This window comes from Pan troglodytes, chromosome 9, assembly GCF_028858775.2.
Source record: "Pan troglodytes isolate AG18354 chromosome 9, NHGRI_mPanTro3-v2.0_pri, whole genome shotgun sequence".
Taxonomy (NCBI): domain Eukaryota; kingdom Metazoa; phylum Chordata; class Mammalia; order Primates; family Hominidae; genus Pan; species Pan troglodytes.
This window is the reverse complement of record NC_072407.2, coordinates 4,206,624-4,479,202: the sequence shown is the minus strand read 5'-3', so window position 1 is coordinate 4,479,202 and position 272,579 is coordinate 4,206,624. Positions and strand designations below refer to the sequence as shown.

Genomic DNA, 272,579 nt, shown 5'->3' with positions numbered 1-272,579 from the left:
CGTCTCACTCGCACGGGTTTTTGGCCATTTTCTCGCTCTCGTTTTGGGTTTTCTGTTAAACTGCGGTCCCTTTGCCTCGGTCCTGGTCCAGCTGCTGCTTGGGTTTTCCATCCTCCTGAGACCACCGGTGCAATTCCCAGTTCCCATCTCAACGCCACCGCCCACCCGGACACCGCTGGGCTCAGCCCTGGGCCCGCTCGTCCCGGTATCTCACGCTCCCTGACCCGGCCTCAATGTCCTGACCACTCGGGGCAGCCGGAGACGCCGGGGTCCAACACGTGCTCGGAAGCCTGCTGCTCCCACGGAGTCCCCAGCACAGGTGAGGACGACTCCACCTGTCCTGCTGTCCAGGCCGTGAGCCCCGGTTTCTCTCTGTCACCCACACGGCATCCACCCTATGGACAGGTCCTGTGGCTCCACCTCCAACACGCCATGGGCCCACACCTCCTCCTGGAGTGGCTCAGTCGCTCCCAACTTATACCTTTGTTGTGAACAGACCCCCCCACAACATTTAAGGCAGACCCTGCACTCTGCCCAGAAGGCAGCCATGGCGCCCAACTCACGGAGGACGAGCCAAAAGCTCTCCTCACACAAGCTCCACCCGCAAACCCCCTCCTGCACCTGCCTGGGTTCCCTGACCTCATCTCCTCCCCCTCCCCTACTCCGCTGCGGCTACCTGGCTTCCTTGCTGCTTCTGGAACTTTCCAAGCACGCAAGCTCCACCCGCAAACCCCCTCCTGCACCTGCCTTGGTTCCCTGACCTCATCTCCTCCCCCTCCCCTACTCCGCTGCGGCTACCTGGCTTCCTTGCTGCTTCTGGAACTTTCCAAGCACGCAAGCTCCACCCGCAAACCCCCTCCTGCACCTGCCTGGGTTCCCTGACCTCATCTCCTCCCCCTCCCCTACTCCGCTGCCGCTACCTGGCTTCCTTGCTGCTTCTGGAACTTTCCAAGCTCCCCGCCTGGCTTGCTCTGGCAGCATTATTGTCTGAAGCCCTTTTTCTCAAGACTTCTTTGGGGCTTGCCCCCTCACTCCTTCGGGTTTTCAAATGCCCAGTCGTCAGTTAGACTTCCTCAGACCCCCGTTTCATGCAACAGAAAACCCTGCGCTCCATCCATTCCCACCAGCCCCAGGCTCTGCCTTACTTTCCTCCGCAGCATTTATCCGCCCCGCCTCTGCATCTTTATTACATTGTTACTTGTTGATGCATCATAGGCCTTTTTTTTTGTTTTTGTTTTTTTTTGAGACGGACTCTCGCTCTGTCGCCCAGGCTGGAGTGCAGTGGCGTGATCTCGGCTCACTGCAAGCTCCACCTCCCGGGTTCACACCATTCTCCTGCCTCAGCCTCCGGAGTAGCTGGGACTACCTCGCCCGCCACCACGCTCGGCTAATTTTTTTGTATTTTTAGTAGAGACGGGGTTTCACCGTGTGAGCCAGGATGATCTCGAACTCCTGACCTCGTGATCCGCCCGTCTTGGCCTCCCAAAGTGCTGGGATTACAGGCTTGAGCCACCGCGCCCGGCCACATCATAGGCCTATTGATTGTGGTGTGTAGTTATGTATCAGATACACATTTATTTATTACTTATTAGCGATGGGGTCTCTTTCTGTGGCCCAGGCCAGAGTGTGGTGGCAAAATCATATTAGGTTGGTGCAAAAGTAATTGCGGTTTTTGCTTACTTTCCAACCAACCTAATAGCTCACTGCATCCTCGAACTCCTAAGCTCAAGCCTCGAACTCTTGCCTCAGCCTCCTGAGTATCTGGGACCACAGGCATGCGCCACCACACCTGGCACACGTATACATATAATATACGTACTTGTGCTATTGCGTTGTGTATCACATACATGTGTTGTGTATGTATCGTATATATATGTATTGTATTACACTGTGTATCATATAGGTGTTTGTCTTCTTACCTAGAATGTCAGCTCTAGGAGGACAGGGGTTTTTGTGTTTTGTGAAATGAAGAAATGGAGTTAGAAAGTGGATTATAGTAGAGGATTTCCCCTGGGCAGTGATGGGGCTGAATCCAGAGTCTCCCCCACCTCCCCACTCAGACTGGAGTCTCAGCAGCCCAGCAGGGTTGAGCAGAGAAAACTCCAGGATTCGAGGACTGTCCGCTGCGGGTCCTGTCCATCAGGGCCCCTGTCGCAGCACTTTCTGCAGTCAGGCTGCCCCCTGAGACTCACTTTCCTCATTGGGGAACCGGGGGCCACCATCCTGCCCTGTGAAAGTGGAATGCTGGAAAGATTGTGAGCACCGACCTGTATTGTACCACGCCTGGCCAGGTGTAATAGAAACCAACAGAAATGAGTGCACAGGGGAATTTACCGTCAGTGCATGGGGGCTGCTCACCCACCGTGTGGTCATGCCTCCCACCCAGCACGGGGGTTCTGCGCTGTCTCCACCTGCCCTAGTCTCCCTTCCCAAAGATCTCAGACACTGGACGCCTCTGGGCCTGGGCCATAGCCTCAGGGATGGTCTCATTCCTAACAGGGAGGGACGGTGAACTGCCTACCTCCAGTCTACATGGGCATAGTTCTGGGGGCTGTTGGGCCACACTGCAGATGCGGATCAGGCAGTGAAGGGTCATTCTGCCCCCAGGTAGGTGCTTAGTTAATTGGAGCTCTCGCCGTCATTATTGTGGCTTGGGGTCGGGAGGTGTCTTCAAGGGGAATGGCTGGAGGGTCTCAGGAGAGGAAGGTGGGTGGAGTAGTGGTGGGGCTGGGGGAGAAGGGGTCCCTCAGGTGTGGAGAGAGGGGCAGGTCCTGGGCCTGTCCTGGACGGGGCAGGGTGCCGTGTCTGGGCCTCCCACATGCCTGTCTGGGGCCTCTCGGCTCAAAAGTTTCCCAGAGGCCGAGAGCAATATCCTCCCGCCCTTGGAATGGGCCGTTCTCTCCACGGGGACTTTGACTAGGGTCTTCCACCCTGCTCTGGCCACCAGGGCCTCAGAAGGTCGAGATGAGTTCCTTGGGAGGTTGTGGGTGGCCGTCCAGCGCTGGGTGTGTGATGACCAGATCCGGCTTTGCTCTCTTCACAGCCTGAAGCTCCTGTAGTGACTGCTCGCTCAGCTCCACAGAGGCCAGACTGCAGCCACACGCAGAGCAGAAGCAGGGTCAGCGGTGGGGGAAAGCAGCCAGGGCTTGGGGGCAGTGCCGTGGGGGCAGCCGGGCCGCGGGCAGTGACGGGCAGTGCCGTGGGGGCGGCCGGGCCGCGGGCAGTGACGGGCAGTGCCGTGGGGGGCGGCCGGGCTGTGGGCAGTGACGGGCAGTGCCGTGGGGGCGGCCGGGCTGCAGGCAGTGACCGGGCTGTCAGCTTGGCTGTGCCACAGACACTCAGGGACAGGTGGTGTCAGTTGAGAGGTTTGTCAGAGGCTGGGGGAGGGGGCAGAGGCCAGGCCTTGGGGGTGGCAAAAGGGTATCGGGGCCACTGGCCCAGGGTGCTGCCATGGGCACCAGACAACAGATGAACATTTGGTCAGACAAAGTGGTCAAGGCCCTGAGCTGTGGCCAGGGCTTCAGAGGGCAGGGCTGTCAGGGCTGGGCTCCCAGGTCAGTGTTTGAGCTCAGTCACATGGGAGGTCTCGGGAGGGGCTCCTCTTCAGGGTCCAGGGGGCCCCCAGGCACCCTCCCCCTCCCCGGGTTGACAGGCTGTGTCCCCAGCACCCTTCCCACCCCTGCCTCCACCTGAGGGTCTGCAGGCCGCATCCCTGGTGCTGCAGGACTGCACACAGGTAGGTCACCATGGGGGCGGGCAGTTGGCAGCCGCTGAGATCCAGGGTGGTCAGGGCGGGGCTCTGCCGAAGCACACTCACCAGGTACTGGAGCCCTCGCTGGGGGTCAGGCAGCTGTACCCTGTGGGAGGGCCGACCTCAGGAGCTGCTGGGGTGGTGGGGGCATCCCACGGTCCCTCCCAGGCCAGGCCTCACCTGACCGTCTGCACCCTGCACTGCGGCCAGGCTAGGCCCTCACTCAGCATACGCAGTCCTGCCTCACTGAGCCTGTTGTGGAGGAGGCCCAGCTCCGTCAGCGCGGGGGCTGCCCTCAGGGCCTCAGAAAGGTCTCGGCAGACTGCGTCAGGGAGTTTGCAGTGGGACAGCCTGTGGTCAAGAAGCACAGAGATTTACCTGCAGGCGCCTCAGCCACTGCACCACCTCCAACTGCACAAAATGCCCGCTGCCCGGTGGCCCAGGGTTCAGCTGAGAGATGTGTTGGTGCCACATCCTTCCCTGGACCCCGCAGAACCTACCCTGCCCTTTGTCACCATGCACCCCCGGGGAGCTGTGTTCATTTCTCCCTGCGACACTCTCTACGAGCTCTTCGGAGAGCTGAGACGTGTTTCAACATGTTTGCCGCACAATCGTCCACCAAGATGCGGTGGCCAACTCAGTTTATTTAGTCAGCTATTCCCTAATGGTTGGGTAGTTGTGCTGTTTCTCCTTTTTTTTTTTTCCATTATAAATAATGGTGTGCTGAACATCTTACTTTACCAGCAGAATTGCTGGGCCAAATGTGATCACCTTTTTGCTCTTATGTTTATCTCCAGATTGCCACATCCCCCACCCCCATATCAAGCTAATGTGCCGAGTTGCCGTCAACGTAGGATGGACCTGTTTCACCATCAGTACTAGTTCCTAGATTTCCTCTTCCTTTCTGCTCACTTGGTGGTAGCTAAGAGTGACTGGCAAGTTATTGCCATGTAAGAACTGTACATGTGGCCGGGCGCGGTGGCTCACGCCTGTAATCCCAGCACTTTGGGAGGCAGAGGCGGGTGGATCACAAGGTCAGGAGATCGAGACCATCCTGGCTAACACGGTGAAACCCCGTCTCTACTAAAAATACAAAAAATTAGCCGGGCGTGGTGGCGGGCGCCTGTAGTCCCAGCTACTTGGGAGGCTGAGGCAGGAGAATGGCGTGAAACCGGGAGGCGGAGCTTGCAGTGAGCCGCGATCGCGACACTGCACTCCAGCCTGGGTGACAGAGAGAGACTCCGTCTCAAAAAAAAAAAAAAAAAAAAAAGAACTGTACATGTGTAGCCACATTAAATCTCACCCCAACTCTCTGGATCTACTGGCTCCATTTCACAGGGGAGGAAATGGGAGCTCGGACAGATGGACTTGCCACTGGGCATGCAGAAGCAGGCTAGCATTTGCAGACAGCCTGACCTTGGAGCCTGAGCTTGAACACCTTCCTCCACTGCTTCTGAGAACCCAGCAGTTTCCAACGGCAGCCTCCCTTCAGAAGGAAAATACACTCTTGTCTTCTTTAATCCCTCCCTCAGTGCGCTTAGCTGCTTTCCACTCACACCAGGACCAACCTTTTCCTACCAGTACCTAACCTGGTAATGAAGCCCGAGACCCTCATCCCCTCCTCCCTCTGCTCTGTGTGGGCAGAGCCTGCCAGCTCCAGCACCCACAGGCCTCAGGCTCTGGTCTGACCCCTCAGCCTTCTTTCCTAGGCCATACTTCTGTCTCTGCCCAGGGCATCCTGCTCTCAGCCTGCTCCATGGGAAGAGCTGGGGGTGTGGCCACTCACGTGAGGCTGCTCAGATGGCACAGTGGGTCAGTCATTGCCTGAAAGAGTGGATGAAGAAGGGAGGCTGGCAGTTGTTTTGTGGTGCCTCGAGAACTGCTGGGAGAGAGAGGAAGGTGAAGCCCACCCTGCTCCTCACAGTGCCTCCCGGAAAGGACTCCTGTCTATCTCTAGTCTTGGGGTCTCAGAGCTGCCCCCCCTCCTCACCTCCTTGCTGAGCCACCCCCTTCACACTCCCCCAACCAAACCCAGAGCAAAACCACTCATCTGTGGCCCAGGCATCATCCCACTGGGGTGTCTGAGTGAGGTCAGTGGGACGGTATCACCCACATCCCCTACATGGGTCTTTGGGTCCCCAGGCCCAGCCCCTGCCAACACCGTGACATTCATCCTCTCAACAGATGCCAAGCCCCTGGGCAGGGGCTGAATTGGAGCTATATTCAAAGGAACTCTGGCAAAAGCCTTGCCCTGGAGGAGCCGAGGGTCTGGTGGAGGTGGGGCAGATGTCACAGCAGGGTGGTCAAAAGGGTACTTCTGGAGCCAGCTGGGGGAGCCAGGGCAGACTTGCAGGACAGGCAGCAAACAGAATATTCTAGGTGGAGGGAAGGGCAAGTGCAGAGGCTCTGGACAGAGGGCATCGTGTGTTCCAGAGCTTATTGTCAGAAAGTATAATGGGAAGAAGGGCTGGGCCAGAGCTGTAGGGCCATACTAGGAAGTTTTCATAGGTTGTGGGTGGCTGACGGTGGGCATGGTGAGGACACCCTGGGGAAGAAGATAGGAATTCAGTGGTTGCCTTGCAAGGAGGTGGTCAAAGCCTCCCCATTTGGGGAGCCAGGGTCTGGTCTGGAGGTGCGCCCCATGCCAGATGGACACTGAGGTGCACAGGTTTGCACCGGCACACACACCTCACACACAAGAGAGCATCTCTGCCCCGGAGACGCACCTGCTGCCACCCAGGCTGGCCTGGAGCCGCTTCCCCAGGCTCTTCTTCTTCTTCTCCTGCGCAGCAACCAGTCTGCAGCTGATCAGCCGCAGTGCCTGTCCAGCAGGGCAGCACCTCACGCAGTAGCTCAGAACAGCCACGTCCATGCGGCAGAAGCGCACTCGCTGCAGCGCTAGCTCCGGGAGCCCGCACAGGGCTTGGCGCACAAACGCGTCCTCCTGCGTCTCGTACAGGCAGTACAGCAACTCCAGTGGGTAGTTGGGCTCCTCTCCCTCCTCCTCCTCCTCTGGCTCTTCGGTGTCCTCGAGCCCTTTGGCCCCCTCGGTCACCTCTGGTGCCACTCCGGGGCAGCCCTGTCCCTGTCCCTGCACCCACCGCAGGGCCTCCTGCTTCACACGCTCTGAGACCATGCAGCCGAAGTGGCGCTCGATGTCGCGCATCCGCTCCGCGCTCAGCAGTCCGAAGAGGAAGCGCGTGGTGAGCACCAAGTGGCTGTGCGGCTGGGTGTCCCCACGCAGGAGTGTCCCAACGCCGCCAGCCGCCGTCCTGGGCACCCCGCCGTCCTCCAGCAGGTAGGACAGTGCCGCGAGGAACTCCTGGAAGCTCTGGTCGATGAACTGGTAGGTGACCTCTGTCTCCAGCACGCCCGGCAGCTCCTTTTTGCTGAGAAACAGCGTCTGGACTTTGGAGCCACGAAGCTCCAGTTGCTCCAGTTCCTTCTCGGCAAACTGCGCCCTGCGTCCGAGGACGCCCTCGCGGGCCAGGCGGCACAGATTGCGCAGGTCGCCCTGCAACCGGGGCCCGTCGGCTACCGGAGCCGAGCTCAGCACGCTGGTGATGAAAAGCAGGTACACTGACGTGGTGGTCTTGGACGTGCGCGACAGGTCCCGACCGAGCTCCAGCTGCTGGCGCAGCACGGTGCACACGATCCAGCACACGAAGGGCACGAAGCACAGCGCGAACAGCGTCTCGTTCTCCTTCACGAAGCGGTAGGCGCGCTCGGCCCTCCTCTCGTCCCGGAAGAACTTGTAGAAATACTTCTTCTTGTCCTTGTCGGAGAAGCCGCGCACCTCGGCGCACTGCGGGGAACACAGGCGGCCCTGCAGCCTCCCGGGGGCGGCGGCGCGCGTGGTCACCAGCAGGAGGGCCGTGGGCAGCAGCGCCTTACTCAGCAGCCCGCCTAGCACCCGCGCGCCGCTCGCCGCCTCGAAGGGGTCTGTGCAGGGCGCGGCCTCGGGGCCCCCCAGCGCCGGCAGCTCGTCCGCGCCGTCCAGGATGAAGAGCAGCCGCTGCGGCTGGGCCAGCATCTGCGGCACCGGCGCGCCGCGGTCGGGGCACTGGTCCAGGATCAGGTCAGCCAGGCTGCGCGTGCCCGGCCTCTCCAGCAGCTCGCCGCAGGGCAGGAAGAAGGCGAAGTCCACCTGGCCCTGGTACAGCTTGCCCGCCGCCCAGTCGTACAGGATCTTTTTGGCCGCCATGGTCTTGCCGATGCCCGCCGGGCCCTGCAGCACCACGGTCAGCGGCCGCCGGCCCTCCTCGTCGCGGCGGAAGAGGCGGTTGAAAGTGTGCGTGTCCGAGCGCCGCGCGCGCCCCGGCTCGGGCTCTTCCGCGGGGCCCAGCGCCTCCTCCTCCGGGGCGGCGCTCTCGGGCGCGATGAGCAGCTTGGTGAAGCGCTTGGTGATCTTCACGGAGCGGGCGTTCCTCTCCTTCACCCGAGCGTGCAGCTGCAGCACGTGCTCCCGGTACTTCTTCTTGTACTCTGGGCGCAGCGGGAGACAGCGCGGGGACAAGGGTCGGAGGTGGGGCAGGCTGCGCCCTCAGGGAGCCCACGCCCTCCCCGGCCGTGCTCAGGCCTCAGTTTCCTCTACGGGACCACAGCCCACGCCCCTGGCGGCCCTCCCACCCCGGTCCTCCCCGGGACCCTCCAAGTGGGGTTGGGGACACTCGTGCCCCCCCAGCGAGAGACCCACCGGACACGGAGAGCAGCGTCCCGGAGCCGAGCCCGAGCCCTGGAAGGGAAACTGGGGTGAGGTTCCGCCGAGGGCGGGAACAGGGGAAGGCGCCACGGGGGTCCGAGTCACCCTGAGGAGCACGCAGGGTCCTACCCCTGGGGCCCGCGAATTTGTGGATAAAACGCGCGGGGGCCGGGGACCGCGCCGGGGCTTCTCCGGGAAGCGGGAAGGAGGGCAGCCCAGCCTCTGCCCAGACAGGAGGGACCTCCCGCGCAGAACTCACGCTGCAGCCGCTGCTCCTGGAGCTGCGCCGCCACGTCGCGCGCGTCCGCCCTCTTGAGGGTCTTGCGGGCCACCTCCAGCGCAGGCTCCGGGCCGTAGAACTGGGCCAGCTGCTCCGCGAGGTCCACGGCGTCCGCGCGCTCCAGCCGCCCCCACGGGATGCTGCGTCCGTCCGGGCCCACGTCGCGCAGCTTGTGGCGGAAGCGCTTCAGCTGCTCTTGGCTCAGTTCCTCCAGCGCAGCCAGGAGCAGCTCGCGGGCCACCGCGAGGCGCGGCCCCGTGCTGGAGGCGGGCGGGCGCGGGTCACCGGGGAGCGGCCCTCGGGTGACCTCCGCCCGCCCCCGACTCTGGCGCCGGAGAACCCACCGCGGGCAGGGCCTCAGGGAGTCCCGGGCCAAGCATCGTCTGGATCCATGGGGTGGGGGGAGGGGGCAACGGGGAGTGACCCCAGACTTTTCCCTCCCCCGTCCCCGGACCCGGGTCGGGGCGTCTTGGTGTTCTTCGCCCTCTGAGGGTGAAGTGGGCACTGGCCGCCGCTGATCTGAGCTCTGGGGGGCACCTTCCTCCCCTGCACCTCCCTTTCTGCTTCTGTCCTTCCACACCCCAGGACAGGTCACATGCCCCGAGGGAGGCATTTCCAAGGAACCCTGAGCTCTCTTTCCTCGCTTTCCTTCTTTTCCCTCTCTTCCCGAGCCCGGAGCAGAACTGGCCTCTTTGGCAGCAGACACTGCCAGGCCCAGGCTGTATTCCTGGGGCCCCCACCCCTGCCACCCTTTGGTGGGGCCCAGCTTGGGGCCTTGCACCAGGGCCCGAATCTGAGCCCCTGGTGGGGAACAGACTCCACAAATGCCCTCTGTGGGGAGGCAGTGCTTGGCTCCTGAGCCTGGGAGTGAGGGTGGGGGAAGGATGTGGACAAGGGTGGAGAGCCTGAGGGAGTCAGCGGGTGAGGTGGAGGCCCCAGAGGGCTGAGACCAGCCGGTTCCCAGTGACCACCCTGGGGCCAGCACTCACCTGGAGCAGGGGGCCTCTGGCTGGTCCATGGGGTCTCTTCCTCCCTGGGTCTAGCACTCCGGGGCAGAGGTGGGGATCAGAGAGGTGATTCCTTCACAGGCTGAGCTGGAGCCAAGTCTTAGAGGTTGTCCAGCCCGGTCCATTCCCCGGGTCCACACACCGCAGCTCAGCTGGCACGAGATGCTGTTGGGCACCGTGGCACACGCAGAGCATTGCCCTTTAAGGGCTCTGCTTGGTGACCTTTGATTTTCTTACTCCTTTATCCCATTAATGTTCCCCAAGAACCCCTGGGTGTGGCATCGGGGCATGGCTGTGAGCAGGCAGCTTCAGAGCAAGGCGGGTTGTGTGAAGGAGGTGGCTGGCTCAGAGCCAGGCCTTCAGTTGAGGCCTGGGGAGAGGTTAGACTCTGAAGGCAGGGGTGAGGAAAGACTTCCAGGTAGAGGGAACAGGGGGGACAGCCAGCAGCACGCACAATATATGGGAGGGAAGGCAGTCTCCAGGGAGACGCCGGGCAGGGGTCTGCACTGCAGCCTCCCCACCCGACCTGAACAGCTGGCGGGCAGAGGCTGGACGTCAGGGGTGTTCGAGACCCCCGGGACCAAATGTGAGAGTGTGTGGAACGGGGGGGTTAATATGTGGAAATGAGAGGTGCTGGGTAAAATAAGGCTGAGACCTACTGGGCTGCATTCCCAGGAGGGTAGACATTCTAAGTCACAGGATGAGACAGGAGGTTGACCCAAGATACAGGTCATAAAGGCCTTGCTGATAAAACGAGGTGGTGTAAAGAAGCCGGCCAAATCCACCAAAACCAAGATGGCGACGAGAGTGACCTCTGGTCATCCTCACAGCTCATTACTCTAGTTACAGTACATTCGCACACTAGAAGACACTCCCACCAACACGATGACAGTTTATAAATGCCATGGCAAAGTCAGGAAGTTACCCTATATGGTCTAAAAGGGGAGGAACCCTCAGTTCTGAGAATTGCCCACCACTTTCCTGGAAAACTCATGAATAATCCACTCCTCGTTTAGCATATAATCAAGAAATAACCATAAAAATGGGCAACCAGCAGCCTTTGGGGCTGCTCTGCCTATAGAATAGCCATTCTTTTATTCCTTTACTTTCTCAATAAACTTGCTCTCACTTTACTCTTTTTTTTTTTTTTTTTCACGGAGTCTCGTTCTGTCGCCAGGCTGGAGTGCAGTGGCACGATCTCGGCTCACTTCAAACTCCGCCTCCTGGGTTCAAGCAATTCTCCTGCCTCAGCCTCCTGAGTAGCTGGAATTACAGGCATGCACCACCATGCCTGGCTAATTTTTGTATTTTTAGTAGAGACGGGGTTTCACCATGTTGGTCAGGCTGGCCTTGAACTCTTGACCTTGTGATCTGCCTGCCTTGGACCTCCCAAAGTGCTGGGATTACTGGTGTGAGCGACCATGCCTGGCACTTTACTCTTTATGGATTTGACTCAAATTCTTTCTTGCATGAGATCCAAGAACCATGATGTCTGGATCAAGACCTCTTTCTGATAACAGTTTGGCTGTGTGTCCCCACCCAAATCTCATGTTGAATTGTAATTCCCAATGTTGGGGGAGAGACCTGGTGGCAGGTGATTGGATCATGAAGGTGGATTTCGTCCTTGCTGTTCTTGTAATAGTGAGTAAGTTCTCATGAGATCTGGTTGTTTGAAAGTGTGTAGCATGTCCCACTTTGCTCTCTCTGTCCTGTTGGCCACATGAATATTTGCCTGCTTCCCCTTTGCTTTCTGCCATGATTGTAAGTTTCCTGAGGCCTCCCCAGAAGCAAAAGTCTGTACAGCCCACAGAACCAGGAGCTAGTTAAACCTCTTTTCTTTATAAATTACCCTGTCTCAGGTATGTCTTTACAGCAGTGTGAGAATAGACTAAGACAAATTATAACAAGTAAAGAGATTGAATTACTAATTACAGGGAAAAAAAACCTTCCCACAAAGAAAAGCTCTCAAGGGAATGCTTCCCAACTCATTCTCTGAGGCCTGTGACACTGATACCAAAACCAGGCAAACTCATCAGAAGAAAACTGTAAACCAATATCCTTCATGAATACAGGCATGAAAAATCCTCAACAAACTACTTCAGAAACAGAATCTATTCACATATAAAAACAATTACAAACCATGACTAAGTGTGTTTTCTCTAAGGAGTGCAAGGTTGGTTTAACATCCAAAAATCAATTAATGTAACATATCATAGTAATACTTAAGAGGACAAAAACTGCTTGATCATCTCAATAGAGACAGAAAGAATAGTCTACGTTTTCCAACACCTCTTCATGATTAAAAACACTAAGCAAACTGGGAAGAATGGAAGGAGCTTCCCAATCAGAAAATCCCCCAATATTTGGAATAAACAATACACTTGCAAATAACACATGGGTCAAAAAACAAGTCAGAGGAATTAAAAATACGTTTAACCAAACTGGGCATAGTCCTAGCTACAGGACAGGCTTAAGTGGGAGGATTGCTAGAGTTCAAGACCATCTTTGGCAGGGTAATAAGACTTCTGTCTTTTAAAAGATAAAAAAGGCCAGGAAAGAGAGTAGGGGAAGGGAGATGAAGGAGAAAATAATATATGTGTAAATATATTTATTAGCACTGAGCTATACACTTAAAATGGTAAAGATGACAAATAAAATTTTGTATTTTTATATAAATTAATATTTTTATTAAAAAATAGAGACTGAGTCTTGCTATATTGCCCAGGCTGTTCTCAAACTTTTGGCCTCCAGCCACTGCCCTCACACCTGTAATCCAAGCACTTTAGGAGGCCGAGGCAGGAGGATTGCTTGAGCTCAGGAGTTCAAGCTGCAGTGAGCTATGATAATGCCACTGCACTCCAACCCAGGCAACAGAGCCAGATCCTGACTCAAAACAAAAACAAAAACAAGACATTGAATCTACAGTTAATGACCTTCCAAAACAAAAAGCATTAGACCCAGATGGTTTTACTGGTGAATTATATTGAAAACATAATGAAGAAATAACAATTTCCTATAATCTTTTCCAGAAAATAGAGGCAGTAGGAACACTTCCTAACTCATTCAATGAAGGTTGTAATACCTTAATACCAAAACGAGACAAAGACATTACAAGCAAGGAAAAATAACACACTAATATTTCTCAGGAATGTAGATATAAAAATCCTCTACAAAAAGTCAGCAACCCAAACCTAACATGGGTAAAATGAACGATACATCACAACCAAGTGGGATTTACTCCAGACATTCAAGGCTGGTTTAACACTCAAATGTAAAGTAATGTAATTCATGACATCAATGGGCTAAAGAAGAAAAAACATGATCATATCAATAGATAAAGAAAAAGCATTTGACAAAACCCAACACCTATTTATGATAACAACTCTAGCAAGGCAGGAATAGAGTGGAACTTCCTCAACTTGATAGAGAACATCTACAAAAAAACCTACAGCTAATATCATACTTAATGTTAAGAAGCTGAATGCTTTCTCTTTAAGACTGGGAACAGGACAAGGGTGCCCCCTCTCACCACTCCTATTCAGCATTGTGCTGGAAGTCTTAGCCTTCACAATAAGACCAGAAAAGGAGAAGAGGGTATGCAAATTGGGAAGGAAGAAATGAACTATTTTTGCTTGCACATGACATGATTGTCTGTGTAGAAAATTCCAAAGAACAAAACATTCCTGGAACTAATAAGTGATTATAGCAAGGTTGCAGGTTGCAAGGGTAATAAGCAAAAGTCACTTGCTTGCCTAGCAACGAACAGTTGGAATTTGAAAATTAAAACATAATTATCATTCATATTAGCACCAAAAACCTGACTTAGGTATAAATCTCACAAAATATGTACACGATAAACTGCAAATCTCTGATGAAAGAAATCAAAGCTCTAAATAAATATTCCATGTTCATGGACGGGAAGACTCAATATTATTAGGATGCCAATTCTTCCCAAATCGATCTACAGATTCAATGTAATAAAAATCAAAACCATAGCAAATTATTTTGTAGATATCAAAAAACTGATTGTATGGTGGCTCACATCTGTAATCTCAGCACTTTGGGAGGCTGAGGTAGGAGGATGGTTTGAGGCCAAGAATTTGAGACCAGCCTGGACAATATAATGAGACCCCATCTCTACAAAAATATAAAAATTTAACTGGGTGTGCCAGTGCATGCCTGTAACCCCAGCTACTTGGGAGGCTGAGGTGGGAGAATTGCTTGAGCCCTAGAGATTGAGGCTGTTGTAGGCCAAGGTCATGCTATTGCACTCCAGCCTGGGTGACAGCAAGACCCTTCCTCTAAAAACAAAACAAAACAAACAGAACAAAACAAAACAAAAAAACCCTGTAAGATTTATATGGAAAGGCAAAAGACTCAGAATAACCAACATGATACTGAAGAAAACAAAGTCAGAGGACTGACGCTGCTCGGTTCAAGACTTACTGTAAAGCTACAGCAATCAGCATAGTGATACTGGTAAAAGACTGTACAGATAAATCAGTGGAACAGAATACAGAGCCCAGAATTGGCACACACAAATATAGTCAAGGGATCTGTGAAAAAGGAGCAAAGCCAATTCAAAGGAAAAGGATAGTCTTTTCAACAAATGATGCTAGAACAATTGGATAGTCTCATGAAAAACAGATAAAAAAATCTAAACACAGACTTTAAATGTTTCACAAAATTTAACTCAAATTATATCATAGACCCAAATGTTAAGTGCAAAACAACAAAAGTTTTAGAAGATAGTATGAGACAAAATTCTAGGTGACCTTGGGGTTGGTGATGACTTTTTAGATACAATACCAAAGCATGGTGCATAAAAGAAAAAATTGATAAGTGGGCTTCATTAAAATGTACAACTTCTGCCCTGGAATAGATAGTATTAAGAGAATGAGGAGACAAGCCACACACTGGGATAAAATATTTGCAAAACACATATTTGATAAAGGACTGTTATCCAAAATATACAAAGAATTATCTTTTTTTCTTTTTTCTTTGTTTTTTTTTCTTTTCTTTCTTTTTTTTTTTTTTTTTTTTTGAGACAAGGTCTTACTCTGTCGCCCAGGCTAGAGTGCAGTGCTGCGATCTTAGCTCACTGCAACCTCAAACTCCTGGGCTCAAGGGATCCTTCCCACTCAGCCTTCCAAGTAGCTAGAACTATAGGCATGCATCAATACATCTGGTTAATTTTTATTTATTTATTTAGAGACAAGGTCTCCCTATGTTGCCCAGGCTAGGGATGCTGTCCTTCTGCTCAATGGTGGGATGATATTTCAGTTCGAGGTGCAACAGTTACCAAATTTAGGTCCCAAATCCCTGAGAATCCTCAATGGAACCCATATAAATCTAAACAGCCTCATGACCCAGGGGCCACAGCTGCTTCCAGAAATCTTCAGTTCAGTTCAAAAGACAATGGCGATCTGTGTTCCGCTTCCGCAAAGGGACAGTACCAGGGTCTACCCATGTCACAGAGCACAGTTTTCCTCGAAGAAACCCTTTAGGCTTGTATCCTTCTGCACAGAGTCCTACACTCCGGACAGCAGCTGAAAATTCCCCCTCTGTTCCTGTCACTCATCGACAGCCCTTTGGTACTACACTGTCATCCGCTTCCTCTGTCCTTCTCCCCTGGGCCCCCAACATTCTGACCCCCCACACCTCTCTCCTCGATGCTAGCCCTCTCTCTCCTCTGCGCTCCTCTTGGGGGCGGCGCCGAAGACCCCGCCTCATCAACTCATCAACCTCTCCTTCTGGGACGATTCACCCCAGAGCCTTTGGGGGTCCCAAACGGAACCAGAAGTGGCAGGACCTGCTTGCTGCCAACCCGAGGTCCATCTTCCCCTCTTCTTACCGACAGAACCCTGTTTGTGTGGATCAGCAAAGTGCTTCCCCATAAAACTTTGCAGAAGGTGACCTGGGGACACAGTCTGGGCAATGAGGGGAAAGGGAGCCTGCTGGGTGGGCTTGGGTGGTGGGTGGAGCTGCCACGGCCGTTGGCTCTTGGCCTCCCTCCGTCTTTGTCCTCTTGGACATGGACACAAAACTTGGAGGTCCACGAGCAATGCCCAGGCCCAGGAGCCCAGGAGAGGAGATGACTCTGGCAGCTGGGAGGCCACCTCGGGGCTTTGTTCTGGGAGAGCGACTCTCCTGTGGGTTTTGGTTTCGTGTGGCCCAAGGCCTTCGTAACTCGTACACCTTGGACCTGTCTCCGAGGCCGCAGGTGGAAGGGCAACGTGCACTTGGCCCCACTTCTGACGCCTCCTTCCACAGCAATGCTCTGTGTGGCCCAATCTTCCACGAAAGCAAACTGTCCTCCAAGGCAGGTGCTGGGCGACCAGTGCTCCTTAAGGAAGGTCTTTCCCTTCCCCACACAGACCCAGAGAGAAAGCGCCTCCCCCGTGAAGCTGCTGGTCAAATGCTCGTTCCATTGGGCACTCACTGTACCAAGAAACCTGCTAGAGCAGCCGAAGAAAGAAAGGTTCAAACTGGTCTCAAAAGTAAGACGGCCTCAACACGGAAGGGAACCTGGACACAGCTGCAACATGGACGGCCCTGAGGACATTGAATAAGCCAGACACAGAAGGACAAATGCTGTGTGTTAGCACTTACCTGAGGCCCCTAGAGCCTCCGACTCATAGAGAGAGTAGAACAGCAAGGGCCAGGGCTGTGGGAAGGGGATGGGAAATGGGTGTTTAATTGGGAGAGAGTCTCAGTTTGGGAAGATGAGAAAGCTCTGGAGATGGACGATGGTGATGGGTGAACAATGTGAATGTACTTCATGCACACTTAGCAATGGTTAAAACGGTATATTTTATGTTATATAAATTTTACCACAATTTAAAAAATAAGACAAAAAAAGCCAGTGTATCCATAATCTGATTAATTATTAGCTCAAGTGTTTTCCCGAGATAGGTCAGGAAATCAAAGCCTCTGCTTGTTTCTTCAGGAAGGGCCCCTGACAGGACCTTGAGAACAGCAATTGATCTGCCCCACCCTGGAGAACAGGGGCCGTAAAGTCTTATCAGGGTCATCATGCCACCAACCCTTGCCACCCTCGGAGAACAGGAGCCTGCAAGGTATCCATCCTGTATCCAATTCCCTCTCAGAGCCGAGCTGCTCAGAACGAAAGCTGTCCCTCAAGTGTGGATTAATCATGACCGCTGGTGGCCGTGGGGTGTCCCTTCACCAGCCGGGGGCAGCCTCCCTCCCTCCCTGGCCCCCAGGCCCTGGTGGTCTTCACTGGGGAGGCAGGGCCTTGCCGCCAGGGCCTCCTGTTGGTGGGGCCTGGTGGAGGGGCATGAGTGGGACTCTCTTTCCAGAGGGGGCTGGGCCCCTCAGCCTCGGAGGCAGAACCCCCTCTTTTGCCTCATTAGGTGGATGAGAGGAGGTGCCTATCTTTGTGGAGCCCCAGGACCTGTCCCCTTTACTTCCAAGGACATAGAGGACAGGAGGCCTGGGAGGAGCAAAGAGCCAGAGGCAGAACTGCCTCCTGGGCATATGACGCTCTCCCTTGGGGCGGAAAATCCCTCTTGCCCTGCAGGGCAGGGGGCTCTCCCAGCTGCCAAGGCCATCAGGGTGGTGACGTGGAAGCACTAGGGCCCTTCCTGCTGCACTTCGGGAGCCCACCAGGACCTGGGTCCTGCCTCCTCCTCATTACAGGCCCAGGGGCCCTCTGCCTCCCGATCCCCGGGGCTACAGTGGACCCAGCCCCTGCCCCGAGGGTCACACTGCTGCCTGCTGGGAAAGGCAGCTGGCCCCCGTCGGGCTGGCTCTCCCTGGTCCAGTGTGCCCTCCTGGGTAGTTCCTCCTCGCTCACCAGCACAGCTCTGGTGCACACAGCCACAGCAGGTCCACACGGCTGCCACACCACCTCCCTTCTCTGCTCAAATGTCTCCTCTCCCGAGGCCTCTGACCACCTGCCTAAGGTACTCCCCAAGTTTACTCTCTTGTGCATTGGTGTCCAGAGGCGGTAAAGCCTGGGGGTCTGGGGTCCTGTGCACCCTGTTGAGTGGGTGGCTGGTCCAGCTCCTGGCTCTGCCACTCACTGGTCAGTCACTCTGTGACCCTGGACACACTCTAGGTGAGTTTCTGTGTCTGTGGATGGACGGTTCCTGCTCCCTAAGGTGGTTGTGATCTCAAAGTGGTGATATTAAAACACTAAGAGTCGGGCCTGAGTGGAGCCGGGCCTCCTCCTTCACATAAATCAACTGGAAATGGACCAAGGCTGACATTTAAGAACTAAAACCATAAAACACTTAGGAAAAAATGTAGGGAAATCTTCATGACCTTGGATTATTATTATTATTATTATTATTATTTTTTTTTTTTTTTGAGACGGAGTTTGCTCCATTACCCAGGCTGCATTGCAATGGCGCGATCCCGGCTCACTGCAACTTCCACCTCCTGGGTTCAAGCGATTCTCCTGCCTCAGCCTCCCTAGTAGCTGAGATTACAGGCGTCTGCCACCACTCCTGGCTAATTTTTGTATTTTTAGTAGAGATGGGGTTTCACCATGTTGGCCAGGCTGGTCTCAAACTCCTGACCTCAAGTGATCCACCTGCCTCGGCCTCCCAAAGTGCTGGGATTACAGGCGTGAGCCACCGTGCCCGGCCGACCTTGGATTCTTAGATATAACCAAAAGCATGGGCAATGACAACAACAACAACAAGATAAATTGTACTTCATCAAAATTAAAATCTTTTGTGCATCAAAGGACACTATCAAGGGGCTGAAGAGATCACCACAGAATGGGAGAAAATGTTTGCGAGTCATATATCTGGTAAGGATTCATATACATAATATAAAAAGGACTCCTTCAAATCAACAACCAAAAACCAAACAGCCCAATTTCAAAATGAGCAAAGGACTTGAACAGACATTTCTCAAAAAAAAAAAAAGATGCGAATGACTGACAAGCACGTGAAAAGTTGCCCAACCTCGTTAGTCATTACGAAAATGCAAATGAAAAGAACAGTGAGATACCTTCTTGGATGGCAATTATTATGCAACTAAACAAAACAAACATGAAGAAAACAAGTGATGGGAACCCTCCCATGTTGCTGGTGGGACGGTAAAATGATGCAACTGTTGAAAACAGTTTGTTTTTTCTTAAAAGACGCGAAAGAATTGAAAACAGGAACTGAAACCACACTCGTGTTCACTTTGCTAGTAGCGTTATTCATAACAGTCAAAATGTGGAAGCAACCAAGTGTTCCTAAACAGGTGAACAGACAAACAAAACTCAGTCTATCCGTACAGAGAAATGCGATTCAGGAACGAGAGCCCGACGCATGGGTGAACCTTGGGCACATCACGCTGAGTGACATGAACCTGACACAGAAGGACACGTACTGTATGAATCCACTTCTATGAAATAATTAGAACAGGCAAATCCGTAGAGACTGAAAGTAGATGAGACACGTGACCAGAGGCTGGGGGGACGGAGGAATGCAGAGTTGCTGTTTAATGGGGACGGAGTTTCTGTCTGACGGATAAAAAGGATTTTGGAAATAGTGGTGATGGTTACACAATATTGTGCATGTAACTAACATCATTGAACTGCACACTTAAAAATGATTAAAACAAAAAGAGTTCTGTTACGTGTGATCCTTTGCCACGATTTTTAAATAGCGCCTGCCCCGTGGTCAGTGCCTCCTGTGTTGGCCGCAATGCTGTGCTCCTCACAGCTGGCGCTGACCGCTATTTCCTGCTCTAGGGCGGTAGGCGGCATCTGAGAGCATGAACAAAATGCCCTACCCAGAAGGAGCTACGTCTTTGTTGGGAGACAGAAAATAAACAGGATACATACATAAACAACACATGGATTAAACAGTGCCAAGGGCGGGGCGCGGTGGCTCATATCTGTGATCCCAGCACTTTGGGAGGCAGAGGCGGGCGGATCACTTGAGGTCAGGAGTTCGAGATCAGCCTGGCCAACATGGTGAAACCCCGTCTCTACTAAAAATACAAAAATTAGCCAGGCGTGGTGGCGGGCATCTGTAATCCCAGCTACTCGTGAGGCTGAGGCAAGAAAATAGTTTGAACCCAGGAGGCAGAGATTGCAGTGAGCAGAGATCACGCCACTGCACTCCAGCCTGTGTGACAGAGCGAGACTGCATCTCAAAAAACAAAAACAAAAAACAAACAAAAACAGTGCCAAGGACAGAGCAGAGCGGAGAGAGGAGAATAAACGAGGGGGCAGGTCCGCGGTGGGGACGCAGTCAGGTGCAGGGCAGGGCCGTGGTCTGGCAGGAGCTGGCCCACTCAGGACACAGGAGGCCTGAGTGGCTGGGAAAGCCAGGAGGGGCGAGGAGCGGGCAAGGCTCCCTGGGCTGCTGTGGGGCTGGGGAGGGTGTGAGGGAGGGAGACGTCCGGCTCTCCTGAGGGGAAGGGAATCAGAGAGGGGGCCACGCTCTGCACATGCATAAAAAGGGTGGATCCCATGTGGCGTGTGAGATGAGAAAGGGGCTGAGGCAAGAGGAGGGATGGAAGTGGGGAACTAGAGCGAGGAACAGGGTTTGCAGGTAACTCCCAAGGCCCAGGTATCCTAGTTTGAGAAGCCTATTTACCAGGGAGCTGGGATGGCCGGGACCAACCCGGGCAGGAACCGTGCAGCCCCTCCTGGCCACCACCCCCAGCCCAAGGAGGGACAGGTGAGGACTTCAAAGGGCCAAGCCCTCCGGCGTCCTCATCAGAAGCTCAGGTGAGGGCACACAACGTGAATTTACCGTTGCACAGTGCAAGCTCCAGCAAGTGAGGCTCAGCAGTGCCCTTGCAGAAGGAAGTGTTTTCCCCCAGCCTTGTCCCCGCTGCGGTGATTCCCCTCAGGGCAAACAATCACTCCCCGGAGGCTCCCCATAGTCTCCCACAACCATTCACTGCCCCATCTCTTCCGGGTCCACCCCACGAAGCTTGATCCACTCTCTTCACCCTCCCGGCTCCCAAAACTGTCTAGGGACCCGTGGAATTTCAGGGTCTAACAGCAGCAAAGCACCTTTTGCTCCCAAACTTCTCTGAAGTTCATTCCGCCCTCGGGCTGGCACGATGTCCTGTCCAGCTCCTCCCGCCTCCTCCTCGCTCCTCCTCCTCCTCCTCGCTCCTCCCCCTCCTCCCCTCTCCTCCCCCTCCTCCCCGCTCCTCCCCCTCCTCGCTCCTCCCCCCTCCTCGCTCCTCCCCCTCCTCCTCGCTCCTCCCCCTCCTCGCTCCTCCCCCCTCCTCGCTCCTCCCCCTCCTCCTCGCTCCTCCCCCTCCTCCTCGCTCCTCCCCCCTCCTCCCCGCTCCTCCCCCTCCTCGCTCCTCCCCCCTCCTCGCTCCTCCCCCTCCTCCTCGCTCCTCCCCCTCCTCCTCGCTCCTCCCCCTCCTCCTCGCTCCTCCCCCCTCCTCCCCGCTCCTCCCCCTCCTCGCTCCTCCCCCCTCCTCGCTCCTCCCCCTCCTCCTCGCTCCTCCCCCTCCTCCTCGCTCCTCCCGCCTCCTCCTCGCTCCTCCTCCTCCTCCTCGCTCCTCCCCCTCCTCCCCGCTCCTCCCCCTCCTCGCTCCTCCCCCCTCCTCGCTCCTCCCCCTCCTCCTCGCTCCTCCCCCTCCTCCTCGCTCCTCCCCCCTCCTCGCTCCTCCCCCCTCCCCGCTCCTCCCCCTCATCGCTCCTCCTCTCCCTCCTCGCTCCTCCCCCTCCTCCCCGCTCCTCCCCCTCCTCGCTCCTCCCCCTCCTCCTCGCTCCTCCCCCTCCTCGCTCCTCCCCCCTCCCCGCTCCTCCCCCTCCTCGCTCCTCCTCCCCCTCCTCGCTCCTCCCCCTCCTCCCCGCTCCTCCCCCTCCTCGCTCCTCCCCCTCCTCCTCGCTCCTCCCCCTCCTCGCTCCTCCCCCCTCCCCCTCCTCTTCGCTCCTCCCCCTCCTCCTCGCTCCTCCCCCCTCCTCCTCGCTCCTCCCCCCTCCTCCCCGCTCCTCCCCCTCCTCCCCGCTCCTCCCCCTCCTCCCCGCTCCTCCCCCCTCCTCCCCCCTCCTCCCCGCTCCTCCCCCCTCCTCCTCGCTCCTCCCCCCCTCCTCGCTCCTCCCCCTCGCTCCTCCTCCCCCTCCTCCTCGCTCCTCCCCCCTCCTCCTCGCTCCTCCCCCCTCTCTCCTCCTCCCCCTCCTCCCCGCTCCTCCCCCTCCCCCTCCTCCCCCTCCTCCCCCTCCCCCCTCCTCCCCCTCCCCCCTCCTCCCTCCTCCCCCCTCCTCTCCCCTCCCCCCTCGCTCCTCCTCCCCCTCCTCCCCGCTCCTCCCCCTCCCCCCTCCTCCCCCTCCCCCCTCCCCCTCCCCCCCTCCCCCCTCCCCCCTCCCCCCTCCTCCCCCTCCCCCCCTCCCCCCTCCCCCCTCCCCCCTCCTCCCCCTCCCCCCTCCTCCCCCCTCCCCCCTCCTCCCTCCTCCCCCTCCTCTTCGCTCCTCCCCCCTCCTCCTCACTCCTCCCCACTCCTCCTCGCTCCTTGCCCTTCCTCCTTGCTCCTCACCCCTCCTCCTTGCTCCTCACCCCTCCATGTGGGCTGGGGATTTGTCTGTTTTGCTCACTGACACTTCCCAAGCACCTAGAACAGGGCCTGGCACCCAGTGGGAGCAGCTGATGTTTCCCGAACAAGTGAGCCCAGTAACTTTCAAACAGGCAATGGAAGGGCCAGAGGGCTTCCCCCACTGGCATTATTTTAAATTTTATAGGCAATGACTGAATATGTTAATTTTAAGAAAATCTAATAGTATAAATATGTATGAAATAAAAAGTGAAAATGACCTTTCCCTCCATGAAAGTCACTGTTCTTTCCACAAAGAATCTCTGTGAATCATTTAGTGTGGTACCACAGACCAATTCTGGGGCAATTATACAGACATTCTGTGACGCTGATCTATTTGTGCCATTACCACACTGTCTATACTTATCACTATAGCTTGATAATAAGTCTGGGGTGTCAGTTTGCCACCTTTATTCTTGTTCATGTTCATGGCTGTCTTAGCTATTCTTGTCCTTCACATTTCTGCTTTCATCTTAGAATTAGCCTTTGAATTCCCACTAATGGAAAACCTGTTGGGATTTTGGTTGGAATTTTACTGAACCTATAGTTCCATTTGGGGAGAATAAAAATTGTCAAAGTAATCTATTTTAAAATTCATGAATATAATATAACCTACCAATTATTTAAGGCATTTAAAAAACATCTCTCTAGAATGTTTTATAGTTTTCTATGTAAATATTATGCCCATCTTACATTTGATATTTTTTATGCTTTTAAAAATATCATTTTTTTGGCCAGGTGCAGTGGCTCATGCCTGTAATCCCAGCACTTTGGGAGGCCAAGGCGGGTGGATCATGAGGTCACGAGTTCAAGACCAGCCTGGCGAATATGGCAAAACCCTGTCTCTACCAAAAATACAAAAATTAGCCAGGTTTGGTGGCGTACACCTGTAATCCCAGCTACTCCGGAGGCTGAGGCAGGAGAATTGCTCAAACCTGGGAGGTGGAGGGTGTAGTGAGCTGAGATCATGCCACTGCACTCCAGCCCGGGTGACAGGGCAAGACTCCATCTCAAGAAAAACAAACAAACAAAAAAATCTTTTTTTTTTTTGCTTCATTGTCTAATTTTTATTGATGGTACATAGAACTACAACTAATTTTGGCATATTGGCATTACAGCCAGTGGCCCTGCCAAATACATTATTAATTCTAATAGCTTATCTATAGATTCTCCTAGATTCTTGACACCCTCAACTATATCATTTTAAAATAATTATAGTTTCATTTTCTTCTTCTTTCCAATCCTTATAACTTTTATTTCTTTTTCTTGCCTTATTGCACCGGCTTGCATCTCCAGTACAATGTTGCCTTGAATTGGTGACAGTAGATATTCTTGCTTCATTCTCATTCTAAGATGAAAGGCTTTCAATATTTCAGCTTTTACTGTGATGTTTGCTTCAGACCTTATTTATTTATTTTTATTTATTATTATTATTATTATTATTTGAGATGGAGTTTTGCTCTTGTTGCCCAGGCTGGAGTGCAATGGTGTGATCTCGGCTCACCGCAACCTCCACCTCCTGGATTCAAACAATTCTCTTGCCGCAGCCTCCCAAGTAGCTGGGATTACAGGCATGCACCACCAGGTCTGGCTAATTTTGTATTTTTAGTAGAGATGGGGTTTCTCCATGTTGGTCAGGCTGGTCTTGAACTCCTGACCTCAGGTGATCTGCCTGCCTCGGCTTCCCAAAGTGCTGGAATTACAGGTGTGAGCCTCCTTGCCCAGCCCTGTTTGTTTATTACAGATAAGACTAAGGAAATTTCGTCTATGCTTAGTTTGCTTCTTTCTTTTCTTTTCTTCTCTCTTTTTTTTTTTGCTCTTATTGCCCAGGCTGGAGTGCAGTGGCGTGATCTCGGCTCACTGCAACCTCCGCCTCCTGGGTTCAAGTGATTCTCCTGCCTCAGCCTCCCGAGTAGCTGGGATTACAGGCACCCGCCACCACACCCAGCTAATTTTGTATTTTAAGTAGAGACGGGGTTTCTCCATGTTGGTCAGGCTGGTCTTGAACTCCCGACCTCAGGTGTTCCACCCGCCTTGGCCTCTCAAAGTGCTGGGATTACAGGCGTGAGCTACCGCTCCCTGACAAATCTGTCACTTTTTTTTTTTAAATGAGGTAGAGTCTCGCTCTGTCGCCCAGGCTGGAGTGCAGTGGCGCGATCTGGGCTCACAGCAAGCTCTGCCTCCTGGGTTCACACCATTCGCCTGCCTCAGCCTCCCAAATAGCTGGGACTACAGGCACCTGCCACCACGCCTGGCTAATTTTTTGTATTTTTAGTAGAGACGGGGTTTCACCATGTTAGCCAGGATGGTCTCAATCTCCTGACCTCGTGATCTGCCCGCCTTGGCCTCCCAAAGTGCTGGGATTACAGGCGTGAGCCATCGCATCCTGACAAATCTGCTGCTTTTTAATTTGCTTTATTTGTTTAATAACTGGTATGTTTCGGACACCTTTCCATGTTGGTGTATATAAATATACTTCACTATTTTTATCTTTGTCATAGTTGCCTGTGGTTGAGGTGTACCACAAGTTATTAATCAGTGCCCTATTGATGAAAATTGGATCAGTTTCATTTCTCTCTTCTTATAAAGAGTGCTGTAGGAAACAGCCTGATGCCTGGGTTGGAGGAAGGCCTCCATGGTCAGTGCTCGAGGGAACAGCCTGATGCCTGGGTTGGAGGAAGGCTTGTCATGGTCAGTGCTCGAGGGAACAGCCTGATGCCTGGGTTGGAGGAAGGCTTGTCATGGCCCGATCGGGAGGTTGTGCATGTCACTCATAGCCACAGTCACATGGCTGACCCTGACAGCAGGAAAGGATAGGACATGCAGTCTAGCTATTTGTCCAGGAAGACAGGAACAGAAATTTTGGAGATCAGCTAGCAATCTCTGCTACATTACTCATGCATATTTTCCATTGTGTGTGTGTGTGTGTGTTTTTTTTTTTTTTTTTTGAGGTGGAGTTTCGCTCTTGTTGCCCAGGCTGGAGTGCAGTGTCACAATCTCTGCTCACCGCAACCTCCGCCTCCCGGGTTCAAGTGATTCTCCTGCCTCAGCCTCCCGAGTAGCTGGAATTACAGGCATGCACCTCCACGCCTGACTAATTTTTTGTATTTTTAGTAGAGATGGGGTTTCTCCATGTTGGTCAGGCTGATCTCAAACTCCGACCTCAGGTGATCTGCCTGTCTTGGCCTCTCAAAGTGCTGGGATTACAGACATGAGCCACTGCGCCCGGCCTCCAATGTGTTGTATGTTGCTAATTTGCATGGTACACATGCACACACACACACACACACACACACACCCACCCACATCTGCCGTGTGGGAAACTACTTTATCAGCTAGAGTACTGTGCTTATGTGTACTTCCTTTGCTCTTAGTCTTAACAGACTTCACTCATTTCCAAAGTTACCAAGTCAGTGCCTTTCTCATCATTCCCTTCAGTGAGGTTGTTTCTGCATTTGTAACACAGTTAGATTATTTTGTCACATGCTGCATTCCATCATGGGACTCCCTGATATTCTAAATGATATTTTAATATTTGCATACATTAATGTTTACTCTTTGTACTATAAAGCTCTATGAATTTTTAATTTTTATTATTTTGAGAGAGGATCTTGCTCTGTTGTCCAGGTTGGAGTGCAGTGGCCCAATAATGTCTCACTGCAGCTTCGGCCTCCAGGCTCAAGCCATCCCCCCACCTCAGCTTCCTGAGTAGCTGGGACCACACGTGTGCACCACCATGCCTGGCTAATGTTTTTATTTTTTGTGGAGACAGGGGTCTCACTATGTTACCCAGGCTGGTCTCTAACTCCTGGGCTTAAGCAGTCCTGCCCTGGCCTCCCAAAGTGCTGGGATGACAGGCATGAGCTACTGTGCTTGGCCCTCCATGAATCTTGACAGGTGTATAGTGTCATGTAACCACCTAGTGTCCGGCTCTTGGACTCTTTTCTTTTTTTTCTTTCTTTCTCTCTCCCTTCCTTGCTTCCTTCCTTTTCTTTTTTTTTCTTTTCTTTCTTTCTTTTCTTTCTTTCTCTTTTTCTTTCTTTTTTCTCTTTCTTCTTTCTTGCTTTCTTTCTCTCTTCTTGCTGTTTCTTTCTTCTTTTCTTTTTTTTTTTCTTTAACGTAAGTTAATACTTTTATTTTTTATTTTTTGAGAGAGGATCTCACTGTGTCACCCAGGCTAGAGTGCACTGGCATGATTATGGCTCACTGCAGCTTTGAACTCCTGGGCTCAAGCACTCCTTCCATCTCAGCCTCCCAAGTAGCTAGGACTATAGGCGCTATATATAGGACTAGGGGCCACCATGCCTGGCTAATTTTTAAATTTTTTGTAGAGGCAGGGTCTCAGTCTCACTATGTTGCCGAGGCAGGTCTCAGACTCCTGGCCTCAAGTGATCCACTTGCCTCAGCCTTCCAAAGTGCTGGGATTACAGGTGTGAGCCACCATGTCCAGCCCAGATCTTGGTTTCTAATACCATTCTCCAGCAGAAGGAACCAGGCCTATTGGCTTATTCTATGTTCGCTTATTCCAGGACAGGGGCAGAAAATATATGAGTCTGGAGCATTTTGTGGTACCAGAAACTAAGAAAGTGTTCAAAACAAGCAAATTAAAAAGCTCCACAATTTTGAGGATATGCTAAAGGAACACAGGGCTGAAAGAAAGGACCCCAATACCCAGAGCTGGGACAATCTGAGCAACAAAATTAACCAGTGTTAATTATAACCTAAATATAAAATAAATACGCTTGAGTCCATACTGATATAAATAAATGAATCAGTAATAATAAGTGGGGAAAAGAGACAAGCCTTTAATGCAAAAGAATGACAAATAAAGCCTGTAGCGACCCCACCCCCAAAGAGGTGGAGTGTGACTGGCCATCCTTAGGTGGGGCTGTGCATAGTGACTTCCTCCCAAAGGGAACAGTGTGGGAAGGGGAGTGAAAAGAGTCACTTTACAATGAGGAAAGCTGACAGACGGTCTCACCCAGGTGGCTGAGGCCAACATCAGGAGTGAGAAGTTCTTGGTATGATGTGATGAGAAGGGCGCTGTCCCTCTGTGGTCCTGCTCCTCAAGCCCCAGAGCCCTAATCTAATCATGAGAAAAGCAGCAGCCGAACCTCAATAGAAGGGTGGGGTGTCCTACAATAAACCTGACCAGTTACCTTCAAGGTCACCGAAAAACAAGGAGAATGAGAAACCGCCCCAGCAGACAGGAGCTCAGGAGATGTGGAGACTGAATGTAAAATGGTGTTGATCCTGGAACAGGAAATGAGGGAAAGTGTGAGGAAATCTGAATCAAGTATGGACTTCATGAAGTTCATAACTAATGTATCAATATTGGTTCATTAATTGTAACAAATGTATTATACATATTGTATTAGCATTCTCCAGAGAAACAGAACCAACAGGATGTGTGTGCATGCGTGTGTGTGTGTGCGTGTGCGTGTGTGTGTACCCACCCATCCCCAACACACATATATATGTGGAGAGAGAGAGAGATCTATTTTGAGGAACTGCTTATGTGATTGTGGAGGCTTGGTAAGCCCGGAATCTGATAGAGGAGCCCAGGTGGCTGGAGGCCCCGAGGAAAGCTGATGCTGTGGCGGAGCCCGAGGACCGTCTGGAGGTGGAATTCCTTCTTCCTCCTCAGGAGAGGTCCGTCTTTGTTCTGCTAAGATCTTCAACTGATTGGATGAAGCCCACCACATCATGGAGGGTCTTCTGCTTTTCTCAAAGTTCACCAATTTAAAGGTTAGTATTTCATCCAAAAAACACCTTTGCAGAAATATCCAGAATAATGTTTGACCAAACGTGGGCACCACGGCCCAGTCAAGCTGACACACAGCACCATCGAAACCGTCAGCGCTGGGCAATGCTGAGACTGTCGACTGACACCAGAGTCCCGAACGGGCAGGTTCCACGTGAAGAGGGCTTGGGTCAAAGCTGAGTTCCCGACGAGGGGTGTGCACAGGGTGGGGTGGAGGGCAGAGGGCCACACCCTCCACAGGATCTCTTCCCATGAATCCCAAAGTTTCAGTAAATTCTACTAAATCTACAAGGTACTTAGTGGAAATGTGTTTTTTTAGATGAAAGGAAGGGGCCAAGTCTTAGCATCTGGCTTAATTTTTTGGAAGTGGTCATTCAGTTTTGAACAAAATAGTGTGAAGTATCAAAGTTTTTATGTGACATGAAGATGGTATTCAAGGTTTTTTTTTTTTTGAGACGGAGTCTTGCTCTGTTGCACAGGCTGGAGTGCAATGGCACAATCTCAGCTCACTGCAATCTCCGCCTCCCGGGTTCAAGCAATTCTCCTGCCTCAGCCACCCGAGTAGCTAGGACTACAGGCGTGCGCCACCATGCCCAGCAAATTTTTGTATTTTTAGTAGAGACGGGGTTTTGCCACGTTGTCCAGGATGGTCTTGAACTCCTGACCTCAGGTGATCCGCCCACCTTGGCCTCCCAAAGTGCTGAGATTACAGGTGTGAGCCACCGCGACCGGCTGGTTCTCAAACTTGGCTGTGTATCATACTCACCTGGGGGGTTGTTGTAACAGATTATAGGCCCACTCCACTTTCCGATTCGTTTCCAACAAGGCAGGTGATGCTGATGCTGCTGGTCCAGGAACCGCACTTTAAGAATCACTATTTTACGTGAAGAAATAGGTTTCTAATGCAATAAAAAAGGAGCATGCAAATGTTTTCATGCATATGTGCTCTTTCTGGGTCTCTGATTCGAAGAGCTCCATGGAAGAGGGCTGTGCCCCCGTCTGTGCCTCCTCCAGCAGCTTCTGTGGTTCCAAGTCTGGACACAGGGTGGTGCCATGTGCCCACAGGTGTCCACCGGACTTTCCACGTGGTCCTGCAGGCCGAGGTGGCCTTGCAGCTTTGTGAGAGAGGGTGTGCATGGTGGCTGGTCTCCCTCCCGCCTCCCAGGTGCGTTAGGGGTATGTCCAGGGCAAGCTTGATAGGTATGTGCTGAGTGGCTGAAGAAGGTGAGGGTGAAGATTCAGGTAACAGGACTACTTTTGTCCATCCATGGCCTTGAGCGCACCTTCCGATGCTGCCCCTGTCCAGGATGAGCCAGGATGGGCCAGGACGAGCCAAGATGAGCCAGGACGGGCCAGGACGAGCCAGGACGGGCCAGGACGGGCCAGGACGGGCCAGGACGGGCCAGGACGAGCCAGGACGGGCCAGGATGGGCCAGGATGAGCCAGGACGGGCCAGGATGGGCCAGGATGAACCAGGATGGGCCAGGATGAGTCTGGAACCCTGAGCCTGGAACCCTGAGTGCTCTTCAAGTCTCAGTTTCCCCAGCTGTTATGTGGGGCCTTAATCTCCACCCTGCAGCTCCACTTGGCCACCTTCTCTTTCTCTCTGGGTCACATCATTTTCTTTCTATTAAAGGGCAGACCTGGGGGTGGTGGGGAAGAGGGTCTAGGCCTCAGGATGATGACAGGAGAGGCCATCTGGGGCAGCCTTGCTGTGGGTGGGGGACTCAGGATCTTTAACCACAGGGTTTGGTTTGAACAAGTGGTTCAAGCTGGGGACTAAAAACAAGGCTAGGATAAAGACCAAAGCTCACTTCTGCTTTTGTGGGGCCCCAGAAGTAGAAGCTGCGTGAGTGTGAAGTGAGGAGGACAGGTTTGTGCTTGGAAAGGTCAGAAAGGTCGGAAGACCGGTGAGTGGGCAGGTGGGAAGAGGTTGAAGGCTGTGGACGGCGTGGCCATCTGGGCTTGAGGGAGGCCGACAAAACCTCTCTCTCCTGGAGGGCAGTGTTTCCTCCTGGCATGGCTGCTCCCACCCCTGCCAGCTCCCTCCTCTCAGCCTTCATCGGGGGCATCACCCACCCAAGGCTGGGCTGGCTGGGGGCTTGTTTGGAAGCCTAACGTCCTGAAGCACAGTGGGCCTCTCCACTGCCCACCCACACACGCCACCTGCACCCCCCACTCCACTGAAGCCCAAAAAGGGCAGAGGTGGAGGCCTCCCTCGGGGGCAAGCCTGGGTGGTGGTGCAGCTAGTTCTTATCTGTAAAAGACAAAACACCGTAGCCTGGGAGACTGATCCTTTGAACACGCACTCAGGTCCACAGCCTTATCCAGAACTGGACCCCAAAGCTATAATTAAAGGTTCAGGCGGAAGGGATTATTACAGAGGAGGGGCAGAGCCCCCCACTGCCTGAGGCTGGTATCGGGAGCCCAGCACTGCTGGAGATAACATTCAGGACACCCTTCTTCCTCTGGCCTCACAGGACTTGGCTCCTGCTTGAGAAACCAAGTCAGATGAAGACGGGCCAGGGACCCGGAAGGTGGGGTGGAAAGCCTAGGAAGTAGTCTCACATTTAGGACAAATGTGGTTTCTGGGGAAGAACAAAAGTAAAATCATGTTCCTAGTGAAATTTGCTCGTATCACCAATTTACCATTTCAAAACAAACAGATAGGGGCGTGATTGTCCATAGTGAGGGTGATGACCACAGCCAAGCCTGGAGGTACAGACAATGACCATGGATAAATCTGGGGGCCTAGGTGGGGTCAGATGTCCTACTGCTTCTACTGGCTCCTGGGCTTGGACTCAGCTGTGGCCTTTTTCATTGTCAGTGATAATACTGTGGGGCATTCTGAAGGAGAAGTGTAATCCCCACAGTTGTCTCTCATGTCTGACTTGGCTTTGTATCCTTCAAATCTAGCCCAGTGCCCAGCATACAATAGAAACTCCATCCATCCTTATAACAACTCCTCCAATCATCCACCCACCCACCCACCTACCCACCCATCCATCCACCCACCCATCCATCCACCCACCCATCCATCCATCCACCCATCCATCCATCCACCCACCCATCCATCCATCCACCCATCCATCCATCCACTCGTCCACCCATTGACTCATCCATCCACCCACCGACCCATGTATCCATCCATCCATCCATCCATCCATCCATCCATCCGTCCGTCCATGCATCTATCCATCCACTTATCCACTCATCTATCCATCCACCCATCCACACATCCATCCATTATGGATCCCTGCATCCATCCACCCATCCACTCCTCCCACCCACCCATCTGCCCATCCATCCATCCATCCGTGCATCTGTCCATCCACCTATTCATAAACTCATCCATCCACCCACCATCCATCCATCCATCCATCCATCCATCCATCCATGCATCCATGCATCCATCCACTCATCTGTTGTCCATCCACTCACCCATCCACCCATCCATCCATCCATCCATATATCCATATGCCCATCTGTCCATCCATCCATGTAACATTGACTGAAAAAGTCTGCTAAACCAGACACTGCTCCAGGCTCCAAAGATTCAGTGGTGAACACAACGGAGTCTCTGCCCTCATGGGACTTACATTCCAGCTTCAAAAACAGAGAGTAAACAAGATATATCTAAGGAGATGTCATTTGAGCAAAGCCTAAATGATCTAAAGAAACAAGTAAAAACCTGAGGGAAAGGCTGTCCAGACAAAGGCGCCAGTGAAGGGTGGGAGTGCCCTGTGTCTGGGATGTGTTTGGATTATAATCCTGAAAGACACACTCCTGAGTCTTGAAATCCTGAAAGATCAAAATATCTAAAGTGTAAAATCTCTAATATTTAAAATTCCAAAAATCACAATCACAGGAATCATAGAAATTTTTAAAAAGCAGCGCCACTTAGAAAATGAATTTGAATGTATTCTCCAAGGAAAGCCATGTCCTAAAAGAAAAAAAAAAAAAAAAAAAACAGCTATTCATTGTGATGCAAGACTTCAGAATATAGTTAATGGGGTCGTGGAAGTTGGCCAGCTCTTACAGAATATCTCTGCATAGTTGCCCATAATCTACTGTAATATGACTTACACAGAAAATTCGACATATATGGCTTTTTCAAGTTGAATTTTCTGTATAGTTTTTTTAGCTTTTTTCATCATCATAAATTGTCAGCATAATTTTTTTACAGTTCACTATGCTCTGATTTTATCCTTGCATCATTTCAATACTGAAGATATAAATTAGAACACTTATACAGTGTTCTAATTTGTTTTAGGCATTTTTTGCAAAACTGACTCCACAGAAGTGCATTACCACAATGTTGTCTGTGTGTATAGGTAAAAATGGGAAATTTCCTCAATAAATGAAGAGATGTCCTTTTTGTACATCTGCATTTGTGAAAAATTTGTCTAGATCTTGGTTTTTTTGGCGACTGGCTATGTGGTGGTGAACTGCTGCGGTTCTAGATTGAGCCCGTTAGAAGGCGTAGGTTGTTCATCCTGGCTTTTCAGAAGACTGCAGTTATGAAGCTGGGCGCACGCAATTCCCACCCGAGCGGTATGTGTTCATGCATTTCCCCTCTCAACACATTTCTTTACGAATACAGCTCATCTGTGCATAACTGTCATTGGTATGACTGTTTACACTTGCAGAAACATGGATGTTATTATTGTCTATTTTATTGTGTGAAGTGGCCTATGATGTGTTCTGTCATATGTCATGTTTTTATGTTTCTCAAATAAATCCCCTTTAAAAATGTAAATAGATGGCCAGGCGTGGTGGCTCATGCCTGTAACCCCAGCACTTTGGGAGGCTGAGGCGGGCGGATCACCTGAGGTCAGGAGTTTGAGACCAGCCTGACCAACATGGAGAAACCCCATCTCTACTAAAAATACAAAATTAGCCAGGTGTGGTGGCAGGCGCCTGTAATCCCAGCTACTCAGAGGGCTGAGGCAGAATTGTTTGAACCCAGGAGGCAGAGGTTGCAGTGAGCAGAGATGGTGCCATTGCACTCCAGCCTGGGCAACAAGAGTGAAACTCCGTCTCAAAAATAAAAAAATGAAAAAAAAGTAAATAAACATCTTTTAAAGAATTTTAAAATTATTTTTTCCAGAATTATATTTTCAGAATTTTGATTTTTTGGGATTTCAGCATGCGGAATTGTGTCTTTCTGGGCTGTGATCAGCTCATGTCTGGGATGAGGCAGGAGCCTTGGTGGGGTGCAGGGAGAGCAGATGAGGGGTAGGGGCAGGACCAGCAAGGCAGGCAGTGGTCAGAGCACTCAGGCCTTGGGGGTGAGTGAAGCCTGTTGGAGGATGCTGAGCAGCGGCAGCAACAAGACCTGATTGTTCTGGAAGACTGTCTGGGCTGCTGTGTGGAGGAGCAGTTGTGGAGGACAGGTTTGAGGCCGGACTTAGGGAGGGTGGGGAGTCAGCGGGCTCGATGTACACACAAGTGTCTGAGGGAAATGGAGGCTCACACTAAGACATTTGGCCTGAGCAGCTGAGAGGGGCTGCAGAAGGTTGAAGGGTGCGCCACAGGGCCTTGGGAACTTGACCGTGAGGTGGGTATAAAGGCTAGTGGTCAATAGATCCCAGCGATTGTAACTGACGAGGAACAGCTGGGGTGTCAGGCCATCTGGGCCAGGGCCAAATGAGGTCTGGAGAGGGTGGGTGGAAAGACCGAGAGGGGTCTGGGGCCATGAGGTCAGGCGAGGCCTGGACGAGGTGGAAAAAACCAGGAGCTCAGACACCAGCAACCAAAGAGGAAAAGGCTGGAGAAGATGCCAGAGAACTGTCCTTTGCCAGCCTAGCAGACTTGTGGGTGCTTTCCTCCAACAGGAGCAGGCCGTGGGGCTCTCACATTCATCAGCTTCCTGGTTCCTGGAGGCTGCGTCTCACCCCACCTGGAGAGCTGCAAGAGCTCCATGCTGTCACTGCAGGCCCAGGACTGAAAGATCACATTAAACTGTCCTTCCACCTAATGTTCACTTTGTGATTCTTTGTGTACGTGCACCTCCACTCCCAGACGGGGAACCTCAAGGTGGTTTCCTTTACATGCCCAGTCCCAGGGATGGCTCATGTCCGCACTGGGGCACACCAGGTCACAGATGCTGGTGGCTATTTGAATGATGAGTGGTGACAAGGATGTGGATGGATGCCTGTGTCGGGGCAGGTACCTGAGAGGGCTGGAGAAGGGAGTGGATACCCCTGGGTCTCTCTTGACTAACAATAAAGATAGGACCAGCGTCCTCGTTAGTCCTTGGTGCTGGATTCTGCCCGTCTACTGTATGAGCAGGGAGGAGAAGGGCCAAGGCTACCCCCACCATGTCTTCCCAAGGTTCCAACTCATGCTTTTTAACCTCCAGGCACAGGCTTGGCCTGGAAGCTAAGCCCAAGAAAACAGAGCCACAAGAAGAACAAAGCAGAGGGGTTTATTATAGGAACATTCTCAAACCACAACGGAAAAGATGTCCGTACAGGTGGATGGGGATGGAGATCCACCTCGGAGTACACAGACTTCAGGGGACTTCCTGCCTCGCACGTTCTTTCTCTCCCTTATCACCTAAGACCCTGAGACCCCCACCCTCTGCAGGAGAGACCCACAAAGAAGCCTCCTCCCTGTGGCCTGGCTCCCATCAGGGACAGTCCTGTTTTTAGAGCAAGAACAGTCTGTACTTCAGACAGGATCCCAACCCCCACCCAAATTCAATGTTGACCGTCTGAGCAGCCAGCTTCATTGGCTGCAAATGCCTCTCTCAGGTGAGTCAAAGGAGACACGACGGGGAACCAGGGGGCCCTAGGTGAGGATGTCATGGGCCTGGTGCTCCACCAGCATCTCCATGCTCTTCACATCCGTGCACCAAAACTCCAGGCGGTCCTTCATTCCCTTGATCTGAAATGGAAATCCGGACACAAGGGACGTTAAGACACGCAGGAGACACAGGCCGAGCGGCCGGCACAGCACCTGATGGGGTGACTCTACATCTCCAGCTAACTCTCTAGGGCAGCTCTAGTAAAAAGGACCTCTGAGCGGGGGGAGTGGGACAGGACTTGCCGGGTTAATTCTTATCACAGGAACATTAGAAAAAACTTGCATGAAAGAAAGCAGACAAGAACAGAGGAAATCCACAGGATCGCATTTCCCGCAAATGTACGAGCGACGTGAGCTCAAATCACAGAACCAGGAACGGATCTGACCAGAGCTCCTATCCTAAGATTAAAAGGCACCGTCAGCACAACCAGTGCCATTGTCATCATAAGCTTCTAAATGCAGGGTTCAAACCCTAGGCTTGCATTAAATTAGGCTCTTAAAAACCCGTCAGCACAACCAGTGCCATTGTCATCATAAGCTTCTAAATGCAGGGTTCAAACCCTAGGCTTGCATTAAATTAGGCTCTTAGAAACCCGTCAGCAGTATTTCCTTCTCCAAAACCTCTTGTCTAATAATGCCGTCTTCCCAAATGGCTTCCATCCAAATGAAACTAAGACGGTATAGACACAACCCCTCAAAATCCACAGAGGTGAATAATGGCTTTCAAACACATCACCTGTTGCAAATCCAACACTCGGGGCTGCACCCAGGTCATGTGGACTCGTTTGTCCACCTCGTCTATGCTGCCTTTCACCAGCCCCACCGAAAGGGCCTTCATCACCAGAAGCTCCACCTGTGCAGAGAGGGAGGCGTGTGTAAGACAAGATAGCCTGACACACCCCCACGGACCCAGATGGCTTGTGAGAAGCAGATGCCGCTCCTCCCGTCATTTTTTACTGTCTAGGGAGCACAGTGCTCACCCAAGAGCCTTGACTCCTCCATGTGGCAGCTTTGCTGCTCTAACACCCTGAGCCTAGGGACCGTACCTCATTCACTGTGATTTTAGCACTTTTGGCAATTTCTTCAAAAGTGAGTTGTCTGTGATTGGCAGGTCGTGTGAAAGTCATCTGGAAAAAATTTTATTAACTATTTTAAACTATTTTTCCAAATAAAAATAGAGAACTGATAAGGATGTTTTGTCAATATTGGCTCTGAAAATAGAGATCTTATTAGTACCCCACATACTAAAAAGTTTCCTAATATTAGACATATATCTTGTTAAGAACAAGCTTTCAATGCTTAGATAAGGATAACAGCAAAATGCCTTACAGGAGTTTCTGACAGTAGCCATTGTTCAATCCCCAAACAAGTACTTGAGGCCACAATTTGCCAGGGTTGACCAGGGTTGACCACGGCAAACCAGAAATCTAAGGGCCACTTCCTGACGAAGCTTAAGTTCTAGTGGGGAAAGACAGATGTGCGTGTAGACAAGAAGCGACATGCAATGAGGCAACAACTGCATCACGGGGAGAGGGGCAGCTACTTCATCTCAGTTCAGATGGTCAGGGAAGGCCTCAGGGTGGTGGCAGTGGGGTGGGAGGGTGTCGTCTGAGCTAAGAGCCAAATATAAACTTAAAAAAGCAAGTGGTAGCAAAGGAAAAGGAAGGTGGTGAAGAGAGTGACGCACAGCAGAAGCAGCACCACTGAAAGCTCACACTGCTCAGGACAGGCTTGGAGAGTGCAGCGCCCCCACCTGACCAAAATCTGAAACCACAGACAAAGTGGCTCCTGGGTGTTTGCTTACCTCCATGAGGCACAACAACTGAATTTTCCTCAGAAGCTGGGCTTCATTAGCTGCTAAATCAGGCTGTAAAGTATAGAAAGACAGAAAAATGTCTTCCATGTTTGTGCTTATCAGTTACTTAACTGGGGCTCTGGAATTCGTTCTGTAACAGCAGACCCAACAAAAACCAGCTAAGCAGATCCAAACATTTCACATTGCAGACTGCTGAAGCTCATTAACAACAAGTGATCTGAACTTCATTCTTCTTAGGAAATGGAAAGAGTCGCATCTAACTGGGACACGTTGTCAAGGCAAGGAATTTACAAGGTAAGATGTGTATTAATGCTACAGACACCATTAGGCAGGGCCACAGGGTACGGGCATTGGGCATTTCGAGAAGACTCTCCTGCTCAAGGTGCTGTTGGGAAGGACACACCCTACGGCCCAGGGGGCTTCTTTCAAGGGCTGCTGCCGGCTCAGTCAGCCAGTGCAAGTGGAGCTCCTCTGAGGAAAAGCTTCCTTAAGTTCTAGAGACTTGTTCTGAATCAAAAGAGCAAGTTATTAATTTATAATGAAAAATATCATTGTCCTGAGAACTAGAATATACGCTTCTGCAAGATATGCATCATCTCCTCTTATGGATCAAAACGTTACCTGTGAGCACAGAATTAAACCAAGGAGACTTGTTGTTTTAATTCAAATAGCGACTCATATCCTGACACAGGTAGCCCCGATGGGGACACTTCTGCCACAAGTACTGGACAGGTCAAGCTCTGTAAAGGGCTCACTACCCCTCCAGACAGGCTTTGCTGCCTGAACAGATGCTGCCAACATGCATGTACGATTTTTTTTTCTTTAAATTGCTATAACTAGCCATCTTCCTTTCTGAGTGTCACCTTTTTTTGAGATATCAATAAATAATCAGACCACAGTTAGGTCTGGCTGCATCTGTGCTTTCTGCCTCTTCACAGTGCCTTCTGCCTCTTCACAGTGCCTTCATCTATATCTACCCTGCTCCACTATGCATGAATTTTACAAGTTTATTTTAAACTGAGAAAATTGAAAGTTTCAGAAAAATACAAAAATAACCATAATTCCTACCAAGTTAACATTTTATTAATATTTACTTCTAATAATCTCATTAAAAAAGAACATACTTATCATTAAAGCTCAAGCCCTTGTTGAGCACCTTTCCCTAACTCCCACCTTCCAGAGACAACTTCACCCAGTGCCTGCCCTCCCCTTGCACTGAGGTGAATTGGCTGTTCTCCCTGCATGGACCTCTCCCCCTCCCCGCACCCGCCGCTCTCCCCCTCCCCGCACCCGCCCGCTCTCCCCCTCCCCGCACCCGCCGCTCTCCCCCTCCCCGCTCTCCCCCTCCCCGCACCCGCCGCTCTCCCCCTCCCCGCACCCGCCGCTCTCCCCCTCCCCGCACCCGCCCGCTCTCCCCCTCCCCGCACCCGCCGCTCTCCCCATCCCCGTACCCGCCGCTCTCCCATTCTCTTCACCAGGCATTTGTTCCTCCTTCATCCCATGCTCTCTCCCACCCACTCATGTTAGCCTCACACATCTCTCTTTCAGTTCAGCAAAGATACTAAAATTTTCCGTTTTCTCCGCTGAGTGCACTCTTCCCGTACCTCTTCACTCATTCCTAAGGTCACACAGACGTTAGGTCACTATGACTTCTACATCTTCTGTGACACCCCCTCCACCCAGCGTAGATGAAGGGCCCACATTCGATTCTGTTTTCTCAGAACACCCTCACTCTTCGTCTGCAGCACTGCGTAATGCTGTAGCTAACCAACCACTTAACTCTCTGCTCTATGAGAGCAAGGACTAGCCTATCTTGGTCTCCTCTTTGCCCAGTTCTTTCCTGTGTGCCTAGGGAAGACGCTCAATGAACATCTGTTGTATGAGCGAGTAGATACATGGGGGAATAAGGGCTGGGCATCGTGGGAGTCCTACCTGCTGGCCCCAGGCGGTCTTCAGAGTCTGGAACCGCTCTACGTTGCCACTGTTGAAGGCATAGAGGGTGTCAATCAGCCACTGCCGGTCAGTATTCCTCAGGGACTCCAGCACAGGGTGCATGAGCTGTGAGGATGGAGATGGTCAGCTAGTAACACTTTAGTCTCTCTCTTGTTAAGGAAGCTGAGCTCAGGGTCAACTTACGAGTTCTCCAAAGTTAAAAACTCCCTCGCCGAGAAGTCCTGCTAGCCCCAGCGTGAAGGCTCTCTCCTGCTGCTCAGACACTATGGTAGCAACACAGGCCCACTTACAATCCAGTCATAATAATCAGTCCTGTTTAGCTTTAAAAATCTCGTATAACAAAAAGTAAAAAAACATTGTTTGTAATGGTTATTACAAAGCCTTGACATTAGTCACCTCTTCTGAAGTATTGGGTTGACTTGGATTATACCAGGAACCATATATACATGGGTTTTTTGGGAGGAGCATTCATTTATTTTTTCCTAAATATATGTGAATCTATTCATATTTTCAGCTGTGCCACTTCCAGGAAGTGCCTTAAATCTCTTTTCTGCTATGGCAAGGAATAAATTTAAGTTACCTAACCTAGCTTCTTTTCAGACCAGAACTAACTCACTTTCTGTTCCTAGACAGCAAGTCTATTGTTCTCTTGACCACCTTAGTTCCTTTTCCAATATATTTTTCTTGACATACAGTAATAAAAACTGCATCAACACTGTTAAGAGTTGCTGGTCTCCTTAGCTTCAACAGTGTTTTGTGAGAAACATCTAAAATATGCTGAAAATTTATTTTCTGAACATATATTCCTTACACTTTTTCCAAAACTCACTGGTCATTTTCTTTCCACTTTCAAATCCTTGAAAGATTTAATAATTTGTCCCCATGGGTCTGGAATTTCAGTTTTCAAAACAAGGGTCTCAGCTACAGGGATTTCATGTGCCCTTTACTCTGCAGCAGAAGGGTGGGCGGGGAGGGCTCAGAAGGTGTTTACATCATGGTACTTCCTACAAATACCTGTGACTTAGGTAACAGTAAGGAACTGGAGAAGGAACAGTAAAGGAGCTAGGAGGAATTAGCCTCATTTTCATGTAAATTAAATGCTGGAGACAAATATAATGTAGAAACTAAAGTTTACACAAATCTTCCCATTTTTTTCTTCAAAACAGGATGAATCCATCTGAGTAATTTCTTTTTTGTTTGGATGAGATGGAGTCTCGCTCTGTCACCCAGGCTGGGGTGCAGTGGTACAATCTTGGCTCACTGCAACCTCCACCTCCCGAGTTCAAGTGATTCTCCTGCCTCAGACTCCCGAGTAACTGGGATTACAGGCACCCACCATCACACCTGGCTAGTTTTTTGTATTTTTAGTAGAGACAGGGTTTCACCATGTTGGCCAGGCTGGTCTCGAACTCCTGACCTCAGGTGATCCACTCACTTCAGCCTTCCAAAGTGCTGGGATTACAGGCGTGAGCCACCGTGCCCAGCCCCACCTTAGTAATTTCTGAGAACTGTCACCTCAAGCAACTCACAGATGCTAAGTTTGGAGAATATGCTCCTGTGTGACATGGATTTAATGGCCTAGGTTACCTGGTAGATCCTTGATGTCAACACAGCCCAAAAACCGCAGAGCATCTTTGTAGTAGGACGCGTGGTTTCCGATTGTTTGATAGTATTTACTGGAGAGATCATAGAAACGACTGTGAACCGATGTCACACCAGGAAGGTTGTTGAGCATTTCTTCAACATCTTCAATTGTTTCCTATACACAGGAAGGAAAATCATCTCTCTTTTTAAGTTAAAAGTTTATTTTTTTTTTTTAGAGACAGGGTCTCACCCTGTTGCCTAGGGTGGTCTTGAACTCCTGGCCTCAAGTGATCCTCCCACCTCAGCCTCTGTAGTAGCTGGGATTACAGGTTCAAGCCACTGTGCTTGGCTAAGATTTTTAAAGTAATATATTGTGAGATGAAAAGCATCAACTACCAAGGCAAAGACTGATGAATGTGACTGCGTTAAAATGGAAAACTTAATCCAAAACACAGAAAGAAGTACAAAGACAAGCTACAGACTGGGAAACAATATTTACAACATGTATAACCCACCAGCAATTATGACCAAGGAAATATAAAGACACTTACAAATGAGTCAGGAGACAAGCAACACAGTAGAAAAATGGGCAAAAGACATTAACAGGCAATTGACAAATTTGGGGACACAAACAGAATGGCCAATAAACCACTAGTAATTGTGAAATGCAAATTAAACCCCCAACAAGATATAATTTCACTTCTATTAGATCAGCAAGAGTTAGAGCCTGAAACTATCAGGTGTTGAAGACATGGAGCTTCCAGAGTACTCATACGGTGCTGAGGGAGCATGTATCTGGGAAAGGCAGAGATGCACACAGCTTGTACCTGTAGTCTCTAGGCATACATCTTGGTGAGATTCTGCCCACACACAAGGGACCAGGCACAGAAATACTTATGGCAGTACTGTGATAGTAAAAAAAACAACCTAAATCTCTCTCCTTTTTTTTTGAGACAGAGTCTCGCTCTGTTGCCCAAGCTGTAGTGCAGTGGTGCGATCTCGGCTCACTGCAACCTCCGCCTCGCAGGCTGAAGCAATTCGCTGCCTCAGCCTCCCTAGTGGCTGGGACTACAGGCGCCCACCACCATGCCCGGCTAATTTTTGTGGTTTTAGTAGAGACGGGGTTTTACCATCTTGGCTGGGTTGGTCTTGAACTCCTGACCTCGTGATCCACCTGCCTCAGCCTCCCAAAGTCCTGGGATTACAGGTGTGACCACTGCACCTGGCCCTAAATCTCTTCAATAGGAGACTGGATACATATGTTGTGAAACACTTATACAATGAAATACCGTATAGGAGTAACAGCACACTGGTTACACATACCCACATGACTCTGAAACCTAGCATTGAGCCAATGTTAAAACGCTTGAGTTACACACCCCTATTTAATGAAGGACAAGGAAATGCATGGGCATGAGAGGGAGCCTGGCTGGGGGAGAAGTGTGGTCTGAAGGGTACTGGGACCCTGACTGTGCTGTGTGGCTTCATTCCTTCCTAAGCTGGTTGGGGCACATGGATGCCTATTACGGCATTCTGTACTGTGACTTATAGCTTTCAATGTCTTAAAATATTTGAAAATAAAATGCACTAAGTATGCATATGGGTTAGGACTGACAATAAACAATAAAAAGTATCTTTTCAGGGCAATGAGGACATGAACACTTTTAACCCTTACCCCCAATATTTTCTTTAACATTGTGATTAGCAAACACACACACACACAAACACACACGCAAACACACACACAAACACATGAACACACACACGAACACACACACACACAGGTTCTGGTTCAACCAGGTGGACCAGCCACATGTCGGTTTCACTGCCACCCACATCCATACCTGTCTCCCAACTGCACCAAAACATAATTGAACATAAGAAAGACATAAAAATAGGATACTTCAACAACATTTAGGAGGCAGAAGGAAGATGGAGAAATAGCACGTGACATGCCAGTGGTGTGTAGGCTGACCTTGGTCAGGGAGAACCAATGTGCTTTGGGCTGACTGAGGCCATGTGGAGTCATTATTAGACGGATGTGCTGTGGTCACACAGGGGAGTGCTCTTTTGTTTAAGGGCAACAGGCATTGTATCAGCAACTTACTCCTAAGTGGTTTTGGAAAAAAGCTACAGACACACACAAAGGCAAAAGCGGTAAAAGGTTAGCAATGGGGGGGGCTGGGCGCAGCGGCTCACGGCTGTAATCCCAGCACTTTGGGAGGCTGAGGCAGAGGGATCACTTGAGGTCAGGAGTTCCAGACCAGCCTGGCCAACATGGCGAAACCCTGTCTCTACTAAAAATACAAAAAAATTAGCCGGGCATGGAGGCACGTGCCTGTAATTCCAGCTACTCAGGAGGTTGAGGCAGGAGAATTGCTTGAACCCGTGAGGCGGAGGTTGCAGTGGGCCGAGATTGCACCATTGCACTCCAGCCTGGGAAACAGAGCGAGACTCCGTCTTAAAAAAAAAAAAAAAAAAAAAGGTTTGCAATGGGAAATTTAGGTTGGGGTATAGTAGTTCTTTGTGTTATTTTTGCAACTTTTCTGTAATTTAAAAATGTTTTAAAATAAACAGTAAAGAAGAAAAATAGGTTATTTTTTTCCTAGGGTTTTAAATAATTTTAAACCAAAGATACATCTGTATTATGGTGATCTCACCTTTGTAACCTGTAGGTCCCCGATGTTTAATTTTAGAGCTCCAATGGCTGTTTTACACAGGATCACTGCCTCATCACTACTTTTCACCTAAGACATCACAAACAAAAACAAGAAACCTCAGAAGGTGGGCAGTTGACTAACAAAGGAAGCTAGCGACTTGTACATTAACTTAACCTTGATGACTAGAGGCCTTGTGGTCTCTAAAGGTCTGGACAGTGAGCATGGACACAAACTGTTAAGTCATACATACTCTAAAAGGTATTGCTCACATGTCACATTTACCTTCTCACGAGTCTTTTCCAGAAAAGTAAGAGCCACATTAGGATCTGGAAAAGAAAGAACAATCAGAAGGACCATCAACAGACCGGTTTCTGCTAACCAAGACACCCTTAGGTAGGGTAATCTTTAGGTTTTGACCATAAAGTATAATAAAAACATAATATCTGATACAGAAAACACAAAAGTTCAGTTAACTTATATTTCAAAATAATTTTAACCACCATTTGGATCTGCTCCTTTATAAAACAAAGTGAGACTTACCAGTCATCTGTCTAACTACATGAAGAATGATTTCCACGAGGGACAAAGGATTCACCCTGAAATAAAAACCACCAGTCTTTGAGTACCACTGAGTATCAATGTACTCATTTTCAAAGTGAAAAACGGATGAGAGGGTTTTACCTGTGTTCAAATTCACTGATAAAGTTTTCATAAAGCTGTGAAACCAAAACATGGAGAGAAATTATAGGATGTCTTTTATTCTGCAAAATGAAGACCCCAAACACTATTTTTGGTAAAGAAGCTGCATCAGTGCTATCAAGTTGGGAGTGTGCAAGCCACAGTGCGCAGCACACAGTAAGCAATGCATGTTTGCAGAATGATAGGAGACCATATCAGGGCTTATTTACATTCACATAAATGATCAACAGATTATTAAGAATATTAGGTTTCTTCTAGCTTTGGGAATTAGAGTACTGACCTATAAGAACCTCCAGACAGATTCCTATATTCTTTCTTCCAGGTACTGTAAGCTAAATAGACTATCAGATTGAAACGCTCCCTCAGTTCTCTCCCTGTGGCTTCTGGGCTGTTGGTATTTGGACCCTTGTGAAGATGGCCTGCGCTGCCATGTGGTCCCCAGCCTACCAGGACAGGTTTATTTGTATCTATCCTACTCATTTAAATAATAAGAAGACCATTGTGGAAGGAAGGTGAATCCCATCAGTAAGGCTGTTGAAAATCCTACAGCTAGAGATTCAAGATCTATGTTCAGGTTTATGTGTATCTATCCTGCTTATTTAAATAATAAGAAGACCACTGTGGAAGGAAGGTGAATCCCCATAAGTAAGACTGTTGAAAATCCTACAGCCAGAGATTCAAGATCTATGTTTAGCAGTTGGACTTAATGCATTTCTTGAGAAAAATAAAATGTTCTCTAGAGAATGGAATCGTGATGTTCAATATAAAAACAGAATCTGGGCCCAGCTCAAACAGGAAAATGGCAGCCTCTATCTTGTACATTTCCCACTACGTTAAGTCAGTAATGTTGTGTGCAGCATAAATGATACCTAAACTAAAAACAAGGACACAAAAACACAGGAGGTGGTGACCAAAGTCTTCAACAAGGAGAGGGAAGTAAAAAAAGGGAAAGGAAAGAAAAAGACGTAACCGGCCGGGCGCGGTGGCTCTCGCCTGTAATCCCAGCACTTTGGGAGGCAGAGGCGGGCGGATCACGAGGTCAAGAGATTGGAACCATCCTGGTCAACATGGTGAAACCCCGTCTCTACTAAAAATACAAAAATCAGCTGGGCGTGGTGGCGCGCGCCTGTAGTCCCAGCTACTTGGGAGGCTGAGGCAGAAGAATCGCTTGAACCAGGGAGGCAGAGGTTGCTGGGAGCTGAGATTGTGCCATTGCACTCCAGCCTAGGCAACAAGAGTGAAACTCCATCTCAGAAAAAAAGAGAAAAAGAAAAAGACATAATGTAGTATCAGGATCGAGTATGCGGCACTACGGTAAGAGACCTGAATTGAGGCTTCTAATTTGTATCAAAGGAAAACAGCAGCTTTTCGTTTGCATCATTTAACTGAACTGTGAATGCTTGTGCCTCCCATCTTTATCATCGGAGTTGACAGTGAAATAAATTTATATCAGAAGTTTGCATCTCACTTTTATGGAGTATAAAAGATTTTTTTTGACATTCAACGCAGTTTTTTTGGAAGAAAGAATATCTTAAAATGGACAATGGACTGTACAATAAGTTACTTGAAATCTTATATCTATCTTCTGTGTAAACATGTTTCAGATGAATTTCAATTAGATTTGAAATACACATTTTGTTCACCTATTAAGTTAATGAAATAAAATTTAAAACAAAAATGTTTGCTAATCAAACGGAATGGAGTTCCTTCAGATTTTAATTAAAGCTAATTATGCACCGTTTTCAAATTTCTTAGCCATTCAGCACACTTGAGCACTTCCTCAGACTCCATACTAGATACTACAACATAGAACGTGTAAGACAAATGATGTGTCTTCAAGGAGCTCCTGGTCCACTGAAGACAGTCTTTAAACAAATAAATGACAATACAGTGAGTTTAAGAGCAAAAAGAAAGAAAGAAAAAAAAAGCGCAGAAGTGCATCAGCCAAAGGGAGAGGCTTCAAAGGTTACTGTACAAGTGGCAATACTGAGTTTCAAGGAATGAAGGGCGGTTAGAGAGGTGGCCATTTGGTGTGGGAGGCTAAGAAGCTGAGAGAAGAACATTCCAGACAGTAACAAACATGTGCAAAAGCACTGAAGAAAAAAATACATTATGTTTCAGGGTCATTTCTGAGGGACACAGACTAGGAAGCACTGAAGATTGGTCTCTGTCCAGAGTGCAAGGCCGAACCAGAGGACACACATGATCATTTCTATTTTAGAAACACGCCTGGGGCAGAGAGGACAGCAGGTGAAAGAGACTGAGAGAGAACAGTCAGAGGCTAGTACTGGCCAAGACAGGAGAGTGAGGGAGCAACCGTAATGAGGATGGATGAATAATTTGAGAGAGATTTAGGGGTAAAGAACCAGACTCACTCAGATGTGGGCCGGTCACAGAGAAGGAGAGCTGACAATAACCCCTGAGTTAGGGGTAACTGGGCCAAGAGCGCCTAGTGTGGGCACAGTAGGAGAGGGAACCTCCAAATGACCTTAACTTTGGATTAGGAGAGCCTGTAGTTCCTCTGGGATATGAAGGTAGAAGGATGAAAACACCCCTGTAGCAATTACATATTCCAATCAGGCACACAAGAAACAGTCAACTAAATAAAATGGCATTTTTGTCCCGGTGCTGTGGCTCACGTCTGTTATGCAGCACTTTGGGAGGCCGAGGCTGGTGGATCACGTGAGGACAGGAGTTCAAGACCAGCCTGGCCAACATGGTGAAATGCCATCTCTACTAAAACTACAAAAATTAGCCAGGTGTGGTGGCACACGCTTGTAATCCCAGCTACTTGGGAGGCTGAGGCATGAGAATGGCTTGAACTGGGGAGACGGAGGTTGCAGCGAGCTGAGATCTGCCATTGCACTCCGGCCTGGGCGACAGTGCGAGACTCTGTCCCTTTGCCCCAAAATAAATAAAATGGTGGCCAGGTGGTGGTTCACACCTGTAATCCCAGCACTTTGGGAGGCCAAGGCGGGTGGATCGCCTGAGGTTAGGAGTTTGAGACCAGCCTGGTCAACATGATGAAACCCTGTCTCTACTAAAAATACAAAAATTATCCAGGCGTGGTGGCGGGTGCCTGTAATCCCAGCTACTCTGGAGGCTGCGGCAGGAGAATCACTGGAACCCGGGAGGAGGAGGATGTAGTGAGCTGAGACTGTGCCATTGCACTCCAGCCTGGGTGACAAGAATGAAACTCCGTCTCAAAAAATAATAATAATAAATAAATAAAATGGCATTTTTATTACAAAAGACTATTTCAAAGATATCTTCCTTATTAGAAGGAAATGTTTGAACTTTCCTGACATGTATTAATCTAAAAAATTACCTTAAAAAAGAAGCCCACTAAGTCCAGAAAGTCAAAATTACTTCTGCTGACTACAAATTCATAAATACTATCCATTTTACACTTATGCTAGCTGGATCCCAACAAATTTTAAAGGTTTATTCTGTCTATGGGAAAAGTAAACTCAGATCTGCCAACCTAAACAAACATCACCTTACCATGAGGTTGAGGAAATATTTTGTCATGTGTAGAAAAGTGATTTAAAGATAAGAAACCAAAGGACAGAGATAAACAATTATGAATCATCTATCGTGATGATTTAGAACCTTAGGGAACAAGTATTAAGACAGGTCTCAGGCCAGGCACAGTGGCTCCTGCCTATAATCCCAGCACTCTGGGAGGCCAAGGCAGGCAGATCACCTGAGGTCAGGAGTCTGAGACCAGCCTGGCCAACACTGGTGAAACCCCATCTCTACTAAGAAATACAAAAATCAGCTGGCTGTGGTGGTGGGCACCTGTAATCCCAGCTACTTGGGATGCTGAGGCAGAAGAATCGCTTGAACTCGGGAGGTGGAAGTTGCAGTGAGCCAAGATCGCACCATTGCACTCCAGCCCGGGCAACAAGAGCGAAACTCCGTCAAAAAAAAAGCAGGTCTCATTTATCATTTTCCCACATAATCCAGAAGACTGAATGTTCAGCAAAATCTCCAGGCTTACAGATGATTGTAAGTTCCTCTGAATAGTAAAATGTCAAATTGATGGCTATAAACCACAAGAAAATCTTACAAGCCCAGGTGGTGGGGTAGCAAGGTGGTAAGCTCTATTGCGAGCATATAAAAGTAATGTATTCAGGAGAAATGACTCAAAATGTAATTATAAGCTATCAGTTGCAATGCTGGTATGAATCTCTGATTCATTCAGAATCAGAGAAAGCCATCATAGAGTAAGATGTCAGGAAAAACTTCAAAGAGGAGGCTACCAGTGAGCAAATTCGTGGGGATGTGTCAGGGGATCTGGGGAAGGCTGGGAAAGAAGGTGCATATTTGTCTACTGCTGAAAAAATTCTAAAAGTCCTCTATTACAGAGGCAGCATGACAGTATACAGGACTCTCCCTCCAATCCACCTACCCTCAACCGAAGTACAAAAGGTGTTTTATTTTCCACACTACCCAGGACAGAAGTGTCTGGGCAAGCAAGCAGTGCGGCTTAAAGAAGGGGAGTGATGGAAGTTATCTAAGATTCCCACAGATAGTAATCTTCCTCATACCTTACTCCACCCTCTAACTGGGTTTGAACTTTGTTTCTAAAACTAGAGTACTAAAAAGAAGCCTATGAACTAAGATACTTAGGCATGTTGTAAGATAGTACTTTATGCTAGAATTTTAAAAAAAGCCAGAATGTCAGTGTTTGAATCCTCTGCTGCCACTTATCAGCAGTGATCTATGGTAAGTTACTTAAAGTCTTATGTCTGCTTCTACATCAAAAAAGTGAGATAATAGTATCTACTGACCAACGTTGTCATGAAGGATATGTGAAGCGCTCAGACCAGTACCTGATGTAAAGTGACTGCTGAATATTGGAGCTTATTATTATTATTAGCATAAAGCCTATCTTATTTTAAAAAGTCCTTGAGCACATTCATATAATCTAATCTGGTATGGCAAATTATTTACCTTAATGAGACCATCTCCTTGGGCAAAGCACGGATCCTGCACAAAATCAAGCACCTGAAGTGTCAGCTGATGCCACAACCTGAAAAACATACAGCCCTTAAGACCTCTAACCTAATATCCAGTCACAGACACCTCCAGCCTTGATGATTCTATCAAGTCACAAATACAGGTTGGGTATCTCTAATCCAAAATTCCAAAATTCAAAATGCTCCAAAATCCAAAACTTTTTGAGCACCAACATAGGGCTCAAAGGAAATGACAACTGGAGCATCTCAGATTTCAGATTTTTGAAATATGGATACTGAACGGGTAAGTATATATCACAAATATTTCAAAATCTGAAAAAATACTAAATCCAAAAAAACTTTTGCCCCAATGCATTTCTTTCTTTCTTTTTTGAGACAGAGTCTGACTCTGTTGCCCAGGCTGTAGTGCAGTGGCGCCATCTCGGCTCACTGCAACCTCTGCCTCCCAGGATCAAGTGATTCTCCTGCCTCAGCCTCCTGAGTAGCAGGGATTACAGGCATGAGCCACTGCGCCCGGCCGCCCCAATGCATTTCTGATAAGGGATACTAAATCCATACTAACCAGTCTCTACTGTGTAGCAGAAAGAATGCTAAAGCAGATGTGATAAACCTGAGTTCTTTTCCTGGCTCTGCTACTGAATGGCTATGTCACTTTGAGATCACTTAAGTTCTCTAAGACTCAGTTTTCCCAGGTATGAAATGGAGAACATTAATCTAGATTAACTCAAAGGGTTATTGTGAGGTTTCATTGGAAACGAGAACTTTGGAATCATACATATCTAACTTGAGATGCTGGCTCTTCTACCTATTAGCTGAGTATCTCAGGGAAGGCAATTAAAATGAGCTTCAGTTTCCTCCTCTGTGAAAAGGATGAATAAAGGATTAAATAAGCTAATATTTAAAACCTCAGGGACAGTGACATAGCGCTTCATCCAAAACCCAAAGGCTAATATTTAATAACGCAGATAAAATGCTTTGAAAATTACCAAGTGCTATAGAACACAAACCATTATTTGCCAAACATTAATTTGCTCTCAAAAACTGCTAATAGCAGAAGGCTGCTGCATGCTAAACATCATCAAAACATGTATGGAACATCTATGTGAAAGGTATTATATTAAATGTTAGGGTTAACAGGGAGGTTACTACAGGAGATGTATTTTCTATGGAATAGCTCCAGCCCAATGCCAGCAATTTATTCTACTCATATTAAAAGGAGGTTACTGCTTAGCAAGAATTTAATTGCTCTGCAATTCATCCTGTTTCTAAACAAACCTAAACTTTAAGATCTTTCTAGGGGCAGAAAGCCCATGAGAAATACAGTGGAAGGTAAAGACAATGGGACGGCGGAAGTGGTTGCACCCCGTGCAACCAGCTGCAGAATGAATAGGGAAGACAGCAAAGCTGTACTAGCCTCTGGTTTATCAACTCCAGACCATGAGAAAGATAACTGTAGATACAGTTACACTATGACAAGGCTAAGCACGAATCACCAACATGTTTCCCAAAGTGGGTGGTGGCCCTGAAAGTGTGTTTGCTTGTTAGACTGGAAGCAAGAGCTAAAATCAAAGGCTACCCCTGAACCGTTTTAGTAAGACCCGAGGTAGAGGAGTTCAGAAGCCTCAGTCACAGTCCCCCGTTAAGGAAGCAGTGAATCTCAGACCGAAACATCCTGGCTACAGCTCTTAGCCCTCGTGGTCTGTCATCCCTCTTATTCCTCGACCCTGCCACTCCAGGTTCCTCAGCAAACCTTGCCGGCACAGCCGGTCGCTACACGTCCCCGTTTCACCCCAACTTGGGTCTGGGCGCCCTCAGCCCATCAAGGGTCCGCTCCTCCGCCCGCCTGCCCCCTCCGTCTCCCTCTATCGCCGGGGCCCAGGGCCCGTCTGCTCGGCGCTCACTTCTTCGTGTAGAGCTCCTCCAGACGGTGCCACACAGCGGGCTGCCCGGGCCCGGAGCTCTGGCTCTGCTGTAGGAAGCCCGGTACGTCCTTCATGACAGCAGGAAGACCCCCGGCACAGAAGAACAACCGGGATGTCAGCACCGCGGGGATGGCTGCCGGAAATGCTCACTCACTTCCGGCGCCGAGCGGCGCGGGGCAGGCTGGGAGCGCCGTAGCCGGCCGGGGGCGGGCCCCGCTGGTTGCTCGGTTACAGCGCGTCTCTGCGCTCCGGAGAAAACTCTCCGGCGTTTGCAGCCCACTTCCCGCGCACTTGGCTGTGCCATTGAGGCGTTAAAGAGTGTGGGCGCCTGTGGTCGAACCCGCTACGGACTAGCTTTGTGGTGTCAGCCTTTGTGACCCGGAATTGCTGCTGTCAAATGAGGATCTTCCCAGTAGTGTTTTGCGAGGACTAGGTGTAAATATAATGCCTGACCATAGTAAAAGCCCTCAGAAAGTATTAACTATCACCGCCATCCGGGTTGAAAAAGGTGTGAGCGCAGGGTACAGAAATGCTGGCTCCAGGTTTGACCTCCGGGGCGAGAGATCAGACACCAGACTAGGGAACTTCCTCTACTCGCCTCTACGTCTACCTGGGCGCGCCGGAGGCGTCGGCAAGGAGGCGGGGGCGGGACGCGGAGGCGGGACCGGGGCGCCGGGGGCGGGGGCGGTAGGCGGAGGCGGGGCTGGGGCGCCGGGGGCGGGGGTGGGAGGCGGAGGCGGGGCCGGGGCGCCGGGGGCGGGGCGAGTCCGGAGGACTCCTCGGACTGCGCGGAACATGGCGTTCTGGGGTTGGCGCGCCGCGGCAGCCCTCCGGCTGTGGGGCCGGGTAGTTGAACGGGTCGAGGCCGGGGGAGGCGTGGGGCCGTTCCAGGCCTGCGGCTGTCGGCTGGTGCTTGGCGGCAGGGACGATGTGAGTGCGGGGCTGAGAGGCAGCCATGGGGCCCGCGGTGAGCCCTTGGACCCGGCGCGCCCCTTGCAGAGGCCTCCCAGACCCGAGGTGCCCAGGGCATTCCGGAGGCAGCCGAGGGCAGCAGCTCCCGGTTTCTTCTTTTCGAGGTATTTTGGGCAAGGACAAGCACTTCTTGCGTGTTCGTTGTCGACACCTCGCCCACTCTTTCTCACCTTGCCGTGTTTCCTTTGCGGCATGTCTGGGAGTTTACGTGCGTTCCAACACCGGGGCCTCCGTCTTTATGCTGATCTGTGGACGTCCCTTATGGGGGTTTTGTCGTTTATTTCACCATTCCCTCATTGAAATACGTTCTAACCTTTAGTTATTGTGCATCATGCTGTGGTGAATAACCTTGTTGGCACCTCACTGTTTGCATAAATTCCTAGTACTGGGACTGCTAGGTCCAAAAGTATATGCATTTAACGCTTTAATTATCCCTCATAAATGTTGTGCGGTTAATACTCCCACTGGCATGTGATCGTACCCGTCTCCATAGTAATTGCATCTAAGAACTGAGGCTACATAGGAAAAAATCTTAAGGTCCATGGTTGTTAGGTATCAGATGCCCTATAATGGATGAATATTTAAGTAAATAATGGCACATTGACTTGCTGTCTGACACAACTGCTGAAAATGTTGGTGAAAAGTGAGTCTCGAAGTGGTAGCTCACACTTGTAATACCAGCACTTTCGGAGGCTGAGACGGGGATCGCTCGAGGCCAGGAGTTCAAGACCAGCCTGGGCAACATAACGAGACCCCCATCTCTACCAAAAATTTAAAAATTAGCCGGGCATGGTGGCGCAAGCCTGTTGTCCCAGTTACTCCTGAGACTAAGGCAAGAGGATCCCTTGAGTCCAGGAGTTCAAGGCTGCAGTGAGCTATGATTGAGCCACTGCACTCCAGCCTGGGTGACAGAGCAAGACTCTTATCTACCTGTGGGAAAAAAAAAGAAAAAAGTTTAATAGATCCTGAAGAGTTGGCCGGGCGCGGTAGCTCACGCCTGTAATCCCAGCACTTTGGGAGGATGAGACGGGTGGATAACGAGGTCAGGAGTTCGAGACCAGCTGGGCCAACATGGTGAAACCCCATTTCTACTGAAATTACAAAAATTAGCCGGGCGTGGTGGCTGGCGCCTGTAATCCTAGCTACTCAGGAGGCGGAGGCAGGAGAATCACTTGAACCCGGAAGGCAGAGGTTGCAGTGAGCCGAGATGGCACCATTGCACTCCAGCCCGAGCGAAAGAGCAAAAACTCCGTCTCAAAAAAAAAAGATCCCGAAGAGTCAGTCGTTCATCCAAGAAGCCCTGACTGAGCTCTTATTCTGTGCCAGACTCTGTTCTAGGTGCTATGGATGGAGCAGGGACCAGGACCGACAAACACGTGGAGCGCATTCTAATATCTGTGATACTCTGCAAAACTGTTAAAACAAATCCTTGCGGCCGGGCGCGGTGGCTCACGCCTGTAATCCCAGCACTTTGGAAGGCCGAGACGGGCGGATCACGAGGTCAGGAGATCGAGACCATCCTGGCTAACGCAGTGAAACCCCGTCTTTACTAAAAATACAAGAAAATTAGCCAGGCGTGGTGGCGGGTGCCTGTAGTCCCAGCTACTCGGGAGGCTGAGGCAGGAGAATGGCGTGAACCTGGGAGGCGGAGCTTGCAGTGAGCCGAGATGGCGACACTGCACTCCAGCCTGGGCAACAGAGGGAGACTCCGCCTCAAAAAACAAAACAAAACAAAACAACAAATCCTTGCTACCACTGGCCCTAAAGCAGGAGGCATAGGGCTGCGTGTGAGGAGCAGTCCCTTGCATGGGCTTCCTCCAGTTTGGCTTTGGATTTTTGAGCTCTCTGAATTTGTTGTTTGTGTCCTTTGCACAGTGTCCCTCCCAGGTTGCACCCATGCCTGCCCCTCAGGGTCCCCCACTCCCAGTGAATTTCACACCATGCAGCATGTACTTTAAGCCATACATCTTACTTATGTTCCAGACATTTGGTAAAACGCCGTTTATGTGTTTTTCAGTGACTCACAAACATTTTATTTACGTAGATGAGGAATGTACTCAGGCACCCTTCATGATACCTTGCCCTCAGCAGGCACTCAACAGCAATAATAACTTTCATTCCTTTTGTGCTTCTCTTAACAGTTCGTGTTTAGTAGGAGCACAGTAGCTGTTTGGGGAACGACCTTAAGTGAATAGATGTCTGAAATGCTGTGTGAAGTGGGGCGCTTAATAGGTGGTGAGATGGTTTTAGAACCAGGGTTTTCCCTCTTTGCTTCTTGACTCCTTAACCAGTTTTCATTAGGAGACCCCTTTGGAGGTTTGCAGTCAGTCAGAGTTGAGTGCCTACTGAGTGTACTGAATTATGAAATGAGCACAGTTCCCATTAACCTGAATTTTTTGCTCCCAAGTAAGTCTTGATTTCTGATTTATGACTGCTTTTTGTTGTACCTCAAAAGTCGTCTAAGAAAGGTGATTATTTTGAGAGGCCTGGGGAGACACACATGGTCATTCTCGAGGGTGGCGGTGGTGCAGAGGGCAGAGCCATGCTCGTTCTTGCTATCCTGAGATTGGTTGCTATCTGTTTCCTTTACTGCTGTGTTTTTTTCTATCAGTATTAAAGGTGGAAGAAGGCCCATATCTTTTTCTGTGGGTGCTTCAAGTGTTGTTGGAAGTGGAGGCAGCAGTGACAAGGGGAAGCTTTCCCTGCAGGATGTAGCTGAGCTGATTCGGGCCAGAGCCTGCCAGAGGGTGGTGGTCATGGTGGGGGCCGGCATCAGCACACCCAGTGGCATTCCAGACTTCAGGTACTGCCCACAGTCCCACCTGCCTTCTGCGCTCCCCTCCCCTGCCTCCTGCCCTCCCCACTGCCCGGTTTATTCCACTTCCCTGTCCTCTTCCAAAGGCCTCAGAGCCTTTCTTCTCTCCCTGCAGATCTCCGGGGAGTGGCCTGTACAGCAGCCTCCGGCAGTACGATCTCCCGTACCCCGAGGCCATTTTTGAACTCCCGTTCTTCTTTCACAACCCCAAGCCCTTTTTCACTTTGGCCAAGGAGCTGTACCCTGGAAACTACAAGCCCAACGTCACTCACTACTTTCTCCGGCTGCTTCATGACAAGGGGCTGCTTCTGCGGCTCTACACGCAGAACATCGATGGGCTTGAGAGAGGTGAGCCCTCTGTGAGTCGCACACATTCTTTTTCTCCCACGGAGGCTCGGGTGCCTGTTTCTCCCAGGGAGGCTCGGGTGCCTGTTTCTCCCAGGGAGGCTCGGGTGCCTGTTTCTCCCAGGGAGGCTCGGGTGCCTGTTTCTCCCAGGGAGGCTCGGGTGCCTGTTTCTCCCAGGGAGGCTCGGGTGCCTGTTTCTCCCAGGGAGGCTCGGGTGCCTGTTTCTGGGGACGGCCAAAACCTATCGCTTATGCTTCTTCCTTGGGACTTTTTTTGAGCCAACTAGTTAGGGCTTTGTTCCCAAGGAAAATGTCCTCTGGGTGTTTAAAGGCCACTGCTTGTTCTCCTGCATACCTGCAGAGCTGTGTCTTTTGGGCAGAAGTTGACATTGTTTTGCCAATCTGGTGTGATGATCTCTTTTTTTCTTCTCTCTTTTAAGAAGCGTATTACGGAATTTTTTTGAGCACACACAAAGAGAGCAATGTAACGAACCGTCCTGTCCTCATCACCAGCACACAGCCAGTCCTTCCTGCGTCCTCACCACCTTCTTCCAAATCCCCAGATTATTTTGAAGCAAATCTCTCACATCATGAATTTAATCTAGAAATAATCTATAAACACATGAATGGATAGCTCTAGAGAATACTTTAAAAACAACTCCGGCCAGGTGCTGGATTACAGGTGTGGGATCACACCTGTAATCCCAGCATTTTGGGAGGCCGAGGCAGGTGGATCACCTGAGGTCGGGAGTTCGAGACCAGCCTGGCCAACGTGGCAAAACCCCGTCTCTACTAAAAATACAAAAAAATTAGCCAGGCGTGGTGGTGTGTGCCTGTAATCCCAGGTACTCGGGAGGCTGAGACAGGAGAATCTCTTGAACCCAGCAGGCGGAGGTTGCAGTGAGCCGAGATCGTACCACTTCACTCCAGTCTGGGCGACAGAGGGAGATTCTGTCTCAAAAAAATAAATAAAAATAAAAATAATTAAAAAATAAAAACAACTCTGATAGTGATTCACACTGAAGAATCACGAGTAATTCCTTAATGTGGTCACACTTAGTCTGTGGCGATTTCTTGGCCGTATCCATATGGTGCCCAAACCAGCGATTCACAGGTTGTGCCAACTTCTGGCCGTGCACCTGACGGAAGCACCTGGTGGGGCCTTTTCCTTACTTGCAGTGATGCAGACAGGTGCTGGGACAGTCAGCTCTCCGGGAGCCAGGAGCAGTCTCCTAGACTGCTGATGTGTTGTCCGTTAAAAAGAGGTGGCACCTTGGCTCCGGGAATGTGTTTCCTTGCCAGAAGGATCCCCTGACTTGGAACCACAGAGGCAGCAGTGGATGCCCCATGTTGGTGGGCTCTTCTCCCAGAGGTGCAGCAGGGCAGGCCTTGTGGGAAGCTGGGAGCTCCTGGCTGTGAGATTCAGCACTGCTGAGTTAGGGCAGCGACAGGGACTTGGGAAGCCTCCTGCAGCTGGGACCCTGGCTGTGCCACCGCAGCCTGTCAGAACCAGTTAATACTAACACAGCTTTCATAAGAAGTCACTTTTTGTCTGTTTCTACCAAGCAATTCTTTTGGAATTTATGATATTTATATCCTCATTTAACTTGGTATCTGTAGAATAGAAAATATGTTCCTGGATATTAGATATAAATTTTTGAGACAGGGTCTTGGCTCTGTTGCCCAGGCTAGAGTGCAGTGGCATGATCATAGCTCACTATAGCCTGAACTCTTGGGCCGAAGTGATCCTTTTGCCTCAGCCTCTGGAATAGCTGGGACTACGGGCATGCACTACCATACCTGGCTAATTAAAAAAAATTTTTAAGACAAGTCTCACTATGTTGCTGAGGCTGGTCTCAAACTCCTGGCCTCAAGTGATCCTCCTGCCTTGGCCTTCCAAAGCACTGGGATTACAGGCATGAGCCACTGCACCCAGCCTGGTATTAGGTGTAATTTTTTTTTTTTTTTTTGAGACAGAATCTCGCTCTCTTACCCAAACTGGAGTGCAGTGGCACGACCTCAGCTCACTGCAACTTCCACCTCCCGGGTTCAAGCGATTCTCCTGTCTCAGCCTCCCCGAGTAGCTGGCACTACAGGTGCCCGCCACCACATCTGGCTAATTTTTGTATTTTTAGTAGAGGTACGGTTTCACCATGCTGGCCAGGCTGGTCTTGAACTCCTAGCCTCAAATGATCTGCCCACCTCAGCCTCCCAAAGTGCTGGGATTACAGGCGTGGGCCACTGTACCCGGCTGGATATAATTTTATTTGAGCTTTTATCAAATGGTTTTTCATACTGAGTTTTGACAGGCTTTGTTTTAACCGTGATTTGGCTCCAGCTAGGCGCCCCTTTGCTCCCCTGCCTTATTCTGGTTGATGGCTCATGTAGGTGATACGGGCATGAAAACCAGGCTTGAGGACATCACAACCCCAAGGGGCTGTGCCTCCTTCCAGGAGTCCTGCCAAGCCCAGAAGTTGTGCTCTTGGCCTTGCGTGCTCATCTCGGAGGCGGCAGCAACACTTCGCTTTGGCTTGAATTTCAGTGTCGGGCATCCCTGCCTCAAAGCTGGTTGAAGCTCATGGAACCTTTGCCTCTGCCACCTGCACAGTCTGCCAAAGACCCTTCCCAGGGGAGGACATTCGGGTGAGTTATCCTGCTGTTGGTTGTCCTTCTGCAGTTTGCTGTTGGGGTGATCTGGAAAAGTGGTATTTTATAAGCATTGTCTCGAAAGGACAGTTGAACAATAATAGTGTGAAACATTTTATTTGTAAATTAGAAAATTAATACATGCTTGTAAAAAAATTTAAGACAATATAGAAATATGTAGGGAAAATGAATCTCCCTTCAGCCAATTCCAGCTGCCCACTTTTTTTTTTTTTTGAGATTGAGTCTCACTCTGTCGCCCAGGCTGGAGTGCAGTGGGCGATCTCGGCTCACTGCAACCTCCGTCTCCCGGGTTCAAGGAATTCTTCTGCCTCAGCCTCCTAAGTAGCTGGGATTACAGACATGCGCCACCACACCCGGCTAATTTTTTTTTTTTCTGTATTTTTAGTAGAGACAGGGTTTCACCATGTTGGCCAGGCCGGTCTCAAACTCCTGACCTCAGGTGATCCGCCCACCTTGGACTCCCAAAGTGCTGGGATACTAGGCATGAGCCACGATGCCAGCCCCTGCTGCCCACTTTTAACAGCTTTGTGTATAATGTTCCAGGCCTTTAAAAAAAAAAGTGATATGTTTATATCAACACGTGCACGTATCTATGTACATACACCTACACAGAGTTAAAAAATTTTTTTTTCAGGCTGGGCGCAGCGGCTCACACCTGTAATCCCAGCACTTTGGGAGGCCGAGGCGGGCAGATCACAAGGTCAAGAGATCAAGACCATCCTGGTGGCCAACATGGTGAAACCCCGTTTCTACTAAAAATACAAAAATTAGCCGGGCGTGGTGGCGCACGCCTGTAGTCCCAGCTACTAGGGAGGCTGAGGTAGGAGAATCGTTTGAACCCGGGAGGCAGAGGTTGCAGTGAGCCGAGATTGTGCCACTGCACTCCAGCCTCGCGACAGAGTGAGACTCCGTCTCAAAAAAAAAACATTTTTTTCAGCAGTGGGGTCATTTGAAGCTTAGTATTCTACAGCTTGATTTTTTACTGAGCTGTTTCATGGATCTCTTGTGTCAATACCCACAGTTCTGCTTACTCTTTTTATTAACTGTAGAGTATTACATTTAGCCATTCACGTATTGTGGGGCATTCTTTGATGTATGTAATTTTTACTATTAAAAATATAGCAGTGATACCTGTGCTTATACTGCTACGTACTTCTGTATTTCTGTAGAATGGGTTTCTTAAAATAGAATAGGATAGAGTTGAAAAATCTTAAATAAAGATAAAACTCTGAAATGGAGACATGGCACAGGACTTTTTTTTATTTACTTAGTTTTTATTGAGGTGAATTTTTTTGTTTGTTTTGTTTTTTTGAGACAGAGTCTTGCTCTGTCGCCCAGGCTGCATGCCATCTCTGCTCACGGCAACCTTCGCCTCCTGGGTTCAAGCAGTTCTCCTGCCTCAGCCTCCTGAGTAGCTGGGACTACAGGCATGTGCCAACAAGCCCGGCCCACTTTTTTTTTGTATTTTCAGTAGAGACGGGGTTTCATCATGTTGGCCAGGCTGGTCTTGAACTCCTGACCTCAAGTGTCCACCCAGCTTATTGAGGTGAATTTGACATAACATAAAATGAACTATTTTAAGGTGTTGGGTTCATTGGCATTTGGTGCATTCGCAGCGTGTGTACCCATCATCCCTATCAAGCTCCGGAGCATGCTGATCACCCCAGAAGAAAACCTTGTACTTCTAAGCAGTCCTTCCTCATTTCTTCTCCCTCCAGCCCCTGGCAACCACGAACCTGCTTTCTCTCTATAGATTTGTATATTCTGGATGTTTCATTATTTCATTTAAATGTAATCAGATGGCCTTTTTCTTTTTCCTTTTTTTTTTCTTCAGACGGAGTCTCGCTCTGTCGCCCAGGCTGGAGTGCAGTGGTGCCATCTCGGCTCACTGCAACCTCTGCCTACTGGGTTCAAGCGATTCTCCTGTCTCAGCCTCCTGAGAAGCTGGGATTACAGGTGCCTGCCACCATGCCCAGCTAATGTTTTTTGTATTTCTAGTAGAGATGGGGTTTCACCATGTTGGCCAGGCTGCTCTTGCATTCCTGACCTCAGGTGGTTCACCCGCCTCGGCCTCCCAAAGTGTTAAGATTACAGGCGTGAGCCACCATGCCCTGCCCATGTTTAACTTTTTTGTTTGTTTGTTTTGAGACGGAGTCTAGCTCTTATCACCAGGCTGGAGTGCAGTGGCGCAATCTCGGCTCACTGTACCATCCGCCTCCCGGGTTCAAGCGATTCTCCTGCCTCAGCTTCCTGAGTAGCTGGGACTACAGGCACACACCACCACGCCCGGCTAATTTTTGTATTTTAGTAGAGACGGGGTTTCACCATGTTGGCCAGGATGTCTCCATCTCTTGACCTCGTGATCCGCCTGCCTCTTCCTCCCAAAGTGTGGGATTACAGGCGAGAGCCACTGCGCCCGGCCCGTGTTTAACTTTTTGAGGAACGAATATACTGTTATCTGCAGAAGCTGGACCATTTTACATTCCACCAACAGTGGGCAAGGGTTTCATCTTCTCCACATCCCAACGCTTACTTTCCGTTTTTAAATTACAGCTTTCCCAGTGGGTGGGAGGTGGTAACCCACCGTGGCACTGATTGGCATTTTCCTAATGATTCATGATATCAAACATCTTTCCATGTGCTTTTTGGCCATTTGTATATCTTTGGAGACTGAAGTCCTTTGCGCATTGTTTAATTGTGTTGTCTTGTTTATTGTTAAGAGAGTCCTTTATATATTCTGGAAGCTAGATCCTTATCAGACACATGATTTGCAAATATTTTCTGCCATTCTGTAGGTTGTCTTTTTTACTTTGTTGATGATGTCTTTTGATGCATAGAAGTTTTGATTTTGATGAAATCTAGTTTATCTATTTTCTCACTCTTTTGGAATCATATCTGAGAAATGGGATTGTTTTACTCCTGTTTTCTTATAAGAGTTTTATAGTTTAAAGCTTTTACATTTAGTTCTTTGATCCATTTTGAGTTAATTTTTGTGTGCGCTGTAAGGTAGGGATCCAGCTTCATTTTCTTTTATGTGGATATGTAATTGTTCCAGCACCATTTGTTTAAAAAAACTGTGGTCTTGGCATTGCTGTTGAAGATCAGTTGGCCATAGGTGTATGGGTTATTTCTAGAGTCTCAATTCTATTCCATTGTTATCTGTAAATCCTTGTGCCTGCACTATAATGTTTTGGTTACTGTAGCTTTGTAGTAAGTTTTGAAATTAGGAAGTGTGAGTCCAGCACATAGTAGAAACTTGATATATACGTATTATTGTTTTGGTCAACTCAGTCATTGAATGACCAATTTATTCAACAAATAGTTTAGTCTCCTCAGTGCCAGGCCCTTTGCTGGGTTCTGTGGATGTGAATACAAATTAAAATAAGGTGGAGTCATCCAACAGTTACAACTGGGTGCCATACGAATTTTACTATAAATATGTACTGGACACTACACTGACTCAGCTGTAGGAACAGAGTAGGCTGGGAAGCACCTTGGAGATGAGGCCGTCTGGATGTAAGAGTCTGTTTCTGGCAGCAGAGACCTGGAGTGTGGGATGCCTGCTTGCTCTGTTAGGGTTTGAACTGTATCCTGACGATCATGGGAGGCACTGGAGGATTTTTAGGCAGGAAAATGATGTGAAGGGATTTGCATTTAAAAGAGATTATTTGGGGCTGGGCACAGTGGCTCACGCCTGTAATTCCAGCACTTTGGGAGGCCTAGACAGGAGGGTCACCTGAGGTGGGAAGCTTGAGAGCAGCCTGCCAAAATGGTGAAATCCCATCTCTACTAAAAATACAAAAATTAGCTGGGTGTGGTGGTGCACCTGTAATCCCAGCTACTCAGGAGGCTGAGGCAGAAGAATTGCTTGAACCTGGGAGGGGAGGTTGCTGTGAGCTGAGATCGCACCACTGCACTCCAGCCTGGGTAACAGAGTGAGACTCCATCTCAAAACAAAATAAATAAATAAATAAGAGAATAAAATAGATAATTTGGGCAACAGGTTGGTGTTAATTCCCCACCTTTGTTCTTCTCCTTCAGTACTGTGTTGGCTGGTCTGAATCTTTTGGCTTTTCATATAAATTTCTGAAACTGTTGCTATCTGTTCTCTGCCTGTTTTATTTTTGTTGTTGTTGTTTGGATTTTTTGTTTTTTTGAGATAGAGTCTTGCTCTGTTGCCCAGGCTGGAGTGCAGTGGTATGATCTCAGCTCACTGCAACCTCCGCCTCTCAAGTTCAAGCGATTCTCTTGCCTCATCCTCCTGAGTAGCTGGGATTGCAGGCATGTGCCACCATGCCCAGCTAATTTTTGTATTTTTAGTAGAGATGGGGTTTCACTATGTTGGTGAGGCTGGTGTCGAACTCCTGACCTCATGATCCACCCGCCTCGGCCTCCCAAAGTGCTGGGATGACAGGCATGAGCCACCGTGTCCGGTCTCTCTGCCTGTTTTTTAAGACTTTTGTCTTTGGAGTTTTGCGGTTTCTCCACTGTGGTTTTCCATATGAATTTTCTTTTATTTCTTCTGCTTAAAATTTGTAGGCCAGTTGGTCATGGTGGCTCACGCCCGTAATCCCAGTACTTTGAGAGGCCGGGTGGGTGGATCCCCTGAGGTCAGGAGTTCGAGACCAGCCTGACCAACATGGAGAAACCCCACATCTACCAAAAATACAAAATTAGCCGGGCTTGATGGTGCATGCCTATAATCTCAGATACTCGGGAGGCTGAGGCAGGAGAATTGCTTGAACCCGGGAGGCGGAGGTTGCGGTGAGCTGAGATTAGGCCATTGCACTCCAGCCTGGGAAACAAGAGCGAAACTCCGTCTCAAAAAAAAAAAAAAAAAAAATAATTGTAGGCCTTAAGAAAAATAAAATAAAATTCTAGGCTGGGCGCGGTGGCTCCTGCCTGTAATCCCAGTACTTTGGGAAGCTGAGGCGGGTGGATCACCTGAGTTAGGAGTTTGAGACCAGCCTGGCCAACATGGTGAAACCCCGTCTCTACTAAAAATACAAAGATGAGCCATTTGTGGTGGCACCCATCTGTAATCCCAGCTACTCGGGAGGCTGAGGCAGGAGAATTGCTGGAACCCAGGAGGCAGAAGTTGTAGTGAACCGAGATCATGCCACTGCAGTCCAGCCTGGGTGACCGAGCGAGATGCCATCTCAAAAAAATAAAATATAAAATAAAATTCTAAGCCCTGCAACCAACTGAACGGACCCCTCCTCTTGGTCAAGGGAACCCCAGAGAAACCTTGGAAGCTGGAGTTCCTGGCCGTAGCAGGAGAGGTGGTCAGACGCGCCTCACTGTACCCCTCCCTCCCCAGCCACCGTTAGGCTTCTTCACTAAGGGCTAAACAGAAACCAGCCCTTTTCAAAGACTCTACACTGCTAATGTGGATTACTGGCTTATCTTCCCAGATACAGATTAAAGACAAGATGAGATTAATGGTTCCTTCACCCTTCCCTGAGAGGTCTGCTTAGTTCTCTTCCTCTGTTTCCTTCTATCTTAGGTAAAATGTACATTTACTGGGCACTTACTGAAGTCTCACAAGTACGTAACCACTCACCTCACAGCCACCCTCCCTCTTTGAAGGACCACGTGTAATTACTAAACCTCCTGAGAACCTCTTGGGACAGAAACAAGCACAGATGTGCCGTGACTCATGTTTTTCCTGTGGGCACCCTCAGGCTGGCTCAGTAGCCCTCACTTGCTTGAGATCCTGAATCTGCGGGTTGGCGTCTTTCATGGTTGCTGGATCATGCTCTGCCGTTATCTCTTCGGATATGAGTTGCCCCTAGCCCACTGTCTGGCCCCTCTCTCTAGGGACCTCAGATTGAACATACATTAGACCTTCTCTCTCCTGCTGCTCCTGATCACTCTTCTGTCCTGTAATTGCTGCTGCTTGTGCTGCGTTCTGGGTAATTTCTTCTGGTCTTTTTTCCAGTTTACTAATATTGTATTCTGTTATAAGGTCCTTCCATTGAGTGTTTCTTTCTTTCTTTTTTCCCAAACAGCAACTCGAAACAGACATTGAGTTTTAATTTTGGTTCCTGTACTTTTTATTTCTAGAAGTTCTATTTGGTTATTTTTCAAGTCTGCTACATTATTACATAATTTTTTAATAGTTTTATATCTTTAATAGATAGTTCTTTGTTTTGTTTTGTTTTGTTTTTTGAGACAGAGTCTTGCTTTGTTGCCCAGGCTGCAGTGCAGTGGTGCAATCTCAGCTCACAGCAACCTCCGCCTCCCAGGTTCAAGTGATTCCCCTGCCTCAGCCTCCCAAGTAGCTGGGATTACAGGCACGCATCACCACGCCTGGCTAATTTTTTGTGTTTTAGTAGAGACAGGGTTTCACCATGTTGGCCAAGACAGTCTCGATCTCCTGACCTCGTGATCTGCCCACCTCGGCCTCCCAAAGTCCTGGGATTACAGAGCTGAGCCACTGCGCCCGGCCTTTGATAGATATTTCAAGTTCATCTTTTTTTTTGCTTCCTTAATTTTTTTTTTTTTGCTATACCCCATGCCTCCAAGATAACAGTTTTTTCTTTTTAATTTAAATATAATACAGTTTTACTGTGTATCCAAGAATATCTGAAATCTTTTGTGGGTCTCTTTCTTTTGTCTTTTGTATCTGTTGCTTTTTGCTGGGCTGAGCCTGCTTAAAACAAGCCCCGTTAGCTGTAAAGGTTTACCTTAGAAAGTCAGGTGTCTTCCTCTGTAGCTCTCTCCCTTTTCCATCTGCTCCAAGGCATTTGTTTATATTAATCTTGACGCAAAGTGAAGTTGTGTCCACTTCACCTTGGCCAGTAAGGAAGCAGTGTTTGGCAGATGTTGTTACTCCTAATAATGCCAGCCAGTGAGTGAAGCTGACCTGAATGCCTCCCAGGGCTGAGGCAATGGCATGATCACTGAAGCTCAAACCAGAGACAGTTTCACCTTTCTGACTGAATAATGTTCGGTGTAGGCCAAATGCCTGCAGACTACTGTTTGAGGACTGGTGTGGTCTACCAGGTGTTTCCTTAGCGCCTGGATGTCTCTGGCTGCCATCCCAGGGATAGAGCATGGTGTTAGATACGCTAGATGCCTGCCGAAGTAATTATGGGTGAAACATATGATGTCCAAGATTTGCTTTTAGAGGCTCCAATACCTCCTCCCAGATTCCGGAGGGCTGTGAAACAATTAGCTGTGAAAACTGGTAATTCCTGAAGCTGGGTACATGGGGGTTCATGATCCCTCTCTCACCTTTTTTGGGGGAGAATGTTTGAGACTTTAATAAGAACTTGTTGCCTTTTCCTTTTACAGGGTGTTGCAGGCATCTTCCTCAGGCCTGTTTTCTCTGTTTTCCAGGCTGACGTGATGGCAGACAGGGTTCCCCGCTGCCCGGTCTGCACCGGCGTTGTGAAGCCCGACATTGTGTTCTTTGGGGAGCCGCTGCCCCAGAGGTTCTTGCTGCATGTGGTTGATTTCCCCATGGCAGATCTGCTGCTCATCCTTGGGACCTCCCTGGAGGTTTGTCAGCAGGCCTGTGCAGGGAGGAGGCTGGAGGGCAGGGGAAGGGAGGGGTACAGGAGTCATCTCATGGGCTGTCGGCAGGCCTGTGCAGGGAGGAGGCTGGAGGGCAGGGGAAGGGAGGGGTACAGGAGTCATCTCATGGGCCCTTCCAGGGCTGGTGCCACTTTCGGAAGGTGAGTGGATTCAGCTGGGGTTCCAGGCTGAGGGAGCAGCAGCCTGTGCAGGAGACAGGAAGGTGGGAAGCTGCTGGGCTTTGGAGGTGGTATAGGTGTAGGTGGGGCACCACGTGTGAGGAGAAGGGAGAAGGATGGGGGTGTGGGGGCGAGGTGGAGGGCAGGCCTCCCAGGTCAGATCAGGAATACTGATGCTGCAGTGGGAGGAGTGATAAATCCACAGGGACTGGCCCGGGGACGTAGCTGCACCCTTGGGGTCAGGGAGGCCTTTGGGGAGTGGAGAGTGGAGCAAGCAGTGCCAGGAGGCTGGTCCTGGAGAAGGTGGAGCTGTGGTCGCCTGAGGGATGGCGAGGAGGGGGACTGGACTCGCAGTCTATGATGTTTTGCGGACGTGAGAAGGAGGCGTCTGGCTTGGTCTGTAAGGTCAGGGCACTTGCTGGTGAGGCGTGATTTGGGAGGGAGGATGCCCAGCTCGGTTCTGCGTGTGTCTGAGGTGTCTGGGAAACACGCCCTGGATCTGTTCAAGCAGCTGTTCTGCGTCCGCGTCTGCGTCTGCAGCTCAGGAAATTCCTAAAAGCTGTGATGAGAGCAAGAAATGAGACCATGAAGTCAGTGTGTGCGTGACTGGATGTAGGCACCAAGGGCAGAAGGGCCAGAAAGACCTGTGCTCAGAGGGGCCCAGGGCAGCCACAGGGGCCCAGAGCATGTGTTTGTTCAGGCATTCATTGTGTGCTGGGCCCTGCTCCAGTGCTTTGGACATACACAGTCAGATGTCAATGTAAGAAGTTATATAGTTTGTTAGGAGATGATTGATGTTATGAGAAAGATAACAAGTAGGATAGAAAGGCTAGAAGGGTTGGGAACCAGCTGCAGTGTCAAGTCAGGCAGGTGGAGTTGGATCTAAGAGTTTACCGAGGTGAGGGGGGTCTGGCAGGGGACACTGCACAGGTGACAAGCAGCAAGGAGGGTGGGGCGAAGTCAGCATTGATGGCCACGGGGCTGGAGCAGAGAAGGGTGGGGCACAAGTGTCATCTCATGGGAGGCTGGCGCCACCTCAGAAGGTGAATGGGTTCAGCTTGGGTTCCAGGCCAGAGTCTGAAGTTGAGAGGACTCCGTTGGGTGCTGGGCTGTGAGCCCACCATGGGGGCAAGACTGGGAGCAGCAGACCCAGCCGGGCCCTTGTAGGTAATCACCGGCTGGCACTGGCTGGGGGCCAGGTAAAGCCAGCAGAGGCTGAGGGGTGCTGGAGTCTGGGTGTGTGTGAACGCAGAGTGGGTACGCTGGCACAGTGCATGGGAGGGCGTGGATTCCCAAGGACTCCAGGGCTGTGGCTGGAGCAGCTGGAAAGACGGAGCCGCCACTTCCTGAGATGGAGAAGCCTGGTAGGTGGGTTTGGGGGAGCTCAGGAACTCAGCCTTGTTTCCACGGATTTGAGGATGTGCTGCGGACTGGAGGAGTTGAGCAGGTGGACATGAGTCTGGAGTCCAGGAAGGCCCAGAGGCAGGAGCTGGGGTGCTGGAGTGAGCAGACAGGAGAGCCCAGGGTGTGGACAGACATGAGAATGCCATGCTAGGCCTAGGATGGAGGGACAGACACAGGAGGAGCAGTCAGAGGGGCCATGGTGGTCAGCACAGTGTGGGTTGAGACCAGCTGACCGTGCTGGCCACCAGGTGTGGACACTTGGGCCACCAGCCATCTTTATTGTTGAAGTGAAATGAAAATGGCCTTTTTCCTGATTATAAGTGTATCATGTGTGTCTTTGAAAAGATTCATACATTATATAAAGATATAAAGCAAAGGATCAACTTTTTAATCCCACCAACTGTTAGCATTTTATTCTGTGTCCTCTCAGCTTTCTTTTTTTTGTACAAATGCATACGTACAGATGGTAATTTTAAACTAAAAGTTGGACAGCACTGAACATTCTATTCTGCAGCCTGCTGTTTTCACGTAACAATGTGAGTCCATGGAGATGTGCTGCGTTGTTAATGCCAACAGTTTCCCTTACACGGATATGAGGTCCCAACTGAGAAACCCATGTCTGTAAGGCTGGTGCCATCATGAACTGAATGAGCTGGTGTCACGCACAGACTCTATCTCACGTGCTTTGTGGACGAAATGTTAATGTGTTTGACTGTGGAGTACCACTCCAGATCCCCTTTAGGTGTGACATAACGTGGGATGTAAACCATATGATCTTTTCTAAAATCTCAAAAATTCTGAAACATATTCAGCCACAAGAGCTTTAACATAGATTTTGTGGATTTAATACAAAATTTATGTAAGCAATTTCTTACTGATGGACAATGATAATAAATAGTATATAATTTTTACATTAAAAGTAATGCTGGGCCAGGCACCGTGGCTCACACCTGTTATCCCAGCACTCTGGGAGGCCAAGGCAGGAAGATTGCCTGAAGCTAGGCATTTGAGACCAGCCTGGGCAGTATAGTCAGACCTCGTCTCTACAAAAAATAAAAAGATAGCCAGGCATGGTCTGTGTAGTTGCAGCTATTTGAGAGGCTGAGGAAGGAGGATTGCTTGAGCCCAGGAGTTTGAGGTTATAGTGAACTATGATCATGCCACTGCATTCCAGCCTGGGTAACAGAAAGAGATCCTGTGCTGTAGTGAATATCCCTGTGTATCATCCTTATCTACTCATGCAAGTACTCCTGAAGGGTAAATGCTGTAGTGAATATCCCTGTGTGTCATCCTTATCTACCCATGCAAGTACTCTGGAAGGGTAAATGCTGTAGTGAATATCCCTGTGTATCATCCTTATCTACCCATGCAAGTACTCTGGAAGGGTAAATGCTGATAAATACTGAGAACTTGCCTTCCAGTGAATATCCCTGTGTATCATCCTTATCTACCCATGCAAGTACTCCTGAAGGGTAAATGCTGTAGTGAATATCCCTGTGTATCATCCTTATCTACCCATGCAAGTACTCTGGAAGGGTAAATGCTGATAAATACTGAGAACTTGCCTTCCAGTGAATATCCCTGTGTGTCATCCTTATCTACCCATGCCAGTACTCCTGAAGGGTAAAGCTGTAGTGAATATCCCTCTGTGTGTCATCCTTATCTACTCATGCAAGTACTCCTGAAGGGTAAAGCTGTAGTGAATATCCCTCTGTGTGTCATCCTTATCTACCCATGCAAGTACTCCTGAAGGGTAAATGCTGTGGTGAATATCCCTGTGTATCATCCTTATCTACCCATGCAAGTACTCCTGAAGGGTAAAGCTGTAGTGAATATCCCTCTGTGTGTCATCCTTATCTACCCATGCAAGTACTCCTGAAGGGTAAATGCTGTGGTGAATATCCCTGTGTATCATCCTTATCTACCCATGCAAGTACTCCTGAAGGGTAAAGCTGTAGTGAATATCCCTCTGTGTGTCATCCTTATCTACTCATGCAAGTACTCCTGAAGGGTAAAGCTGTAGTGAATATCCCTCTGTGTGTCATCCTTATCTACCCATGCAAGTACTCCTGAAGGGTAAATGCTGTGGTGAATATCCCTGTGTATCATCCTTATCTACCCATGCAAGTACTCCTGAAGGGTAAAGCTGTAGTGAATATCCCTGTGTATCATCCTTATCTACCCATGCAAGTACTCCTGAAGGGTAAAGCTGTAGTGAATATCCCTCTGTGTGTCATCCTTATCTACCCATGCAAGTACTCCTGAAGGGTAAATGCTGTGGTGAATATCCCTGTGTATCATCCTTATCTACCCATGCAAGTACTCCTGAAGGGTAAAGCTGTAGTGAATATCCCTCTGTGTGTCATCCTTATCTACCCATGCAAGTACTCCTGAAGGGTAAAGCTGTAGTGAATATCCCTCTGTGTGTCATCCTTATCTACTCATGCAAGTACTCCTGAAGGGTAAAGCTGTAGTGAATATCCCTCTGTGTGTCATCCTTATCTACCCATGCAAGTACTCCTGAAGGGTAAATGCTGTGGTGAATATCCCTGTGTATCATCCTTATCTACCCATGCAAGAACTCCTGAAGGGTAAATGCTGATAAATATTGAGAACTTGCCTTCCAGAAAGATGTAACAATTACACTGCCACAAACTGTGTTTTTATGTAGCCATTTTATCACATCCTCACCAAAACCAAAATCACACAAATCAAATTGGTTAAAAAATGCATGTGTGTGTGTGGAGGGGGGTGCGGATTTTGCCTTTCTGTAGTAAAGAATGAAGTTCATCTTTTCATGTTTATTGCCAGTTGTGTTTCTTCTCTTTGGATTGTATATTTGTACCTCTTGACCATTTTTCATTGGGTCATTATAAATTAGCAATATAAATTAGTTTTAATTTTAATATAAATTAAATAATATAATTACATTTTAATGTTAATATAAATTTCTTTCTTTCTTTTTTTTTTTTTTTTTTTTGAGACAGAGTCTTGCTCTGTCTCCCAGGCTGGAGGGTCAGTGGCGCGATCTCGGCTCACAGCAACCTCCACCGCCCAGGCTCAAGCCATTCTCCTGCCTCAACCTCCCGAGTAGCTCGGATTATAGGCGCGTGCCACCACGCCCAGCTAAGTTTTGTATTTTTAGTAGAGACGTGGTTTCACTGTGTTAGCCAGGCTGGTCTTGAACTCCTGACCTCAGCTGACCTGCCTGCCTCGGCCTCCCAAAGTGCTGGGATTATAGGTGTGAACCACCATGCCCAGCTGTTAATATAAATTTCATTATAAATTAGCATTATAAATTAGTTCATAAATTATGTTTATAAATGAGTTTATCAATTAGCAATATAAACTATTGTCATATGTTGTAAATATTTTTGCAGTTTATGATGATGAGAGGTTTTTAAAAATTTTAAATTTTCTACATAGTAGTTTTATGTAGATACCGAGATAATAGTATTTACATAGTCAGATCTGTCATTTTCCTTTGCCTTATCTGACTTCAGTTTTTACGCCTAAAACGTTCTTCCCTATCCTTCCTTGTAAACCCTTAGTTTTCTTCAAGAACTGTTTTGTTTACATTGAAACCTTTAATCCATTTGAATTTTTTTTCAGTGGGAGGTAGGAATGGAGTATTTTCCTCCCAGATAATGAGCCAGTTTTAATGCCATTTATTAATGTATCCATTTTTTACCTTGTTCCTCTTAAAAGAAGCTTTGAGAGCTGTATGAAGAAGCCTGATGGCACCGAGCTAGGCCTCTCTAGAGGCTGGGTGGGGAAGACCATGGAGAGACGTAACAGTAACTCCTGCTCGGGGGCACCAGCTCGTCTGGGTGCCCGATGCTGGTGGTGGCTGTCACAGCAAGCAGGGCTAGCCAGAGGAGATGGACGAGTCTGTGCTGTTGTCCCTCTGTGTCATGCTGGGAGACAGCGAGGTGGGGAGGACAGGGAGAACAGAACGTGCTCACAAAGAGGAGGCAGGAAGGTTGGATCCCTGATGAGCCTTGGAACGGAGGTGGGGAAAAGCAAGGAGGTGGGGAAAAGCAAGGATGTGTGGAAACAGCAAGAAGTGGAAGAGAGAGAGGCTGAGGGGAGAAAACAGTCACTGAGGCCAAGCGGCAGGAGCTCAACTGAAGAAATGAGATTGGTGGTGGGTTTTCCCTATATCGCAGGGTCTGACTGCCAATCTGCTGCTCCTCCAAGGTCTCAGTGGCTGTGGCATGAAACATCCTGAGGGGCTCGTAAAGTGGACACTATGCCCCTCACGTTTGGCCCATTTTTCAGGTGGAGCCTTTTGCCAGCTTGACCGAGGCCGTGCGGAGCTCAGTTCCCCGACTGCTCATCAACCGGGACTTGGTGGGACCCTTGGCTTGGCATCCTCGCAGCAGGGACGTGGCCCAGCTGGGGGACGTGGTTCACGGCGTGGAAAGGCTAGTGGAGCTTCTGGGCTGGACAGAAGAGATGCGGGACCTTGTGCGGCGGGAAACTGGGAAGGTACAGACTGCTGAGGAGGACCATCCAAGGGGCTGCCCTTCTCACTGCTCTAGGGTATGGTCCACCTGATATGGAGCCCCGTTGGCTAACACAGTAACAGTAATAGCTGATGATGCTGTGAATCCTGCACCAGGCACTACCTGGACCTGACTGGGTGTTACTTTCAATACCTCCATTTAGAGATGAAGAAACGGATGCTAACAGGCCAAGCAGGGACACGGTCCAGACACTCAGGCCTGATGAGTCTGTATTCTTAACAGACTATAGGCGTTACCTTCACTCCCTAAAATAAAGCAGCCAACAGTGTCCCTCTAAGGCCTGGTATGTGATTCTAAGATGATACGGGTTAAAGAACTTAGAGAAGCTAAAGTTCTCTGCATCTATGTGGGATGAAGGCTACATGAGTGATGCTTTTCGGAAGTAATTGGTATGAGAGCCATTGATCAATTATAATCCGCTGAGGAAAGCCAAAGAGCCTTGATGCTTTCTAAGAGATTTCAAACCGCCTATAAACAAGTGAAGTTACAGAAAATGCAGTTTCCCATGAGAATCATGTAGCATGTGTAGCCTTGATATTAAGGGTTTTCAATGGGAGGTGGTAGCATTAAGCATTTAAAGTCCAGTGTCATGATTACAGGCAGGTGTAACACTGTCCAAAGGGGATTTCACCAGTGTATTAGTCTGTTCTCTTGCTGCTCATAAAGGCATACCTGAGACTGGGTAATTTATAAAGGAAAGAGGTTTAATGGACTCACAGTTCCATATGGCTGTGGGGGCCTCACAATCATAGTGGAAGGCAAAGCAGGAGCAAAGTACCGTCTTACATGGTGGCAGGCAAGAGGATGTGTGCGGGGGAACTGCCCTTTATAAAACTATCAGATCTTGTGAGACTTATTCACTATCAGAAGAACAGCGTGGGAAAGACCCGCCCCCATGATTCAGTTACTTCCACTTGGCCCCACCCTTGACACATGGGGATTATTACAATTCAAGGTGAGATTTGGGTGGGGACACAGCCAAACCATATCAACTACAATATATCACAGTTGATGCTCCTCTTGCCTTCCAAGGCAGATGTCTTAGGAAATCCTGATCCTTTTTCCTTGTCCACAGCTGTGGCTGCCTCATGGCTCAGGGCCATGGGGTCAGCACTCTCCTCACCTCCGCCAGTCCAAGACCTCCAACCTCTGGTTGCAGGCTGATTTTTTACCAATCATGGTCACTTCATTATGGAAGCAGGGAACCCAGCTAACAATGAGGCTTAAACGCTGAGAGGCGAGTGCCTCCTGGCCAGCTCACAAGGCAGCGGAGATCTTAGATCAGCCCAGCAGGCTTTTTTGAGGGATCCTTTTCCTGCTCCGACTTCATATTTTCTTTTTTTTGTAATGGAGTTTCACTCTTGTTGCCCAAGCTGGAGTGCAATGGCACGATTTCGGCTCACTGCAACCCTGCCTCCTGGGTTCAAGTGATTCTCCTGCCTCAGCCTCCTGAGCAGCTGGGATTACAGGCATGTGCCACCATGCCTGGCTAATTTCTGTACTTTTATTAGAGATGGGATTTCATCATGTTAGGCTGGTCTCAAACTCCTGACCTCGGGTGATCCACCTGCCTCAGCCTCCCAAAGTGCTGGGATTATAGGCATGAGCCAGCAGGCCCGGCCCAACTTCCTGTTTTCATAGAAAAGCAGATTGTAACTCTGGTAGCTCCTGTGGAGTTTTGGAAGTGGCCTAATAGGATTTGAACTGTATAATCTAGTTTCAGAGAAATGTATGTAAAATGGGTTATGATTTCATTTTTTGTTTTTTACAGCATTACTATCCAAGGGGTTACTTTTCCAAATAGTGAATGCTTTTAAGCACATGAGCATCAGTACATATTGATCTGGGTACTTTAAGACCCATAGAATGAGGCTCTCCATTTAGCCACCCTGTTCTGCCCAGGCCTGCTGGGATCCTCTTAGCCCGGCACAGCAGCAGCAGTATTTGCAGAAAGCAGCTTGTTTTGTGAAATATTTTGCATGTCTGCAGCTAGAGCTGTTTGAACAGAGATCTGCTGGCCTGCCTGGGTGTGTAAACAGATAGCTGATACCCTCTGTCTTCTGTATTCCAGCTTGATGGACCAGACAAATAGGATGATGGCTGCCCCCACACAATAAATGGTAACATAGGAGACATCCACATCTCAATTCTGACAAGACCTCATGCCTGAAGACAGCTTGGGCAGGTGAAACCAGAATATGTGAACTGAGTGGACACCCGAGGCTGCCACTGGAATGTCTTCTCAGGCCATGAGCTGCACTGACTGGTAGGGCTGTGTTTACAGTCAGGGCCACCCTGTCACATATACAAAGGAGCTGCCTGCCTGTTTGCTGTGTTGAACTCTTCACTCTGCTGAAGCTCCTAATGGAAAAAGCTTTCTTCTGACTGTGACCCTCTTGAACTGAATCAGACCAACTGGAATCCCAGACCGAGTCTGCTTTCTGTGCCCAGGTGAACGGCAAGCTCGGCATCTGTTGGTTAGAAGATCCAGACTTGGGCCGAGCAGCCCCCAGCCCTCTTCATGTTCCAAAGTGTAGTCTTGAGGCCCTGGTGCCGCACTTCTAGCATGTTGGTCTCCTTTAGTGGGGCTATTTTTAATGAGAGAAAATCTGTTCTTTCCAGCATGAAATACATTTAGTCTCCTCAAAGGGACTGCAGGTGTTGACATGAGTTGGAAAGGGAACCCTGGGATACATGGCGTCCCCTCTATTGGAACAGTCTGAGGACTGAAGGCATTTGTCCCTGGATTTATTGGAGACGGCCCAGCTCCTCCCTCTGAAGGTGGTCACATTCTGTTGGCTCTCCATACTCAGCCTCTCCTCCAGAAACAGATCTGTTCCAGAACATTCCAGCACTTTCTATCTGGCCTCCTTGTCCCCACACTACGCTCCCCTACCCTCGCCAGGGCTTCCTCTAGTGACACTGTTAGAGCTAATCTCTGAGACAGGGAAGGCATTACTCACTTAAAACCCAGGCTGAGTCCTGGCCACCTGCTGGATTGTGACATAGGAGGTGGAATCCACTGAACTGCTACTTCTGCACAGGCTCCTTCTCCTGGGGCTGCACCAAGGCCCAGCCCTGATGGCTCACCCTGTCAGGCACCAGCTGCTCCCTCCTGGGCTCTCACCCACCTGCACATCCTCCTTCCTAGCATCACATTACCTGCGTGTTTCCCCAGACAAAAGCACTTCCCATTCTTGAACCTTGCCTACGCTGGGCTGAGCTGACGGGAATAGATTTAATGACAGTGACTCCCAGGAAGGGGGTCCTGTGACTTTGCTCCTTAATAAGAACAAAAGGTGGAATTGGTGACCTAGGAAAACTGTTGAATTCTAAAAAGAATGAAGTTAGTTTCTAACCCTAGTTAATGTTCCTTTTTTATTTTTTGAGTCTTGCCCTGTCGCTCAGGGTGGAGTGCAGTGTTACGATCTCAGCTCACTGCAACTTCCGCCTCCCGGGTTTAAGCGATTCTCCTGGGTAGCTGGGATTACAGGTGTGTCCCACCACACCTAGCACATGGGCATATTTGTAATAGAGACAAGGTTTTGCTATGTTGGCCAGGCTGGTCTCGAACTCCTGGCTTCAAGTGATCCACCCACCTCGGCCTCCCAAAGTGCTGGGATTACAGGCATGAGCCACTGTGCCTGGCCCCTTTATTTGATAATTTACACATACATTTTTGTCCAAAACTCTTCTTTATTTCAAGATGATGTTTCTGTGGCTATGTGTGGTATGTGGTATAAATCTCAATCTATGGTCACACGAGGGGCATTTTCCTTGTTGTAAGTGTAGTCTAAACCAGTAGGAAGGAGGTTTAATTGCCAAAACCAGCGAGAACTCGGGCACTGTGGATACTACAGTGGGCAGCTGAACGAGGACCAAGGAGAATGTCTAAGAGGCCTCCAGCCCTGCGCTCAGTGAAGACAGGACAGGAACAACAGAGCATACGTACCTTGGAAGGGTGTGTTCTGATATACTCGTATGGAAAGTTCTGACAGGTTTTCTCCCTGGGAAGTGCAGCACATACCCCAACACACTGGCTCTGCCAGTGTGCCAATCCCAGATGGTGCTTGCTTTGTGTGCACCCACACCCAAACCCCTGCCCTCCCATATGCTCTTCTGTGTGCCCAGGTAGGCCCTGCCCTCAGGCAGCAGCTTCTGAACACTTTCCTCTTGGCGCAGACAAAAGAAAGTACTTCGTCTGTGGAATTCGAGGCTGAGCCTGAGTTCTAGCACAAGAAGACCATGGCAGCCCAGAGGTGAGAAACTGGACCAGAGGCAAATCATGAACAGAACGGGAGTCAGGAGAAGGGGTTTCTAAGACGGAGAAGTGGGGGCGGGTGTGGATCCAGTGGGATGTGGCTTCCCCAGGTTGCAACCCCAAGGAAGTCTCTGGAAGCAGCACCGGTTCTGATGGGGGAGCAGAAGAGCTGCCATCCTCAGTCAGGGTCCGAGTCAGGGTCCGAGGAGAGCTGCTGCTCCATAGTCTCGCACATGGCATCCTGCAGGGACGTAAGATGACCCCGGGGACTCATCCCCATTGGCTGGATGACTCTGTTCCTGTTGGGGAAAGGTGCAGTGGGGCTGGGGAAGGGGCCCAGTTGGCCAGGCAGGGGTCCTGCTCACCTGTGGCTGCTACCTTCCTCTCTACCAAGTAGGCTGCTCCCATTTACTGGGGAAGCCTGGTTGGACCTTCTGTTAACTGGGCCCAAACCCTAACTGCTGCCTCCTGGCTTTAAGCAGTTTCCTAATTCAAACATCTAAATTGGCCTTAAGCAGGCTCTTAATTTGGACACTGGGCCATCTCCAATAAATCTGGCGACATTAGTCTCTTTTTTTTTTTTGAGACGAAGTCTCACTCTGTCGCCAGGCTGGAGTGCGGTGGCACAATGTCAGCTCACTGCAATCTCTGCCTCCTGGGTTCAAGTGATTCCCCTGCCTCAACCTCCCGAGCAGCTGGGACTACAGGCACCCACCACCACGCCCAGCTAACTTTTTTTTTGTATTTTAGCAGAGACGGGGTTTCACCATGTTGGCCAGGATGGTCTCGATCTCCTGACCTTGTGATCTACCTGCCTCAGTCTCCCAAAGTGCTGGGATTATAGGCGTGAGCTACCACGCCCGGCCTTAGACAGTCTCTTAATTTCTCTGGGCCTCAGTTATCATCTGTAAAAGGGGCACAATACTGATCTCAATATACCCATCCCCTGGGGGATTTCCTCCAGGGCAAGTGATTTCAAACGTGAGCAATGCAACCTAATACCAGGATCCTAAGCTCTCCTCTGATCCTACCTCCTGGGGCTCACAAGACAGGATGTGGGTCAGCTCTCCCTTCTCCCAGCTGCAGGCCCCTCCTCCTCATGCCACACACCTGGAGAGCTTGTCAAACATGGTCACCAGCTTCATGGCCTCGTGCTCCTTCTGCTCCTCTGTCATGCCCTCCATAGGGTTAGGCGGCTTCTCCTCCACCCTCCCGGTCACAGGGTTTATGCTGTTTCCCAGTGGGTGGAATGTGGGGAATGCATTAGTGACTCTCCAGGACAGGAGGCAAGCCACCTATTTTCCCAGTGGGGTGAGGTGGGCAAGGCAACTGCAGGAAGAGGCCTCCCTCCAGAAGCGGCACAGGTAACCAGCTCCTGCCATCTGCCACTTTCTGGTATCCCAGATAGCACTTAGGAACAGGTGCTTGATTCTGGAAGCTCTTGCCCATTTGTCATCCTGTCCCACCCTACAGGGGTCCACATGGGTGTGGAAGCAGGGACTATGGGGCTGTGAGTGGAGACCCGAGGGTGTGTTGGGGGTACACACCTGGCTTTGGCTTCCTTGTACTCATCTGTGTCTGTGTCCTCATCCTCTGAGTACTGGCCCTCGGGCCGGCCTCCTGCCATGAGGCCCCTGGCAGCCAGAAGGCCAGCAGCATTCCCATAGCCTGTGTACTTGATGAATCGGGGCACTGAGGGGCAAGGCAGAGGTCAGTGTGCAAGCCTGGCTGAGGTGGGGTGGGCTGGGACCTGGGTCTCCATAACTCACCACTCTCAGAGCACAGGACAAACAAGAACTCGGCAGCCACCCTCTTCACATCTGTGTCCAGGTGTGTCATGAGGCGGACAAGCTTGTTCCGCAGCATCTCCCCAACCTCAGGCCGTGTCCTCACATCCCGCAGAGGGGGCAGCACCTGGGGAGGTGGCCATCCCTAAGCTTGGGCTTAGAGCAGCCAAGGGTCTGTGATCGGGGCCGAAACCACATCCCCCAGGAGCACCAGCTCCTCAGCCTCATACCTGGGCCTTCAGGAACTTCCTGGCTGGGCGGTGCATCCGGGCACATTCAGTCAGCACGCTCAGCACGGGAGCTACACTCTCCTTCAGCCTGTGTGTCTGTAGAGGATTCTCTGTCACCGGGGCTGTGCCCCTGCCTAACTTGTGACTGGCACAGAGTTACACCTCCCCACCACCCCTTCCCACCAACATACACAACAGCTGGTCCTGGCGGCAGAGGTTTGGGAAGAGGCCCCTCTGCAGTTAGTCAGCGGAAGGCCAAGAGTGGGTGGTGGGTGTCTGTGTCACTTTTGAAAAGGACAGGGATAGAGCGTAACTCAGAGGTACTCGTAAGCTTTGTGACTTGGGAGAAATAACTGCTTTAAGTCTAATTACCTCAACTATAAACCAGAGCTGGGAAGAAAACACAAAGCAATTAAAGCTTTAGACTCGCACACACATTGCCCTCAGATGTTGGTGGCAAAAAGAAACGAGAACCGAATCCCCGCTCTGTGTACTTCGTGGACACAGCAGGGAGTTCTTGACCCTCCTAGCATAATGTGCCTGGACCCCAGCACCAGCAGTGGCAGCGACGGGCACAGACAACCCCCTAGCTGTGTGTCCAATGCCAGCTCCCTATCCTGACTGGCCTGCAGGCACCTTGTGTGTCCCTTGCTTAGGCAGGTAGATTCCCAGGAGGTCTACTAAATCTCGGTTTATTGTACTCCAGCCTGCTTTCTGCAAGCTCCTGGAAGTTGGTTAGAGCCCCAGCTGTCCAGATGCCCTGTAGTGCAGTCACAGCAATCAGAGGGAAGCTTTGATCTGAGGTTCCTATGGGTCTCCTCAGGATGCTGAGGGACAACTATGCTTGTAATCAAGGGCTGCCTGTGTCTAAGACTTAAAAGTAGGGACTGGGGGGCTTCTCAGGACCACTCAGTAAAGATCCCCAAAGATTTAAGAAGTGAAACCTTCAAGTGTGTGGAAGGTGTCCACATGCTTCTCATGGAGGAAGGGTCTGGCTTCTTGCCAGGCTGGACCACAGAACAGCTGGAAGAGTCGCCCATATCACACCACCAAGACAATCTCCACGTACCAGTGTGGACAGTGTGGAAGCACTCACCACATCTGTGCAGGAGAACCAGTGCCAGAGCCACTGGGGGAGCCTGCACAGCCATCCCCAGCCTACCTTGTGCAAACGCTTCTCTAGGAAGATGAGGAGGGCACGAATCACATCCATATTCACTCCCATGAACTCCGTGGAGTCTCCATGTGGCTCCAGGGTGAGGAGAACATCCAGACACTTGAGGGGCAAGTTCCCCAGGAGGTTCACTGCGTGGCTGGGGACAGATGGAGGTAGGGGTTTCAATAGGGCTAATCCCTGAGCACAGGTGCAATCTTTGTGACTCCGCTGAACCACACATTACATGAGCTGGCATCTGAGTCCCAAAGGGGCAGCGCTAGGGACCAAAGCCAAGGGCAGGGACTGATCTGAGAGGCACTGCCACTCAGCTGTACAGTGGGGTCCCCTGGGGAAGTGGGGGCACTGAGACACACTGCCTCCCCGACCCTGTCTGAGCCAAAGCGCCAGACCATCTCTGGAAACCCAGACCAGCCTAGGGGCAGGTAGACCAAAAACGGGGACAAGGAACCAATGTGCCCTAGTAAATACCATACTGTTGCCACTACCCAAGGCCCAGTTGGCACATTCCTGCCCCCAAATTCATGGCTATGTCCAGTCTCACTCACCCAGACAACGTCAGACCCTCTAGGGTGGGGCCTGGGCTCTCAGGTGGTTCTGGTTCACAGCCGGGGTTGAGGACGACCATCTAGACATGTGGGCACACTTCCCTCCCAGAAAAAGCCCCATTCTCACCCGTGGAACTCCTCTGTGCGGTCTCCAGCAGTAGCGATCATCACACAGTGCCGGAGAAGGGTCCCCAGGTGTCGGTAAAGGGCAGCGTCTTCCTGACCAAAGAAAGAACGGTTCCTGTGAGGAGCCCCACTCATCCCACTGCTGCCTGCTGAGGCTCCACTGTCTGTTGCACTCCAGGACTGTGTGGCAATGACTGTGCACCTCCTGTACTGCATACCTGGTCCCCTGGGGTCTTCCTAGGTGACTCTGGGTAGTGCTGGGGGCAAAAGATGACCACTGCTGTCTTCCTAAAAACTCCATGAGTATTCTTCTAAGAGCACTTCCCTGATTAGGAATGTTAACACATACCTTTGGGATGAAGTCACACTCTGTCTCAGCCCCACTCACAGCCTCATGGTGGAGGATCTCTTACAGTCTCCCCAGACACCACACAGCCCTCCTGCCAGGCAGCAAGAGCCAGAAGGGGCCTCTACTTCCCTCAGAAGCCTTTCCTGAGGTCCCAGCCCAGAACTGGCATCTCCTTGGCCTTGTCCCAACAGGCTGGGAGGTCCTGTCCTCTCCATGTCTGACACCCAGAAACCTGAAGGTACCCAGTGGGAAGCAGGTCCAGGAAATGTTGGAGCTGAGTTGAGACCCATCCATGGGTTAAGGTCAGTGCTCACCTCGACCACCTCCCCCTTGATGGAGTCGAGGGTGATGTTGAAGAGCACTTTGAGGATCTCCATGGCCCGCTCAGTCTCTTGGGAAGGAAGGAGCTTGGGTGGGTTCCCTTCAGGAGTCACCCCCAGCGTCAGCTCCAGTGTGTCAGTTAGCAGACGCACTCCTTTCAGCTCCTGAAACAGCTGCTGGCGCACATCGGTGCGGAGTGCCGTTAGCAGGAAGAGGAGCCGCAAGTCAAAGAACTGGACATCGTGGGGGAAGCTCCTCTCACGGTACAGCCCCACACGCTCTGTGAGCTTCACCACTAGGCGGGCCTCTGCTGCCAGCATCTGTGCCACAGGGCTGCTGAGCACGAGGTTGCACAGGCACTTGAGGGACTCCAGTACAACATCCATGTCTGGGGACTCTGGGACGGACCCCTCAGAGACAGAGATGTCAGCATAGCAGGCTAGTGCCTGCAGGCTCTGGCGGCTGGTGAACGGGTCCAGGCAGTTGCGGTCCCGGGACAGGATTCGGACACTCTGCAGCCAGATGACACGGTGGGAGGGTGGCAAGCCCTGTTCCAGGACGGAGACCAGCAGCTCCGCCAGTCTCTGTGGGCAGGGAGAAGAGCGGCTCCACCAGGCCCTTCTTCCTGGGGCCACCCGTCCCTGCCCCTTTACCCCTTGGGCCAGCACCCACCTTCCGGTCCTCCTGTTGGGCATCATCAAACGTGAAGCTCTGGGAGTGCTGCAGAGAGAACTAGTGAATTCAAATCCACAGAGGGGTAGGATCCGCGTCCGCTGATGCGGGCGGCCTATTGGCCTCTAACTCAGGCAGCAGCCACTGCTCAGAACGGATGGCAGGGTCTGCACTCGCCCCCATCCCTACACGCCTGCCACCCAACGGGTGCACCCCCACTCTCCCCGCAACACTGCATCCCAGACCTGCCCCCCGCACCCCGCCGCGTCCCCTACGCTTGCTGACACAGCCTCTGCCTCACCCACACCCTCCCTGCCACCCGCGCACGACCCTGCCGCACCCCCTCCGTGCCCGGCCTCAGGCGGCCGCTTACCTCCTGGTTGTATGACCGCAGAGCTTCCATAATCACATCCTCCTTCCCCGTCTCCACGGCTTCTGCAACCGCCCGGGGCTCCATGGCGCGCCGGGGAAGGCGGGACGGGCCCTTCCTCAGCCGTTCCGGGCCGCAGTTCGCCGGCCCCGCCCTGGCCCAGAAAGCCCCGCGCCAGCGCGCGGGGGAGGCCGGGACGGGGCGCGGCGTCTGGTGGCGCTTTAACGGGGCGCAGCGTCTGGTGGCGCTTTAAGGGGGCGCGGCCTGAGGCAGAACTGGCGGCTCGGAGGTTTTAAGACCCGAGTCGAGGGGCTGAGTCGCTCTGAACCGAACTGACCCCTCTCCTTGTGACCCGCGCTTCTTGGGCCAGAAGTTCCAACAGGAAACGATCTCAGCCCCCACCGTGCCCTGCCACACACACAGTGACGCCCCTCGAGCTCCACAGAACCGATGGGATGTAGAGGGGAAAGCCGAAGTGGAAAGGAATGTTCAGTCCTGGGCCACTGGGTTCGTTAGGCGTTTGCTGGGGAACGCAGGCGAACGGGATTCCCAGGTCCCTGCCTCTGTGGAGCTTATGTTCCAGAGGGGAAGGGAGGCAAGGAAAAACAAAAGGACACGAGGCGGTCACAGGGCTGTGCTTCAAAAGAAGCAAAAGGCGACTGCTGGGCTGCAACGGGCTGTTTTTGCTGACACCGGACGGTGGGAAGTGAGCCGGGAAAAGACTGGAGGAGCCACTCCAGGCAGAAGGAGCAGCACTTGCAAAGGTGGAAGGGCCGTGAGGGGCCGAGAGAAAGGGGAGCAACCCAGTCTGGCCTGGACTCAGTTCCCTCTTGAAAAGCAAAGATCCTGCGTGTCCGTTTCAGTGGCCGTCATGAGGATTCAGTGACGCACAGGAAGCGCGATCCACTCGCTCTTCTAACAAGTGCCCGGGAGCAAAGGCGTCTACGGCCCCCAGTCCCCGCGCCGCCTCCCAGTCTCTCTCCCGGCTTCACTTTCCTGTAGTGCTTTCTGTACGGCTGTATGCGACGCGGCAGGCACGAGCGGGGCGCCGATCTCCACTTGACAGAGGAGGCACCCCTGCCCCCACCACACCCAGTGCTCCTCGCGGGCTTCTGCCCGAGGGGTCTGCTCCTTCCTCATGACCCGCCTGTGAATCCTTCCTAACCGTTAGGACCTAACCCACAGAAGCGTCTTTCCACCACCATCGTCTAGGCACTGAGCAAGCAAACGGCCCCGCCCCGCCCCACGTTCACAGGAACAACAAACGTCACTTCCGCGGTGCTGCTGTAATCCCAGCACCTTGGGAGCCCGGCAGGCGGGGGCTGCAGTGAGCTGAGATCGCGCCACTGTCTGGGCGACAGTGCTGAAAATAAGTCACAGATATGCCCATCGCTTCCGCGGCCGGCTGTTCCCCAACCCTCGGCCCTAAGCCGGAAGTCAGCGAGCCCGAAGCGGAAGGGGCTGGGCCATCTAGGGGCGTGGTCGGTGCGGAGGCGGGGCCATCGCTGGCTGGGGGCGGGGCCGGAAGCCCTTTCCCCGCGACTGCGCCACGTCTGAGGCGGCTGTGGCCGCGTCGGTGTCCGCGTCGAGGAGCCGGGGCAGGGCACGATGGCGGACTGGGCTCGGGGTGAGCGCGGGAGAGCGGAGCCGTTGGGGGCAGGGCCGGGCCGAAACCGACGCCGCTGCCTGTAGAGCCGCGTGCGCCTGCCTCTGGCCCAGCTGGGGTGACCTCGGCCGAGAGGACCCTGTCAGGGGGGCGGATTCGGATCCTTCCGGGTCCGAGCAGGGCCGGGTTTCGGCCGGCACTGCCGTTAGGACCGAAGGCGCGCGTGGCGGCCCAGCAGCTCCAGCGACGGGTCGCGCAGCAGCGGGGTCCCCCCACTCCCCGCCGCCCCCTGTGAGATCGTTCTGCATGGGTTCGGGGTGAGCGGGAGTCGGCATTCGACAGGTCCCGAGGCCAGGCCCTAGGAGTAGAGGCTGTGCTCCGCTGGTGTCCAAGCAGGACTCTTACTAACTTGGGCCTCGGTGGCCCCATTTCCCCTCCTGGAGCCCGTGTTCTTGTCTGCAAAGTGGGATATTGATGCCTGTCTCTGCGAGGTGTTATGATGATTAAAGGAATTTATAAATATGAAGTGGCTGGAAGGACGCTGGCATCCCTTCCTGACATTGAAGCTAGGGAGGAGGTGGTTCTCACGCACCTGATGTGACAGAACTTCCTTATCCCCTGGCCCAGCCTGTCACAGGCCAGGCCTCTGCGAGCACTCTGCCCTGGGTGTTGCAGGAAGCCCCATGTGGGATGCAGACCAAGGATCCCGCTCCTGGTCGACCTCAGCTCCCGTCTCGGGGAATTGGGAACTTTGCTCAGCCATTTTCTGTGCGGTAAAGGGCCTTCCCAATGTTCTGTCCTGGTTCCTTGCCACCTCTTCAGGACCTAGCTCAAAGGTCGTTTCTGCAGGAGCCTTTCTGCTGCCTTGCTGGGTACTTTTCCCAAGTCTTTCCTATGCTCTTAGCAGAGTTTACTCTTTTTCTATAAGAATGGGCTCCACATACACAGATGGTGACCTTCCTGGATGCAAGTGTCACATCATACTAGCACCCCAGGGCTGGGTCCAGTTTTTGCTACACAGTCTCAGAAGGTGCTGGTTGGACCGAACCCATTGTGGGTGCTTGCCCATCCCCACCTTGATGTGTACACAGGACATGTGTTCACATGACAGGCCCTTACACACATCGTCCTTTATGCAGCCTGTCTCATGTGCAAGATTCACCTGCTGGAACCTTGGTTAGGGCCCCCTAGATTTCCGACTCACCCAGATGTGGTTGGAGTGAGAGGGGTCAGGGGCCGTGCTCACCGATGGATGCAACCCTTCAGCCCCTCTCTTTTCTCAGCTCAGAGCCCGGGCGCTGTGGAAGAGATTCTAGACCGGGAGAACAAGCGAATGGCTGACAGCCTGGCCTCCAAAGTCACCAGGCTCAAATCGGTCAGTGGTGGTCTGTCCTCTTACCTCCACCTGGTGCCTTTGGGGAATGGGGATCAGAGGGAAGGCAGAGGGCCCAGAGGAGTTTCAGGCAGTTTTCCATCCTCATCCAATTCGTGGGCTGTGCTCGCCTGCATGAGGCCCCAGCTGACACCTGGACCTTTCTGTCTGCTGCTGCCCCACTGTGTCTGGCAGAGTTGTTGGCAGGGTTTGTCTGGTCTGGGGAGGGTGAGTGCTGTATTATGTGTCTGCTCTGGCCCAACCCTGCCCTCTCTGTCTGCTGAACAGCTCGCCCTGGACATCGATAGGGATGCAGAGGATCAGAACCGGTACCTGGATGGCATGGTAAGGGCCCACGGTGTGCGTGAATCAGTGCCCTGCCCTAGCACTACCTGCTGCAGAGCCTGCAGTGTCTCCTTCAGCACTGGTGCGGGTGGGTGGTCAAATCACCACTTCTGTGTGATCTTGCTGGGATTCCTCCCTTAGGACTCGGATTTCACAAGCGTGACCAGCCTGCTTACAGGGAGCGTGAAGCGCTTTTCCACAATGGCAAGGTCCGGACGAGACAACCGGAAGCTTCTATGTGGCATGGCTGTGGGCCTAATTGTGGCCTTCTTCATCCTCTCCTACTTCTTGTCCAGGGCAAGGACGTGAGCCAGTGGGAGCTGGTGTCTGTGGGTGCCAAGGGCAGCCAGGGTCTTCCCTGCCTGGTGTTTTGGGCTCCAGAGGACTTACCTACAAAATATTCCTTTGCAATTATAATTGTGGGTCAGGAATCTTCTTCCTGTGTGGCAGGAGGCTGCGGCTGCCTGTGACCTGATGAGCTCATGTTGGCTGGTCCCATGTGTGAAAGGGACTCTCTCGGGGAAACCAAGGCCCAGCCCCTCCCCCCTCCCCAGGTGCTAGAGAGCCAGGCAGAGCTGGGGCCACAGCATGTCTGGAGAAGCCAGGTCTGAGCAGAGCAGCTGTTGAATCCCAGACGTGGCCACCTGTGGCTTGCAGCCCTTCTCCCCGCGCTTGGGACTCTGACATCTTAAGGCTGCACGGTCGTGTCCTTGTCTGGGTGAGGCCATGTCTGTGATCCAAGGTTCCTGGAACTGACACAGGAAGGGGCTGTGAACCCTAAGTGGGTGTCATCTCCTCCGACTGAGGCTTCTCACCCTGGAGATGGCAGTTACTCCTGGCCATGGTTGCTGAGCATGGGCAGACCAGTGGAGGCCACCCTACTGTGTTATCTGCGCCTTCGATGAAGTGAGACCCTTGGGGAGAACTGGGGTTGTGGATGAAGGAGTGGACTGCAGCCTTGGCCTATAGCCACTGGGCTGGGATCTTCTGGGTCATGTGACTGTGTATCCAGGAGCAGAAACTTGTATTCTCAGGATTCAGGATCTACCCAGCACCAAAGATGTATTTTCAGGAGAAAAGACCTAGAAATGGGCCTGTGTGGCATTTCAGAGTCAGGCAAAGCAGGCAGGGCCAGGGAGCTTCTGTGGGTCTACACAAGAAGGTTCCTGTGAGGGCATCAGTTGTTGCATTCTAGCTTGCTGGTAACTTTGGCGCCTCCGCCAAGCCCTGCCAGACTCCCCTGGCTGTGATGGCGTTCTGTGCCATCCTCCTTGTCCCCAGCCTCTGCAGGATGCCCTCCCTACCCACCTCTCCCTGGGCCTTCCCTGTCCACTGGGCCGGGTTCATGTTCAAAGCACTGGACTGGCAGGGCAACGACTTCTTCCCACCTCAAGATGAAGTCCTCGCCCCCTTGTCTTGACATAAAAACACCTTTAAAGCATGAGCCATGTGCTGCTTTGCCCTTCTCTGTCCTGTTCCAATCTTCTGCCTCCCAGTCACTCCCTGGGGACTGTGGGATCACTGTCCCCCCACCTGTGTGGCCACACCATGTGTCCTGTCAATCCAGAACTGCCTCTGAGCTCCAGGCTGACCACAGATCAGCCACGGCCTGGTGCCTGCAGCCCCACTTTACTCACCCTTCCCCTCCCCTCCTCCTTCCTTCCACACAGCAAGCCTACCTTTCTCCATCCACGCTCACCATAGCCCCCTTCCTTGTGACCTGGACCCTCCATTGTACCTGGCTGACACTGTCAGCCTCCTGGAGGAGTGGGGTCCACCTTCTTCTTGCCCTATGCAGTGCAAGCTCACTTCTCACCCAGCAAGGTCGACTCATCTGCCTCCATGTCTCTGGGGCTTTGCTGTTGCCCTGAAACCTAGCTGGGCTGGTCTTGCTCCCAGCTTGCTTCCCCCTCCTCGGATGTCCCTTTGCAGGCCCCTGTCGTTCCTCCGGCACCAGTGTCCTTGGCTGCCATGGCAAGCTCATCAGGGGCTTGTACCGTGGTCACCAAGCATGGTAGCAGCTGCCTGCATTCTATCTCCATCTGGTCACTGCAGGTGCCAACCCTTCATCCCCCATATTTTCCTGGGCCGTGGAGGGCTGACCTCCATTTCTGGGGAATGTGGCTGAGCTGTGGTAACCAGCTACACCCCAGGTGCTCTCTCCATGGTGGTGCCTGCTCATCTTGCTGATTCAAACTAGGAAGTTAGGCTGCATCTCGGAGTGGCTTTCACTGGAGAGGTGCTTTGCTGTCTCTGAGACTCAGTCACTGTGTTCCCTCCCCGCCTCTCTTACCTCCATGGCTGTTTGCAGCTCTCCCAGGTACTTTGGGGTCTGAGCTGGAATTCCTTTGTGGTTTGCTCTTCCGCTTCTCACTCTTGTATTAAGAAGGATTCCACAAAGGGAGTGGCATCCCTGCTGCTGCTGTGCCAGACCAGAGTTTCCTGAGGGGCCCTGACCCTAACCCTCCAGCTCAGCCCTGTACACCTGACCCTGTAAATGAGTGGGGTTTGCTGACTGTAATCCCTGACACCAGTAAAACCAAAAGGACTCTTGGGGGCTCAGTGTGAGAGCCAGGGTTACCTACTCTGCCAAGTGAGGACAAACTGCTAGGCTGTATCCCATAATTTCAGGATGAGATACGTTAACAATAAAAATTTGTAGTAAACATAACCTCATGAAGAACTAATCATATGGTCTCTGTCGTCCTCATTTCCTTGGGATTTGAGGGAATTTTGTCTGGAGCTCACCCTGGTCCACAGGCTGGCCATGGGCACCGGTGCTGTAAACCCTGCCCTTCCCTCATTCACCCCGTGGCTGGCCATGGGCACCGGTGCTGTAAACCCTGCCCCTTCCCTCATTCACCCCGTGGCTGGCCATGGGCACCGGTGCTGTAAACCCTGCCCCTTCCCTCATTCACCCCGTGGCTGGCCATGGGCACCGGTGCTGTAAACCCTGCCCCTCCCTCATTCACCCCGTGGCTGGCCATGGGCACCGGTGCTGTAAACCCTGCCCCTTCCCTCATTCACCCTGTGGCTGGCCATGGGCACCGGTGCTGTAAACCCTGCCCCTTCCCTCATTCACCCCGTGGCTGGCCATGGGCAGCGGTGCTGTAAACCCTGCCCCTTCCCTCATTCACCCCGTGGCTGGCCATGGGCACCGGTGCTGTAAACCCTGCCCCTTCCCTCTTTCACCCCGTGGCTGGCCATGGGCACCGGTGCTGTAAACCCTGCCCCTTCCCTCATTCACCCCGTGGCTGGCCATGGGCACCGGTGCTGTAAACCCTGCCCCTTCCCTCTTTCACCCCGTGGCTGGCCATGGGCACCGGTGCTGTAAACCCTGCCCCTTCCCTCATTCACCCCGTGGCTGGCCATGGGCACCGGTGCTGTAAACCCTGCCCCTTCCCTCATTCACCCCGTGGCTGGCCATGGGCACCGGTGCTGTAAACCCTGCCCCTTCCTTCATTCACCCCATCAGGGTTGACTTTGGGCAGAGCAGCCACAGACTCACCTGAAAGGGGCCTGCCTCTCCACACCTGTGGGTATTTCTCGTCAGGTGGGACGAGAGACTGAGGAAAGAAAGAAGACACAGAGACAAAGTATAGAGAAAGAACAGTGGGCCCAGGGGACCGGCACACTAAGCGTGCGAGGACCCGCACTGGCGCCGGTCTCCGGGTTCCCTCAGTATTTATTGATGATTATTTTCACTATCTTGGCAAGGGGAGTGCGGCAGGAGAACAGGGAGAACGGCGATGGTGGGGAGAAGGTCAGAAGGAAAACGTGAGTAAAGGAATCTGCGTCATAAGTAAGTTCAAGGGAAGGTACTGTGCCCGGATGTGCACGTAGGCTAGATTTAGGTTTCTCTTTACGTAAACATTTTAGTATAGCAAAGAGTAACAGAGCAGTATCACCGCTAGCATATTTCGCCTCTAGCCACAGGGTGGTTTTCTCCTATCTTAGAATAGAAGGAATAATCGAATAATCGGCTTTACACCAAGACATTCCGTTCCCAGGGACATGCGGGAAACAGAGGCCTTCCTCTTTCACGAATCCTCCTCAGCACAGACCCTTTACGGTTGTCGGGCTGGGGGACGGTCAGGTCTTTCCCTTCCCACGAGGCCGTATCTCAGGCTGTCTCAGTGGGGGGAAACCTTGGACAATACCCAGGCTTCCTCGGACAGAGGTCCCTGCAGCTTTCCGCAGTGCATTGTGTCCCTGGTTAATAGAGAATGGAGAATGGTGATGACTTTTACCAAGCATACTGTCTGCAAACATATTGTTAACAAGGCACACCCCGCGTAGCCCTAAATCCCTTAAACCTTGATTTAATACAGCACATGTTTCCGTGAGCACAGGATTAGGGCTAACGTTACAGGTTAACAGCATCTCAAAGCAGAACAATTTTTCTTTGTACAGATCAAGATGGAGTTTCTTTTGTCTTCCTTTTCTAGGTAGGCACAGTAACAGTCTGATCTCTCTTCCTTTGCCCCACACTCACCCACTTCCTGCTGTGTTACCCTTCCCTGCCCAAGTTCCTGAAACGCAGATGGGGATCCTGATAGCATCACCACTTAGGGAATAAGTGAGTTGGCCGGGCGCGGTGGCTCATGCCTGTAATCTCAACACTTTGGGAAGTCAAGGTGAGTGAATCATGAGGTCAGGAGTTCGAGACCATCCTGACCAACATGGTGAAACCCCGTCTCTACTAAAAATACAAAAATTAGCCGGGTGTGGTGGCACGTGCCTATAATCCCAGCTACTCAGGAGGCTGAGGCAGGAGAATCGCTTGAACCTGGCAGACGGAGGTTGCAGTGAGCTGAGATTGTGCCATTGCACTCCAGCCTGGGCGACAGAGCGAGACTCCGTCTCAGAAAAAAAAAGAAAAAAAAGGAGTAAACATGAAGTGCTTCGAATACACAGCCTGGCACGATCACAGCGAAGTGAAGGTCAGCAGCTGTACTGTGCTTTATACAGGTGCAGGTGATGGTCCTACCAGTGTGTCTGTTGAGGTCACCCGTCCTAAAGTGACCTCCCTGAAAGCCTGAGTTGAAATCCAGACTCCACTTCTCGAGGCCTGGCCTTGGACTCTTGGGCAGCCTCTGGAAATCCTCCTCTTCAGGCCCAGCGGATACCCCACCTTCCCTGTCCATGTCTTCCTTGTATTCCCTGTATTACCCATTGATGTGTAACAGGTCACCCTAAAACTTCACTTAAAATAGCAATGATTTATCATGTCTCATTGAATTTGAGACGGGGCACGCTTCAGCGTTGGCTGTCTTTGCTCTACAGTGTCGAGGCCTCACTGGGAGATGTGGTCCTGGGGCTGCCTTCACTTGAAGGCTCACTCACAGGTCCAGAGGTCAGTGCTGGTGAGTGGAGGGCCTGGCCGGGCTGACTGCCTGTGGCCGGGCCGTCGACTGCCTGTGGCCGGGCCGACTGCCTGGGATGGTGCATTCAGTCTCGCCATGGTTGAGCTTCCTCACAACATGATGGCTGGTGCTGGAGCAAACATGGACACGTGGCAGAAGGGTGGGGGTGGGGTGGGCTCTGGTGTCCAGGCGGAAGCTGTTTCCTTGGTATGTTGTGTGCGTGGCCTCAGGAGCCTGGTGGCATCACTTCTGCCATACCTCATTACTCAGGACACCCACAGGCTGTAGTCCAGATTCAAGGGAAGGGACCCAGCATTGCTCAGAGGTGATGAGCACAGGTGTGGCCGTCTTTGGGTTCAAGGCAGAAAGCATCAGGAGGGACAGTGTGGAGCAGGGTGTCTGAGGTACTCAGGCCCTACCATCTCTCCCCACACAGACCCTGGGCCCTCCCATCTCACCAAGCTGACCCTGGGCCCTAGAAGGCAGGATGGGACCCCTTGTGGGCAAGTGCTGACAGCCTACGGGGGCTCCTTTCTGGAAAAGCTTGATCCTTCCACCAAGACAAACCCTTATTAATGCAATCTGATTTATTAATAATTTGGGCATAGCAGAAAACAAGATTAAAAAATGGTAAAATAGCATAGAAAAAAAGTAACTGATTACCATTGCCCAAACAAGCGTGCTCTGCCCTGCAGGGCCAGGCTGGCCCAGCCCAGCTGGTGAAGACAGCCTCGAGCTCTGTGGCCTGGCGGATCTTGTGTAGATGCCGGGTGTGATGGGGCACAGCAGGGCTGGCGTTATTCCACATCAACCAGCAGGGGAGTCATGTAATCAGAGTGTTTGATGCCGAAGGTGACAGCTGGGGCGCAGGGCTTGGTCAGGGTCACCTGGGAGAGGAGGGGCTATGATAGGAGCCAGCACCCCTGCCCCCACCTGCGGGTCTCTGCCCTGGCTGGGGCTGGGCTGCTGTCCTTCCTGAACCTGGGGCCAAGGCGGCCAGAAGCTATGCTCCCAGGTTTGAACACAGAGCACTCAGCAGTAGTAGCTGTCACAGTGTCTAGGGAAAAGGGCAGGGTCTCTGCTTCCATGTCCCTGAAGGGTTACCTGTGGGGCTAGTGCTGGAAATGTACAGGGTCCTCAGGGTGCAGGTGCCTCCCCTCCCCACCCCACCCCTCCACCCCTTCTTGGCTGTGTCCTTCCATAGCCTGACCCTGTTTCCCCTCGTCTGTGTCCCAACCCCCCTCCCTGCTCTTTCCTACACATCCCTCTGGGCCAGGACCCCGCCCCACCCTGACCCCTCTGAGCTGTGCTCTTCCTGGACCTTCTCAGGGCTGTGGGCGCCTGGTCCTGGCTTGAGGGTCTTGTCCCCTGGGGGCTCCACACGGGCAGCCATGGTGTACTGCGGAGCCTTGAACTTGGTCACCCGCACATCAGTTTGGCGGTAGGCTGCGGGACCTGGGGTCTGAGAGGTAAAGGAGGCTCAGACCAACTCGGCCTACCCAGGGCGTGTGGCCCTAGAGGACAGGGAGCAAACTCAGGCTCTGAGTCAACAGGGTCAGCTACAAGTTGGTGCCCGTGCATCAAGGTCCCCTTCTGTCTTCTGTCACACTGTGGAGATCACACCCCACTGCTTGTGGGGTACCTCATGTGGGGGTCACTTCCTCCATTTCAGCCTCACGCTGGCAATGGCATCCCCAGTGTGTGCCAGTCCTGGGAACATCGCTGAGCGTGTGTGAGAGAGGCTGTTGCTGCCCTGTTGGACCTGAGGGCCTGGGGCTGGCAAAATCAACATGGACGAGGGCTGTTGGGTGCCATGATGCTGCTTCCCCATCTCAGGCCCCTCAAGCTCTCAGGCATGTGCCACCCAGGGGCTTAGCACTGGCTGTTTCTGAAACCAGGACCCTCCTCCCCCAAATAGCTCATGGTTTATTCTTGCCTCCTCCTCTTCTTTCCATGCTACCCTATCTAAGATTGCCTCTCTCTCTCCAGACAGTGCTTCCTAAACCCCATCTCTTGTCCTCAGCACGGTCCATGCTGGGGCCAGGGCCTCTCCCTTCTGGCCTGTTGCCTGCCCCTCCTCACCACTGCAGTGTAACCCCAGCACGTGGCAGGTGCCCAGAGGGTGAAGGGCAGAGGGGGCTGAGGGGCATTGGCAAGGCAGGGCCGAACTGGTGGGTCCTGGGTTCCGGGGGAGGGTTCAGATGGTTGGGGGTGATTCTCTGTTCTCAGTTGGGGTGACCCTTGCCTTGTGTAGGTCGTCGCTGAAGCCGCCCAGCTTGCTGCGGCCCTTGATGGAAAAGGAGGGCTGGGAGGCCTTGCCGACGGTATTGGGCCCCATTACCATGGGCAGCATGTACGCAGCGGGGCCTGCAGGGTGGACGTGGAGCCTCAGGCCGGAACAGGGCCCACTGCTCCTTCCCTGGGGCTCTCCCCCAACTCTGGAGATCAGCCGTCGGGCTGCCCCATGTCACACACCCCACCCAGGATCCCCAGGTCCATTTGGCTGAGGACGGTTGGGGCTGCTGCGGACCTGGGGTGCTGTCCACTCGGAATGCCTTTGTCCGGGCAGAGATGGAGTGGCTGGGCGCTGAGTCGAACACGTACTTGGTGGATTTCTCTGGAAAGTAGTCACCTGGACAAGGAGCCAAGGGGGCTGCTGGGACAAGCAGGTGGGTATGCAGCCCAGTTTGGGGGCTCAAGGAGGACTCCCCAACGTTCTAGGCGTGGGGCCTCTGGGCTCCAACACAGGTGGTGACCAAGTCTGGTCAGGGGGTGTCCAGGATGGAAATGCTGACTTCAGGGCTGGTGAGACAAAGGCTATTTTTGAGCAGGGAGAGTGGGGTCTGACGTCGGCCTGGCAGAGAAAGGTCCAGGTCGGAGCTGGACTCTTGGGCCAGAGTCTTCTCTGCCCAGGCACGATGGTGACCCCTCAAGAGAGAAAGATGGGACGGGAGGGGCCAGGATGGCTGAGCTCTCCCACACCCTTGCTGACATGAGGTTAGGGGCACCCAGCAGGGAGGGGCAGGGAGCCTGAGACAGGGTCACTAACCTGGACCAGGAGTCAGCATGGTCTTGGTTTGGTAGCGCCCCAGGATGGAGTAGGCAGGGCCAAGGTCCTTGCCAGTCCTCAGTATCTTGGGGTTTACATTGTAACGGGGCCCTGGGGAGCAGTTCTCTGCCAGGAGCATGGGGGCCCCACGGAAGCTGTAGGCCGGTGCACGCAGCTTGGTGGGCGTGTGCTTCATGAAGCCTGCGGACGCAATGGGCCCTGAGCAGCCCGGAGCCTGACCTGCCCTTCTCCCCGCTGGGAGTCAGGGATGGAGCCCCAGGCCCTTCCCGGGCCCCCCACCTGTCCGCCTGGCTCCTGACCCTCTCCCACAGTCTCTCAGGCTCTTACCTGTTGTTGGTGGAATCAGGTACTTGGGTCCAGGGCTGCTGTAGAGGGCCATGATGGGTCCCCGGGGGCGATGGGGCCTCCAGGTACCCATCCATACCTCCTCCGTCATGGCCAGCTCTGTCCGTAAGTGAGAGGGTTACCAGGTGCTGGGAGGCCCGGCCCTGTCCCATGCCGGCCCCTGATGTCCCCGACCCTGCTCTTGCGGACACTGAAGGGTAAGACCTGCGGAACCTGCTGCAGCATCCTCAGTGGGGATCTCCAGCTGGGAGCCAGGAGTCAGGGACAGTAGGAGCTTTCTGCCTGGGACTGTGAGCTCCTCACCAGCTTAACTGTAACCCAGAGTTGCTGTCCATGCTGGCCCTTAACTCACCACTGTTCTCGGCTCTAAGGCAGCCCTGGGCCGGTTTCTCCTACTTGGAGTGGTGATCAAAGATGGGGAACTTCTTGATTGAGGCTGAGCTGAGGGGCAGGGAGGGGGGCCGCCTGGGAGGGAACTATAACTTCTTCAGTGCAGGGACAGCACTCAGAGCAGTCTAGAGACCCATCCTCATCAGAGACTGTCCTTTCCCCCCTGGCCTTGGTGCCAGGGAGTTCCCGCAAAAGGAGCATGGAGAGAAAGGCCTTCCTCTCTCCTCATGGGCTTACAGAATTGGGGAGAGGTCCCCCACTCTAAACTCTAGAATGTGGCTCTGTGGGATGACAGGTTCTAGATTCTGTCTATGTGACCAAGACAATGGCTTCTGCCTTTGATCCCCTCACCAGATCTCACCACCAGGTCCCCTCACCAGGTCCCCCCAACAGGACACCCCTATAAGTCCCCCTCACCATGTTCCCCTCACCATGTTCCCCTCACCAGGTCCTTCTCACCAGGTCCCCTCACCAAGGCTCCCCACCCATGTTCCCCTCACCATGCTCCCCTCACCATGTCCCCCCCTATGTCCCCTCACCAGGTCCCCTCACCAAGGCTCCCCACCCATGTTCCCCTCACCAGGTTCCCCTCACCAGGTCCTCCTCACCAGGTCCCCTCACCACGGCTCCCCACCCATGTTCCCCTCACCATGCTCCCCTCACCATGTCCCCTCACCAGGTCCTCCTCACCAGGTCCGCTCACCAAGGCCCCCCTATGTCCCCTCACCAGGTCCCCTCACCAAGGCCCCCCCCATGTCCCCTCACCAGGTCCTCCTCACCAGGTTTCCCTAAGTTCCCTCACCAGACCACCCCTCACCAGGCCCCCTCACCATGTTTCTTTCACCAGGTCCCCTCAACCAGGCACCCACCCATGAAGTCCCCCTCACTGGGTCCCCTCACCAGGTCCCCTGTAACCAAGTCCTCCAGGGCCCCCTCCCTAGGGCTCCCTCAGCCAAATGGAAATCCAGGCAGATACCATGTAGGCAGGTGGACAGAGCACAGAGCCGACAGCACCGCGTGGCCCCCTTGCCAGGCTCAGACAGGACAGAGGTGTGGAGAGGAGGGCCGGGGCAGTGAAGTGTCAGGGCTCAGCACCCAGGGTGGCCAAGGATGGGGCGGTTCCACTCAGCTGTGCCCCCAGAAGAGACCATAGATTGGGCAGCTGAAATGCTGGAAGGTTCTGGCTGTGGGAGAGTCTGGGATCCAGGGTCAGGATCAGGGTCTGTGCTGGTTGTGGTGGGTGTGAGTCAGTGTGGGCGCTGGGGCTGCCCTGGCTGACCTCAGAGGCTGCTCACCTGCGGCTCCCAACCCCCTTGGACATGGGTGTGCCTTTTTCTTGGCCTTGTCAGGGGTCCTCTTGGGGCTCGACACCAGCTTTCAGATGCTGAGCACCCCCGCCCTGACCTAGCCCATGGGCGACATGGGGTCTGTGTCCACCCAGTCCTGGACACTTCCTCTTTCTGGGGCTCCCGCCTCATACTGCTGCCTCTGCCGCCCGTCTCCCTCCGGACGCCCCCTCCAGACGCCCCCTCCGGACGACCACGAGTGTTGTCTGGCTCTGTGCTCTGTCCACCTGCCTACGTGGCGTCTGCCTGGATTTCCATTTTGGGTCTTGCCTGTGGTGTGCCTGCTCCTGTGTGGACCCTGTGTGTACCTCTGTGGGGACTTTCGCACGTGTGCTCCTTGAGTGGGATCCTCTGTATGTGGGTCTGTGTGTGTGGCTGTGGCCCTGTGTTCCTGATGTCCCCATTTGTGTGTCCCTCTGTGGGGACTTTCGCACGTGTGCTCCTTGAGTGGGATCCTCTGTATGTGGGTCTGTGTGTGTGGCTGTGGCCCTGAGTGTGTTCCTGATGTCCCCATTTGTGTGTACCTCTGTGGGGACTTTCGCACGTGTGCTCCTTGAGTGGGATCCTCTGTATGTGGGTCTGTGTGTGTGGCTGTGGCCCTGTGTTCCTGATGTCCCCATTTGTGTGTCCCTCTGTGGGGACTTTCGCACGTGTGCTCCTTGAGTGGGATCCTCTGTATGTGGGTCTGTGTGTGTGGCTGTGGCCCCGAGTGTGTTCCCGATGTCCCCATTTGTGTGTCCCTCTGTGGGGACTTTCGCACGTGTGCTCCTTGAGTGGGATCCTCTGTATGTGGGTCTGTGTGTGTGGCTGTGGCCCTGTGTTCCCGATGTCCCCATTTGTGTGTCCCTCTGTGGGGACTTTCGCACGTGTGCTCCTTGAGTGGGATCCTCTGTATGTGGGTCTGTGTGTGTGGCTGTGGCCCTGTGTTCCTGATGTCCCCATTTGTGTGTCCCTCTGTGGGGACTTTCGCACGTGTGCTCCTTGAGTGGGATCCTCTGTATGTGGGTCTGTGTGTGTGGCTGTGGCCCTGTGTTCCTGATGTCCCCATTTGTGTGTCCCTCTGTGGGGACTTTCGCACGTGTGCTCCTTGAGTGGGATCCTCTGTATGTGGGTCTGTGTGTGTGGCTGTGGCCCTGAGTGTGTTCCTGATGTCCCCATTTGTGTGTCCCTCTGTGGGGACTTTCGCACGTGTGCTCCTTGAGTGGGATCCTCTGTATGTGGGTCTGTGTGTGTGGCTGTGGCCCTGAGTGTGTTCCTGATGTCCCCATTTGTGTGTCCCTCTGTGGGGACTTTCGCACGTGTGCTCCTTGAGTGGGATCCTCTGTATGTGGGTCTGTGTGTGTGGCTGTGGCCCCGAGTGTGTTCCTGATGTCCCCATTTGTGTGCCCCTCTGTGGGGGCAGAGACAGGAGCCTGAGCTGCAGAAGAGGCTTTATTGATTAAACGGTTTGAGGATACATTTCCATGTGGGAGGTGGTAGTGGGCGTTGTGTCCACGGCTGCTTGTGTGGCAGGTCCTATGGCTGAGCCATGTCTGAGGTCCACTTAGGCACCGTCCTGACTGCCCAGCACTTGCACCTGGAAGGCAGACACATGTGGACTAAGAGGGCTGTGCTCAATAAGTGGAGAGCCACAGCTCCATCAGGCAAGCAAGGCCCTCAGTGGGGGGGGGTCTGGCATATTGCTGCCTATCTCCTCCCAGCAGCTGGGAGGTGTGTGTGCACATGTGATGGTGTGCACACATGTATGTGTGTGCATATCCCAGTGTGAGCATGTGGGTGTGAATGTGTTTATACATGTGTGCACGCAGTGTGCATTTCATGTCTGCACCTGTGTTTGGATCTCTGTGTATGTTCACATGTGTGCATGGAGGAGTATCCCACAGACTGGGGAGGAGGTCTATGGAGTCTGGGGGCTGCTCGGTGGACAGGAGGTCTGGGGTGTCCACCTGAGCTGGCTGATGCGGGTGCAATGTCTGTGGGTGGTGGATGTCTGTGGGTGGGGTAGGCTGAGGGGGTGCTGTGTTGGGTGGTCTTGGTAAGGCTGCAGATCTTTAGAAAATGGGGTGCCCGCCGCCCTCATACCAGCAGCTTGACCAGCTCCGCCTTGTGCATTGGCTGCAGGCCATCTATGCAGGACTTGAGTTCAGTCATTGCTGCCTTGGCATCTTCGTTGACATTGTACTTGCCCAAGGTCCCCTCATAGAGCTCCTCTGGGGTCCCCACCAGCAGTGTTTGCAGGAAGTCCATGAAAAACTCATCCTTGTCGTCCCCTGTGGCCATCCCTGCATCATGAGCGAGATGATGCCAGGACAGGACAGGGTGACTCTGGTGCAACCACAGCCCTGGACCTGCCCCAGGGCTCCAACCTCCATGGTCTCCAGACCTTCCCCTTCAATGCCCACCTCTCCTCCCCAGGGCTTCCTCCACAACACCTCCAACTCCACCTTGCCCGAAGACCCCTCCACATCCCCCTTAATCTTAGCTGCTCCAATTTCCACTCAGCATTCCCTGGGATCACCAGGGAAGGAAAGTTAAGCTCCTGGTGTGGGGGAAATTTCCCCTGATGAGAGGCTATTATGACCAGAGGCTTGAAGGGTCAGGTCAGGCTGGACTGGGCTGGGGTAGGAGACACTGGGCTGGTGTTGGGTCAGCTGCGCTTTGTCTTTGGTTGGGGTGGAGTAGGGTGGGCACGGGTTCTGCAGGGTCCTTGCCCACTTCTGTGACAGAAGCAGGTGGAGTGTTCACTGCAGGGGCCCGATGCCAGGATTTTACCTTCTCAGGTACCCCCCACTCCCCCCCCACCCCTGAATGTTCTGGAAACCCCAGTGGCACAGACTCACGGCAGATGCAGAGCAGGGTGAGGGCCACCAGCAGGAGGGCATGGCTCCCCTTCATGCCGGCAGTCTCAGGAGCTGCCTCCAGCCAGAATCCCGGGCTTTTATGCCTCACCGGACAGCACCTCTCCCAGAGGGCGGACCGGACCTGCCCATTAGGACCCGGCCGCCAGCTTAGATGAGGTTTGTTCACATCCCTGGCCCCCAGTGGGTGCTAAGCAGCAACAGGCATGGAGTGGCTGTGTGACAGGTGATTGGCAAGCGGCTTTAGGGTGTGTAAGAGAGAGAACAGGTGTGTTAGGAGGGAACACTGGTGAGAGGCCATGCCAACTGATCGGTGAAGAAGGCAGTGGGTCCTGGCCACCAAGGGCCTCTAGTCATGCCTGCCCTTGAGGCCGAGAGTGGTGGGATCTGGGGTTGGTCCCATGCCTTTCTTTTAAGGTGGGAATCCCTCCTCTTATCAGTGTGCTGTGTGATCTGGGTCTGCATCTGGGGGTCTCCAATCAGGCAGGGGCCCCTTACTACTCAGATGGGGTGGCCGAGTAGGGGAAGGGGGTGCAGGCTGCACTAGTGGACACAGCTGTAGGACTACCTGGGGGCTGTGGATCTATGGGGTGGGGAGGAGCCCAGTGACAGTGCCTAGAAGAGAGAAGGTGGCCTGAGAGGGTCTGAGGAACATAGAGCTGGCCATGTTGGGGCCAGGTCTCAGCAGGAAGTGAGGAATGGGACAGGCTTGAGGTACATCTTCCATCAGTAGCCAGGATAGCAAGGAGAGGTTGAAGGCCCTGGGGGAGATGGTCCCAGGACATATTACAATGGACACAGGAGGTTGGGACACCTGGAGCCACCAAACAAAACCATGCCAAGAGAGACCATGAGTAGGGGTGTCCCAGTCCAGCCCTCTGACTGAGCTGCATTGTTCAAATCCAAAGGGCCCTGCTGCCACCTGGTGGCTGATGGCATCCACATGCCCCTGGGCCACACGTGTTTAGGGTCTCTGTGAAGACCAAGATCCTTGTTACATTGAACGACTCCTAAATGAGCAGAGATTTCCACCTATTCGAAACAATCACATAAAATCCCATCCTGGAAAAAGCCTGGGGGATGGCACTAAGGCTAGGGATAGGGTGGGATGAAGATTATGGTTACAGTAAGGGGTTTAGGGTTAGGGATCAACGTTGGTTAGGAGTCAGGGATACAGTAGGGTCACCGGTAAGGGTTAGGGTTAGGGGTTAGGGTTAGGTTTTGGGGTGGCGTATTTTGGTCTTATACGCTGTGTTCCACTGGCAATGAAAAGAGTTCTTGTTTTTCCTCCAGCAATTTGTCATTTTTAAAAGAGTTTAGCAATTCTAACAGATATAGACCAGCTGTGCTATCTCATTGTGGTTTTCAATTGTAACCACATTGTGGTTTCAATGTGTTTACTTGCCATCTGTAGATCTTCTTTGGTGAGGTGTCTGTTCAGATGTGTGTGCATTTTTAGTTGGGCTGTTTAACTTATTGTTTAGTTTTAATAATTTTTTATATATTTTGAAAACAAGTTCTTTCTCAGATGTGTATTTTGCAAATATTTTCTTCAATATGTGGCTTGTCTTTTTGTTCTCTTAACAAGGTGTCTTCCAGAGTATAAACTTTAAATATTAAGAAATCCACACTGTCATTTCTTTTGTGTATATCTACCTTTTGTGTCATTTGTTAAAATTCATTACCAAACCCAAAGGCAGATAGCTTTTCTTCTATTGTTTCTTCTAGAAATTGTATAGTTTTGCATTTTTAGTGTAAGGATGATTTTGAGTGATTATTTGTGTAAGTTGTAAAGTTTTCATCTATATCCATATGATTTCTTATGGTTTCCAATTAATCGGTCCCTCACTATTTTTGGGAAAGACACAGGATAGTGGGCTTTGTTAGAGTAGATAGGTAGCTAGACATGAACAGGAGGGGCCCTCCTGGAAAAGGGAAAGTCTGGGAAGGCTCACCTGGAGGGACCCCCAAAAATTCACGTATTAGTAGCATCTCCAGTGCTGGAGTGGATGGGCACTTGTCAATTGTGGGTAGGAGGGAGAAGAGGTACCTATGCAGAAAGAAACACCCTAGAACTCCTCTGAAGATGCCCCATTCACTCTGCAATAAAAATGTCAGAATATTGCTAGCTACATGCTGATAAGAAGGCCAAAGGGGAGATTCTTAAGAGAAACCTGGCACCATAAGTACAGATTAGGGCAGAGAAGGACATTCAAAAGAGGCAGGCGCAGTAGGTACAAACGTGATCGCTGTCAGCGTGCCTGGGATGGTGGGAAGGAGGCTGGTGCTAAAGTGGATTCGTATTGATCACCACACATGTACCTCAACCAACAGTGAGGAGGTCCCACAAGCCTAAGTGGGGCAAGTTGGGGAGCTAAGGCAGTAGCAGGAAAACCAGACAAAGAAAACAGGTGGAGACTTGAGACAGAGGCAGGAATGTGAAGAAATCCAAAATAAAATTCCCTGCACAGGACTCTTAGGCTGTTTTAATGCACGCTCAGCCCACTCCTCCCTATTTTTCTACAATAAGCTCTTTACACTGTATTTCTTTTCAATGAAGTTATCTGCCATCTTTGTACTGCCTCTTAGTGAAAATGTTTCTTCCAAGTTAAACAAGAACTGGGACATCAGCTCTCCCCAGTAATAGCTCCGTTTCAGTTTGAATTTACAGAACTGATGGGACTTAATAACTGACGCTCTGACTTTAGTGGTGCAGGAGGCCGTCACACCGGGACCAAGAGGGCCCTGCCTAGTCCCCATCTGCCCGCAGGTGGCGTGCTGCCACGACACTGACAGCAATAGGGTCCGGCAGTGTCCCCAGCTGCCAGCAGGGGGCGTACGACGACTACACTGTGAGCAAGAAGGCCCTGCAGTGTCCTCAGCTGCCAGCAGGTGGCGTACGGGCACCACACCATGAGCAAGAGGACCCTGCAGTGCCCTGGTTGCCAGCAGGGGTCGTGCTGCCACTACACTGTGAGCAAGAGGATCCTGTCGTGCCCCCAGCGGCCAGAAGAGGGCGTGCCCCGACTACACTGCAAGCAAGAGGGCCCGGCAGTGTCCCCATCTGCCAGCAGGCGGGCGTGCTGCCACTACACTGTGAGCAAGAGGGCCCGGCAACGTCCCTAGCTGCCTGCAGGCGGCGTGCCGCCACTATATTGAGAGCAAGAGAGCCCTGCAGTGCCCCGGCGCCAGCAGGGGGCGCTGGCCACCACTGTAAGCAAGAGGGCCCTGCAGTTGCCCTAGTCGCTAGAAGGGGGCGCACTGGGACAGCACCGCGGGCAAGCGGGTCCTGTAGTGCCCGGCTGCAAGCAGGGGGCGCCCGAGCCCGGCTTTTCGGATTACTGAGGTTCAACCCGTCTCTGCGCCGCGCCCCTGGGGACGTGCGTCTCTGCGCCTACAACGCTCCACCCCCGCGCTCTCGTCCCCTTGGCGTGTGACTCTGCGTCTGCACCACCCACCTCCCCCCAAACCCACAGCCCAACGACGTGCGTCTCTGCGCCTGCGCCGCGCCTCTCCCCGCCCCCCCAGGGGACGCGCCTCTGTGCGCCGGCGCCGGCGCGCCGCGTCTCAGTCAATTTAGAAAGCTTATTTTGCCAAGATTAAGGACACGCCCATGACACAGCCTCAGGAGGTCCTGACGACGTGTGTCCAAGGTGGCCAGGGTAGAGCTTGCTTTTGTACATTTTAGGGATACATGAGACGTGTAAGATGTACAGTCATTTGGCCCAGTAAGGCGGGACAACTGGAAGCAGGAAGTGGGGGTGCTTCCAGGTCAGAAGTAGGTTAGAGACAAAAGGTTGCATTCTTTTGAATCCTTCATCAGCCTTCCACTGAATACACAATTTAGTCTGGCTCAATGAATCTGCATTTTTACATAAATAATAGGGCAGAGGGCCGGGCGCGGTGGCTCCCGCCTGTAATCCCAGCACTTTGGGAGGCCGAGGCGGGCGGATCACGAGGTCAGGAGATCGAGACCATCCTGGCTAACACGGTGAAACCTCGTCTCTACTAAAAAATACAAAAAATTAGCCGGGCGTGGTGGCGGGCGCCTGTAGTCCCAGCTACTCGGGAGGCTGAGGCAGGAGAATGGCGTGAACCTGGGAGGCGGAGCTTGCAGTGAGCCGAGATCGCGCCACTGCACTCCAGCCTGGGCGACAGAGCGAGACTCCGTCTCAAAAAAACAAAACAAAACAAAACAAAACAAAACAAATAATAGGGCAGAGGAAGCAATCAGATATGCATCTGTCTCAGGTGAGGGATGACTTTGAGTGCTGTCTGTCCTTTGTCCAAAAGGAAATTCTTTGTGGGCAAATTGTGAGTGAGGTATGTAGCTTTTTATCTTTGTAGCTATCTTAGTTAGGAATAGAATGAGGGCAGGTTTGCCTGACATAGCTCCCAGCTTGACTTTTCCCTTGGCTTAGTGATTTGGGGGTCCTGAGATTTATTTTCCTTTCATGGTATCAGAACAGAGAAAAGGTAATGCGTTGAGCCATGAGCTTATGACAAGATGGCTAGGAAGGAATTTTTCAGCTCCATTTTTATCTCATGGGACCACCATCATATGTATGCAATGCACTAGTGTAAAATCACATTTAGTTAAGTCAGCTTACACTAAGCTATGGACCCAGATGGTCCTGGGGCCTTTTTCCACTGGGAGATCTTTAAGGACCTTTCTTAGCTTTTCTATGCTAATTGGTATATTCATAGTTGCCTTATTTCAGTGCTCATTTTGTTAATGTGTATTTTTACTAGGAAATCACCCATTTTTTCTAGGTTTCCAGTTTGATGCAATTATTTGACTTTTAATTTCTCCTCTGTTTTTAGTTTTGTACATAATTTTCCTATCTACTTTTGCACTCTTTTTTCCATCAACAATATTTTTAAAATATAATTTTTAGCTTTTTTTGAAGAATTATGTTTGACAATTTTTATGACCTAATCATGACCGTAAATGATTTTTAATTAATTTCAGCTTAATGTCTTTTGTAGGGCACAACTGTTAAAATACAAAATTACAACAAATGTGGGTTTGCAGATCTTAATTGGCTTTTTTTTGTGGTTCTAGAATCAGGCAGCAGTCCAGACCAAAAATGGTTCCGAATGATCTGCCACACAATATGTGCAGGTTAAATTTATAGCCAGAGAAAAAAAGTGACATACAGAAAACAGAAGTGAGGTATAGAGGTGGCTGGATTGGTTACAGACCTGGTTACAGCCCGGATTTGCCTTCTTGGAACTTGTTTTGAACAGCTGGCTGCCGGCCATTGACTGACACTCGGCTGATGTGATTGGCTGAACCGCCGCTATTTGTTACAATGATACATTCCCAAGTCAGGTTTTCAGTTGCGATTCTTCTTCTTCTTCTTCTTCTTCTTCTTTTTTTTTTTTTTAGGCGGAGTCTCGCTCTGTCGCCCAGGCTGGAGTGCAGTGGCGCGATCTCAGCTCACAGCAAGCTCCGCCTCCCGGGTTCATGCCATTCTCCTGTCCCGGCCTCCCGAGTAGCTGGGACTGCAGGCTGCCGCCACCAAGTCCCGCTAATTTTTTTGTGTTTTTTTTTTTTTTAGTAGAGACTGGGTTTCACCTTGTAAGCCATGATGGTCTCGATTTCCTGACCTCATGAGCCACCCGTCTCGGCCTCCCAAAGTGCCGGGATTACAGGCGTGAGCCACGGTGCCCGGCCGCGACTCTTTACAAGGACTCCTTGGGAGGCTTCTAAAGCCCAAATGTTGTTTGATGTAAGAATTCCTCCCTTTTGGTCAGCCTCTCAATTTTGAGATATTGATCAAAACTTTGGGCATTGGTGTCACTCTTTGTTATCGTTGTAAGTTGAGTTATTAGGACTTATTTGCTTTCAGTGTGGCATTTTCAAGTTTTATTTGGTCTCAGTGCCCTCTGGGCAATAGCAGAACACTGTGTTGTGTAAGGCGGAAATAGAGCAATAGAAAATAACAACTGATTTGTTAATATCAGATTACTTCAAGTTACTTGTTTTGGTAAGAATTAAAGCAGAGGGGACTTCTTTATGCTGACTCAGGTAGACTGGAGTCTCTTCAGGGAAAAAGGGAGCTCTTTTGGGATCTATCTGCTTCCTTAAAGTTTCAGCTTCGTTGTGTGTCATTCAGCGTGAGTGTCTCCATTCTGGTTTTGCCTGCTCAGTGTGGCCTAATGCCGGAGTTGTGACCAAAACAATGACCTCCCGTAATTTGTTCAACAGTGCTCCCCTTTTGGTTAGGTTCCTACCTAGGTGAGGGTGTGACTAAAAACTTAGGGCATTAGCACTATTCTCAGTAACTATCATTTTAGGTTTCCGGTCTCAACACATCGTTTAAGAAGTCAGTAAAGCTTTCTTCTATTGTGACAGCATATTTAATACTGAGAAGGAAAAGAAAATTTTTATCTTGCGAATGTGAGCTTCCTCTAAATTATCAGGTCCAGAGAGGCGTGGGAATGAGGCAGCAGTCACGTCCCATTTCCCGCTTAGCTAAATAATCATATCTTGAAGCCGCTTGCTATGTAGACTAGACTGACTGTCATCAGCTATAGATTAACCTAAGAGTGTCTTTGAATATTTTTTCCAGTGGCAAATATTTGCTTCTGTTGTATCGTAGCTGAAAGGAATGCTGGGAAACAAAATAAAGGCAAGCATTCATTAGAATAAGTGATCCAGTCACAATGAATCAATTTGAACTTTTTTTTTTTTCCACAAAGTCATACTTTGAAAACATCCAGCCGTAAATTGAAATAGTCTCCAAAATGTGAATTTTTTCCCCTGGTTCTAAGATGACCAGCTTTCTTAGAGAGTGAACTACACCATAAGAAAAATGATATGACCATGTTTACACATATATGTTATCTTAACATAAAACATGTAAAAGGGGCATTTCTTTGAAAGTATATATTGGTCTGTATAATTTACTTTGCAGTATCATGAATGCTCTTATTTTTAAAAGTAGGAGTAGTTACTGTCAATTACTAATTTTTAGTACAAATAATTTAGCAGATATCTGAAAAAATTACAATTTTTAAATAGAGGTTTTATTTTAAATTAGTTTTAGATTCATACAGAAATTGGGAAGAAAATGCAGATTTCCCATGTAGACGCAACCTAGTTTCCCCTCTTTTAAACATATCAACATGTATCAGATAGGTTTAACATCTTTTTTTTTTTTTTTTTTTTCCAGACAGAGTCTCAACCAGGCTGGAGTGCAGTGGCATGATCTCGGCTCACTGCAACCTCCGCCTCCCAGGTTCAAGCGATTCTCCTGCCTCAGCCTCCTGAGTAGCTGGTATTACAGGCGCCTGCCATCATGCCCGGCTAATTTTTGTATTTTTAGTAGAGATGAGGTTTCACCACATTGGCCAGGCTGGTCTTGAACTCCTGATCTCAGGTGATCCGCCCGCCTCAGCCTCCCAAAGTGCTGGGATTACAGGCATGAGCCACCAGTCCTGACCAACATCTTACATCATTTCTTGTCATACTTAATGACTGGATATTACTATGTTATTAAATAAGCTCACATCTTATTTGGTTTCCCTTAGTTCTGCCTTTTTCTCTCCCAGGATCCTATCTAGGATCCCATAGGACATTTAGTCATCATGTCAGGCTCTTCTTGGCTGTGGCAGTCTCTCAGACTTTACTTCTGAGGACCTGGAACAGTGTTAGGAGGATTGGTCAGGTATTGTGTAGAATGTCCTCCATTGTGGTTTACTTGGGGTTTTTCTCATAATCAGCCTGGGTTTAGGGGTTTGGGGGAAGCAGAGCAGATGTGTAGTGTGTCCGCAAAAAGAGTCAAAGACTGTAAAATATTTGAAGAGATGTATTCTGAGCCAAATATGAGTGACCATGGCCCATGACACAGCCCTCAGGAGACCCTGAGAACATGTGCCCAAGGTCGTTGGGGTGCAGGTTGGTTCTATACATTTTAGGGAGATAGGAGACATCAATCAAGTGTATTTAAGATATATATTGGTTCGGTCCAGAAAGGTGGGACAACCCAATGGATTAGGATGGGGTGGGGCTTCCAGGTTATAGGTACATTTAAAATTTTTCTGATTGGCAGTTTGTTGAAAGACTTACCATCAATAGAAAGGAGTGTCTGGGTTATGATAAGGGGTTATGGAGGCCAAGGTTTTATCATGGAGATGAAGCTTCCAGGTAGCAGGCTTCAGAGAGAATAGATTGTAAATGTTTCTTATCAGATTTAAGGTTGTGTTGATGTTAAATGCTGATTGGCTTTTCCTGAATTCCAAAAGGGAGGAGGGCATAATGAGGCATGTCTGACCACCTCTTTCCCATCAGAGCCTGAACCAGTCTTCCAGGTTAACTTTGGTGTCCCCTGGTGGAGAGGTGGTTGTGGGAAAGATCTTTGAATTTTATTTTTGGTTTGCAAGTGCTAGTCTAGTCACTTCATGCTCTCAAGATGTGTTATCACCATTAATGTTAACTTTTATCACTTGCTTGAGGCAGTGTTTTCAGGTTTTTCACTGTGAAGTTACTTTTTTCCCATGTCTATATTGTATGTATGCTTTTGGAGGAAGTCATCATGCAGAGCTCATACTTAAGGAGTGGGGAGTTAGCCCCACCTCCTTGATGGCTGAGTGTCTATATCAGGTATTTGGAATTCTTCTGTATAAGAGATTTCTATTCAGCCCATTTGCATATCTGTTTAATCATTTATTTATACCAGTATGGGTCCACAGATAGTTACTTTAATCTTTTGGTTATCTAATTGTACAGTATTTTGTTGCTCTTTGTTCATACCTGTGGCCATTGGTAGCTCTTTCCACTGGCTCCTTTTACATAATTTCATGTTTTTTTTTATAATTTATTTCTGTTACTTCAAAAGTACCCTGGCTCATATATTTTCTGTCCCAGTCCTAGTTTCAGCTATTTCTTCTAATAGCCCTGATTTCTTTTGTTAGAAAATGGTATGAAAAACTTACATCTGGCCACTAAATGTGGTCATTGCATCATGACACTTAGAGCTGACAGTGCAAAGAAATATATGTGTGTCTTCTAACTTATATGTACCACTTAATTATAAAGGTTTCTATGTGGAACCATCTGTGTATATGTTAAGCTAAATGTGAGTTTATACTTATGTTGTATATATATATTCTGACTCATTATGACAGAGATCATTCTAGGCTTCCCTATTTTTTATCTGTAACTTCTCACTGTAATAGTGAGGAACCTGGCTCCTACTATCTATCTGCCATTTATTTCATCCCTTGTACCATTGGGAACAAGGAATTCATTCTTGATCAAGATTCCAGGTTGGGACTTAATAAGAAATATATGTTTGGTCTGTGTCTGCAGTTCCTGGTACAGAGCTTCTAAAACTATTATAATTTCCTGAACAGCAGGGGTGCTAGGAGCATCTTGTGTTCTAATATTTGGTCTTTGGCCCTGGTTCCTGACGCAGAGTTCCTAAATCTCTTGGAATCTCCTGGATAATAGGAATGGCTTCTGTTCTAATAAGGACACTCTGTGGGTTCCTGGATGGTTTCAGGATGGGGATGGTCACCAGGAAGACCAAGCCATGATAAGAAGGTTGTAACTTTTAGCTTAACATGCAATCCTTTGAGGGTGTGAAGGGACTGGAAATTGAGTTAATAATCCGTCATGTCTACATGATGAAGCTTCCATAAAAATTCCTAAAATATGGAATTTGGAAAGTTCCAGATCAAGGCTGACAGATTTGATGTCTAGTGAGGGCTCATCTATCATAGATAGTGCCTTCTAGCATGTCGTGACATGGCAGAATGGGGAAACGGGCTCCTAGACGCTTTTATAAGGGCACTGGTTTCATTCATGAGGACAGCACTCTCATGATCTGATCACCTCTCGGTTACCTCTGAATACCATCCCTTTGGGGATTACATTTCAAAATAGGAATTTGGGGTGGGGGTGTACACACATTGAGACCATAATAACTAGTAAACATAAGTAAGTATTTCCTAGTTCCATAAGCCATCATAGCAAATTGTCAAACCTGAAGAGGGAGTGTAGGAATGCCTAGTTTCTAACCAAGTCATATAGAAGTTTGGGTAAACTGGGGATTCACTGCTTGTGATTGGCATCTGAGGTTGTGGACAGTCTGGTGTTACTAAGCCCTTAACCTGTAGGGTGTATACTAACTCCAGGTAATCAGTGTCACAGTTGAATTACAGGATACCCAATTGTTTTCCAGAGAGTTGGAATATTGGTTGGTGTGGGAAACACCCACCACCCCCCACAATTTGCTGTTAAAAGTGGAGTGTTGATAGTATAGAGGAAAATCATGGTTATTTTTCTTTTTACAGATATAGTAGTTCAAAATTAACTATTATCCCTATGGGAAATAACTTTACAGAGTCCACTGTTCGTGTATATAGTACGTTTTGTTTTTAGTCTGTGGATTCTACTCATTTCCAGCTCAGCACCTTTGGCCCACCACTTGCAACATACATTGGTAATATAGTTAGATTCTTGGTTGCACTCTGTGTTTTGTCCTTAGATACTTCCACATCCTAAATAATTTAATTTGTGTAGATTGTGATTTGTTCTTTGTGCATTAAAATTCTGTGGGTTTTATCAAATGCATAGTGTCAGATATCCACTACTGAAGTAGCATACAGAATACTTCACATCCCCACCCCAGACAGTCACTGATCTGACTATCATCTCTTTGGTTGTGCTTTTTCCAGAATGTTATGTGAATGGAGTCATATAATGTATAGCATCTTCATACTGCCACCCTTTACTTAGCAACATAGATGCAAGATTCTTTCATTTGTTTTCAGGGATTGACAGTTCATTCCTTTCTGTTGGTGAATGGTATTCCATTGCATGGTTGTGCTTCAAACTGATTATGCATTCAGCTATTGAAGAACGTTCTGATTACTTCAAGTTTTGGCCATTATGAGTAGAGTGGCTCGTATATAATTACATGCTAGTTTTTGTTTGAACATAATTTTTCAAAGCAGCTGTCTAAACATACACAATTTAGGGGTGCATTTGTTGGATTGTAAGGTAAGACTTGTTTATCTTTGGGAAAAACTGTCAAACTATTTCCCAAAGTGGCTGTACCCATTCATGCATTCTGCCAGTAATGAATGGCCGTACCTATTGTTCTTCAACCTCCAATTGTTACTGTTGAGCTTTTTTAAGAGTCCCACAGTTGTACTAGGTGTGCAGTGATATCTCAGCATTATTTTAATTTGCAGTCTCCTAATGAGATATATTGAGCATCCTTTTGTGTGATTATGTGCTATCTGTATATTTTCTTTTTTTTTTATTGAGATAGAGTCTCGTTCTGTCACTCGGGCTGGAGTGCAGTGGCATGATCCTGGGTCACTGCAACCTCCACCTCCAATGTTCAAGCAATTCTCTTGCATCAGCCTCCCAAGTAGCTGGGATTACAGGCACCCACCACCATGCCTGGCTAATTTTTTTGTATTTTTAGTAGAGAGGGGGTATCACTATGTTGGCCAGGCTGATCTCAAATTCCTGACCTCAGGTGACTCACCCGCCTCAGCCTCCCAAAGTGCTGGGGTTATAGGCATGAGCCACCACACCTGGCCGGCTATCTATATATTTTATTTGGCTGGATGTCTGTTCAGATATTTACCCAGTTTTATTTGGGTTTTTAGTTTTCTTAGTGTTCGTTTGAAGAGTTCTTTGTGTATTTTCAATACAGTTTTTAAAATCACGTTTGTATTTTGTAAATATCTTCTCACAGTGTGTCTTGTCTTTTTGTTCTCTGAATAGGGTTTTTCATAGTAGAAAATTTAGTTTTATAAAGTCTGTTCTCAGTATTTTCACGAATTGGCACTTGATGCTGTGTGTTAAAACTCAACACAAGATCCAATGTCTCTTAGGTTTTCTTTTAGATTATTTACAGTTTTGCATTTGAAGTTGTAGTCTCTGGACTATTCTGAGTAGGTTTTTGTGTTTTAATTTGTGTATAGAGTCATTTCATTCTATATGGCTTCCAAATAATTCTCCCATCACCATTTATGGGAAGGGTATGGATATAGTGGCCTTTATTTCGGTTTGAATTTCCAAAATTATGACACTGAATAAACTGAATATTGAATTTTATAGGTATTTCAGGACAGCCAGGAGGGGGCGCACATCCGCCGAGAAACTGTGAGCAAGAGCGTCTGTGCTGAACCATGGCTCCACCAGAGGGCGCGCGATCCCGCCCCAACCAACTTCCCGCTGAGGTGCCAGAAGCAGCGAGGAGCTTCAACTTCCTCAGGGCAGCACGAGGGTCATGTTAATTTGGTGTTCTTCATTGGTGAGTAAAAAGCTCCTGTCCACGGCCCTGAGTGCCAAGGAGTGAGTCTTTAGAGTACTCAGCAGAGGAAGAAATTAATCTAGAAAAATAAAACCCCCAAATCTCACTGTTTGGAGTATACCCTAGTATCATGGTCAACGTCCAAGACACAGTGGCTGCTAATATATATTCTTACAGTGGCCTCTAATATAATAATCACACTGTGCTCTACATTACTATGATATCCACACCGTGCCCTAACACCCATATAATATTCACACCGTGCCCTAACACTGATGTAATCCACACCACGCTTCCAATACTAATGTAATAATATCCACACCATGCCCTATCAATGATCTAGTCCACACCATCGCTTCCAATACTAATGTAATAATATCCACACCATGCCCTATCACTGATCTAATCCACACCATCGGATCCAATACTAATGTAATAATATCCACACCATGCCCTATCACTGATCTAATCCACACCATCGCTTCCAATACTAATGTAGTAATATCCACACCATGCCTTAACACTCATCTAATCCACACCATCCCTTCTAATACTAATGTAATAATATCCACACCATGCCCTATCACTGATCTAATCCACACCATCGCTTCCAATACTAATGTAATAATATCCACACCATGCCCTATCACTGATCTAATCCACACCATCGCTTCTAATACTAATGTAGTAATATCCACACCATGCCCTATCACTGATCTAATCCACACCATCGCTTCTAATACTAATGTAGTAATATCCACACCATGCCCTATCACTGATCTAGTCCACACCATCGCTTCCAATACTAAAGTAATAATATCCACGCCATGCCCTATCACTGATCTAATCCACACCATCGCTTCCAATACTAATGTAATAATATCCACACCATGCCCTATCACTGATCTAATCCACACCATCGCTTCTAATACTAATGTAGTAATATCCACACCATGCCCTATCACTGATCTAATCCACACCATCGCTTCTAATACTAATGTAGTAATATCCACACCATGCCCTATCACTGATCTAGTCCACACCATCGCTTCCAATACTAAAGTAATAATATCCACGCCATGCCCTATCACTGATCTAATCCACACCATCGCTTCCAATACTAATGTAATAATATCCACACCATGCCCTATCACTGATCTAATCCACACCATCGCTTCTAATACTAATGTAGTAATATCCACATCATGCCCTATCACTGATCTAATCCACACCATCGCTTCTAATACTAATGTAGTAATATCCACACCATGCCCTATCACTGATCTAGTCCACACCATCGCTTCCAATACTAAAGTAATAATATCCACGCCATGCCCTATCACTGATCTAATCCACACCATCGCTTCCAATACTAATGTAATAATATCCACACCATGCCCTATCACTGATCTAATCCACACCATCGCTTCTAATACTAATGTAGTAATATCCACACCATGCCCTATCACTGATCTAGTCCACACCATCGCTTCCAATACTAATGTAATAATATCCACACCATGCCCTAACACTGATGTAATCTACACCATCGCTTCTAATACTAATGTAGTAATATCCACACCATGCCCTATCACTGATCTAATCCACACCATCGCTTCTAATACTAATGTAGTAATATCCACACCATGCCCTATCACTGATCTAGTCCACACCATCGCTTCCAATACTAAAGTAATAATATCCACGCCATGCCCTATCACTGATCTAATCCACACCATCGCTTCCAATACTAATGTAATAATATCCACACCATGCCCTATCACTGATCTAATCCACACCATCGCTTCTAATACTAATGTAATAATATCCACACCATGCCCTATCACTGATCTAGTCCACACCATCGCTTCCAATACTAATGTAATAATATCCACACCATGCCCTAACACTGATGTAATCTACACCATCGCTTCTAATACTAATGTAGTAATATCCACACCATGCCCTATCACTGATCTAGTCCACACCATCGCTTCCAATACTAATGTAATAATATCCACACCATGCCCTAACACTGATGTAATCTACACCATCGCTTCTAATACTAACGTAATAATATCCACACCATGCCCTATCACTGATCTAGTCCACACCATCGCTTCCAATGCTAATGTAATAATATCCACACCATGCCCTAACACTGATGTAATCCACACCATCGCTTCCAATACTAATGTAATAATATCCACACCATGCCCTATCACTGATCTAGTCCACACCATCGCTTCCAATACTAATGTAATAATATCCACACCATGCCCTAACACTGATGTAATCTACACCATCGCTTCTAATACTAATGTAATAATATCCACACCATGCCCTATCACTGATCTAGTCCACACCATCGCTTCCAATACTAAAGTAATAATATCCACGCCATGCCCTATCACTGATCTAATCCACACCATCGCTTCCAATACTAATGTAATAATATCCACACCATGCCCTAACACTGATGTAATCTACACCATCGCTTCTAATACTAATGTAATAATATCCACACCATGCCCTATCACTGATCTAGTCCACACCATCGCTTCCAATACTAATGTAATAATATCCACACCATGCCCTATCACTGATCTAATCCACACCATCGCTTCCAATACTAATGTAATAATATCCACACCATGCCCTATCACTGATCTAATCCACACCATCGCTTCCAATACTAATGTAATAATATCCACACCATGCCCTATCACTGATCTAGTCCACACCATCGCTTCCAATACTAATGTAATAATATCCACACCATGCCCTATCACTGATCTAGTCCACACCATCGCTTCCAATACTAATGTAATAATATCCACACCATGCCCTATCACTGATCTAATCCACACCATCGCTTCCAATACTAATGTAATAATATCCACACCATGCCCTATCACTGATCTAGTCCACACCATCGCTTCCAATACTAATGTAATAATATCCACACCATGCCCTAACACTGATGTAATCTACACCATCGCTTCTAATACTAATGTAGTAATATCCACACCATGCCCTATCACTGATCTAGTCCACACCATCGCTTCCAATACTAATGTAATAATATCCACACCATGCCCTAACACTGATGTAATCTACACCATCGCTTCTAATACTAATGTAATAATATCCACACCATGCCCTATCACTGATCTAGTCCACACCATCGCTTCCAATGCTAATGTAATAATATCCACACCATGCCCTAACACTGATGTAATCCACACCATCGCTTCCAATACTAATGTAATAATATCCACACCATGCCCTATCACTGATCTAGTCCACACCATCGCTTCCAATACTAATGTAATAATATCCACACCATGCCCTAACACTGATGTAATCTACACCATCGCTTCTAATACTAATGTAATAATATCCACACCATGCCCTATCACTGATCTAGTCCACACCATCGCTTCCAATACTAAAGTAATAATATCCACGCCATGCCCTATCACTGATCTAATCCACACCATCGCTTCCAATACTAATGTAATAATATCCACACCATGCCCTAACACTGATGTAATCTACACCATCGCTTCTAATACTAATGTAATAATATCCACACCATGCCCTATCACTGATCTAGTCCACACCATCGCTTCCAATACTAATGTAATAATATCCACACCATGCCCTATCACTGATCTAATCCACACCATCGCTTCCAATACTAATGTAATAATATCCACACCATGCCCTATCACTGATCTAATCCACACCATCGCTTCCAATACTAATGTAATAATATCCACACCATGCCCTATCACTGATCTAGTCCACACCATCGCTTCCAATACTAATGTAATAATATCCACACCATGCCCTATCACTGATCTAGTCCACACCATCGCTTCCAATACTAATGTAATAATATCCACACCATGCCCTATCACTGATCTAATCCACACCATCGCTTCCAATACTAATGTAATAATATCCACACCATGCCCTATCACTGATCTAGTCCACACCATCGCTTCCAATACTAATGTAATAATATCCACACCATGCCCTAACACTGATGTAATCCACACCATCGCTTCCAATACTAATGTAATAATATCCACACCATGCCCTATCACTGATCTAGTCCACACCATCGCTTCCAATATTAATGTAATAATATCCACACCATGCCCTATCACTGATCTAGTCCACACCATCGCTTCCAATACTAATGTAATAATATCCACACCATGCCCTATCACTGATCTAGTCCACACCATCGCTTCCAATATTAATGTAATAATATCCACACCATGCCCTATCACTGATCTAGTCCACACCATCGCTTCCAATACTAATGTAATAATATCCACACCATGCCCTATCACTGATCTAGTCCACACCATCGCTTCCAATACTAATGTAATAATATCCACACCATGCCCTATCACTGATCTAATCCACACCATCGCTTCCAATACTAATGTAGTAATATCCACATCATGCCCTATCACTGATCTAGTCCACACCATCGCTTCCAATACTAATGTAATAATATCCACACCATGCCCTATCACTGATCTAATCCACACCATCACTTCCAATACTAATGTAATAATATCCACATCATGCCCTACCACTCATCTAATCCACACCATCCCTTCTAATACTAATGTAATAATATCCACACAATGCCCTATCACTGATCTAGTCCACACCATCGCTTCCAATACTAATGTAATAATATCCACACCATGCCCTATCACTGATCTAATCCACACCATCGCTTCCAATACTAATGTAATAATATCCACACCATGCCCTATCACTGATCTAGTCCACACCATCGCTTCCAATATTAATGTAATAATATCCACACCATGCCCTATCACTGATCTAGTCCACACCATCGCTTCCAATACTAATGTAATAATATCCACACCATGCCCTATCACTGATCTAATCCACACCATCGCTTCCAATACTAATGTAGTAATTAATATCCACACCATGCCCTATCACTGATCTAGTCCACACCATCGCTTCCAATATTAATGTAATAATATCCACACCATGCCCTATCACTGATCTAATCCACACCATCGCTTCCAATACTAATGTAGTAATTAATATCCACACCATGCCCTATCACTGATCTAGTCCACACCATCGCTTCCAATACTAATGTAATAATATCCACATCATGCCCTATCACTGATCTAGTCCACACCATCGCTTCCAATACTAATGTAATAATATCCACACCATGCCCTATCACTGATCTAATCCACACCATCACTTCCAATACTAATGTAATAATATCCACATCATGCCCTACCACTCATCTAATCCACACCATCCCTTCTAATACTAATGTAATAATATCCACACCATGCCCTATCACTGATCTAGTCCACACCATCGCTTCCAATACTAATGTAATAATATCCACACCATGCCCTATCACTGATCTAGTCCACACCATCGCTTCCAATACTAATGTAATAATATCCACACCATGCCCTAACACTGATGTAATCTACACCATCGCTTCTAATACTAATGTAATAATATCCACACCATGCCCTATCACTGATCTAGTCCACACCATCGCTTCCAATACTAATGTAATAATATCCACACCATGCCCTATCACTGATCTAGTCCACACCATCGCTTCCAATACTAATGTAATAATATCCACACCATGCCCTAACACGCATCTAATCCACACCATCGCTTCCAATACTAATGTAGTAATATCCACACCATGCCCTAACACGCATCTAATCCACACCATCGCTTCCAATACTAATGTAGTAATATCCACACCATGCCCTATCACTGATCTAGTCCACACCATCGCTTCCAATACTAATGTAATAATATCCACACCATGCCCTAACACGCATCTAATCCACACCATCGCTTCCAATACTAATGTAATAATATCCACACCATGCCCTATCACTGATCCAGTCCACACCATCGCTTCCAATACTAATGTAATAATATCCACACCATGCCCTATCACTGATCTAGTCCACACCATCGCTTCCAATACTAATGTAATAATATCCACACCATGCCCTATCACTGATCTAATCCACACCATCGCTTCCAATACTAATGTAGTAATTAATATCCACACCATGCCCTAACACTGATCTAGTCCACACCATCGCTTCCAATACTAATGTAATAATATCCACATCATGCCCTATCACTGACCTAGTCCACACCATCGCTTCCAATACTAACGTAATAATATCCACACCATGCCCTATCACTGATCTAATCGACACCATCGCTTCTAATACTAATGTAATAATATCCACACCATGCCCTATCACTGATCTAATCCACACCATCGCTTCCAATACTAATGTAATAATATCCACACCATGCCCTATCACTGATCTAATCCACACCATCGCTTCCAATACTAATGTAATAATATCCACACCATGCCCTATCACTGATCTAATCCACACCATCGCTTCCAATACTAATGTAATAATATCCACACCATGCCCTATCACTGATCTAGTCCACACCATCGCTTCCAATACTAATGTAATAATATCCACACCATGCCCTAACACTGATGTAATCCACACCATCGCTTCCAATACTAATGTAATAATATCCACACCATGCCCTATCACTGATCTAGTCCACACCATCGCTTCCAATATTAATGTAATAATATCCACACCATGCCCTATCACTGATCTAGTCCACACCATCGCTTCCAATACTAATGTAATAATATCCACACCATGCCCTATCACTGATCTAGTCCACACCATCGCTTCCAATATTAATGTAATAATATCCACACCATGCCCTATCACTGATCTAGTCCACACCATCGCTTCCAATACTAATGTAATAATATCCACACCATGCCCTATCACTGATCTAATCCACACCATCGCTTCCAATACTAATGTAATAATATCCACACCATGCCCTATCACTGATCTAATCCACACCATCGCTTCCAATACTAATGTAGTAATATCCACATCATGCCCTATCACTGATCTAGTCCACACCATCGCTTCCAATACTAATGTAATAATATCCACACCATGCCCTATCACTGATCTAATCCACACCATCACTTCCAATACTAATGTAATAATATCCACATCATGCCCTACCACTCATCTAATCCACACCATCCCTTCTAATACTAATGTAATAATATCCACACAATGCCCTATCACTGATCTAGTCCACACCATCGCTTCCAATACTAATGTAATAATATCCACACCATGCCCTATCACTGATCTAATCCACACCATCGCTTCCAATACTAATGTAATAATATCCACACCATGCCCTATCACTGATCTAGTCCACACCATCGCTTCCAATATTAATGTAATAATATCCACACCATGCCCTATCACTGATCTAGTCCACACCATCGCTTCCAATACTAATGTAATAATATCCACACCATGCCCTATCACTGATCTAATCCACACCATCGCTTCCAATACTAATGTAGTAATTAATATCCACACCATGCCCTATCACTGATCTAGTCCACACCATCGCTTCCAATATTAATGTAATAATATCCACACCATGCCCTATCACTGATCTAATCCACACCATCGCTTCTAATACTAATGTAATAATATCCACACCATGCCCTATCACTGATCTAATCCACACCATCGCTTCCAATACTAATGTAATAATATCCACATCATGCCCTATCACTGACCTAGTCCACACCATCGCTTCCAATACTAATGTAATAATATCCACACCATGCCCTATCACTGATGTAATCCACACCATCGCTTCTAATACTAATGTAATAATATCCACACCATGCCCTATCACTGATCTAGTCCACACCATCGCTTCCAATATTAATGTAATAGTATCCACACCATGCCCTATCACTGATCTAGTCCACACCATCGCTTCTAATACTAATGTAATAGTATCCACACCATGCCCTAACACTCATCTGATCCACACCATCGCTTCTGATACTAATGTAATAATATCCACACCATGCCCTATCACTGATCTAGTCCACACCATCGCTTCTAATACTATTGTAATAATGTCCACACCATGCCCTATCACTGATCTAGTCCACACCATCGCTTCTAATACTATTGTAATAATATCCACACCATGACCTATCACTGATCTAATGCACACCATCGCTTCTAATACTAATGTAATAATATCCACACCATGCCCTACCACTCATCTAATCCACACCATCCCTTCTAATACTAATGTAATAATATCCACACCAAGCCCTAATACTCATCTAATCCACACCATCGCTTCTAATACTAATGTAATAATATCCACACCATGCCCTAACACTAATGTAATATCTGCACCATTCCCCAACACCAATACAATATCCACACCATTCCCTAACACTAATCTAAATGTCCATACCATGCCCTAACACTAATATATTGACATAATGGCCTCTAATACTAATAAATATAATAATATCTACTAAGTGGACTCTGTTGACATTGAGACTTTTTTAAGGGTTTTACAGCTTTGGCTGAACTATAGCCTCTGTAATGGATTTTGATGATGTGTCTGCTTTGCTGGCATGGTATTGACATGGTTGTTTTAAAAAGTAACTTACTTTCCAATAATGTCATATTTCTAAGCAACTTCCAGTAGTAGTACAAAGTACAACTTGTTTCTTCCCTTAGATTCCCCAACAGTTATTGCCATACCAGATTTGCAGTGTCGCACAAAATACTGCGGTATATTGCACTGAAAGCATGGACACTCTCCCAGGTAACTACCACATAACCCCTAGATCAGGAAATCAGCATTGTTCCTACATGATAATTCGGTCCACAAACTCACTTCACTTTTACCTCGTGCCACACTTGGGAGTATAATGTGGTTTTTTTTTTTTTTCATTAGGATCCAGTTTTCTTTTCCTGGAACTGTTCCCCAGACTTTCCTGCATATTTGTTACCTTGACACATTTAAAGAGCACACAGGTTTTTGTTTGAACAGTTGTTTTCAGGTCTTTGTGGTATATACCTAGGAATGGAATCATTGACTCATATGGTAAATCTATTTGTAACTTTATGAGGAAACATCAAATTATTTTACACGTAGGCTGCACCATTTCATATTGTCACAAGCAGTGTTTAAGAGTTCAAGTTTCTGCACATCTTTGTCAACACTTGTTATTTTTTAGTATAACTATTCTTGTGTGAGTTAAGGGTTATCTCTTTATGGTTTTAATTATGGTAATGATGTTAAGCATCTTTTCATGTGCTTGTTGGTGAAGTGTGTATTAAAGTCTTTTGTCAATTTTTAGATTGGGTTGTCTTTGCTGTGGAGTTGTAAAAGTTCTTTATACATTCTGGATAACAGACACTGATGAAGTGTCTAATGTGCAGACATTTTCTTCCATTTTATAGGTTGTTGGAACGTAATAAGAGTTAATGTGTGGTCTCTGCTGCAGTGTCCTGAAACAGAGCGCTAAGCCTCGGGAATGTACGAAGTAATGTGTCTTTCGTATGCTAATGAAATGATTGATGGCTGGGGGCACCTGGACAGCCTCAGTGGGGCTGGCTGCCAAGGGAAGCAACCTTGTCATTAGAGGATTTGAAATTTCTTCCCCCGTCCCGTCTCTGTGAAGGGGAGAGGTGCTGATTGTTGAGTTGATCACCTATGGCCACAGACGTAACCAATCTGCCTGTGTAATAAAGGACAGGGTTGGGAGAGCATCTGTGTTGCTCTCCCAACACAGGAGATACTGGGAGGATCATATCTGGCGAGGGCATGGGAGGCCTGCATTCCTTCCATATACCTCACCTTGTGCATCTCTTCATCTGGCTTTTCATTTGTAGCATTTAAAAGATCCTTGGTAATGAGTCAGGAATAGTAAGTACACTGCTTTCATGGGTTGTGTAATGTGATGTATCAAATTGCTGAACCCAATAAGGGTGTTGTGGGAGCCTCCAATCTGTAGCAAAGTCAGACAGAAGGTAACCTGGGAACCTACTGTTTGTGGTTGGCATCTTAAATGGTTACAGTCTTGTAACTGACTACCCATATTTTCTTAAAGAAGAAATGAATTAGTTTTACCATTTTGTTGTTCCTGCACTTAGCTCTTTAGGAATGCAATTATAAGCTTTACTGTCTCTCCACCAGACACTTCCTATACTGCAAACTTTTCCAACTGTGTGATTACTTATAAGTTCCAGGGACCAAACCTTGAAACAAACTGGCACTTCCATATCTCTCCCCCACCAGGAGATTGGCAGCAGACAACAGTCAATTTACAACCTGGCTGTGCCCGTGGTGGTGCTAGCAAGACCACCTAATGGAGAAAACATCAGAGCATGTCCCATAGACCCCGCACCTCCTCACCTCATCCCCTGCATGCCATTCTGGCAAGTCCGAAAGCCCCGCTTTCTGCCCAGAAAGTGGAAGCGCTTCCCGTAAGGCAAGAGCCTGTACATTCCCTTCAGCTAAGCTCTGGCATAAAGTCACTTTCTTTTTACCATCCTTGTGTTTGTCATTTAAATTTGCAAGCAACAAGGGGCATGACGTGTATTCCTAGGACTGAGTCCTTAGCCTGTGGGGTCTGATGCTTTCTCCATTTACTGTCACAATTAGGTTGCACTGTAGGACACCCAGCTGGTACCCAAGATTTGGTCTGTGTGGGGAAAAAACCCATGTATCTGGTAACAGAAGTGTTTTGTGTTGAGTGTTGAGAGTATACTATAAGACAGTTGTTTTTCCTATTATAACATTTTGTCTTTCAACTTTTTTCTTCATGTCTTCTGAGACGTAAAAGTTGTAAATTTTGAGGAATTAAATTGATTTATTTTTCCTTTTGTGGTCTGTGCTTTTGGTGTCAGATGTAGGAAACTATTGCTACATGTAAGGTCATGAATGCTTAACTGTATGTTTTCTTCCAGAGTTTTTAGTTTTCACCTGTTTTGGTCTTTGATCCATTGTAAGTTAATTTTTTATGTGGTATGAGGTAAGGATACAATTTCATTTCCCTTTATGTGGATAGCAAGAGTTGCCTTACATCACTTGTTGAGGACAGGATTCTTTCCCCAATTTACTGGTAATGGACCTTGTCTAAAATCAGTTGAGCATAGAGGTATTGTTTTCTGTCTGGACTCCCAATTCAATTCAGTTGATCTTTCTGTTTATTCCTGTGCGAGGATCCCACTGTTTTTATTACTGTTCCTTTGTAATAAAATTTGAAATTGGGATGTGATCAGGATCAGCTTATCCACTTCTGTCCCAAGGCCTTTGGGATTTTTGTAGGAATAACATCGAATCCACGGATTGCTTTGTGTACTTTGGGAAACTTAACAATGTGGTCTACAAATCCACAAATAAGATACATTTTTACATTTATTGGAAGTTTAATTTCCTTAAGTAATGTCTTATAATTTCCCTCATCTAAGTCTTGTCGTTTCATTCCATTTATTCCTAAGTATAATATTGCTATTGGTATTGTTTAAGGTAGAATTTTCATAATTTGGTTTAGAGATTATTCATTCCTAGCATATACATATAAAATGGAATGTTTGGCCAGGCACCCGGGCTCATACCTGTAACCCAAGCAGGTTGAGAGGCTGAGGAAGGGTTAGGGTTAGGGTTGGGGTTGGGGTTGGGGTTGGGGTTGGGGTTAGGCTTAGGGCTTAGGGCTTAGGGCTAGGGCTAGGGCCAGAGTTAGGGTTGGGTTAGGGTTGGGTTAGGGTAGGGTTAGGGTTAGGGGTTAGGGGTTAGGGTTCGGGTTTGGGTTCGGGTTATGGTTAGGGTTCGGGTTCGGGTTTAGGGTTCAGGTTTATGGTTCGGGTTAGGGTTCAGGTTAGGGTTCGGGTTGGGTTTAGGGTTAGGGTTTAGGGTTAGGGTTTGGGTTAGGGGTTAGGGGTTAGGGGTGAGGGTGAGGGTGAGGATGAGGGTTAAGGGTTAAGTGTTAGGGTTAGGGGTTAGGGTTAGTGTTAGGGTTAAGGGTCAAGGGTCAGGGTTAGGGTCAAGGGTTAGGGTCAAGGGTTAGGGTTAGGGGTTAGGGATTATGGTTTGGGTGAGGGGTGAGGGTGAGGGTTAGGGTTAGGGTTTTAGGGTTATGGTTAGGGTTAAGGGTTAGGGTTAGGGGTTAGGGGTTAAGGGTTAGGGGTAGGATAAGGGTAAGGATTAGGCTTAGGGTCAGGGTAAGGGTAAGGGTAAGGATTAGGGTTAGGATTAGGGTAAGGGTAAGGGTTATGGTTAGGGTTTTAGGGTTAGGGTTTTAGGGTTAGGGTTAGGGGTTAGGGGTTGGGGTTAGGGTTAGGGTTAGGGGCTAGGGTTAGGGTTGGGTTAGGGTTAGGGTTGGGTTAGGGTTAGGGTTAGGATTAGGGGTTAGGGTTAGGGTTAGGGTACTGTAAATAATTTCACATTATTACTAATAATAAATTATTATTTGTATTACACTATTACATAATGTAAAGGCTATTAAGACATGTTTGTCTTCAAAGAATGGCCTTGGTTTCTGTGGGCAGTGCCTCCTCATGGAAGGGTAATGCATTCCTGCTAAATCATGGACAAAACGGGCTTCCAGGAGCTACAGGCTGCAGCAGCAGCTTCTCCTATACGTCCTTCACTGCCTCAAACTGTTGTTGACTTTGAAAGCTTCTTTCAGTCTAGTTTTATCAACAGAGCTAGTATTTCATGAGGTTCTACTACATACCAGGTTCCAGAAAGCTAAATGCCTTTTGTTTGTTATTATTCACTAAATACAAATCACAACTCTCTCCTCATTACTCACACAACAAAATTTAGCTGAGGGAGATTGAGTGACTTTCCCAGGGTCACATAGCTACTAAGAGCAGAGTCGTGTTTAGATTCATGTGGGAATATTGAACACAGAAATGAACCAGTGGAAACATCCTATGTTCCAAAAGCCTACTCAAGCCATTTGTTCTTATTTTAAGGAAAATCTTTATGCTAATTTTAAACTCCAAATACTTATGAATGGCAGAGATCTACAGATTTGATTCTGATGTAAGAAATGATGGTCACCAGCTGGTTACTGCTACCACCCCACAACCCCGAGCATACTGGACGAATGTCTAAGCCTTGTGGTTAGTGGGGACAATGCTGGTGGAGTCTGAAGTTGTCATGCAGTGACTCATGCAAGCTTAGGCAGATTTGGTGATATATGACACAGAGATGCAAAGAAATGTTGTAGCTGACACACACAGGCTGGCTCTGGGAGATGCAGAAGGAGCACGTCACCCAAAATAGAGCCAGACAGACATCCTTAAGGAAGGAGCAAAGGGGCTGCATCTTAAAGAATGTAGAAAGGATTTGTCATGAGAGATGGGGCAGGAAGTTCTTGAGAGGCAGAGGGAGAGCATGAGAATGTTGGGAAGGGAGGAGAGATTCTCGCACATCTGGGAAGCTGACAATCCATCAGCATGGCCAGAAGGAAAATAAGGAGGAGGAGCAGAAATAGATGAGGCTGGATATAGAAGCAGGGCTGAAGCTGTGTCAATTGTGGTAAAGAGTTGTGATTCTATCCAGAACGCAATAGGTAGCATTCTAAACAGAGATCTTTTAAAACAAGAGTCAGCAAGTATTTTCTGCAGGGGGCTAAATGTTAAATATTTTAAGTTTTCCAAGCCATATGGTCTCTCTCTCAATGACTCAGCTCTTCCATTATACCATGAAAGTAGCCAGAGACATTATGTAACACATGTATTGGCTGTGTCCCATTTCAACTTTACTTACAAACGCAGACTGTGTCAGACATGGTCCATGCATGGTAGTTTGCCACACCCTGTTTTAGAAAGCTCAGGTTTATGATGTGATGGAGAATGCCTACAAGAGCTCTTGTTTTAAATGGTAGAGTGAACATACACTGGAATTCTATCCTGCTTGACCCAAGCTCTTGATAGCGAAAGGTAGAAAAGATAGATGGTAAATAGATAGATGATAGATAAAGAAAATACATAGCTGTTCCAGAAAACAGAAATGGATAACTTCACGAACCAAAATCAGAGTAATATACTTTAGAAAGGAAGCAGGCCGGAAAACGCACAGTTGCAAAACAAATAGAATTTCCAACTGCCTCTTGTAGCCCCTTCCTGGAAGTAGCCACAGCCCAGGGTATTCGACTTCTTCCTCTGTTTTTTGTTTGTTTGTTGTTTGCTTTTCTGTGGGGGTTTTGTTGTTGTTGTTTGCTTTTTAAAAAAAAATTCCCTTTCCCTGCTTTTTTGTCACAGCAGCCTTTGTCACTTCAAACACCGCAAGTGTTCTTTAAAAAAAATTATATCAACCTTTCAATTAAAATGCAACATGTCTGAAACTTGGTATCTGGAGAGGTGAGTTGGACAAAAGAGCCCTTGTTACTGCACGTTTTCATTCTTCAAATTTCACCTTGCACGCAGTAACAGACAGTGCACAAAGCCACTTCCTTATGGACGGAAATTCTGAAATCCTTTTATGCCTGGCCTTTCCATCCTTCAACTTCCCCTCTCCCATGCTGTGAATGATTGTATTGGACATTTTTGTTTTAATGTCAGTGACAGGGGAACACAGGTAGCTCTAATATAGCTGTGACCCAGATGCTTCTGTTTCTAGCATGTATTTATTTTGCAGCAAACATTTACATCCATGATGTTTCACTGTCTTTTGAAAATAATTAGGCAATATCTCATCTGAGGTAGGATGTTTCTAGGGGTTGTGTTCTGAGGGAGGAAAACTAATCTGTTCTCTTTCCACTGCATTCTAGGAACAGTAAGAGGACCTTGTGCATGAATAATTTGTTTCCACACTACAGAGTGGGTAATAAGCAGATTAGTAAAAACAATTCTGCTTCACTTCAATAACAGCCTCCTCCAACTCATTTTTTCTCAACAAACTTATTTTTCCAGCAGAAGAATCCCAGACTTCTTAGAGAACCCAGTGACTTTTTGCACCTTAAATCTGTGAAATCCTCATGTTTTCTTCTGCCGTATCCATAGTTCAAACAAAGATGAGGCAAAGCTAGACGCATTCCTGAAGGAACCCAAGAAATTCCTCTCTTTCTTTCTCTGGAATGAAATGAATTCTCTAGACCACCAGTTCTAACCTTCAAAAACCAAACCTGTTTGTGAGATCTCCTTCAAATACTACTGTAGACCCCAGTGTTTATTCATTAAATTTTTTAAATATTTGTTTTATTTGGAATCCATGTATTTGTAATTTTAGTGTTTGTATTAATATCAGGGAGAAATGTTTAAATCTGTCTATGCCATATGTGCCTCTGGCTTATTGCCCAATTAATTGTAGTCTCAGGCTAAACTTTGGTTTCTGTCTTTAATTTTTGTCAGAAGAAATATAACTGATCTCAAAACATCTGCTTTTATTGTAGGGGCTCGTGCTGCCATCTCCATTCCTGTCTCTTTTCTTGCAATCTGGGTGGAAGTTCTTTAATATGAACATTTCAACCACCTTCATTCTACCATGTCCACTATCAGCACATTCAAACTGATCCAGCCAAGGCTGTCATCTTAGGCCAGGGATTTTTTAGGAATCTATTTTGCTGTGATGCGGCTGGCACCCCTTTGACTCACTGTATCACCCCAGGGTTCTTTTCATTTCAGAAGCCCAAGAGGGCAGAAAAAGAAGTAGGTGAGCAATTAAACACTCTGAGTCAGGAGCGTCTCCCCTTGCGTTAAGCAATGTTGTAGAACATCGATGTTCTACATCGATGTTGGCGACCTTGGTACCATTTTGTCCACTTGATTGGAAAAGCCAGTCAATAATTTCAGGTCACTGTTGGCCTTAGAAGAAGAGCCCAAAGGCAACAAACAAAGGCGCTGGTGTCCAGTCGCCTTCTAGAAGCATTTTCACTTTCCCTTAAGGTTTCCCTTGATGAACATAGAAGTACTGTATGTAGAATTGACCCAGTGCTGCCCTGGCAACTTTGTATATTAGGCCAAATTTACATTTCTTACCTTTATGAGAGGCATCCTGGTAGGCTAGTGGAGTTACACACAAAGTCTGATCTCAGCTGCACTGTCCAGAAATGCGACACGGTCCAATCAAATAACATTCTCTGAGCCTGTTTCTTTAGCTGTGAAAGAAGAATATCATACCCATCTAAAAAGGCAGCTTATTGTATTTGATTGGTCTTTTATTTTCTATGAAACTGTGTTTAACACAGTAATTATTTTCATTTGTGTACTACATTTGTGTTGTGTTTTTGGTTTTAGTTTTGTTTTTGAAATGGAGTCTTTTTTTTAGTGGTTTTTTGTTTTGTTTTGTTTTGTTTTTGAGATGGAGTCTTTCTATTGTCACCCAGGCTAGAGTGCAGTGGCGTGATCTCCGCTCACTGCAACCTCCACCTCCCAGGTTCAAGTGGTTCTCCTGCCTCAGCCTCCTGAGAAGCTGGGATTACAGGTGCCCACCACCATGCCCAGCTAATTTTTAAAATATATTTTTAGTAGAGATGGGGTTACAACATGTTGCCCAGGCTGGTCTCAAACTACTGACGTCAAATGATCCACCCGCCTTGGCTTCCCAAAGTGCTGGGATTATAGGCATGAGCCACCGCGCCTGGCTTGTTTTAAAATAAGGGTTTCTTGGCTAGGCATGGTGGCTCACATCTGTAATCCCAGCACTTTGGGAGGCCAAGGTCAGTGGATCACCTGAGGTCAGGAGTTCGAGACCAGCCTGACCAATATGGAGAAACCCTGTCTCAACTGAAAATACAAAATTAGCCAGGCGTGGTGGTGCATGCCTGTAATCCCAGCTACTCAGGAGGCTGAGGAAGGAGAATTGCTTGAACCCAGGGGGCAGAGATTGCAGTGAGCTGAGATCACACCATCGCACTCCAGCCTGGGCAATGAGCAAAACTCTGTCTCAAAATAAAAAAAAGATTTCTTAAAATGATATTTTCAGTATTTTATAGATGATGTGTAAGCAGCAATCTTAATAGGATGTTACCCGACACTTTGCGAGACTGGCAGCTGATTTGATCCAGATATCTCTAATTCTTTTTTCTTTTTCTTTTTCTGTTTTTTTTTTTTTTTTTTTTGACAGAGCCTTGCTCTGTCCCCCATGCTGGAGTGCAGTGGCATGATCTCGGCTCACTGCAACCTCCACCTCCCGGGTTCAAGCGATTCTCCTGCCTCAGGCTCCCGAGTAGCTGGGATTACAGGCGCGCGCCACCATGCCCAGCTAATTTTTTGTATTTTTGGTAGAGACAGCATTTCACCATGTTGGCCAGGCTGGTCTCGAACTCCTGACCTTAGGTGATCTGCCTGCCTCGGCTTCCCAAAGTGTTAGGATTACAGGCGTCAGCCACTGTGCCTGGCCCAGATGTCTCTAACATGAGATATATTGTAGGATCATAGCAGAGTGAGTTGCTGATGTATCCAGAAGGAAACAAGCATGGAACTCTCACGACAGCTGTCCTGAGAAGTGTGTGTGTGCTGTGCTTGAATATCTCACTGCTCATTTATACACAGGCTTTCTGGTGACTGAGTTAACAGTATCTATTTCATAAATAATGTAGCCCTCTTTCTTTCTTTCTCTCTCTCTCTCTTTTTTTTTTTTTTTTTTTGAGACAGGGTCTTGCTCTGCTACCCAGGCTGGAGTGCAATGGTGCAGTCTCAGCTCACCGCAACTTCAGCCTCCTGGGTTCAAGCGATTCTCCTGCCTCAGCCTCCCAAGTAGCTGGGATTACAGGCATGCGCCACCACGCCTGGCTAATTTTTTCTTTTTTTTTTTTTTTGAGACGGAGTTTCGCTGTTTTTGCCCAGGCTGGAGTGCAATGGCACAATCGTGGCTCACCACAATCTTTGCCTTTTGGGTTCAAGGGATTCTCCTGCCTCAGCCTCCCGAGTAGCTGGGATTACAGGCATGTGCCACCACACCCGGCTAATGTTGTAGTTTTAGTAGAGACGGGGTTTCCCTATGTTGGTTAGGCTGGTCTCAAACTCCTGACCTCAGGTGATCTACCCGCCTCGGCCTCTCAAAGTGCTGGGATCACAGGCATGAGCCATCACTCCTGGCCTAATTTTTGTATTTTTAGTAGAGAGAGGGTTTCACTCTGTTGGCCAGGCTGGTCTCGAATTCCTGACCTCAAGTTATCTGCCTGCCTCGGCCTCCCAAACTGTTGGAATTACAGGTGTGAACCACCATGCCTGGCCAGCTCTATTTCTTTAAGCCTACATGTTTTGCACTTGTTAAAAGTATTTGAACATACAATTACTCAGCTTCCCTTGTTTACGCGTGAATTTTGTATAATCTTAAATATTTTTTCCAATCTAAGCTTTATTTTATCCCGTTTCTTCTATATTTGTGTAACTTTAGGAGGCTATTTCTTCATTGAAAGTTTTTTCTCAAAAGCCTTAAGATAGAACATAGTTCTTGGCAGCAATTTGAAAGTTATTTGAGGAGAAGGGGAGACTTACAATGATGATTCAAATGAAGGAAACTAAAAAGTAATGAAGCAAGGCAGAGGAAAAAGCAGTACTCACTTGAGCACATCCCAAAAGAGTAACATTTCAAATGTAACTAGAAAAAAGTATGCTGAAGTTCGCAATACAGAAATAATTATTAATAAGATAGCTTTAAAGCCCTGCTCAGCTTTTGAATGTTGGGAATTGACCCAGAGGTGGCTGTAACCTAAGATGGTTCCTTCAGTAATGACCATTTTTTCTTTTTCAAGATGATGATTATTCCCCACCTTCTAAGAGACAAAGACCAACGAGCCACCACAGCCACCAGTCCCAGAACCCGCCAATGCTGGGGAACGGAAAATGAGGGAGTTCAACTCTGGTAAGTTCTCAGCGAAATCCATGACCTTTTCCTTTATCTTCTGGACTCTCAATGTGACTGATGAAAGTTACCACATGCTCTGCAGGGGGAAATGGTTTAGCATGTGTTACTACATCTTAATCACATCTTTGTAAAGCCAGGAGCATTTTACAAGTCACGTTACAGACATTGTTTAAACATAGTCAGTATTTACCAAAGTATAGGACATTGTATCATCTCATATTAATTAGTTAGTTGGCTCAAAATTCGTGCTAATGACTTAGTAATTCAGTGATTTCTGTTAGCTTTAAAACCTTTATTTCAGAACTATTTCACCTCTTGGTTTTCATTTTTGCTGTGTGTCACTGCCTGCCGGCTGCTAATTTATTAACTCCCAGTGAATCATGTGTCCTGTGAAGGGACTGAATATTAGTGGCAATTTATGTTGATGATTTGTATTTTGAATAAATAGTTTGAATACATAGAACATTAAGCTTGTATACATTTTGAAAATAGTATTTTAATATTCTACTGTGTCATAGTTACAATGATTGGATATATATTGAATTTATATGTACTTGAAGTTGTTATATGTTTATGGTCTTTAGCATTCTAACGTGCAATTGTATATCTGTTAAGTCTTTTTTTTTTTTCAAGATTAGACTGATTTATTGAGGCATCTGTTTGATGCCACATTAAGTGGCCCAGGCTTTGTGTAGGGGTTGAGGTTAAAGCAGGAAGAAGGGTGGTGAGAGGCGGGGTACCAGGATTAGGTTGGAATACCTGGGGGTGCTCTGAGGCTCCCTAAGTTTCCCTGGTCTTGGCCGGCTGTGCTGCTGGCCTGGGCATCTGATGGGCCTGCAAGGGTGGTCCAGGGGCTAGGGCAGGGACTTTGAAGTCACGCCGTTGGCTTTGAATCCAGACTCGTACACTTGGTAGCTGTGAACTCTCCATGCCTCAGGGACCTGCAGAACTGAGCTCTGTCTGAGCCAGGTTCCATCCAGGCACTGCGCATCCATCCAGAGGGGCACTGCCTCAGGCTGCTCGCTATTCACTGCCTTCTCAAGCAGACCCTTGTCTCCTTCTAGGCCCTCACAATCCAGTGGAGGAGACGAAACTCATCTGCCTCTGTCCCTCTGGGCACGCCTCATGCCAGGTGCATCTGTGGACAGGGGCCATGCTCCTGGGCTTCCAAAGTTGGAGAAAGCTGCCAGGCTCAGGTGGGTACATCACAGCAGCTGCTGCCCTCTGAACACAGTGACAAAAGAACACTCTGGGCCTGGAGCCCTGGTCTGGGGCATTGGGCAAGGCTGTTGCACTTCTCTGATCCCATTTCCCCATCTGGAAAGTGCGCTGATTGTATCTCCCTGTGGGCACTGAGGGCTCAGTGTTAGTTTGAGAGCCAGCATCTGGGGTTTGGGCTGTAATTCCCCATCAGCCCCATAGCTGCGGGGAACCAGGGACTTTGTTGGGATTACCCTAGGCATCAGTTTAGCTTCCTGCCCCTGGCTTGGGCTCAGCACCTGAAGTAGTCTAGGGGGTAGGTGGTCCTGGTGGGGGCTGGGGCTTTTACCCAGAGTGATGTCACACCCAGAGCCAGAAGTCTTGGTGCCTGCTCTGGGCAAAGGTGCCAGCCTGTGCGACAAGAGCGAAACTCCGTCTCCAAAACAAAAACAAAAAACCTTGCATCATTTCAAGGGGCTCACACCTCCCTAAGGGCCTGGTAATTGGCTGGCTCTGGCCTGCATCTGGCCCCGAGGGTGTAGGTAACACCCCACCTTACCTGGTTTCTTCCTGCCAGGGCCAATCTTCAGACCTCAGGACTTTACAGCCTATCCCACCTCCCCTCTGGCCAGCCTTGAGCCCTTGTGGGTCCAGCACTTTTTCCAGGCTGTCTCCTGGTTGTCCTTCTGCCTCGAGGCCTGGCTCATGCTGCTCCCCCTCCCACTCTCTAAGACCCACAAGGACCACTCCACACCCAGCTCAGCCCCATCCCCTCAGATAGTCCTTTCTCTTTCCTCAGGTGGCCAGGTGCATATCTTGGTGTGAGGACCTTCGCTGTATCTGGGAATGCCTACTGGTTACCTCGGTAACAGAGAACAAGGCATTTACCTGATATGAGTGCCTTGGTTCACTGTCTACATGGCTAGGGAGGGAATCAATAATAGGCTTTTCACTTGCTGCAAGGGCCAGTTCTCCTGGCCCCATGGCTCTAGGGATGGAGGACGCTGCAGGAGATGCAGTGCTCACTTCCCAGCTGAGGACTGTGGGTCATCTCAGGGCGATTTCACAGTCCCCACATGCCCCACCCCCTCAGCTCTGCAAATACCAAGCAGTGCAGCCTGCCTAGGGGATGATGGGCTCGAGAGTGCCCAGGTAGTGCCCAGAGTGCCCTTGGCAGGCCCCTCACCTAGCTGCTTCCACAGCTCTGTAGCAAGAGTTCTAACCTTTTTTGACCGTGAAGCCTGCTGAGAATAAGAGCTGTGGACTGTTTTCCCAGAAAGGCATGTACATGCTCTCCACACAAAACCTTTCGTCGTGGCCAAGCACAGTGGCTCATGTAATCCCAGAACTTTGGGAGGCGGAGCCAGTCGGATCACCTGAGGTTAGGAGTTCAAGACCAGCCTGCCCAACATGGCGAAACCCTGTCTCTACTAAAAATACAAAAAATTAGCCAGGCGTGGTGGCAGCCACCTGTAATCCCAGCTACTCCAGAGACTGAGGCAGGAGAATCACTTGAATCTGGGAGGCGCAGGTTGTAGTGTGGTGAGATCACGCCACTGCACTCCAGCCTGGGCGACAGGAGTGAAACTCTATCTCAAAAAACAAAACAAAACAAAACAAAACCAAACCTTGCATCCTTTCAGGGGGCTCACACCTCCCTAAGGGCCCAGTAATTAAACCCTTTGGGCCTGAGGGTGAGAAACTTTGTCTCAGTTCTTCCCCGAGTGATCAGCCCAGGGGTAAGGAAGGAGAAGCCAGAAAGCAGGACCCATGAGAAGGGCCCCTTCCTGGAGTTTGAGGCCTACTCCCTCCTGCCCCTGCCTCTCCTCTGTCCAGGACTCCTCCCTGCTCTGCCCCACTCCTGGGGCCATAACCATGGGGAGCTGTGGTTTTCTACAGGCCCCTGGGCACAAAGTGGGCAGGCTCACCTGGAGGCGATCAGAGTAACATGGCAGGAAGTGAGGGGGAAAGCCGCCCTGGAACTGCGCCTCTCTGCCCCCTGACGTCACTGGCATGCACTCCTCCCTCCCCTCACTCAGGCAGTGGCATGAGTTCCATGTGAGCGCTGTCCTGCTCCCTCTGCTGCCTCTTTTTTTTCTTGGGGCTGCCATAACACTTTCCCTTCCCCAGCCCTGCCAACCTGGTGGGACATTGGGCTTCCCTCTCACAGGGTCCTGGGGACAGGCCCATCTTTTATCATACCCACAGAGAGACCGTTTTTTTCTTCAGGACCTGGGGAGCAGCCAGGTTCCATGAGTTAAATGCAGATCTGAACCAAGCTGGGATTGGGGTACACACTCTCCTCTACTGAAAAGTAGCTAGGGATTCCAACTAGGTGAGGAGAGTGGGGCAGAGCCAGACCAGACAAGGACTGATCACCTGGAAAAAGCCTGCCATCAAAGGTCTTGGCAAATGCTGGGTGCAGTGGCTCACTCCTGTAATACCAGCACTTTGCGGGGCTGAGACAGGTGGACTACTTGAGGCAAGGAGTTCGAGTCCAGCCTGGGCAACATGGCAAAACCCCATCTCTACTAGAAATACAAAAATTAGCTAGGCATGCTACACTCCTGTAATCCCAGCTACTCAGGAGACTGAGGCAGGAGAATCACTTGAACTGGGGAGGCAGAGGTTGAAGTGAGCCGAGATTGTGCCCCTGCACTCCAGTCTGGGAGACAGAGTGAAACTGGCCTCAAACAAAAAAGAATATGGCCTTGGCAGAGAGGGGCCAGCCCAGCAGTGCCTTCCCTTGGGTTTCTCCTGGGTAGGCCTCTGCCATGAGAAGGTGCTTCCTTCTGCCTGTCCATGGCCCACAGCAATGGAATGTCTGCTTCTGGGGGTTGGGTGGGAGACTGCTGGCAGAACTGGAAACCTTCAGGTGGGGTTTTTTTGTTTTGTTTTGTTTTCGAGATGGAGTGTCGCTCTGTCACCCAGGCTGGAGTGCAGTGGTGGAATCTCAGTTCACTGCAAGCTCCGCCCCCCTGGGTTCAAACAGTTCTCCTGTCTCAGCCTCCTGAGTAGCTGAGATTACAGGCATGTGCCACCATGCCCGGCTAGTTTTTGTATTTTTTGTATAGATGGCATTTCACCATGTTGGCTGGGCTGGTCTCGAACTCCTGACCTCAAGTGATCCACCCACCTTGGCCTCCCAAAGTGCTGGGATTACAGGCATGAGCCACTGAGCCCAGCCCCTTCAGGGGGGTTTTGAGGCTTCACTAGAATACTAGTTTCCTGTGGCTGCTGCAACAAATTACCACACACTTAGTGACTTAAAACAACCAAAATGTATTCCCTTACAGGTCTGAAGGCCAGAATTCTACAGTAAGTCCTACTGAGTCAAGGTGGGAGCAGGGTCGGTGGCTTCCGAGGCTCTGCAGGAGAATCCGTTTCCTGGCCGTAGAGGTGGCCTGCACTCCTCAGCTTGTGCTGCCCGTCTCGAATGACTGGAGTTTCCTGCTTCTGTCACTACACCTCCCACCCTCTCCATCACCTGCTCTGCTCTTACAAGGATCCGAGTGAGTACATCAACCCCAAAAGCCAAAGACCCTTAACTTCATTATATCTGCAAAGCCCCTTTTGCCATATAAGGTCATGTTCACCAGTTCCCGGGATTAGGATATGGGCATCTTGGGGGCATCAGCCTGCTACAGCTAGGCTGCAAAACTGTTACACCCTCCTGGTGTTTCAATGATTGGGAGAAAAAGGGTTGGCATTTTTTGCTTAGGGGTCCCTCTTAAACTTGTATCTGTAAGGTCGGGGGTCCCTCTTAATCTTGTGTTTTTGTTTTTGTTTTTTTGAGGTGGAGTCTTGCTCTGTCATCCAGGCTAGCAGTGGCGTGATCTTGGCTCACTGCAATATCTGCCTCCTGGGTTCAGGTGATTCTCCTGCCTCAGCCTCCTGAGTAGCTGGGACTACAGGCGCCCGCCACCATGCCCTGCTGTTTTGTATTTTTGGTAGGGACAGGGTGGGGGTGGGGCTAGGGAGGGGGGTTTTGGCTATGTTGCCCTGAGCTCAAAGCGATCCGCCTGCCTCTGCTGCCAAAGTGCTGGGATTACAGGCCTGCACCACTGCACCCGGCTGCTCTAAAGTCTTATTTCACACAGCTGAGACATGTTTTAGGAAGTTTGCTAAAAGACCCCTGGAGACCGCCTCATTGTGACCTCCCTGTTATTGTGTTTAATTTGATTGAACTTTTCTGCCCTCCTGCTTTTCAGCTTCTCTAATAGTCTCCCATTAAACCAATTCTAAGAACCACCAAAAAGGGGAAATTTTTTCTTGAAAGCAATAAAATGATATGGACTGTTAGAATGTAAAATATATGAAATCAGTCATTATACGTTAGTGCTGCTCTGACATAGGGACGTATTATTGAGAAGCAACTTTTGCTTGATTTTCAGAGAAATGGAATCATCGTATCGCTGATCTATGTAAACAAATTGAAGAATTGTCTGAAAGAAAATATGGTATGTCTAAACTGGAAAAGTCCTGTAATCTTATGTTCATGGGCGTTTACACAGTGGAGTTACTGTTCATCATGGGGGTACCGTGGACAAGCCCAGGGCTGCCGGCGAGTCATGCCATCCTTACACGTTTCTCCTTGTAAGGTGCTTTGTAGTGTCTACACACTTTGTTTCTAGATTGCTGCAAAGCTGAGGAAAAGTTGTATTTCTTTAGTTATTAGTTAGCATTTCTTTTAAACTTTCAGTATGGAGATTGGAAATTTATTTACATATTTATTGCAAAGCCCTGGATCTTAGGAATTTCATTGGATAATTTATTTATTTTTTTTTGAGACGGAGCCTCACTCTGTCGCCCAGGCTGGAGTGCAGTGGCACGATCTCGGCTCACTGCAACCTCTGCCTCCCGGGTTCAAGCAGTTCTCTGCCTCAGCCTCCCGAGCAGCTAGGATTACAGGCACCAGCCACCACGCCTGGCTGATTTTTGTATTTTTAGTAGAGACGGGGTTTCATGATCTTGGCTAGGCTGGTGTTGAACTGCTGACCTCCTGATCCACTCACCTCAGCCTCCCAAAGTGCTGGGATTACAGGTGTGAGCCGCCATGCCTGGCCAAATATTATTTTTTAAAATGAATTGTTTCTCTTAGTCTGCTTTGTTAAATTTGGAATTCATCTGGGTGCGGTGGCTCACACCTGTAATCCCAGCACTTTGGGAGGCCAAGGCAGGCAGATATCTAGGTCGGGAGTTCGAGACCAGCCTGACCAACTTGGAGAAACCCCGTCTCTACTAAAAATACAAAATTAGACGGGTGTGGTGGCGCATGTCTGTAATCCCAGCTATTCGGGAGGCCAAGGCAGGAGAATCGCTTGAACCCAGGAGGCAGAGGTTGCAGTGAGGCGAGGTTGGCACCATTGCACTCTAGCCTGGGCAAAAAGAGCAAAACTCCATCTCAAAATAAATAAATAAATAAAATGTTCAGTACTCACCAAGGTGCCCCTGTTGTCTCTACTTTTATCTTGATGCATCACTGAATTGATGTTAGATTTCAAATTCATCATTGCCCTGATACTATTCTATCCTGAAGCCACCTTTATATAGTGATGAAAGAAATTAGCGATTTGTTATTATCCTCTCTCTGTTGGTATACATCAAATACCTAAAAAAGAGCAACAACCAGTGGAAAACATGATGTTTTTATTTGGGTGACTATTTACTTGTAACCTACTAGCAAACTATAAAATTGTATGATATGCAGAATTTTAACTGAATTGCTTTAAGTGAACATTTAAACATGATAAACAATATTGATGGCATTTATGTTAATATACTTAAAATGAACATTTTTCTTCATCATGAGTAATATAACCTACTCCTCAATGAAAACCTAGCACTAAATTTGCTAATGAATTCAATAACATTTCCATAATATTTTTAGTTACATGCTTAAGGTTCTCTTAGTGTTTCTCCCACTTTTTAATAGCTTATGCCTTTTTCACCTTTGGTTTTTTTTTGGTTCATTTTAAAGCAAAAATCTCACAACATGTGATATCTGGAAACACCGTAACCTAGTGGTAAGACCATAGGCCCTGGGGACACAGGCTGGCCACGTCTCTTCTCCTGTCTGAGCTTTAGTATCCTCTTTTGTGGTCATAAGAACTGAAGATCTGTCCCGAAGATTTGATAAGATAGTAAAGTGCTTCACATAATACCAGACATATAAATACACAGTAAATGCTTCCTCCTTATATTTTTACTGATTGATTGATTGAGACAGAATCTTGCTCTCTTGCCCAGGCTGGAATGCAGTGGCGTGATAATGGTTTCTGCAACCTCCACCTCCTGGGTTCAGGCAATTCTCCTGCCTCAGCCTCCTGAGTAGCTGGGATTACAGGTGCCTGCCACCATGCCCAGCTAATTATTGTACTTTTAGTACAGACGGGGTTTTACCATGTTGGCCAGGCTGGTCTCGAACTCCTGACCTCATGATCTGCCTGCCTCGGCCTCCCAAACTGCTGGGATTACAGGTGTGAGCCACTGCGCCCAGCCTGTCTTTTCTCTTCACACCCGCAGTTCATGATGAAATATTAAATATGTACTAGTGGATATTACTTTGCTGAATATTGCCTAGTGAATATTAAGTATTTATTCTCACCTTTCAGACATGAACTTATGAATTCAACAGGTGAAGATTTACAACTTGATAAATCAACTTTGTGAGGTACGTCTTCAGTCTTAAGTCAGATTAGAAGATTATGTGAGGTAATTAACACTTAACATTGATTTAATGGTAGCTTCCACATGAAATAGTATGCCTCTAAGTATTAATTATGTCCTAGGACAGGAGAATTGATGTTGTCAAAATTCTCATACTCTCTAGAACAATAAACTCATTTTCTTTTTATTAGTAAATATTGCATTTATGGGTAGACAAAACTGAAAGGACAATATTTGTTCTACTTTTGAGATGCAAGATTCATCTGGCATAATGCATTGAACAGGTTATTATTGAAGTCTACACCAGTCAACTGAATAAGCATTCATCAAATGTCCATGATATGCAGGACATAAGTTTTCTTTTAGAGTATGGAACCATGCATATTATCTTTTAATTAGATGATTTAGTTAGATATGTTTTTAAAGAACTAGAAATATAATTGATTTTCTTGTTTTGGCTCTGGAGTGGAGTGGGGATGAAACAGAATGGATTCACACTGTTTAGATTGACTAAAATGGAAGGATTGCAGCAAGATCATATCCCTAGTCTCCCCATAGCAAATGTCACCTGCTAGCTGTTTTTTTTGTTTTTTTTTTTTTGTTGAGGTTGAAGTTTTGTTCTGTCACCCACGCTGGAGTGCAGTGGTATGATCTCAGCTCATGGCAAGCTCACCTCCTGGGTTCAAGCAATTCTCCCTGCCTCAGCCTCCTAAGTAGCTGGGATTACAGGCCTCTGCCACCACGCCTGCCTAATTTTTGTATTTGTAGTAGAGTTGGGGTTTCACCATGTTGGCCAGGCTGGCCTTGAACTCCTGACTTCAGGAGATTCACCTGCCTCAGCCTCCCAAAGTGCTTGGGATTATGGGTGTGTCACTGCACTTGGATTTAATGGGATATTTCACTACAGACTTTGGTAAACAGAATATTAGCATTTTTGGTGTTCTTTTTATTTTACTCATACTATTTTTCTTTGGACTCAATCACAATAACAGAATTAAAGATCAAAGTGTAAAAGTTAAAGACCAGTACAGATTCAATAATTATTCTTTTCTACATACTGTGTTTAAATGATATCCCTTTTTCTTTTTGTTCTTATAGCTCGAGCTGTAAAAGCCAAAGGTCCAGTGATGATCCCATACCCTTTTTTCCAGTCTCATGTTGAAGATTTTTATGTAGAAGGCCTTCCCAAAGGAATTTTTTTTTTTTTTTTGAGATGGAGTTTTCACTCTTATCGCCCAGGCTGGGGTGCAATGGCGCAACCTTGCTGGTCACTGCAACCTCTGCCTCCTGGGTTCAAGAGATTCTCCTGCCTTAGCCTCCCAAGTCGCTGGGATTACAGGTGCCCACCACCACACCAGGCTAATTTTTGTATTTTTAGTGGAGATGGGGTTTCACCATGTTGGCCGGGCCAGTCTCGAATTCCTGACGTCAAGTGATCTTCCCGCCTCGACTCCTGACATCAAGTGATCTTCCCGCCTCGGCCTCCCAGAGTGCTGAGATTACAGACATGAACCCATGCCTGGCCAGGAATTTTGTTTTTTAGGAAGGCTTTCTACTAATGGAATTCCTGGCCTTGAGAGGATGTTACTTTCGAAGGAAAGGATTTTTTTGTTATTAAAAGGTAAGATGCCTGGATTCTTATTGGACTGTTATCTGTGTTATGAGTAATCCATCTTTAGTCATTCACCACTAGGGTTGTATTTAATTAAGTCTGAGTTATTTTATGGTGGTTTTGTTTTGTTTTGTTTTTACCGAATTTTGTTCTCATTGCCATGGCTTGAGGGCAATGACGTGATCTCAGGTCACCACATTCTCTGCCTTCCAGGTTCAAGCAATTCTCCTGCCTCAGCCTCCTTAGTAGCTGGATTTACAGGCATGCGCCACCATGCCTGGCTAATTTTTTGTATTTTTAGTAGAGATGGTGTTTCACCATGTTGACCAGGCTGGTCTAGAACTCCTGACCTTGGGTGATCCACCCGCCTCGGCCTCCCAAAGTGCTGGGATTACAGGCATGAACCACTGCGCCCAGCCTGGGCCTGCTTCTTTCTCTTTTTCTTTTTTTTTCATTAGCAGCTTAAAATTGGTGCCTTATTCAGACACAAGCAAAAGGACATTAGCCCAGCTATGGAAATAGGTGAGAGCCCATATATGATTTTCCTAGTTTCTCCTCCCCCTTTGCTTTTTGCTCTCTTGTTAGTATTATTAATTGTTTTCACTCTCTGAATCTTTTTTCCCCATTTCTTTGGCAGACATTTTTACTTGTCTTGGAAGAGTAGGTGAAGAGCTGTTTTTAGGAGTCTTTGAAAGGGTACAGTATGGGTGACAGTCTTGGCTAATGGTAACATCCAGGGAGCTGGGGTCAGCGTGAGCTGGAATCAGTTCAAATTAGCAAAGCACTGGCACTCAGTGGCAGGAATACAAGTGACTGCAAAGTGTTAAACACATCTGGAAAGGGATACTGACATCATCCTCAGAATCTGTGGGGAGTTCACATAGCCAGTTAAGACCCATTCCTCTTTGACCCTATAAAGATTCTTTAAAGAATAATACCCTTAGTGGTTTTCTAGCCAGCTTGCCTGCTTATTTATCTTTGAGGACGACATGCCTTGTGGAGCTCCACAGGCCCCAGAGGGGTATGGATTCTGCATTTAAAAGTGCTGAAGCTGAGAGACTGGGTCTTGGTGGACCCTGAGAGGTCTGTTTCTCCTCTACTCATTGTTCCTTTTTTTCCCGACAGCTGGCATTGCTGTTTAAATGGATTGTTCTTTGCTGTTTTAAGTTGTTTCATAGTGGTGTGTCAGGATTCGGGTTTTCTTAATACTTTCCAAGCTGGTGACTTGAGTGGTGGTTAGGGAGGAAATGTTTTAGGGCTGTTCTGGAGCTATTGAGGTCAGGTGTCTAGATACTCCCAGCTTGTCTGTTGAGGAGAATGCTGTTCTCGTTGTGCTGCCTTTGGTGGTGCTGTGTGTGGCTCTTTAGATGTGGGTGGAGGTGAGCTGGGGGAGTTAATGAGATCTTTTTTAGGTGCTTTTGATAAAGTAGCCTGCACTACAGGATTCACTGTGACTTTTTTCCTTAACCTGTGCATTTCTCTCTGCTAGCTTTTGCTGTCTTTCTCATGCCTTTGATTTTCCCAGCTCCTCTTAGCTGAATTAACCTAAGTGCTCTGCTATGGTTTAAATGTGTCCCCCAAAGTTTATGTGCTGGAAACTCAATCCTCAATGCAACAGTTGGGATGTGGGGCCTAATAAAATAGCCTTCATGAATGAGTTAATGTTGTCATTGTGGTAATAGATTAGTAATCACAGAGTGGGCTTATCATAAAACAGAGTTCAGTCCCTTTTGCCCTCTTGCTTTCTTGCACTCTCTTTTCCTTCTGCCTTCTGTAGTGGGATGATGCAGCAAGAAGACCCTTACCAGATGCAGGCCCCTCAACCTTGGACTTCCTAACATCCAGAACTGTTAAGAAATAAAATTTATTCCTTTCCTTTCCTTTTCTTCCTCTGTTCCCTTCTCCTCCCTTTTCTTCCCTTCCCCTCCCTCCCTCTCTCTCTCCCTCCCTCCCTCCTTCCCTCCCTTCCTCCTTCCCTCTTTCTCTCTTTCCCTTCCTTCCTTTCCTTCTTTCCCTTCCTTCATTTCCTTCCCTCCTTCCCTTTTTCCCTCCTTCCCTCCTTCCTTCCTTTTTTCTTTCCTTCCTTTTTTCCTTTTTATAAATTATGCAGTCTGTGGTATTCTTTTATAGAAGCATGAAATGGACAAAGACTCCATTTTCAAGAGCAAGCACTTTTGTAGTTTCTGAGCGAATTATGACTGCAAAGGAAGTTCTATAGGTAGCCTCAGATCCACTACCTAGGAAGCATGCTACCAAGCAGACCTAGGATCTAGGATTTGATCAAGTGCTGGGCAACATGATACCTGTGCAATTTAGCACTTCCCTATATACCTCCAGTTGGCTCAGCCCATTAGGGCTAAAACTACCCCTCATATCCTAGTGTCTCTTGTAGGCAGAAGCCTTGCCTAAACCCTAAGCTGCTTGGCTCACATTCTGTCTTGTGCTTTTTTTGTAGGGGGTTCAAATATACACAAAAGAAATATGTTGAACCTCCATGCACCCAACCCGCAGATTAAGCAGTTACCTCCATTTTTCCAGATTTGTTTCGTCTGCTTCAATCTCCCTAAAAATTTATGTTTGTACAGGAAAGACTGAATAAATAGCTAATTCTCCACCCTACCTCTCATCTTAAGTCACTTTTCAGAGTAGTAAATTAGTGACCTAGTAACCTTCCCTCTAATGACCAGTAGTTTTTTTTTCTGAATACCATTATGAACTCATAGATTATTGTTTGCATTTGATGTATTTCAGGCCATTGCAGTCTTTATTGTTTTGGATGCTTACATTGTCTCATCTAGGTTAATAATTATCTCTTCAAGTTGACTTTCATGTCTTTTTGACGTGATCCTGTTGGACTTTGATGGCTTCCTTGCTTTCTGGCAAAAAAGATGTTCCAGGATCAATATACTGCACCATACATGGAGTCAGCCATTTCTCTAGGGAGCCTTGATTCCTTTTAGTAGAGAACACAGTTTGAGGTCTTGGACTGAATGACTTTTGTGAACCTCCTCTCCTGAGACTACAGCCTGCATCCCTGCATATAGCCCGTTTGGAGCTCTTGCTGGGCACCAACAGATCTCCTAAAACTGCTATATAGTTCTGCCTCACTCTTACAAAGATTCATCTCTTGAGAGTTTTGTGCTCTACCCCCAGATGTGGTCTGTCTGGTTCTGAAGCTTTTGCTTCAGCCACCCTGAATTTTGCCAGCCCTATGCATGCTATACCTTGGATTGCCAACTTGCCCTCACTGAAGCCAGTTTTTCTGGTTAGAATAGTTGCCCCAACCCATGCCTAATACTCTAGTAAACAAGGTTCTACCTGGGCTTAGGTTAACTTTTACTCCTTTGGGCCCTGTGTTCTACCAGCATTCCATTTATCTGAAACTCTCCCTCACCTTAAGAACTTATCTGTTCTTTAATGATTTACTGCTGCTTCCTGGGCTCAAAAGAACCCAGTTCAGAAGTTTCTGTTTTAGTTTGAGATCTTATAGGCCTGTCTCATCAGGTTGGTGTCAGCCCAGCTAGGATTAGGCAGAATTGGGTGGGGGCTTTAGTGCATTTTTGGCACAGCATGTACCTGTCTGACTAATTCTCTGTCTTTTCTTTCCTGTTGCAATTCATGGGTCTTAGCATCTTCTGAATGGTGTTTAGTAGGTCATCCTGTTGATTTCCTGCTAGGGAGTAGCATACTCTGGCTCTGTACCATTGACCAAGGGACTTAAGGATAGATGAAGGGCTGCAGTTTTGTTAAATGGAACAATATGAAGAGATGGCATTGTAAAAAAAAAAAAAAAAAAAAAAGGCTTGGCAGCAGGGCCCATTTGAATGGTTGGTCCTTGGCTCCTTTGTTGATATAGGCAGATCCTTGATGGGAATTTGGAATGATCCCAAATATTGTAGATCACTGGTACATCAAGTCATCCTCAAGGTTGTCTGTGTAACAGTCTTGAATGATATTTTGTCAGTCTTTGGAGATTCTCTGTATAGGGTTTAATCATTTAGTTATTTCAGTTGAGCCTGTTTAGTTTCTTTGCAAGGAGATAAGAAATGTGAAAGAGATGCAGACATTAGGGAAAAAAAGTCAGGAGCCTTGTTTCCCCATCCTCTACTTGGGTTCTGGAACTAGACTCATAGGTGAGTAGTGAGGAGCTGGGCCCAAGCACGTTAATCCTAGATCTAGCTCTGCTTTGCGCTCGCTCCAGTTCTTGTATCAAATTCACTTCAAGCCACCCAGAGTAGTATGTAGAGGAGTCATTCAGGACCGTGCTCATACTTCATTGTATCAAATGGGAGATCCAGTAATTTATAGCCTATTGTTTCTGGAGCCTGGAGATGGCTCTGCATAAGATTTGCCGAAGCAAATTTTATTACATTAGAAGAGAACCTAGCTGGCTGCATCCTACACTGGAAGCTTTTAGATGCTAATAAGGAGGTCATGTAAAGGTCACAGAATGACTCTGGAATCCATTCCCCACCAAGAAAGAATAATGACATTCTATGTTGGCCTCTTTTCATTTCCCTTTGATTTTGAGTAATAAATTCTCTCCTCACTTCCCAGTTGAACTGTTTGGGAGTCTCTATTCCCTAGAAACACTCTGGTCACATACCCATCAGATTAAATTAGGTGAAAACTCTTTGGCCTTCATGAATGTTGAAGGATTTCAAAGGGCTAATGGAAATTCTTCTAGAAGTAACTGCAACCTCCGCCTTCCGGGTTCAAGCGATTTTCCTGCCTCAGCCTCCCGAGTAGCTGGGATTACAGGTGTCCACCACCATGCCCAACTAATTTTTGTATTTTTAGTAGAGACGGGGTTTCACCATGTTGGCCAGGCTGATCTAGAACTTTTGACCTCAGGTGATCCGCCCGCCTCAGCCTCCCAAAGTGCTGTTATTACAGGCGTGATCCACCGCGCCCAGTTAAACTTCAGTTTTTCATGTTCCATGCATTGGTCAGGGTCTTAGGGAGTGATTCATTCTAGCAGAACTCCCTGGATTTTAAGGCAGATGTTCCATTTATTAATTGACAAAGGAGGCATATTTCTCCCCTGGTAACCCAAAGATTTAGGTCATTTTCCCAGAGACTCCATTTCCACTGTGAGGGTTCTTGGAAAACTAAGCAGAGGATGAGGAAAAGTCTGTGAACAAGCTTGCTGGTCTCTCCCTGTCCTACAAAAGAGCATACCTCTTCTGTAACCAGAAGGCCCTTTTGATTAGTCAAGGCTGGACAGAGTGAGATTGGGTGTGTGTGTGTGTGTGTGTTTGTGTGTGTGTTAGTGTGTGTCTTGAGACAGGGTCTCACTCTGTCACCAAGGCTAGAGTGCAGTGGTGAGATCAGAGCTCACTGCAGCTTCCACTTCCTGGGCTCAAGCGATCCTCCTATTTCAGCCTCCAGAGTAGCTGGGACTATACGAATGTTTTACCGCACCCAGTTCATTTTCTAATTTTTTGTAGAGATGAGGTTTCACTGTGTTGCTCAGGCTGGTCTTGAACTCCTGGCCTCACGGAATCCTCCTGCCTTAGTCTCCCAGTGGGCTGGGATTATAGGTATGAGCCACCTCACCTGACCTGCGACGATTTTTCAACGATGTAATTTCTCTTTTACAGAGCCACCTAAGCTGAAGATTCCCTTGAGAACAAGTGCTGTCTCTAGTTTCCCAGTGCTGGAATATAGAAAATGGATGGACAAGTAAATCCCACTCAGCACCCATAGTCCAGGCATGGGGACCTCAACACACCTGAGCCCCAGACATCACCTTTCATTGTGAGTAGCTCTGAGATGACACTTCTGCTGTTCCCAATTCCAGCATTAATTGGATTAGATATTTTATGAAGAATTTTCATATGCCACAATCCTGACCATATCTTCAAGTGAACAGAAAAATTCTATTAAAAAGTCAACCTTCTGTCTCACTCTGTTGCCCAGACTGGAGTACAGTGGTGCAATTATGGCTCACTGCAGCCTCAACCTCCTGGGCTCAAGCAATCCTCCTGCCTCAGCCTCACAAGTAGCTGGGACTACAGGTGCTTGTCACCACACCTCACTAATTTTCCCATTTGTGTTATATGTGGATTCCACAGGACTGACTTCGAAAACTTGAGTATGCATGGATTTTGGTATACACAGAAATGGGAGAGCTGGAACTAATCCCCCCATATACCAAGGGACAAATTGTATCTGTTTCTACAATTATACAGTAGGAGACATTATGTTCCATGACAATGGTAATTTTTAATGACAGTTTTTAATTGAGTGAAATTACCATAAAAATAATAATAGTAGCAGCTAATATTTACTGAGCTGTTACTAGGTGCCTATAAATAGCATAGATTTTTAAATTCTCCATAATTCTTCCTTATTTCACTTAACCACTCTATCTTAAATTACTCATGCTTGCCTCAGTAGCACACATACTTAAGTTGGAACAATAGAGAGATTGGCATGGCCTCTGTGAAAGAATGACGTGCAAATTTGTGAAGCATTCCATATTTTTTTAAAAAAAGAGAAAAAAATTACTCCCAGATTTTCACTGTGTTTGTGCATATGACCTTTTGTTTAGGTTGAATTATATCCAAAGGTGAAATTTCCAGAAGTGAGATTACTGTGAGTCACAGGGCATGAGCATTCTTATTACCCTCGATGTAAATTGCAAAGCTTTCAGGCATGGTGGCTGTCAGCCTGTAATTCCAGCACTTTGGGAGGCTGAGGTGGGAGGATTGCTTGAGGCCAGGAGTTGGAGGAGGCAGTATAATGAGTCACTGTCTGTATGATTTAAAAAAAATTTCCAAGCTTTATGCTGGAAGGCTTATATACATTTTAAACACCACTAATACTACAAGAAAATGGCCATTTCACTGCACCTTCGCCCACACAGGTATTATAATTTAACAAGTTATTTTCTGTGTGATAAATGAAAGACCTCATATTATTACTTTGTCACCCATTCTTTTTTCTTTTTTGAGACACAGTCTCGCTCTGTCGACCAGGCTGGAGTGCAGTGGTGTGATCTCGGCTCACTGCAACCTGTGCCTCCCAGGTTCAAGCGATTCTCCTGCCTCAGCCTCCTGAGTAGCTGGGATTACAGGCACATGCCACCATGCCTGGCTAATTTTTGTATTTTTAGTAGAAACGTGGTTTCACCATGTTGATCAGGCTGGTCTCGAACTCCTGATCTCGTGATCTACCCGCCTTGGCCTCCCAAAGTGCTTGATTACAGCTGTGAGCCATGTGCCCAGCCTATTTGTCACATATTTTATCTTTCCTTATGTTAGCTTATTAGCTTTATTTCTTTATTGTCCTTTTTTTTTTTTTTGAGATGAAGTCTTGCTCTGTCTCCTAGGTTTCAGTGTAGTGGCACAGTCTCAACTCACTGCAGCCTTGACCTCCTAGGCTCAGGTGATCCTTCCACCTCAGTAGTTGGGACTATAGGCACATGCCACTATGCCTGGCCAATTATTTTTATTGTTTTATTTTTACTAGAGAGGAGCTCTTGCTTTGTTTCTTAGGCTGGTCTGGAACTCCTGGCCTCAAGCAATCCCCCCACCACCCCCTCCCAAAGTACTGGTATTATAAGCATGAGCCACCATGCCTGGGGTATCTGTGTCTTTTCCATTTATTTATAGAGTTACTTTGTCTTTTACTAATTCAATGATCTGTTTAATCTTTTATTAAATTATAAAAATAATAAATACTTTTAAATAAGTGAAAAATGTCCTTCACTCTTTAGACCCATAATCTTATCTCAGGAAATAATTGCAGTTGAGAAAATGGGCCATATCCTTCAAGATACGTACATGGTGATTGAACATCACTTCATATTTTCATATTTCATGGACATTTGTGCCAATACCTATTGATCTATCTTAATCCTTTTCATGGTTGCATAATATTTTATTATATGGATGTATCACAATTTACCAGTACCAGTCAACTGCTGGAGGCATTTAGGCTCCTTCTAATATTTGCTTTGAGCTCTTTATATAATTAAAAATTAACCCCCTCAGCCAGGTGTGGCAGCTCACACCTGTAATCCCAGCATTTTGGAAGGCTGAGGTGAGAGAACTGCCTGAGTGTAGGAGATCACCACCAACCTGGTCAACATAGTGACACTTTGTCTCTACTAAAAATTAAAAAAAAAAATGAGCTACACGTTGCAGTGCACACCTGTAGTCCGAGCTACTGGGGAGGCTAAGACTGGAGGATCACTTGAGTCTAGAAGGTTGAGGCTGCAGTAAGCTATGATCACACCATTGCACTTTAGCTTTGCTAAGAGCAAGACTGCATTTCTTAAACAAAATAAAAATTAGATGGGAATATTGCTCAAGCCCTGGAGGTTGAGGCTGCAGTTAACTGTGATTGCACCACTGCAGTCCAGCCTAGGCGATAGAGCAAGACCCTTTCTCTAAAAATAAAATAAAAATTAACCTTCTATCATATTTCCCAGTAACACCTTCCCTCCTACATTTCTCCTAGAAGCCCTTAAATTTTGTTTTTCACATATCATTTATAACTTTTAAGTGCTGATGTCTTTCTGTGTCATCCCTCTTTTTTTTTTTTTTAAATGTCTTTTTGTCACTTCTAGCTGGACCTACCATGAAAGACTTCTGAATCCAGGAAGAGAAACTGACTGGGCAACATGTTATTCAGGTACAAAAAGACTTGGACTGTAACTCAAAAATGATCAAACAATAGTGCATGCATCAAGTGCAATCGGAAGCTCTTCTGGAGAGGGAGAGAAGCTTCCAGTTAAGGTGACATTGAAGCCAAGTCCTGTAAGATAAGGAAGAGTTGTATGAGAGTGGGGAGGGAAGGGGGAGGTGGAGGGATGGGGATTGGGCTGGGATGGGATGGAGTGAGCTGCCCAGGCAGGGAAACCAGCACTATACAGACCTGAACAATGAAGATGGCACATTTTGTTCAGGGAATGGTGAATTAAGTGTGGCAGAAATGCTTTGTAGAGACAGTAATTTGCTTGTATGGAATTTTGCCCAAGAGACCTCATTACAGTTTCTAATTTTTTGATGTTATCATGCATCACTGCCCTTGTCAGATAGTATCATGATCACAATAACATCAAGCATAATATTTCATTGATTCTCACAAAAACAGGTGGGTGCCACAGTTATCCCCATTATATGCACAAAATGATGAAGACTTGGGGTTAATGAGCGATTTGCCCAAGCTCACCTGAATATTAGGACTGAGTCAAATGTTAGTCTAGTCTGACTTTAATGCTTGCCTTGTTCATGAGCACCATGCATTGCCTCTCCTATGCAGTTAAGCAGGTAGACAGGTGAGAGAAGAGCCCGTGTGATATCGGGGGAAATTCACCCCTGATATTTCATGTAGGTTCTTTTCTATTTTCCCTGAGTGTCAGCCAGTCTGAGAAATAAAGGGAAAGAGTACAAAAGAGAGAAATTTTAAAGCTGGATGTCCAGGGGAGACATCACACGTCGGCAGGTTCTGTGATGCCCCCCAAGCCGCAAAACCAACAAGTTTTTATTAGTGATTTTCAAAAGGTGAGGGAGTGTACGAATAGGGTGTGGGTCACAGAGATCACATGCTTCACAAGGTAATAAAATATCACAAGGCAAATGGAGGCAGGGCAAGATCACAGGACCACAGGACCGGGGCGAAATTAAAATTGCTAATGAAGTTTCGGGCACGCATTGTCATTGATAACATCTTATCAGGAGAAAGGGTTTGAGAGCAGACAACCCATCTGACCAAAATTTATTAGGCGGGAATTTCCTTGTCCTGATAAGCCTGGGAGCGCCACGCGAACCCAGGGCTTATTTCATCCCTTATCTATGACTGTAAAAGACAGCCGTCCCCAAAGCGGCCATTTCAGAGGCCTCCCCTTAGGGATGCATTCTCTTTCTCAGGGATGTTCTTTGCTGAGAAAAAGAATTCAGCAATACTTCTCCTATTTGCTTTTGAAAGAAGAGAAATATGGCTCTGTTCCACCCGGCCCACAGGCAGCCAGAGTTTAAGGTTATCTCCCTTGTTCCCTGAAATTGCTGTTATCCTGTTCTTTTTTCAAGGTGCCCAGGTTTCATATTGTTTAAACAACTTGTGCAGTTAACGCAATTATCACAGGGTCCTGCGGGGACATTCATCGTCAGCTTACGAAGATGACCGGATTAAGAGATTAAAGTAAAGACAGGCATAGAAAATCACAAGGGTATTGATTGGGGAAGTGATAAGTGTCCATGAAATCTTCACAATTTATGTTCAGAGATTGCAGTAATGACAGGCCTAAGAAATTATAGAAGTATTAATTTGGGGAACTAATAAATGTCCATGAAATCTTCACAATTTATGTTCTTCTGCCGTGGCTTCAGCCAGTCCCTCCGTTTGGGGTCCCTGACTTCCCGCAACACGTTTCTCTCTACTCACAGACTTCTGACCAAATGTGCGTGCAGAGTTTCTACACCAGTTCTCCAACTCTCTGGATACCAACCGCATATCCCACAATTCCATTCTGACACTACCTAGAGTTAGCGCAGAACCCACAGGTTAGGGGCTCAGTCCCACAAGACCACCCTCACTTCAGATGCCAATTGCAAGTCCTAGGTTGTCACCTGTATTTTGACCAACCAGTTAGAAATCGGGGTTTCCCATGACCCTCTTCTTGAGTTTAATTATTTACTAGAACAACTCACAGAACTTAGAAAAACAGGGTTTTTTTCTTTTCTTTTTAAGAGACAGGGCCTCGCTCTGTTGTCCAAGCTTGTGTGCAGTGGTGCAATCATAGCTCATTGGAGCCTCAACCTCCAGGGCTCAAGTGATTCTCCTGCTTCAGCCTCTCAAGTAGCTGGAATTACAGGGTTCCCACCACCACATTTGGCTAATTTCTTTTATTTTTTGTATAGATGGGGTCTTCTTATGTTGCCCAGGTTGGTCTCAAATTCCTAGGCTCAGGTGATTCCGCCCACCTCTGCCTCCCAAAGTGCTGGGATTACGGGCATGAGCCAGCGCATCTGGCCACCTTATTTTCTATTACTGGCTCAATGTAATGGCTCCATCTCAGGAACAGCCAATGAAAGAGATGCACAGGACAAGGTAAGTAGGGAGGGGCACAGAGCTTCCATGCCCTCTGTTGGGCACACTACCCTCCCAGGACCTCCTTGTGTTTAGCAACACAGAAGCTCTCCAAACTCTGCTGTTTGAGTGTTTATGGAGGCATGATTGATAAAATCATTGGCCATGGTAATTAAGTCAATCTCCAGTTCCTTTTGCCTCCTGGAGTTCAGCAGGTGAGGCTGAAAGTTCCAAGCCTCAAAAAATGTGGTTGGGGCCAGGTGCAGTGGCTCACTCCTGTAATCCTAGCAGTTTGGAAGGCTGAGGCACATGGACCACTTGAGGTCAAGAGTTTGAGACCAGCCTGACCAACATGGTGAAACCCCGTTTCTACTAAAAATAACAACAGTTAGCTAGGCGTTGTGGCACATCCCTATAATTCCAGCTACTCGGGAGGCTGAGGCAGGAGAATTGCTTGAACCCGGGAGGTGGAGGTTGTAATGAGCTGAGATTGTGCCATTGCACTCCAGCCTGGGCTACAAGAGCCAAACTCTGTTTTTAAAAAAAAATGTGGTTGCTTTCTCTGGCAGCTAGCCCTCCTCCTGAAGCAGTCTAGGAGCTTGCAGCCACCCTGTTAGCTCAACAGCATCCCACATGCATTCTTACCATGCTGCAGATCTGAAAGACCTTAGAGGCCCTTGTGTCAGGAACCTAGGACTAAGACTAAATATCAAAACAGAAAATGCTCCTATTACCTCTGTCACAAAGGGCTTTATAAGAGCTTTGGAAGCTCTATGCCAGGAACCAGGGGCAGAGACCAAATGTATATTTCTTTTCTTATATTGGAGACAGAGTCTCACTCTGCCACTGAGGCTGGAGTGCAGTGATGTGATCATAGCTCACTGCAGCCTTGACCTCCTAGGCTAAAGCAATCCTCCCACCTTAGCCTCTCCAGTAGCTGGAACTACAGGCATGCATCACCATGTCCAGCTGATTTTAATTTTAATTTTGTAAAGGCAGGGTCTTCCTATTTTCCCCAGGCTGATCTCTAACTCTTGGCCTCAAGCAATCCTTCCTCTTTGGCCTCCCAAAATGTTGGGATTACAGATGGGAGCCCCCATACCCACCAATCACAAGGATCTTTATAAGAGAAGGAGGTAGGAGAGTCAGAATTAGAGAAAGTGATGTAATGGAAGAAGAGGTCAGAGAGGGAGATTTGAAGATGCTGCACTTCTGGCCTTGAATATGGAGTCACGAGGTAAATCAAGGAATGGGGGTGGCTTCTAGAAGCTGGAAAAGGCAAAGGAGCAGATTCTGTCTAGAGCCTCCCCCAGAAGGAATGCAGCCCCTCTGACACCTTGACTTTAGCCTTAATAGACCTAGTTGGGCTTCTGGCCCCCAGAACTGTAAGATGGTAGATTTGTGGTGTTTGATGCCACTAAATGTAGGGTACTTTGTTGTAGCAACAACAAAAAATGAACATGAAGCTGGGACCTCATGTTACAGTTGCTCACGCCTGTAATCCCAGAACTTTAGGAGGCTGAGGTGGGAGGATCACTTAAGCCCAGGAGCTTAAGACCAGCCTGGGCAGCATAATGAGACCTCATGTCTAAAAAAAAATTTTTTAAAAGGCTAGGCGCAGTGGCTCACGCCTGTAATCCCAGCACTTTGGGAGGCCGAGGAGGGTGGATCACGAGGTCAGAAGTTCAAGACCAGCCTAGCCAAGATGGTGAAACCCCATCTCTACTAAAAATACAAACATTAGCCAGGTGTGGTGGTGGGTGCCTGTAATCCCAGCTACTCGGGAGGCAGAGAATCACTTGAACCCAAAAGGCAGACATTGCAGTGAGCCAAGATCGCACCCTTACACTTCAGCCTGGGCGACCGAGACTCCGTCTCAAAAAAAAAAAAAAAAAAAAAAAAAAAGCCATGTGTTGTGGCATGCAGCTGTAGTCTCAGTTCCTAGGGTGGCTGAGGCGGGAGGATTGTTTAAGCCTGGGAGGTTGAAGTTGCTGTGAGCTGTGATTGCACCAGTGTACTCCAGCCTGGGCAATAAAGCAAGACCTTGTTTCAAAAAGAAAGAAAGAAATGAGCATGGTGGGAACGGGGACAGATGGCAGTGTTAAGTAGAGTGGTCAGGGTTGGCCTCATAAGTGAATATTGAGCAAAAGTTTGAAGCAGGTGATGGAGCTGGCCAAGGTGCTGAGGGAAGAGCATTGTAGGCTGAGTCAACAGGATAAAGGCATTAGGAGGAAACTCTCTGGTGTGTCTGAGGCTCTGGAAGGAGGCCAGTGGAGCAAAGAGATAGAGGGAGCGAAGTCAGCGAGGAGGCCAGGGAGTTGCTGGGCTGGGATCGGTACAGATCGTGTAAGCCCTGGGACGCTATTGCTGGGGCTTTGGCTTTTACTCTGACTAAAATGGGAACCACCGAGGGCTTCTGAGCAGAGAGGCGACATGATCTGTCTCCTGACTTAAAAGCACGACCTGGCTGCCAAGTTGAGAAAGACTATGGGAAGATTTGGGTAGAAGCATGGGGGCCAAGCTGTGGCAACATCCCGGTGGGAGATGATAGTGATCCTGACCGGGTTCACGGTGGTGGTGAGAGATGGTTAGAGCCTGGATACATGTTGAAGTCAGTCAGTAGGATTTCCTGACAGACTGGATGTGAGCTGTGAGAGAAAGCAGTGGTCAAGGTTGAGTTTGATTCTGATTGAATTATTAAGTAATTTTAAAAAACACTACTGCCTTTCCCAATCCTACCAAGTAAAGGATGCTAGATAAAAGAAATCTCAAGTCAGGCCAGGTACAGTGGCTCACACCTATAGTTCCAACAGTTTGAGAGGCAGAGATGGGAGTATGTTTTAAGGCCATGAGTTTGAGAGCAGCCTGGGCAACACAGCAAGACCTCCTCTCTACAAAAATAAAAAAAAATAAATTTAATAAAATAAAATAAATATAGCCAGGCATGATGGTATGTACCTATGGCCCCAGTTACTCATGTGGCTGAGATGGGCAGATCTCTTGATTCTAGGAGTTTGAGGCCAGCTTGGGCAACATAGCAAGACTTCTCTCTCTACAAAAATGAAAAAAATGCCTGACATGGTGGTACTTGCCTGTATTCCCAGGTATGGGGGCAGCTGAGGCAGGAGCATCTCTTGAGCCCAGTTGGTCAAGGTTGCAGTAAGCTATGATTATACCACTGCACTCCATCCTGGGTGACAGAGTGGGACCCTGTCTCAAAATACAAATACAAATGAAATCTCAAGTCAGACCAGTCCCTTCTAGGCTATGTAGGCCTTGTAACCATATAGCTGCATGATCGGGTTTGTGTGGCTGTGGATGAGGAGACCCCTGTCCAATTGTTGGCTATGTAATCAGTTTATTTTTCAATATAGTAATCAAATATATTTCATTATACTTGATGGTCTCAGATATGTGTGGATTTTGGAATTCCCCTTGGTACAGGTTGTAACATCTTATTGGCTCCATAATTCCATAATTTTTAAAATCTGATCAGTTTTTAATAAGATCAGAATTTATATTAGACTACTTAATCGGTTTTGTTAATGAGAAAATGAAATTGTGTTGTTTGCATTTTATCCAAGATGGGTGTCATATTGGGTAAATCTCATCAGTACTTGAACAAATGCAAAATTAGAGCTTCTTTATCATGAAACACGATGTAATTCTTGAAGAAGATGCCATTTCTTTTTTTTCTTTTTTTTTTTTTTAAGATAAGAGTCTTTCTCTTGTCACCCAGGCTGGAGTGCAATGGTGCGATTGTGGCTCACTGCAACCTTCACCTTCTGGGTTCAAGCAATTCTCCTGCCTCAGCCTCCCGAGTAGCTGGGATTACAGGTGCCCACCACCATACCCAGCTAATTTTTGTATTTTTAGTAGAGATGGGGTTTCACCATGTTGGCCAGGCTCCTCTGGAGCTCCTGACCTCAGGCAATCTGCCTGCCTCAGCCTCCCAAAATTCAAGGAGTACAGATGTGAGCAACCACGCCTGGCCTCCATTTCTTTTTTGTAGTCTTTAATAAACAGCTGCTATCATTGCAGACTTGCTGTTTAGGCACTTAGGAATTTTTCACTAGAAGGCATGTAAATAAAGACCATGGGCAATTGTAATGAATTTAGCGTTCATTCTTTGACTACATGACTGTCCCCAGAGCTGTAACTTTATTGAATTTTTTTAGAAACCATTTAGCTAGCAACTGAGCCTAACCAGCCACTCACCGTCATTATTCAGTGCTCTTTTATTATTGTCTATTTCTCCTCCAACTTGGCTACACTCACAAAGTGATAAAAACTTGCATTTGTTTTCTTTCCTTTTCAGAGACAGCGTCTTGCTCTGTTGCTCAGGCTACAGTACAGTGACATGATCATGGTTCACTGTAGCCTCAAACTCCTGGGCTCAAGCGGTTCTCTCACTTCAGTCTCCCAAGTAGCTGGGACTACAGACATGTGCCACAATGTCCAGCTAATTTTTTATCATAGAGATGGGATCTTGCCACGTTGCTCCGACTGGGCTCAAAACTCCTGACCTCAAGTGATCCTCCTGCCTCAGCCTCCCAAAGTGCTGGGATTACAGGCAGGCATGACCACCTGTGCCCAGCCCCCTATTATTATTATTTTAAATAATAGCTTTATTAAAATATTCACATACCATTCACTTTATTTATTGAAATCTGCAATTCAGTAGGTTTTAGAATATTCACAGAGCTGTGCATCGATCACCACAGTCACTTTTAGAACCTTTCATTACCCTACAGAGAAATCCATACCCCTTAGCCACTACCTCCTACTCTCCCCACCTACCTTCGCCCCCAGCCTTAGGCAACCATTGATTAATTTTTTTGTCACTATAGATTTGCCTAATCTGGACAAAGAGAATTGTACAATATGTGATCTTCTGTGGCTTTTTTTCCCTCTTAGCACAGTGTTTTCAAAGTTCCTTTATGTCATAGTGTGTATCAATATTTCATTCCTTCTATGGCAGTATTCCATGATAGAGACACACTGCATTTTGTTTATCTGTTCATCAGTTGGTGGATATTTGGGTTGTTTCCATGTATTCCATGTATTGGTCATTATGAATAATGCTGCTATGAAGATTGTTGTACAAGTTTTTGTGTGGACATATATTTTTATTTTTCTGGGATATATGCCTAGGAGTGAAATTGTTGCATTATAGGATGACTGTACATTTAGCCTTTTGAGAAACTGCCAGACTGTTTTCTAACGTGGCTATACCAGTTGGGTGCAATGGCTCACACCTGTAATCCCAGCTACTCAGGAGGCTCAGCTAGGAGGATGGCTTGAGCCCATGAATTCAAGACCAGCCTGGGCAAGATAGTGAAACCCTGTCTTGATTTTTAAAAAAATCCAATTAAAATGACAAGAAAAGAAATACCCAAACAAAATGGTTACACAATTTTATGTTCCCACCAGTAATGTATGTGGGTTCCAATTCCTCCACATCTTCACTGACATTTTTTTTTTTTCTAGATAAGGGCTTGCTCTGTCTCTCAGGCCGCAGTGCAATGATGCCATCACAGTTCACTGCATCCTTGACCTCCCAGGCACAAGTGATTCTCTCATCTCAGCCTCCTGAGTAGCTGAAAATTACAGGTGTACGCCACCATGCCTGGCTAATTTTTATATTTTTCTGTAGTGATGGGATTTTACCATGTTGCCCAGGCTGGTCTCATACTCCTGGCCTCAAGTGATCTGCCCACCTCAGCCTCCCTACGTTCTGGAATTACAGGCTGCCACCATGCCCGGCCTTCACCAACATTTGCCATTATCTGTTTTTTTTTCTTCCTTTATACCTTAAAGCAGTATAAGAACAAGTGTCTTCAATTATAGGAAACAGTATAATCCCAGGGCATTGGGAGGCTAAGACAGAAAGATGTCTTGATGCCAGGAGTTTTTATTGTTGTTGTTGTTTTTGACAGAGTCTCGCTCTGTCACCCAGGGTGGAGTGCAGTGATGGGGTCCACTGCAACCTCCACCTCCCAGGTTCAAGTGATTCTCCTGCCTCAGCCTCCCGAGTAGGTGAGACTACAGGTACACGCCACTACTGCCCAGCTAATTTTTGTATTTTTGATAGAGTCAGAGTTTTACCATGTTGGCCAGGCTGGTCTCGAACTCCAGACTTCAGGTGATTTGCCTGCCTTAGCTTCCCAAAGTGCTGGGATTACAAGCGTGAGCCACCATGCCCAGCCTGATGCCAGGAGTTTTAGACTAGCCTGGGCAACATAGCAAGACCTTGTCTCTACAGAATATTTAAAAATTAGCCAAATGTGGTGGTGCCTGTGTATAGTCTCTCTCCCTCTCTCTTTTTTTTTTCTTTCTAACTTTTTGTGACATGGTCTGGCTCTGTCACCCAGGCTGAAGTGCAGTGGTGTGATCATGGCTCACTGCAGCCTGAAACTCCTGGGATCAAGTGATCAATCCTCCCACCTCATCCTACCAAGTAGTAGGGACCACAGGTGTATGCCACCCAGGTCTTGCTATGTTGTCCAGGCTGGTCTTGAGCTCCTGGCCTCAAGCAATCCTCTCACCTTGGCCCCCCACAGTGCAAGGATTACAGGTATGAGCCACCATGCCTGGCCCCTACCCTGCCTACTGAGAACCAAAAGAAGGACCCAAATTCTCCTTAGCTCAACTCGAGCCATTTCCCGATTGCTTCATCAGCAAGGAGCTGGTTATTGGGCTGTCCAGGCCTCCCAAGCAGCACAGAAATGAGGTGAAGTTTTCCTGTTGCTCCACTCTGTAAGGAGTTGGAGGGTGATGTTTACTCGTTTGCAGAGAGAGATGCCTTGTAGGCACCTCAGGATGGAGAGGACCCTGATTCCAATGTCCTTTTTTTCTTCAGAAACAGGACCTTGCCCTGTCACTCAGGATGGCGTTCAGTGGTCCTATCATGGCTCATTATAGCCTCAAACTCCCAGGCTCAAGCAATCCTACCATGTCAGCCTTCCCAGTAGCTGGGACTACAGGTAAGCATCGTGACACTCAGTGAATTTTGTTTTTATTTTGTTGTAGAGATGGGACCTCAGTATGTTGCCACGGCTGACCTTGAACTCCTGCACTCAAGGGATTTTCCTGCCCTGGCCTCCCAAAGTATTGGTATTACAGGCATGAGCCATTGTGCCCACCGTCTCTGGTTCTTAACCTTCTGCCTCCCTCTTCCAGTTTTAAAGAATGCTTGTAATTACATGGGCTCTCCTAGATACTCCAGGATAATCTTGTTTTAAGGTCAGCTGATGAGCAACATTAATTTTATCTGCACTCTTAATTCCCCCTTCCTATGTAATTGTGCTGTGTAACATAGGACATGAGCAATTGGTGGTGGTGGGGGTTATCACTTTGGCCACCACAGTAACTATTTTATGCCAGGTACTCAGCTAAGCACTGGTGAATTAAGCATGAATAACACACACTCCCTAATCTCCATCCATTCATGGGAGGAGCACTTCACCTGCCATGCTCCTGAGAATCTCGGGAGTCAAAGAAGTCTTCTATGAGGAGTTGATGCCAAAGCGGACAGGTGACAGAGGAGTCGAAGCTAGCTAGGAAGAGAGTAGAGGTTTAAGGGGAAGCATATTATAAGCAGAGGATATTACCCACTTCAGAGACTCCCAGAGGAGAAAGAGTGTGCGTTCAAGGGGCAGATGAGGCTCAGTTGCACTCCATAGCAGATGAAATGGAGAGGGGCAAGCAGTGAGGCTGCCTTGCAAGGCAGGGCAGAGCAGGGGCTGTTAAGGAGTTTGGACTTAATCCCTGAGGCAAGGAGAAGTGATGTAAATGGGGGAGTAACATGATGAGATTCATGGATTAGAGACATGGCTCAGGCTGCTATAGAGAAGGCACCAGGGAGAGCAGATGGCTCAATGGGTGTGCAGGAGACTTCTCCCTGAGTTTAGGGAGAGGTTTTTAAAACAGAAGAAGTTTGAGTAATTTAAATGATGATGGGAAGGAGCTAAAAGTGGGGGATAGGTTAAAGATACAGGAAAGTGGGAGGAAGAACCGACAAGTGAGGTTCCAGAGAGGGCAGGAGAAGAGGAGATTCCCTTAGGGGGATTAACACTTTCTTTTCTTTTTTCTTTCTAAGACAGGGTCTCACTCTGTCACCCAGGCTGGAGTGCAGTGGCACAATCTTGGCTCACTGTAGTGTAGACTTCCCAGGCTCAAGGGATTTCTCCCACCCCAGACTCCCAAGTAGCTGGAACTACGGGTGTGCACCACCACCACACCTGGCTAATGTCTCTTTTTTTTGGTAGACACAGAGTCTCACTATTTAGCACTGATTGGTCTCCAACTCCTGGCCTCAAGCGGTCCTCCTGCCTAGGCTTCCCAAATTGCTGGGATTACAGGCATGAGACACAATGCCTGGCCTCTGCTAGTTCCGTATTCTCTAGAGTTGTCTTTACTTTGTGCTGGTGTGTCCCTCATTGTGCTGATCCTCTGTAAAAATTAATACCTTTTTTTTTTTGAGATGGAGTTTCACTCTTGTTGCCCAGGCTGGAGTGCAATGGCGCTATCTCGGCTCAGCGCAACCTCCACCTGCCGGGTTCAAGCGATTCTCCTGCCTCAGCCTCCCGAGTAGTTGGGATTACAGGCATGTGCCACCATGCCCAGCTAATTTTGTATTTTTAGTAGAGATGGGGTTTCTCTATGCTGGTCAGGCTGGTCTCGAACTCCTGACCTCAGGTGATCTGTCTGCCTTGGCCTCCCAAAGTGCTGGGATTACAGGCATGAGCCATTTTGCCTGGCCAAAATTAATACTTTTTATATTAAATTTACATATATATATGTTTTTTCTTTTTGATACCGGGTCTCACACTGTCACCCAGGCTGGAGTACAGTGGCACAACCTCTGCTCACTGCAGCCTCCACCTTCCAGGCTCAAGCAATTCTCCTGCCTCAGCCTCCCGAGTAGCTGGGATTACAGGTAAGTGCCACCACACCCAGGTGATTTTTGTGTTTTTTGTAGAGACGAGGTTTCGCCGTGTTTCCCAGACTGTTCTCAAACTCCTGAGCTCAAAGCAGTCCACCCACCTTGGCCTCCCAGAGTGCTGGGATTACAGGTGTGAGCCATCTTGCTCATTCTAGTTTAAACTTTTGAGTTGTTTGTGTCTCCTGATTGGACTCCTACAAATACAGAATTGATGCTAGGAAGGGTACCAGGAGATAGACGTACACAGATGGGATTTGGGAATAGGTTTGGTTATCCAAGGAGCCGTGCTGAGCTCCTTGCTAATGGGATATGGGATGCTGGTGATTTCCAGGAAGTGAGCTCACAGTGACTCAAGCTGCCACATACTGTTGATTGTGAAATGCCAGTTGAAGCATATGTCCTGCGAGCTTAGGGGTGCTACAAGTTGACCACTGCAGCAGTAAAGATGACTCTGAAGAATGGCGTGGGATGGATCCTTTCCAATGCACTTGAGCAGTGGTCTCCAACCACAGGGCCACAGAGCTGGAGGTGAGCAGCAGGCGAGTGAAGGGAAACTTCATCTGTATTTCTAGCCCCTCCCATCGCTTGCATGACCACCTGAGCTCCATGTCCTGTCAGATCAGCAGCAGCATTAGATTCTCATAGGAGCACAAACTCTGTTGTGAAGTGTGCATGTGAGGGATCTAGGTTGTGTACTCCTTTTGAGAATCTAATGCCTGATATTTTGTTACTGTCTCCCATCACCCCAGATGGACAGTCTAGTTGCAGGAAAACAAGCTCAGAGATCCCACTGAGTCTACGTTATAGTGAGTTGTAGAATCATTTCATTATATATTACTATGTAGTAATAGTAGAAATAAAGTGCACAATATATGTAATGCACTTGAATCATCCTGAAATTATTCCCTCACTCCCAGTCTGTGGAAAAATTGTCTTCCACACATTCACTCTGTTTTTTCGGTAGAGGCAGGGTCTTAATATATTGCCCAGGCTGATCTGAAACTCCTGGCCTCAAGTAATATACCTCTCTCAGCCTCCCAAAGTGCTGAGATTACAGGCATAAGCCACCACCCTCAACCAAGACTTTCTTAAACCAAATAAAAATTAAGTGAGATTACTTGAGCCCAGGTGGTCAAGGCTGCAGTGAGCCTGATTGCACCACTGCACTCCAGCCTAGGTGACAGAATGAGACTGTCTCAAAAAATAAAATAAAATACAAATTAACCCTTTATGACATTCCCAGTAACTTCCTAAGTGTTCCCCACAAGTCTTTGAATTCTGTTTTTCACATAACATTTAAGACATTTAAGAACTTATGTCTGTCTGTGTCATCCCTTTATGTCAAAAGATGTCTTTTTGTCACTTCCAGCTGGATCTACCATGAAGGACTTCTGAATCCAGGAAGAGAGACTGACTGGGCAACATGTTATTCAGGTACAAAAAGATTTGGACTGTAACTTAAACATGATCAAATAATAGTGCATGCATCAAGTGCAATGGGAAGCTCTTCTGGAGAGTGAGAGAAGCTTCCAGTTAAGGTGACATTGAAGCCAAGTCCTGAAAGATGAGGAAGAGTTGTATGAGAGTGGGGAGGGAAGGGGGAGGTGGAGGGATGGGGAATGGGCCGGGATGGGATAGCGCAAACTGCCCGGGAAGGGAAACCAGCACTGTACAGACCTGAACAACGAAGATGGCATATTTTGTTCAGGGAATGGTGAATTAAGTGTGGCAGGAATGCTTTGTAGACACAGTAATTTGCTTGTATGGAATTTTGCCTGAGAGACCTCATTGCAGTTTCTGATTTTTTTGATGTCTTCATCCATCACTGTCCTTGTCAAATAGTTTGGAACAGGTATAATGATCACAATAACCCCAAGCATAATATTTCATTAATTCTCACAGAATCACATGTAGGTGCCACAGCTATCCCCATTTTATGAATGGAGTGATGAAGCCTTAGGAATAATGAATGATTTGCGCAGGCTCACCTGGATATTAAGACTGAGTCAAATGTTGGGTCTGGTCTGACTTTAATGTTTGCTTTGTTCATGAGCACCACATATTGCCTCTCCTATGCAGTTAAGCAGGTAGGTGACAGAAAAACCCATGTTTGTCTCTACTCACACACTTCCGACTGAATGTATGTATGGAGTTTCTACACCAAATTCTTCAGTGCTCTGGATATTAACTGGGTATCCCATGACTTTATTCTGACACTACCTGGAGTTAGCACAGACCCCACAAGTTAGGGGCTCAGTCCCACGAGGCCATCCTCACTTCAGATGCCAATGGCAAGTCCTAAGTTGTCACCATACTTTTGACCAACCTGTTACCAATCGGGGGTTCCCATAACTGTCTTCTTGGGTTTAATAATTTGCTAGAACAGTTTACGGAACTCAGAAAAACAGTTTATTTTCTTTTTTTCTGAGAGAGAGGGTCTTATTTTGTTGCCCAGGCTGGTGTGCAATGGTGCAGTCATAGCTCATTGCAGCCTTGATTGTCTGGGTTCCAGTGGTTCTCCCACCTCAGCCTCCCTAGTAGCTGAGACTACATGCCTGCACCACCACATCTGGCTAGTTTCTTTTATTTTTTGTATAGATGGGGTCTTGTTGTGTTGGCCAGGCTGGCCACAAATTCCTGGTCTCAAGTGATCCTCCCACCTCAGCCTCTGAAAGTGCTGAGATTACAGATGTGAGCCACCACATCTGGCCAGTTCATTTCCTATTACTGGTTCATTGTGAAGGATACATCTCAGAAACAGTCAATGAAAGAGACGTGCATGCTGGATGCAGTGGCTCATGCCTGTAATCTCAGCACTTTGGGAGGCCAAGGTGGGAGGATCGCTGAAACTCAGGAGTTTGAGACCAGCCTGGGCAACATGGTGAAAACCTGTCTCTATAAAAAATTAAAAAATAATAATAATAACCGGTGTGGTGTTGTGCACCTAGAGTTCCAACTACCAGGGAAGCTGAGATGAGAGGATACCTTGAGCTGGGGACTGGGGAGGCTTAGGTTACAGTAAGCTGAGATTGTGCCACTGCACTCCAGCTTGGACAAAAGAGCCTGATCCTGTCTCAAAAAAAAGAAAGATGCCCAGGGCAAGGTAAGTTCGGAGGGGCACAGAGCTCCCATGCCCTCTGTTGAACATGCGACCCTCCCAGCATCTCCTGTGTCCAGCAACCCTGAAAGCTCAGCAAACCCCTTTCAGGGTGTTTATGGAGGCTTTATTATGCAAGCATGATTGATAAAATCTTTGGCTGTTGGTGATTAAGTCAGTCTCCAGCCCCTCTTCCCCCTGGAGTTCAGTGCATGAGGCTGAAAGTTCCAAGCCTCTTACCATGTGGTTGCATGGTAATCAGCCCTCCTCTTGAAGAAATTTAGGAGCTTGCAGTCACCCGGTCATCTCAACAACATCCCCAAATGCATTCTTAACCATGCTGGAGATCCCAAAGTTCTTAGAGGCTCTTGTGTTAGAAACCTGGGACCAAGACCAAATATGAAAACAAAAGATGTTCCTGTCACATCTATCACTGAGGTCTTTGTAAGAGCTTTAGAAGCTCTGTGCCAGGAACCAGGGACAGAGATGAAATATATATTTCTTTTCTTTTTTTTGAGACAGAATCTCCCTGTGTCATCCAGGCTGGAGTGCAGTGATGTGATCATAGCTCACTATAGCTTTGGCCTCCTGAGATCAAGCAATCCTCCCATCTCAACCTCCCAAGTAGTTGGGACTACACATGCATGTCACCCATGCCCAGCTCATTTTTGTAGAGTCAGAGTTTCACCATGGTGGCCAGGTTGGCCATGTTGGCCAGATGGGGTCTTCTTTTGTTGCCCAGGCTGGCCACAAATTCCTGGGCTCAAGTGATCCTCCCACCTCGTCCTTGTAGAGATGAGATTTAGTTATGTCGTCCAGGCTGATCTCAAACTCCTCGGCTAAATCGACTGTCTCACCTCAGCCTCTCAAGTAGCTGGGACTACAGGCGCATACCACCATGTCGGGCTAATATTTATTTTTATTTTTTTCTGGGGGGGGGGCGGTCTCACTGTGTTTTTCATGCTAGTTTCAAACTTCGGGCCTCAAGTGTTCCTCCTGCCTTGACCTCCCAAAGTGTTGGGATTCTGGGTGGGAGCCACCATGCCCAGCAATCACAAGGGTCTTTATAAAAGAAAGAGAGTAGGAGATTCAGAATTGGAGCAGGAGATGTGGTGATGAAAGCAGAGGTAAGAGAGGGAGATTTGAAGATGCTTCACCTCTGGCTTTGAAGATGGAGTCAGGGGCCATGATCCAAGGAATGGGGGTGGCTTCTAGAAGCTGGAAAAGCCAAGGGAACATATTAGAGTCTCCAGAAGGAATGCAGCCCTGCTGACACCTTGACTTTAGCCTTAATAGACCTAGTTTGGGTTTCTGGCCCCTAGAACTGTAAGATGGTAGACTTGTGGTGTTTTAAGCCACTAAATGTAGGAAACTGCAAACTATGTTGCAGCAGCAAGAAGAAATGAACATGAAGCCAGGCATGATGGCTCATGCCGGTAATCCCAGCACTTTAGGAATTTAGGCAGGAGGATCACTTGAGGCCAGGAGTTCAAGACCAGTCTGGGCAACATAGTAAGACCTTGTCTCGGCTCACTAGGGTTAGGGTTAGGGTTTTAGGGTTGTTAGGGTTAGGGTTTTAGGGTTGTTAGGGTTAGGGTTTTAGGGTTGTTAGGGTTGTTAGGGTTAGGGTTAGGGTTTTAGGGTTGTTAGGGTAAGGGTTAGGGTTTTAGGGTTGTTAGGGTTAGGGTTTAGGGTTGTTAGGGTTAGGGTTAGGGTTTAGGGTTAGGGTTAGGGATAGGGTTAGGGTTAGGGTTAGGGTTAGGCTTAGGGTTCGGGTTAGGGGTTAGGGGTTAGGGTTTAGGGTTAAGGTTAGGGTTATTGGTTAGGGTTAGGGTTCGGGTTTGGGTTCTGATTGGGGTTGGGGTTTGGGTTCGGGTTAGGGTTAGGGGTTAGGGGTTAGGGTTAGGGGTTAGGGTTTAGGGTTAGGGTTAGGGTTTTTGGTTAGGGTTTGGGTTCGGGTTGGGGTTGTGGTTTGGGTTAGGGTTAGGGTTAGGGTTTGGTGTTAGCGTTAGGGGTTAGTGGTTAGGGTTAGTGTAGGGGTTAGGAGTTAGGGGTTAGGGTTCGGGTTTTGTGTTAGGTTTAGGGTTAGGGAAGGGTTAGGGTTAGGGTTAAGGTTAGGGTAAAGGCGTTAGGGTTAGGGTTAGATTACAATTTCTAACCTGTTTTATTTTGTTTTTTTTCTGAGACAGGGTCTCCCTCTGTTGTCCAAGGCTGGAGTGTAGTAGCGCTATCGCAGCTGACTGCAGCCTCAACCTTCCAGGCTGAAGCGATCCTCCTACCTCAGCCTCCCACGTGGCTGAGACTACAGGTGCTTGCCACTATGCCAACTAATATTTGGAATTTTCGTATACGTGGATTCCAGAGGGGTGACAGCGTAATGTGAGTAAGCATGGATTTTGGTATATGCAGAGATGGGGTGCTGGAACTGATTCTGTATACTGAGGGACGACGACTGTATATGTTTTTACAATTACGCTGTAGGATACATACTGTTGCATAGCCTTGAAAATAATCATTTTTAATTGAGTGGAATAATAACAATAATATTGCTAAAAGTAGCAGCTGGCCAGGTGTGGTGGCTCACACTGGTAATCGCAACACTTTGGGAGGCTGAGGCGGGAGGATGGCTTGAGGCCAAGAGTTTGCGATAGGCCTTGGAAACGCAGGGGGAGTCACCGTCCCTACAGAAAAATACATGAATTAGCCTAGTGTGGTGGCATGTTCCTGTAGTCCCAGCTACTTGGGAGGCTGAGGTGGGAGGATCGCTTGAGCCCAGGGAGGCTGAGACTGCAGTGAGTCATGATCAGGCCTCTGCACTCCAGCCTGGGTGACAGAGTGAGACCCTGTCTCAAAACAACAGAAAAGTAGCCGCTAACATCAACTGAACTTTTATACCAGGTGCCTATTGATACCATAGTTTAATTTCTTAGAACTGTTTCTTATTTCACTTACCAACTCTGTCTTCAGTTACTCCCAGATTTTTACTGTGTGTGTCCAGATGACCTTTTGTTTAGATTGAATTGTCTCCCCAGAAGTAAGATTGCTGTGAGTCATGGTGAATGGACATTCTCATTACCCTTGATGTAAGTTGACAGGGTTTTGAGTGCCTCCCAGCTATAATCTTAGCTCTTTGGGAGGCCAAGAGAGGAGGATTGCTTGAGGCCAAGAGTTGGAGGAGGCAGTATGGCAGTATGGTGAGACCCTGTCTCCACTATTTTAAAAAATTGACAGGCTTTACCCTGGAAGGCTTATACACAATTTAAACACCCCTCATAGTATAAGAAAGTGCCCATTTCACTGCACCTTTGCCAGCACAGGGTATTATAATTTAGTAAGTCATTTTTTGTTTGATTATTTTAAATAGATAAAAGACCTCATGTTACTTTACTTGTCACATTTCAACATCTTTCCTTAGCTTATTAGCTCTATCTCTTTTCTGTCTGTAAATGGTTGTTGTTGTTGTTTTGTTCTTTGAGACAGGGTCTTGCTCTGTCACCAGGCTGGACTGTAGCGGCATAATCATGCCTCGCTGCAGCCTTGACCTCCCAGGCTCAAACTTCAGCATTCCGAGTAGCTGGGACTACAAGTGTGCACCACCACTCCCAGCTAACTTTTTTCATTTTTTTTTTGGATAGAGACAGGGTCTCACTGTGTTGTCCAGACCTGTCTCTAGCTCCTGGCCTTAAGCAATCTTCCTGCATTAGCTTCTCAAATGGCTGGAATTTCAGGCATGAGCCACCATGCCTGGCCTGGGCTAGTCCCATATTCTCTAGAGTTCTCTTTACTTTGTGCTAGCCAATCTCTCATTGTGCTGTTCACCTGTTATAACGAATAATTCTCTGTATTAAATTTTACCACTTTAAACTTTTGAGTGGTTTATGCTTCCTGATTGGACTCTGACTAATATGTTAGGAAGGGTCCCAGGAGGTAAACCCACACAGATGGGATTTGGGCATAGGTTTGGTTTCCCAGGGGGCAGTGCTGAGCTCTTTGCCAGTGGGAAATGGGATGCTGGTGATTTCCAGTAGGTGACCTCACAGTGACTCAAGCTACCACTTACTGTTGATTGTGACAAAATGCCAGCTGAGGCACATGCCTTGGGAGCTAAGTGGTTTCTGCCCTTTACCACTGTGAAGACTGGTGTGGGAAGGGTCGCTTTGGATGCACTTGAGCAGGGGTCCCCAACCCCTGAGCCATGGAGCCGCAAGGAGGCACACAGCAGGAGGTGAGCGGTGTCGAGTGAGGGAGTGAGGGAAGCTTCGTCTGTATTTACAGCCACTCCCCTTTGCTCACATTCCTGCCTGAGCTCCACCTTCTCAGATGAGCAGCAGCATTAGATTCTCATAGGAGAACGCACCCTGTTGTGAACCGTGCATGTGAGGGAACTAGGTCGCGCTGTCCTTATGAGAATCTAATACCTATTGATCTGTCACTTTCTCCCATCACGCTCAGGTGGGACCATCCAGTTTCAGGAAAACAAGCTTAACACGCCCACTGATTCTACATTATGGTGAGTTCTATAATTATTTCATAATATATTACAGTGTAATAATGGAAATAAAGTGCCTAATAAATGCAAATGTGCTTACATCTTTTGGCCCAGCTCCTACCTCCCGGCAGCCTCTCCAGGCCCAGAACTTTCTCCAGTCAGCCTCTACAGACCAAGCTCATGACTCACAATGGCCTATTTAGGCCCATACCCTACCTCACGGCAGTCTCTGCAGATGAGGCTACTGCCTCACAACAGCCTCCACAGGCACAGCTCCATCGTTACAATGGCCTCTTTAGACCCAGCTCCTGCCTCCCAGCCTTCTCTCCAGGCCCTGAACTTTGTCAAGTCGACCTCACCAGGCCCAGCTCATGCTTCTTTGCAGCCTCCTCAGGCCCAGCTCCTGCATCTTGGTGGCCCCTCCAGGCCCAGCCTCTGCCTCCCGTCGGCCTCTACAGTCCCAACATCTGCCTCACAGCAGATTCTTCACGCCCAGCATCTGCCTCACTGTGGACCCCCCAAGCCAAGCTCCCAACCTTTCAGCAGCTTCTACACACCCAGCTCCTGCCACCCAGTGGCCTCTTTAGGCCAAGCTCATGCTTCACAAGGGCCTTTCCAGGCCCAACTTTTGTCTCATGGCAACCTTCCCTGGCCAGATTCCTGCCTGTCTCCCAGCAGCCTAGACAGGCCCAGGTCTTGCCTCACACTGGCCTCTCTACATCCAGCTTATGCCTCACGGTGGCCTCTCCAGGCCCAAGTCCTGTTCCAGGACGTCATCTCCGGGCCCAAAACTTACTCAAGTCAGACTCTCTAGTCCCAACTGCTGCCTCCTGGTGGCCTATGAAGGCCCAAAATCTCCTCAAGTTGACCTCTCCAGGCCCAGCTCCTGCCTCCTGTCAGCATCTACAGGCCCAACCTCTGCCTCATGGGGGCTTCTCCAGGCCCACCTCTTCCTCTTGGCTGGGTCTACAGGCACAGCTGCTGCCTCACAACAGCCTTTTTTGGCCCAGTTCCTGTCCAGCTCATGGCGGCCAATGTAGGCCCAAAACTTCCTCAAGTCAAACTCTCCAGGCCCACCTTCTGCTTCCCGGTGGCATGAACAGGCCCAGCTTTGACTTGAGAACAGCCTCTGCAGGCCCTGCTCTTGCCTCCCAGGGGCTTTTTCCAGGCCCAGCTCTTGCCTCATGGCAGCTGCCCCAGGCCAAATTTCTGCCTGCCTGCCAGCGGCCTCAACAGGCACAGCTCCTCCCTCACAGTGGCCCATTTAGGCCCAACTCATGACTGTCGGGCCATTTCCAGGCCTAGTGCCTGCCTCGTGGCTGACTCTTGAAGCCCAAAACTTCCTCAAATCAGCCTTTTGCCCAACTTCTGTCTACTGTCGGACTCTACAGGCCAGCCTCTGCCTCACAGTGGACCCTCCAGACCCAGATGGTGTCTCACTGTGGCATCCTCAGGTGAAGCTCCTGCCTTTCGGCAGCCTCTCCAGGCCCAGCTCCTCCTGCCTCCCAGTGGCCTCTTTCGGCCCAGCCCAGCTCATGCCTCCCGGCGGCCTTCCCAAGCCCCGCTTTTGACTTTCGGTGGCCTCTGCAGGCCTCGACAAGGCCCAGCCTCCTGCCTCCCGAAGGCCCGCACAGTCCCAGCCTCTGCCTCACAGCGGACTCTCCACGCCCAGCTAGCTGTCGCCTCACTGCGGCCTCCCAAGTCCAAAGCTCCTGCCTCTCGGCCGCTTCGGCAGGCCCAGCTCCCGCCTGCCAGTGGCCTCTTCAGGCCCATGGGGCTCATTCCTCACAACGGCCTTTCCAGGCCCAGTTTTTCCTTTCCGGCGGCCTCTCCGGACCCAGAACCTCCTCAAGTCGGCCTCTCCAGACCCACTTGCACCCTCCGGGCATCCTCTCCGGGCCCAGCTCTTCTTCCTGGTTGCGTCTCCAGGCCCGACTCCTGCCTCTCAACAACCTCTTTGGACTCAGTGCCTACCCATCTCCTGGCGGCCTTGGTCGGCCCACAGCTTCCTCAAGCCAAGCTCCCCAGGCCCAGGTCAGGCCTCACGGTGGCCTCTCCAGGATGAGCTCCTGCCCTCCGATGGCATCTCCAGGCCCCAAATGGTCTCCGGTCGGTGGGCTCCTCCACGCCAAGCTTGGGCCTCCCGGCAACCGCCGCAGGCCCAAGTTGTCCTGAAGTCGGCCTCTCCCGGCCCTGCCTCCCAGCAAGTAAGCAAGCTCTTTTGGCTCAACTCCTGCCCAGCTCCCAACCGCCTTTGTAGGCCCCGAACTTTCTCCAGCCAAGCTCTGAGGGCCCACCTCCTGCCTCCTGGTGGCCTGTACAGGCCCAGCACTGGTTGGAGAACAGCGTCTGCAGGCCCCGCCCTTGCCTCCCAGGGGCCTCTCCAGGCCCAGCTCTTGCCGCCACGGCGGCCTCCCGGGGCCAAGTCCCAGCTTGCCTCCCAGCAGCCCGCGTGCGGCCCAGCTCCTCCCTCACGGTGGCCTGTTGATGCCTAACTCATGCCTCTGGCACCCTGCCCAGAGGCGTGAGCCCCTGCCTCACACTGGCTCCTCCCACGCTGAGAGAGGTCAGTGTGAGCCCTTGCCTCACACCGGCCCCTCCCAGGCTGACAGAGGTCAGTGTGAGCCCCTTGCCTCACACCGGCCCCTCCCATGCTGAGAGAGGTCAACGTGAGCCCCTGCCTCAACAGGCCACTGTGAGGGAGGAGCAGGGTCGCACGCAGGCTGCTGGGAGGTAGGCAGGGACTTGGGCCCGGGAGGTCGCGGTGGGGCGAGAGCTGGGCCTGGAGACTCCCCTGGGAGGAAACAGCGGGGTCTGCAGACGCCCGTCTCCCGCCGGAGCTGGGACTGTTCAGTCACTGGGAGAAGGGATGTGGGTCTGAAGAGCTTGGTTGCAGAAACTTCGGGGTCTACAAACGCAGGCGGGAGCTGAGCCAAAAGAGCTTGTTTGCTGGGAGGCGGGAGATGCAGCCAGGAGGAACAGCTGGGCCATGCGGGAGGCGGAGGCCAGGCCTCCTCAAGTTGGCCTCTCAGACCCACTTGCAGCCTCCCGGCGTCCTCTCCGGGCCCAGCTCTTCCTCACGGCTGCATCTCCAGGCCTGACTCTGGGCCGACTCCAGGTCCCAACAACGTCTCAGGCCTCACGGTGGCCTCTCCAGGCTCAGCTCCTGCCCTCCGATGGCATCTGCAGGCCCCAAACGGCCTCCGGTCGGTGGGCTCCTCTAGGCCCAGCTTGGGCCTCCCGGCGGCCTCTGCAGGCCCAAGTCGTCCTCAAGCCGGCCTGGAAGTGGGCCTGGAAGAGCAGCAAGTCGGCCTCCCCGGGCCCAGCTCCGTCCTCTCAGCGGCCTCTCCAGGTGCAAAACTTCCTCGAGTCAGCCTCTCCAGGCCCAGCTCCTCCTGCCTCCCAGTGGCCTCTTTCGGCCCAGCCCAGCTCATGGCTCTCAGCGGCCTTCCCAGGCCCCACTTTTGACTTTTGGCAGCCTCTTCAGGCGCAGAACTTGATCTCCAGTCGGCCTTTGCAGGCCCGGCCTCCTGCCTCTCGAAGGCCTGCATGGGCCCGGCCTCGGCCTCAGCCTCACAGCAGACTCTCCACGCCCAGCTAGCTCTCGCCTCACTGCGGCCTCCCCAGTCCAAAGCTCCTGCCTTTCGGCCACTTCGGCAGGTCCAGCTACTGCCTGCCAGTGGCCTCCTTAGGCCCAGCTCATTACTCACAACGGCCTTTCCAGGCCCCGTTTTTCCCTTCCGGCAGCCTCTTGGCCTCTAATTTTGTTTATCTTTTGTGTATAAATCCCAAAATATTGAATTTTGGAATATTTCCACCATTACATATTTTGGTAGGTAATTTATTTGGAGTGAGTTTCTGCACCATGCCCGAATTTTTTATTTTATTTTCCTTATTATTTGGTGTTAAACAGGTTTAATGACGGTCATGGCAACTTTTTGGCACAATGAAAAATATCGCCCATGATCAACGTGTTCTGTTCTGGGGAAGGGGGCAAAGGCAGGGTGAATGACTTTCTTAAAAAGTATAGCTCAAGTTGGGAGTGCAGAGGGAATGGGGAGAAAACCCTCCCGCTGCCTGTGTCGAAGTGCAGGAGCCCCCACCCCCATACTCACCTGAGTCCAGCCCCTCTGGGGAAAGAAGGAGTGCATGAACTCCCCCTAGTCCACAGGCGCCTCCCTGTGGCCCAAGGCCCTCTTCACACTCCATCTTGTAGCCCAGCAGGAGCTATTTTCCGAAAAGTGAAAAGCTCTGAAGGTCCCACAATTCATGGTATGTACAGGGGCTCGGAGGAGGGAAACTGCCCAGCTTTCCCCCGGCACAGCTGCAGGGGTAGGGGGTATAGATAAGAGGAGCAGGCCTTGGCCAGGCATGGTGGCTCACGCCTGTAATCCCAGCATTTTAGGAGGGGGAGGCAGGCAGATCACGATGTCAGGAGATCGAAATCAGCCTGGCCAAGATGATGAAGCCCCGTCTGTACTAAAAATACAAAAATTAGCCGGACGTGGTAGCGTGCACCTGTAATCCTAGCTACCCGGAAGGCTGAGGCAGGAGAATGGCGTGAACCCGGCGGGAAGAGGTTGCAGTGAGCCAAGATCGCACCACTGCACTCCAGCCTGGGTGACAGAGCAAGACTCGGTCTCAAAAAAAAAAAAAAAAAAAAAAAAAAAAAAGAGGCAGGCTTTACTCCATCCCAAACTGAAAGGATTAAATGGCTTTACCTGGGAGAAGATAACCATCCTGCCCTCCATTGCTACCCCCACATACTGTCCATGTTCTCAGGGGGTACTGTGAGTCCTGGGATCTTTGGGGTTGCCCACCTGCCTGTGGTAGTTATGGAGACCCCCAGGTGTTGAGGCAGGGCTGGGGTGTCCCTTCCAACCAGGCTGTCAAGGCCCCAACTCTGGGGCAGAGGCAGTGGCAGGGCAGCCAGGGTTGCGCCAGAGCCTGAGCAGGTTGAGGTGGGGTCAGGCAGGGCTGGGAGTCAGGGCAGGGGCAGCAGCAGTGGACCCGCTATGCACACATCATCTTCTCCAAGGTTTGTGTGCAGAACATCCTGCCCATGCTGCCCCAGCAGCTTCAGTTGGCACCTGCCCCAGTCCAGCCTCTGGGAACCATGCAGCAGCTCCCAGCGGCCCTGCACCCACCACCAGCATCCGTTTCACCTGCAGTTGAAGATCCGTGAGGTGCCCAGATCATGCAGTCATCAGTCCCACGGAGCAGCCCGCGAGGCTGAGGCTCCTCCCACTGGACCGCCCCCCAACTGGCACCACTGCTGCCCCTGCCCCTACTCTCAGCCTCACGTGACTCTCGGGCAGAGGCAGTGGTGGGGCAGCCAGGGCAGCGTCAAGAGTCTGAGCCAGGTGAGGTGCGGTCAGGACCCCCACAGGGCTGGGAGTCAGGGCAGGGGCAGAACAAACCTTGGAGCGGAAGATGTGTGCATAGTGGGCCTGGAGGGCGGCTGTGGCCTAGTGGACGGGAAGAAGCAGTGGGCCTGGAAGAGCTGCATGATCAGGGCCGGCACTGGTCCAGGGCACGTGCAGTGAAGAGGACAGCGCCTTCTCGGTCTCCGGTTCCCTGCGCCTGTCCTCGGCTTCTGCACCTGTACAGGCAAAGGGGAAGCTGTCCCCATCACACATGGCACACTTGGGGGTGTTGGGCTTTGGACTGCAGCTGGAGCATCTTCTCATCTTGCATTTGGGCATGGTGGGGTCCTCCAGTGTGGGATCCATGTCCGTGGGGTTCCCTCTGCCCCGACACCGAAAGCCCAGTCAGTTTCTCTTCAGGCTCTGCCCCCCGGGTGGCTCAGCCCAGCTCCTGCCTAGGAAAGCCTTAGTGTTGGGAGGGACCCTGATGACTGAGGAGCCTGGTAGCTCCAGGTTGCCCACACTTTCAGGTCTCTTGCACCAGAAGGTGGCAGGATCCATTGGGAGGAAATAGGTCACCTTGGAAGGCATCCCTGGGCCCCCATCCCCAGGGGTAGGGGCCATAGGGGGCCCGCTCTGCTGCCTTGACCAGACTCCTGGGCTTTGAAGGCTCCTGGGCCCAGTAAGAAGGAGGTGGGTGCCAAGGTTGAGGAGGAAGCATCCGAGTATGTGTAGGAGGAGGACAGGGTGGGACCATAGACTTTGCCAAAAGCTGCAGGTGGATCGGGGGACCCTGGGGGCTCAGGATCCAGCAAGGGGCGGCTGGAGTAAAGGAGGACGGAATGATAGGTGCAAATACCTTCCCACCAAAGCCCTTATTGCCCTCTGGCTCCTCCCCAGAGTTGTCCCCACTCTCAGTCGGTCACCCACTCCTTGAACTTGAGATCGGTGTCAGTGGTGCTAAAGCCATCATCAGCAATGACATCATCACCCCCTCCTCCTCATGGATGACCGTGTGCTCCTCGTCACTCACTATGTCCTCACTGGCCATGTGCTGGGAATGAGTAGCTCAGGTGGGCAGCAGCAGGGCTGCCCACTGGTCACCTCCCTCACCAGGGGCTGCAAAGTGGCCTGGAGCTCCATACTGAGTAGAAGGCTTTGGGCCAGAGTATGATGCAGTGCCAGACACCACCTGTGTCAGTTCCCGTAGTGCCTGATGGTCTATTTCCCTGCCGTCCAGGCTGTGTACCCTGCTGTGGAGAAGGCTTGGGCCAGGCTGAGCCAGGTTCCCTGACTGTGTGCAGCCGTTCTGCCCCACAGAAGCTGCTCCTTGGTATCCGAGCTCTGGAGTGTTTGGGCTGCAACTGACAGGAGTTCAGAGGACACCCCAGGGGCAGTGGCAGTGCCCGTCTCTGATATGCTCTGCTCCCACGAGCCCTTGTTACACTCCTGCTAGCCCCTGGCTTGTGGGCTTGGCCTCTGAGCTGGACTTCTTTCGGTCCTTGTTGTAAGTGGGCCACCTTCACCTGGAAGGCCAGGTCGTGGTATTTCTGCATCTCATTGGGCCCCAGGGTGTACCACCGCTCGCTCAGCATCTGGCTGATGGTCCGGTTATCCTGGTTGGGGTGACCCTGGTGCGCCCCGCCAGGGCCTGGTGCCGCTTGCTGAAGATCATGACCGCTACTCATGGGCCACCGGATGTGGTCCTTGTCCCATGTGTTGGGGCTGCGTCCATCCTTCTCAGAAGATGAGTCCTGTTCCTTGCGCAGGGCACTGAGGGACTGGGCCTGACATCATCTGAGTGGTAGAGGCAACTGGGTGTCAGGAGACATGATGGAGAGGAAAGCATCATCATGGTCATTCTCTGTCTCACTGTCCAGCAGGGACTCCCCTGAGGGGCCCAGGGCTCCTCCTCCATGGTGGGAGGTGAGCTTTTACCAGGTTCCACCACCCCCAAAGTGTGTGGGGTTGCGGGCCCTGGGCTTTCAGGGCAGGTGGCTCCAGGGGGTCGCCCAGGGTCAACACTCCCTGTCCCACCTGGTGGATGCTCATGAGCAACAGCTGCCAACTTGGCAGGTTGTTTTCTCTGGTTGGAGGCCACTGAGTGACTGGCAGGTTGCTGGCCTCATGTGGCTGCAGGGAGGGGTCAGGAAGGGGATGGAGTACCAGGGGAACACAGCCGCAGAGTGACCTTCCACATTCCTCCACACGAACATGCTGACGCCACGGGAGGCCTCACTGAACGCAGGCCTGGGGGCCGAGTACTTGGTCCGGGCAGGGGGTTCCTGGCAAGGGCTCACACCTCCTCACCCCCTCCTCAGCCAAGGTGGCTTGGGCCCAGAGAAGGGGGGGTTGGAGAGGAGCAGAAGGCCAGGCCTCAAGTTTTGTTTTTTTTGTTTGTTTTGTTTTTTGTTTTTGAAATGTAGTTTGACTCTTGTCACCCAGGCTGGAGTGCAGTGGCATGATCTCAGTGGCCTTCATACCTGGCTAATTTTTTGTATTTTTACTGAAGGTGGGGTTTTGCCATGTTGGCCAGGCTGGTCTTGACCTCCCGACCTCAGGTGATCCACCCACCTCAGCCTCCCAAAATGGGATTACAGGCATGAGCCACGGCTCCCAACTTCATTCATTTTTACTTGAAAAACTCCGTTAAGCATTTTTTTAAGGTAGACCTAGTAATCCTGAATGCCCTCAGCTTTGTTTGTCGAGAAAACACGTTATTTCTTTTTTCTTTCTGAAGGACAGCTTTGTCAGACATAATATTAGTTGCTGGCAGTTTTTTTCTTTCAGCACTTTGAATGTATTATTCGATTCTGTCCTGACCTGCAAAGTTTCTTTAACTTTTGACTATTTGATTATATTGTGACTTGGTGAGTATCTATTTGGTTTGAACCTCTTTAGGAATCTTTAAGCTTCATGGATTTAGATGTCTAAATCTTTCCCATGATTTAGCAGTTTTCAGCCATTCTTTAAATAAGCTTTCTTCTCCTTTCTCTACTTTCCTTCCCAAACTCCCATAACCTGACAATGGTTTGCCTAATGGTGTCTTGTTGGCTTTCTTTTCTCTGTCTCTTTTTTTTTCTTTTGAGACAGAGTCATGCTCTGTCACCCAGGCTGGAGTGGAATGTGTGGTCTCGGCTCACATTGCATTCCAACCTCCGCCTCCTGGGTTCAAGTGATTCTCCTGCCTCAGCCTCCCAAGTAGCTGGGACTACAGGTGTGTGCCACCACACCCAGCTAATTTTTGTATTTTTAGTAGAGATGGGGTTTTGTCATGTTGGCCAGGCTGATCTTGAACTCCTGACCTCTTAATCTGCCTGCCTCGGCCTCCCAAAGTGTTGGGATTACAGGCTTGAGCCACCATGCCCAGCCTTCTTTTCTCTTTTTTATTCTTTTTTTCTTTGTCCTCTGACTGGATAATTTCAGAAGATCTATATTCAAGTTTACAGATTCTCTCTCCTGTTGAAGTTTACTATTGTGTTATATCACCCAGTCTGGTCTTGAACTCCTGGGCTCAAGCGATCCTCCCACCTTGGCCTCCCAAAGTGCTGAGTTTACAAGCATGAGCCACTGCATCCAGTCAGTCCCAGCTCTTTGGGAAGCTGAGGTGGGAGGATCACTTGAGCTCAGGAGTTTGAGACCAGCCTCGGCAACATACTGAGAACTTGTCTCTATATTAAAAAAAAAAAAAAGTCTTTGGGAGGCCAAAGCGGGAGGATCACCTGAGGTCAGGAGTTCGAGACCAGCCTGGCCAACATGGCAAAACGCCATCTCTACTAAAAATACAAAAATTAGCCAGGTGTGGTGGCACACGCCTGTAGTGGTGGTGCATGCCTGTAGTCCCAGCTACTCAAGAGGCTGAGGCAGGAGAATCACTTGAACTGGGAGATGGAGGTTGCAGTGAGCTGAGATCGCACCAGTGCCCTCCAGCCTGGTCAACAGAGTGAGACTCCATCTTATAAAAGGAAAAGAGAAAGAAAAGAAAAATTCCATATGTGAGTGTTTACTCCTGAGTTTTTGAGATTGTTATTAAGATCGTGCTCTACTGTGATGATTTGGGTTTGTTTGATAATCAGAAAAAAGCATATTCTTTTAGGTGTTCAGCCACACTGCTTTGGTGTCACAACTGCACATTGGTTTCACAGCTGCAGGACAAGTTCGAGCATCTTAAAATGATTCAACAGGAGGAGATAAGGAAGCTCGAGGAAGAGAAAAAACAACTGGAAGGAGAAATCATAGATTTTTATAAAATGAAGGCTGCCTCTGAAGCACTGCAGACTCAGCTGAGCACCGATACAAAGAAAGACAAACATCGTAAGAAGCAATAGTTTCTCTTACTATTCTGAGAGCCTTATCATTCTACATCCCATCTTCCTGTGAGTTTGTCTTTGTAGCATTTAACTCTAATTGCAGTTCTCATTTTAAAAACTGGCTTGCTTATTGTATATTTTCCCCAACTAAAGCGTGAACTCCTAGCAGGGCGTGGTGGCTCATGCCTGTAATCTCAGCACTGTGCGAGGCCGAGGTGGGTCGACTACCTGAGGTTAGGGGTTCGAGACCAGCCTGACCAACATGATGAAACGCTGTCTCTACTAAAAATACAAAAATTAGCTAGGCGTGGCTGGGACCTGTAATCCCAGCTACTTGGGAGGCTGAGGCAGGAGAATCACTTGAACCCTGGAGGTGGAGGTTGCAGTGAGCCGAGATCTCACCATTACACTCCAGCCTGGGCGACAAGAGCAAAACTCCATCTCAAAAAAAAAAAAAAAAAAAAAAAAAAAAAAAAAAAAAAAAAGAAAGGGTGAACTTGAAGGCAGGTCCTGTGTCCATCTTTTCAGATTCTGTATCCCAGCACTTAGGACATAGACAAACACGAAGATGACAATCAATGTTTGCCAAAATGAAAAAACAAAAGAAACATGTAACATCATGTGAAAGAAGCTGGTTTGCTGGAGAAATTTCTTTACCATAGTCTTGCTTGTGGATCCAGTAGTGACTTTTACATTTTATATCTAAATAGAAGCTGGAGGCTTTGTTGGGTACTCATAGGCATAAAATATTATGTTATTTATTATAGAGTTAAATGCTACAAAGACAAATCTAATTAATAGGCCTATTTTCCTTTTTAAGTTCTACTCATAATTTCTTCATAGTTTTTATGATAAAAGGTTGGATTTTGATTAGAACTCCCATGCTTTTGTGTCAGAATTAAAACTGGTATTAGAATAAATAATTCAAAAGCTAGAGAAAGAGTACAATGAGAAGCCATGAGTTGCATTTGAATTATAATATTATGTCTTACAGATTTGGGGTATACGCTAAAGTTACCAAAGTTGTAGAAAATAAGGCCGGGCATTGTGGCTCACGTCTGTAATTCCAGCACTTTGGGAGGCCGAGGTAGACGGATCATTTGAGGTCAGGAGTTCGAGACCAGCCTGGCCAACATGGTGAAACTCCGTCTGTACTAATAGTACAAAAATTACCCAGGCGTGGTGGTGTGCACCTGTAGTCCTTGCTACTCAGAAAGTTGGGGCAGGAGAATCGCTTGTACCCAGGAGGCAGAGGTTGCAGTGAGCTGAGATTGTGCCACTGCACTCTAGCCTGGGTGACAGAGTGCTATGAGTCACCACACCTGGTATGAGCCACCGTGCCTGGCCCACAATGACTTTTACACATGTTGTTAAATCATCTTACAGATTTTATAATTTGGGGGAAGAAAAGTTTTACTAAATGGTCTTTTAATGGAAACTCTACAAGAACCAGAATCTTTGCTTTGTTCACTTATGTATCCATTCCTAGGCCTAGAAAAATGTCTGACACATAGCGGCAATTTTTCATTGAATAAATGGACCCAGCGATAGCACATTAGCTATGCTATATGCATACATTAAAGATGTAGATTATTGACTTTCAAAAGATAATTAATGTAACTTCTTACTGCTTCTGAACATGTTTGTGAGTTATATTGCTGAGGGACCTTTATCTTCTCATTCTTTCATCTTAACCCAGTGTTATAAAATTGAAATCACCAATATTATTCCATATCTAAAATTAATATCTACCTTGTAAAAAATACCACTCTGCTGCATTTGACAATAGACTTTTTAGGTAATAATGATGCAATCCATAGGGTTTTTTGGGGGCACAGAGGGATTCATGCTAACAGAACATTTTATTTTCTATTTTCCCAGTGCTGTAAAACATGAAATTGGGGTAGTATAAGGCATATTTTTACTCTTTTAATAATTTTTTCTAAAAAAAATTAGTGTTTGTTCCCTATATAACTTTTAACTTTATAGATAAATATTTGTCTCTTTCAGCTCCAGTTTTATGTGAAATAGAGTTTTCAGATTTATGTAGCATGGAAAGTTTTAATACGTCAGAGTTACTGATTTTTGCTATTTTCTCAATTATTTCTTTTTTATCTTTAGTTGATTTTTTTGTAGTGACACATTTTGTTTCTAGTCTCATTTCCTTTTGTTTATCTTCTATGTATATTTCGTTTTTGGTTACTATGAGAATTACATATAACATCCTAGAGTTATAACATTTTAATTTGAATTTATTTCAACTTAAGTTCAATCACATACCAAAATTCTACTGCTATACATATAGCTCTACTCTTTTTATGTTATTGATGTAACAAATTATATCTTTATTCATTGTATACCAGCTAACAGATTTACAATTACATTTTATGCATTTGACTTTTAAATTATGTAGAAAATAAAAAGCAGAGTTAGAAACCAAAATTACAATAGGACTGTTTTTATGTTTGTTTATGTATTTACCTTTACCAGAGAGCTTTGTATATTCATACAGCTTGCTTATTTACTTATATAGTTATTGCCTAGAGTTCATTTATTTCAACCTGAAGGACTTAACACTTCTTGAATGGCAAATTCAGGGATAAATGGATTTTTTTTCAGTTTAAAAAAAAAATCCGGAAATGTCTTAATTTCTCCCTCATTTTTGAAGGATAAGTTTTCCAGCTATAGATTTCTCAATTGACAGGTTTCTTCATTATTTTAAATATATAATCCACTGCCTACTGGCCTTCAAGGTTTCTGCCGAGAAATCAGCTGCTAATGTTATCTGGATCCCTATCTGTGAGAGTTGCTCTTCTCTCTGAGTTTTCAACATTCTCCCATTATCTTTTGTTTGTTTGTTTTTGAGACAAATAATTGTACATATTCATGGGATACAGAGTGATATTTTGATACATGTATACAATGTCCAATGATCAAATAAGGATAATTAGCATATCCATCACCTCAAATATTTGTCATTTATTTGTATTGTGAACAGTCAACGTTCTTTCTTCTAGTTTTTTAAATTTATAAACATTTAAATTTTATTACAGAAATTTAAATTTTTTGATTCTGAAAAAGTCATATATGTATGCAACATCGTTTTGTCATTTATTTATATATTTATGCATCTTTCCTTTTAGTTTTGACAGAGATTTTCTATTTTATCATTATTTCAAAAGAACTCTTACCTGTATTTATTTATCAATTATATTTCCCTTGTTTTTTCCTAGTATATTAATTTATTTACTTATCTTCTAAAAATCCTCCATATAATCTGTTTATTTTGTTTCCTTTCTATAATTTCTTCAATGATTAGTTCTGTTCTATTTTCCATTAAAATATTTAAATCTTGTATGAATTTTTGTCAGATTAGAAATTTAGGGCATTTCTTAATTTCTCTATATTCTAGCTTTTGACTTTTTTTTTTCTGACCTAAGAGGTATTTAGAGCACATTTTAGATTTTTAATTTTGACTAATCATTTAAAATGTATAATAATCTTCAATTTAAATAAAAAACTGGTCTATAGTGACAAAAATTACAAATGAGCCTAACTAATAAATTATCAGCTGTGTTTATATGTATAAGCATGCACAGATTTTGGTAAATATGTACAGAGTATATTGGTGAGCTTATTTTTATCATTCTTTTTTTTTATTTTTATTTTTTATTTTTTATTATACTTTAAGTTTTAGGGTACATGTGCACATTGTGCAGGTTAGTTACATATGTATACATGTGCCATGCTGGTGCGCTGCACCCACTAACTCGTCATCTAGCATTAGGTATATCTTCCAATGCTATCCCTCCCCCCTCCCCCCTCCCCACCACAGTCCCCAGAGTATGATATTCCCCTTCCTGTGTCCATGTGATCTCATTGTTCAATTCCCACCTATGAGTGAGAATATGCGGTGTTTGGTTTTTTGTTCTTGCGATAGTTTACTGAGAATGATGGTTTCCAATTTCATCCATGTCCCTACAAAGGATATGAACTCATCATTTTTTATGGCTGCATAGTATTCCATGGTGTATATGTGCCACATTTTCTTAATCCAGTCTATCATTGTTGGACATTTGGGTTGGTTCCAAGTCTTTGCTATTGTGAATAATGCTGCAATAAACATACGTGTGCATGTGTCTTTATAGCAGCATGATTTATAGTCATTTGGGTATATACCCAGTAATGGGATGGCTGGGTCAAATGGTATTTCTAGTTCTAGATCCCTGAGGAATCGCCACACTGACTTCCACAATGGTTGAACTAGTTTACAGTCCCACCAACAGTGTAAAAGTGTTCCTATTTCTCCACATCCTCTCCAGCACCTGTTGTTTCCTGACTTTTTAATGATTGCCATTCTAACTGGTGTGAGATGATATCTCATAGTGGTTTTGATTTGCATTTCTCTGATGGCCAGTGATGATGAGCATTTTTTCATGTGTTTTTTGGCTGCATAAATGTCTTCTTTTGAGAAGTGCCTGTTCATGTCCTTCGCCCACTTTTTGATGGGGTTGTTTGTTTTTTTCTTGTAAATTTGTTTGAGTTCACTGTAGATTCTGGATATTAGCCCTTTGTCAGATGAGTAGGTTGCGAAAATTTTCTCCCATGTTGTAGGTTGCCTATTCACTCTGATGGTAGTTTCTTTTGCTGTGCAGAAGCTCTTTAGTTTAATTAGATCCCATTTGTCAATTTTGTCTTTTGTTGCCATTGCTTTTGGTGTTTTGGACATGAAGTCCTTGCCCACGCCTATGTCCTGAATGGTAATGCCTAGGTTTTCTTCTAGGGTTTTTATGATTTTAGGTCTAACGTTTAAATCTTTAATCCATCTTGAATTGATTTTTGTATAAGGTGTAAGGAAGGGATCCAGTTTCAGCTTTCTACATATGGCTAGCCAGTTTTGCCAGCACCATTTATTAAATAGGGAATCCTTTCCCCATTGCTTGTTTTTCTCAGGTTTGTCAAAGATCAGATAGTTGTAGGTAAGCGGCGTTATTTCTGAGGGCTCTGTTCTGTTCCATTGATCTATATTTCTGTTTTGGTACCAGTACCATGCTGTTTTGGTTACTGTAGCCTTGTAGTATAGTTTGAAGTCAGGTAGCGTGATGCCTCCAGCTTTGTTCTTTTGGCTTAGGATTGACTTGGCGATGCGGGCTCTCTTTTGGTTCCATATGAACTTTGAAGTAGTTTTTTCCAATTCTGTGAAGAAAGTCATTGGTAGCTTGATGGGGATGGCATTGAATCTGTAAATTACCTTGGGCAGTATGGCCATTTTCACGATATTGATTCTTCCTACCCATGAGCAAGGAATGTTCTTCCATTTGTTTGTATCCTCTTTTATTTCCTTGAGCAGTGGTTTGTAGTTCTCCTTGAAGAGGTGCTTCACATCCCTTGTAAGTTGGATTCCTAGGTATTTTATTCTCTTTGAAGCAATTGTGAATGGGAGTTCACTCATGATTTGGCTCTCTGTTTGTCTGTTGTTGGTGTGTAAGAATGCTTGTGATTTTTGTACATTGATTTTGTATCCTGAGACTTTGCTGAAGTTGCTTATCAGCTTAAGGAGATTTTGGGCTGAGACAATGGGGTTTTCTAGATAAACAATCATGTCGTCTGCAAACAGGGACAATTTGACTTCCTCTTTTCCTAATTGAATACCCTTTATTTCCTTCTCCTGCCTGATTGCCCTGGCCAGAACTTCCAACACTATGTTGAATAGGAGCGGTGAGAGAGGGCATCCCTGTCTTGTGCCAGTTTTCAAAGGGAATGCTTCCAGTTTTTGCCCATTCAGTATGATATTGGCTGTGGGTTTGTCATAGATAGCTCTTATTATTTTGAAATATGTCCCATCAATACCTAATTTATTGAGAGTTTTTAGCATGAAGGGTTGTTGAATTTTGTCAAAGGCTTTTTCTGCATCTATTGAGATAACAATGTGGTTTTTGTCTTTGGCTCTGTTTATATGCTGGATTACATTTATTGATTTGCGTATGTTGAACCAGCCTTGCATCCCAGGGATGAAGCCCACTTGATCATGGTGGATAAGCTTTTTGATGTGCTGCTGGATTCGGTTTGCCAGTATTTTATTGAGGATTTTTGCATCAATGTTCATCAAGGATATTGGTCTAAAATTCTCTTTTTTGGTTGTGTCTCTGCCCGGCTTTGGTATCAGAATGATGCTGGCCTCATAAAATGAGTTAGGGAGGATTCCCTCTTTTTCTATTGATTGTAATAGTTTCAGAAGGAATGGTACCAGTTCCTCCTTGTACCTCTGGTAGAATTCGGCTGTGAATCCATCTGGTCCTGGACTCTTTTTGGTTGGTAAACTATTGATTATTGCCACAATTTCAGCTCCTGTTATTGGTCTATTCAGAGATTCAACTTCTTCCTGGTTTAGTCTTGGGAGAGTGTATGTGTCGAGGAATGTATCCATTTCTTCTAGATTTTCTAGTTTACTTGCGTAGAGGTGTTTGTAGTATTCTCTGATGGTAGTTTGTATTTCTGTGGGATCGGTGGTGATATCCCCTTTATCATTTTTTATTGCGTCTATTTGATTCTTCTCTCTTTTTTTCTTTATTAGTCTTGCTAGTGGTCTATCAATTTTGTTGATCCTTTCAAAAAACCAGCTCCTGGATTCATTAATTTTTTGAAGGGTTTTTTGTGTCTCTATTTCCTTCAGTTCTGCTCTGATTTTAGTTATTTCTTGCCTTCTGCTAGCTTTTGAATGTGTTTGCTCTTGCTTTTCTAGTTCTTTTAATTGTGATGTTAGGGTGTCAATTTTGGATCTTTCCTGCTTTCTCTTGTGGGCATTTAGTGCTATAAATTTCCCTCTGCACACTGCTTTGAATGCGTCCCAGAGATTCTGGTATGTTGTGTCTTTGTTCTCGTTGGTTTCAAAGAACATCTTTATTTCTGCCTTCATTTCGTTATGTACCCAGCAGTCATTCAGGAGCAGGTTGTTCAGTTTCCATGTAGTTGAGTGGCTTTGAGTGAGATTCTTAATCCTGAGTTCTAGTTTGATTGCACTGTGGTCTGAGAGATAGTTTGTTATAATTTCTGTTCTTTTACATTTGCTGAGGAGAGCTTTACTTCCCAGTATGTGGTCAATTTTGGAATAGGTGTGGTGTGGTGCTGAAAAAAATGTATATTCTGTTGATTTGGGGTGGAGAGTTCTGTAGATGTCTATTAGGTCCGCTTGGTGCAGAGCTGAGTTCAATTCCTGGGTATCCTTGTTGACTTTCTGTCTCGTTGATCTGTCTAATGTTGACAGTGGGGTGTTAAAGTCTCCCATTATTAATGTGTGGGAGTCTAAGTCTCTTTGTAGGTCACTCAGGACTTGCTTTATGAATCTGGGTGCTCCTGTATTGGGTGCATAAATATTTAGGATAGTTAGCTCCTCTTGTTGAATTGATCCCTTTACCATTATGTAATGGCCTTCTTTGTCTCTTTTGATCTTTGTTGGTTTAAAGTCTGTTTTATCAGAGACTAGGATTGCAACCCCTGCCTTTTTTTGTTTTCCATTTGCTTGGTAGATCTTCCTCCATCCTTTTATTTTGAGCCTATGTGTGTCTCTGCACGTGAGATGGGTTTCCTGAATACAGCACACTGATGGGTCTTGACTCTTTATCCAACTTGCCAGTCTGTGTCTTTTAATTGGAGAATTTAGTCCGTTTACATTTAAAGTTAATATTGTTATGTGTGAATTTGATCCTGTCATTATGATGTTAGCTGGTCATTTTGCTCGTTAGTTGATGCAGTTTCTTCCTAGTCTTGATGGTCTTTACATTTTGGCATGATTTTGCAGCGGCTGGTACCGGTTGTTCCTTTCCATATTTAGCGCTTCCTTCAGGAGCTCTTTTAGGGCAGGCCTGGTGGTGACAAAATCGGTCAGCATTTGCTTGTCTGTAAAGTATTTTATTTCTCCTTCACTTATGAAGCTTAGTTTGGCTGGATATGAAATTCTGGGTTGAAAATTCTTTTCTTTAAGAATGTTGAATATTGGCCCCCACTCTCTTCTGGCTTGTAGGGTTTCTGCCGAGAGATCCGCTGTTAGTCTGATGGGCTTCCCTTTGAGGGTAACCCGACCTTTCTGTCTGGCTGCCCTTAACATTTTTTCCCTTCATTTCAACTTTGGTGAATCTGACAATTATGTGTCTTGGAGTTGCTCTTCTCGAGGAGTATCTTTGTGGCGTTCTCTGTATTTCCTGAATCTGAACGTTGGCCTGCCTTGCTAGATTGGGGAAGTTCTCCTGGATAATATCCTGCAGAGTGTTTTCCAACTTGGTTTCATTCTCCGCATCACTTTCAGGTACACCAATCAGACGTAGATTTGGTCTTTTCACATAGTCTCATATTTCTTGGAGGCTTTGCTCATTTCTTTTTATTCTTTTTTCTCTAGACTTCCCTTCTCACTTCGTTTCATTCATTTCATCTTCCATTGCTGATACCCTTTCTTCCAGTTGATCACATCGGCTCCTGAGGCTTCTGCATTCTTCACGTAGTTCTCGAGCCTTGGTTTTCAGCTCCATCAGCTCCTTTAAGCACTTCTCTGTATTGGTTATTCTAGTTATACATTCTTCTAAATTTTTTTCAAAGTTTTCAACTTCTTTGCCTTTGGTTTGAATGTCCTCCCGTAGCTCAGAGTAATTTGATCGTCTGAAGCCTTCTTCTCTCAGCTCGTCAAAATCATTCTCCATCCAGCTTTGTTCCGTTGCTGGTGAGGAACTGCGTTCCTTTGGAGGAGGAGAGGCGCTCTGCATTTTAGAGTTTCCTGTTTTTCTGTTCTGTTTTCTCCCCATCTTTGTGGTTTTATCAACTTTTGGTCTTTGATGATGGTGATGTACAGATGGGTTTTCGGTGTGGATGTCCTTTCTGTTTGTTAGTTTTCCTTCTAACAGACAGGACCCTCAGCTGCAGGTCTGTTGGAATACCCTGCCGTGTGAGGTGTCAGTGTGCCCCTGCTGGGGGGTGCCTCCCAGTTAGGCTGCTCGGGGGTCAGGGGTCAGGGACCCACTTGAGGAGGCAGTCTGCTCCTTCTCAGATCTCCAGCTGCGTGCTGGGAGAACCACTGCTCTCTTCAAAGCTGTCAGACAGGGACATTTAAGTCTGCAGAGGTTACTGCTGTCTTTTTGTTTGTCTGTGCCCTGCCCCCAGAGGTGGAGCCTACAGAGGCAGGCAGGCCTCCTTGAGCTGTGGTGGGCTCCACCCAGTTCGACCTTCCTGGCTGCTTTGTTTACCTAAACAAGCCTGGGCAATGGCGGGCGCCCCTCCCCCAGCCTCGCTGCCGCCTTGCAGTTTGATCTCAGACTGCTGTGCTAGCAATCAGCGAGATTCCGAGGGCGTAGGACCCTCCGAGCCAGGTGTGGGATATAGTCTCGTGGTGCGCCGTTTTTTAAGCCGGTCTGAAACGCGCAATATTCGGGTGGGAGTGACCCGAGTTTTCCAGGTGCGTCCGTCACCCCTTTCTTTGACTCGGAAAGGGAACTCCCTGACCCCTTGCGCTTCCCAGGTGAGGCAATGCCTCGCCCTGCTTCGGCTCGCGCACGGTACGCGCACCCACTGGCCTGCGCCCACTGTCTGGCACTCCCTAGTGAGATGAACCCGGTACCTCAGATGGAAATGCAGAAATCACCCGTCTTCTGCGTCGCTCACGCTGGGAGCTGTAGACCGGAGCTGTTCCTATTTGGCCATCTTGGCTCCTCCCTCCTATTTTTATCATTCTTAACTCATTGTGTAGTCTAAACGTTGGGGAAAAAATAAAATACAATAATTAGATGGTGTGAATAAGAAAATTGTTCTAATGTTTGTAAACCAAGCAACTGTTTTAACTGCTCCCCTCTTCCTGATTGACTTCTAAAAGGGATTAATCCATATTGGGTCCTATCATATATGTCACGGTATAACATCTCCAGCTATAAAATGGAAATTTGAGAATAACTTTGCTGCTACTCAGATACATTTTATTTCAAAAACATACACTAAGGTGTTGCTGTTTTATCTTTCCAAAAACATATTCACACAGAACTTTCAATCACACTGAGCCATATTTGAACAATCTTTCAAGGTCAGCTCTGGCATAAGCTAACATACCATTTAACTCAGAAATTTCTTTAGTATTTGATTGATGGGTTTATGTTTGATATGTAATGTAATTTTCTAATGCTAAATCAAGTGGTAATTTTGTTAGTCAAGTTGATTTAGTGGCTTGGGAAGAAAGCTTTTAATGTTCCCCTAATTTTTCTTACCTTTGACATGATCGTTCACATGTCTTATTTTGCTCAGTGATTTTTCTTTTCTTTTTTTTTTTTGAGACAGTGTCTTACTCTACCACCCAGGCTTCAGTGCAGTGGTGCGATCACAGCTCATTGCAGCCTTGACCTCCCAGACCCAATCTATTCTTCCACCTCAGCCTCCCAAGTAGCTGGTACTACAGACACATGCCACCAAACTTGGCTAATTTTTGTATTTTTTATAGAGACAGAGTTTTGCCAAATTCTCAGGCTGGTCTGGAATTTCTGGGCTCAAGTAATCCTGCCTTGGCCTCCCAACATGCTGATATTACAGACATAAGCCACAGTACCTGGCCAGTTTTCTTTTTTAAAAAATCTATTGGTTATTAATTTGAAGCCTTCCTTTTCATAGCTGTGCTCCTTAATTGGGAGCAAATATGAATGGACCATAACTTAGCCAATTTTCTGTATACGATCTTTGCCATCCTAATTTAAAGGAATATTAATTCTTTCTTTTCCTCTTTCATTCCACAAACCTGTATTGACTACATCTAAGTTCTAAATGGTGCACTGGATGTTGAAAAAGTTGATGATGAGCAAGAACAAAATTCCTCCTTTCAGGAGACTTACAGTTCAATATGGGAAATATAATTTGTTAAAATATAAAAGTGCAATTGTGTTACATGCTGTACGAAGTACATGTTGACATGTGAGCATATAATAAATGGGCTGGAGGCCAGAGGATTGCCAAAGAGAATGGGCCTCCTGCTGAGATGAAAAGTTGAGCAGGGATTAGTTGGCGAAAGTGGAGGGACGATCCTTTCTAGGCAGGAGGAAGAACATGTACAGAATCTCTGAGGTGTGATGCAACAAAGTCTATATAAAAAACTGAAGAAAGGTCTAATGTGGCTTAAATACAGAAGCTAGTAGGAGAGGAGTTGAAAAGAGGCTGGAGAAGTAGAAAGTGTCTGCATTCTGCAGGAACTTATATTGTATAAAAAGAATTTCTCTTTATTCTAAGTGCAATGTGAAGCCAGTGAAGTGCTTTAAACAGGTGATGTGATTTGATTGAATTTATTACTTCACTTAACAAATATTCATTACATGCCCACTGTTTGTCAGATATTGCTGTAGCCCCTGGTGATACAGTAGGGAATAAAACAGGCAAAAATCCCTGTCCTCTTGCAGCTTATAATGGACTGCAATGTTTAATATGTCAGAGGAGGTCCACGGAGGAGTGACTTCTAAGCAAGAATCTGAAAAAAATGAGGATATCTAAGGAGGGAACAAATGGTTCAAAAGCCCTATAATTGCAAGCAGGCATGATGAAGCAATTGCAGTTGTCCTGACTCTCAACACCGTGGAACTCAAAGGAGATGGAAAGATTCCTTCTCTCCCTCATATATTTTCTCTCTTTCTGTCTATATATATAGAATATGAGACATTTCCCTAATCATTATGTGTAATTACAATTACATATATGTATGTAATTGTAATTACACATAATGATTAGGGAAATGTCTCATATTCTTCTACTCAGAAATAAGCAATATAGCAATTACTGTTTTTTACATTTTACAGTTACAGTTTCAGAGAAAGTTTGATATTTATCTAAAATTTTTCAATGTATGAACTTTTTCATTTGACAAACCATAATTGTACATATTCTTGGGATACAGAGTGATATTTTCTTTACATGTATAGAATGTGTAGTGATCAAATCAGGGTAATTTCCACTAATTTAAAATGCCACCTTTATGTTATTGTAATTTATATATATACTATATATATATATATACACACACACATATATATATACATGTCCACATACAGTATGTGTGTGCACATGTACACACATGCATATGTGTATATAATGCCCAGTATAAGCAATGTGCACAAATAAAATTAGCTAACAGAGATAGTATAGAGTGAGAGGAGAGGCAGATTAATCTTTGAGGAAAAGCACAATTTTATAGCTGAATGGAGAAAGCTGAGGTGGTTTCTAAGATGGAGAATAAGACGAAAAATGTAAGTACGTTGTTTGACTGAATTCAAGAAAGAAGGGTAAAAGAGAAGAAAGTAGTGGTCTTATCATTAAATGCCACAGAGAGGTAAAGATAAAAACAACATATTGTTTTGGGTTTGGTAATTTAAGGGTTACCAAATTCCATTTTGGAGGAGGAACAGATTCCATGTCCACTAGAATGGAACGAACAAGAAATGGAGGAGGGAAATAGGTAGTTTTTCAAAAGTTTTCAAAAATATGAAAAGAAGAAATGAAATGGTACTTGGAAGAGATTGTTGAAATGGGAGAGACTATGGTGGCTTGTTTAGAAGCAGCTGAGATAGATCCAATTGAGATAGAGATATTGACTATATAAACAAAAGAATGACAAATTAATAGTGTAATGGATAACTTGACTTTGGCAAATATTGTGAATTTTTGTGAAAGTACAACTAAAAGGCAATGTCACTCCAATAATCACCAGAGTAATCAATTTGCTTATTGCTGTCCCTTTAAATATAGTTCTCTGGTATCAACTAACATATTTTTAACTCATGATGCTTCTTAAAGAAAAGGGAAAAGACCTTTTTCTTTCTTTCAGTCTTCAATGATTCACTGCTTCATCTCACTCCACCAAAGATAAATGAAATCTACATCTCTTATACATTAACAATGCATGACAATTTATAAATAGCTAAATTTTTGGAGCTAACTTTAAGTACCTGAATGGAATTTAATCAACCCACTAATCTCCTTCTCACTTCTCAGTTATTTATCAAGTTTATGTCAAGGGACAAGGAAAAATTATCCAAACATTGTTTAAAACAATCATCATTAATTAGTAACACTTATCCAGGGGGGTTTTTAACCTTTCCCCCACTCAAGGATTACTCTAATGTCAGAGTAGAATAAAAAATAAGTGCAGCGATGTTGACTCTTCCAAGCTTAACATTTCTCACAAGTCAATTAGCTTTGTACTGGGAGGAGGGCGTGAAGGGCTGCTTGCGGTAGTTGTGTAGCAGCAGCACAATGGCCGCAGACAAGGAAAAGAGTTTCTAGGAATTCCTCATATATAATTTTATATTTTTGACAAGATTAATGACCCATGCTCCCTTCCTCTCCATTTCTTTTTCTGGAATTCTGTGTTGGTGTGTAGTTACTATATTTTATTAAAGGAAATTAGCCTTATCTCTTATTATATTTTATTAAAGAAAATTATTATATTATTCCTTTATATTTTTATTAAAGGAGTTTATTATTGTTATTATTAAAGGAAATTAGCCTTATCTCTTATTATATTTTTTATGACCTTCAAAGTAGTGTCTCTGCTTAAAAGTGTACCCTGGCCGGGCGTGGTGGCTCACGCCTGTAATTCCAGCACTTTGGGAGGCCGAGGCGGGTAGATCACGAGGTCAGGAGATCGAGACCATCCTGGCTAACACGGTGAAACCCCGTCTGTACTAAAAATACAAAAAATTAGCAGGGCATAGTGGCGGGCGCCTGTAGTCCCAGCTACTCAGGAGGCTGAGGCAGGAGAATGGCGTGAACCCGGGAGACGGAGCTTGTGGTGAGCTGAGATCGCACCGCTGCACTCCAGCCTGGGCGACAGAGCAAGACTCCGTCTCAAAAAAAAAAAAAAAAAAAAAAAGTACCCTGAAGCACACATCAAGCGACATGTAGAGTTCATAAATTCTGGCCAAATGGTCATACCTCAAACCTAATCAGAACTAAGGCTCTTTACTTGCACTGACAAATATGAACGCCGGGGAATTTGGAAATGATATCTAATATATAATATTATATATATAATATATATATATAATATATAATAACTTTGCATGTTATTTTCCTCTTAATTTTTTCTAGCTGATCCATATGAATTCCTCTTATTAAGAAAAATAAAGCATCCAGGATTCAATGAAGAACTGACTATCACCTTGTTAATCATTCAGAAACATGTTGCAGGCTTAAGCCATTTTTGATATAGATACTGAAACAATTACTTGCTAAGAGCAAACTTGAAGGTATGGATAAGGCCCTGAGTCATCTTCCTGAGCTGAATGATAGTTAAGCTGAATGTACGTATAAAATATGATTTTCTAACCACTTGCTCGCCAAGAAGGAAAACTTTTAAGTAGAGCAGAACCTGAATAGACAAGACATTTCTTTCTTTTGGTAGAAAATGATTTACCATCACTGTCTAGTTAATTGTAGACTAGGTAATTTTAACTTTGTGATTTATTGCCGGAGACATTTTCTTCTGTACTGTAAAGTGTGTGTCAAAAAAAAAAAAATAGCGATTTTGGAGGATTAGGGGACTTTGATAAATTGCCTGCAATTCTGGCAGTATGAACTGCATATTAATTTCTCTCTTTCAAGAACATTTTTATTTATTAATTCCTTACAAAAACTCCCTAAACTTTGGAACAGCTCTCAATTGCCTGTATTCTTTTTTCTCTTATTATGGTACTCTTCTAGAGATTTGGCTTGCATCTGTGAATAAGCCAGGACATCTTCAGAAATTGTCTGATTAAAAACACCAGCAATGGAGTTTCATTAAATTTGTATTGCTCTGACTAGTGAAACACACACATCTATGTTGCTTAGGATATTTTACTGCGGTTTGAGTTGTAATAATAGCTCTGTTTAAGATCCATCAGTCACTTGAATCTTCTCTAAGGCTTTGTATGTTAGAAGTTAATTTGCTTTCTTACAAGGCCACATTCTATCTTGTAACTAAACAACTGAATTTTATGTCTTAGCGTAGATGGTTTATTACTTTCTGGTTTTTCTTTAGTAAGATTCCTATAAAAACACTAGTATTTTTCTCTGAGTTTAAAATTCAACACATGCCTACTGATATGGTTAGGCTTTGTATCCCCACCTGAATCTCATCTTGAATTGTAATCCCCATAGCCCCCATAATCCCCACAGGTCAAGGGAGAGACCAGGTGGAGGTAATTGAATCATGGGGGCAGTTTCCCCTGTGCTGTTCTTGTGATAGTGAGTTCTCACGAGATTTGATGGTTTTATAAGGGATTCTTTCCCCTTTGCTCGGCACTTCTTCATGCTGCCTTGCGAAGAAGCTGCCTTGCTTCCCCTTTGTCTTCCGCCATGATTGTAGATTTCCTGAGGCCTCCCAAGCTGTACTGAACTGTAAGCCAATTAAACTTCTTTCCTTTATAAATTACCCAGTCTTGGGCAGTTCTTTATAGCAGTATGAAAACAGACAAATACACCTACTATGTAAAACTTAAAATACAAAAAAAAAAAAACATTATCTCACTAACATAGGAGCTAATATTTTGGTGTGCTTTGTTTAGTATTTTATATTAAAAATATGTACATATATATTTATATATAATTAAGAACATGTATGTACAATCGTGCATACATCATGCACATACATCTACTTAAGAAAATAGCTATGTAATATACCATTACTCAACTATATTATAATTTTTTCTCCATTTCTTTATTGTATGTTATTTATCATTTTCTACTTTTTTGTTTTCTCATTTTTATTGCATAATATTTAATTATGCAAAAAATACATTAAATACATAGAAAATATATAATGTAGCTATAAGAATAAAGAACGATGGTAAAACAAATGCTAATACCCACTACCTGACTTAAAGAATACGATACTATTTTTTTCCAATTGAAATCCCCTCAACTACTCAGAATTACTGCTGTCCCTTTTATCCTTTCATTAATTTTCTTCTAGTTTTCTCACATGTGAATCTATTTCTAAATACATTTCTTTATTTTGCAAGTTTTTGGACTTCATATAAATGTAACCATATTGCATATATTCTTCTTCAGCTTCTTACTTTTTCACTAAACAATATGTTTTGCTGATACTTACATTCATATGTACAGTAATAGTTGATTTATTTTAATGGCTATATATTATTCCATTGTTAGAATACACCAGGATTTATTTTTACTTTTTTTTTTTGCTGGAAAATTGGGTGTCTTTTTTATTTTTTGATATAACAAACAATGTTGTAATCGTTTTGTATTTACTTCCTAGTCCACTCCTGTAAGTTTCTCTTGAGTACATACTAGCAATGAAGATGCTGAGTCACTGCATATACATACTCACAACTTTATTCTATAATGCAATATTCTATAAAGTAGCTGTATCAGTTTATACTTTAACCAGTAATGGACAAGATTTTCTGTTACTTCCCATCTTTGTTAATTATTACTTTTAGACTCTAACTTTTATCAGGCTCATGGATGTAAAAAGCATCTCAGGGTGGTTTTAATTTGCATTTATCTGCTCATCTATGAAGATGAGCTTCTTTTCATATAATTATGAGTCATTATTTTTGTTTTGCCTTCTTTTGTTTATGCATTTTGCTTGTTCTATGTCTTATTTTCCCTGTTGATTTTTGGGAGTTCATATATATTCTAAATGTATATTTATTCACTCATATATATGTTGCAAATATTACAGTTTATGATTTGTCACCTTATGATATCATCCAAATAGAGAAGCTTTATATTTTGATGTAGTCATATGTTCATTTTTCCTCCTTAATGTTTGTTTTTTTTGATTCTACGACCTACCAAAAGTAACAAAAATTCTCATTTATTTTTAATCTAAATGTTTTAAGTATTTTCCTGGAATTCACCTTGAATCGATTTCTATTGGAGATAGGTATCCAATCTAATTTGCCTCATATGGATAACCACTTGTTCTATTACTGCTGTAACAAATTTCTACAAACTAAATGACCTAAAATAACACAAACTTATCATCTTACAGTGTACACAAGTCAGAAATCAGGCATGAATTTTCGTGAACTAAAATCAAGTTGTCGACAGGCATGTTTCTTTATGGCGGCTAGGGTAGAATCCATATCCTGGCCTTTTCTATCTTCTAGAGAACATCAGCATTCCTTTTCTCATTGCCTCTCCTCTCTCTTTTTAAAGCTGGCAATGTCACATTTCTCTGACCATTCTTTCATTGTCACATCTCTCTCTGGACTCAGCTAAGAAAGTTTCTCCATTTTTAAGAACTCATGTGATTAGACTGGGCCCATCTGGATAACCCAGGAAGATCTCTCCATCTCGGTTTGCATCCTTAATCACATCTGATAAGCCTTTATTGCATTCAGTGTAACATATTCACAGGTTCCAGGGTTAGGCTTGGGCATCTTTGAGGGCCATTATTCTCCCTACCACATTATTTGCCTAGCATCTTTCATTACATTGTCCATCTATTTACTTACTGATTTCTAATGACATCCAAATCAGTTACAACATTTTATGTAAGCATTGTTCTTATTTTTATGTTATTCCACTAGTCTATTTTTCTACTCATGAATTATGGTACATGAGTTTATTTTTGCAACTTTAAGCTCAATAACATGTTTTAAGATTTCCTCAACTTTCTTTTTCCACTTCTTCAGAAGTTGACTCTTTTGGCCCTTTGGTCTTCTATACACATTTTAGAAATGCTTCGTTGAGGACTAAGAGGAATGCTAAGATTTTGATAGGAATTTCATTGAATTTTGAGTATATTGGCATGCTACAATGGTTAGTGTTTTATACATGAAAATAATATATCCCTTCCTCTTTTCCTAGTATCATGAGATGTTTGTTAGGCAGACATGAATATTGAGTTGTATCAAATGTGTTTTTCTGCATTATTGTGGTGGTGATGTGATTTAGCTCCTTTAATTAGTTAATGTAATGAATTACATTTGTAGATTGCTCTAACTATTGAAACAAGCTTGAATTTCTGGAATAAGCCCAATGTGATATTTATTCAACAAATATTCATTGAGTATACCTAGTATGTAACATGCTTTAAGAATACACCAGTGAACCAAACAGAAATATCTGACATTACAGAACTTAACATTCCAGTATTTGGAGACAGACGATAAAAAAGTGAACATGTATATTTACAGTTTGTCAAGGAATGATAAATGAAGACTCTTAAAGTAGATGGGGAATTGGGAGTGAAGTCTGTAATTTAAATAGGGTGGGCAGGAAAGCTTCACAGAGAATGGGACATTTAAGAATAGACTTGAAGGACAGGCAAGAGCAATCTCTATGTTTATATGGGAGAAAAGGTTCCAGGCAGATGCAGTAACAATGGCAAATATCCTGAAGTAGGATCATGCTGGAGTTTTTGTGGAGCAGCAAGGAGGCTAGTGTGACTGCCACAGAATCACCCAAGGGAAGATGAGAAGATCAGACCAGACCAGCACTTGGGCATCTAATGGGAAAAGTTTCTCAAGCCATCATAAAAATTTCACTTTTACTATAAATACTATGAGAAACCATGGGATGTTTTACAGTAAGAAAGGTGGCATAATATGTTACATGTTTTAAACAAACTCTATAGCTTCTGAGTTGAAATAGATTGTAGGGGCTCATGGCAGAAGCAGAGGGAGCCTTTAGGAGACTACTGTAAAGAATATCATGAAAAGAACAAACAACGCTATGTAACATGCTTAAATGGACTGAAGAAGATGTATAAAATCAAAATGATGTTACCTTCACACCTTGAATCAGCATGATAAACCCCCCTCCCCAATGACAAAAGAAAAACTAAACACAAAAACCAGGCTTTGGTTGCTCAGACAATTTTACAGGTGAGTTCTAGCAAACATGCAAAGAACGTTTAATTGCACTGTTACAGAAATTCTTCTGGAGACAAGAAAATAAGACACATCACCCAACCAATTTCATGATAACAATGTCAATGTATAATAACAGAAAAAGTGGATCTCCAAAGAAATAAATTTATTTGGAAATAAACAAGGATTATAATCTGAGATATTTGTGCTATGATCAATCATAGGTGCATCCCAAGAGGTTGAGGTAAGGAAAATATTTAAAGACAAAAAGAAGTCTATGCAAGCTGTTTTGAAACAAACATCATTGGTCACAGGGCCTGATGCAGGAGCTGGTGTTAACTTACTGGCAGAAACAGCCATTGCTAGGCAAGTGTTCTTGTGAGGGTGGCTTATCTGAAATGCTGCAGTCTTGAGGAATTTTTTATGATAGGTCCTATTATAGAGACAGCTACAGGATGAGCTGGACAAACAGAGTGTGCTGGGTGGGCAAAAATTTCTTGTGAGTTTATAGAAAGTCCTTGTGATAGTGCTTATCGTGGACACACACACAAGATCCCCTTTTTCATGACCCGGCTCCACTTTGCTTTGGGTCTGATGTAAGTGACTTTGCCTTGTCATTGGCAACTTTCACTGTAGTATAATCTGCACATTAAAGTTACCTAACAATAGTACAAAGAAAGAAAATTAAAGGTATATCTCTTTCAAAAATATAAACCCCAAAATTGTTAGGAAATTGTAGTGAGTATAAAAGATAATTCATTATAATAGACATCTCAAGCTTCACAGAATTCTGACCTTTGCTACACTCTCATCCACAATCTTTTCTCCTAGTAAATGGCAGCTCCTTCTGTTAAGTTGCTGAGGCTTCTTATTGCTTTTTTCTTCAAATAACAGTCAGAACTGAACAACTGTAATCATCCTAGTCCATACAATTGTTATATTTTCATTTAAAGAAGATCAATGTGTGATTTTAAAAATATATTTCTGGACAATTCTTTATATTTTAATAGTAGTCAGAATTTGATCAGGAAAACAGAAGACATCCTAAGTATTATAATGATAAAAGTTTAATATTAATTAGGGCCTTATGCTATTATTGGAAGAGCTTGGTGAATAGATACTAGAAAAGCAGCTAGACAAAATCAGAAGAGGTCTGTTTTATATCAGAGATCTTAGCCTGACAGTCTAGAGTGTGGGCACAGAACCCAAGCTTATAGGAATTTCTGAAAGGTCTGTAAATCTTATCCAGATGGACAGTGGGAGCTCATAAAGAATTCTGCAAGCCATCACATCTGTCACACCTGCTATGTCGAATCCTTAAGCCTGCTTTATGTGAAGACCTCCTTCACTCCTCAGGCAAACCCAAACCTGGAACAATGTGCCTGAAGACTTCGGGTGACACAGTACCCAGACTTAAATAGGAGGGGAGCCATGGTGGAAGTGGCCATCCAGCACAGTTTTCTTGGTCTTTACTCATAGTTTTGATTCCTTAAAAAAATTAACCACATTAAAATATGTGTTTCATAATCTACACCTAATAATACAAATATTTAAAGTCTTTTCAAGTTTGAATACGCTACCCATGTTGCTGCTACCCCCATTTTGTGTGTGCGATTTTTGTGTGTGTGTTAGAAGCTTATGACCTTTGAAACCTGCTCTTATGAGCTTGCTTTGATGATTTATTTGTCCAGAGAGGATTTTTTTCCTACCTAGCATTTTGGACTGCTATCTACCTGAGACCACTTTGAATTAAATTCTCAGCTTTCATATTTGGAAGCCACACAGATTGTGTGAATTCAGGCTGAAACCTGTTTGAGAGCTGGATTCTGGCTATAAACTCCACAGGGAACATTTTCTCTCTCCACTCAGATCTGAGACCATAGGGAAATTTATTTGCTAGCTCTCTTTGAAGGTTTATTTTATTTATTTATTTAATTTCTAGTACACGTGCTCACTGAAGGTGTAATACTTATGTGAGAATCTCAAAATCAGTTGTGTTCTTTGTATGACCCTGGTTTTGTTTCCTCCTGCTCTCTTACTTTCAGTGTGTCTCAGTATGTCTGCTCAATATGCCATCTTAAATTTCAACTGAGGGTGGATCTTCTTCCCAGCTCACTCACATGGTTCTTAGCTAGATTCAGTTTCTCTCCATTTGTAGGACTGAGGACCTCAGTTCTTCACTTAGGGTTGGCTACAGGTAATCATCAATTTCTTGTAACAGGACTTACACTGGGCCACTGACAGCATGCCAGTTGGCTTCATTCAAATGAGAGGGCAAGAGAAAGAGAGAGAGGGAGAGGGCACAAGATGAAATTCACAGTATCTTATAATCTAATCTCAGAAGTGGCATCTCATTACTTTTGTTCTATTCTATTCAATAGAAACAAGTACCTGGGACCAGCTTATACTATAGGAAAGAGATTATATAAGGGTATAAATACCAAGAGGTAGAGATCATCAAGAGCCATTCTGGTGGCAGCCACAATATCTTATCCAGAATATTTCTTATTCAGGCCTTCAAATGTGCTGTCTTTTCTGGTCTAATGGAAATGAACCTTCCTTCCATACAATTTCTTCTCCTAAATTGTACTCTGGCTCTCTTATCACATACAAACGTCTATGTTAGGTATTTGTGTCTGTCTTGATTCTTGGTAGGCTTTTAAACTCTGTGAATGTTGGACTGTGATGTAGACATCATTTCACCGCACATTCTGTAACCACCAAACCTTAGCAGCTTATTCAGTAAGCACATACTTGGCTCTTAATGAGTATTGCTTAAATTGATGAATTGAATTAGTATTTTACCTTCTCTGTTGCTTAGCTAAGCAGAAGAATTTGTCATTTTTTTAATTTAGTGACTGGTTCTATTAAAAGTTACCTTTGTCTATATCATTTTGTTATACTAAAGCACAAATGTATAAGGTCAAAAAACATTCTCAAGATTTTGTTTAAACCACAGCCCTCAGTTGTGTATATTTATCTCTTGTTTTCATATGCAAGATTTCTCCTGAAATGGGCAACAATTACAAGAGATTTTTTCCTCTTCTGAACTAAGAAAATAAATATTTAATTCACAAGTTTAGAAAAGTGAACCTGAAAAATCACAGGGCTAGGTGGGTTATGAGGCCCACTGGTACATGATAGTGTTGAATGTGGATTAGAATGAACTCCATGGATTAGAATCTCAGACCATAGGCAAACATTTACTTGTTTTAGAATAAGCACATTTGAGTCTGCAATAAGTATTACTATTTTTAAGTTGAAAATGTAATTGGTTTCTAATAATAACCATATTGGCTAGCATTATTTCAATCGTGTTTAATGTTTTCCAATGTCATTTCATGTCAGATATCTCTCCTGATTCTTAGTAACAATTTGGACAAGACAGCAAATGCTATTGTCCAAGTTTTCTAAAGAAGAATCTGAAGTGAAATGACATCAAGAGACCTATCAAGACCTGTATCCAGGAAAAGGTAAATCTGAGCTGAAATTGTAGCCCTTGGAAATTACCTACGTGACATACCAGATAGTGTTCATGATCCATTTAGTACTCTGTTCTAAAAATGAGACAATATCCATTTATTCACTTGTTCATTTATTTAGTGTTTGTTCAGCCCTTACTGCATATTCCAGGCACTATTCTGACTGTGGCAGGAGTGAACAAACAGGCATGGTTCCTACTTGCATGTAATTACAGTCTTATAGTGAAAACAAGTGTTAAACAACAAAATCTCCCAATTATTTTAAAATTATAAACTTGATTCGATACTATGTGGCCATATAATTGTTCCTAATTTGGTTGGAGAAGGGAGGCAGTTAGGGAAGCCTTCCCTGAGTTAGTGCCATTTAACCTGATTTATGATAGATGATAAGTCATTTGTCGGGGAAAAATACTCCAGGAATAAAGAACAGGTACAAAGGTCAGGTTCTGGGAAGAGCTTGTCTTGGTCCAGGAACTAAAAAATGTTAGAGTGGCTGGATCTGGGAAAGAGACAAAGAGTTATTAAATGAGGCAGCAGGCTTCAGCAGGTGCCACATTGCTCAGGGCCTTGTAGGCCATGCTAAGGATTTGGGATGTTAATGTCAGTACAAACAATTGAGTCATAAGCAGAAAGTAAAAGCATGATTCCATCAAATGTTATTCTCTAAAGAGTAATTTTATAAATACAGGTTAAATGTGTGTGGTCCCAGCTACTCAGGAGGTCCCAGCTACTCAGTATTCCTTTTCAACAAATATTAGGTGCCTACTATTAGCCAGGTACAGCCCTTAGCTACTTTGAATGAAGCATATATTACAAACTGGCAGAATTTCTTAAACAAAGAATCTAAAGTTGTTTATACACCATAATCTCGGTATTTTATAAATTTCTTGAAATTATTTTTATTTACACTGCTTTGCAGAATTTTAACTGGCTTTGAAATAAACAATGACAATAGTCCTCCATGTTACTAGTTTCAAATTTTCCCAATACCTACTAAGACATTACTTAATCCACAGATTTACTGTCAATAGTTTGTATCAAATTGTGATAACATATTTGAAATTCATATTTCAAATTAAAGCAAAATCACAAATTTATACTTTATATTATGAACGAGATTCACAAAAGGAGCATGATAATATATTCTGTTGTCATCGCATATAAAATAATAACATATAGAGTATGAATCAATAATTTTTCAAATACAAAGCTATTACAATTAGGAATACAAAGAAATCATAATTAGGAATACTTCTACAATATTAACACACAATAGTGGTAACACTTGCAAAATGATGGTGGTGTTTTTTTTTTTTTTCTTTTCCCGACAGAGTCTTGCTCTTGTTGCCCAGGCTGGAGTGCAATGGCGTGATTTTGGCTCACTGTAAACTCCACCTCCTGGGTTCAAGCGATTCTCCTGCCTCAGCCTCCCTAGTAGCTGGTATTACAGGTGCCTGCCACCACACCCAGCTAATTTTTGTATTTTTAGAAGAGATGGGGGTTTCACCATGTTGGCCAGCCTGGTCCCGAGCTCCTGACCTTAGGTGATCCACCAGCATCGGCCTCCCAAAGTGCTGGGATTACAGGTGTGAGCCACTGCGTCCAGCCAGTGGTGGGTCTCATATCTCAATGTGGACTTTTACTAACTCCCGATGCCTCAGTTTCCTCATCAGTTGAAAGGAATGAATGACAGATATGTGTTTTTCATATTACCAGGTAGATGATAAGGAGATTTTAATTTTCTTTTTTTTTTAACTTTTATTTTAAGTTTAGGGGCATTTGTTACATAGGTAAACTGGTGTCACAGGGGGTTATTGTACAGATTATTTCATCACCCAGGTATTAAACCTAGTACCCAATAGTTATCTTTTCTGCTTCTCTTCCTTTTCTCACCCTCCACCCTCAAGTAGACCCCAGTGTGTGTTTTATTCTTTGTGTTCATTAGTTCTCATCATTTAGCTCCCACTTATAACTGAGAGTATGCTGTATTTGGTTTTCTGTTCCTGCATTAGTTTGCTAAGGATAATAGAAGGTCCATCCATATTCCAGCAAAAGACATGATATCATTTTTTAATGGCGGCATAGTATTCCATGGTGTATATGTACCACATTTTCTTTATCCAATCTGTCATTGATGGGCATTTAGGTTGATCCTATACTTTTGCTATTGTGAACAGTGCTGCAATGAACATTTGTATGCATGTGTCTTTATGGTAGAATGGTTTATATTCATCTGGGTATATACCCAGTAGTGGGATTACTGGGTCGAATGGTAGCTCTGCTTTTAGCTCTTTGAGGAATCACTATTCTTTGCACAATGATTGAACTGATTTGCACACCCACCAACAGTGTATAAGCATTCCCTTTTCTCCATAGACTCACTAGCATCTGTTATTTTTTGACTTTTTAATGATAGCTATTCTGACTGGTGTGAGATGGTATCTCATTATGGTTTTGATTTGCATTTCTCTAATGATAAGTGATGTTGAACTTTTTTTTGTATGTTTGTTGGCTGCATGCATGTATTCTTTTGAAAAGTGTCTGTTCATTCCCTTTGCCCAATTTTAATGGGGTTGATTGTTTTTCTTTTGTAAATTTCTTTACATGCGAAATGTTTTTATTATTAAGTTGAGCTGCCTCATTCTTAGTATGGTTTTTCACTTTAAAAAGCATAAAGGTGGACATGGTGGCATATGCTAGTAATCCCAACTACTGGGGAGACTAATACAGGAGGGTTGCTTGAGCCCAGGAGTTCAAGGCTATAATGTGCTATGATCATGACTGTGAACAACCACTGTACTGCAGCCTGGGCAGAGTGACATAGTGAAACCATATCTCTAAAAAAAGAGAAAATGTAATTTAAATCTTTAAATACATATGTATATGTGTGTATATATGTATATATATTGCATATATCAAAAATGGTTTGTAGTTTCCATTCACAGCACATAGTAAAATGTCTTAACCTCCTCCCTCCTCCCTATGTGTGTTTTTCTAAGTGTGTGTCTTTTTTACCTTAATTTTTCTCTTAGTGTCTCATAGTCTTCTTAGGTCTCCCTCTTTCTTCTGTCTTTCACACACACACACACACACACGCACGCATACACACATGTACCTTGAAAAATAGCTTTTCTTTTTCTTAAAACTTCCCAAAGCTTTCATAAAATTAGCCCTCAGGCACTCTTACGTATCTCATCCACTCTTCTTCCTCTCTCCCCTTCCTGAAGCCATTTGTAACTTACTCTATTACACTAGGAAGGGGAAGCAAATATTCATATTATTTTCTTGTTATATCCTTAGCATTACTAGACCTTTGTGGTTTCTATGGATGAGGGACATGATATTTATTAATTTATTCTAAACTTCAGTCACTCATAATATACCCTTTTATTCCTCCTTCTTCTGTGATATTGGGAGTGTATAGTTGTCATTGTGACAAACCCTTTGCTGTCAGTATCTATAGTGGATGGGGAGAAAAGGAGGGCTTTGCCAATCATCGTCTCCAGTGCATTTCCCACTGTCAGCGTCATTGTCTAATGCTGTTTGCATCCACACAGCCTAAGGGAACCGTTTAAGTGAGTGACTCCCTCCCTTCACTTCAGCCCATCACTTGAGCATTTCTCTCCCTTGAAAAAAGACAGGTTGTGCTTCTAAGACTTGAGTAATTCTGAATATAATTGAGGACTAGATGTTCCTGTTTTATATCCTACAGGGCTGGCATCTCTAATGCTGAAAGTACAACAAAGTGCAGTGGTAGTCACTGAGTGTTCAGCCATGCTGGGTCATCAAAATAAAAGGAGATCGTCTTCCCATTCCTATCAATGGCCTCATCTCTACCAGATATATAACTGGAAAAACAATGCATTTGCTTAAACATCCACAGTGAGCCACACTTGTTCGGTGTTGTGGGGAAATGATACAGAAGCATCCTTGTTTATTAAGGATCCAATTTTGATAGGCTGAGGCATATTTTTCCTCCCAAGTCTGCACATGGTCATGCATTAAATATTAATGAGCATCTTCTCTCTATCAGGCTTTGGGGGATATGTTCACCTCTTGGGAGGTGAACATGATAAATAAGATCCTTTCTCTCATGTAGCATTCTCTCCATTCTTTTTTTTTTTTTTTTTTGGATAGGGTCTAGCTCTGTCACCTAGGCTAGAGTGCAGTGGTGCAAACATGACTCACTGCAGCCTTGACCTCATGGACTCAAGTGATCCTCAAGTGATCCTCTTGCCTCCACAACATCCAGCTAACTTTTAAAAAATTTTTTGAAGAGAAGGTTTTGCCATGTTGCCTCAGCCTCCTGAAGTGGTGGGATTACAGGTGTGAGCCACTGCATCTGGCCATGTTTTCTTTCCATTCTTATGGAAGGCAGTAGTCAGCAAAACAGCTAATCAATTGAGAATATATTAGGTTGTTATAGGAACCATGAAAAAATAAAATAGAGTGTGTAAAGAAGGCTTGATGGCCAGGAAGCTTTTACAGGGAAGTGACATTTGAACTGAGACCAAATACTTAAAGAAGCCAGTTCTTTGAAGAGTTGATGGGAACTTATTCCAAGAAGTGGGAATGGCAAGGGGAAAGGACTTAAGATGTAACCTCAGAATGATTAAGGAGGAGCATGGTACAAGAGGATGTCAGAAACATAGCCAGGAAAGAGAGCTATGCTTAAGTATTAGGATTTTATTCTTTGCAAAGGAAAAGCCCATTGAAGCTTTAAAGCAAGGACCTAAGAGTTAACATAATTTTTTTAAGGTACCTTAAAAATTTTGCTGAATGAAGAATTCATTGAAGTGAGTCAGGAATGTATGATTTTGGACAACCGACACAATGCCTGAGGCATAGTTTCTTCATATGGAAATTGGAGACGATGATCATATCTACCTTAGCAGATTATATAATGAATTATTTTCCTAGGGCTCCTGTAATAGAGTACCACAAACTGGGTAACTTAAGCAACAGAGATTTATTGCCTCACAATTCTAGAGGTGAGAAGTCCAGATCAAGAAGCTGGCAGGGCTAGGCTGCCTGAAAAGGTGCTAAGGAAGGAACTGTTCCAGTCCTCTTTCTCTCCTTCCAGTAGTTCCTTGGCTTGTGACAGCACAGTGTCAATTCTCATATGGCATCCTCCCCGTGTGCCTCTCTCTATGTCCAAATCTCCCTTTTATTTAAGGACAGAGTCACAGTGGATTAGAACACCCCCATAACATGAAGATTGCATGAAATTATATACATAAATAATTCAACAACATAACTTCCAAATAGAAAACACTCAGCCTTTGTCATGTCATCATTATTTGTTTACACCTTTGTATTATTGGTATAGCTCTAGTCTTTTGAAAGGTGCAGTTACTCATCTTTGTGTTTTCCACTCCTTTATAGCTAAGTGTAAGGTGCTTTTGCAAAATCCAGTACTGCATATTTGAGAAATGCTTTTTATTCCTACACATACTGCATATACTGTTACACAATTCAATTTTGTAGGTCTCATGAAGTTGGTCTTTCTATGAGTTCCTATGGCTAAAAATAGTCACAATTGTGTACTCCAGTAAATTGTTAGAATGAAGGAAAATAGTTTGAGTGAAATTATCAATCTGGTTTTTCTGACTTCAGCTGTGTGTCATGTTTGGTTAGTCAAGAGAAACATCTAATGTGAGGCCCGTGGAGGACAGCTGATAAGTAAGCATACCAAGTAGAATGGCTACTGGAAAAAGTGTGCCAGCTAGAGAGAGAGAGAAAAGAGAGAGTTAATTTACCATTTGCTCAAGTAAGGAATGATCCACAAATTCAACAAAATCTAAGTAGTCTTAAAGGACATGTCATTGACAGATTTATCTTCTAGTCTCCCACTTTGTCTAATACTGCTTCAAAACAAAGCAATTTACTGAACCCAGTGGTCTCATTATTCTGGAGGTTTATAAGGTTAAAAATACCTGGAGTTTTGGGAGCAGCAATAGTACTGAAGTGGGATATTAGTAATGATGTGTGTGTTTACAGCACCTGTGAACACACAGAGACTGAAGCTTGAAGGCTGATGACCCTGAGTTAGGGGAAAAGATAAAACTTTTTATTAGATTTTTTTAATGTCGAGAAGAAAATTATTTATCTCCACATTTCTTGAATATTATCCTCTTACAATTACGTCAATGATTCTCACCCCAGTTATATATTAAAATTACCTGGAGATATATAAAAACTATCAATGTTCTACTCTTCTACAGATTAAATCATCATCACTGAGGGTGGCCTTCCAGCAACCAGGTTTGAGAACCACTTTAGACCAGAATTTTTCTCTGTGCCATTCAGTAATGGCAATGATAACTGTAGGATATGCAAATTGCAGAAAGACAACGACAAATGGTTTAACTTATCCCCAAACAGCTGAACTATCTTAAGCCTCATGGCTACTTTAGAGTGACCAAATCCATGTAGACGCCAGAAGTTGTGTCATACACCTATTTCAAGGGACACATAGAATTTACCTATATATACCTACCTCAAGGGTCATGTCAGTTTACCATTCCCCTAAACAACAGCTTAATAGTATAAACTGCTGAACTGCTGTCTGCCTAATATTTATTGTGGCTATACTTCTTCTTTTCTGTATTAACGGCCACTGCTTTTCCCAGCTTGCTCTTTGTTCTCCATCATCTGTTGTGGGTCACTTGTGCTTTCTGTTTTTAACACCCGTGTTGCTGAAGTCATTTCTCCAATTCATGATCCATGTAACTACTTCAGCAGTGAAAATGGCACCCCTCAGGTTCAAGTCAACATTTTTATATTTCCCTCTAGGTCAAGATCCAAGCTATGGAAGAAATCAGGATATGTCAATTTTCTAGAGCAGCCAAGTTTTCTAAAAGTCTACCTAGCCATGTAGTTATGTAGCCTCACTCTCACTTAAACAAAGAAAATTAAAAAGCACACCAGAAAAGACTTTTCTTGTTAAAAACACATGTTTATTGTAGAAAATATAGTAAGGAAAAAGAAGAAAATATAAGGCAACTAGAATTTCTCTAGTTAGAGATAACTATTATTTATTTGAGTGTGTGTATATATCTATATATATATATTGACATTCAGCTCTTATGTACTAGATACACACATCTACTGTTTCATAAGCTTTTTTCACAGAATAGATTATAATCAGTTATGTTTGTTATCACCACAACATTTTCTTCTTGAAGACCTTCTGGAATGAGGCATTTGCTGTTCTATCTAGAGACCCTATCCTTTCAAAAGGTCATTTATCTGTGGAAAGAGCTATTCTGGCCACAGTTACTGCCAAGAAACAAGGTGTAAGAAAAGGCCTAAAGTTAAGTGCAGAACTGCTGTGTTTTGATGAATATTCCGTTGTTTTGAGAGGAGGTAGAAGCATTCTCAGCTTCAGGATATTTGCTCACTACTCATTAGTCTCTCTGAGAAGTAGCAAACTTCAAAGGTTAAATATGAAGAGATGAATTGTGTAATGCCTAGATGTCAGTAGCGGAGAAGGTATCTGAGCAAATTCAGAATTTTATCCCTGTCTCCATGGGCCTAGTGTGAAGAACAGTCATTTGTGTAAGTGGGTCTTTGTGTATATGGTACTGAATCAGGTCACTGAGTCACAAACTTAGAGCTGTAAGGAAAGTGAGGTGCTCTCCAGTCCAGTGTTCTGGAATTTCTTCTGCAGTGGCCCCCAACAGCAGGTGGCAGCCTTGTCCATGATTGTATTCTTAAGTTACATGGTATTACTCTTTCTATTTGCCCTCCATTTCACTGATGGATAGTTCTAGAGATCTGAAATATTGAGATTTAGCTCAGTGTTGTTTATATGAAGATAAATTCCGCTTTCCAACAACTCTCTTGTATGTGTCTAACGTCTGCCGCATGGAATGTCACAGATTATGCTTCATACTTGTCTTCCTGAGTCTTCTTTATCCCGAACACCCTGAATTTTTGAATGGTTGACATGCCAGCTGGCTTTCTGCAGATGTACTTCTCGTGTGTAAATTTCCTTCTCTGTGAGGTATTCATATTGAACATGACCTCCAAGTGTGTTTGGGTCTGTGCAGAAGACAATAGGACTGTGATTTCTGATGATTAAAACCTGGATTGTATGTTACTGTGATCAGACCCTGAGACTGCGTTAGCAAGTTTTATAGCATCTGAGTCGCTCTGTTGGAGGAAAGTGCATGTGATGGGCATTTGCTTGCTTCCCCACCAGATTCTCTACCTTCACCCTTCCTGCAAGATTCCCTAGGAAGCTGACTTCTGCTGAATGCAACACTCAGGTTCTCTGCTTCCTAGATTCTAGTTGAGTTTGGTCCATGGGAGGCCTTGGCAGAAATTTTGAGAGTAAGAGCAAATAATTACTTAACCTTTAGAAAAAAATAACATGAATGTGTCCTTCTATCCATGGCCTCAGTTCCTGTTGGGGAGCCTCGGTGCCAATCCCTCGGTGCATCACCATTTCTAATTAGTTCCTGTTTTAGTCTGCTTTTGCATGTGTGTGTGTGTGTGTGTGTGTGTGTGTTGTTATAAAGGAATACCAGAGGCTGAATAATTTTAAAGAAGAGAGGTTTATTTGGTTCACAGTTCTGAAGGTGTGCAAGAAGCATGGTGCCACCATTTGCTTCTGGTGAGGGCTTTAGGCTGTTTCCACTCATGGCAGAAGGGGAAGGGAAGCTGGCATGTGCAGAGATCACATGGCGAGAGAGAGGGGTTTGTGCCAGGCTCTTGTTAACAACCAGCTCTTGTGGGAATTAAGAGAGCTAGAACTAGGTAGGCACGGTGGCTCACGCCTGTAATCCCAGCACTTTGGGAGGCCGAGGCAGGTGGATCACCTGAGGTCAGGAGTTTGAGACCAGCCTGGCCAACATGGTGAAACCCCATCTCTACTAAAAATACCAAAAATTAGCTGGGCATAGTGGTGGGCACCTGTAATCCTAGCTACTCTGGAGGCTGACACAGGAGAATGGGTTGAACCCGTGAGGTGGATGTTGCAGTGAGCCAAGATCGCACCACTACATTCCAACCTGGGCAGCAAGAGTGAAACTACATCTCAAAAAGAAAAAAAAGAGCGAGCAAGAACTCACTTGGATGGCACCAAGACATTCGTGAGAGGTCCACACTCAGGACAAAAACACCTCCCATTAGGCCCCACCTCCAACAATGGGGATCACATTTCAACATGAGTTTGGAGTGGTCAAATATCCAAACCCTAGCAGTTCCCTTAACCCTGGAAAGAGACCCTTCATTAAACTCCTGCTGAGGCTGGAGTGCAGTGATATGATCATGGCTTGCTGAAGCCCTGAACTCCTGAGGTTGGGTGATTCTCCCACCTTAGCCTCCCAAGTAGATGGGATTACAAGAAGTACCACTATACCTGGCTATTTAAAAATTTTTTTTGGCGTGTGTGGAGATGGAGTCTCCCTATGTTGTCCAGGCTGGTTGCGAACTCCTGGTCTCAAGTGATCCTGCCACCTTGGCATCTCAAAATGCTGGGATTACACATGTGTAATATTTTTATTGTCACTATTTTCCACATATTCTGGAAATTTTATTTGGATTTCTTTCTTTTTTTTTTTTTGACAGAGTCTTGCTGTGTCACGTAGGCTGGAGTGCAGTGGTGCAATCTCAGCTCACTGCAACCTCCACCTTCTGGGTTCAAGGAATTCTCCTGCCTCAGCCTCCTAAGTAGCTGGGATTACAGGCATGCGCCACTAGGCCCAGCTAATTTTTGTATTTTTAGTAGAGACAGGGTGTCACCATGTTGACGAGGCTGGTCTTGAACTCCTGACCTCAAGTGACCTGCCCACCTTGGCCTCCCAAAGTACTGGAATTACAGGCATGAGCCACTGTACCCGGCCTGCATTTCTTTTTGACATAGAATTATTTAAGAGAAAGCTTTTAAATTTCCATGCTGTAATTTCTAGTTTTGTTGTGTCATAATCAGAGAATATAATCTGTAGCATTTCTACATTCTCTACTTTGCTTAGATGTTTTTAGGGTGGGGTGTGTAATATGTACTGAATTTTGTAAACATTTTATGGACACACAAATTTCAATGTATACTTTTTCAGGCTATAGGCTTTTCTACATAATTTTTGTGTATTTTGTGGTCCTCATATAGATTTTTAAATTATCTTTTTGCTGTGATAGAGATTAGAAGGGTAAATTAATGTCTCATTTACCATCATTTTTCTTTCTGTATCTCTTTTCATTTCCTGATGCTTTGGCTTTATGAAATCTTTATGTATAAAAATTGTGCACACATATCTTTATGCACAGTGTTTTGGATTTTACCCTTCATAATGAGCTTTTTTCTCTCCTTTGAATTTGACCTGGCCTGGTGTTAACAGCCCAGGTGTAAAATTCCAGTGAGAAAGAAGTCTGATGAGGAGTCAGTAGGATCTTTGTGTTGCTGAGAGCTGCTCAGTAACACGGACAGCTCCCTGCACTCCAGGAAACATCCTGATTCAGTGTCTTGAGTATTGTGAAGCACAGTTAGAGCAGAAACATGGAGAATCACCTTAAAATGGCAAATTGGCTTCTGGTCTTGCATAAGACTTCATTGAGGCCTAATGGGCTATGCAGATCTACTGTCCAAAGTACAGAGGTTATTCCTAGTGTCTTTAATATTACTGTCCCTTTAGGCAAGATTATCCTTATGATAAGGGAGACTGAATTAAGCTATTTTGGCTGAGGCATATTTTTATAAATTCATCCAATTAGCTTCCCTTGTTGTAGTTTTGGCTCACCAAACATTGTTCTGATTATAATTTAGCATCCCATATAATTTCATCCACAGGGAGAGTCTGTACTAGGCATGGCGATGCTTACATGTCAGCCCGTGTGACTGCAAGAGTCTCAGTATAATTTGATAACATGGCACTCAGATTCTAGACATTATTCTCTGTGTGCTTAGTGAGTGTGATGACATAACCTTCAGAAAGATTCATCCTTTCTCACATATTGATAAATCAACTTTTACATCTACAAAGTTGAGAGCCAGAAATTAAAACCTTATTAATTCACTAAGGCATCCCTATGATGGCAGTCTTCCAACTAGCTCCATTCTGGGGCACTCTGACATCATTATACACTTTCCAATGAAAGCAGGGAGTGTATGTGATTAAAGGGAGAGCCCTGTGTCCCTCCTGAAAAATCTCCCCTCCCAGTTCACATTGACTTATTAACCAACACTCATGATCATGTGAAACTCTAGAACTGGATCTGGGTGCCTGGCAGGATGACATGGTGTGAGGCTCAAGCAGCACTGTGGGAATTCAAGCATCTGTTTATTTCTGAGAGAAAAAGTGTAAAGCAAAATAATATCTTTTAACAAACGTTTGTATTTGAATAAAAAGGAAGCAAGCACTTAATTTATGAATTTGCTAATTGCTCTTCTGAGCTGAGAATATCTGTGTTGAATATTAGTCATTATCCATATTTGGCACAGAATAATCCCGAGGGTTAAATGACATTGTTCCTACAGTGGGCACCTGAAGACTGGCTATAAAAGCAATCCTGGCCAGGGGCGGTGGCTCACGCCTGTAATCCCAGCACTTTGGGAGGCCAAGGTGGGTGGATCACGAGGTCAGGAGTTTGAGACCAGCCTGCCAACATAGTGAAACCTCATCTCTACTAAAAATACAAAAAAATTAGCTAGGCATGGTGGCAGACACCTGTAATCCCAGCTACTTGGGCGGCTGAGGCAGGAGAATCACTTGAACCTGGGAGGCAGAGGTTGCAGTGAGTCAAGATTGCACCAATGCACTCCAGCCCAGGCGACAGTGTGAGACTCTGTCCAAAAAAAAAAAAAAAAAAAAAGAAAGAAAAGAAAAAAAAAGAAAAAAAAAAAAGGAAAAATAAATAAATAAATAAATAAATAAATAAAAGCAACCCTAACACTACTGAGGCTATTGACAGTGGCACTTTGCTCTTCTGTTAGAAACTTGGGAAAATTTTTTCCCCCTGAATACAGTATAATAAACTTGGTTCTTATTTCTCTTTCTCTCCCCCTCCTTTTTTTTCCCTCCCCACTACCACATGCACACACACAAATAGACAGATTTGTTTATATTTGACTTTCTAAAAACCTGTTACTAGAAAGGCACATTAATACATTTCTCCTGTGCTGATAGTAATCAGGCAACTCTGGTTTCTATCGGAGGCAATTTCTTACGTATTAAATGCCAGAAAAAGGGCATCCCTCCGTTTTTGTAGAGAGCCTTTCTTTATGAAGACTAATGACCACATTAGTTAGTCAGTCAGTCAATAATACTTACCAAATGTCAGTAGAGCAGAAGTGAACACCAACAGAAAATCACATTTTACAAATGCAATTTACTTGGTATCCTAACATGCCATGTCATAATAATTATTGAGGCTTTTCTTCTCTGCTGCATTGGTCTAATGAATGTGGCTAGAAAAATATGGGTGCCCATGTAGCCTCCTGGAAGCACCTGTATGACTTTTCTAGAAGCGAGGTTCATGGATAAAGATGAATTTTTAAAAGCTGGAATGAATGAGCAGCAATAGCAGAAGGAGAAAAGTGAGTGAGAGCTCTCCAAGAAGCCATCTGGCAGGCTAAGGGTTCCGAGGGAAGCTCTGGTTTCAGAAGCAACTCAGGAATTACTTCTGTCATATTAGGATGGGATGGTAGGAGATTGGGAACTCTAGGGACTAGAAGTCATTTAATTTCCTGTCTACAATCCTTAGAAGAGGTTTTGAGACTTGCAACCTAGGACCTTGACTAATCATCTTCCTTCAGCATTGATAGAATTCTTTATTATACATGTTAATATCAGATTAGTCAGGATGGGCTGGATTATGCTATGTTAACAGACATTCTGTAAATCTCTGTGGCTCAACAGGGAGCTCTGCCTGTCATGGTCACTTGGGACCCAGGCTTTGGGTATAAGGCTACAGCACATGGAAAACGTATGAATGTCTCTCAGATTCTTAAAGCTTCTGCTGGAAGTGACATGTCATTCTGCTCACAGTTCATTGGCTAAATGAGTCACGTGGCTCTCTCTAACTTCAAGGATGGTATGAAATTGCAATCCTACCATGTTTCTAGAAGGAGAACCAGCCCTAATCACAATGCTGCATGTTTATAGCTTGCCTCATAGAGTTTACTGTATTCTCCTAGTATAATTTTCTTACATGCTCAACTGGAGAGGAAGCTCTTAAATAGAAAAAAATCACAGTAAATTTCCTTTAAAAGATCTATTTTACAACTCTGGCATGATGGAGCACAATGGAGTCCTTAGTAATGGACTCCATCTCTTCCATCAGATGAAATCTTGAGAACTGAAGTTAAAATTTGAATAATGAAACCAAAGGAAAAAAAATTAAATGAATTTTAAGACAATTGAGATAAGAACAACTGTGGCGTCAGCATAATTCAATTTAATAATGTATTAAATATTTTGCAGAAAAGTGAAAAGAAATGGATAGCCAAATCAATGCAGCATTAAGCCACCATTTGGTCTAATTTCTTGCTGAATTGACAAAACAAAACACTAGTTTAGTTATATAAACATGGCTGATGTTTATACAAACAACAGAATTTGCCGGTAGCATTATCACTGGAAAATAAGATGTGTACTTAATTCTTGTATGTTCTGAGCCCACCTAGGAAGAACATAAAAGACGAAGAACAAAGCAATCATAGGATGTTATCATGAAAATATCACCTTTGGCTGGAGTAAAGTTTTGGCTAAATGTGGCACTAGTATTTATTACAGCTCACCTTTTTATAATGAAGGGCTATGGACTGAACATTCTTATTATTTCCCATTTTCTTACCACTCTATCCCAACACACATGCACATGCATGCAGACACGCACACACACTGGCACCCACACCCATGCATGTGGGACACACAGAGCAGCCCAGGCAATTTCAATTGTTGGCAGCTTTGCTTTTATTAGGTATTAGTCTACCGACTTGCTTTCTCTTTAGAGAGACTAAGTGAAACCAAACTCATTTCCACCCAGTTAGCCTGCTGGAACCTGTAACAGTTACTGTAATGTTAAAAGCAGTAAAACAAAATAAAAACCAGTCAGTTCACTTACTCCCGAAGTCCGCAGTTTGGTGTTCAGCTTTAAAACGTATGCTCTGGGTGTCCTGTGGTGGCTACCAGAGGCTTTGGTGAGTCATTGTCAACCCAGTGGCTACAGAAGTGCTGGAATGCCCCTCTTAAATACAGAGCCACGTTTGTCCTTCAGAATGGCTGCTTGAACGAATTTATTGCTCAACTCGAAAGGCCATTTTTTATAATCCACTGCAGTTGTGCTTCATGATTTTCTCCACCTATCTTGTAAAGTGTATTGTGAAATTAATTTTGTAGATTTCCTCACACTGCAGTGACTAGGGAAATCACCCATTCGTTATTATCTAATGAGGAGAAAGTGGAAACATCTAGAAGCACTGCTCCCATCCTCCTCCCCAGCCCACACAGACACCTACCTCAGGCCCTCCCTGTCCCAGGTGAGCAGAGGGCCCCACCTTCGGAGGTTGCCTCCCTTCCACCTTCACCAATCCTATGACCAGATTATCCCCAAGGAAATGTCAATTTCCAGGCAGCAAGGGAATCATATAAAGATGAGATCATTGAGAGATTTTTTTCCTTCGTGATTGGCAGTTTATATTTTCTTGGGTCTACAAATCTGACAGCATTTATTAAATTTTCTAGTTTGATACTGACCTCTGTCTGATGCTGGGCTGTCACCATGCCCAAGACTGAGGGGACCCACAGTCTAGCTAGAAGGCATGGATCAATTCCAACTGTCCTACCCCTAGCCTGTGGGCAGGAGAAAGCTCTCAGGCTCTGGCAGAGGAGTCCCAGGGGCAGGATGCATGATCTTCCACTGTGCCTCCCAGCCATGCTGAGCAGCAAAGCAGACCATGAGCAGGTCTCCCTTAAATTCATTTGCTTGATTTGTCCTTGAGTGTCCTTGGATGGCTTTGTTCCCTCCTTGTCCAGTATGTCTTGGTCATCCTGATTCCTGGGCTTGGCTCCCAGGTTGATTCTTTCCCTGACACAAAACAGGCACTATGGGCAAAGACACCTGCAGCCTTGGAGGGACCAGTGATGCTGGATGTTTCCTGTTAGCACTCAGGAAAGCTCAGAGCCTTTGATGAGCATCTTTTGATCCATTAGTTAAAACCACGCTGGGTTCTTTATAGTGGTTAGTTAGCTCTGGGCTATGGGATTGTGGAAGACATTTATTTCTTCTTTGGATTCACCTGGATTTTCTGCAACGGACATGTATCGATAAAATACATGGTGCTTTTCAGAAATTGCCCCATCATCATGTTGCTGTTGTTGTTATTGATATTGTTGTTTCTGATGGATAGAGATCTAGGCCTGACACTCCAAGCAGTGTGAACAGCATTTACCTTGATGAGCATTCTTACATCTTAACTCTCGGGAATTTTAAATAGAAGTGTTCCATGTGATTAAATTAACAGGTTTAGAGATGGGTGTCCTGGTTATTTCCTTTGTTCTCCTCCTGGTAGCTGCCTGCACTCACAGCATGTTGGGAATGGTGATTATAAATGTAACCATGCTCTCTTCTTGTAAGTGGAGAGCCCAGGTACCTCTTATCCAGCATGTGACCCTCTTTCTACCTCAGGATAGTCATACTCTTAGGCTTCCTGGATTTATTCAGGGCCAAAGGAGTGGTCAAGGTCCTTTTTGTTTTGCCCTATTCCCTTTGGAAAACATTTAGTTTATGTCCATGTTACAGATTGCAAAATACAGGCACATACTCTCACTAATGTGGTCTGCATGTCCCTTTGCAAGGACATGCAATGTGACTTCACCACTCCTTTCATCAAGAAAAGGAGTCTCTTGGTCGGGCACGGTGGCTCACGCCTGTAATCCCAGCACTTTGGGAGGCCAAGACAGGTGGATCACGGGGTCAGGAGATGGAAACCATCCTGGCTAACACAGTGAAACACAGTCTCTACTAAAAAATACAAAAAAAAAAAAATTAGCCAGGCGTGGTGGTAGGTGCCTGTAGTCTCAGCTACTTGGGAGCCTGAGGTAGGAGAATGGCTTGAACCCAGGAGGCAGAGCTTGCAGTGAGCCTAGATCGCGCCACTGCACTCCAGCCTGGGCAACAGAGCGAGATTCTGACTAAAAAAAAAAAAAGAAAGAAAAGAAAAGGAGCCTCTTTGCCTCTTTACCCTAATCTGGGCAAGCCTTGCAACCTGATTTGCCAAAAAAATATGAAGGAAGCAATGTGATGTGATTTTCCAGGCTAGAATGTAAGAAGCCTTGGAGCTTCTGCTTTTACTGTCTTCAGATGCTGCCTGAAACCACTGTAAGAAGCTCTAACATACTGGAGGATAAGGGGTGAGCCCAAGAGCAAGCCCAAGAGCAAGCCCACTTCTTTCTGTCCCTCCACCCCACCAGCTCTGATACAGACACACAGGATATTAGTAAAGGATAGTATTTGTTGAGAGTCTTTTGCGTGTCAGGCACTGCTTCTAAACGTATAATACCAGCTCATTCAATCTTCAAATCAATGCTATACAGTAGGTACTCTTCTTTTTTTTTTTTTTTTTTAAATTTTACAGCTGAGGGACTGATGTATGGAGAGGTTAGGTAACTTGTTCAAGGACACCAAGGCAGTCAGGGTGCCACTGGACCTAAGACAAGGTAACCTGGCTCTGAGACCAACCCCACAGAGAATTATGTGGATGCTGACAACACTGTAGGAAGTTACAAGGAGCAAAAGAATAGCAGCCTCAGCCCTGAATTCCACTGTAAGCTTCCCTCTAATCTTCCCTGCCTCACTCTCAATCAAATAAAGAGCTGATCAGGAAGCAACTATGCACGGTCTCCACAGTCTCTTATCTTAACCCAGACTCTCCTTTCTATTGATAGCAGGTCTGTAGATAATAATTCTTTCAACCAATTGACAATCAGAAAATCTTTGAATCTATCTATGACCTGTAAGCCCCATTACTTTGAATTTTCCTCCTTCCAGACCAAACCAATGCAGACCAAACCAATGCAGAACTCCTATGTGCTGATGGTGGTCTTACGTTTCCCTAAGTTTCTGCCGACTAAACTGTGCACACGTTCTCAGGACCTCCTGAAGCTGCGTCACAGGCACTAATCAAAGAACACAACCAAGGTGAGTCTCCATCATTTCAAGAAATCTATTTGCAAGGTTAAGGACACACCTGAGAAAAGAACAGAGAACCACAGGAAAAACTGTGGTCCGTGCTTTTCCCAAAGATTGTCTGGGGACCTCAGTAAGTAAAGGGGAAAAGTGTGGGTATTGGGGAAAGGGGAAGAAGTGGAAAAAATGGGTGTGGGTAAATCAGAGGCAAATGGTTGCATTCTTCAGTCTTTGGTCAGCGTTCACTGAATACACATTTTACATGCGATGGAGGTAGAGGCAGGGATGTAGCTTTTTTATCTTTGTGTAATAGCTATCTTATTTAGGAACCAGATGGGAAGCAGGTTTGCATAAGCCAGTTCCCAGCTTGGCTTTTCCCTTTGGCTTAGTGAGTCTGGGGTCCCAGGATTTATTTTCCATTCTCACAGGTTGTGGTCCTCACATTTGGCTCAAAATATTCAAATTTTTTCCAGAGTTTGGCCTTTTCTTCAGCACTGGGAATTGTGATCCAAAGCTTTCCCGGATGAAGCACAAAGTTGGAGAAACAAAACGCAAACTAAACAACAACAATGAAACAGAACAGAGTTAATCTGCTGTAGCTCAAGAGAGGACGTACCTGCCCCCACCCCGCATCCCTGGGCTCGGGTTTGCCTTGCTGATCTCTGCTGCCACCTGGTGCCACACAGAGAAACTGAGGAGAAACCACATCAGTCTCCTTCAGCCTCAGCTTCACATCTGTGGGTCAAGTAACCCTTTCAGAAGCTGTATAATGTGGGAAAGCTTTCCTCTCAGGAAAATGCACACATCCAACTTTGAGAAGATGCCCTTGGGGGCGCTTCAAGGATCCTAGATAAAGAACCCCCTTTCCCGAACATCCAAGAACCTAAGTTTTTTTTTTTTTTTTTTTGAGAAAGTCTCGCTCTCTCTCCCAGTCTGGAGTGCAGTGGCGTGATCTTGGCTCCCTGCAAGCTCCACCTCCCAGGTTCACGCCATTCTCCTGCCTCAGCCTCCCGAGTAGCTGGGGCTACAGGCACCTGCCACCACACCCGGCTAATTTTTTTGTATTTTTAGTAGAGACGGTGTTTCACCGTGTTAGCCAGGATCTTCTTGATCTCCTGACCTTGTGATCCACCCGCCTCGGCCTCCCAAAGTGCTGGGATTACAGGTGTGAGCCACCGCACCTGGTCCAAGAACCCAAGTTTTAGATCTAGAGTGATGTCAGCATGACATTGATTTCCTGAGGCCCAGGGGTGAAGGAGCTGAGGACAGCAGAGGGGTGAAGGAACTCAGCTACAGACAGCAGCAGCTGATGCACAGGCCTCCCAGCGCCTGAAGTCACCCGGAATTGGGAAGTGCTCAGAAGCTTACAAAGCTGCCTCGAGGTGGGAACACGACATAAATCCAAGAGCAGATCCCTGATCCTATAAAAATGTACTAGATGCAGTGGGGTCATTTTAAATGAGCAGAGAAGGACAGACAGATAAACAGAAGGACAAACAGTATTGGGATTGGGATAAATGCTCAGCTTTTGCCCAAATCTTAGTGACTTAAGCATCACTTATTTGCTCACGATTCTGTGGCTGGACCATTTGGTTTGGCTCACAGGGCAGGGACTGTGCTGGTCTTACCTGAGCAGACCTGCATGTCTGCGGTCAACTGGGTTGGCAGAGACAGAGGGACTGTCCCCCTCCAGGAAGCAGCAGGTTAACTGTTTGGCAGAGACAGAGGGACAGAGGGACTGTCCTCCTCCAGGAAGCAGCAGGTTAACTGGTTGGCAGAGACAGAGGGACTGAGGGACTGTCTTCCTCCAGGAAGCAGCAGGTTAACTGGTTGGCAGAGACAGAGGGACTGAGGGACTCTCCTCCTCCAGGAAGCAGCAGGTTAACTGGTTGGCAGAGACAGAGGGACAGAGGGACTGTCTTCCTCCAGGAAGCAGCAGGTTAACTGGTTGGCAGAGACAGAGGGACCGAGGGACTGTCCTCCTCCAGGAAGCAGCAGGTTGGCTCTGTTTCCTTCGTGGGGTAGCTGGTCTCCAGGGCAGCAAGAGAGACCAAGCCCCAGTGCACGTTCTACAGCCTCTGTGCACATCAGACTTGTTAATATCCCATTGGCCAGTGTAAGTCACATGGCCAAGCCCAGATTAAGGAGTGGAAAGATGGAGGCTATCTCCTCCTGGGAGAGGAGGCAAAGGAGGTGGGAGTATTATGTGGCCACTTATGTTTGCAATCTACCATACTTAGCACTTTGAGAAAAGAATTAACTGAGAAACTTGCTTCAAATAGGGCATTCAGTAAAATGAAGCCCCAATTGAAGTAAAAGGCATATATAAAAAATGAAACTGTGACCGATTTTAAGGACAGTATTGGCAAATATTTCTGTGCTCTTGGAGGAGAAGACCCTTATTTGCATGACATGTCAGGAACCACAATGAAAGAATTATTTTAACTTGCATTCATAAAAATTAAAATTATTCATTAAAAACATCGTGAATGAAATTAAAAGTCAAAATGTAAGCCAGAAAATTATTCACAATGTACGTGTCAGGAAAAGACAATACCCTTTAAACTTTGAGAGTTTACATCAGACAGAAAACAGCAAATGACATGATCCAAACTTGATAAAGGACATGAAAAAGAGCCAGCAGTTAGTATGTTTTCTGAATGAATAAGTAGCCAACAGCACATGAAAATGTGTGTATTCCATTTGTAAGCAGAGAAATGCAAACTAAAACAGTAAAGTGTCATTTTCACATCCTGGATTGGCAGAGGGTTTTATGTATTTTACTGATAGTGCTCAATATTAGCAGTAAACAACAAATGGTGAGTTAATATGAGCTTTGGAAGCTCAGGGAAATGATCTCCTTATTTCAACCTGTAGTTCCTCCCTACAGCCAGTGTCTACTGAGCACCTACTATGTGCCAGGCACAGCCTAAGTCCTGAAGGTGTAGTCTCCACTGAGAAGGTGATATTTGCACAAAGACCTGAAAGACAGGAGTGAACTGTGTGGATAACTGTGGGTACCCCTCCAGGCAGAGGAGTAGCAATGTGGGTCCCAAGGTGGGACCACATCAGACATGTTCGAGGATTAGCTGAGAGAGAGAGGTGGGAGGTCAGAGGAGATGGGGGCCAGCTCTGCTGGCCATCATGAGCACTCTGGGTGCAGAGGGTGAGAGGTGGGGAGGAGGTCGGAGGAGATGGGGGCCGGCTCTGCTGGCCATCACGAGCACTCAGGGTGCAGAGGGTGAGAGGTTAGGGTTAGGGTTAGGGTCAGGGTCAGGGTCAGGGTTAGGGGTTGGGTCAGGGTCAGGGTCAGGGTAGGGTCGGGGTCAGGGTCAGGGTCAGGGTTAGGGGTTAGGGGTTAGGGTTAGGGTTAGGGTTAGGGGTAGGGTTAGGGTGCAGATATTTCCATGTTTATAGAGATAGAGGTATAAATATTTCCATGTTTATAGAGATAGCGGTGTAAATATTTCCATGTTTATACAGATAGTGGTGTAAATATTTTCATGTTTATAGAGAAAGCGGTGTAGATATTTCCATGTTTACAGAGACAGCGGTGGAAATATTTCCATGTTGATACAGATAGCCGTGTAAATGTTTACACGTTTATAGAGATAGCGGTGTAGATATTTCCACGTTTATACAGATAGCGGTGTAGATATTTCCATGTTTATAGAGAGAGCGGTGTAGATACTTCAACGTTTATGCAGATAGCGGTGTAGATATTTCCATGTTTATGGAGATAGCGGTGTAGATATCTCCACGTTTGTAGACATAGTGGTGTAGATATTTCCACGTTTATACAGATAGCGGTGTAGATATTTCCACGTTTATACAGAAAGCGGTGTAGATATTTCCACGTTTGTAGAGACAGCGGTGTAGATATTTCCACGTTTATAGAGACAGCGGTGCAGATATTTCCACGTTTATAGAGACAGTGATGTAGATATTTCCACGTTTAGAGAGACAGCGGTGTAGATATTTCCACGTTTATAGAGACAGCGGTGTAGATATTTCCACGTTTAGAGAGATAGCGGTGTAGATATTTCCATGTTTATAGAGACAGCGGTGTAGATATTTCCATGTTTACAGAGATAGCAGAGTAGATATTTCCATGTTTATACAGATAGCGGTGTAGATATTTCCACGTTTACAGAGATAGCAGTGTAGATATTTCCACGTTTATACAGATAGCGGTGTAGATATTTCCACGTTTAGATAGCGGTATAGATATTTCCACGTTTATACAGATAGTGCTGTAGATATTTCCACGATTATAGAGATAGCGGTGTAGATATTTCCATGTTTATACAGATAGCGGTGTAGATATTTCCACGTTTATACTTACAGCGGTGTAGATATTTCCAGGTTCATAGAGATAGCGGTGTAGATATTTCCACGTTTATAGAGATAGCGAAGTAGATATTTCCATGTTTCTAGAGACAGAGGTGTAGATATTTCCACGTTTATAGAGACAGCTTTGTAGGTATTTCCATGTTTATAGAGGCAGCGGTGTAGATATTTGCATGTTTATAGAGATAGCGGTGTAGATATTTCCGTGTTTATAGAGACAGCGGTGTACATATTTCCATGTTTATACAGATAGCGGTGTAGATATTTCCATGTTTATAGAGACAGCTGTGTAGATATTTCCATGTTTATACAGATAACGGTGTAGATATATCCTTGTTTATAGAGACAGCGGTGTAGATATTTCCATGTTTATACAGATAGCGGTGTAGATATTTCCATGTTTATAGAGATAGCGGTGTAGATATTTTCATGTTTATAGAGATAGCGGTGTAAATATTTCCATGTTTATAGAGAAAGCGGTGTAGACATTTCCATGTTTATAGAGATAGCGGTGTAAATATTTCCATGTTTATAGAGATAGCGGTGTAAATGTTTACACGTTTACAGAGATAGCGGTGTAGATATTTCCATGTATATACAGATAGCGGTGTAGATATTTCCACGTTTACAGAGGTAGTGGTGTAGATATTTCCACGTTTATACAGACAGCGTTATAGATATTTCCACGTTTATAGAGACAGCGGTGTAGATATTTCCACGTTTATACAGATAGCGGTGTAGATATTTCCACGTTTACAGAGATAGCGGTGTAGATATTTCCAAGTTTATACAGATAGCGGTGTAGATATTTCCACGTTTGTACTGATAGCGGTGTAGATATTTCCACGTTTATAGAGATAGCGGTGTAGATATTTCCACGTTTGTAGAGACAGCGGTGTAGATATTTCCACCTTTATAGAGAAAGCTTTGTAGATACGTCCACGTTTATAGAGATAGCGGTGTAGATATTTGCATGTTTATACAGATAGCGGTGTAGATATTTCCATGTTTATAGAGACAGCGGGGTAGATATTTCCATGTTTATACAGATAGCGGTGTAGATATTTCCATGTTTATAGACACAGCGGTGTAGATATTTCCACGTTTATACTTACAGCAATGTAGATATTTCCAGGTTTATAGAGATAGCGGTGTAGATGTTTCCACGTTTATAGAGATAGCGGTGTAGATATTTCTATGTTTGTAGAGACAGCGGTGTAGATATTTCCATGTTTATACAGATAGCGGTGTAGATATTTCCATGTTTATACAGACAGCGGTGTAGATATTTCTATGTTTATAGAGTTAGCGGTGTAGATATTTTCATGTTTATACAGACAGCGGTATAGATATTTCCGTGTTTATAGAGATAGCAGTGTAGATATTTCCATGTTTACAGAGATCGCGTTGTAGATATTTCCATGTTTATAGAGATAGCGGTGTAGATATTTCCATGTTTATAGAGACAGCGGTGTAAATATTTCCATGTTTAGACAGATAGCGGTGTAAATATTTTCATGTTTATAGAGATAGCGGTGTAGATATTTCCATGTTTATAAAGATAGCGGTGTAAATATTTCCATGTTTGTACAGATAGCTGTGTAAATGTTTACACGTTTATAGAGATAGTGGTGTAGATATTTCCACGTTTATACAGATAGCGGTGTAGACATTTCCACGTTTATAGAGATAGCGGTGTAGATATTGCCACGTTTATACAGATAACAGTGTAGATATTTCCACGTTTATAGAGATAGCGGTGTAGATAATTCCACGTTTATAGAGACAGCGGTGTAGATATTTCCAGGTTTATAGAGACAGCGGTGTAGATATTTCCACGTTTATAGAGACAGCTGTGTAGATATTTCCACGTTTATAGTGACAGCTGTGTAGATATTTCCACATTTATAGAGACAGCGGTGTAGATATTTCCACGTTTATAGAGACAGCGGTGTAGATGTTTCCACGTTTATAGAGATAGCGGTGTAGATATTTCCACGTTTATAGAGACCGCGGTGTAGATGTTTCCACGTTCATAGAGACAGCGTTGTAGATATTTCCATGTTTATAGATACAGCGGTGTAGACATTTTCATGTTTATAGAGATAGCGGTGTAGATATTTTCATTTTTATAGAGACAGCGGTGTTGATATTTCCCTGTGTATACAGATAGCAGTGAAGATATTTCCATGTTTTTAGAGACAGCGGTGTAGATATTTCTATGTTTATACAGATAGCGGTGTAGATATTTCCATGTTTATAGAGACAGCGGTGTAGATATTTCCACGTTTATACAGATAGTGGTGTAGAAATTTCCATGTTTATACAGATCGCGGTGTAGATATTTCCACGTTTATAGAGATAGCGGTGTAGATATTTCCACGTTTATACAGATAGCCGTGTAGATATTTCCACGTTTATAGAGATAACGGTGTAGATATTTCCACGTTTATAGAGATAGCCGTGTAGATATTTCCACGTTTATAGAGATAGCGGTGTAGATATTTCCACGTTTATACAGATAGCGGTGTAGATATTTCCACGTTTATACAGATAGCAGTGTAGTTATTTCCACGTTTATAGAGGTAGCGGTGTAGATATTTCCACATTTATACAGATAGCGGTGTAGATATTTCCATGTTTATAGGGATAGCGGTGTAGATATTGCCACGTTTATAGAGATAGCGGTGTAGATATTTCCATGTTTATACAGATAGCTGTGTAGCTATTTCCACGTTTATACGGATAGTGGTGTAGATATTTCCCCGTTTATACAGATAGCGGTGTAGGTATTTCCACATTTATAGAGACAGCGGTGTAGATATTTCCATGTTTATACAGATAGCGGTGTAGATATTTCCACATTTATAGAGACAGCGGTGTAGATATTTCCAAGTTTATACAGATAGCGGTGTAGATATTTCCACGTTTATGGAGACAGCGGTGTAGATATTTCCACCTTAATAGAGATAGCGGTGTAGATATTTCCATGTTTATAGAGACAGCGGTGTAGATATTTCCACGTTTATACTGATAGCGGTGTAGATATTTCCAAGTTTATAGAGACAACGTTGTAGGTGTTTCCACGTTTATAGAGATAGCGGTGTAGATATTTCCACGTTTATAGAGACAGCGGTGTAGATATTTCCACGTTTATACAGATAGCGCTGTGGATATTTCCACGTTTATACAGTCAGCGGTGGAGATATTTCCACGTTTATAGAGACATCAGTGGAGATATTTCCACGTTTATACAGATAGCGGTGTAGATATTTCCACGTTTATACAGACAGCGGTGTAGATATTTCCACGTTTATGCAGATAGCGGTGTAGATATTTCCACGTTTGTACAGACAGCGGTGTAGATATTTCCACGTTTATACAGATAGCGGTGTAGATATCTGCACGTTTGTAGAGACAGCGGTGTAGATATTTCCACGTTCATAGAGATAGCGGTGTAGATATTTCCACGTTTATAGAGATAGCGGTGTAGATATTTCCACGTTTATAGAGAGAGCGGTGTAGGCAATTCCACGTTTATACAGATAGCGGTGTAGATATTTCCACGTTTATGGAGATAGCGGTGTAGATATTACCACGTTTATACAGACATCGGTGTAGATATTTCCACGTTTATAGAGACAGCGGTGTAGATATTTCCACATTTATACAGACAGCAGTGTAGATATTTCCACGTTTATACAGACAGCGGTGTAGATATTTCCACGTTTATGGAGATAGCGGTGTAGATATTACCACGTTTATAGAGAGAGCGGTGTAGGCAATTCCACGTTTATACAGATAGCGGTGTAGATATTTCCACGTTTATACAGATAGCGGTGTAGATATTTCCACATTTATACAGACAGCAGTGTAGATATTTCCACGTTTATACAGACAGCGGTGTAGTTGTTTCCACGTTTATACAGACAGCGGTGTAGATATTTCCACGTTTATACAGACAGCGGTGTACATATTTCCACGTTTATACAGATAGCGGTGTAGATATTTCCACGTTTATTTTGGGCTGGAAGAAGGTCGAAATAAGAAGAGGCAATGTTTTTGGCCATATCATTGGCTTGACTATTTTATCTGGGTAACTTTATTTGCTAGGCAGGCTAACAAAACTGCATATTTAGCTTTTAGCCTTTGGAATAGAGGTTTGTAAGGAGAACAGATTGTTGAGTGGAATAAGCAAATATATTTGCTACAGAAACTGGAAATCAATAATGTTTAGAAGTAAACTCCAACTTTCTTTCAAAATCTGTTCCCTCTCGTTCATTCCCTGTTTTAGTCATTGGCAGTTGTTTTTTCTCACTCGAAAAGTTAAGAGTAATTTTTACATATTCTTCTCTTTTTTCACCTTTATATCAATTTGGCTAAAAAATATTATGGAGGAAATGTCCTACCTTATTTCTTAAATTTTCTCCTCTTATTTATTACTACTATTTATCCAACCCTGACTTTGTTCCAGCCCACATTTTTTTCCCCCTATGGGATATTTTTTTCTTCCAATTTTAATGTATTCTACTCAACAATCTACTTCCAACTGATTATACTTTATAACAGACACCTATGGCCAGGTCTCCACTTCTCATAGATCTATCAATAAGTCTTACTGCCTCCAGGACAGAATTCAAATATTTTATCATGATATTAGCTCCTCACGATACTGTTCTTTTTCAGTAGTCCAGTGTCCTCCTTCACAATTCCCCCAAGAATCCCATACTCTGGTCAAAACAAATTACTTGTGAGTTCAGCAACACAGTGTCCTCTAATTCTTGGGTATTATGCAAACCTCTTTTCCTCTGCCCGAAAGCCTCATTCCATGACTTTTCTTTTTCTTCTTCTTCTCATTTTTCCTCTCCTTCATCCTCTCCCTATCCTCCCCACCTTCTCTTCCCTCTTTTCTCCCCATTCCTCTCCCCTCTGTCCTCCTCCTACATTTCTCCTCCCTCCTTCCTCCACCTCCCTTGCCTTCTTCCTCTCCTTTCCTTTTTCTTCCTTCTTCTCCCTTCTGCCTTCTTTGTTCCTTCCTTTTCTTTCTTTCTTTCTTTCTTTCTTTCTTTCTTTCTTTCTTTTCTTTGTTTTTGATATGTCCTTCCACCATTTATGCTCAGGTTTCTGAGCAAAAGTTTCTTGTGAGTTGAGGTTTCTTGTGCAGGGAATTTTCCCTTATAGACTATCCCTCCACATTGCCACTACCACCCCCTACACACACACACACACACACACACACACACAGACACACACACACAGACACACGTGTATTGATTTATCTCCATGACTAAATTCTAAGTGCCTTGAGGCATAGTTCCTACCCTGTCTAATTCATTTGTGGACCCTAGAACAGAACAAGCACTTAATAAATATAGATTGACCAAATGATTGAACAAAGAACATGTGCAGTTATTCAAATGCCAAATATTTGAGATTTTGGATTATTTCTTCTTCCTTGTGAGATACATATGCTCTATTCCATAAAAAAGCAGATTTAAATAAAATATCAAGGGAAGACGTTTTTAACAGTACTTACATTTGTGCTAAGAATATTATATTATTTCTAGGTTTTTGTTTTAGTATGAAAAATGAAGCTAAGTCCTCAAACTATATAATGAGCCTTTATTGAAGAAGAATTAATCTGGGCCAAGCATTTCCCATATTTTAATAGACATACAGGTACTTTTGCCATATTATAACAGAAATATTGTATTTAGAAATGAGTGGACTTAAAGAAAATGAATGGACTTAAGTTGTAACATAGCCGTCTTGTGGTAAGTCTTTTTGGTTTATAGAAATGATTGTTTAGGAGGCTGAGGTGGACAGATCACTTGAGGTCAGGAGCTCAAGACCAGCCTGGCCAACATGGTGAAACCCCATCTCTACTAAAAATACAAAAATTAGCTGGGCATGATGGCGTGCCGCTGTAATCCCAGCTACTCCAGAGGGTTGAACCTGGGAGGTGGAGGTTGCAGTGAGCTGAGATGGCACCACTGCACTCCAGCCTGGGTGACAAAAAAAGACTCTGTCCTGGAAAAAAAAATGATATTTAGATTTCCTAAAAAGACTTCTTTTCACATACGTGGGCCATAATGCACCTGCCCTACACACACTAGGGCTAGTATATTAGTCTATTATGGCTGCCATAACAAAGTACCTCAGACTGTGTTACTCAAACAATAGAAATTTATTTTTTCTTGATTATTGAGGCCAGACATCCAAGTTCAAAATGTCAGCAGGATTGATTGAGTTTTGTGTCCTTTCTTCTTGGCTTATAGATGGCTGTTTTCTCCCTGTGTTTTCACATGGTCATTCTATACCTGACTATGACCTAAACTCTAGTTTAAGTACACCAGCCATATTGGATTAGGGCCACCCTGGTTACCTCATTTTACCTTAGTTAGCTCTATAAAGGCTGTATTTCCAATACAGTCACTTTCAGTAGTACCTTGGGTTAACACTTCAACATAGGAATTTTGGGAGGCATGATTTAGCCCATAATAACCAAGTTCCAGACAACTAGAAACAGCTTCTATGTTCTAGGGCCTGCTGACATCATTAAAACTAGCCAGTCCTAGGCTTGCTTACCCTGCCTCCCCTGCTTCTTCTCCTAGAAACCAGAAGAAAGTTTCTTACCCACATTTCACTCCTCTTCCTCTGCCTCCTGACTGACGTTGGGACTTTCCCACGTGCTCCCTCTTCTTGGAGAGGAGGTGTCTAGAGACACCCAAGAGGAGGTCTATACTCTGGGTGACCAAGTAATCTGTATAACAGACCCCCATGAGACGAATTTACCTATATAACAAACCCACATATGTACCCCGAAGTTAAAATAAAAGCTTTTTTTTAAAAGTAAAAAACAATTCATAGAGCGGAATACTGGAAAATAGGAACTTTACCATATGTAAATTTATAAATAAATTTGAAAATGAAATGACCAACTTTTAAAGTTGAAAAATTCTGAGATGAAGAAGTTTATAATATATGGCTTATTTATTATACCGTTATTTATGAAAATGAAACTATTATTTTACCATATATATTTCTCTTTACTCTAAAAATATATCATGAAGTCAGGAGTTCGAGACCAACCCGGGCAACATGGTGAAACCCTGTATCTACTAAAAATATAAAAATTAGCCAGGTGTGGTGGCACATACCTGTAATCCCAGCTACTGGGGAGGCTGAGATGGGAGAACCGCTTGAACCCAGGAGGCAGAGGTTGCAGTGAGCTGAGATCACGGCACTGCACTCCAGCCTGGGTGACAGGGTGAGATCCCATCTCAAACAAAAGAAAAAAGAAAAAAATACATATAAGCTATTTTATTTATAAAACTGCTTAGTATTAGGTATGTTCACAGTTTCTGAACACTTTGCAAATTGGACAATAAAACTAATTTTTAATATGAAAGAAATTGTTTAGCCTATTTCCAGATTTCAAACAATACCGTTCTAACCTCTGCCCCTTCCAAGATATGAAATTTTATTGTACATTTATTGAAAAGAGGATCACTTTAGATTTTACCAAAGTAGCTAGTATGAAAAAAAAATCAAGCCTTGCTATTGTGATTAAATAAGAACATATTTAATCACTGATTCTTGAATAACACTGATTCTTAAAGAAACAGCTGATTATAATTTTGTATAACGATTTCATGCTGTGGCTCACAATCAGAATATTTTGAATATTCTGTGAATATTTTTACATTGGTTTTTCAGGACTTTGCCTAAGTCTCATTTGTAAAGCTCTCAAATATACCAATCATCCCTTTATTAGAATCTGAATGATGCATATATGTTATCCAGTTAAATAACTAAGGACCTTTTTTATTTTAGTAGCTTCCAGTTCTCTTTTAAGAGACAGTAACTGTTCCTTCCTTGAAATCCACTACAAATAAGGATAACTGACACATTGTCTAAAACCTCTGGAGTAAAAACTGGATGTCAATTATAACTTTTACCACAATGGCCTTGAGACTTGGACTTCATTTTCTACCCTCTGAGAGAGTCTGGACAATTTCATTTAATCTGTTTGTGCAAGATAAGATTGGAAGGATGGCAGGCCCTAGACATGTGACTTCAGTGGTACAGACACCTTGAAATGGTTGGCAAAGCCTTATTCCACTAATCATGTATCATTGATGGAGGATTTGAAAACCCCTAAAATAATATTGTACTGCCAGATTGTGGTACAATGTAAGAATAAGAGAAAGAGAGTTGGGCACAGTGGCTCACACCTGTAATCTCAGCACTTTGGGAGGCTGAGGTGGGCAGATCACCTGAGGTCAGGAGTTCGAGACCAGCCTCAACCTGGCCAACATGACAAAACCCTATCTCTACTAAAAATATAAAAATTAGCCAGGCGTGGTCGTGGGCCCCTGTAGTCCCAGCTACTGGGGAGGCTGAGGCAGGAGAATCGCTTGAACCTGAGAGGCAGAGGTTGCAGTGAGCCGAGATTGTGCCACTGCACTCCAGCCTGGGCAACAGAGTGAGACTCTGTCTCAAAAAAAAAGAAAGAAAGAAAGAAAGAAAGAGTGAGAGGAGAGAGGGAAGAAGGGAGAATTAATATGAGTATAAATAACTGACATCTTTAAATAGCTTTGAGCTCTGGGATTGAATGCACTAAAATAAAAATAGCTGTCCAGATTTATTAATTGACAATTTATGCATACCAGGCCAAAATACTTACTCATATACCACTGGTTTTATGGTTGTAAATTCCAGTTTTCAGGCCAAAGGTAGTTAAAGTGGTAGACACTGGTGAAAGAAATGTAATACATTTGACAAAAGCTACGTTTTTAATTCCATGCAATTTGTACTCAACTGTTTTGCTATTTTTGTTTATAGTGCTTCTGGGTTTTTTTTTGTCTTGTGTAAATAGTGATGAATTAGAGATAATATGCAACATTTAACTGAACTATGGCCAATATTTAGTTATGTAGCTCTAGGGACAGAAGATTTGTAGCTCTTATATGAATCTACAAAAATTACAGTTTTAATTGTTTCATGGTAATCGTTATTGTGCAATCTTAGCTTCATTTATTGCCAACATTCCCTTAATTGCATATGCAGCTTTGTTTTCAGTGCATCTTACATTCAAGAGGATTTGCATATTCATCATTTGTAAACTCCCATTATGAGAAACCAGATTGTGGATGCATTCATAAATCATTTCCATAACCAATTGCTTCAGTTTTATCACAAATAAAAATGAACATGATGTATATTGAGTCTACAGTGTTTTAAAATTTTTCATCAGGTTGTTCTTAGGCCATTTATTCATTTATCAAACAAGTATATATTTAGCACCTATTATGCCAATAAGTTTTTTAGATAGTCGTGTGATAGCAGTGAAAAAGCAAATAGTAATCATTGCGTTCACCAAGCTTACAATTTAGTCAGGGAGAAAAATGATACTAAGCAAATAAATAAAAAATATAGTTTATGTCAAGTGGTGATATTTGCTATGGAGAACAGTAAAACAAAAAACTGTGATAAGAAGTTCTAGAAATGAGGATGAGATGGTGATGTTTAAATAGTCAGTATGGTCACATTAAAACATATAATCTGAGAAAAATAGCCAAACAATAGAGGAAATAAGCCATGTGAATATTACATATGTTGACAAAAAGAGTCAAGCTCTGTAAAATATTAAAAGAGATTTATTCTGAGCCAAACATGAGTGATCAATGGCTCATGACACAGTCCTCAGGAGATCCTGAGAACAGGTGCCCAAGGTAGTTGGGCTACAAGTTGGTTTTACACAATTTGTGGAGACATAAAATATCAATCAATGAATGCAAGATGTACATTGGTTGAGTTTAGAAAGGCAGAACAACTGGAAGAGGGGGCTTCCAGGTCATAGGTAGATTCGTAGATTTTCTGGTTGACCATTGGTTGAGTTATTATCTGAAGACCTGGAATCAATAGAAAGTAATGTCTAGGTTACAATAAGAGCTCGTAGAGACCAAGGTTTTACCATGTAGATGAAGCCTCCAGATAGCAAGCTTCAGAGAAAATAGACTGTAGATGTTTCTTATCATACTTAGTTTGTTCTACCAGTAATTGCAAAAGGGAGGAGGGTATAATGAGGCATGTCTGGCTTCACTTTCCCATCATGGCCTGAACTAGTTTTACAGGTTAACTTCGGAATGTCTGTAGATGAGAGGAGGAGTCCATTCAGATGGTTGGGGGCTTAGGATTTAATTTTTTTATTTATATATCCAGCTATAAATGCAGAGGCCTTGAGGAAAGAGGCTTTGGTTTATATGAGGAAGGTCATAGTAAGGCATTGATGTTTACTTCATGTAGGATGAAAACCCATGGAAGGGCTTTAAGCAGAGGAGACATGATCTGACCCTCAAGATTATAGTGGAGCAGGGACAAGGACAGAAAGACAAATTAAGAAGTTACTAAGATGATCAGGAAAGAGATGATGTTTCCTGAGCCAGAGTTGGTAGTAGTAGTGGAGGTCGTAAGATGTAGTTGGATTCTGGATGTGGTTTATTGATAATGCAGAAATTTGCTGATGGATTGCATGTTTGGTGAGAGAGAGAGAAAGAGATGAGTCTTGGAAGACCCCAAATTTCTCGCCTTAACTAGAAGGATGGAGTTTCATTAACTGGGATAAGAAAGGCTGTGGGAAGAGAAAGTTTACGTTGAGAAAATCAGAAGTTTATTGAGATAGTAACCGCCCAAGGGGTTCACCTTGCCAGCTGCCTGGGCAGAGCCAATTCATCAAGATGGGAATTGCAATAGAGAAAGAGTAATTCATGCAGAGCCGGCTATGTGGGAGACTGGAGTTATATTATCACGCAAATCAGTCTCGCTGAGCATTCAGGGATCAGAGTTTTTAAGGATAACTTGGTGGGTGGGGGGAAGCCAGTGAGCCAGGAGTGCTGACTGGTCAGAGATGAAATCATAGGAAGTCGGAGCTGTCTTCTTGTGCTCAGTCGGTTCCTGGGTTGAGGCCACAAGATCAGATGAGCCAATTTATTGACCTGGATGGTGCCAGTTGATCCATCAAGTGCAGGTTCTGTGAAATATGTCAAGCACTGATCTTAGAAGCAGTTTAGGGAGGGTCAGAATCTTGTAGCCTCCAGCTGCATGACTCCTAAACTATAATTTCTATTCTTGTGGCTAATGTTAGTCCTACAAAGGCAATCTAGTCCCCAGACAAGAAAGAGGTCTGCTTTGGGAAAGGGCTGTTACCGTCCTTGTTTAAACTATAAACTAAATTCCTCCCAAAGTTAGTCCAGTCTCCACCCAGGAATGAGCAAGGACAGCTTGGAAGTTAGAAGCAAGATGGAGTCGATTAAATTAGATCTCTTTCACTGTCTCAGTCATACTTTTGCAAAGGTGGTTTCAAGATTTAGACCTATTTCTGTGACCCAAGGGAAGAGGCTTAAGTCAGTATCAGGATACTGCTGGAGTGTAGAGTTGGAGTCCACAAAAATTTTGGGCCTGAGGTATAATTTTATGAGTCCCCAGCATTTAGGAAAGGGTTTAATAGCATTTTACTAGGTGATATTAACAAGGTTGTGGGTGTGTAGAGAGGAGAAGAGATGGAGGGACTGAGCTTCCAGGCAGGCTCATGTTGAGCAGATGAGGGAAAACCACAAGAGAGACTGAGAAAAAAAATAGGTGGTAACACAATCAGAAAACCAGAAAAGAGTTTTATGCAAAAGCCTGGTGAAGAAAATATTTCAAGTAAGGAATAAAATACTGATCCATGCTACAACATGGATGAACCTCAAAAACATTTTGCTGAGTGAAAGGAACCAAGCACAAAGGCTACAGCCTGCATGATTCCATTTATGTGAAATAGCAGAGTCGGCAAATCCATAGAGATAGAAAGCAGATGTAGTGGCTGCCAGGGTAGGGGGGAGAAGAGAGAATGGTGAAGTGACTGATGGGTACAAGTGATGAAAATGTCTTGGAATTAGGTAGTTTGATGATTGCACAACATTTCAAATTTAATAAAAGCCACTGACTTGTACACTTTTTTGTTGTAGTTGTTGAAGCAGAGTTTCGCTCTTGTTGCCCAAGCTGGAGTGCAGTGGCACGATCTCAGTTCACTGCAACCCTGCCTCCTGGGTTCAATTGATTCTCCTGTCTCAGCCTCCTGAGTAGCTGGGACTACAGGCATGCAACACCACACCTGGCTAATTTTTGTATTTTTAGTAGAGACGGAGTTTCGCCATGTTGGCCAGGCTGATCTTGAACTCCTGACCTCAGGTGATCCATCTGCCTCAGCCTCCCAAAATGCTGGGATTACAGGCATGAGCCACTGTGCCCGGCCTTTTTTTTTTTTTTTTTTGAGTTGGACTCTCACTCTGTTGCCCAGGCTAAAGTGCAGTGGTGCGATCTCGGCTCACTGCAACCTCCGCCTCCTGGGTTCAAGCAATTCTCTTGCCTCAGATTTCCTAGCTGGGATTACACGCGTGTGCCACCATGCCTTGCTAATTTTTGTATTTTTAGTAGAGATGGGGTTTCACCATGTTGGCCAGGCTGGTCTCGAACTCCTGAACTCAAGTGATCCACCTGCCTCGGCCTCCCAAGTGCTGGGATTACAGTTGTGAGCCACTGTGCCCAGCCTACTTGTACACTTTAAAATAGATAAAATGGAAATGGTTAATGATATGTTTTGTGAAGTTTATCTCAATTAAAAAAACTGTTATTGACATAGATTCAAGAGAGAATAGGAGGGGAAAGAACTGGTGTTTGAGTCAGTGTGAGAATAGGCAGAACTTTGAGAAGTTAGTTGGAGAAGGTTGTCAGATCAGGAGAATGTTTTTCTAAGATGGATGAAGTTTTGGCCATTTAGGTCCTGAAGGAAATGATCTTGTAGAGAAAGAGAACACATCGTTGTAAATGAGAGGAGAGGAAATTGGCAGCATGATTCCTTAAATAGCCGAGCAGAGATGAAATTTCTGTCTAAATGGAAGACGTCATCCAGAGAAGGGCATGGAGAGTTGACCCGCTCCTACAGGGGGCAAAGCGTGTGGACAGCTGGCCAGTGAGATTGATGATGCGACTAGTAAAGTTTTCTTCTGATTTCTCTCATTTTCCCAATGAAATGTGAAGCAAGGTGGTGAGCTGAGAATGACAATAGGGAAGGAAGAGCTGGAAGTTAAAAGAGGGAATAGAAAGCTTTGAACAGTTGTCTAGGAATGCGGAAAAGGAAAGAATGAGGGTCACCCTGATGCCAATGGAGTGAGTAGTCATGAATACGAAGTCATTTCAGTCTGCATGATTGTGGACAAAGTGAAATCTGCATGATTTCTTCACTCATTCAGCTGCACAGATACAGGCTAGAGTAAGTGAAGGGATTTATTTTCTAGAGTTTTTGCCATGAGAGTATGGAGAAGTATGAGCATGGCCAGGGAGTGATTGCTTGTCTGACATCTCTAATAAAGGAAATGAAGACAAGATAGGTGAGGGAAATAACTGAAAATAATTTAGGATCCTGGGCTTGTAGAAGCTGGCGCAGCTGAAATATTGTTAGAGTAGAGATATGAAAAGAAGTGAGCTGGACAGATAGGGATGATGGTTGGTGAGTGGACCACTTGAAATGAAGACAAGGAAACGTTATCATCATTAGTAATGGTAATACTTCTTTTGAAGAGTGGTGGCAAAGGTTGTTTTTCATCAAAGTTCTCCTTCAAAGTCATCAATAAGAAGAGATCAAGAAACTGAGAAGCAAATAAAAGTGAATATTTACATGACAGAGAATGACAGTGAGCTCAGAGCTAGAATCTTCAGGGGTTGAGGGGCAGGGCATCCTCAGGGCTCACCTACAGTGTCTGTAGGTGATTGTAACAAGCTGGAACAGTGAGGGGTGCCATTTGACATGAGAGTCAAAGCTTGGGTATTTAGGAAGGTCAGAGGGAGAATTGTCTGCAAGTGGTATGGGCAGAAAGGACTCCTAGTCTACCTTCAAGTCTTATATTGGGGGGCTTGGGGAAAAGAAAACAAAAACACAGGCACAATTTTTTTTTTTTTGAGATGGAGTCTCGCTCTGTCACCCAGGGTGGAGTGAAGTGGCGTGACCTTTGCTCACTGCAACCTCCACCTCCTGGGTTCAAGCAATTCTCCTGCCTCAGCCTCCCTAGTAGCTGGGATTATGGATGCATGCCACCACGCCCAGATAATTTTTGTATTTTTAATAGAGACGGGGTTTCACCATGTTGGCCAGGCTCATCTTGAACTCCTGACCTCAGGTGATCCACCCTCCTTGGCCTCCCAAAGGCCAGCCCATGCCTGGAATTACAGGTGTGAGCCACCATGGCCGGCCAACAGGCACAATTTGGGAAGGCTTCAGAGAAAGCAGTTCCAGGGAAGATCCACCTTCCACGCTTAAGGGGCACCATATCTTGTATTGGACACATGTACAACTGTCCTTCAAATAGTAGACTCTGAGTTCCAACATTAGGGCAATTTTTTTACTCCTATGAAGGATTGGCTTTGGGGCTTGCCTGTCATTATGGAGATATGATTAAAATTCTGAAACATTGGCATAGTTGTTTTGTTCTGTTTTTCTCTGTCTCTATTTGAGTGGTGTGTGTGTGTGTGTGTGTGTGTGTGTGTGTGTGTGTGTGTGTGAGAGAGAGAGAGAGGGTTACCTAAAGGGTGATGATACCATAAAGAGAAATTGGTTACAGAGTGCTTTGTAGAATGAATATTAACATTAAAGCAAAATACTTGAGTCTTTCCAGTTGCACCTGCATTTCACTTCTTGCCAATCTTTAAATTTAACAGATGGAATTTTACTGTGTCAAGAAGCATTGAATGCTGAGCGGGAGCTATGTCATCCAGATACAGATCTCTGCAGATTTGATGCTACAGATGAAGAGTTGAGATGTAAGTGTTAAATTGAGATATTCACTTTTCTGGTATATATGCAATATGTGAGACTCAGAGACCACTCACAGGAAAGTGCACACGCCAACCTTTGTTGACATTAATGTCCTAGTTTTAGCTGGAGTGTTATTGGGAGGCTGTGGTGGTTTATACTAAATACATCAATTTAAGGCGATGTCATTTTGTGAAACAAACTAAAGCCATTGTGGAATGATATGCAATGTTTCTTCTATAAAATTTCAGTGTGATTATGAACAGTAAATAATTTAAACTAATCTAATCCCATAAAGTAGGTAAGGTAAAATATAAAGCCATTTTAAAAATTGTTGACTGGGTATGGTGGCTCATGCCTGTAATCCCAGCACTTTGGGAGGCCGGGATGAGAGGATTGCTTGAGGCCAAGAGCTCAAAATTAGCCTGGGCAATATAGCAAGATGTCATCTCTACCAAAAAAAAAAAAAAAAAAAAAAGAATTACCTGAGCATGGTGGCATGCACCTGTGGTCCTAGCTACTTGGGAGGCTGAGGCTGGAAGATTGCTTGAGCCCAGGAGTTTGAGGCTACAGTGGGCTATGATTGCAACACTGCATTTGGCCTGGGTGGCAGAACAAGACCCTGTCTCTTAAAAAAATTAAAACATATTGTGACTGAAGTGGTGACACATACAACAAAAACTAGGAATCTCCTTTTTTATGGCAATGGGTCACATTTGAGAGGATATTGTACATGTGGATCAACTGAGAAATTTTTGCAAAATAGAGTTGCTGGGACACTCTAAGGCTTATTGAATCCCAACTTCCAGATATAAATGAGTGTGTGCTGATGTGTATGTGTGTACATAAGCCTTTTGGTTGATTACAACACATAACTTGGTTAAGCAGCCACTCTAGCAGACTAATAGTCCACCAAGATCTTTTTCTCCCGTTTAGTGTGTCAGGCCTGTGGGTTTGAATTTGACATGTGTGAGTGGACGTCAGAAGCATCTGCTGGCCAAATTTCCTGGATGCGCACAAAAGCGACAGAGATCCCTGCATTCGAATCCACACCTCAGCAGGATCAAGGCGGTGATGATGAAGGTAGAAAAAAATAATATCTTTTATGTATTACTTTCAGAATTCTGCTTTATGGTGACTAGTTATAAGACATTACATAGGAGGCCTTGGTGAATATACTGAGTATATTTTATTGAAAATACATTCTGCCATAGGAGCTGAAGGTGAAAATAACAATTATGTTTCCAACAGTGTAAAACAAGAATTATACTAGGTTAACAATATTTTTTAAGTTTTATTATTTCCTTCAGGATTTATTATCGTGTGAACAAAAAGTATTAAAAGGCTTTTTTTTTTTTTTTTGAGACAGAGTCTCACTCTGTCACCCAGGCTGGAATGCAGTGGTGAGATCTCGGCTCACTGCAACCCCCGCCTCCTGGGTTCAAGTGATTCTCCTGTCTCAGCCTCCCAAGTAGCTGTGACTACAGGCACGTGCTACCATGCCTGGCTAATTTTTGAATTTTTAGTAGAGACAGGAATTCACCATGTTGGCCAGGCTGGTATCAAACTCCTGACCTCAAGTGATCCACCCACCTTAGCCTCCTGAAGTGCTGAGATTACAGGTGTGAGCCATCATGCCCAGCCAAGTCAGCCAGCTCTTTCTTTCTCTTTCTTTCTTTCTTTCTTTCTTTCTTTCTTTCTTTCTTTCTTTCTTTCCTTCCTTCCTTCCTTCCTTCCATCCATGCTTCCTTCCTTCCTTCTTTCTTTCTTTCTCTCTTTCTTTCAACACTGCTCTGTTGTCAATGAGTTTCTTCCTCTTGCTAACATATTAATTTGTATTTTCTGTTTACTTTTATTCTTTTTGCTTTTTTTTCTTTCTTCCTTTTCTTGGAGGGGTGAGTATTGTTACATTTTTATTTTTATTTTTTTCACTGATCTGGAAGCTTTAATTTGTATATCTTATTGTTATGACTATTCTTAATTTTTAGGGTATATTCTTTATATGAAATTTCTTTAACAAAACCTAAAGTGCTCTAGTATTTCTGCCTTCTTGAACATGAGAAAGACCAAACTATCATTTAATTATCTTTTGGTCCTGAGTTACAGTTGAACATTTTAAAGAGTTTTAAAGTCAATATCTTGTTATGATACTTGTAATTAGTAAGTTTATATATTTCATTATTTTTCTTACTCACCATTGTTTTTTAGATTTTATGCTTTCCTTCTTGGTTCCCTTATCCCTTTGCAAAGGTTGACTCTTTAATCAATTTTTCTTTTATTTAGAAAAGATCTGTGGTGATGAGCTCCCATAGTACCTGTAAACTTAAAATGTTTTAAAATTGTTCTCACTTCGAAATAATAATTTATCTGGTCATACAATTTTAGAATTTTTTTTAAATTTCTAAGTACAGGGTGATTTTCCCTGTTTAGCTCCTGATATGTGCTGTAGTGACGGAGAAGTCTGAGTGCATGTAATGGTTTTTAGTTTAATGCAGATTTTAAAAATGTTTCTTTATCTTTGTTATTTGAAAATTTCAGTATGATGAGTGCAGGAATGAGTATATGTTTAATTTTTAATGCTCAGAATGCACATATATCATCACTTGCAGAAATTATGTTATTCTATTCAAGTAATTCTCTCTTACTCCCTCTAATCTTTTCATCTTGAGTTTCTATTAAACACAACTAATGTTCACACTCCATAACCTGACTCCTCCTTTTTATTTTCCATATAACTTACTCTATTTTGAGTTACATTTCAGGGCTTCTGGTACATGAATTTTCTCTTTGACACTATGGCCAGTCTAGGTTATATTCTGCCTATTGGGCATTTAATTTAAAGTCTTAATTTATTTTTGTTTTAAGTGTATACTTGCTAATATTTTCTTATTTATTTCCTAGTGTATCTTAATATGTTTTTAATAGAATGTATTGGAATTACATGAAATTTAATTTCTTCTTTGTACAATTTATAAATGTAATTCGTTTTTGCTGTCTTTAGCATTATATTTATATATTTTACTGTGCAGATTATTATTTTTTATTTTTTTATTTTTTTGGGGTAGCAGTAATATTATTATTATGGTTATTTATTTTATTTAAGTTCCAGGCTACGTGTGCAGGATGTGCAGGTTTGTTACATAAGTAAACATGTGCTGTGGTGGTTGGCTGCACCTGTCAACCCATTACCTAGGTATTAAGACCAGCGTGCATTAGCTATTTATCCCAATGACCTCCCTCCCCTCACCCCTCAACAGGCCCCAGTGTGTGTTGTTCCCCTTCCCTGTGTCTGTGTTCAAGTTGTTCAGCTCCCACATATAAGTGAGAACATGTGGTGCTTGGCTTTGTGTTCCAGCATTAGTTTGCTCAGGATAATGGCTTCCAGCCCCATTCATGCTCCTGCAAAGGACATGATCTCATTCCTTTTTATGGATGCATAGTATTCCATGGTGTATATGTACCACATTTCCTTTATCCAGTCTATCATTGATGGGCATTTGGGTTGATTCCATGTCTTTGCTATTGTGAATAGTGTACAGACTATTTTTAAAAAGATTAATAGACTTTACTTTTTAGAATTACTCTTTTCAAACTGCTTTTTGCCTTGCAGGTGCCTTGTAATTTTTTGTTGAAAGTCAGACATGATTTACTGTGCAAAAGACATTAATGTAAATAGTGTAAGCTTTTACATTACGTTTATCCAGTTAAGGATCATATTATGCTTAGTATTTGCTGTAGCTGTAAATATGTGAGGCTAAAATTTGGTCTCATGTTCTTGTTTTTGTCTTTCTTGTTGTATTTGGGTTTCCTTAGAGACTTCTTTTTAAATAAATGTCAGAGACGTGCAGCAGTTTCAGTAGCATGAAGAAGCATTTCAGACTTTATTTTTGAAAATGAAGTTGTAAAATTATAGAAATCTCTTTATAAATCTGTGTTGTCATTGTTATTAAGTTCAAGAACAGCTCCAACTGGTTTTAAATATCAGATGGGGAAAAATTTATATACAATATCTTTATGTAAAACAAAATCCATAGGTGACGTTTAAAAGGACTGTAGATATCTCATACCTCTATGTGGCTTGGTAAGAAAGAAGACATTTTAAGTTGTATTTCCTAAAACTATAAAGGATTTTCTACAGAAAGTAAATCAAAAAATCATCCAGAGGGGCAAGAATTCTGGGAAGGATGAAGAGAAATTCTTGATTAAAAAAGGATTGAATTGTGATATTTAAAAGAAAATGACAATAATTTGGTGGTATAGCAATTTGTATATGTAGGTTTCTTTTACAGGAATCTTGAATTTTTACAAAAGGGTGTTATCAAATTTTGATTATAGAAATTAGGAGATTTCTCTACATATTGGAAATGATATATAAAAATGAAAACCTGTTATTTGTAGTTGATGTAATCATTTGAAAACACTCTATCCTTTTAAGTAAAATATTTGTGTTTTAAGTCTGGTTTTGAAAACTTCAGAAATGAGATAGTTTTAGTCAGACAGAAAGAAGCTAATGTTTTCCTAAATTGCTTCTTTTTTCTTTTATCTTTCAGGTTATTATGTATGGGTAGGCGCTAAGCATGCTTTCACTCTTAACCATTTAGACAGCAGGGCTTACCTAAATAGCTCTGTGTGTCATTGCCTGGGCAAGAGCTGTCATCTTCAATTCTATTATGCAATGGAAAGCAGTGTCCTGAGAGTAAGACTGTATAATAATAAGGTAAGAAGAAAGTTGCATTTATTTCAAATTCATTGAATCAATGAAGTTTCTAACTCTTGGCAACTTGTGTTTCGATTTCTCAGTTGCGCATAGGCTTTTATTCTTTAACTTGACTTTATTTGGTATACTTTTAAAAAGAATGATTAAGAAACTAGGATAGGGGACACTGTCATGTACAAAAGTTAATGTGATAACTTGCCCAATATTATTTCATAAAGTTTTCAAAATTCATGGAAGTTTATTAAAGAAACTATAGATCTAATAAAAATGGGATAGCTGAGATTCTGTATTGTGAGCTCTGTATTGAAGCTCTGATGTGATCTGTTTTGGACATTACATCTACATATCATTAGAACTATAAATATAATGGTTAAAACTTACTTGTTTGGGTAGCAGTAGACATAATTTTTAAGACTGGTAATTATTGATTAAATACTGAACAATGGCACACTGGGTAGAGTGAGTCCATTCTTCTTCTCTCTCCTTGTCCAATATGCTCAATGAGTTCTAAAGTGTAAAGCTGGGTGAGTACTCCAATTAGTATAACAGATAAAAACAAACTGACAGCTGATTCCATAGTATAGGAAAACACCCTGTTTTTTCTACTCTTACGCACTCAGCACTCCCAATGTCTCACTTCTGACACCAGATGCATGTTTTTTTTCCAACACAGCAATTCAGTTCTCTAGTGGACACCAACTGAGTGTCCTTTGATTTGCCTCAATTCTGACACTGCTACGTGAAGATAGTACAGATTCCACAGGTTGAGGTCTCAGGACCACAAGACTACCCCTACTTCAGATGTCAATCACAAGCTTCCTATTGTGCCTCTTACCTACCAGCTATAAATTGGAATTCCCATGACCCCCTTCTTAGGTTTGATAATTTGCTAGGATGGCTCACAGAATTCAGGAAAACACTTTACTCATGTTACCCATTTATTATTAAAAATGTAGATGAACAACCATATGGAAGAGATGAATAGGGCAAAGTATGTGGGAAGAGGGGTGGTGCTTCTCTTCCATGCATTCCCGGGTGTGCACCCTCTAGGAACCAAAATGCATTCAGCAATCTAGAAGCTCTCTGAAACCTGTACTTCAGGAATTTGTATAGAGGATTTGTCACATAGGTATGATCATTTATTAGCTCAATCTCCAGCCCCTCTCTTCGTCCCCAAAGAGGTGGGGCTGAAAGTTCCAAGCTTCTAATCATAGCTTGATCTTTCTGGTGATGAGTCCCATAAGATTCTATTAACATCCCTACTGATTAGGAAATTAACAGGTTTTTGGGAACTATCTGCCAGAAACTGGAGATGAATAAATATATTCATAATAAATAATATATAATGTATAATTATATGTAATATAATATATAACAAATAATATATTTATTATTTTATGTATCCAGATTTATATGATTCACATAATTACATCTATATGTATGTGAGATATCTATAGATATATATCTCTACACATCAATATAGATATAAATATATAGATAGATAAATATGGATGTCATATATATATCACATATCTGTAGATATGTGGATGTGATTATATATATATATATCTCCCCACACATCCATATACACACATATAGATATATAAAGTAATATACATATGTATATAAATTCTTTTTTAATTGAATGAGATATAATTTTCCTGGCATTCTGGAACTTGTTATGTTTTTGTGTTTTTTGCAATAGTACTTTGTAGTCACTGCCCTGCAATCTATTTAATATATTTCACCCCATTTGGTAAGGTGTGGGGGGAGGAAGAAAAGGGGACAACATCTCCCTATCCTTCCTGCAGCATTACAAACTGTCCATATACGTGGGATCAATTTTACCAAAAAGGAAGAGAGAAAAAATTTAACTGTATCCATGTATGTTCCACCATTCATGCCTCAATATTTCAGTTGCTGTCACCTGTGCTGTTTGAACCAATCCCAGCAAGCCTCCATGCAATCTAGAGCATTCTATAATTTCCAACTCCTTCTTCAATAAAGGCATAGTAGAGAAATTCTAGAATAATTTCGATGAGTTTAAATTATAGTTAAAATGGTTAAATTATATATGTGGGCCTATGGTAATGCTTTTCAGATGACAGATAATTAATTATTTCATTAAAATTGAATGAATTTTTAGCCTAAATTTAAGTGGAAATTTGTAGTATAATATGGTCTAATCCTGAGGATTATTTTAATCTGCTCTGAAAATGAGTGATGTATTTTAAAAGTTTCAATGCATGTAGAATGGAATTGTGTATTTAATTATGAATGTGAGTATGTACTGTGTATGTAATTATGAATGTGTATATGTATTATGTAATTATGAATGTGTGTATTTAGTATGTATGTAATTATGAATGTATATAGATTGGAATTACTGAAAATAAGCCATGCCATTCTTCTGGTGGCTTTAGAACCATACAAGAAAAGAGTGAAAACAAATTGGCTTCAAGTGTTACATCATATAAAAATGACGTTAGATACCACACATCATTAACTCTATTAATCAGTAATACAGTTATCAAGATTCTGTCTCTCATATTATAAGAAAAGAAGTTAATCATAGGGAAATGATCTAGTGTATTAACCAGAACCAAATGAATGTACATCTTAGAGATTGTTGACTGATGTTTGATTTGTTAGTATCCTGTGAGGTGTCCTGTCTTTTCTGACACTATTTGCTATCCTCTATACATATGTTACTCACTGATGCAAAATCTGCATCAAAGTACATTTAAGTCCCAAGACAATGTTTTATCACACACTTAAAATGACTCCAAACAAACCTATCATTTAAAAAAGTAGCTCTTGATGAAAATGATGATTTACATCTTTCCATGAACAGAATGCTGTTGTATGTTGCGAACATCTATTACTCTATAAATGTGAGGAGGTAAGCCAAGAAATATCTAGCAAGAATGCTGAAGGTTGTTTTCTTTATTTCCAGAGGACATTAGAACTTGAGAAGTGAAAAACTCAGGTGAAGGCAAGTTGTTAAATAAAGAGTTCACTCTTTAGAATCAGCTCAAGTGTGTAGCAATTCTAGTTTGTACCATCTAACCATTCTTGGGTTAGATCTGCATCCATGATCTATAAAATAATACTCATAGCAACAGACCACTTTTGTTCTGTGTAGGGTTTCCATGTAATTATTTACCAAGAAATTTACATGTAATTTTTCTTTACAACAAAATTTACTTGTAATTCTTTACCAAATTACAGGGTCTTATTCCTAGATGCGATCAAAAGTAGTGAAACTCAACAACATTGACTTTGGTACCCTTGATTTCTTCACTGCAAGAGAAAAGCATAGACTGGCATCTTTAAGAGATAGAGTGTTAATAAATATGTTAAATATTTTTCTTGAAAGGTAAATCGGCATTATTGATCCTGGACCGGCGGAGCAAAGATATATTTTTAAAAAAATTATTTACTGATTTTAAGATAAAAGTAGAACATCACTTGAAAAGCTTTGCTGAGTTGGAGATTTCTTTTTTACATTAACACCTGTGAAAAGTAACTAGAAAGTGGAAGAGTAAGAACAGAAATAAAATGAAACCTGATTTCACTAAGAATAAATTCTTTTTACAAAACATTGCTAGTGCCATCAGACTGGAAAATGTATAGAAAAATATAGATCTCATTCACTGTGTACTATGAACCTGGCTTATGAAAAACTATTTAAGTTTGGAAAGAACACTGCTCACTTTTCAAAAATGTAAGTGCACCCATCTTCAAGGGGAGCAGAGGGGAATCAATTAGTCACTGTGAAAGAAGAGCACAATAGCTCTAAATTATTTTCATAAAATGAAAACGGGGGAAAGTGGTGAATGCAATTTGCCAAGAGGTGTCACTAAAAGCATCTGTGTAGGGTGTAAGTGTTTTGATGCTAAATAACTGAAGTTGTGTAAGAAATAAGCAGAAGAAAAATTAGTTGCTTGTCTCAACTTTTTATAACTCCAGTTCATCCTGATCCGCCATGAAAGCTATCAGCTGAAAATATGTCCACCCCATGTGCTTCATTGTCTTGTGGAAATCTTCACAGTTGATATGAATAAGTAATGAAGCAAATTGTAATGGATTTAGACTATCTTCTGAAATATTTAGGTCTTGGAAATTTGGAGTAGGCATCTGAGGGTGCAGGACTAAGTTGAAAGTAGATTCACTTTTAGAAAATCTTGGGCATGCATAAAATATGTGAGGCTGAGTGAGGACACAAATATTGATATCACTTATCATTTGGATTAAAACAAGATGTTGCCTTTCAGGGCCGTTTTCTATCTCATGCTAGAAAGTGGGACAGAGCCAGGCTCAGAGCTCAACCTGAGACATAATTATGTCAATCTTCACATTTTTACCATATTGTTACCTAAAAATTCATGCATTCTATATGTAAACATTATGAACAATTTGGTCTATTTTTGGGAAGAAATGTGAATTTGAATGTCTAATAAAATGTAAATAAAAATAAGATTTCAGAGCATAAAAGCATCAACATAAATCATAAAGACCAATGCCATACATGCCGTAGACAAAATTTTGAGTACCTTATAGACTTTTTTATTTTATTTAGTTTTTTTGAGACGGATTCATGCTCTGTCGCCCAGGCTGGAATGTAGTGGTGGCATCTTGGCTCACTGCAACCTGCGCCTCCCAGGTTCAAGTTATTCTCCTGCCTCAGCCTCCTGAGTAGCTGGGATTACAGGCACCCACCACCAGGCCTGGCTAATTTTTGTATTTTTAGTAGAGATGGAGTTTCACCATAGACTTTTATTGAGCTTCTTACATTCAATACATGTTTTGAATGCAGTAAAGACTTGTTACTACACTCATAGCATGTAGTAACAATTTTACATAGATTTTGCAATCTGAAAAATGATCATTGTACAGGTACATAACATAGATTTCTCTAAAAGATGTAAATAGGCCATTGATAGAATGACCAAATTAAGAATATAATTTTCAGAATGTAACTGTATTGTTTGGAACTTGGACCAAATGTTTCCACAGGAAAAAATATTTAGTATAAATTGAAATTGTGCAGAAAATGCATCTGACAACATTTTTAACCTTTATATTGTTTGCCTGTAATCTTTTTCTTTTCTAGTATCATGGCAATATTACAAAATGTAATAATGTTATTGAGATCAACATTTAAATTGCTGATCTTATTAACTGTTATTTAGAATTTTATTTTTGAAACGCAGTACTGTTTTTTTAAAAGATTTCATCCAAATTTTTGTTCCATCCTAATACTGTTTATCTACAAAAAGCAGCTTTACTACATAAACATGCTTCATTTTCTTATTTTTTAATGATATTCACCTTTTTCAATTTGACTACCAAGACTTTAGATTTCCTAGTACTTTATATCATACAGGTAAGGTAATACCTACTACAATGTAATTAAAAGAGCATGTATGTAAATGTGAAGATTAGAATATGGGTAATGAGTGATGTCTTTCTCTTCAAATCAAAGGAAGAAGAAATATTTTGGACATACAACATATCAACTCACAGCCAATGGGTGAAAGCAGATGTGTTAATACCAGAAGATCTGAAGACATTTAAGGTATGAAAGAAAAAAAAAGTATTTTTTTATCATGGTTTAAGTTTTAGCTTTGCAGCAATAAATTGATCATGCACTGCTAAAGTTAAATTAGCATTTAAGTTAGGGATGCGTGCTTGTATATTTGGGGAGAGTGATTGCTTACTTTTTAAATTGTACCTTTTCCTTCTGAGACCAAATTTCCCATGGCGGGGGAAATAGAGTGTATCCACTCTTGTTCACAGCTTCCTCATTCTCCACAGCCTTCCTTTCTTGCTCCCCAGCACCATGCTTTGCCCCAGGGAAACAAATTGCATTATGAAGTAGGTAAATAGTAAACTGGTATTGAAACTTAGTAGAGTATAGGCAAATGTTTTGAATGCAATAATTCCTATCTTTATAACACATGGAAAGCTCTATGTACACCAAGAAACATATGAAACATACATAGGCTCAATAGGAATGCTGTCTCTTAAAAAATTAAATTGATATTTTGTGTTGTATTAGGTTGGTGCAAATGTAATTGCAGCTTTTGCCATTGTGGCTTTTGCCATTGCTTTTAATGGCCAAAACCTCAATTATTTTTGCACCAACATGATATACGGAATGCGTAAGTTTATTTATGCTGGAGTGTGAGTATAAAATGATGATACTGATTATATGTGTGGGTTATGAAGCCAATTTCATTTCTTTATAGTGATATTCCATTTATACATCCTATCACAGCCTATTGAGTTAACATTTTGACACTATTTAATTTTCATAGGCTGATATCTGTTTTTATAACTTCTCAGGTACTAAACAAGTTTCTTTTTTTATAAACTGAAGATTAAATTTTGTTTTAACTCAAAGATAAAACAAAGTAAAATGTAAAGAAAATGAATTTGAGAGTTATTCCAGGTTCTCAAGCGGATATGTAATGTAATTAGCTGTTCAATAATTATAGGCCTTTGAGATCTAAGTTTAAAACCATCAATTTTTGAACCTCAAATTGATATCATTTCTGCATTTCTGATCTCTTGCTGCTATGAAAATATACAGCTATACATTAATAATTTTTACATGTATGATATTCATTATGGAAAAAGTATGTAGCAGCATACAAAGTTTTCTTATTGTTGGATATGATTTAAATTTAATATTATTTTCTAAACCAAATTATTAGACATATTTGCAAACTGAAAATCTGACCTTAAGTAATTATTAATGAACAAACAAGTATATATCCCTCGTATTTTGTTTGTTTGAAATGGAGTCTTGCTCTGTCACCCAGGCTGGAGTGCAGTGATGGGATTTTGTCTCACTGCAGCTTCCACCTCCTGGGCTCAAGCAATTCTCTCGCGTTAGCCTCCCAAGCAGCTGGGACTACAGGCATGTGCCACCATGCCCAGGTAATTTTTTGTATTTTTAGTAGAGATGGGTTTTATCATATTGGCCAGGCTGGTCTCGAATTCCTGACCTCAAGTGATCCACCTCCTTGGCCTCACAAAGTGCTGGGATTACAGGTGTGAGTCACTGCACCTGACCTATCCCTCGTGTTTTGAAAAGAAAATCTATTCAGAAACTTTAAGCTGGATGAAACTGAAGGAAGTCAATTTTAATTCTTAGTATCTGGCTGGAATTTTAACCACATTTAGTGCTGTTTAATAGAACTTTCTGCCTAATGGAAATGCTTTATATCTGATGTCCAGTATGGTAGCCACTCATCACATGAGGCTATTGAACAATTGAAATTTGGCTACCATGACTGAGGGAACTAAATTTTATTTTATTTTCATTAATTTGAATTGAAATAGTCCTCTGTAGCTCATGGCTAATGTTCTGGACAGCAAATAATTAGTTATCTGTGATACAGTCAGCTATTTATACTTCTGCACTTTTGGTGTTAAGTAATAATTGCTCTTGGTAGAAACTCAAGGAATGTTAATACTTTGACATTATCTTACACTTGACCAGCAATGTGTGGTTGTTTCATTTGCTAGTATTGCTTATCTCCAGAAAAGCTAGCAATTCAATTGGTGACAACAAAATTTATTTACTTTAATTGACACTTCTTTTCTCATTAAAGAAGTTACTCTTTTATGTAAGTTGAATAGAGTTTTATGTTTATTCCCTTACATTTTTTTATTCCTATATTGTGTCTGTTTCCGTTTGCCTGATATTTTTCTTCATGTATTCAAATACTAATTTCACTAGTTAAAAAATAAGTCAGATGCAGTTACAGCTCTTGTTCTATAAGTAATGACAATACTTCTTATTTTCCTTGAAAATGAAAGAAAGAGAGCTGTAAAGATGATGACCAAGTAACAAGTTTGCAGTCAGGGACATTTTTGATAGTTAAGTGGGATGCTTGTGTTTTGCCTGATCCTGGGAGGTTTCTCTGAGCCTTTAGTGGAGCAAATGTTTCCATCAGTTTTTTTTTTTTTTTAATACTTTAAGTTTTAGGGCACATGTGCACAACGTGCAGGTTTGTTACATCAGTCGTATGAGCATGGGTTGAGCTTATCAAACAGGAACTTTGTTATATATTGCCTTGGTTGCTTTAAACACTTTTTCTCAATAACTACTTTGTCTTTATCAACCTTCTTTAGTTTTTTGTCTTATTAAGGAGATTGCAAACTCATAAATTAATCTTTTTCTTCCTAAAGATTATTTTTGAAGGGACTCTTTAGAGCCAGAGAAGTTTTATTGCCCTTGATCACCTCTGGGTCTATGCCTGTGGACAGACCCAATCCAGAAAGCTTTGCTCTTCAGACGAATTCCCTTGCACTAGTGGCCAGTGCATCGCCAAAGAATCTGTCTGTGACTCTCGGCAGGACTGCTCCGATGAGAGTGATGAAGACCCAGCAACTTGCTGTAAGTGAGTGAATGGCTTACTAGTTTACATGCTCTAATTCAAGACTGTTAGTTGGATTTAAAACAGTCTTTGTTTCTATCAAGGCAAAGGTAAGTCATATGTATGAAATGTGATAAATATGCATTATCGCTCTGAAACTATTAGTACTATGCCTTCAGGGATCTCTATTTTAACTTAATGTTTTGGTGCTTGTTGCAAAGTCTGCAACATCTCTCAATTTATTCTACAAATGAATAGTTGTGATTATTGTTGGCTGGGTGTGCGAATGTGTGTGCTTTGATTAAAGAGAAGATGGGTGGTAGAAGGAAACTTTTTGTACCTTTGCCTTGGAGGCATATAGTATGGGTTGCTAACTTTTATTGTGCATGCTTTTTTCCTCTCTAGTCAATCATCTTGGAAGCTGTAGCTGGGAGGGATGAGTAGGAGGAGGGTGGCCCTTCCTCCAGGGCAGCTACCATGATTGTAGAAATCACTTCAGCCATCATGGCTGCCCTGGAGGAAGGGCCGCTCTCCTCTTACTTGCCTAGAAAACACTTCAGCCAACCGGGTGCAATGGCTCACACCTGTAATCGCAGCACTCTGGGAGGCCGAGGCAGGCAGATCACGAGGTCAGGAGTTCAAGACCAGCCTGGCCAACATAGTGAAACCCCCGTCTCTACTAAAAATACAAAAAATTAGCCAGGCGTGGTGGTGGGCACCTGTAATCACAGCTACTTGGGAGGCTGAGGTAGGAGAACTGCCTGAACATGGGAGGTGGAGGTTGCCGTGAGCTGAGATCACGCCATTGCACTCCAGCCCAGGCGACAGTGTGAGACTCCGTCTGAAAAAAAAAAAAAAAAAAAAAAAGAAATCACTTCAGCCATGACTGGCGTTTGGGAGGGCCAAAGTGCCCCAACACCTTTCTTTCAGGCCTTTTCTGAAGAGTCTTTGATAGAAGTGATGACAAGAGATCCCATTGCTATTCAAGCATAGTCATAGTTCAACAAAAATATAATTTAATTTACAATCCACAGGATGATTCTCATATGAGGTAACTTAGCAACTGAGATCCCTGTGTCTCTTTAGAAAACATGAATTCCAAGGATATGAATCCAATTTCTGTATCACAAACAGGTGGTTTTTAAAAGATATTAAAAATTTGACGTTTATTTTACTGCAGTGTCTTATTTTAGTGAGATGTTTTGTTGAGCAGAGGTGAAAATATTGTAATAAGATAAATGCCACCTTTTAAGAGAAAAGCTCTGTATAATTAATTGGTTTCTCTTGGGAAGCTTGGAGTTCATTAAGAGCAATGCGGAGGGACACAGGAGAGAGGAGATGAGAAAGTAAGGCTAAAATCCCCTTCTGCCATGTTCATCAACAGCAATCCAGTTAATACTTCAGACTCCTAGCTTTAAACCAAGTAATCGGCTAACCAGTGTGAGCTCAACGGAGCTTTTGGGCTGCTCTCTTCTTTTGTTCAAAACAAGCGATGTAAGAGCAATTTATTTACTCCAATGTATGTGAAGTTTCTTTCTATGTTTTATTTAAATTTTTTACAGACAATTTGCTCCATTTCTGTTGGGGAAATATTTCTTTCTAACAGTTTCTATAATTCTTAATGTCAATAACTGAAGGAAAATATATTTCCTTTCTTTCCACGTATATAATTTTTTTTTTTTGAGACAGAGTCTTTCTCTGTCACCCAGGCTGGAGTGCAATGGCATGATCTCGGCTCACTACAACCTCCACTTCCCGGGTTCAAGTGATTCTCCTGTCTCGGCCTCCAGAGTAGCTGGGATTACAAGCATGTGCCACCACACCCAGATAATTTTTGTATTTTTAGTAGTGACAGGTTTCATCATGTTGGCCAGGCTGGTCTTGAACTCCTGATCTCAGGTGATCCACCGGCCTCAGCCTCCCAAAGTGCTGGGATTACAGGCATGAGGCACTGCACCTGGGCACTTGTATATTTGGAAGCTTAGCTTTTTCCCCTCCATTATTTTCCCCGTAGTAAATCATACTTTATGTTCACCTTTAAAAAATTGTTTAGCATTTGATTTTTGACATATTTTCTCATTTATTGAAGTTTCATTGATTATGTATATGACATTTTTCCAGTTCAGTAGCTCTTGATGCCATATTCTGCTATTTTCTTTGGGTGAATGCAGGAATGGGTAATTGTGTTTCTCAACAAAAACAGTGTTACTTATTAGTCTTTTAAGTTTTTAAATAGTGTAACCTCATTTGTCCAAAGAAAACCTGTCATGTTTGCAGGATTGAGATTGACTTGATATAGGGAATATGTCATAAAAATGTAGCCATATAGCATACAGTATATATGTGTATTCATGTATCTTGATACCAAAATGAGTGTTTCATGTAAATATATATACAATTATTTATGCTGTGAAATTATATAGATTTGGATTATTAGAATTGATATAAATTTACACTATTTGCTGCACTAAAGTATTTAATATATTTTTGCATATAGACACGTGCATATGTATATTCTTACAAAATAAAAGAGGCTTTCCTTTGAAATTTAAAACCATATTGAAACATTTTACACATACGAAAACATTTGTGTTTTACAAATTTGAATTTGTAATATCAAGTTTTTTTCATAAACGATTCTTCCATGTTCATGAAGCACAAGAAAAATATCTTTATATTTTTTTTATTGCACTTTAGAATGAATCTCTAGGAGGGTATAGCTTGTGCAGGCAGTTTGAATAGCACCAGGAATACTTACCAAATTCTGGAGAATGAGTAAATATGAACTCGTGAGGATTGTCAGTTGGTATTCCACAGCCAGTGTGCTTTTCCCCAAAGGCAGACTCACTCAGGTCTTCTCTCATTATCAAGTTGCTCTTACTTTTAGGTATTATTTTAATATATGGCATAACATAGCCTCCAGACCGGTGGCTTTTCAAAATCAGTTAATAAAAATGGCCTGTGGGTTTTGCTGCAACAGCAGACTCCATGGACCAGAGCATCAGCATTACCTGGGAACTTAGTGGAAATGCAGAACCTCAGGCCCTGGCCCAGCCTTACAGAACCAAAAGCTACATGGAACAAGGTCCCAGGTGATTTGTCTGCATATGAAACTTTGAGAACCACTGTACCAAAGAGGCTTCAGGAAGGAAGACAGCTAGGGGAAGAAACAGATGGCATCTAAAAAAATTGAGAAAAACTAAAGGCAAACAAGTCGGAGTTCTCTCAGGGTAGAAGCAAAAACTCTCTTTACTTTGCTAGTCCTTAAGAGCATCAACATTAATAAAATATTTATAATGTGTATTTGTAATGTATATTAACACAATATTTATAATATAATCCTGTTAGAATCTAATATATTCTCATTAAATGAAATATTCCCCATTCATTTCCCATACATAGCTTTCTTTCTTATTTCACAGAGAGCTGATTAACTTCTGGAGGATTCATAAAATATTTTACTTTTCATGATCCAGAACTTTCCAAGCTGCACAATGAAATTCTTTCTTGTCTGCTCATATGCTGTAGTGGTTAAATATGCAAGAGAAAGCTTTGTCATGATCTTAAAATATTACTTTAACTGATGAACTCTGAGTAAAATTTCTCTAAAACCAAACAATAGATTTTTGATGTTTATTAATATAATCCTGTATTAAATGAGGGCAGTTAAGATTAAAATATATCTGCACCCTCATGTTCATTGCAGCATTATTCAAAATATCCAGCCAAAACAACTGAAGTCTCTGAGAATGGATCAAACAAGTGGGGTGTGTGTGTGTGTGTGTGTGTGTGTATAAAATGTATATGTGTTCACAATGAAATATTATTCAGCAATAATGAAGAAAAAACTTGCTATTTGTGACAATGTTGAGCCTGGAGGGGATTATGCAAAATGAAATAACCCAGACAGAGAAAGACAAATACAGCACGATCTCACTTATACATGGAACCTAAAAAAGTTGAATTTGTAGAAACAGAGAGTAGAATGGCAGTTGTCCAGGGCTGAGGCCTGGCCGAAATGGGGAGGTGTTGGTCAAAAGATACAAATTTTCACTTACAAGATAAATAAGTTCTGGGAGTCTAGTGTACAGCCTGGTGACTATAGTTAGTAACACTGTATTGTATACTTGAAATTTGCTGAGAGTAGATCTGAAATGTTCTGATCACACACACAAAAGGTAACTATATGATGAAATGATGCTAATTAGCTTTACTGTGGTAATCCTTTCTCTATGTATATGTATATCAAAACATTACATTGCGTACCTTAGTTACAATTTTGTTTGTCACTTATACATCAATAAAGCTTAAAATATTAATACATATATATGCAATATGTTTTAAAAATCTCTATCAAAATAATTAAAATACAACATGCCAAACATGTCCAAAGATACACATTGGATCCCTGAACAGTTTATACATGAAATAGATCTAATTTTCAGACACATGCTACAACATGGATGAACCTTGAAATAAGCCAGAGACAAAAGGACACGTATTGTTTGCTCCCAGTTATATGAAGTACCTAAAGTAGGCAAACTCATAGAGACAGGTAGTAAAATGGTGGTTGCCAGGGTTTGAGGGGAGGGGATATGGAAATTATTGCTTAATGGGGGTGGAGATTCAGTTTGGGAATGAAAAAGTTCTGGAGATGGATGGTGGTAATGGTTGTACAACAATGGGAATGTACCTAATACCATAGAAGCTTACATTAAAAATTGTTAAAATGTTACATTTATGTCATGTATATTTTACCACAATAAAATACACATTTGTATTTATATATAAAATTTCAATAACTCATATAGGAAAAAAAAATATATATAGAATCTACTTCACTGTGTTCCAAAAAAGTTGGCATGATAGATATATCTTCAAATCAAAATAGTTCAGGAAATTCCATGAAAAAGGGGTTTTTAAAATTATAGGACTTTAAAAACAATTTTAAATGCTAATATGAACTGTGTACCTTCACAGGGGACGTTGGTGTAATAGTCAAATGAAAGAAATTTAAACCAAGGATCTTGTATGATGCATTAATTTTTACTGTGATATTGTCTCCAGATGTCTTTCATGTAAAAAAAAATGTTGGGCTGGGTGCGGTGGCTCAAGCCTGTAATCCCAGCATTTTGGGAGGCTGAGGCGGGTGGATCACGAGGTCAGGAGATCGAGACCATCCTTGCTAATACAGTGAAACCCCATCTCTACTAAAAATATAAAAAATTAGCCGGGCGTTGTGGTGGGCGCCTGTAGTCCCAGCTACTCGGGAGGCTGAGGCAGGAGAATGGCGTGAACCCGGGAGGTGGAGCTTGCAGTGAGCCAAGATTGCACCACTGCACTCCAGCCTGGGCCTCAGAGAGAGACTCTGCCTTAAAAAAAAAAAAAAAAAAAAGACAAAAGATAACACCAGCTCAGTTCCGAATATCTAATTTACCTGCAATTCCAAAATGGCTAGGTATTTTTTTTTTGAGAAAGTGTTAGGATAGAATAATAAAATGCATACTGAGATGCTGACCTCAAGTTATTTGTGTGTCCAGAATTAATTTAAACTTCCCCCTTCCCAGTGGATTTTTTTCATTTAAACTACCATCTCAGCAGGTTTATACTGGGCAAGCAAATTAGTTACTCCCTGAAAAGCTTTGGAGTTCCACCTTGCATCATTAAATAAAATGGAGATGGCCAACCAGAATGAAATGTACCAGACTTACAGATGGAAGCATGTGGAAGGGTCATGCCTCACACAGCACCTGAGATATTGTGTGTGACTAGATAAAGGAAAGCGATTCCGATCATTAGAGAATATTCACTACCAAGCAGAATAATTTTGCAGGCCTCCTAAGATGATTAGCTAGCGTAGAGCAGTGTTTGCCTGCATGCTCTTCATTTCTCCTCACCTGTTTTCTCTTCTACGTGTAACAGCAAAGCATCTCGCCTGTGACTTTGAGTCGGGTTTCTGCGGTTGGGAGCCATTTCTCACAGAAGATTCACACTGGAAGCTGATGAAAGGATTGAATAATGGAGAGCACCACTTTCCTGCAGCCGATCACACAGCAAACATAAATCATGGTAGGACATTTTCCTCTTTAAAAAAAAAATAGTTTTCTTTCTTGCATGTTGTGGAATGATGATACTGTGTATTTTCATTTCTATTCTGTAGACTGTATACATGGAACTCTGGTTTGTCTTGCTTTAAAACCTCCTGACCAAGTTAATAATTGGCGGGTAATTGAGTTCCCTGAAAGGAGCATTGTTTTAATCACCAACATGTTTGTTGTTGCAATTTTTATAAGTTGGGTTAAAGGCATAAAGAGGTGGAAAAGTTTTCTGATCATTTTCTCAAATTGCCCAGAATCAAGTACAGTAGGCTTGCCTTCTTTTTAGAGCAATCCAATTTTTTCAAAACAGGAAGAAAAATAGTCTAATCTTGTTTCTGGGAACTGAGAACAGAGATTTAGCACTATCTGTGAAATAAATTTACAAATACTTGAATGCAATTTAATCAGTCTTCGAGCTTCTTTATAATAAACAGTCTTATTCTTCCACATATATATTTTTAACCATCATTCCAGTGTTTGCATATCATCTTAAAATAGAGGAACCATAACTACCTGTGGTATTCCAATAAGTGTCTGTGAAACTCCAATAAAACAGAAAGGGTTTGTTCTCTTTTCTCTTTTGTTTTGTTCACATTTATCATCGGATGTCATTCCCCATATACGTTAGCATCGTGTTAACTTTACTTTTTAAATGTATATGTTTTAAGTAAAGAGTGTCTCGCCATGTTGCCCAGGTTGATCTCAAACTCCTGGCCTCAAGCAATCCTCTCACCTCAGCCTCCCAAAAGTGCTGGGATTACAAGAGGGAGCCACCACACCTGGCAAACCTTACAATAGCACAACTGTACTTGTACTATAGATCATCTTTCAACCTCATTGAACATTATCCTATTTGTTTCTTCTTTCAGACTTCCAAAGAATTATACCAAAAATAAGTATTGATCATATTTTTAATTACAGCCATTGGAAATTGGGGTTGGTGGCAGTGGGTGAGGGTGCTAGGGGATGGGGTGGGAAAATTCAACCATCCATCTGTTGGCTACAGCCATAAACCTAGTTAATTGTTTAAGAGTGTGGTAAGTTCTTAATTTTTGCTTTTGTGCCATGACTCATTTCTTTAACATTTTGTAGCAGACAAAGTTAAGTTTAAAGTTTAAAATAGAAAGGGGACTATAAATCATTGGAACTATGTATTAACAACACATTTTCTCTAAACTCATATAATATTTTACTTCTTTTTCTCTGTTCAAGCCAATTATTAAATACATAGCATAGACGATACCTGGATGCACAAAGATGGATGCCACGATCCCTGCCTTTGAGGTGGTCTCAGTCTGGTAGCTTACGTAGATAAGCAAGGAATTGCAATCGGTTATGAAGGATGCTTTAAGAGGGATGGAAGGTGATTCAGATGGATTCGAGATGCCTTGTTGAAGATGACTCCTGAACTGAGCACTGAAGGGAAATGAAAAGTAGTCAGGAAGCCAGAAGTAAGGAATTACTGAGAGAAGACGGAACCAAAGAGAGGTGGGAGGGATCATGTCCTAATTGGAGGGAAGAATCCCCAAAGAGGGCAGAAAGATGGGAGTAGTTAGGGATGAAAGACGTGTGTGATTGGACAGGGAGAAGAGAACTGATGAAACAGGAGAGGAAGGAAGGGGACTCTAGAGAGTGCTGAGGAATTGGAAATGTGTCTGCAGGATGATGGTGACCCAGGTAGTCATGTTAAAGCATGTGACCAATCAAATTTGCTCTAAAGGGCTGTTCTGTCTGAGATGAGGAGAATGGAGAGGGTGAAAGGCTGGAGTCAAAAAAACATGGATGTGCTGAAGAAATATCAGTGAGAGATGATGAAGGCCTAAGCCAAGGCAGTGATTCTCAAAGGGAAGCTGTGCGGGCAGTGTGTCATGGTGGTCTGATGTGAGCATACCATAACCAGTTAGGGAAGAGCACGGGCTGCCCAGGGTTCCGACACGATGTTGACACTGCACCCATGTCTAAATATTAGGGTGCTTCAGTTTTATTAGATAGAAAATAGAGAAAAGAAAAGTAGCTTCCCTGTGGAGTTGTCATGAGGATTAAATGAAATAACACCTGTGAAGGTTTTTCCATGTAGTAAGAGCTCCATAAACATTAATAGATATTTGTTGTCCATTCTAATAAGAAGACTAGGAAAAACACCAGATAAGACAATTAGAAAATATGTTTGTAATTCATCTTTAGTCTTTTGCCATCTTATAATTACTACATAACTATGATTTGCATTAAAAAGATTCTAATAGAGCCCCTGTGTTAGATGTTGAAAGACCCATTCTTTTCCGGTGAGTTGAAGAATAGTGAAAGATAACAATATGACTAATAAAACTAGGGGCAGCTGGTCTCACCCAGAGTGTGAGGGACAAAAACGCAGTCTTTCTCATTTTAGAAAGGGCCAATTAAAAAAAAATATATATATCTGGATCACGGAGTCAACATCTCTTTACCCATGATTGCCATGATCAAACCTTAAAGAGAATCAGTAGTGGTTTTAAATTGCAAGTGAGGAGGAGAATTAAAAAAAATGAAAAAGGACCGGGAAGGGAAAGGAAAGTGAAATGGAAATTTCTGGTAGAGTCAGAGGCAGCCTAATAGTTCCGATATCTAAGAAAGTGGAGTTCTAGTTCATTTTGTTCTTACAGCCTTAAACATATAGATTGCAGCTTTTAAATCTGTCTATCTGTCTATCTATCTATCTATCTATCTATCTATCTATCTATCTATCTATCTAACTAGCTGAGACAGAGTCTCACTTAGTTGCTCAGGCTGGAGTGCAGTGGTGTGATCCATGCTCACTGCAAACTCCACCTCCCAGGTTCAAGCAATTCTCCTGCCTTTTCCTCCCAAGTAGCTGGGACTACAGGTGCACACCACCACGCCCAGCTGGTTTTTTGTTTTTGTATTTTTAGTAGAGCCAGAGGTTTCACCGTGTTGACCAGGCTGGATATGTTGATATTATGTAGTTTTTGTGTGTATGTGTGTAATTAAGCCTCGAATTTCCTTCCTGCCTTTTTTGCTTCGTTTCTACCTTCCTATTCCTACTCTGTTAAATTTCCATAGAAATAGGCAACTCATGTTAATTATGTTCCACTTTTATCTATGTTCATATAGTCACACACAGATATATATATAGTAGATACATACATATTCAAAATTATATGTGTTTCTGTGATTGTTTGTTTTTTAAGAAATATATCATCTTGTAACTATTGTCCCTATCTTCTTACTAAAGATAGCTTATGGCAGTTGCTCCAAGTCATCAAATACTATCTATTTTTTTTTCATTTTTTATGATAAAGTATTGGTTAAATGTAAAATTCAACCATTTTAGTGTACAGTTCACTGAGTTCTGACATACATACACAATTGTGTAACCATCACAAAAATGAAGATATAAAACAATTCTATTCCTGCCCAACACATTGTTCTGTGCCATTATGTACTCAATAATTCTCCCACCTCCCACCACTGACACCAATGATCTGATTTCTAGCCCTAGTGTATGCCTGTTCCAGAATGTCTTGAAAATGGAATCATATCATTTGTAGCATTTTGATTCTGCCTTCTTTCAATTAGCATAAAGGACTTGAGACTCATCCATGTCGCTGGCTTCAGCCACAATTCCTTCCTTTTTCACTGCTGAATAGTTGGGTCCATTGTGTGGATGAGCCACCCTTCATTTATCCACTAACCAGCTGAAGGACACTTAGATTGTTTCCAAATATTGTCAAATATGAGTAAAAACACCATTAAATTTGCATACGTGTTTTTGTCTGGACGTAAGTGTTTATTTGGTTTGAGTTCTCTATCCAATGCCTATGTCTGTTTTTGTTTTTGTTTTTGTTTTTTTTGCACTGTGGTTGGTGAGAGAACTCTACCATTCCTGACTTTCTGTGACCTTCGGGAAATGTTCCAGCTATTCATTTCAGGTGTTTTTACCCCCAGACTCAGGTAGTTTTCTCCAATCCATGCACACGATCGGTCCTTACATGGCAATTTAGGGGGGACTGTCTGCAGATCTCGGGAGCTTGCTGTCTTTTCAAAGCTCCAGTACCTGAAAGGGGCAGCTGGCACTCTGTCTTATGAATTCTACCCATGTGGGTCTCCCCAAAGCACCGACTCTATCTGTTTCAACTTGAGGAGACTACCACACTCCTGTGTTTCCCCTCTGCACAGGCACCTGGAAACTCTGTCTAGGCAGTAAGCTGTGGGAATTACAGGACTTAACTCATTTGTTTCCCCTCTCTCAGAGATCACTATCCTGTGATCTATCACTATCTTACATTCCCATTGTCCTATATTTGACAGTCCATGCTAAATATGCTTTTTTTTCTAATATTTTTCTTTTGCTCGTTTAAGACAGAAGATAAAATCCAGTCTGTGATACTGGATTCATGTTTGTTTATTTAGCTAAATTTATTTGATTTGGATATACCATAATGTATCTAGCTATTCCCCTATCCAGTGACATCAATATCATGACGATGTTTCAAATTTATTCTTGTACACATTTCCTCCTGTAGGATACTTTCGATTTTATGCAATAGATAATAACTAGGAGTGAGACTTCTATATTTTTTAAGCAAGATATGTATTTATATTTTCAATAAACATTTATAGATTCATTTACCCTAAAACTTTAGTACTTCAATTTTTAGTGACAAAATGGGACTACTTTTTCCTATTTTCTACCAGCAAGAGGCATTATAATTCTCTATAAAAATTTCCAATTAATGGGTGTACAATGATTTCTCATATGTAATATTTATTTGCATTTCACTGAAAAATATTTTTTTCAAATGTTTCCAATGTCTCAATTTATTTGGGTTCTTTAATTTTACTAAGTAATATTTTACAGCTTTCGGGGTAGAGATTTTGAAAATCTTTTGCTAGTATTTTCCTAGGTTTTTGTGTTACTTTTAAAGAACTTCTGATTTTGATTATTGCTGACATATAGAAATGCATTTTTATAGAAAATATTGACCTTGTATCCAGTGGCCTTGCTAATTTTATTTATCATAGCTAGGAACTTATACATATATATTTTATTTTCTAGGATCACAATTATTTTGTCTGCAAATAATGGCAATTTTATTTCCTTTTTTCTAAATATTAACAGTTCTATCTTCCTTTTGTTGTTTTATGTACTGGACAGAATTTCTAGAATGTGTTGAACAGAACTGGTGGTAGCTGCTAGACTTGTCTTATTTCTCTCTCAGAGGAAAAACTGTCAATAGTTGAACCTTAAGTGCCATGCTTACTGAAAAATTGTATTCTTTATCAGATAAAAATGTTCCCTTCTATTCAAGAGTGTGCTTTTTAAAAAAATTAAGAAATTGAATGTATGTTAAAAGTTTTCAGTATTTTTCAGCATCTATTATGATATGATTGTCAGATTATCTTTTTTGTCTATAAGGTAAATTGATTTTTTAAATATTAAACCCCTCTTGCACTCCTGAACCAAACCTAACTGGAGTAATTTTATTTATTATTCATTTCTTTATTCTATATGGTAATGCTTGTTTATAACTTTTGCATTTGTGAAAGTTATAGAGACTGGCCTCTAACGTTCTTAAGACATGTAAGGTGTTACTTCTAGGCCAGTGTATTAACAAGGTACCTGTTTTGCAGAAGGTGAGGTCGAGCCAGAAGTGAACACTTTAACCCAGGGAGACTATTCACTCTGTCCTTTAATTTTTATATTGTGCTGGTCACATAGCCACTCTGGGGTATGTGGGTGTGTAAGAGTTTTACAATAAACAATTGTGATTACGAGAAGTAAACTCCTTGCCATGACCAGGAATAAAACTGGTAAATTCCACATTTCTCTAACTTGGCTCATTGTTTAGAGCAGGCTGATACGAAGATAAATCAAGGGACGTGTTCCTAGAAGTCCCTGGGCCTGTGGTCAGAGTTTAGACTCTCTATACCCCTTACCTGCACATATTAATTTTAATGCAATATTGTCAACTTTATAAATATTTGGTTAAAATTATCATAGGATAGCATTTAGCTTCCAAATCAATGGTCAGTAACTTCATATTTTAATTCTATTATCTTTCCATCTAGAAACATGTTATCTCTTTTCATCTAACCAGAGAGTTTGCAGTCTTTCACAAAGTTTATAATGTTCTTCATACAAATCGTGTCCCTTTTCTGTTAAATTTATTCCTACATTAAAAAAATTAATTTTGCTATCAGGAGTTGGACATTTCTTGCTGTTTATGTATCTGGAAACTTACTGCTAAGATAAGATAAGTAATTGTGTAATATATCTGTTTCCATTTAGCTTACCAAATTTTCTAAATGATACTATAATTATAAAAAATGGAATACTTTGGCTTTCTATTTTTACAATTATATTATTGGTAAAACATGGGAAATTTACTTCTCTTTTTCTATAATGTCTACTAGATATTTTATTTCCTTGACTTCTACACTCACCAGACCTTTAAGATAATATTAGTCTAAGATTATAAATATTGCCTAATATTATCTCTAATTGATAGTTGTGACAGAAATATGTCATTTCCCATTTTAATTAATATTGTTTTATCATTTGCCATTTAGAATGCTATTTATTTTGAGGTTGTTCACTAGTCTTTATTTAATTATTTCCTTTTATTTTATTAAGATTTGTGACTTGAAATTGTTCACTGGTTTTTCATAGTCTTTTCAACATTTAGATAGGATTCTATGACTTGACACTTTCATTTGTTGTTGTAACTGAATATGGAGACCGAGCTCCTAAATTAAACCAAACCTACATTCTTGGAAGGCTCAGATTAATCAAGACACAGTATTTTTGGATAACAATTTCAAATTTATTTGACATCATTTTAATTAGAATATTTGTTCCTATGCTCACAAGTGAGATTGCTCTCTAGAGTTTTAAATTTTGTCCTATTTTCATCCATTTTATTAAAAATTAAAGATATTCTGGCAACCTAATATGAATCAGGGAGCTCTCCATATTTTTCTAAGATCTGAGGTTTCTCGAATAATGTTGCAAATATTTGTTTTTTAAAAATTAAATAGGGAGCCAGATGCAGTGGCTCATGCCTGAAATCCCAGCACTTTGAAGGCCCAAGGCAGGAGGATTGCTTGAGGCCAGGAGTTTGAGACTCTGCCCCTACAAAAAAATTTAAAATGTATGTGGTAGTGTGCTCCTGTACACCCAGTGGGATGCTGAAGCTGGAGGATTGTTTGAACCCAGGAGTTCCAGGCAGCAGTGAGCCACAATCATGCTACTGCACTCTAGCCTAGGTGACAGAGCCAGACCCTGTCTCAGGAAAAAAAAAAAAAAGAAAAGAAAATTAAATTTAACTCAGATGTGGGACCATACATTTCTCTCTAGATTTTCTTTTCATTACTTTTTCAGTTACTTTTGTTGTCTAAACGATTTATTCAGGCCTTTTGCTTCATTTAGATTTTGGCGTCTTAATGTGTACATGTTCTCACCTTCATTAACCAGCTTGTTTGAAATTGTGTATATTCTTTTGAATGACTGGAGGAGTAAGGTCTTTGAATATCGGTTCATTTGTTTTTAGAATTTTGATCATCTTTTAAAAAATATTTATTTGAATTTTACCTAAACCTGAGCATTTTTAGGTGGAAGAATTTTTCAAAATCAACTTTTCCCATTCTTTTCCTTTTTAGGTGAAGCATAGAGAATTTAATGAACTTGCTCGCATGCACTGTTTCCATTACCTGTAATTTGGAATTTGGGGACAGTAAACTTTATCTTTCCAAGTAGGTTTTGAGATTTAAAAACAATATAAACTGGGTTCTATTTTTCCCACTCAAAGATGACACTGCTGACTCACATCCTTGGTTGTTTGGTTAAACATGTGATGGAGTCTATAAAATAATACATTCTAATTCTAAATCCTTTCCTTTGTGTGCAGTCAGCATTGACTTGTATCTAGGAAAATCACTCTCTGAATACGGTATTTTCCAATGAAAATAGTTGGTTTTCCAAATTGCCTATCACTGTGATTATCAAAGGGCAGTATCAGACCTTGACATTGTTGGGTATAGCCTTCCTTGTAAGTCTTCAATATTCAATGAAACTACCCCAGACAGCAGCTCTGAACCTGTGATCTTTTAAGCTGCTGAGAGATGTTATCCCCTGCACATTTGCCATGAGCACATCCGTCGTAGTTAAAATCTAAAAGTGGTGATTTTGTTAATGTTCAGATTAGATCTTTAATTAAGCTTTAATCCCCTCTAGCACAGACAACAATGTCAAACACGTAAGACCCGGGAGAAACTAAAATTCATTCCATAAGCTCATATCCTTCAGTACTTTGTGAAGAAACTAAAAAATAAAGCTCTTGTGGGTATTTCATAAGGGCGTGTTGAATATCTAATTGTCAGCTTAGAAGCTTCATTTAATTTGATGTCAAACTCTATGACATAAATGAAGCCAACAGAAATGTTTGTTTAGGTGATTTGGATCAAGAGCTTCTTTTAATTGATTAAATGTTATTTTAGGTATTTAATGTTATACCGGTATAAATGCTATTTGTTATCTACAAACCATAATAGTAAATATGTAAAAAATGTACTTTTCTTTATCTAATTGATAGTTTAGCATGTGCAAGGATAAGATTGTGGAGCAAAGAACAGCTAAGTGTGTAAGAGAACTTGCATCCGTATGACTTTCCCTTTGTTTTTGCAGGATCGTTTATTTATTTGGAGGCACAGCGCTCCCCCGGGGTGGCCAAGCTTGGAAGTCCTGTTCTTACAAAATTGCTCACTGCCTCTACCCCATGTCAGGTAATCAACTGTTCTGAATTTCCACTGGCCATTCTGTGGTTGTAAATCGCTGAGCTTGGGTTACTCTGCTAGTAAATGCCCGCCATGTTTTACTAGCACTTTAATAATGAATTAAGAGATTTACATGCGCTATTTCAACACAAAATGCTATGTCCTTCTAGAAGACCATTTGTAACACATAACTGGCACCATTCTTTTGGAGGCTATTAAAGCTTTCTGTTATTTTATATTCTTTTCACACAGTCATTTCGATAATCTAAAGCTGTGGATACGTGTTGCCAAAATTTTTGGCCAACAATGTACATTGAGAAAAATAAAGTCAGTTAAATAAGTGTTTGTTGAAAGAAAGACAAATGGAAATGATTATATTTACTGAAATTTGAGTTTTTTAAATGAGTCCTCTGGTGCCAGGCAAACACAAACTAAGGAGTGAAATACCCATTTTATTTCAGCAGCATGTTAGAGAGGATGGACTAGTTAGACTTGGTTCAAGTCTCTTTTGCCACTTTCTAACTGTGGCTCAGACAAATTGTATATTTCTTTTGAGACTCAGTGTCTACACCAGCAACATACATGATTGTATGGATTAAATGTCAGCGTTTACATTGGAAGCATACACGATTATATGGAATAATGTCAAGGATTAAAATGTGATTAAATAAAGCACCTGGCAAAATATTTGGTACATAGTAGGTAAACAATGTTTGTACCAAACATTGGTATATATGTACCAAATATAATGTTAATTCAGTAAACATAATTCCTTTGCTTTCCATAAAAGTAACACCTAAATCAGAGGTCTGTATTCAGCTTGTCTTATTTTCAGTCCTTTTGAGAGCTCCAACATGCCTCTCGGCCCTTAGGATTTCAGCTAATTTTTTCGTCTTTACTTATCAGAAAATAATGAAGAGATCAATAGTGCCACACAGTAAATTCATTGCCTGTAAGTGTAGTGTTAGAGCAGTTTACTTGGGCTTTCCTGGTGATAAATGACATATTATTCCGAGGTATAAACCTAATTATACCTTCAGTTTGGTATAAGTCTAAGTGGGAGTGCCCTGAGTTCTTAATAGTGGTGTCCATAGATACTTTCTTTTAAAGTCCTAAAGATACTTTCTTTTCCTTTCTTTTGTTTTTTTTCTTCCCATTTCTTTGTGAGAATAAGAATTAAAGCAAATGCCTGGTCTCCATTTCCATTTTATCCAAATGCCTTTTACCCATTCCCACCTCTTTATTTTAATTAAATCCTATAAGATAGACAGAAAAAGAGAAAGATAGATATAGAGTTTTTTTTTTTTTTTTTTTTTTTGAGGGGAAACTCCAGAAGCACTTCTTCTTTGAAAGTACAAGCTAACTTAGATTTAATTCAAGGTCATACATTAAAGTGATGAGATCACAAATGTTAGATATATAGAAAAAATTGAATGTAAAGGAATATGATGTGTTAATTCTGCCTGCTTTACAGAAATTTGAAGATATTAAGAGTGTATTAGAAATTCCTATGACTCACCTAGAGTCACTGAGAAATCATATGCATGTATATGATTTTAAAATGTAATCTACCTTTCCCATCATTGTATGCTTCCCGATAGCCATTGATTTGTGGCCACTGGGATTGAGTTTCAGTTTATCATTGTTTCCACTTGAGGACACTTAATTTTTGCTTAAATTGGTAACTTAGTTGGGGTTGGGGTGTTATTTAGGTGGGGTCTCAGTGAAAATGCTGTCATGGACATTTTGGGTGCTTGGTAGTTTATCTCAAAACCAAGGCTTCGATCTCTAAAGGCTATGGATACTGACTTAATGGTTTGCCTTGGTTTTTGAAAAACTGAGACTGTTTCAAGGCGCCACTGCAGACTGCCAGAATAGATATTTGTTTTTCACGCTTTTCTCTATGTGCTTGAATTTTAGGAGTCTTTGAGTTAGCAGGAAGGATATTTGAGTTACCTTGTAATGCTTTCCAGTTTAGGAAGTAGGAGTAGACTGTAGGAGAATGTTATTGATAGTCTGAGATACACATAGCTAAGGTTCTCAGGATTTTTCTAAGACTATAATATGAATTTTTTAAATAAGTTTGTGGCAATATGTGATATTTTCTTTTTCTTTCTTTCTTCTTTTTTTTTTTTTTTCCTGAGACAGAGTCTCACTCTGTTGCCCAGGCTGGAGTGCAGTGGCGCAATCTGGGCTCACTGCAAGCTCCTGCCTCAGCCTCCTGAGTAGCTGGGACTACAAGTGCCCACCACAACTCCTGGCTAATTTTTTGTATTTTTAGTAGAGTCGGGGTTTCACCATGTTAGCCAGGATGGTCTTGATCTCCTGACCTCGTGATTCACCCGCCTTGGCCTCCCAAAGTGCTGGGATTACAGGCGTGAGCCACCGCACCCGGTCGATATTTTCTTACATAAAAGTTACAGAATAAGCAAACAAAACAAATTCTTACCTTCTTGGGTAACTGGAAAATCTAGCCAATCCTCTGAATTGGAACATATTAATAATAGTGCTTTCATGGAACCAATGTTCTTCATTATAAGGTAGTAGAGTCAAGCAGTGAGATAACCAGTGTGGGGTACTTTGATATGATTAAAGCCTTCATTTTCTGAAATTATATGGTTTTTTTTCCCTACATAATCCTAGCAGACTAATACAGTTAAGAATTTTTTCTTTTTTTGAAAGGAATTTAAAGCAACTTGAGCTTTCTTGTGAGTTGCCATTTCAAACAGCATGATTTTAGGGCCATTTTGCATGGATTACCTTGTACTTTATATGTGGCCAACACATGCCATCAGCATGGACAATTGTTCTTGCAGCTAATCATTGTTCAAGATGCGGACTTTAATTTATGCTTCAAAAGTCCTTTCAGCCACTAGTGGAAAATTGGCATTTTTCTTTGAAATACAAGATAGGACAAACAGAACACGAGGGAGCCCAAAGCTATTCTATCTTACTGCTGTTGAAATGCTGTTACTGTTTACAATTAACTAGGAAGTGTAAAGTATGAAGGGGATTAATGTGGGTACTAATATTTTCTGAGTTTTCATATTTGAGTTACTGTGTAAGTAACATAATCTCTTACTTTTAGGACTTCACAATTAAATACAGGAAGATGGATAATATGAAGCTTTTGCTTTCAAAGTTAGTTTGTATGTTCATCTATTGATCTTTCTTTTGTTTTTAATTCTCCAACTTGTTTTGCAAGTACATTAATATTCCTTCAGTAAAAGATAATTCATAGATTGTTTTACAAATATGAATGAGAAAGTCAGGACAAAGGTAGTTGAAACCAGAGATAGGTTGGATCCCAAAGTAAAGTTTATGAGGGCCAGCCTACACATTTGAGTCTGCCAGTGCAGAGAGGGCCACATGTGGTTCAGATTCAAGGAAGTAAAGAGAAATAAACAAAACTGAAAATAGTTCTTCTGAGACTTCTCCCGAGTGCTTGCTATATTACCAAAGTAAACATTATACCTACGATTCAACACATATATATTGCTTATCTACTGTGTGTTAATCACAGTCCTCGATGCAGGGAATATAATGACAACAACCTAAACACATGCTTGCTCTAACAAAATGTTGTTTAGTGGGGGATACTGACAGCAATTCAGTGTAAAATGCTGCAAACTACAAGAGGGTGAGTCCAGTATAATAATAACACTCTACAAATCTCTCTCAAAGAGTTTTAAAAGGCCATGTCTTACAATGTCCCCAAAGTAGGACAATAAACTGGAGTCAAAGAACAATTTAGAAAAAAAGTAATTTTGGATCATGTCCTGCAATGGTGCAGTTGTGCTCTATTCCCTGGTCATTGTGTTTAATCCAAAGATCAATGTTAGAATAGCTGATGGATTCTAGAGGAAGCAACAGTCTACAGAGGAAAGGGCGAGCAGGTGCTCTCTCCAATCTGTATATCAAAGCACATAAAGATTAATCATTTAAACGGGAAAAACAGATTCTGTTTTATTGAAGATTCTAAACCTCAACATAAGCTTGTTCAGGAAAAGAATGCCCAGGAAAAAGCATAACTGACTAGGAGCCATAAAAATCACTATGGTAATGGTGAGGGATGTGTGTGTGTGTCTGTGTGTTCATGTATGTGACGAATGATCCCCTCTTTCAATATATACTTATTCCCAGCTGAATTTTGAGGAGCTATAGATATCTTAGCTTTTTTTTTTTTCTTTTCTCCCATTTATTTATTTTGCTTTTTTGGCTATTCTTGTCCTTCTGTATCTTCGTATTCTAGATCTTATAAAGGTGCAGCAAGTGTGGCAATAAGCAGACTGAGGAAGGCATAAGGGATCTGATGTGAAGCAGAGAAGGCAGAGGTGGCTGAGGGTTTGGAGTAAAATCGAGAATGGCCATGAAGATCTGACCACGGAGCTCTGAGATTGAGAAGGAATTAGAACAAAGTCCATAGGGAAGTTGAGAAAATTGGCAGGAAATTTGAAGAGGAGGGTTTCAACAGGAGATGATCAAAATTAAAAAAAAGAAAGAAAGAAAACAGAAAAATAAGGGAGAATTCATTTTGAACCTCTGAATCATGATCTTGGGTGTCCCAGACTGAAGTATCAGAGAGCCCAAGGTCCCAGAGGCACTGTACAGACACCAGAGCCAATGGAACTAAGACTATCACCCCCTCTCCAGCTTAGGTACTCATCCATATGCAGTAACTGGTGTAAATCACCAGATGTTCTTTCCTTTGGTAGTAAAATATATGATTTAATGTATACATATATAGTTTTAAAAAATAGAAATAATTTAAAATCATAAGGATACAATTAAAAATGAAATAATTGGAGCTTCCATTTTTATCTTCAATATTCAGAAAGAACTGTTTGTTGGAAACTTTTTTAACCACATGAAATTCTCTTGAATGCAGTGATTCAAAGTCTTGAATAGTCATACTATATATAAAATCTGCCTTAGTGGAGACCCAATAAAAATAAAAGCAAGCCCTTTTTATTAACATTTTACTTAATTTGTTTTGAATGAAGCAGGCATGCATCAAGAAAATTTCCTTTAAAAATGATCAAGTAGTAAATAAAATTTGAATGTTTGGTGTAATTTTCACTTACATGCTTTGCAGATCTGTTTCATGCAACATTCTGGGATGACGGACAATGTTCCCTATGTTAAGTATAGTAGCTACTAGGTACATAGAGCTATGGATCATTTAAAACAACTGAGAGGCCGGGCACAGTGGCTCTGGCCTGTAATCCCAGCACTTTGGGAGGCTGAGGCAGGTGGATCACAAGGTCAGGAGATCGAGATCATCCTGGCCAACATGGTAAAACCCCATCGCTACTAAAAATACAAAAATTAGCTGGGTGTGGTGGCACGTGCCTGTAGTTCCAGCTACTCTGGAGGCTGAGGCAAGAGAATCACTTGAACCCAGGAAGTGGAGGCTGCAGTGAGCCGTGATCACACCACTGCACTCCAGCCTGGGCAACAGAGTGAAACTCTGTCTCAAGAACAACAACAACAACAAAAACAAAACCATAACTGAGAAAATGAATTTTTCACTTTGTTTAATTTTAATTAATTTAAATTTAACAGCCACACTATTTTCACAATTTTGTAGTTATGCTCATTATAATTAAATGTTCATTTTCTTTTGCCACTCTTCCTCCAAAAGACTCAAAGGTCCCTAAGGACCTGTAATGCCTTATACATTTTTTTGACATAGAATAGATTATCTTTCTTCCTCTCTTTCCTCTCTCTCTCTCTCTGTTACTTTCTCTCTATATATTTCTGAATGTTTATAAGCATTTACTGACAGTCTTGTCATTTCTTTCTTCTTTTTTTAATGCAATTAACTGAATACTTAGAAAATACAAATTACTATAATAAGTTCTGTGAGGAATTTATGACACGTTTCATGATTTGGAGTTTAAGGTTTAGTGTTCTGCTACTGGCATGTACCAGGTTGAGAGGCACAGAGTTTCCATACTTGGTTACTACTTATGTGAAGTCACAGCTTGTATCAATAACTTAAAATTGATCATTAGAGAAATTCAAATCAAAACCACAATGTGATATCATCTCACACCAGTCAGAATGGCCATTATTAAAATGTCAAAAAATAACATGCCGGCAAGGTTGTGGAGAAAAAAGTATGCTTATACACTGTTGATAGGAGTGTAGATTAGTTCAACCATTGCAGAAAGCAGTATGGCAACTCCGCAAAGAGCTAAAAGCAGAGATACTTTTCTACCCAGCAATCCCATTACTGGGTACATATACCTACAGTACTAGAAATTTTTCTACTGTAGGTCAGGTGCAGTGGCTCACGCCTGTAATCCCAGTACTTTGGGCAGCTGAGGTGGGTGGAGTGCTTGAGTCCAGGAGTTTAAGACCAGTCTGGGTAACATGGTGAAACCCTCATCTCTACTAAAAATTAAAAAAAAAATTAGCTGGGTGTGGTGGTGCAAGCCTGTAGTCCCAATTACTGAGAAGGCTGAGGTGGGAGAATTACCTGAGCTCAGGAGTTTGAGGCTGCAGTGAGCCGTGATCATGCCACTGCACTCCAGCCTGAACAACTGGAGTGAAACCCTGTCTAAAAAAAAAAAAAAAAAAAAAAAAGACATCATTCTATCATAAAGATACATTCACATGTATGTGAATGGTCATTGCAGCGCTATTTACAATAGCAAGGATATGGAATCAACCTAGATGCCCATCAATGACAGATTGGATAAAGAAAGAGTGGTACATATGTACTGCGGAATATGCAGCCATAAAAAAAGAACAAGATCATGTCTTTTGTGGGAACATGGATGGAGCTGGAGGCCATTATCCTTAGCAAACTAACACAGGAAAAGGAAACCAAATACCGCATGTTCTCACTTACAAGTTGGGAGCTAAATAATAAAAACAATGAACACAAAGAAGGAAACAACAGACACGGGGGTCTACTTTAGGGGGGAGGGTGGAGGAGGGAGAGGAGCAGAAAAGATAACTATTGGGTACAATGCTTAGTACCTGGGTGATGAAATAATCTGTACAAGTCCCCGTGACACGTGTTTGCCTATGTAACAAATCTTCACATGTACCCCGAACCTAAAATAAAAGTAAAAAGGGAAAACAATGAATTAAAAAAATTTGTGGGCTGTATCAATAACTTTTGTTCAGTGATTTTACCCTCAAAAATTCAAAAGATAATGGAACATTCCTTGGTATTTAATAACTTAAGAATTTAAGTCTGCATAATGCAAATTCTATAAAAAAAGTAAATTAAATATAAGTTCTGAGCTCTTATCCCATTGACTATGGATCCCGTTGGCATTTATACTTAATACACTATTAAAATAACTTCACACTGGTGATGTACTGAGTGACAGTTTGACAGCTCAAAATTCTGATGGGACATGCACATCTCTTGTACAACTAGGTTTAAAGCTCTGTTTTGCATATTTACAAGCTTGGGACATAGTGAAACTTACAGCAGGGATCTAAAATGTAATCGCAGTTGAGAAACATGAATCCTCTCTTTCCATGGAATTTAATTAAACATTTCTATTATTTTTGTTTCTAACTCACCTGTCAAGGTGTGAATTAAGGTAAGCACAGTAATAAAATCTGAAATGAAATAAACAATCAGAATTTTTAAATCAGGTGGTCACAATTAAGTAGACATTGATAAAAATGTGTACCAAATAGATGCTTGGTGTTTTAAAATGAACAATTTTTTTTAAAAAAGCATTTAAAACATTTTTTTTGGTCAACATTCATCACTGGAATTGGGTCCCAACAGTGAAATACATGGCTTGCCTATATATACACTAGTATCTGTCCATGTATCAGTATAAAAGCACAATGATGAATGGGAAAACATTTTTAAAAAAGAATTTAAAATATAATGAACCTGAAAGAATGTCACTGAATCTAAAGAGAAGTATTCCACTTTTGTGGGACCTCATCTTTAAATGTTGGGTTTTTCTTTAAAACATACAGCCTTAGGACCTGTTATATGATAATGAGAAGAAGCAAAAAAATTTGACTGCAGCGTACCTGAACTTGTTTTAATGGAGGTTTTGTGGGCATATTTTACAGAATGAATCATCCAGACAACATTGAGGGAATTAATTTTTGCCTCACACAGCTCCAGGTACTTAGAAAGTGGTCAGTAAATTTTGGTTGAATCAATAACAGTACGCAATTTCATGTTAGGGCTACTGCTATCAGCACCTGGCATAATCCTCTCTATTCTCTTCACTATGTAGTTAAGCCATCAAACCTTTAGATTGTGTCATTATTGATGGTGAATAGGAAGTGAAATGATTAAGCCTCCCTACCCTCAAAGAATATTGTCTTACTTGGCTCAATTATTGATGAACAGTATCCTGTGAGCTTCCCCGTTATTTGTTAATGCTACCACAGAGACTAAATTGATATAAAGTATTAATTACAGTTTTTAAAGTTAACCTAAGAAAATAATTTTTAAGGAAAGTTTTTCTTGTTTGAAACATCAAGTCTGTATAGTAATACTTGATTTTGTAACGTTGAGTCTCAACGTGTACCTCTCATATTTGTAAGAAGCCAGAGAGAAGGATTCTGGAAACTTCCATGGAAACAGTGGTACTGCCCATGACTGGGTTACACATCTGGGGGAAAGGAGAATTGAGAAGATTATATTTAACACAGAAGTTGTTTGGAATATATATATACATATATATATATTGTTGTTGTTGTTGTTTGTTGTTTTGTTTTGTTTTGTTTTTTGAGATGGAGTCTCGCTCTTGTTGCCCAGGCTGGAGTGCAATGGCGTGATCTCAGCTCACTGCAACCTCCCCGCCTTCTGGGTTCAAGCGATTCTTCTACCTCAGCCTTCCGAATAGCTGGGATTACACGCATGCACTACCACACCCGGCTAATTTTTTTGTATTATTAGTAGAGAAGGTGTTTCATGCCTGTAATCCCAGCACTTTGGGAGGCCGAGGCAGGCAGATCACCTGAGGTCAGGAATATTTCAAATTATAGGAAAAACTACCAGAGGCAGGTCAATGGAATATTTATATCATTGAAAACATGTTTTCAACAGGTGCAGTTTTGGTATCATTTGTCTCAACATTCAAATCTCTCAGTTTTTACAAGAACGTCTCTAGATGGAAACTTGCAAAAGCAAGGCAAAATAATCAGATTCTCCGAATCTCAGTGGAGCCACGCAAAAATTGATCTCATTGCAGAAGCGGGAGAATCTACTCTACCTTTTCAGTTAAGCACATACGAAATTAATACAACTCAACAGAAGACACTTATTTAATGCTAATCCTTTCAGATAACAATATAACACACATAGCTCATACCTTTTCAGATGAGCACATATGAAATTAATACAATGCAACAGAAGACACTTATTTAATGCTAATCGTTTCAGATAACAAAATAACACACGCAGCTCATGAATTTATTCAACATTAATGAAGCAAACACATTCAGAGATCAAACACATGATCTGTGATGAGTAGAGAGGTTGTTTTGACTATGCACTTAAGACATGTGTAGAATAGTAGCAAAAATGGAGATAAGAAATGAATAAGATGGCAGAGAGAAGAGTAACTTAAAATCATTTCTTTTTTTTTAAATTTTTATTTATTTATTTTTTTTATTTTTTATTATACTTTAAGTTTTAGGGTACATGTGCACATTGTGCAGGTTAGTTACATATGTATACATGTGCCATGCTGGTGCGCTGCACCCACTAACTCGTCATCTAGCATTAGGTATATCTCCCAATGCTATCCCTCCCCCCTCCCCCCTCCCCACCACAGTCCCCAGAGTATGATATTCCCCTTCCTGTGTCCATGTGATCTCATTGTTCAGTTCCCACCTATGAGTGAGAATATGCGGTGTTTGGTTTTTTGTTCTTGCGATAGTTTACTGAGAATGATGGTTTCCAATTTCATCCATGTCCCTACAAAGGATATGAACTCATCATTTTTTATGGCTGCATAGTATTCCATGGTGTATATGTGCCACATTTTCTTAATCCAGTCTATCATTGTTGGACATTTGGGTTGGTTCCAAGTCTTTGCTATTGTGAATAATGCCGCAATAAACATACGTGTGCATGTGTCTTTATAGCAGCATGATTTATAGTCATTTGGGTATATACCCAGTAATGGGATGGCTGGGTCAAATGGTATTTCTAGTTCTAGATCCCTGAGGAATCGCCACACTGACTTCCACAATGGTTGAACTAGTTTACAGTCCCACCAACAGTGTAAAAGTGTTCCTATTTCTCCACATCCTCTCCAGCACCTGTTGTTTCCTGACTTTTGAATGATTGCCATTCTAACTGGTGTGAGATGATAACCTAGGCATTACCATTCAGGACATAGGCGTGGGCAAGGACTTCATGTCCAAAACACCAAAAGCAATGGCAACAAAAGCCAAAATTGACAAATGGGATCTAATTAAACTAAAGAGCTTCTGCACAGCAAAAGAAACTACCATCAGAGTGAATAGGCAACCTACAACATGGGAGAAAATTTTCACAACCTACTCATCTGACAAAGGGCTAATATCCAGAATCTACAATGAACTCAAACAAATTTACAAGAAAAAAACAAACAACCCCATCAAAAAGTGGGTGAAGGACATGAACAGGCACTTCTCAAAAGAAGACATTTATGCAGCCAAAAAACACATGAAAAAATGCTCATCATCACTGGCCATCAGAGAAATGCAAATAAAATCAT

The 272,579-nt window shown here is 44.8% G+C and overlaps 10 protein-coding genes, 2 long non-coding RNA genes, 1 other non-coding gene and 2 pseudogenes across 41 annotated transcripts; 9 read left to right on the top strand and 6 right to left on the bottom strand.

The window, feature by feature from the left end:
* Window positions 1-2,253: 2,253 nt before the first annotated feature.
* NLRP6 (NLR family pyrin domain containing 6) lies at window positions 2,254-20,852 on the bottom strand. Of its 5 annotated transcripts, none has more exons than XM_016919944.4 (9): window positions 20,737-20,852; window positions 9,723-9,905; window positions 8,713-8,993; window positions 8,448-8,486; window positions 6,478-8,236; window positions 5,538-5,630; window positions 3,932-4,102; window positions 3,690-3,857; window positions 2,254-3,090 (listed from the first exon to the last, which is right to left on the bottom strand). In XM_016919944.4, the coding sequence occupies exons 2-9, from the start codon at window positions 9,749-9,751 to the stop codon at window positions 2,952-2,954; spliced, it is 2,679 nt and encodes an 892-aa protein (XP_016775433.2). In that variant the 5' UTR covers window positions 9,752-9,905; window positions 20,737-20,852; the 3' UTR covers window positions 2,254-2,951. The 5 variants fall into 5 exon arrangements, with proteins under 5 accessions (XP_016775433.2, XP_016775432.2, XP_016775435.2 ...); XM_016919943.4 differs by having other exon boundaries at window positions 5,538-5,633; window positions 20,737-20,829; XM_016919946.4 differs by lacking the exons at window positions 5,538-5,630; window positions 20,737-20,852 and having other exon boundaries at window positions 9,723-9,878.
* LOC129136383 (uncharacterized) lies at window positions 2,496-5,024 on the top strand. The gene is made up of 3 exons (XR_008537922.2): window positions 2,496-2,607; window positions 3,044-3,118; window positions 4,549-5,024. It is a non-coding gene; the product is annotated as an uncharacterized LOC129136383 (long non-coding RNA).
* Window positions 20,853-34,449: 13,597 nt separating the features above from the next.
* On the bottom strand, window positions 34,450-50,675 carry PSMD13 (proteasome 26S subunit, non-ATPase 13). 3 transcript variants are annotated; one of them, NM_001280192.1, is given in 13 exon segments: window positions 34,450-34,929; window positions 35,585-35,701; window positions 35,895-35,975; window positions 36,653-36,715; window positions 38,597-38,722; window positions 38,801-38,880; window positions 40,205-40,376; window positions 42,862-42,948; window positions 43,144-43,187; window positions 43,402-43,457; window positions 43,543-43,577; window positions 48,520-48,598; window positions 50,447-50,610. In NM_001280192.1, coding segments are annotated over 13 exon segments (1,131 nt in total). In that variant the 5' UTR covers window positions 50,542-50,610; the 3' UTR covers window positions 34,450-34,833.
* Window positions 50,662-73,551, top strand: SIRT3 (sirtuin 3). 15 transcript variants are annotated; one of them, XM_063783591.1, is made up of 7 exons: window positions 50,662-50,900; window positions 54,051-54,242; window positions 54,370-54,602; window positions 57,142-57,242; window positions 64,611-64,772; window positions 70,652-70,861; window positions 72,971-73,551. In XM_063783591.1, the coding sequence occupies exons 2-7, from the start codon at window positions 54,196-54,198 to the stop codon at window positions 72,989-72,991; spliced, it is 774 nt and encodes a 257-aa protein (XP_063639661.1). In that variant the 5' UTR covers window positions 50,662-50,900; window positions 54,051-54,195; the 3' UTR covers window positions 72,992-73,551. The 15 variants fall into 15 exon arrangements, with proteins under 15 accessions (XP_063639661.1, XP_063639659.1, XP_063639667.1 ...); XM_063783589.1 differs by having other exon boundaries at window positions 50,676-50,975; XM_024346841.2 differs by having other exon boundaries at window positions 50,815-50,900; window positions 70,652-70,915.
* A 1,024-nt stretch (window positions 73,552-74,575) lies between these two features.
* On the bottom strand, window positions 74,576-82,361 carry RIC8A (RIC8 guanine nucleotide exchange factor A). Of its 4 annotated transcripts, none has more exons than XR_010147411.1 (10): window positions 80,741-80,874; window positions 80,368-80,415; window positions 79,689-80,279; window positions 79,027-79,118; window positions 78,340-78,490; window positions 77,178-77,273; window positions 76,930-77,074; window positions 76,708-76,852; window positions 76,192-76,390; window positions 74,576-75,459 (listed from the first exon to the last, which is right to left on the bottom strand). XR_010147411.1 is itself a non-coding variant. In XM_001143336.8 (10 exons), exons 1-10 carry the CDS (start codon window positions 80,822-80,824, stop codon window positions 75,339-75,341), a joined length of 1,593 nt encoding a protein of 530 aa, XP_001143336.1. In that variant the 5' UTR covers window positions 80,825-82,361; the 3' UTR covers window positions 74,576-75,338. The 4 variants fall into 4 exon arrangements, 2 of the variants coding, with proteins under 2 accessions (XP_001143336.1, XP_009457892.1); XR_008537921.2 differs by having other exon boundaries at window positions 80,368-80,427; window positions 80,741-80,855; XM_001143336.8 differs by having other exon boundaries at window positions 76,271-76,390; window positions 80,741-82,361.
* Window positions 82,120-89,312, top strand: BET1L (Bet1 golgi vesicular membrane trafficking protein like). Of its 3 annotated transcripts, none has more exons than XM_063783598.1 (4): window positions 82,120-82,364; window positions 83,610-83,718; window positions 84,004-84,060; window positions 89,032-89,312. In XM_063783598.1, the coding sequence occupies exons 1-4, from the start codon at window positions 82,120-82,122 to the stop codon at window positions 89,083-89,085; spliced, it is 465 nt and encodes a 154-aa protein (XP_063639668.1). In that variant the 3' UTR covers window positions 89,086-89,312. The 3 variants fall into 3 exon arrangements, with proteins under 3 accessions (XP_063639668.1, XP_016775431.1, XP_508184.1); XM_016919942.4 differs by lacking the exon at window positions 89,032-89,312 and adding an exon at window positions 84,202-86,747; XM_508184.9 differs by lacking the exon at window positions 89,032-89,312 and adding an exon at window positions 84,202-86,747 and having other exon boundaries at window positions 82,236-82,364; window positions 83,627-83,718.
* Window positions 85,652-86,188, top strand: LOC104008367 (uncharacterized; the record flags this gene model as incomplete). Its single annotated transcript, XM_009459621.3, has 1 exon — window positions 85,652-86,188. A coding segment is annotated over one exon (537 nt), but the record flags the coding sequence as incomplete, so codon positions are not given.
* Window positions 89,313-89,995: 683 nt separating the features above from the next.
* On the bottom strand, window positions 89,996-93,514 carry CIMAP1A (ciliary microtubule associated protein 1A). Its single transcript, XM_016919941.4, has 7 exons — window positions 93,194-93,514; window positions 92,824-92,940; window positions 92,476-92,676; window positions 91,957-92,058; window positions 91,672-91,793; window positions 90,748-90,888; window positions 89,996-90,313 (listed from the first exon to the last, which is right to left on the bottom strand). Exons 2-7 carry the CDS (start codon window positions 92,930-92,932, stop codon window positions 90,224-90,226), a joined length of 765 nt encoding a protein of 254 aa, XP_016775430.4. The 5' UTR covers window positions 92,933-92,940; window positions 93,194-93,514; the 3' UTR covers window positions 89,996-90,223.
* A 3,098-nt stretch (window positions 93,515-96,612) lies between these two features.
* SCGB1C1 (secretoglobin family 1C member 1) lies at window positions 96,613-97,472 on the bottom strand. Its single transcript, XM_054661717.1, has 2 exons — window positions 97,418-97,472; window positions 96,613-96,859 (listed from the first exon to the last, which is right to left on the bottom strand). Exons 1-2 carry the CDS (start codon window positions 97,470-97,472, stop codon window positions 96,654-96,656), a joined length of 261 nt encoding a protein of 86 aa, XP_054517692.1. The 3' UTR covers window positions 96,613-96,653.
* An 11,994-nt stretch (window positions 97,473-109,466) lies between these two features.
* On the top strand, window positions 109,467-166,488 carry LOC112207799 (uncharacterized). 4 transcript variants are annotated; one of them, XM_063783588.1, is made up of 18 exons: window positions 109,503-109,719; window positions 118,422-118,509; window positions 128,402-128,511; window positions 129,579-129,710; window positions 133,011-133,226; window positions 134,109-134,174; window positions 136,329-136,387; window positions 137,482-138,004; window positions 143,599-143,755; window positions 146,574-146,638; window positions 148,867-149,056; window positions 155,898-156,021; window positions 158,019-158,112; window positions 158,314-158,510; window positions 159,352-159,416; window positions 163,269-163,458; window positions 165,532-165,589; window positions 165,683-166,488. In XM_063783588.1, the coding sequence occupies exon 18, from the start codon at window positions 165,759-165,761 to the stop codon at window positions 166,380-166,382; it is 624 nt and encodes a 207-aa protein (XP_063639658.1). In that variant the 5' UTR covers window positions 109,503-109,719; window positions 118,422-118,509; window positions 128,402-128,511; window positions 129,579-129,710; window positions 133,011-133,226; window positions 134,109-134,174; window positions 136,329-136,387; window positions 137,482-138,004; window positions 143,599-143,755; window positions 146,574-146,638; window positions 148,867-149,056; window positions 155,898-156,021; window positions 158,019-158,112; window positions 158,314-158,510; window positions 159,352-159,416; window positions 163,269-163,458; window positions 165,532-165,589; window positions 165,683-165,758; the 3' UTR covers window positions 166,383-166,488. The 4 variants fall into 4 exon arrangements, 1 of the variants encoding a protein (XP_063639658.1); XR_010147409.1 differs by lacking the exons at window positions 158,019-158,112; window positions 158,314-158,510; window positions 159,352-159,416; ... (1 more) ...; window positions 165,532-165,589; window positions 165,683-166,488 and adding an exon at window positions 157,521-157,831 and having other exon boundaries at window positions 109,467-109,719; XR_010147410.1 differs by lacking the exons at window positions 155,898-156,021; window positions 158,019-158,112; window positions 158,314-158,510; ... (2 more) ...; window positions 165,532-165,589; window positions 165,683-166,488 and adding an exon at window positions 156,068-157,378 and having other exon boundaries at window positions 109,470-109,719.
* On the top strand, window positions 144,382-144,485 carry LOC112204850 (U6 spliceosomal RNA). Its single transcript, XR_002942234.2, has one exon. It is a non-coding gene; the product is annotated as a U6 spliceosomal RNA (small nuclear RNA).
* Window positions 166,489-166,898: 410 nt separating the features above from the next.
* On the top strand, window positions 166,899-169,534 carry LOC129136382 (putative uncharacterized protein FLJ44672; annotated as a pseudogene).
* A 1,805-nt stretch (window positions 169,535-171,339) lies between these two features.
* Window positions 171,340-173,150, bottom strand: LOC129136306 (protein capicua homolog; annotated as a pseudogene).
* Window positions 173,151-214,209: 41,059 nt separating this feature from the next.
* On the top strand, window positions 214,210-235,392 carry LOC129136381 (uncharacterized). The gene is made up of 4 exons (XR_008537919.1): window positions 214,210-214,701; window positions 215,163-216,071; window positions 233,800-233,901; window positions 234,830-235,392. It is a non-coding gene; the product is annotated as an uncharacterized LOC129136381 (long non-coding RNA).
* An 8,676-nt stretch (window positions 235,393-244,068) lies between these two features.
* On the top strand, window positions 244,069-271,428 carry LOC129136305 (MAM and LDL-receptor class A domain-containing protein 1-like). Its single transcript, XM_054661277.1, has 5 exons — window positions 244,069-244,191; window positions 246,840-247,023; window positions 252,926-253,072; window positions 261,782-261,879; window positions 270,920-271,428. Exons 1-5 carry the CDS (start codon window positions 244,069-244,071, stop codon window positions 271,139-271,141), a joined length of 774 nt encoding a protein of 257 aa, XP_054517252.1. The 3' UTR covers window positions 271,142-271,428.
* Window positions 271,429-272,579: the final 1,151 nt, after the last annotated feature.

Coding starts and splice junctions, on each gene's coding strand:
- NLRP6 (XM_016919943.4), bottom strand. CDS start 9,751: ATGGACCAGCCAGAGGCCCCCTGCTCCAG. Junction 8,994..9,722: donor CCAGAGGCCCCCTGCTCCAG/GTGAGTGCTGGC, acceptor GCCCGCCTCCAG/CACGGGGCCGCGCCTCGCGG. Junction 3,858..3,931: donor TGCAGGGTGCAGACGGTCAG/GTGAGGCCTGGC, acceptor GCCCTCCCACAG/GGTACAGCTGCCTGACCCCC.
- PSMD13 (XM_016919765.4), bottom strand. CDS start 50,541: ATGAAGGACGTACCGGGCTTCCTACAGCAGAGCCAGAGCTCCGGGCCC. Junction 42,949..43,143: donor TGGAAAAGACTCGTGAGAAG/GTAAATGTGACA, acceptor GTGATGTCTTAG/GTGAAAAGTAGTGATGAGGC. Junction 38,881..40,204: donor TGACATCAAGGATCTACCAG/GTAACCTAGGCC, acceptor TTGCTACCATAG/TGTCTGAGCAGCAGGAGAGA.
- SIRT3 (XM_016919937.4), top strand. CDS start 51,263: ATGGCGTTCTGGGGTTGGCGCGCCGCGGCAGCCCTCCGGCTGTGGGGC. Junction 57,243..64,610: donor TCCCAGGGGAGGACATTCGG/GTGAGTTATCCT, acceptor TCTGTTTTCCAG/GCTGACGTGATGGCAGACAG. Junction 64,773..70,651: donor TCCTTGGGACCTCCCTGGAG/GTTTGTCAGCAG, acceptor CCCATTTTTCAG/GTGGAGCCTTTTGCCAGCTT.
- RIC8A (XM_009459617.5), bottom strand. CDS start 80,824: ATGGAGCCCCGGGCGGTTGCAGAAGCCGTGGAGACGGGGAAGGAGGAT. Junction 80,280..80,367: donor CCCAACAGGAGGACCGGAAG/GTGGGTGCTGGC, acceptor CCCTGCCCACAG/AGACTGGCGGAGCTGCTGGT. Junction 78,491..79,026: donor CGCACAGAGGAGTTCCACGG/GTGAGAATGGGG, acceptor ATCTGTCCCCAG/CCACGCAGTGAACCTCCTGG.
- BET1L (XM_016919942.4), top strand. CDS start 82,120: ATGCCCATCGCTTCCGCGGCCGGCTGTTCCCCAACCCTCGGCCCTAAG. Junction 83,719..84,003: donor AAGTCACCAGGCTCAAATCG/GTCAGTGGTGGT, acceptor TCTGCTGAACAG/CTCGCCCTGGACATCGATAG. Junction 84,061..84,201: donor ACCGGTACCTGGATGGCATG/GTAAGGGCCCAC, acceptor TTCCTCCCTTAG/GACTCGGATTTCACAAGCGT.
- CIMAP1A (XM_016919941.4), bottom strand. CDS start 92,932: ATGACGGAGGAGGTATGGATGGGTACCTGGAGGCCCCATCGCCCCCGG. Junction 92,677..92,823: donor CCTGATTCCACCAACAACAG/GTAAGAGCCTGA, acceptor TTGCGTCCGCAG/GCTTCATGAAGCACACGCCC. Junction 91,794..91,956: donor CCGAGTGGACAGCACCCCAG/GTCCGCAGCAGC, acceptor TCCACCCTGCAG/GCCCCGCTGCGTACATGCTG.
- SCGB1C1 (XM_054661717.1), bottom strand. CDS start 97,472: ATGAAGGGGAGCCATGCCCTCCTGCTGGTGGCCCTCACCCTGCTCTGC. Junction 96,860..97,417: donor CACCCTGCTCTGCATCTGCC/GTGAGTCTGTGC, acceptor CTCATGATGCAG/GGATGGCCACAGGGGACGAC.
- LOC112207799 (XM_063783588.1), top strand. CDS start 165,759: ATGGCCTATTTAGGCCCATACCCTACCTCACGGCAGTCTCTGCAGATG.
- LOC129136305 (XM_054661277.1), top strand. CDS start 244,069: ATGAGTGATGTCTTTCTCTTCAAATCAAAGGAAGAAGAAATATTTTGG. Junction 247,024..252,925: donor TGAAGACCCAGCAACTTGCT/GTAAGTGAGTGA, acceptor TACGTGTAACAG/CAAAGCATCTCGCCTGTGAC. Junction 261,880..270,919: donor CTGCCTCTACCCCATGTCAG/GTAATCAACTGT, acceptor TGTTTTCAACAG/GTGCAGTTTTGGTATCATTT.